The 273,850-nt window shown below is 47.6% G+C and overlaps 85 protein-coding genes across 85 annotated transcripts in view; 40 read left to right on the top strand and 45 right to left on the bottom strand.

Annotated features, from left to right (window-relative positions):
• Positions 1-2,099, bottom strand: part of BHQ10_010054 (uncharacterized protein) — a gene marked incomplete at both ends in the record, with an annotated part of 2,138 nt that extends 39 nt beyond the window's left edge. Inside the window, 3 exons of the mRNA XM_040872642.1 lie at positions 1-1,046; positions 1,101-1,956; positions 2,001-2,099. The exon at positions 1-1,046 is cut by the window's left edge and continues 39 nt beyond it. Of these exons, the coding sequence (XP_040738556.1) occupies positions 1-1,046; positions 1,101-1,956; positions 2,001-2,099 (2,001 nt within the window). The remainder of the gene's footprint in view (positions 1,047-1,100; positions 1,957-2,000) is intronic.
• Positions 2,100-4,196: 2,097 nt separating this feature from the next.
• On the bottom strand, positions 4,197-4,946 carry BHQ10_010053 (uncharacterized protein; the record flags this gene model as incomplete). The annotated part of the gene is made up of 1 exon (XM_040872641.1): positions 4,197-4,946. One exon carries the CDS (start codon positions 4,944-4,946, stop codon positions 4,197-4,199), a length of 750 nt encoding a protein of 249 aa, XP_040738555.1.
• An 813-nt stretch (positions 4,947-5,759) lies between these two features.
• On the bottom strand, positions 5,760-6,683 carry BHQ10_010052 (uncharacterized protein; the record flags this gene model as incomplete). The annotated part of the gene is made up of 3 exons (XM_040872640.1): positions 5,760-6,286; positions 6,362-6,524; positions 6,591-6,683. The coding sequence occupies 3 exons, from the start codon at positions 6,681-6,683 to the stop codon at positions 5,760-5,762; spliced, it is 783 nt and encodes a 260-aa protein (XP_040738554.1).
• Positions 6,684-7,436: 753 nt separating this feature from the next.
• On the top strand, positions 7,437-9,239 carry BHQ10_010051 (uncharacterized protein; the record flags this gene model as incomplete). Its single annotated transcript, XM_040872639.1, has 3 exons — positions 7,437-7,667; positions 7,718-8,138; positions 8,236-9,239. 3 exons carry the CDS (start codon positions 7,437-7,439, stop codon positions 9,237-9,239), a joined length of 1,656 nt encoding a protein of 551 aa, XP_040738553.1.
• A 123-nt stretch (positions 9,240-9,362) lies between these two features.
• On the bottom strand, positions 9,363-11,565 carry BHQ10_010050 (uncharacterized protein; the record flags this gene model as incomplete). Its single annotated transcript, XM_040872638.1, has 5 exons — positions 9,363-10,029; positions 10,102-10,553; positions 11,134-11,161; positions 11,222-11,450; positions 11,502-11,565. 5 exons carry the CDS (start codon positions 11,563-11,565, stop codon positions 9,363-9,365), a joined length of 1,440 nt encoding a protein of 479 aa, XP_040738552.1.
• Positions 11,566-12,172: 607 nt separating this feature from the next.
• On the bottom strand, positions 12,173-13,232 carry BHQ10_010049 (uncharacterized protein; the record flags this gene model as incomplete). Its single annotated transcript, XM_040872636.1, has 2 exons — positions 12,173-13,079; positions 13,132-13,232. The coding sequence occupies 2 exons, from the start codon at positions 13,230-13,232 to the stop codon at positions 12,173-12,175; spliced, it is 1,008 nt and encodes a 335-aa protein (XP_040738551.1).
• Positions 13,233-16,300: 3,068 nt separating this feature from the next.
• Positions 16,301-25,716, top strand: BHQ10_010048 (uncharacterized protein; the record flags this gene model as incomplete). Its single annotated transcript, XM_040872635.1, has 7 exons — positions 16,301-16,924; positions 16,993-20,469; positions 20,523-20,586; positions 21,304-23,837; positions 23,888-24,681; positions 24,739-24,976; positions 25,024-25,716. 7 exons carry the CDS (start codon positions 16,301-16,303, stop codon positions 25,714-25,716), a joined length of 8,424 nt encoding a protein of 2,807 aa, XP_040738550.1.
• Positions 25,717-28,663: 2,947 nt separating this feature from the next.
• Positions 28,664-30,136, top strand: BHQ10_010047 (uncharacterized protein; the record flags this gene model as incomplete). Its single annotated transcript, XM_040872634.1, has 2 exons — positions 28,664-29,666; positions 29,727-30,136. The coding sequence occupies 2 exons, from the start codon at positions 28,664-28,666 to the stop codon at positions 30,134-30,136; spliced, it is 1,413 nt and encodes a 470-aa protein (XP_040738549.1).
• Positions 30,137-30,684: 548 nt separating this feature from the next.
• On the bottom strand, positions 30,685-32,409 carry BHQ10_010046 (uncharacterized protein; the record flags this gene model as incomplete). Its single annotated transcript, XM_040872633.1, has 2 exons — positions 30,685-31,966; positions 32,024-32,409. The coding sequence occupies 2 exons, from the start codon at positions 32,407-32,409 to the stop codon at positions 30,685-30,687; spliced, it is 1,668 nt and encodes a 555-aa protein (XP_040738548.1).
• A 9,527-nt stretch (positions 32,410-41,936) lies between these two features.
• BHQ10_010045 (uncharacterized protein) lies at positions 41,937-43,413 on the top strand (the record flags this gene model as incomplete). Its single annotated transcript, XM_040872632.1, has 2 exons — positions 41,937-42,084; positions 42,137-43,413. The coding sequence occupies 2 exons, from the start codon at positions 41,937-41,939 to the stop codon at positions 43,411-43,413; spliced, it is 1,425 nt and encodes a 474-aa protein (XP_040738547.1).
• A 1,819-nt stretch (positions 43,414-45,232) lies between these two features.
• Positions 45,233-47,432, top strand: BHQ10_010044 (uncharacterized protein; the record flags this gene model as incomplete). The annotated part of the gene is made up of 2 exons (XM_040872631.1): positions 45,233-45,262; positions 45,357-47,432. The coding sequence occupies 2 exons, from the start codon at positions 45,233-45,235 to the stop codon at positions 47,430-47,432; spliced, it is 2,106 nt and encodes a 701-aa protein (XP_040738546.1).
• A 176-nt stretch (positions 47,433-47,608) lies between these two features.
• BHQ10_010043 (uncharacterized protein) lies at positions 47,609-49,106 on the bottom strand (the record flags this gene model as incomplete). The annotated part of the gene is made up of 5 exons (XM_040872630.1): positions 47,609-47,649; positions 47,711-48,430; positions 48,551-48,753; positions 48,811-48,896; positions 48,951-49,106. The coding sequence occupies 5 exons, from the start codon at positions 49,104-49,106 to the stop codon at positions 47,609-47,611; spliced, it is 1,206 nt and encodes a 401-aa protein (XP_040738545.1).
• Positions 49,107-49,482: 376 nt separating this feature from the next.
• Positions 49,483-51,181, bottom strand: BHQ10_010042 (uncharacterized protein; the record flags this gene model as incomplete). Its single annotated transcript, XM_040872629.1, has 4 exons — positions 49,483-50,410; positions 50,477-50,572; positions 50,621-51,037; positions 51,084-51,181. The coding sequence occupies 4 exons, from the start codon at positions 51,179-51,181 to the stop codon at positions 49,483-49,485; spliced, it is 1,539 nt and encodes a 512-aa protein (XP_040738544.1).
• Positions 51,182-52,849: 1,668 nt separating this feature from the next.
• BHQ10_010041 (uncharacterized protein) lies at positions 52,850-57,116 on the top strand (the record flags this gene model as incomplete). The annotated part of the gene is made up of 3 exons (XM_040872628.1): positions 52,850-53,101; positions 53,149-53,246; positions 53,294-57,116. The coding sequence occupies 3 exons, from the start codon at positions 52,850-52,852 to the stop codon at positions 57,114-57,116; spliced, it is 4,173 nt and encodes a 1,390-aa protein (XP_040738543.1).
• Positions 57,117-58,849: 1,733 nt separating this feature from the next.
• On the top strand, positions 58,850-60,539 carry BHQ10_010040 (uncharacterized protein; the record flags this gene model as incomplete). The annotated part of the gene is made up of 2 exons (XM_040872627.1): positions 58,850-58,983; positions 59,048-60,539. 2 exons carry the CDS (start codon positions 58,850-58,852, stop codon positions 60,537-60,539), a joined length of 1,626 nt encoding a protein of 541 aa, XP_040738542.1.
• Positions 60,540-60,845: 306 nt separating this feature from the next.
• On the top strand, positions 60,846-63,264 carry BHQ10_010039 (uncharacterized protein; the record flags this gene model as incomplete). Its single annotated transcript, XM_040872625.1, has 8 exons — positions 60,846-60,879; positions 60,941-61,065; positions 61,115-61,214; positions 61,277-61,371; positions 61,425-62,116; positions 62,163-62,498; positions 62,553-63,183; positions 63,238-63,264. 8 exons carry the CDS (start codon positions 60,846-60,848, stop codon positions 63,262-63,264), a joined length of 2,040 nt encoding a protein of 679 aa, XP_040738541.1.
• Positions 63,265-64,845: 1,581 nt separating this feature from the next.
• BHQ10_010038 (uncharacterized protein) lies at positions 64,846-67,467 on the top strand (the record flags this gene model as incomplete). The annotated part of the gene is made up of 4 exons (XM_040872624.1): positions 64,846-65,236; positions 65,283-65,312; positions 65,357-67,270; positions 67,337-67,467. 4 exons carry the CDS (start codon positions 64,846-64,848, stop codon positions 67,465-67,467), a joined length of 2,466 nt encoding a protein of 821 aa, XP_040738540.1.
• A 131-nt stretch (positions 67,468-67,598) lies between these two features.
• On the bottom strand, positions 67,599-70,155 carry BHQ10_010037 (uncharacterized protein; the record flags this gene model as incomplete). The annotated part of the gene is made up of 4 exons (XM_040872623.1): positions 67,599-68,055; positions 68,117-68,889; positions 68,954-69,396; positions 69,453-70,155. The coding sequence occupies 4 exons, from the start codon at positions 70,153-70,155 to the stop codon at positions 67,599-67,601; spliced, it is 2,376 nt and encodes a 791-aa protein (XP_040738539.1).
• A 1,479-nt stretch (positions 70,156-71,634) lies between these two features.
• On the bottom strand, positions 71,635-72,805 carry BHQ10_010036 (uncharacterized protein; the record flags this gene model as incomplete). Its single annotated transcript, XM_040872622.1, has 2 exons — positions 71,635-72,655; positions 72,744-72,805. The coding sequence occupies 2 exons, from the start codon at positions 72,803-72,805 to the stop codon at positions 71,635-71,637; spliced, it is 1,083 nt and encodes a 360-aa protein (XP_040738538.1).
• Positions 72,806-74,831: 2,026 nt separating this feature from the next.
• On the top strand, positions 74,832-76,312 carry BHQ10_010035 (uncharacterized protein; the record flags this gene model as incomplete). Its single annotated transcript, XM_040872621.1, has 4 exons — positions 74,832-75,165; positions 75,277-75,400; positions 75,448-75,853; positions 75,899-76,312. 4 exons carry the CDS (start codon positions 74,832-74,834, stop codon positions 76,310-76,312), a joined length of 1,278 nt encoding a protein of 425 aa, XP_040738537.1.
• Positions 76,313-77,187: 875 nt separating this feature from the next.
• Positions 77,188-78,138, bottom strand: BHQ10_010034 (uncharacterized protein; the record flags this gene model as incomplete). Its single annotated transcript, XM_040872620.1, has 6 exons — positions 77,188-77,318; positions 77,379-77,459; positions 77,510-77,808; positions 77,868-77,958; positions 78,038-78,050; positions 78,118-78,138. 6 exons carry the CDS (start codon positions 78,136-78,138, stop codon positions 77,188-77,190), a joined length of 636 nt encoding a protein of 211 aa, XP_040738536.1.
• A 393-nt stretch (positions 78,139-78,531) lies between these two features.
• On the top strand, positions 78,532-79,641 carry BHQ10_010033 (uncharacterized protein; the record flags this gene model as incomplete). Its single annotated transcript, XM_040872619.1, has 1 exon — positions 78,532-79,641. One exon carries the CDS (start codon positions 78,532-78,534, stop codon positions 79,639-79,641), a length of 1,110 nt encoding a protein of 369 aa, XP_040738535.1.
• Positions 79,642-80,374: 733 nt separating this feature from the next.
• On the bottom strand, positions 80,375-85,453 carry BHQ10_010032 (uncharacterized protein; the record flags this gene model as incomplete). The annotated part of the gene is made up of 3 exons (XM_040872618.1): positions 80,375-84,627; positions 84,684-85,141; positions 85,386-85,453. 3 exons carry the CDS (start codon positions 85,451-85,453, stop codon positions 80,375-80,377), a joined length of 4,779 nt encoding a protein of 1,592 aa, XP_040738534.1.
• A 1,007-nt stretch (positions 85,454-86,460) lies between these two features.
• BHQ10_010031 (uncharacterized protein) lies at positions 86,461-95,268 on the top strand (the record flags this gene model as incomplete). The annotated part of the gene is made up of 5 exons (XM_040872617.1): positions 86,461-88,239; positions 88,303-91,702; positions 91,755-92,693; positions 94,228-94,302; positions 94,364-95,268. The coding sequence occupies 5 exons, from the start codon at positions 86,461-86,463 to the stop codon at positions 95,266-95,268; spliced, it is 7,098 nt and encodes a 2,365-aa protein (XP_040738533.1).
• A 4,194-nt stretch (positions 95,269-99,462) lies between these two features.
• On the bottom strand, positions 99,463-101,642 carry BHQ10_010030 (uncharacterized protein; the record flags this gene model as incomplete). The annotated part of the gene is made up of 4 exons (XM_040872616.1): positions 99,463-100,633; positions 100,691-101,041; positions 101,092-101,491; positions 101,543-101,642. The coding sequence occupies 4 exons, from the start codon at positions 101,640-101,642 to the stop codon at positions 99,463-99,465; spliced, it is 2,022 nt and encodes a 673-aa protein (XP_040738532.1).
• Positions 101,643-102,825: 1,183 nt separating this feature from the next.
• On the top strand, positions 102,826-104,595 carry BHQ10_010029 (uncharacterized protein; the record flags this gene model as incomplete). The annotated part of the gene is made up of 3 exons (XM_040872614.1): positions 102,826-102,958; positions 103,014-103,850; positions 103,910-104,595. 3 exons carry the CDS (start codon positions 102,826-102,828, stop codon positions 104,593-104,595), a joined length of 1,656 nt encoding a protein of 551 aa, XP_040738531.1.
• A 530-nt stretch (positions 104,596-105,125) lies between these two features.
• BHQ10_010028 (uncharacterized protein) lies at positions 105,126-107,099 on the bottom strand (the record flags this gene model as incomplete). The annotated part of the gene is made up of 2 exons (XM_040872613.1): positions 105,126-106,644; positions 106,708-107,099. The coding sequence occupies 2 exons, from the start codon at positions 107,097-107,099 to the stop codon at positions 105,126-105,128; spliced, it is 1,911 nt and encodes a 636-aa protein (XP_040738530.1).
• A 1,488-nt stretch (positions 107,100-108,587) lies between these two features.
• BHQ10_010027 (uncharacterized protein) lies at positions 108,588-110,076 on the top strand (the record flags this gene model as incomplete). The annotated part of the gene is made up of 2 exons (XM_040872612.1): positions 108,588-108,681; positions 108,743-110,076. The coding sequence occupies 2 exons, from the start codon at positions 108,588-108,590 to the stop codon at positions 110,074-110,076; spliced, it is 1,428 nt and encodes a 475-aa protein (XP_040738529.1).
• Positions 110,077-110,412: 336 nt separating this feature from the next.
• Positions 110,413-111,270, bottom strand: BHQ10_010026 (uncharacterized protein; the record flags this gene model as incomplete). The annotated part of the gene is made up of 1 exon (XM_040872611.1): positions 110,413-111,270. One exon carries the CDS (start codon positions 111,268-111,270, stop codon positions 110,413-110,415), a length of 858 nt encoding a protein of 285 aa, XP_040738528.1.
• A 780-nt stretch (positions 111,271-112,050) lies between these two features.
• BHQ10_010025 (uncharacterized protein) lies at positions 112,051-114,103 on the bottom strand (the record flags this gene model as incomplete). Its single annotated transcript, XM_040872610.1, has 7 exons — positions 112,051-112,155; positions 112,218-112,651; positions 112,715-113,218; positions 113,275-113,370; positions 113,437-113,663; positions 113,728-113,804; positions 113,864-114,103. The coding sequence occupies 7 exons, from the start codon at positions 114,101-114,103 to the stop codon at positions 112,051-112,053; spliced, it is 1,683 nt and encodes a 560-aa protein (XP_040738527.1).
• Positions 114,104-115,142: 1,039 nt separating this feature from the next.
• Positions 115,143-117,197, bottom strand: BHQ10_010024 (uncharacterized protein; the record flags this gene model as incomplete). The annotated part of the gene is made up of 5 exons (XM_040872609.1): positions 115,143-115,756; positions 115,810-116,089; positions 116,139-116,910; positions 116,967-117,041; positions 117,103-117,197. The coding sequence occupies 5 exons, from the start codon at positions 117,195-117,197 to the stop codon at positions 115,143-115,145; spliced, it is 1,836 nt and encodes a 611-aa protein (XP_040738526.1).
• Positions 117,198-118,951: 1,754 nt separating this feature from the next.
• On the top strand, positions 118,952-122,304 carry BHQ10_010023 (uncharacterized protein; the record flags this gene model as incomplete). Its single annotated transcript, XM_040872608.1, has 4 exons — positions 118,952-120,415; positions 120,477-121,517; positions 121,579-121,898; positions 121,950-122,304. The coding sequence occupies 4 exons, from the start codon at positions 118,952-118,954 to the stop codon at positions 122,302-122,304; spliced, it is 3,180 nt and encodes a 1,059-aa protein (XP_040738525.1).
• A 106-nt stretch (positions 122,305-122,410) lies between these two features.
• On the bottom strand, positions 122,411-124,897 carry BHQ10_010022 (uncharacterized protein; the record flags this gene model as incomplete). The annotated part of the gene is made up of 4 exons (XM_040872607.1): positions 122,411-122,630; positions 123,017-124,388; positions 124,441-124,534; positions 124,592-124,897. The coding sequence occupies 4 exons, from the start codon at positions 124,895-124,897 to the stop codon at positions 122,411-122,413; spliced, it is 1,992 nt and encodes a 663-aa protein (XP_040738524.1).
• Positions 124,898-125,335: 438 nt separating this feature from the next.
• BHQ10_010021 (uncharacterized protein) lies at positions 125,336-126,463 on the bottom strand (the record flags this gene model as incomplete). Its single annotated transcript, XM_040872606.1, has 1 exon — positions 125,336-126,463. The coding sequence occupies one exon, from the start codon at positions 126,461-126,463 to the stop codon at positions 125,336-125,338; it is 1,128 nt and encodes a 375-aa protein (XP_040738523.1).
• A 672-nt stretch (positions 126,464-127,135) lies between these two features.
• Positions 127,136-128,307, bottom strand: BHQ10_010020 (uncharacterized protein; the record flags this gene model as incomplete). The annotated part of the gene is made up of 2 exons (XM_040872605.1): positions 127,136-127,991; positions 128,051-128,307. 2 exons carry the CDS (start codon positions 128,305-128,307, stop codon positions 127,136-127,138), a joined length of 1,113 nt encoding a protein of 370 aa, XP_040738522.1.
• Positions 128,308-128,772: 465 nt separating this feature from the next.
• Positions 128,773-130,650, bottom strand: BHQ10_010019 (uncharacterized protein; the record flags this gene model as incomplete). The annotated part of the gene is made up of 4 exons (XM_040872603.1): positions 128,773-129,927; positions 129,986-130,147; positions 130,221-130,521; positions 130,583-130,650. The coding sequence occupies 4 exons, from the start codon at positions 130,648-130,650 to the stop codon at positions 128,773-128,775; spliced, it is 1,686 nt and encodes a 561-aa protein (XP_040738521.1).
• A 522-nt stretch (positions 130,651-131,172) lies between these two features.
• Positions 131,173-131,759, bottom strand: BHQ10_010018 (uncharacterized protein; the record flags this gene model as incomplete). Its single annotated transcript, XM_040872602.1, has 3 exons — positions 131,173-131,333; positions 131,418-131,565; positions 131,643-131,759. The coding sequence occupies 3 exons, from the start codon at positions 131,757-131,759 to the stop codon at positions 131,173-131,175; spliced, it is 426 nt and encodes a 141-aa protein (XP_040738520.1).
• Positions 131,760-132,814: 1,055 nt separating this feature from the next.
• Positions 132,815-136,702, bottom strand: BHQ10_010017 (uncharacterized protein; the record flags this gene model as incomplete). Its single annotated transcript, XM_040872601.1, has 4 exons — positions 132,815-133,214; positions 133,287-133,345; positions 134,435-136,003; positions 136,055-136,702. The coding sequence occupies 4 exons, from the start codon at positions 136,700-136,702 to the stop codon at positions 132,815-132,817; spliced, it is 2,676 nt and encodes an 891-aa protein (XP_040738519.1).
• A 1,013-nt stretch (positions 136,703-137,715) lies between these two features.
• BHQ10_010016 (uncharacterized protein) lies at positions 137,716-139,848 on the top strand (the record flags this gene model as incomplete). Its single annotated transcript, XM_040872600.1, has 1 exon — positions 137,716-139,848. The coding sequence occupies one exon, from the start codon at positions 137,716-137,718 to the stop codon at positions 139,846-139,848; it is 2,133 nt and encodes a 710-aa protein (XP_040738518.1).
• Positions 139,849-140,446: 598 nt separating this feature from the next.
• BHQ10_010015 (uncharacterized protein) lies at positions 140,447-141,209 on the bottom strand (the record flags this gene model as incomplete). The annotated part of the gene is made up of 2 exons (XM_040872599.1): positions 140,447-141,073; positions 141,135-141,209. 2 exons carry the CDS (start codon positions 141,207-141,209, stop codon positions 140,447-140,449), a joined length of 702 nt encoding a protein of 233 aa, XP_040738517.1.
• Positions 141,210-142,400: 1,191 nt separating this feature from the next.
• On the top strand, positions 142,401-143,110 carry BHQ10_010014 (uncharacterized protein; the record flags this gene model as incomplete). The annotated part of the gene is made up of 3 exons (XM_040872598.1): positions 142,401-142,436; positions 142,492-142,558; positions 142,623-143,110. The coding sequence occupies 3 exons, from the start codon at positions 142,401-142,403 to the stop codon at positions 143,108-143,110; spliced, it is 591 nt and encodes a 196-aa protein (XP_040738516.1).
• A 727-nt stretch (positions 143,111-143,837) lies between these two features.
• On the bottom strand, positions 143,838-144,285 carry BHQ10_010013 (uncharacterized protein; the record flags this gene model as incomplete). The annotated part of the gene is made up of 3 exons (XM_040872597.1): positions 143,838-143,992; positions 144,085-144,160; positions 144,220-144,285. The coding sequence occupies 3 exons, from the start codon at positions 144,283-144,285 to the stop codon at positions 143,838-143,840; spliced, it is 297 nt and encodes a 98-aa protein (XP_040738515.1).
• Positions 144,286-144,934: 649 nt separating this feature from the next.
• BHQ10_010012 (uncharacterized protein) lies at positions 144,935-145,575 on the top strand (the record flags this gene model as incomplete). Its single annotated transcript, XM_040872596.1, has 2 exons — positions 144,935-145,071; positions 145,260-145,575. The coding sequence occupies 2 exons, from the start codon at positions 144,935-144,937 to the stop codon at positions 145,573-145,575; spliced, it is 453 nt and encodes a 150-aa protein (XP_040738514.1).
• A 1,456-nt stretch (positions 145,576-147,031) lies between these two features.
• Positions 147,032-148,146, top strand: BHQ10_010011 (uncharacterized protein; the record flags this gene model as incomplete). Its single annotated transcript, XM_040872595.1, has 2 exons — positions 147,032-147,121; positions 147,181-148,146. The coding sequence occupies 2 exons, from the start codon at positions 147,032-147,034 to the stop codon at positions 148,144-148,146; spliced, it is 1,056 nt and encodes a 351-aa protein (XP_040738513.1).
• A 630-nt stretch (positions 148,147-148,776) lies between these two features.
• BHQ10_010010 (uncharacterized protein) lies at positions 148,777-151,119 on the bottom strand (the record flags this gene model as incomplete). Its single annotated transcript, XM_040872594.1, has 4 exons — positions 148,777-149,913; positions 149,970-150,247; positions 150,307-150,956; positions 151,028-151,119. 4 exons carry the CDS (start codon positions 151,117-151,119, stop codon positions 148,777-148,779), a joined length of 2,157 nt encoding a protein of 718 aa, XP_040738512.1.
• Positions 151,120-152,408: 1,289 nt separating this feature from the next.
• BHQ10_010009 (uncharacterized protein) lies at positions 152,409-154,574 on the bottom strand (the record flags this gene model as incomplete). Its single annotated transcript, XM_040872592.1, has 3 exons — positions 152,409-152,927; positions 152,979-153,699; positions 153,760-154,574. The coding sequence occupies 3 exons, from the start codon at positions 154,572-154,574 to the stop codon at positions 152,409-152,411; spliced, it is 2,055 nt and encodes a 684-aa protein (XP_040738511.1).
• A 4,078-nt stretch (positions 154,575-158,652) lies between these two features.
• Positions 158,653-160,495, bottom strand: BHQ10_010008 (uncharacterized protein; the record flags this gene model as incomplete). Its single annotated transcript, XM_040872591.1, has 3 exons — positions 158,653-159,302; positions 159,350-160,297; positions 160,387-160,495. The coding sequence occupies 3 exons, from the start codon at positions 160,493-160,495 to the stop codon at positions 158,653-158,655; spliced, it is 1,707 nt and encodes a 568-aa protein (XP_040738510.1).
• Positions 160,496-160,782: 287 nt separating this feature from the next.
• On the top strand, positions 160,783-161,827 carry BHQ10_010007 (uncharacterized protein; the record flags this gene model as incomplete). The annotated part of the gene is made up of 3 exons (XM_040872590.1): positions 160,783-160,802; positions 160,856-161,315; positions 161,366-161,827. 3 exons carry the CDS (start codon positions 160,783-160,785, stop codon positions 161,825-161,827), a joined length of 942 nt encoding a protein of 313 aa, XP_040738509.1.
• A 660-nt stretch (positions 161,828-162,487) lies between these two features.
• BHQ10_010006 (uncharacterized protein) lies at positions 162,488-168,397 on the bottom strand (the record flags this gene model as incomplete). The annotated part of the gene is made up of 7 exons (XM_040872589.1): positions 162,488-162,796; positions 162,848-163,346; positions 163,407-163,894; positions 164,675-165,111; positions 165,537-166,727; positions 167,454-168,282; positions 168,335-168,397. 7 exons carry the CDS (start codon positions 168,395-168,397, stop codon positions 162,488-162,490), a joined length of 3,816 nt encoding a protein of 1,271 aa, XP_040738508.1.
• A 1,280-nt stretch (positions 168,398-169,677) lies between these two features.
• On the top strand, positions 169,678-170,886 carry BHQ10_010005 (uncharacterized protein; the record flags this gene model as incomplete). The annotated part of the gene is made up of 3 exons (XM_040872588.1): positions 169,678-169,723; positions 169,778-169,833; positions 169,885-170,886. The coding sequence occupies 3 exons, from the start codon at positions 169,678-169,680 to the stop codon at positions 170,884-170,886; spliced, it is 1,104 nt and encodes a 367-aa protein (XP_040738507.1).
• Positions 170,887-171,287: 401 nt separating this feature from the next.
• BHQ10_010004 (uncharacterized protein) lies at positions 171,288-172,209 on the bottom strand (the record flags this gene model as incomplete). The annotated part of the gene is made up of 2 exons (XM_040872587.1): positions 171,288-171,814; positions 171,867-172,209. 2 exons carry the CDS (start codon positions 172,207-172,209, stop codon positions 171,288-171,290), a joined length of 870 nt encoding a protein of 289 aa, XP_040738506.1.
• Positions 172,210-172,700: 491 nt separating this feature from the next.
• BHQ10_010003 (uncharacterized protein) lies at positions 172,701-173,432 on the top strand (the record flags this gene model as incomplete). The annotated part of the gene is made up of 4 exons (XM_040872586.1): positions 172,701-172,858; positions 172,926-172,983; positions 173,042-173,290; positions 173,424-173,432. The coding sequence occupies 4 exons, from the start codon at positions 172,701-172,703 to the stop codon at positions 173,430-173,432; spliced, it is 474 nt and encodes a 157-aa protein (XP_040738505.1).
• A 211-nt stretch (positions 173,433-173,643) lies between these two features.
• BHQ10_010002 (uncharacterized protein) lies at positions 173,644-175,278 on the bottom strand (the record flags this gene model as incomplete). Its single annotated transcript, XM_040872585.1, has 1 exon — positions 173,644-175,278. The coding sequence occupies one exon, from the start codon at positions 175,276-175,278 to the stop codon at positions 173,644-173,646; it is 1,635 nt and encodes a 544-aa protein (XP_040738504.1).
• A 4,554-nt stretch (positions 175,279-179,832) lies between these two features.
• BHQ10_010001 (uncharacterized protein) lies at positions 179,833-181,491 on the bottom strand (the record flags this gene model as incomplete). The annotated part of the gene is made up of 2 exons (XM_040872584.1): positions 179,833-180,240; positions 180,307-181,491. The coding sequence occupies 2 exons, from the start codon at positions 181,489-181,491 to the stop codon at positions 179,833-179,835; spliced, it is 1,593 nt and encodes a 530-aa protein (XP_040738503.1).
• A 1,729-nt stretch (positions 181,492-183,220) lies between these two features.
• BHQ10_010000 (uncharacterized protein) lies at positions 183,221-184,934 on the top strand (the record flags this gene model as incomplete). The annotated part of the gene is made up of 4 exons (XM_040872583.1): positions 183,221-183,575; positions 183,651-183,979; positions 184,039-184,169; positions 184,217-184,934. 4 exons carry the CDS (start codon positions 183,221-183,223, stop codon positions 184,932-184,934), a joined length of 1,533 nt encoding a protein of 510 aa, XP_040738502.1.
• Positions 184,935-185,592: 658 nt separating this feature from the next.
• Positions 185,593-186,990, top strand: BHQ10_009999 (uncharacterized protein; the record flags this gene model as incomplete). Its single annotated transcript, XM_040882974.1, has 1 exon — positions 185,593-186,990. The coding sequence occupies one exon, from the start codon at positions 185,593-185,595 to the stop codon at positions 186,988-186,990; it is 1,398 nt and encodes a 465-aa protein (XP_040738501.1).
• A 2,168-nt stretch (positions 186,991-189,158) lies between these two features.
• On the bottom strand, positions 189,159-192,983 carry BHQ10_009998 (uncharacterized protein; the record flags this gene model as incomplete). The annotated part of the gene is made up of 4 exons (XM_040882973.1): positions 189,159-192,400; positions 192,450-192,528; positions 192,579-192,809; positions 192,870-192,983. 4 exons carry the CDS (start codon positions 192,981-192,983, stop codon positions 189,159-189,161), a joined length of 3,666 nt encoding a protein of 1,221 aa, XP_040738500.1.
• A 522-nt stretch (positions 192,984-193,505) lies between these two features.
• Positions 193,506-196,095, top strand: BHQ10_009997 (uncharacterized protein; the record flags this gene model as incomplete). The annotated part of the gene is made up of 4 exons (XM_040882972.1): positions 193,506-193,802; positions 193,862-193,992; positions 194,044-195,961; positions 196,018-196,095. The coding sequence occupies 4 exons, from the start codon at positions 193,506-193,508 to the stop codon at positions 196,093-196,095; spliced, it is 2,424 nt and encodes an 807-aa protein (XP_040738499.1).
• Positions 196,096-197,695: 1,600 nt separating this feature from the next.
• On the top strand, positions 197,696-199,484 carry BHQ10_009996 (uncharacterized protein; the record flags this gene model as incomplete). The annotated part of the gene is made up of 3 exons (XM_040882971.1): positions 197,696-197,795; positions 197,848-198,483; positions 198,532-199,484. 3 exons carry the CDS (start codon positions 197,696-197,698, stop codon positions 199,482-199,484), a joined length of 1,689 nt encoding a protein of 562 aa, XP_040738498.1.
• A 2,711-nt stretch (positions 199,485-202,195) lies between these two features.
• Positions 202,196-204,414, top strand: BHQ10_009995 (uncharacterized protein; the record flags this gene model as incomplete). The annotated part of the gene is made up of 4 exons (XM_040882970.1): positions 202,196-202,537; positions 202,598-203,177; positions 203,228-204,136; positions 204,188-204,414. 4 exons carry the CDS (start codon positions 202,196-202,198, stop codon positions 204,412-204,414), a joined length of 2,058 nt encoding a protein of 685 aa, XP_040738497.1.
• A 562-nt stretch (positions 204,415-204,976) lies between these two features.
• Positions 204,977-206,707, bottom strand: BHQ10_009994 (uncharacterized protein; the record flags this gene model as incomplete). Its single annotated transcript, XM_040882969.1, has 4 exons — positions 204,977-205,186; positions 205,239-205,990; positions 206,047-206,533; positions 206,603-206,707. 4 exons carry the CDS (start codon positions 206,705-206,707, stop codon positions 204,977-204,979), a joined length of 1,554 nt encoding a protein of 517 aa, XP_040738496.1.
• A 595-nt stretch (positions 206,708-207,302) lies between these two features.
• BHQ10_009993 (uncharacterized protein) lies at positions 207,303-208,686 on the bottom strand (the record flags this gene model as incomplete). Its single annotated transcript, XM_040882968.1, has 3 exons — positions 207,303-208,081; positions 208,145-208,378; positions 208,431-208,686. The coding sequence occupies 3 exons, from the start codon at positions 208,684-208,686 to the stop codon at positions 207,303-207,305; spliced, it is 1,269 nt and encodes a 422-aa protein (XP_040738495.1).
• Positions 208,687-209,367: 681 nt separating this feature from the next.
• BHQ10_009992 (uncharacterized protein) lies at positions 209,368-209,893 on the top strand (the record flags this gene model as incomplete). Its single annotated transcript, XM_040882967.1, has 2 exons — positions 209,368-209,669; positions 209,731-209,893. The coding sequence occupies 2 exons, from the start codon at positions 209,368-209,370 to the stop codon at positions 209,891-209,893; spliced, it is 465 nt and encodes a 154-aa protein (XP_040738494.1).
• Positions 209,894-210,251: 358 nt separating this feature from the next.
• BHQ10_009991 (uncharacterized protein) lies at positions 210,252-210,946 on the bottom strand (the record flags this gene model as incomplete). Its single annotated transcript, XM_040882966.1, has 2 exons — positions 210,252-210,710; positions 210,767-210,946. 2 exons carry the CDS (start codon positions 210,944-210,946, stop codon positions 210,252-210,254), a joined length of 639 nt encoding a protein of 212 aa, XP_040738493.1.
• Positions 210,947-211,171: 225 nt separating this feature from the next.
• BHQ10_009990 (uncharacterized protein) lies at positions 211,172-212,215 on the top strand (the record flags this gene model as incomplete). Its single annotated transcript, XM_040882965.1, has 4 exons — positions 211,172-211,269; positions 211,323-211,732; positions 211,786-212,019; positions 212,076-212,215. 4 exons carry the CDS (start codon positions 211,172-211,174, stop codon positions 212,213-212,215), a joined length of 882 nt encoding a protein of 293 aa, XP_040738492.1.
• Positions 212,216-212,926: 711 nt separating this feature from the next.
• Positions 212,927-213,883, top strand: BHQ10_009989 (uncharacterized protein; the record flags this gene model as incomplete). Its single annotated transcript, XM_040882963.1, has 1 exon — positions 212,927-213,883. One exon carries the CDS (start codon positions 212,927-212,929, stop codon positions 213,881-213,883), a length of 957 nt encoding a protein of 318 aa, XP_040738491.1.
• Positions 213,884-214,389: 506 nt separating this feature from the next.
• BHQ10_009988 (uncharacterized protein) lies at positions 214,390-215,841 on the bottom strand (the record flags this gene model as incomplete). Its single annotated transcript, XM_040882962.1, has 5 exons — positions 214,390-214,463; positions 214,520-214,842; positions 214,893-215,283; positions 215,423-215,575; positions 215,631-215,841. 5 exons carry the CDS (start codon positions 215,839-215,841, stop codon positions 214,390-214,392), a joined length of 1,152 nt encoding a protein of 383 aa, XP_040738490.1.
• A 517-nt stretch (positions 215,842-216,358) lies between these two features.
• Positions 216,359-217,498, top strand: BHQ10_009987 (uncharacterized protein; the record flags this gene model as incomplete). Its single annotated transcript, XM_040882961.1, has 1 exon — positions 216,359-217,498. The coding sequence occupies one exon, from the start codon at positions 216,359-216,361 to the stop codon at positions 217,496-217,498; it is 1,140 nt and encodes a 379-aa protein (XP_040738489.1).
• A 295-nt stretch (positions 217,499-217,793) lies between these two features.
• Positions 217,794-220,669, bottom strand: BHQ10_009986 (uncharacterized protein; the record flags this gene model as incomplete). Its single annotated transcript, XM_040882960.1, has 5 exons — positions 217,794-218,056; positions 218,109-218,294; positions 218,355-218,847; positions 218,944-220,556; positions 220,633-220,669. 5 exons carry the CDS (start codon positions 220,667-220,669, stop codon positions 217,794-217,796), a joined length of 2,592 nt encoding a protein of 863 aa, XP_040738488.1.
• A 513-nt stretch (positions 220,670-221,182) lies between these two features.
• Positions 221,183-227,176, top strand: BHQ10_009985 (uncharacterized protein; the record flags this gene model as incomplete). Its single annotated transcript, XM_040882959.1, has 8 exons — positions 221,183-221,207; positions 221,276-221,332; positions 221,404-221,442; positions 221,500-221,527; positions 221,584-221,647; positions 225,200-225,545; positions 225,636-226,053; positions 226,117-227,176. The coding sequence occupies 8 exons, from the start codon at positions 221,183-221,185 to the stop codon at positions 227,174-227,176; spliced, it is 2,037 nt and encodes a 678-aa protein (XP_040738487.1).
• Positions 227,177-227,794: 618 nt separating this feature from the next.
• On the top strand, positions 227,795-230,715 carry BHQ10_009984 (uncharacterized protein; the record flags this gene model as incomplete). The annotated part of the gene is made up of 5 exons (XM_040882958.1): positions 227,795-228,022; positions 228,097-229,255; positions 229,305-229,400; positions 229,454-229,639; positions 229,706-230,715. The coding sequence occupies 5 exons, from the start codon at positions 227,795-227,797 to the stop codon at positions 230,713-230,715; spliced, it is 2,679 nt and encodes an 892-aa protein (XP_040738486.1).
• Positions 230,716-231,286: 571 nt separating this feature from the next.
• Positions 231,287-232,344, bottom strand: BHQ10_009983 (uncharacterized protein; the record flags this gene model as incomplete). The annotated part of the gene is made up of 5 exons (XM_040882957.1): positions 231,287-231,477; positions 231,540-231,856; positions 231,911-232,014; positions 232,073-232,228; positions 232,303-232,344. The coding sequence occupies 5 exons, from the start codon at positions 232,342-232,344 to the stop codon at positions 231,287-231,289; spliced, it is 810 nt and encodes a 269-aa protein (XP_040738485.1).
• Positions 232,345-232,858: 514 nt separating this feature from the next.
• Positions 232,859-237,380, top strand: BHQ10_009982 (uncharacterized protein; the record flags this gene model as incomplete). Its single annotated transcript, XM_040882956.1, has 8 exons — positions 232,859-232,955; positions 233,087-233,194; positions 233,246-233,529; positions 233,594-233,630; positions 233,709-233,917; positions 233,969-234,270; positions 236,267-236,609; positions 236,751-237,380. 8 exons carry the CDS (start codon positions 232,859-232,861, stop codon positions 237,378-237,380), a joined length of 2,010 nt encoding a protein of 669 aa, XP_040738484.1.
• Positions 237,381-238,340: 960 nt separating this feature from the next.
• On the top strand, positions 238,341-240,122 carry BHQ10_009981 (uncharacterized protein; the record flags this gene model as incomplete). Its single annotated transcript, XM_040882955.1, has 1 exon — positions 238,341-240,122. One exon carries the CDS (start codon positions 238,341-238,343, stop codon positions 240,120-240,122), a length of 1,782 nt encoding a protein of 593 aa, XP_040738483.1.
• A 1,425-nt stretch (positions 240,123-241,547) lies between these two features.
• On the bottom strand, positions 241,548-242,548 carry BHQ10_009980 (uncharacterized protein; the record flags this gene model as incomplete). Its single annotated transcript, XM_040882954.1, has 4 exons — positions 241,548-241,598; positions 241,662-242,079; positions 242,145-242,425; positions 242,480-242,548. 4 exons carry the CDS (start codon positions 242,546-242,548, stop codon positions 241,548-241,550), a joined length of 819 nt encoding a protein of 272 aa, XP_040738482.1.
• A 592-nt stretch (positions 242,549-243,140) lies between these two features.
• On the bottom strand, positions 243,141-244,556 carry BHQ10_009979 (uncharacterized protein; the record flags this gene model as incomplete). Its single annotated transcript, XM_040882952.1, has 3 exons — positions 243,141-244,114; positions 244,185-244,407; positions 244,470-244,556. The coding sequence occupies 3 exons, from the start codon at positions 244,554-244,556 to the stop codon at positions 243,141-243,143; spliced, it is 1,284 nt and encodes a 427-aa protein (XP_040738481.1).
• An 857-nt stretch (positions 244,557-245,413) lies between these two features.
• Positions 245,414-248,259, top strand: BHQ10_009978 (uncharacterized protein; the record flags this gene model as incomplete). The annotated part of the gene is made up of 5 exons (XM_040882951.1): positions 245,414-245,592; positions 245,670-245,704; positions 245,755-245,871; positions 245,928-247,350; positions 247,401-248,259. The coding sequence occupies 5 exons, from the start codon at positions 245,414-245,416 to the stop codon at positions 248,257-248,259; spliced, it is 2,613 nt and encodes an 870-aa protein (XP_040738480.1).
• Positions 248,260-248,653: 394 nt separating this feature from the next.
• On the bottom strand, positions 248,654-250,877 carry BHQ10_009977 (uncharacterized protein; the record flags this gene model as incomplete). Its single annotated transcript, XM_040882950.1, has 4 exons — positions 248,654-250,293; positions 250,349-250,665; positions 250,725-250,755; positions 250,826-250,877. The coding sequence occupies 4 exons, from the start codon at positions 250,875-250,877 to the stop codon at positions 248,654-248,656; spliced, it is 2,040 nt and encodes a 679-aa protein (XP_040738479.1).
• A 1,263-nt stretch (positions 250,878-252,140) lies between these two features.
• On the bottom strand, positions 252,141-253,766 carry BHQ10_009976 (uncharacterized protein; the record flags this gene model as incomplete). The annotated part of the gene is made up of 2 exons (XM_040882949.1): positions 252,141-253,237; positions 253,304-253,766. The coding sequence occupies 2 exons, from the start codon at positions 253,764-253,766 to the stop codon at positions 252,141-252,143; spliced, it is 1,560 nt and encodes a 519-aa protein (XP_040738478.1).
• Positions 253,767-254,429: 663 nt separating this feature from the next.
• BHQ10_009975 (uncharacterized protein) lies at positions 254,430-256,459 on the top strand (the record flags this gene model as incomplete). Its single annotated transcript, XM_040882948.1, has 3 exons — positions 254,430-254,481; positions 254,541-254,795; positions 254,853-256,459. The coding sequence occupies 3 exons, from the start codon at positions 254,430-254,432 to the stop codon at positions 256,457-256,459; spliced, it is 1,914 nt and encodes a 637-aa protein (XP_040738477.1).
• A 208-nt stretch (positions 256,460-256,667) lies between these two features.
• On the bottom strand, positions 256,668-257,860 carry BHQ10_009974 (uncharacterized protein; the record flags this gene model as incomplete). The annotated part of the gene is made up of 2 exons (XM_040882947.1): positions 256,668-257,134; positions 257,182-257,860. The coding sequence occupies 2 exons, from the start codon at positions 257,858-257,860 to the stop codon at positions 256,668-256,670; spliced, it is 1,146 nt and encodes a 381-aa protein (XP_040738476.1).
• A 1,070-nt stretch (positions 257,861-258,930) lies between these two features.
• BHQ10_009973 (uncharacterized protein) lies at positions 258,931-260,129 on the top strand (the record flags this gene model as incomplete). Its single annotated transcript, XM_040882946.1, has 3 exons — positions 258,931-259,064; positions 259,124-259,172; positions 259,218-260,129. The coding sequence occupies 3 exons, from the start codon at positions 258,931-258,933 to the stop codon at positions 260,127-260,129; spliced, it is 1,095 nt and encodes a 364-aa protein (XP_040738475.1).
• A 2,017-nt stretch (positions 260,130-262,146) lies between these two features.
• BHQ10_009972 (uncharacterized protein) lies at positions 262,147-263,831 on the top strand (the record flags this gene model as incomplete). Its single annotated transcript, XM_040882945.1, has 2 exons — positions 262,147-262,701; positions 262,752-263,831. The coding sequence occupies 2 exons, from the start codon at positions 262,147-262,149 to the stop codon at positions 263,829-263,831; spliced, it is 1,635 nt and encodes a 544-aa protein (XP_040738474.1).
• Positions 263,832-264,765: 934 nt separating this feature from the next.
• On the bottom strand, positions 264,766-268,485 carry BHQ10_009971 (uncharacterized protein; the record flags this gene model as incomplete). The annotated part of the gene is made up of 2 exons (XM_040882944.1): positions 264,766-268,179; positions 268,237-268,485. The coding sequence occupies 2 exons, from the start codon at positions 268,483-268,485 to the stop codon at positions 264,766-264,768; spliced, it is 3,663 nt and encodes a 1,220-aa protein (XP_040738473.1).
• A 3,270-nt stretch (positions 268,486-271,755) lies between these two features.
• Positions 271,756-273,116, top strand: BHQ10_009970 (uncharacterized protein; the record flags this gene model as incomplete). Its single annotated transcript, XM_040882943.1, has 3 exons — positions 271,756-272,553; positions 272,650-272,866; positions 272,923-273,116. 3 exons carry the CDS (start codon positions 271,756-271,758, stop codon positions 273,114-273,116), a joined length of 1,209 nt encoding a protein of 402 aa, XP_040738472.1.
• Between the last annotated feature and the right edge of the window lie 734 nt (positions 273,117-273,850).

The following is a 273,850-nucleotide window of genomic DNA, read 5'->3' as shown; positions in this document are numbered from 1 at the left end:
CTGCGACTTGACCCCCCTCTTCTCCAGCGCCGTCTCAACTGCCTTTCGCTGATCACCCTGAATCATAATCTCCATCACCCCCTTCACCGCGCCCGTAGCCTGCGCCACACTCGTACTCGAAGCACACTTCTTCTGCAACTCTTCCGCCAACAGTGTAGGGATAATGCCAAAGTACTCAATCCCAGAGACCTTAGTGGCTGTCTTGTTGCCTGCTCGTCGCTCAATCATGACGGCAACTTTGGGTGCGCTGCCGGATTTGGGTTTGATGTCTGCTATTGTTTGGCCTTGTTTTAGGATGGCGTGGTAAGGGGCGAGGAGGGTAGTATCTGATGTGATTCGTTTCAGGAGGCTGTCTCGAGTCACTTCGCCGCGGGAGAGGGCTGCTCTGTCTTCGGGTGAGGAAGATGTGTAGATGGTGTTGGCGAGAAATGGGTTGAGTTTGATGATTCGCCGATTAGACTCGGATACAAGTGGTGGATCTTGTGATGAGAGGTATTCATCTAGTCGCGTTGAGACTTCCGAGTATTTGTAGTAGTTCTTCGGGTCAGTCGTGCTGAGTTGAGGGAAAAGAGTAGGCGTAAGCTTTTGAGTCGGTCTGTACAAGACCTGAACGATAATCACCTGCCCAATCGATGGGTCTCCACCTCCCTCTTCGGCTACCTTTTGTTTTCCAGATACTGCTTTTCCGGAGCTTTCGACAATGTTCTTGGTGGGCAGTCTGTAGGGAGTAAACTGCTCAATTCGATGATCATTAAAGTCAACGTCAATGACCACCGTCTCCTGTCCGTTGCGATCTTTGGATTTGACGAGTCTTTCCTTGTCTAAGTATTTGATGAATTTCTTCACGTTTTTCCAGCTTGTCTTTTTGATCTGATAGTACTGCGCTTGTTGTGTGGAATAGATTGGTAGATATGGGGTAACGAGTCGTGAGATCACCGCAGATGGCTGAACCGGGAGCTGTAGTCCATGGTTTGGTGTGTTGGGGTTATCTTTTTTGAGTTGGTACAGAGAATAGACGAACGCCTTAACGAAGGCAGCATCGATCTCTGTGGCATGCGGTTAGATATGTAATATACAATAAGATGATTATGAGGACTCACCTTTGACAGTAGGCTCCGTCTCCGGTTCAAGAAGCTCTTCAGGAGCCGCTTGTCCTTCTTCGTCCAGGCTAGCAGCTTGCGCCGCCACTTGCTCCTCTTTCAAGGTCAACTCTCCAATCGCATCTTCAACATCCTGAATTTTCTCCTCATCCCAACCTTCCAGATACTCAGGAGAAGGATGACCCGGCTTCGAAGATGAACTCCACGACCACAAATCATCCCCTTCCCAATGCAACCCACGAACCGCATGCCCCTTTGTGCCCTGAACCTCCCCCAACGCAGAAACATCAATTTCACAAACCCCCACAAACACAGGTACCGTAGGAGTATCCAAGCTCGCAACCGCCACAGCAGCCCCCTTTACAGCTCTATCCGGAAATGGAGGCCCATTAGCCAAACCCGGTGTCATCAAATCAGCTCCCCCAAAGAGCTTTCCCATGACGAAAGACGGAGTATGTAGTAAGGGCAGGATACGAGAATTGTGCCATAGCGAGTAGACCGTAGGGTATATCCGTCCATCTGCGCCTGGCCCTTGTTCGATTTTGAACCATAGTATTCTTTCCTCGCCGCCTAATTCGGGATGTGAGCCGGCGTATACGGTGCCCTGGACTTCTCGAAGATCTGGTCCTGCTGTTGTCGTGAATCTTGCAGAGAGTGAGTTCTCTGGGAGAAGGGCGTTTCTTATTGCTGTGAGATTTGTAGCTGTCTCTTTAGCGGCGTTTCCTTCTTCATTGTTGTTGCTGGTATTGGGGTCGTCAGTCGGAGCTGCGGTGGGAATGGCGATTTGGTATTCTTTGATGATTTGATCGGCTATTTTTCGACGATCAGAAGAGCGGATGGGTGAGAGTGTTTTGATCTGCAGTTAGAAATAAACATTAGCTACAATTCTGTACTCTGCACCCTAGATCTCATCTCTTTCCGAAGTTTCGACGTGATATGAGGGGCATCTGCGGGGTGGACAAGCTTTGTGATATTTACCGTTGGCTTTTTCTTGAACATGCTGATCTAATGCTCGGTTGTCTAGAAGCTGTTATTTGATAGAATAGAAGGAGTACTTGTATCGAATAAAAGAGTGGTATGTTGTCGTGGAAAAACTCTCAGACCAAAGGGCTTTTGCTATGACATAAATAAATGCGGGGACATGGAGCTCCACCTTATTACCAGTATGGTGCTTATAAAAGAAAGCTAACTTATAAGTAGATAATGATCCTAATCTCTCTAACTACCCAGCCAACTAATATAGTACTAGCTAACTAACCATATTATATATGTGAGGAGGGTATGCTAGGTTAGGTGCGATTTGTTGGTGTGATTTCGCCTAACAACTAAGAATTCCTGTAATGGGGTTGAGGCTATACAACATGTAGTATGTTTCCTTAGAGTGGAGCAATTAATAATTTATACAAGTAACTAAGTGCTACAAGCATACATAGCACTAATTAAGTAATCTTGTCAAATATAAAGTATACCAAACATAAAGGATGGAATATGTAAGGAACGCTCGTCACCATCATGTACTTAGTTCTTCATAGGTCTTCAATCTAATTCACTTGATATCAGACTTTGACAGTGAGAGTCAGCTTGCACCTACCTAAGTGTCGTCGTAGAAGTCCAGGCATTGCTTCGTTAGCCTCTCGAGTAGTACCTAAAAAGTCATCTTCAGAGTACTCGCTCACTAACCAACATACACATATTATCGGAACACGAGCTGATATCAGACAGAGAATCCCAGCATACGAGCGACGATCCGCGAGACCATTACACCGGCGTCTGTTTCGATGACAATGGGGATGGAAAGAGCGTGTATTTTCCTGTCAAAAGGCTAGTGCTTGAGCCTATGTCTATCAATATGCTCGGACGATTTAGGAAGGTCATCATCTTCCCTTGTCGACTTCGGTCAAGCAAGGCTGGCATGGAATTTGATGTTGCTTGTAATTAGGAGAAATGGGTCCACTGTCTGTCGAAAACAGTGTTATAATCACATTAGAGGTCGTCGGAACCAGTCATCTTCCCAAAGCTGCCGTACCGATGGTCGATCTCGAGGGTCTAGTTTCATTATCCGTAGCACGAATTTCTTATCTTCCTCACATATTTTCTGTGTAGAAGTTAGATGAAATGGTTTCAATGTCTCAGGAGGACTATTCTGCATGACCCAGACCAGAACCGCTAACCGATCCTGGTCTGCAATCTGCTCGAAGGATTCCGGAAACGGCCCGAAGAATCTATGCTGCTTCATCAAAATCTTTACGTCGTACTCGTTATGGTTCACAGGAATATCAGGTTTGAAAATGTGGAACCCATGCCCATAAAGGAGGCTGATCAACTTCTTGAGCATTAACATGAAGTTTATACTAGTTTAAAAGGAAGGAACATCTTACCATTGCGCCGAAAGAACAAATATCTGTTTCCGTGCCCCATCTAGCCTTTCAAAACTTGGCCCAGGACTAACGCCATAGTAAATTCTGCCACGAAGACTAATCGAGATGAAAATATCTTAACGGCCGAAATAGCCTCATTTTTGATTGCGGACCGCAGCACGTGACAGTCCAGCCAAGTATCGGATGTTACAAACACACACCCGAATATGGTTAGCGCATTGCCTTAGTCAGCTGTTGATACTGAATCCACACGTAGCCCCTAATTGGACTGGTTCCTACAGTCTACCCGATCAGGTCCACAGCTTTACTTTCTTTCACCCCGACTCTCCTTAGTCCCAAAGACAGCATATGATGAGGCTGCTGCTTCCATTTATGGCACAGAATTTATGCACTTCTCTAGCTACGTTTTTACATCCACTACTTTTTATTTCTATCCCAGGTTGTTTCTGTGTGACTTTCTAGTCATGTTGTACTCATTATGCTAGGTCTCAACTCAGCGGCAGAAGAAACCAAGGTCCATATTGAAAGAATTGAGTACAGTCTCTTTACCTACAAAATGCATGCTGTCAACATCTTTGAAAGAGTACATCAATTTATACAAACAGGGGCACAAATTTCAACCTGTTAGACTGAAACGACGGAATCAGAGACCGTGCAAAAAGAAAATGACTTTGCAATCTCCCTGCTTTCTAAGACCGCACCACGAGGCGATAAAGCATTATTTCCTAGCAGCCTTCCGAATTGCTTCCGCCACTTCATCAGGTACGGTGAAGAACGGACTGTGAGACGCATCGACTGTCTCAGTATGTATCCCATACCCCCCTGCCGTCTGCTCAACCATCGCTTTCTGAATAGCAATGGGAATTGCCGCATCTTTCAGACAGTATAGATACGTACTCGGCACAACTTTCCAAGCTGCATATGTACACTTACTATGAAAGGATTGGTAGCTATGGGGTTTTATCTGAGACACAGCCTTCTGGGCGTCTTCATCCGACATGTCATTATAGAATGTTTCCACGGGCGTGGCAGGAGTAACCGAAAGACGGTCATTGGCGACCTCAAACCAGGGGAGATCATTTCCACCAAATGCGCTGATTAGTGATTGTCCTTCAGGAATCACAAAGGAACAGCAGAAGAAGAGATGAACAACGCCTCCTTTCTGATTCTGCTTCTGGCGGCTAGAGTAATCGAGTCCTTCAATCGCTTCGTTTGCAGGTATTCCGCCATAGGAGTGAACGACTACGACCACTTTCTGGCCGGCGTCGACTGCATGGAGAATATGGCGCCGGATTTCAGTCACATCTGGTGTGAAGTCAAGGAAATGTTTTTCCGGTCCAACGGTGGGCAGATGAACCTTGTCTGTTATATAACCAGACTTGTTCAGCCGTTCAATAACAGGATCGAAACAGTCTGGGCTATGCCAGGCGCCAGGCACAAAGATGATAGTTGTTGATTGGGAGCTCATCTTAAACCAAAACAAGAAGAAACATAGAGTAGACTCTTGGTACTAATTACATCTTGCTGAGGTGACTGGTCAGGTTTTTGTAGCCATAACAATAACGACTTGTCTCGGGCCGAGCACCTCTCACTCATGAGCATTTAGAAAGCATAAAAACGATGTTTGATTGAGTTCGCCTACAGTGCCATCATAAGAGGTGAACCTTGTTTGTAATATTACTATATCTAGAAGGCGGTGGGCTTTCGGATACCTGTTAGTGCAGAATATTTCCAGTGGTACCAACTGAGACGCCATCCCCTTTGCCTTATCCGAGGTTTGTACACTACCAAGAATTGGCCAGTGAAAACTCGTCGGATATGGGGAAGGGTGCGGGGGAAAGAATATCGGCTCSAAGAACGGCCCTTCAAATTGTGGGAACGAATAGCATGAAAGTACGATTCGGCTTGACTGCTACAGTCACGCACATGCGTGGGGCTCAGAGGCAAGATCTCCAAGTTTAAAAAGCCGGGATGGTTACGAACGAGAGGGGACGAATGGGGACGATTGAATGAAGCTCACGAGTAATTTTCGTAGCGAAGGTTCTAAAGTTCTACTTGCAGTACAAACTCCACTGTAGATCAAGTCACGATTCGAAATACCTATTGTCAGTTCCAGATACCCCCATGGAAAAGTAATTGAAATATAATAAATATACAAACATGTCGCTGTATAGTGCCGTCAACTGTCGTATATTTACGTCAAATTAGTAACACTTTAAATCATAGGATATACCATTAAACACCTAATCTAGACCTGTAACATGTGCACCTCCGTGAGGATTTAGTTTCCGGCATAGAGCTGTTGCATCCTTCCACTCTCATCACAGCTTGCGAAACGCCACCATCCAACATGCCACCGACCGAGGGTCTTCAGGATACTCCAGCGTACGGGACCTGGGATTGGAGGCCAGTTCTTCCATAGCCCCTCTTCAAACTCCAAGTCACTATTCCTAAGGAAAAATATCATCGCACCAGTCTTGGAAAGAGCCTGAGCCGATCGATTCCCCTCGGCCTCAATAATTTTCAGCATGAAAAGTTTGCCACCAAAGCGTGATAGAGCAGCCAACCGCGGTATCTCATCTGTGAGGTGGTGATGGAGCTGCGGCGCAAAGTCATCAAGCAGAGAAAGAAGCTCAGCACCCGAGAACGTCGCTGGGGTTTCTGCGACGGAATCCAGGTACGATTTAAGAGCACGAAAGCCCACTATGAAAGCTCGATGTTGCTCAAGGTCTTCGTCCATGACCCCCTTCTCGCCTGTTTGAGCTTCAATTGTTGGAAAGATGCTTTCATCTTCGTTATTGTGATGGTCTGTATAAGCGGGAAATTTCAAAAAGTTAACGACTCTTGGTGCCAAATAGCAAATAGAAAGAGCTAGAAGCTTACTATCTGTGAATTCATACCAGCAAGTTGCGTATGAAATAAAGTCGGCGTAGTCTTCGGGCTTGACATGTGGCGCTTGTTTGTATATGCTATTTAAACCTCGAATGATGACATTATGTACTAGAACCATGATACTAGCAGCTTCGGCATACTGATCGTTTGGCTTCTAGATTGCGCCCTAGTTAGTCATATATTCTGGCTTGAAGGGATATTGTCGCATTATCAAAAATACCTTGCCTGTGGCCTTTTTTTGAGCATACACTGGTGTCTCAAGAATGGCAAAAGGTGCGTTTGCAAACACCGTCTTGGTGATTGGACCTGGCATTTTGGGTAAGGATGGGAAAGTCTCGCCTAGCTTGTATAGTAAGACAAGATGCGTATGCAAAAACAGTGCTGTTGCGCAGAATATTATTGAGAAAAGACCTTCATCTGCACAGAACCTGCTTAATTCATTTCAACCTCTTCTTATCAGCGGTACTTGGGTTCTGGATTACTGCTGCCTGTAAAGGCGCGCAAACACGAGGACATAACATAGACTACATTGTCCAATAACCTCTCCACCTCGCTTATTTAGGTCAGCATTAACTTTTTGTCTCTGAAACATCATGACTGCCCAGTTGGCTCTGAATGGTTGTTTGGTTGATGCTTCAGCCTTCGGGTCCGATGAGCACCCCGAGACCCCGGTATACCACCCCGAAACCGAAGCTAGAGGCGGGTTGGGTGGGKCGATGGGCAGTGCACTAGCGGGACTCGATGGTACTAGTGCAGAACTTCACTATAATATCATAGTAACTCGTAGTAAGCCTTTTGAAGCTGGCCGGGGTGCCGAAGCATCAGTGGAGCCCGTCACTGTGGAGTGTGGGCCCCATGAAGGTAGATTTAGGGTTGTTCGGGGGGGTTACTTCATAAGTATATTGTAAGTTTACGAGTGCCTATCAATTGAGGCTTACCTCTGGGCTATAACAACAATGGTTCTAGCTGTTCAAATTCTTCTTGCCTTTGCGACTTGTCTCTATAGAATACTTTTTTTATCATTTATATTCTTCTATATCATTGCTCTGTTCAGAGAATCTCAAAGATGCATGAAAAAGACAAAAGCACAAACACTACTGAGGCAGCGGTGCCGCCATCTATCAATGAAACAACCACAGCGTTGGGAAGGCCAGAAGCGTTACTAGAGAAGAGCCAACACGATATGGAAAGCTCCACGAGTGAAGAAAGGGGCGACGAGGATACGGTGTATCCCACCGGTCTCAAGGCCGCGTCAATAATGCTTTCTCTCTATTTAGCTATCTTCCTCGTGGCATTGGTAAGGACTACTCCATTCACTCTGGGACAAAACTTGACGGCATTTCCTAGGACCGGACAATTATTGCTACCGCTATCCCACAAATTACCGACGAATTCAATTCTCTGAGCGATATAGGGTGGTATGCAAGTTCCTACATGATGACCAGCTGTGCGTTTCAGCTCTTCTACGGAAAACTATATGTCTTCTATCCCACAAAATGGGTTTTCCTCTCAGCCATTATGCTATTCGAGATTGGGTCTGCTATTTGCGGAGCAGCACCCAACTCAGTCGCTTTCATATGGGGGCGATCGATTGCCGGGTTTGGCTGCTCCGGCATCTTTTCCGGGGGTGTTGTCGTGATGGTCCATACAATCCCGCTCTCGAGGAGGCCCTTATTCCAGGGTCTTTTCGGTGCCATTTTTGGCATTGCATCCGTCGTTGGCCCGCTTATTGGAGGAGCATTCACTACTCATGTCACTTGGCGCTGGTGTACGTCTTGAATTCCCTCTTTGTCGCCTTCCCTATATCATTTGTAGGTTACTGAAAAAAATGTTTGTTATAGGTTTCTATATCAATTTACCCATAGGTGCTGTCACTGTGGTCATTATAGCTCTCCTGATAAAAGTGCCGCCCCCGGAAGAGGCTGGTAAACCATTCATGTTCCAGCTACGCCAGATCGACCCTATTGGAACCTTGGTGTTCGTTCCCGGCATTGTATGTCTCCTTCTAGCTCTGCAATGGGGCGGCTCTACGTATCAATGGAAGGATGGCTGTATTATTGCTCTATTAGTCCTTTCCGGCGTTCTTCTCTTGGCTTTCATAGCTGTTCAATTGTGGAAAGGTGACAGTGCAACCGTGCCTCCAAGAATCATCAAGCAAAGGAGTATCGCAGCTGGATTTTATTGGGCCCTCTGCTCGGGATCTGCAATGATGGTAATCATTTACTTCCTGGCCACATGGTTCCAGGCCATTGAAGCAGTGACAGCCTATGATTCCGGTATACGGCTTCTGCCATTTGTTCTCTCTTTGGTCACAGGGAGTATAATCGGCGGCGCCATCACTTGGAATGCAGGCTACTACACGCCGCCGCTTATCCTCGGAACCATCATCATGTCTGTTGGTGCAGGGCTTCTTACTACATTTAGCGTCAACACTAGCCAGCCCAAGTGGATTGGTTTCCAGTTTATCTACGGCTTTGGGCTTGGACTAGGCCTGCAGGTGCCAGCTATGGCTTCCCAGACTGTCTTATCGAAACAAGACGTCCCCATTGGCGCCTCGCTCATGTATTTTGCCCAATGGCTTGGTGGATCTGTTTTTGTCTCAGTGGGCCAGAAGTTGCTCAGTAATAAGCTCGTATCCGGTCTCCAAGAAATTCCAGGATTTAGTATTGTGTGGGTGACTGACACTGGTGCTACCAATCTTAGAGATATCGTGCCGCCCGAATCTCTAGCTGAAGTCCTCCAAGTATACGACAAAGCCCTCGTTGAGGTTTTTGACGTTGCTGTTGCTCTTTCCTGTGCTGGGATTCTCGGTGCTGTATTCATGGAGTGGAAAAGTGTAAAGGCCCAGAAAGGGAAGGAAGTGGTATAGAGTTTTTCTTCTGGTTTCTAGTCTTTGTACCAGTGTATGACTCTTTTGTTTCCTGTATTTTATTTCCATACAACTAAGTGTCACGGACAAATGAGTCTTTCGGAAATCAAGAAACCCTTGCTTTCAGCCAAATATTCTTGAGCCATTGCTATTTGCAAGCTGTTGCTCATATTCTTTGAATAGCTCCGACCATTGCTCCCAAGATAACGGACTAACCTCTGCGTACAAGGGATCGAACTGCGTGTTGTCATCGAAGTCAGTGCCAAGGGTCCCATTGTACAGCTCGCTGCCTGTCGGGTGGAAATTGTGTAACGTTTGGTGGTTAAGAGCTGTGTCATCGGGTTTTGTTCTGAAATCTTTCCTCGCTGGTAATTTCAGCTGCAGCGCTGTAATGAAGTGAGGAGGATCAATATTTCCTTGGTAGATGCGACTTAGATGAGACTCTCGAACCTCCCAGGCTCGAATAGCTAGCTTGCCAATAGCTAGATACAAAGCATAATCCTCAGTAATTAATTCTTTGTGCATGTCGTATACTTGTTGCACTTGATCCCATGCTCGATCAAAAAGGTCACCGGGAGGCTGACGACGTATTTCGCTTAGAAGATATATGAAGGCATCCAGTTGAAAGTGGATGTTCACATGCCATAGATAGGGCTTCAAGTTTCCCATGGTATGAACCAATGTATCGTTTTCGATCATTTGCAGGCTAAGGTTGAACAACATATCCCGCTCTTCTTGTGGCATGGTAGCACCGCTTGCTTTCCAGTGACGAGGATGATGGGCCGTCAGTCTTATGTTCATTATTATAGACCTAGCAACTGCCAGGCACAAGAAGTGTAGCGGTATTAAACGATCACAATACTTCAGATATTTGTCCTCTAGTCGAGATTCCAGTTCGCTTATTATCTGGTCCTTAACAGCTGGCGAAGGAGCGCTGAAAATTTTCTGATATCCGCCTTCTTTGACAAATTTCCCAATCTCATAGGTGATAAGGCAGAATATCATCTCGGTTTGGTACTTGTGCTCTAAAGGCTGCTCGCTCATATTTGGGTTCAGGTCACTATCGTTGATATTGGCAGGKATATTCGTGTCGAAAAAGTTAGCCACTACCGAATTCTTTAGACCAGATAGCTGCGCATTTCTGTTGTCTAGGAGGACAATTTGCCACCAGACACGTCTTCGCATCTCGGCCTCAAATATTGGCAAGCCAAGCGACTTGCCATCAGAGTGTAGTCCCATCCTTTGGCCAATTCGAATCGCAACACCGGTCAAAATCCATAGCGAGTGGGGGCTGTACTTTTGCCTCATTGCTATCTGTTAACAACAAAATCAGTTTTTTGAAATATGGTTTTAAGCTTCGAATTATGATTTAAAATACCAGCAGCAATACAAAGGCCTGTAACAGTACCAGGTCGGAGGACTCAAGAAAACCAGCTCTTGATAGAGCTTGTTCTGTAGCAGTTAAAAATCGAGGGAAAAGGTTAGCCTTTGGTTCTCCCATAATGCTTTCACATTCGTCACTGCTTAGTGAGCATATCGCGGTTGTATATATAGCAAAAAGGAGAGCCTCTGTATTTGGTTGCAAGTTATCTAGGTTCCCAGTGGCATCCAGTATCTGGACTTGTAAAGTGGGTGCGTGGATGACTTTTGATAGCGGATTCACGTTGTCTAAAAATGCCTGCCATAGCTTGAAAATCTGTACAGGCTGGGGATGTAACGAAGCTATGTCCTGGTTCAGTTGGGTTGATCCAAGGAGAAGAAAGCTAGCATCTAGACTCGAGCGTTCTGTGGGAGTAGCTTGCTTTGGTTGATATGGCGTTTCCAACGAGTCTCGTAACTTTTGCAAGTTAGAATTTTAAATAAAAAGGTACTTAACAGTAATTGGTCTTCAAACCTCATCCGGAAGGCTCATCCATAACGCACTGGGCAGTGTTAACAGCCAGTAAACCTCGATATGTCAGGAATTGCCTGAGGCAACATACTTGTCAACATAGCGGGATTTCCCTTGATCTACGACCAACTTCCCTTCCCGGGACTCATGCGACACTGGAACTGTTGTAGAGGGGCTTCCTGAGCCAAAATATTTGCCAGTTTCCGGTCGAGCACCCTGTACTTTTAGTGCCTCCTCACATCTCTCCACTCGAGATTGTAGGTCGGTCTTTCTTTTCCTAGGCCGCGGTGGTGCAGGCACCGAAGCGATACATTCGACACCTATTTTGACGCAGCCAGCGCATGGGTCATTACGATCACATTTGACCTTACGTTTCTGGCACAGGACGCACGAAAGAATTCGAGGAGGGGCGATCGGATCAGACGAGGTGGACATAGAGAATCGTGGCCGCTGGATAGAGGGCACTGTCAGCTATCGAACAGATTGCGGACATACAAAGGATCATCCAGATATTGAACTATAAACATACAGAGCCAATGCTAGCTAACTATCGCATAGAAAAATCTGTGGACGTCATATTTAGACGTAGCACTAGAGGTATTCGACCTCGCCGATACGGGCGAAGTCGAATACCCAGCTAACTAAGTTAGTATAGTGCTAGCTGATTAATCATGTCATGAGAAAGTGCTCCGCCAGCTCAGGCGATTGGCCAGCCCTAAACATGACTCTCTGAGTCGACGTGACTACTCTTGATCTTGATCAAGGGAGATTCAACTGCTAATCTCTTATGAAATACTGATTAATAAAGGTAGGTTTATACGAACATTTGTTCAATTGCCTAAAGCTAAAATGATGTCACATTTTCGGACATAAAAGTAAAGTTGAAAATATACAATCTGAAAGCAGGTTCAGAGAAAGAAATAAAAAAAAATCGTAGAAGTTATTCGAGCAGCTCAATAGCTGTTCTCAAAGACTTGAATCCGGAAAGGAAATTGGATACACGTCAGGGTCCACTATTGTGCATTGAACTTTGTAACAAGCTTTAAAAGACAGTGGTGGTGATGACGGTGGTCACGGTAACGACATCAGTAACAGTCACGACATCGACGAAGGAAGTCACCGCAGGAGCGACGGAGGTTGCGACGGAGGTGGCAGTGGTAGATGAAGCCGGAGCCACAGTTGAAGGCGAGTCAGTAGCGGATGCGACAGAGGTAACAAGTGTGGTAGGAGTAGCAGTCGCAGAAGCAGCGGCAGTCGTAGCGACTGCAGTAGCAGAACCAGTGGCAACAGCGTCAGTTGCAGCACCGCTCCACAGAGTCGGTCCGGGAATAACGTAGGTCGACAAGGATTGGTAGATGTTGACCAAGATACCGGGGTCAGTAGGGGTGTACAGCTTTTCACCAGCGGTTCCAGAGGGACTGGCGGTTCCGCTGCCAGTGATCTCCAAGTTGATGCATTGAGGGTAGTTTTGGGCACCGTCTGTGTTTCCGGCGGAGTGAAGAGCAATGATTTCGTGGCGCAAAACATAGTTTCCAGGTGCGATGGTATCAGGGATGGTTACAGTCCAGCTGTTGTTGGCGGCGATAAGTTGGTCTGAAGCCCACGTACCTGGGACGGTGGTGTCGTCGATCAGACCACCTTCGTCAATCTTGACGAAGTCTAGAGTAGTCTTGTCCACGGTAGAACAGTTACCGTTGCAGTTGGCGAGATAGCTGATGACGGGACCGTGATGGCTATCGGGCCATGTGGTCCACTGGAGCTCGACAGTACCTCCTGCGGCGACTGAAGCGGAAATTGCTCCAGGTGTGGCATTCTTGTGGCAGATGATGTCTGCATTCGTGTACTCACTGGGATCGACGAATCCCAAGTCAGTTGCAGTAGTTGCCCATCCAATGACAGCGGGGGGGTTGGACTCGTAGGGAAACTGAGTCACAATGTATCCAGAGTAGCTGATTCACTTGTAAGAATTTCTCTTGCTTCAATAAAGGTATCACTACTTACGATTCACCATCGATAACGATGTTTTGCACATAACCATGGCCAGCAACAGTGGAGGCCAATGCTAGAATAGCAGAAACAGCAGCGACTTTAGTGGAAGGCATCTCGTCAACGAGTTTTTGTTAAAGGTAGAAAAGGTAGGTAAAAGAAGGGCAAGGAGCAGGATTGCTTTGTGGTTGTCAAGAGACAGAAGAGAAGAGTCAAGTGGCTTCGATCAACGAAGTAATGAAAAGAATGGTATGAAGAGGAGTGCGCTGGAAGTGAATGACCGCTGATTAAAGGTTCTGAAGAACAGGAAGATCTCGCATTTTTATATTCAATCTCTAAGAGAAGATCATGATAAACGCCTGCTAGTGGGACCGATGTTCCGAGCTCCTGTCATTTCGCCTGAGCAGGGCCTGGGCCTAAATGGGATGTTTGAAGCACCTATAAAACGAGAAATAAGTACTCATAAACAAATATACACTTGGCTCTTGTTTAGCCTATATTGAAACTCGGTCAAGCATGCAGCGATCAGTCGAATGTGCTGGCCGTCCTGGCACCAATTGACCACCATGACTGGTGGAAAATATGGATTATTTCGTCATATTCAGATCTCATCGGGTGCAATTAGCTTTTTTGTTTCGAGTGCCTCTACGAGGACGGTATAAATGGAATTAATTGGATCGGTTGGTCCAATTGCCCACAAATGTTTGAAGTGGATGAAACGAAGTGGATGGCCGCCGTCGTGGTTGATATAAACGTAAGGGAGCACCTTTGGTCCTAGCCAATTACGGACCGCGCCAAGACGAGCAATTGTCACACCAGCCATTCTCTGACACCACAAGCGCCTGCTGTTATGTCAGGATGGCGCGTAATTTCGGCTTCAAGCTTGTACAAAGGGTATGGTAACTCTTGGTTTTTCTTGGTATAATATCTCATTCATAAACTGATGGAGTTCACTCGCTACGGAACCTTCAATTGTCCAGCCAAACGATATGAATCAGCCTTTTCCATGTTTGCACCGATATTTACCCTCGCTTCATCTCTATAAAACAATAATTGCCGAAGTAATGTTCTTGAGAATCGACCCACAGCTTGGCGAAACAGGTTGCGTGATTCGTTTCTGATTAATGACTAGATTCGGCACGACAGGGGTTCTGGAATGAGTCCGGCACGGGTACCTGTGTTATATATATTGGGTCAAGAGCAAATGTCACTAAATGATATCTGATAAGGAGAGCCGGCCGAGTCTATTGTCTACCTAGATAATTAGTCAAAGTCAGTATTTATCTCTCGGTCGCCTGGATCGAATTTTGGGGGTTCTCTCGGGTTTTTTCAGCATCCTCACCAGCGTCGACCTGTGTACCTTTCCTCATAGACAACATACTATCTTAAAGTGCACGCAATTCACGCATGACGAACATCTTGGCAGATATCCTAAGCGGAACATCGGTTTTCGAGCTCGAGAAGTCACAAAATTGATGGAGTTGTGTTGCATTTTGCTTGAGCTGGAAGGTGATCATCATCTTGGCTCCTCGATTGAGGACATGCAAATGCATTTTGTAGTCCGTTGTGAGTGACATAAGGTGCGCTGCAACCCCAAAGTATTACCACGCAGTAGGCGATTTCTCAATGGCTTTCAATAAGTGAGCACTTGATCACAAGATCAAGGGATGGCACACTTCAGAAAACAAACATGGTGTCACATGACTGAGGAGCAGAACTTCATTTCGAGTGAAAGCAACTTCTGTGTAATCTCTGGAATGCCCGAGAGCCATGTCTAGCGTGCGTAATATGTGCCTGAGATTGCGTCTTGTCTTTTGGTAGAAGCCCATGGAACGTTCAACCTTCTTTCCAAAACAACAGTCATCCATGAGTTCCGCGCTGACTGGTTGAGATGATTGAGTCATCGGAATGCTGATGCCTGGGCTGGCCTTCCGAGGCTGTTGGAGCAAGGCACGGGGTGGCACGTACCAGTAAAACCTGGATATAGGATCCCCGGATAAGAGCACAACCCGACCTGTAGCACCTTAAACTTGAAAAATCTTTGTTTCCCCATACAAGTGTGCTTTATACCTGGCTATCAGAAATAAGCACATTTGAAACCAGGCTCTCATACAAAAGTATTAATAACGAGGTAAGTGGGGGGGGGAGGGGGAGGAAGGGTTATTAGCCAATTATCCGTACATAAGATACCCTAAAATAGTAAGAGCTTTAGCATATCCATGATAATATAATTAATGTTTAAGAATATCCACTTAAAATAGTAATTTCTACTAACAAATCCTACTATTTATATAGACTCGATATTAACACCACCTGGGCTATAGCACATCTTTGGGCTGTCCGAATCAGGTGCTTACTATGTATACCCAGGGTTTACTGGTACTATGTAGTATGTGCCTTCTCTGTGACCCGTCGAAGAGTATTTACTACGGGAAGCACTCTGGTTGGTCTATCTTTGGCTAAGAGGACTAGCGTGACACCACCCGCTATCCGCGGTCTTGGCAGCTTACATAACAGCAGTTCCTGCCTCAGGCGATACTGTGTAGTAATCCATGCAGCCGTGCGCTGGTTGGCTGCTGGCTCTCTCACCCGCAAACTCAACGGTTCCAGAAGGAAATCTCCTGTTTGCCATCACCCACCACGGTGCCTGTCCCTGTCTCTGTCTGCCAAACAACACCAACCACTAGATTGGTCTTGGTCAAGGCGGAAACAAAGTCCAGTGTTCAACCGCTGTCGCTCTCCCCTGGTGGTGGCTTTGCGGGCTATCAATCAGTACTCGTCGAAGACACATTCTACCCCGTTCTCTCCGATACGAAAGCGTTGAATCCGATTGATTCATCGTCGACTTAACAGCCATCTTAGTATCGACGACACCGTCCCACACCGACATTCCCGATCAAACAATCTCCACCCGTACACTTCGGTACTCTATCGATCGATTCGCGTTGCTCTTGATTTTTTGTTTCGCTGCTGTTTCTTATTCGACATGCCTGTTGATTGTTTGCAATAAAGAACATTCCTGGTTCGTGGGTGTCCGGATCGGTTTCTCGAACTAGATAATCTCTCCGGTCGTCAAAGAGATATTTACGAACTTGAGTTGGCTTTATTAGCGAAAAAACCCTCCTTTGGAATATCTCGATTTGATACTGTACCCCGTTCATCGGCGCGACGGGATCAGACTAGAATGAAACCCCCAGAAGCTTCGTCGCCGGTGTTTGCTACTTTGGATCCCACAGTGCTGGACACGGAAATGAATGGCATGTACCAGGATGGCGAGATGGGATTCATGAACGGCGGCGATTATCAGCACATAACACATGATGCTGGAAGGGAGTTCGACGACATATTTGCCCGCTCACCTCAGACTACCGACAATAGTGGACTATATGTATCCCCTTCCGAGGTCTCTTTCAAACGGCAACAGCAGAATTCCAACTCTCTCAAACGCCCCCTAGCCTTTTCTTTCGACTCCCCGTCGGACTCGGTAGGCGACAATTCGAGTCCTGGTTCGTCCACAGAGTCTTCCAGGGACCATGCTCGTAATTCCTCCGTCGGCTCAGCTGTACACAGTGACGGTGCGATCAAGTTTGAAAATGAGGAATGGCAAGCATTTACAATGAACAAAGACAATCTGTTCGGCATGGATACCGACTTCAGTGGCTTCGACTTGAAATATACCGATATCGAATCCAGCAACAGGGTGATGGACTCGGCGTTCGACTTTGATAGCGCAGCCAGCAGTCCTATGCCACCAAACAATGCCTCTCAGGCAATCAAAAAGCAAAAGAACTCAACTAAACAAGTCATGGTAAGATTTTCTACAGTTGTAAAAAATCATTCAGTATCGCTATCTAACAACTTTCCCGGTGCTTACAGACACATGGCTCGCCGCTCTTTCCTACCAGCTCCAGAGAAGCGTCTCCGATGACACAGAGGCTACATCCTAATACGCAATCTATTTCCTCATCGCAATGGAGCGGTCGCTCGCCTTCTTCGGTTACAGACGATATTTCTGGAACGGTGGCCAATGCTACCTTCGCACATAATGCATCTTTGCTTTCAAATGTGAACATGATAGGTCAAAACGAAGTACAATTTGGATTACCAGACTATTCCATGTCTCCATTCTACGCCAAATCAGTGGCTCGCGTTCCTTCTCGTCCAATCTTGCATGTGCACCCAACGTCTCTCAAATCCCGGGTTGAAACACAAATTCCGATTCGACTTACTATGTATCCCCTTCCTGCTGGCGTGAAAAAGCTTCGCCTACCAACACATACTATTTCAAAACCCAAGTTCCTGGCAAAACCCGAAGTTGGTTGCTCCTCGGACATCCTTGAGCTGCATACGAGCCTCGTCTGTACGAGTGCGATGCAAGATAAGTCCAAATTAGAAAGGGCTTACGCAAGAGCTCGCGGGGAAGTTGTCAAACGACGCACATCCATTGTTTCCGCCTCTACGGATGATAATCAGGAAGACAATGAAGACAAACCACTGGAAGGTGGCGAGGTCAAAATCTGCCAAGGATGTATACAGCGTGAGAGGAAACGTGCTTCCAGGAAGAAACAGCGGAAACCTGGTGAAGACGAGCTTTTCCAAAAAGACGAGGACAAAAGAGTCATTGTTTTCAATACCAATGAGATCAAGGAATGGCTGGAACCAGCTAAGGAGTCTACTGTCACATACACCCCTCCGGGTGCAATGCAAGTTGAGCTACCTATGCGAATAGCATGCTACTGTCGGCATCAAAATGAGAAGAATGGCTTTCAAGTCATCTTCACGATCAAGGATTACCAGGGCAATGTAATCGCTCAGGCAATGACCAATTCGATTATGATCACAGATGATCACAAGACCCATGCAGCAGGTTCGAATTCTGCAACTGCTCCTAGCAATGCTCTGAGCGAGGGGACGCAGCTGCCTGGTACCAGCGTATTCATATCTAATTCTCCTCAAGAGTTGGCAAAGGCTCCGGTCGGTGGACAACATCCGTTTCGTATATCTCCCAGTACAGATTCTCAAGTGATCTCGCAACAAATGGCTGCTCAGTATGCAACTACACCAGGATCTTTCGCGAACATGCCGCAGAATAGCGTAACCTCATCTACATCGCTCACACCACGCAATGGCTCTCGGCAGACATCTCCGATTGAGTACGCCGGTCCTTCAAGCAAACGTCGGAAGCACAGTAGCTCCGGCAAGCTACCGACGGGATTAACCATGACGAGGCTTGATAGTCCTCAAGCGAACACTTCCACTAGTTCCACCGTGAATGGTCAAGGACCCAACAGTCACGGATATTTCTCACCGACTGAAAGGCCTTTCGCTACGCCGATTGGTGTCTCTGGTCCATTCAGCAATGGCCCGCCAACCCCAAACAACAACAACGAGAGCTCATATTTCAATGCTGTCCAGCAAGCCCAAAGTTTGGATAATCTTGCTCAACACTTTTTGTCAACCCCTAGCTCGGCTCATGCCAGTCGCCCAGGTTCACCAGGATTAACTGCGTCGCGCAACGTCTTCGCTGAACCGACGCACAATTCTTCCACTGGGCCAAATCCCGTCAATCAAGCTTGGCCTCACCTGACAAATGCAGGAAATCGTTTGCCAACCATCATTCACAAACTTGTACCCGCCGAAGGCTCAACAACCGGAGGGACAGAGGTCACGCTTCTGGGTAGTGGATTTTATCCAGGTATGGAGGTCGTCTTCGGCGATACCCTAGCTACGACAACGACTTTCTGGGGCGACAAGTGTCTGAACTGCTTGACACCGCCGGCTCTGCAACCTGGTCTTGTGCCGGTTGTCTTCAAACATGAGCACCCTACCTTTGGTCAAGTGCCCCAAACACAACCAATTCTTCCTAAGCAACAACACTTCTTCCGCTATGTTGATGATCGCGAGCTTCAAATGTACAGATTGGCGCTGAGCATTCTAGGTCAGAAATTACGAAACCCTTCAGATGCTTTTCAGACTGCTCAGCGGATCATGGGAGGTGATCAGGTCGCCCTGTGGAACCTACAGAATGATATTCAAGGAGGAAGCAGTGGGCAGCGGCAGATCCCTAACCTGAACGTCCAAGGCCAGACGAATGACCTGGACTCAAAGATGCTTACCTTTTTAGAGTTCATTGATCTAGATGATAGCCCTCGTGCTCCAAGGTACAACTCGAAGTCATCAAGTGGTCAAACTTTGTTACATTTTGCTTCATCATTGGGCTTGACAAGATTCGTGGCTGGACTTCTTGCCAGAGGCGCCAACCCAGATGTCCAGGACAAGAATGGCCATACACCGATGCACTTCGCTGCTCTGAGCGGACATGCTCATATTGTTCACCGTCTCAGACTCGCGGGTGCCGATGCCATGACCAGAAGCATACGAGGATTCACCTCGGCCGATATCGCGACTTCATTACCTGCTCATCAGGCCGCACTTATTCCTGCTCGTCATTACCGGTCTCGCAGCGTCGGTTCTTCACCTTCTCTACGTCGTCGTCCGAGCAGTTCTGCTTCTTTGAACTCTTTCTGGGAAGCTTCTTCGGCATCTGAATCTTTCAATCTCATACAGGACCAGTCAGATGATGAAGAGGCGACCGAATCAGATGAGGATGAGACCAATGTTTTCATCTCGTCACGACGCTCCAGTATACACCAAGATGCAGGACCTTCGCTATTTTATGCTCGTTCCCGCGAGGGCAGCGTCCACGTTGATAGCGTCAATCCGGATGTCACACCAGACGAAGAGACAGTGGCCGGAGCTAATGTGGCCCCGCCTGCTTCTCTAGTTGCATGGCGCAACCAACTTGCAACTCAAATCAACCAGTTTCAACAAAGCGTTGGCAGAGCATTCCCTAACCTTCCTGCTCTTCCCCCAATGCCACCAATGCCTGCCATGCCTACTATGCCGGCCCTTCCTGATTATCAGGCGTATCCTATGATGCGGCGCATCAGCAATCTTGTTCCTCATAGACCCGGATCCTCGTGGTCCTCCAAGGACGGATGGTGGGAGATGTTTACCGGAAACTCTTCACCAACTGCCGCTACTGAAACTGCGAATGAGCCACCTGCGTACGACGAGTTGTACCCACATCAAGAAGCTGACGAAGATCGGGATCTTGAGATGAAAAAGAATTCGCTACTTATGGCAGCTACAGACGCAGCGCTTGATCGGCACTTTGAAGATCATGCCGGCCCATCTAACTCAAATGGCGAGACAGAATCAGAAGAGGAACTCACTGACATCCGGATTGGCCGCAAGACGGTGATTTCTCGTCAGCAACAGGAGCAACTGAAGAAGCAACAAGCTCGTAAGATGAAGGGACTACGAAAAGACAAGAATCTTTTCTTCTTCTGGGTAAGAATTCTTCCAATTTGTCAAAGATAATTTTGCTAACAATGGTCATGTAGATTCCAATGTTGCTTCTCTTCCTAGGTCTCTGGCTTCGAAATTTCGTGCCTGGTCTGTGGGAAGGTATTTCCGAGGGATACGAGTTTGTCAAGACTCGTTACATCCACCGCACTATTGCAGCCACACCATAAAGTGGCTTTGAGACGAACTACGGTGCCTCATTTTTCTACTTTTGTCCTTTTCATTCCTCCCCTGATATCTAATATCGTTTCTTCCTTTTGTACCTTTGCGATAGATATCCTTTGTTTGGAGCGAGCGGATTTTCACTTCGGTTGCATGCAGACAGATGGGAGATTAAATCGTGTTCTTTTCCCTGCTACTGGTTTTGGTTCCCCCTTAATGATTCCCTGAATGTTTACGGGTCGTGAGATGTCATGTACATATTTTCTACGTATTATATCATTAGCATTAGGTGACGAATCCATTTAGTCCTGATATATTCCGTGTACTTTTAACTGATAGCCGCAATTATGGCTTAAGTACAAACAGGGTTAGGGTTATTAGTAGCTGCCAAGATGTGGTCTGTGCGCAGATTGCGGAGCTTCTGGAGCATCGCAACTCCGCAAAACATAAGGAGGACATCTTTGATTGACGAGACCGCGATGGTGTCTTGAGAGACGTAATCTTTACTTTTCCTTGGACCTGGGAGGAAGAATGGACCCAACAAATGAGACCGGTCTGAGCAAGGTTACTGGTATACCTCTCCTTCTACACAATGACGGTGTTGCGCCGATAACTAACAACAACGTCTTTGTGGTGAATATACAGTCTCATGCACAGATCCCTCCGGCCTCTTCTCAGACGTCCAAGCTATCCTCGCGCCCAGACTGCCACTTAAGAATCTTCATTGGAAATCTCCAACTCGACCCGCTCGTTCCATCGAATCGCTAAACATTGACCTCGTCGCTACACACCCACCCGCATCCTCAGACGAAAAGAGGTCATCCAATGACTCCACGCCAGGCGCAAGTGCGCCTCTTCGACGGCATCAAATCCCCGGTCTGCGACAGACGCCGTACCTACGGATCTATCTGCTGAAATGCGACGATAACGAGGTGTACAAAGCGTCGTCTCGGAAGTTGATTCGGGACTGGATCAAGACGCATTCATTCTCGTCACAGACCAGCAGCACTAGCACCAGCACCAGCGGAGCAGGAGTGGGAGGGCAGGATAATCACGATGCGTGCGAATGGTTAATACTGCACGTCCTCCAGGATGGCGACGTACCCGAAAAAGCGACCTCGAAATGGCCCGGTCGAGGCTCAACATCCGTCCTCGAAAAAGTCAAGGCTGATTTTAACGGCTCATCCAAGACGAGCGTCGATAGAGTCGTGCAGATCCGTCTTCCTAAGAGCACTGGCAGCAATAAATCGCAAGACCACGGTGAATTCGTAGATCAACTCAACGATCTAGTCGACAAAATCAAACAAGCGATCCTAACATCGTTCGATTTACGGGTTACGCAGTATGAGGAAGATATTCGTGAAAAGGATTCGCAGCGAAGTCTACCCGGGTGGAATTTTTGTACGTTTTTTATATTGAAGGAAGGGCTTGCAAGAGGGTTTGAGAATGTGGGTCTGTTGGAGGATGCACTAGTGGGATATGATGAGCTTGCGGCTGGGTTAGAGAGTGCTGTTACTGATTATTTGGCGGGAACGGGGGATCGGCATGGTGGAAGTTTTTTGGATTATAGTGAGGATAGTAAGGAGAAGGCGTTGAGTGCGCTGGAAGCGTCTAGGCAGCAGAAGACAACCCAGGACGATGAGGATGATGATTCTGGGGAGGCCGAGACTGATACGTCTCTGGATCTCGCTGAGGAGTATTTCCCTCTCGACAGCTCAAAAAAACCGTACAGGGAAATGATTTTGGCGAACAACATCTCTGTTTTTGATTTCCGCGCCTATGTCTTCTCACGACAGTTGAACCTGCTGCTCAAAGCTGCCAAAGCACCGTATCTACAAGGCAAACAAGATTCGGCCCCGACTGTTAAAGGTGCAGATGATCTCTCGTTACTCGCTGAAGTATGTGACAGAGCGATGGAATTTATCATCATGGCTGCGAGGACTCTTCGATATGACATTGAACGCGCATTGTCAGGAGTCACGGAGGAAATGGATGATGCGCAGAAGACAGCTGTCATAGATGATCTAGTCTCGTCATGGACATATGCAGCGTCTTGTCAGATTCTGTCTCAAACATCGACGCCTTCACTTACTCTCTCGGAATCATCTCTACGAAAGACGGGCAGTGCCTTGACCTCACCTGCGGTACCAGCTGACTCCAGAGCAAATATCCCGAAAAGATCCAGCTCGTTGATTAGCGCGAGCACAGTTCCTGGCAAACAACCCCCAGCAAATAAAACGGGGGTTGAAGATCTCGCCTCGGGTAGAGGTGAACTGTATCAGTTGGGAAGAGGGGTTCTTGAAGAGATGGGCAAGCGACGCGGTTGGGCTCATAGATGGGGAGATTTTGATCTGCTTTTTGACGAATCCAATATTCCCGGTGATGATATGGAGGATGTCTCGCTCGATGACAGTGACGCGAATGGAATAGCTGAGAAAGCCAAGGACCCGGCTGCCGTGACTTATTACGCCAACAATCTATCCTTGCCAATTTTGCAGAAGTCCTTGCGGTCCAGAAAGAGTTTTTACGCTCTATATGAAATATTTACAGATTACATGTTCCGCCATTACATCTCTGCCAACCAAATTCGTTCCTCTAAAGCGGCAATGACAGATATTGCCGTCCTCCGATTCCGTCAAAAAGACTACGAAAGTGCTGCCTACTTCTTCCGACAAATAGCGCCGTTCTACGAGAGCAGCCATTGGATATCGATTGAAGGCGCAATCTTGGAGCTGTATACTCGATGCTTGAAGGAGCTCGATCGGAATGATGAATATGTGCGCCATATGCTAAGGCTTTTGTCACAGTATGCTTCATATACTCAGTCCAGTCTCTCCCCTCGACAGAAAGCATCCGTCGCTGCGTCTGATACAAGCTTTGAGAGTAATGTCGGTCCATATGTTGAGGAGCTGTTGCAGGCGTCGAAGGCTATTACGAAGGAAGTGAATGTTCCTTTGTCTAGCTTTTTTGGTGATCTTGTGGTTGATCCTGAGATCAAGCATTACGAGAACAAGGATGGATTTCAGATGCATATTAGATTGCGGTGCTTGTTGGATAAGGATATAGTGGCTGATTCGATCAAAGTCAGGCTTGCTGGTGCGACTGGGACAATTGCCAATGAAGTTTGGCTAGAGAATACGGGAGATATTACCATAAAATCGAAAACAACGAGGTTGTCGATTGATTCTTCGGTGAGTGAATCGTTCCCCGTTTCAGCTTCCAGTCGTTAATAGTACTTTAGACAACCTTGCAAGGAAAGCTATTCGTCGATCGTATTGAGATTCGAGTTCAGAATCTTGTGTTCACATATACTGGACACGGTAGCCCGGCAGGTCTTCCGCCTGGTTTCAGGGAGTCAGAACCCGAAGCAGAGACCCGTCCATTCATCTGGTGCTATCCACCATCACACGGTCTTGAAGCAAAGCTTGCAGCACCGCGTATCATTAACCTTGAGGAACTGCGGACCCTTGAGATAGAGTTAAATAGCGGACGCAATAACATATCGAAAGGATTGCTTAGGATTCGTCCAGCAACTGCTGGTCTTCGACTACGAACGTCAGAGATTACCGTTATCGCAGGGGATATCGAGATGACACCAAACACGGAATCTGGAAGTATCGACTTTACCAACCTTGCGCAAGACACTTTGATCCGATTCCGCATTCCTTACACCGTGGATGAAAACCATACCATGCTATCTGCGAGACTTGAAGTCACCTATGAGACTGATGCTGGCCGGTTTACTTACATATCCACCAGTTCGATCATATCCACGTTGCCCATAAGCGTCAACGTGCAAGACATCTTCAGAGACGACGTTCTCCTTTCTCGATTTACGGTGAGCCCGGCGATGCTAGTTCCGCTGCGGATACTAGGCTGTGACATTCCCGAATCAGATGTCTACGAAGTCCAAAGCGGTGTAAGAGGACCTCTAGCACTGGACGTATTCCCCAAACAACCGGCATCTATAATATACAAAATCAAGCCCAAGGGTGGCCGAGCGCCAGCGGTCAACGCGACTGCGAAACGCAATTCGTTACGGCTGACGGTCCGTTATACGTGCATTGATGATGAGTGCTTGTTATTGGTTAGGCAAAAGTTCAGCTCAGCTCTTGAGCAGAGTAAGTACAAGTCGTTGACGCGGCTGTTGACACCTCATATTGTGGATGCTTTTCGTGAGCAATTGTCGACGTCGGATATGGAGAGTATAGGTTTGCTGAGGGAGATGGATATGCTGGCTTACAAAGATGTGCATTGGGATACGGTGCTGAGCGGACTTCGAGAGTCTCTTCGAAAAGAAGTTCGCAGCTGGTTGATTAAATGGCATCAGGTAGGATATCCCCTCCTTGTTTCAAAGCTTTTTCTAACGCGGAACAGGAGAACGTCGTAGTAGGCTTACCAGAAGACAATGAATCCGACCTCGCTCGCCACATCGTCATTCCCGTTGAAGTCCCCGAAATTCAAGTCGTTCACACAGCCGAGCTCCGCCTATCAACCACAGATAACAATACAATCACCCACGCAGCTGTCGGTCATATGATCCCCGCCGAGCTCATCCTCCATCATACACGAAGATGGTGCTCCCAACAGACCGAAACCCAAGACTCAGGCGGCCAGCTCGAATTCGCCTACGAACTACACGTCAACCAAGACCAATGGCTCATCGGCGGCCGACGCAGAGGTCACTTCACCGCCACCGAGGGCGAAACCAAACGATTCGCCATAATGCTTTTACCGCAGAAAGCAGGGCATTTGTTGTTGCCATCAATTGAGATGAAGACATTCGTCGTCGGCGCGAGTTCTGCAACTGTCGGGGCGAACACATCTACAACCGTGACTGCCGGCCCAGCACCCTCATCATCAGTCACAAGTCCCTCATCCGCTACAACCACGAACATAGCCTCTGCAGCGCCATGGACGCACCAACAACGACGCCAAGTCCCCAACGAAGTCGACTACAAAAACCACGCCGAGACGATCCTCGTACTTCCGGATTTGCGGAAGACGACTGTCAGTTTAGAATCTGGGAATCCGGGATTGATTGAGTCTGAGGCTCGGGTTGCTGTATGATTTTATCCTTTCGCGTGTGAGCTCGATTGTGTATATAGTTTAGATACCAGAGTTGGTTTAGATGCTATCCAGCTTTTATAGACGGAGAATTGTGTTCATGAAGAAGACATCTTGATTGGCTACTTGGCCATTCCCCACATGAAGCTTATACCTTATTTATTCCATTTTTGTGAGGTTGAATCAATGATGGTTAACATTCTGGCTGAGAATTTAATGTCCAAAAGTTCAAAAAATCAGCTGCCTCAGGCAAAAACCAGATAAGACCTACGGGCGATAACGGAGGGGCAAGAAAAGTGAAAAAATAAGCATACTGTAGTACGGTCAATACGTAAATTACGCAGCAGCGATAAAGCTAATTTCCACGGCCAGCGCACTAAAAACCTCGGTACTCAACAAAACGGGCGGTGGCTTCCCCAACGAAACCACTGATACAACCTACCCATAGAACGGAGGATGCTAATGTGGCACATGCCTCTTTAGGTTTGACTTTCTACTGCTGCTACATTGGCACACATCCGGGTGGTTTGATCATGCAATCAGTTAATTTGTGGAAGAATGGACGATGGATAACGTGACTGTCCAGTGTCTACCTCATTTATCTTGGAGTTTGAAGAATAGCCATCACATGCGATCGTTCACTGTTCTGTATCTCGAGGCGATCGCATGCATGACTAATTGTGGTGAATCTAGCCCTAACTTAGGCATACCTTTCTAAGTAACTATCTATGAACATCAGGCATCCATCTCATGAAGACACGAACTCTTCAGAATGCGACTGACACGTGGAACTCTCTAGTACTAGTAGTACTTAAGATCCACGATCACTTATCCATGTCCTCAGTACGACTTGAAGCTTGTAAAATGTAGCATGTGATTTGTTTGCTGCTTCAGAATCTACAGATCTGAGCTTGTGGCGGTCCAATCAACGTGCTTGTATTTGATTAAGCCGATCTGTGGGACGCAGTGGTCCCTGGTAACGCGGGTGTATGGAAGCTTCAAACACCGCCAGTTCGAATAGATTTTTTTTGTTTTCGCCGAGCAGTCATGGTAAACATCACCCCAATCCCAACCACTTAGCCCGGAGCAACAAGCTGAGTCTTAGGAGGACGGTATTTCAGAAGTTCGCCCAAATTCCAGGTAACGAAGAATAAAGCCATTAGAGTAACGAGGGATGCCAAACCCACCGCCGCATTGAGTACGACCCGGGAAGAGTTGGAAATGACAACAACAACAACACAGACTGCTACAGCCGCGGCCCATGCACCCTGGGCTAACCTAGTAATAGCGAAAGCTAGATGGACGATACTCGGATTTGCACGATTGATGGCAGTGATGGCGACGGCCAAGAAGATGAACATGGCCAAAACAGGCCAAATCAACTGTTGAGGCCGCATGTGTTGATCATAGGACTTTCAGCGGCAGAACATTCTTCAGGTCGACGTCTTTTGGCCATCAAGTGAGCAAATGGCATGAAAACGTCTTGTCGTCAAATATGTGAGGGTCAATTGGACGCCATATTCGACGCGCTAAACCTATCTAGGTTCTTTCTGGATTGGGCTAGACCGCACGGAGACGAAAAGTAGATCATACATAGTACACAATACCGTATGGACAATTCATGTCCTTGTTCAATGCTCAGCACCTGAATGTGTAGCTGAAACTCGCATATCGACGACAATCACAGAATGGCATTGGCGTGTCTACAGCATGCATCTGACGAGCCTTTTCATCGACCAATATTCGGACTTTGACGTGCTCCATACGATCTCTCCACGACCAATCCGTGGCCGCTTCAAGGCCAAATGGAGCGGCCCGAGATCGGGCTGCATGAACAACATGACTAGTCTCGCGATGTATCAGGTCGGTCACCAGTGGCGTCTTTGACGATTTTCCGTCGTACTGATCGTGCGACACCAATGACCATTGAGTGTCTGGGCGAACCACGGACATTCCGAATGCATGGCGCAGATACTTGCCTGTTCATTGCTAGACTACATATTTGGTTCGGCAAGTTGACGATGAGTTCATGAAGCACGATCGCATGACAACACCGTGCAAAGGGCGGCCATGATCAACCGTGGCTTGTAGAACCTGATGTGATATTCATGACTTGACTGTGTTACGGTAACATGTAGTCATTTAGTCGAGTATCCTGACAAATTTGAGATTGTCCGTACCGTAACGAAGTATGAAGGATACCAGCCGGCGGACACTAAGAGCGGTTCCCAGAAAGTATACCACAGTATGCAGTGACAGCCAATGAATGACAGCGCCACTGCTCCATGCCGGCCATTCAACCGGGGCTTGGCACAACCACAAGCAGCAAAACCCTCAAGCACATGGCTCCAAACACCACGCACTTTTCCATCCCTTGTAATTTATTCAGCGATCTTTCCACTCATTGGTAAATCCAGTCCATGTATTTTTCTTCTCCCCGCTGCGTGGAGCTACCCCTGTCTTTTGCCCCCCAAAAGTTTCTAGCGATCTGTTGAGAAGCGTATGCTAGAGTTTTCATGTAAATTGCTCACAACCGGCCAATCAGCTTCCCCGATTCGATTCAATTCCTCCACGGCCAATACCGCTAAGATAAAGATAAGCAGATAAAAAACTGCCTGTAAGTAAATTACCAAATACAGCCCTTACCTTGGTACACTTTAGACCGTGGACCGCCTCCTTCCTTTTCATATGATTTTTCTGGAAGTATTTATCTTCGGATTTCTCTTCCCTCACTTTCTCTCTTCCTATCCTCTGCATCCGATCTCGTCGAAGCCTCGTCTTTCTTACTACCCGGCAAGAGTTCGAGCATCAAGCAAGTCTATCAACACTTGCTACTGTGCGTGTCAATCGCGGTTCTCATAGACGTCGTCCGTCACCAATTGCTCATACAGACAATAGCCATTGGCTAACGTCGTTGCAGATTGAAAATATTCACACACACAACCACAACATGTCGTCCACCGCCGTCCCCAAGCGCATTGCGCTTCAGAGGAATCTGACCGCCGCCTCGTCGGTGGCCAGCTCGAACTCTGTCACACCCTTCGACAGCCCTCGCCAATCACCTTCGAGCACGTCTTTGTCTTCGCTCGCATCCGAGGCCCAGGAGGTCAAGAACACAAAGATGGTGGATACCTACGGCAACGAATTCGAGCTCCCCGACTACACCATCAAGCAGATTCGTGACGCTATTCCAGCTCACTGCTATGAGCGCTCCGGACTTAGGAGTCTGTCATATGTCGCCAGGGATTTGCTCTGCCTTGGTACCACTTTCTACCTCTTCCACAACTTTGTGACTCCTGAGAACGTGCCCAATGTATATGCTCGCTCTGCTGCGTGGGCTTTCTACACCTTTGTGCAGGGTCTCTTCGGTACCGGTCTCTGGGTTATGGCCCACGAGTGCGGTCACCAAGCTTTCTCTCCTTCCAAGGTTCTCAATGACACCGTTGGCTGGGTCTGCCATTCTCTCCTTTTGGTGCCATACTTTTCCTGGAAAATCTCCCACGGCAAGCACCACAAGGCCACTGGAAACTTGAGCCGTGATATGGTTTTCGTGCCCAAGACTCGTGAACAATATGCCTCTCACGTTGGCAAGGCCATTCACGAAATCTCCGAGCTCATGGAGGAGACTCCTATCCTCACTGCCAGCAACATGATCTTGCAGCAACTTTTCGGCTGGCCCATGTATCTGCTCACCAACGTCACCGGCCACAACAACCACGAGCGTCAGATCGAAGGTCGTGGCAAGGGCAAGGCCAACGGTTACTTCGGCGGTGTCAACCACTTCAACCCTAGCAGCCCCTTGTACGAGGCCAAGGACGCTAAGCTCATTCTCTTGAGTGATTTGGGATTGGGTCTTGTTGGCTCTGGTCTCTACTATCTCGGACAGACCTATGGCTGGCTCAACCTGCTTGTGTGGTACGGTGTGCCTTATCTCTGGGTCAACCACTGGCTCGGTAAGTTTATCGCCTTATATTCAACTTGGGATAATGATTTTGATAGACTAACGATCGCAGTGGCTATCACTTACTTGCAACACACCGATCCCACTCTTCCCCACTACGACAACGAGTCCTGGAACTTCACTCGTGGTGCCGCTGCCACAATCGACCGTGAATTCGGTTTCATCGGCCGTACTTTGTTGCATGGAATCATCGAGACTCACGTCGCTCATCACTACATCAGCACCATCCCATTCTACCATGGCGATGAGGCCACCGAGGCTATCAAGAAGGTCATGGGCAAGCACTACCGCACTGAGGCTCACACCGGACCTTTTGGTTTCCTCAAGGCCATGTGGACCAGCGCCCGTACCTGCCAGTGGGTTGAGCCTAACGAGGGAGCTCAAGGTGAGAGCAAGGGTGTACATTTCTTCCGCAACCGAAATGGTCGCGGCTTGCCACCGGCTAAGCTGGCCAAGGCTTGATCGCAAACCATGATTGCAGAATGAGGACGAAGATTGATTGTTATTTGTGTTGATTGATGTTATTTTCGCTGCCTTGAAAGATCAGTAATCACCGATAGAATCCTTCGCCGGGTCGAAGAGCATCTCAAAACTGTAGATATGTGTCGTCTAGACAGAGGCGTTCAGGATACAATGCTATTTTTCGTTTCGTCCAAAGATTCCAATGTTTCATAGCATGTAACAAGATTATATAACAAGCTTGAAGTCTTGCGCAACGCAATCATTTTAGAGAAATAATGATCGGAAAGAGTATACAAGAATGATAACTTATATATGCGGAGGCAAACCAACTTTGCGGGGAACCTTGAAAGTCTAGGTCCTGACTTGCCAAAACTTGTTTTGATTAATCTAGTTGATCCAGTCTCTTCCGGATGATCCGTACGTATTTTAGTTGCAGGTTATATAATCAGAACAAAATTCCTGATCAACATATTATCTATTATATATGTATGTACATTGGGGCATTTGTATCTATTTACACTCTTATGGCTTTTATGCTTTTACGTCTCTTATGGATGAGTTAAGTCACTCGACAAAATACTGCGTAACCCACCTTTCCATATCTCGAATTCTAGTTCATTGTCATTTCGAGTGTTGCGTTGCGACTCGTCGTTGACGATCCCTGATGTCCACGGCGCAAAGACTAGTTTAAGGCGGCGCTTTGTTACTCGTTCTATTGGTCGTGTTGTAGCAGTTGTGGCGTTGGTGATGATGGTGGTGGTGGTGGTGGTGGTGGTGGTGGTGGTAATGGACGGTTTTGTAGGCGTAGAGTCGTGGTTGGCGGTGTCTGTTTGAGAGGGTATAGGTATAGATGATGGAGGAACAGGGGATGATTGAATTGAGACCTCCTTTGCAGTTTTTATATCCATCTGCGTTGTGCCGATTCCGTTTCGAAAAGGTGTCTGAAACGGCTGCACCACGGCAGCAGCACGAGATATATCAATCTCCTCCTCTTTTTTGAGTGCTATTCGACACGCAATCTGCGTAGACCATACAAACCCCAACGCAGGCGTCTTTTGCGACTCGTTGATGTCTGCTTCGTCGCCCCAGCCAGTGAAGAATTTCTGCTGGTGCGAGAGGCTCAGCGTCTCGTTTCGGACTGGGTGCCCGATTATGTATGCGCCGTCAAAGGCGTCGTCGTCAGCGGGGAGTTGCTGCGATGCGGATGGAGATGAAGGGATCGACGAAGGCGGTAGGGCTGGAGAGGACGATGGCGTGTGATCGTTTGCATCCATCATGGCAGCGAGCTTGGTATGTCTATTGAGAAGCGGGGTTTGACTACTTCTCGGAAATCGTCCATACGAGTGTTGAATTGGAGCATCAGCCATTCCATCAAACCGATCAGAGACTTGATTCGCAACGACGATAGCCACGTCCTCCCTCACGGCGAGATTGCGCAACATATGCCCTAGTTTCGCCAACTCGCCGGATCGCGCGGAGAGGCCTTGCATGCTATTCGAGGCATGTTCGGCGCGGTAATTAGCTGCTATGGAGTCGATGACTACGAGGCCAACGTTGTACCGCTGTATTGCGACGGGGAGTTGGTAGTTTAGGATGTGGTCTTGCGTCTCGAGGTCGATGGCTGTGATAGAAAGCACGTTTGCTAGTGAGGGTTTCTCGGCGGTGGGAAGGTTGGCGAGATAGGGATGCGATCGAAGGATTTGAGAAAGTCGGGGCGTCGAGAGTGGTGCTTCGGTGGATATGTAGATTGCTTTTCGGCCTAGGCCTTTGGGGGAGGCGAGTTGGGCGGCGAGCAGGAGGTTGAGGAGGAATTGCGTCTTTCCGCTTCCACTATGCGAAAGTCAGCAATTCCGACGTGAGCAAAGACAAGTAATGCAGTTGGTGTACCTCTCACCAGTAACCTCCGTCAAATATCCCGTCGGTATTCCTCCACCCAAAAGGTCATCGAGTACGGGGTCCAACGTGCTGATCGTATCCCATCGGGACAAATTCAATATCCTCCCTCCATCTTCACTCTCAACTACATCCTCACTATTCTCATTATTATTATACTTCCCCTCACTCGCGCCAAATCCCAAATCTGCATGCAACCCAGCAACAACATCAGCGCACAGTCGTCGCACATCAGCCGGCGGGACGTGCGCGCGTTTCGCGATTTCGAGATAATCGAGCGTTATCAGATCGACGGTTGTGATGTGTCTGCGTTCCAAGGGTGGGAGGATGTGAGTATATGGTTTTGTGTTGAAGGTAGGTAGGATGGTTAGGAGATCCATATGATTTATTTTAATGCGTGGGTGTGACAAGTGATCTTGTTCTTCGGAGGTGGAATTGATAAGTCGAGGTTATCGCGCGGACGCGCCTCACGTGGGCCAATCAGCGTTGTGGATTACTATTCAATGTAGATTTCGAGGTTTCGAGTCTTGTTCAGCTTCATTCAAGCAGTGATGGGTGTCACTTCTTCAACTTGAGTCATGATTTGCGGCTTTTTCTAGGCCTTGGACGTCTGCAGTCTACAATGATTGCTCACTTAGGGCTTGGTGCTGGCATTACCAATTTAGGAAGCTAGCTAGCCCTAATCCGAGGTTGACAACTCACACGAGCAACCTGAAAACAACGTTCATGACAAACAAAGAGAGTCAACTGGTTCTTGGTGAGGACATTCAAAAGTACAGAATCTTTGACCAACGAATCGATACATAAGCTCTGTGGGATGCCGGCATCGCCTTCTATTCCGGCATCCAAATGTCGTGGACGAGACATACTCCTCAGCCGGACTATATTTTTCGTTGTCCATGTTTATTCGAACTGGTACCAGGAGGCACCCTGAAAAATCTAGTATCCCACATGTATTGATTTCAAAGTGCTTCTAGGATGTGATTATCAATATCACCGCCGGCATTACGAAGGGATTCGGAGATGTGCCAACATGCTTTATTCTCTTTTGCTTAAAAGTTGACGGCGAGAAGGCTTACAAGTCCTCGCTCTGGATTATAAACTCCAACTATTTCTTTGAAAGACAACACATGGATGATGCTGGACCCATTTCGACATCTATCGATCGAGACGAACTTGGAGTCAATGATAGAACTTTATTGACTCCAGATGCCTTGCCTATTCCTACACTAGATAGCATTGTGCAATAATGCTGGCTGAGTCAACCAGTTGGCTATAGACGCAGAGATGGTAGTCAGATCAATGGCAATGAGAAGCTGCCCCATTTGACTCTCGATGCGAATACTCTCGCCACTGTTGTAGCATTGAACCCGGCCAGATACTTGGTGGCTAGCACTCTCTAGGAGCTTTGTAATCAAGAGCAAGAGTGTATGATATGGACACAGACAAGTCTGCCCCAAAGTCAGTACTAACCTTGAAACGGTCTGATATCTTTCAAACCCGGCCAGCAACAATATGACAATCGGCTAGTACCATGCTCTGCATTGAATAAAATCTACAAGCACAGCGCAACATCAGCATTCGGCTAGTTCATATCCCATCTGCTCAGCTCTAGCCACTTACCATCCCACCCTCCATCCGTCACCACGGATCCAGTACCGAAAATTGCACCATCTTTCAATACCTCCATCTCCCAAACCACGCCAACCCATGCCGACTGGTCATCTCAAAATAATCAATTCCAAATACACAGCCTTGAGCGTTACACAAACCCCATCTCCGTCGTCGCGAAATACCTCGGATCGAAGCGAGGATCCATCAAGTCAGTGGTCACGCGTGTGTCATTGACATGACTCATGTCAAACTTCCAATCCCTTGCTGGAAAACGATGATCCCGAGAATTTGGATCTGGGCCGTATAGTGTAGTCAACTCAAGTAAGGACGCTGTAGATGCAGATGGTATGTAGGATGTATAGGCATATGCCAAAACGCACGGTTTGCGCGATAATAGATTGAATGGGCTTTGCGGGGTTGTGGTAGCGGTCGAGGCCAGCACGAGGTTGTCTGCTCAATGTGTTCCAAGAAAAAAAGGTTATAGCGTCTGATCTGTCACCTGTCAATTCTTCAATCACGGTGGGACGTATCGTCCCGTACCGTTAGTTGAGATAGGAATGTCGAGTCTTTCAAGGTTATTTCTGGGTCATAAATCTGGAGTGACAGATCAACACGTCTAATCCCAGATTGCTGGGACATACGTACTATCAGCCATTCCAATTGATCCTACATCTACATATTGCATTCCATCTCGGGATCGGCTTCACATGCTTCTCTTTCCAAGGGCCGTGATGCAAGGGGTGTGAGCATTGAAGACACATTCTTGATGGAAACGTTAATATACGTACGGAGCGATTGACTGGCATCTGTACACTGACTCGTAATTCGAATATAAGTACATACATGACAGTTTTGGCAATCTCGGTTAAGCAACAATGCCAGAAAGAGTGTTTAGGCTTGTCGATCTTGCGAGTTGATATTCATCTCGTGTCCAATTTGTTCTTGGTTTGGTGAGCGAGCGAACAAAGTTTGAATGTTCCAGGTGTATACAGGAGGCGTATGTCGTTTATTTCCCTCTATCAGCAAACGCGCCCTTGATACGTAGGTCGATGTCTATTAATGTATATAAGTTGATTTGGCGCTTGAAGCGGCTTAGCTATTATATTGATATTCCAGGGACTTCGTATGTACATGGGTATTTTTCTATGTATTGACATGGAATAACCGGGCAATTACTGGTCTCTACGTATCATCTCGAACAGTACACAGCTGTAGCCATACTCATGATATTAAAATACCAGTGTCCCAAGTCAACAGGCCATATATCGCTAGACCAGGAAGTGGCACCATTTAGTGACACGAACCTGTCCCAATCCAAGACGAACATCTCTAGCGTAACGGCCGACTCCTTTACTCCATATTTAGTACTAATGACCATCAAACCGTCAGCAATACCGGGGATATGACCCGCTTTACCCTGAAGCCTGACGGGCCTGTCTGATATGAAAGGGGGTAAGTTAAGACATACCTATGTATATTAATATGATTTTCATTATAACAACAAGGAAAGAAATCCTAACGGCTGTCATGACTCATGCTACTCTTCCCTGTCTGTCGGTCGCTCAATCTCGCGCTCGTATCGTGAGTCGAGACTCTGCCAGACTTCGTACGGATTCTACGAAGTATGCCATTTGATATGAACCACCAACCCACCAATTCATGAAGAATGGAGATGAAAAATGACTCGTCGCCCATCAGAAGACTCAAATTGAGTCCGTCTTCCTGCAAATCCTATCCCTCTTCTCCTTTAGCACTTCTTAATATCCGTCTCTTATAGACAGGGATGAGATGCACCTTACTGCCCGAATAGGAGAACCCGTTGAGTGCGCGGGCACGGGACGTCCCATCCGAGAGGGATTGACAACGTCTTTTACTATCTAGGATGTATAGTGGAATAGTAATATAGGGATAGCGTCTAGAATTTGCGGGTAGAGTGTTATTTGTGGTTCTGAGCGGTTGGTGGGCCTGTGGCAGCTGTCATTCTGTCAGTCTGTCAGAGGAACATGGATTGTATCGTAGTGGATAGGGTCCTGACTCCTGCTGAGCTACGTACGTGTGCTTGATTTGTTGTAGATTTGAGACAGACAGGGTTGAGGGACAGCTGTGTTGCAAGTACGGATGTAAACATACAGTAACTTACTAGGCGGACAGGGTTAATCGAGCGCCGAGTAATCAGAACCTTGTCTTTAATCATTGCTAGTGAGTCGACCAGGGTTTTCACATGAATAAGATGTTTTGCAGGTATGACTCGAGGCTTGAAGCTGACATGTCTTCGTGTCCAAGCAAACGGATCCGAGCTAGCATCAGAATGAAGAATTGGGGTTGACATGGGATAACTATCTGCACGCCTTAGTCAAGTGCGCAAATTGAGTATCCAGTCGAATAAAACCCATTCTTTCAACTGAGCAAGCAATCAACACATGATTCAGTGCTCAAAGCCTTGGTAGAATCGATAAATCACATCGCAAATGGGAAATATATTCGGAAGCGAGCATTGAATGCAGCGAGACGTTCTTCGATCGGCGATATCTTGCATTATGGCTATTGTCCTGTGCATATTCAACAACATATATACAAATCAGTTGACCTGGTAGCTGTCAAAGTTTTGGGCATCCCTCGTTATCGTGGATGGATGCAAGGACTTGCTTTGACTGAACTTTATGCAAGTTTTGATCATATCTATATATCGAGTAAATATCTCAGATCAATGCTTTGAGCCTACATACCAAGCCTAGGTCCAAATCGCCCAATGGATCGTAACCTATACGTAACAGCAATACACACGCAATGCAATGCGCTGTTCTGCAAAGCTGCAATAGTACAGTACATTCTGCCGCTGTGCCGCATGAACTCATCGCAACTACGAAGTGCTGGAATACGTAGAGCGTGCTGATAGGACGCCAAATACGAGAGATTCGGAGAATATATTTTTCGTTGCATATGTAAGTGTGCAGATTAGGTATTCATATTCAGGCGAGAAGTTTTAAGCATAATATCGACTGATGATGGTTTACGGCCAATACGTCGTTAAATCGACACGATAAAATTAAATATCTACTTACAAGCGCCGGGCACTCTCATTGATACGTACTAAGAACATCGACTACACAAAAGCTCGTGGCTGTCAAATCCACCCTTCCATAACGAGTAACCAACCTATCAAACTATTACATATTTTCACCTACCCACACCCGAACAGGCACCGACAAAAATGTGACCGGTCAATCTTTGGTCTCGCCGCTAAGGAGGTAACGCTTTGCTCGTGTCAATCCTTATTTCCTACGATTACCGACCTCATTTATTACTAGTCGGCTTGGTTGCGTACATGTAGTGCACAATGCTAATCAGACCGGAGGTCCATGTGCCCAGAAACCTGGAATGCCGATATGATACGTTATACCGGACTGATGGTTATTATACATAGTCAAACTCAGATACATGATGGCAGGGAGCACAGACAAAAAAAAAACGGTCTTTTGTCAGTGGATATTGGGTACAAGAATCGGTCATTGGCAGGGTTGTGATGGATCAGATTCCGAGTCGTGTATCCATCCCCACACTCCGTAAATCTAAAGCCATTGTATCGCCGACTCGCGCCAGTCAGTAGAATCATCAAAATCGATGCAAGATTTGATCCAAGAGCGAACAATGCGTAAACTCAGGCGCTTTGAAGAATCAAGAAACGTAATAGTAGACCCTGTCGGGTCCGTCCGTCCTGAACTTGGGGTTTATCGATATCCACATTCCTCTTTCGTTATCACAATCAGGGTCTGGATATATTAGCTGTATCCACAGTTGAATGTTAGTCAGGACAGAGACGAGGAACACATGTTCGAGTCAACGGTTTCGATTTGGTAGATTGATTCGTCATGCGCGACATTGAAACTTGAGGTAAATTAAGCTTGAGATAAAATCATGCGATGGGTCGATACTCCATAGTAGCATGAAAAGTAATGGACCTAGCTCGCTCGGTATTACCCGATGCACCGGATAACGGCCTGCAAGGACATGGAAGGAGACTCGGGACTTGACCACTGACTGACAGACAGGATAGACAGGGTCAGGGAACGGTCTGGAGGATGTACCTATTGTAGTTTTGTCTGTTATGCAGGGAGGGATAGGCTGTGTATAGTCTGCTCCGTTGAGAGCATGAGAATCGGAGTACATCAATAGTATCATGGTCAACAATATCTTCTCGTCGGCCGGCCGCACACAAGCTACTTCGTAGAAGGTGTGTAACACCGACGGTTGAATCGTGCAACAGACACCACATGCAATAAAGAGCGAACATATATATCAATTAGTAAGTACATTTCTACAACAGCAATACTCTCTCGACTTCTACTATACCCTCCCATAGGTAACTCCAGTATCCAAACATGCAGGAACATCCTACGACAGAGTGCATCTCAGTCTTACAGTAACACCCACAATAAGTTGATAACATTTACGTAGCATCCCACCTGAATCATTATGTAGGTATATCAAATATATTACTATTCATCCTCCGGACAATTAGAGTGCAAGCTAGACAAAAATGGAATCTACTCCCAATGCGGCGTGGTTCCAGTACTTTACTTGGAACTTGGAACGGTCACTTGTCATCTGGCCGATCATCCGGTATCAATCTGGTATTGGCGATACGGCTGTAAAGTGTACGGGAACCTGTTCCCCTTTGTATACACTCGATCCCCGCCATGGTTCGTCTTCCTCAGTTTGGATTCAGTCCTCTTGATCTGGAGAATTATGGATACTTACTACACCTCGTCCATGGACTCGATAGACAATTATTTGTCATGCTCTCTCACATTCTTATTGACAAATATACAGCGTCGTGCATGGAACGGCATTCATTGCAGATTTTTTGACGGTGTAACCTCAGACCTTACCGAGAACTGCTGATATCCCAATTCCCTTCTAATAAGACCACTGTTGCTGATGGAGAGCTGCTATGGTTTTATCTCAAATACATCGCATTGATCAACATCGACTAGAGCAGGTGTACGTACATACCACATTGATCATGTACCTAGCTGCACTGTACGGGTAGATGTAGATGTAGATGTAGATGTAGATGTACGCGGATAGATGTACCAGATCGACTTCTGCAGTACTGTATCCGAGGTTGCAACAAAATACGGGAACAATACTCGAATCCAACGACAGGTGGGGCGATACGTACGTCCATCCGTGGGAACCAGCATTCCACAAGTCTTCTGAATATTTTCTAGAATCTCGAAGGATTGAATTGAACGACTATGTATACGTGGTACGTATTATTSGAGCCATATCAATACTATGTCATTGTGAGATGTGCGCCGAGTGCAACTTCGTGGTTATGTTTTCAATCTGAAATGAACCCGGGTGAAGCTCATTTATGGGGTTTTATTGCTTTTTGGTCGTGATTGTGGTCGGGTGTTTTCAGCCTTGTTTGAATATACGCGCATGGCCGAGTAGAAAGTGAGAAGATACTGCTGATAGCTCATTGATGTACCAAGCGCCAGTACATACAGCACGTACTCCGTCCGTACTGTGGTGGTACGTACCATACTCCGTACACACGGACGGATAAACTCTCGGGTTCTCCGTGGCTTCAACCAGCCAATCCCTCCCAGACTGACAGCACTAACCCTGACCCAGCCTAGCCAGTCCACACAACCAACATCCTAGCGCTAAAGCGTCCAATTTATGATCGATCTCATTTTTGAGACCTTCGCTATGGTATTATGCTTGCTTTTTATTGACGTCGTACTAGTGTCACTCTCCCTCCTCCCTGAAATACGGCGCAGGTCGGCTAACCCTAAGTGCTCAGAAGAAAAAGCAAAGGATTCATCATTAATCGCCTGCTAAGTTCGAAGTCGCTAACCTGCTCTGTACTGGTCGCCGCTGCTGACGAAAGACGGTTTTTCTTCTTTGTGTTTGTTTGAAGTTGAACATGTTTAAGGTTTGCCAGGATGTGGTTGGCGAGTTCTACATGTGCAACAATACTTAGTAAGTGATGTAACGCTACTTGCGCTCGCCACTCAGTGCTCAATCTTGCATAAAGTCGGAGAATTGTCTTTGTCCATACATACTATGGTAATTCCAATAAGAATCTGAGCAACATACGGCGCAGTTCGTTACCTCGTATAGCTTGTGGGATTGCCTGTTCTGCGATGTGATTTGGTACCGTGCTCGGCGCCAACGGTACGGTACAAACCAAGGGTTCGCAGCTGCGGTCAATAGTCACTCGTGCTGTTCAGCGAAAGGGAGCACAGCATCGACTTGCCACCAGACCGAGTCATCTTGGAAAAGTCCTCGCAGCTCGCAAACTCGAAGCTTTAGTTGGCAATGGCAGAGCGTTGCGATTGCGAAAGCTGAAGAGAGTCATCCAGTGGCTGCCGCTGACTGACCAGTCACGGGGCGTTGCGTACGTTGTCATAGTACTACTACCAGACAGGCGAGTCAAGGATTTTACCCAAATCCAAAAACCTGGGAATGCCAACGAGTCAGACTTAGCACTAGGTTAGCACAGGGTAAGTTACCAAATTACAGGGTTTGCTCTTGAGACGAATGATCAGACAACGGCACACTGAGGAGAATTTTCCCGCCGACCATGCCATATGCAGTCTAACGCAATGATATGGGAACAAACAATTGGATGATGGGCGTCGTCTAGGTACTACGTATGCACTCGTAGGAAGCAGAACAGAACCTGCGCCGCACTAAGAAGATCAAGCGCTTTCCATATCCGGAAGTAGCCTCCACGCCGCAGCAGTGTGTGCTGGGACCGAATCAGCAGCCAGTCTCGCCCTTTCTGCGCAGGGGCCATCTGACCCGCGACGACGGGCTGGGAGAATGATCCACTCCTCGCTTACGTCTGTCATGTTTCTTACAGGCTTGATTCAGTACGAGTAGTGCGAGACTACCCCGTCACTCGCTCGCTCTGTCGGGTTCTTTGTTCTCGCATTTCTTTTTTTATCGACAGCCGATACTCCTCCGTAGTGACGATAACTGCAGATTGTTCAACTAGTCTCTCTAGGCTCCGTCTCTCGTGATGTAGTACGTATTCTTGCACGACTAGCAGTAGTCTACTCGTAGTTACAACACTAACAACGTCGCGTACGTACTATGTCTGTTAGTTCTGTACTGGAGTTCTTCGTTAGCCCCAACAATGAACTCCCCAGTTACTGGAGACTGGACGGCTGGGTGGATCTAGCCGCGCGCCGGGTCACTCCAACCCGTTGTCCTAGTGGCCTGTATCGCAATGTTCACTTACCGTACTGACGATCGCTTGCATTGAGATTAGATACTCCGTGTACTATGTACTTGAGATGATATGCACTCCGTACTTGGCTTTTTGATCAGTTTGGATCTGGACTGTGTATATAATAAATCACATAAATGTCTTCGAGTCAAGCATTGTCTCGTTCTCTACCATGTACAGAGTAGATTCTGCAGTACCGATACTACCGTAAGCGAGCCGTTAAGTTCGACGATCGTATTAACCCTACGATGTAATACTCAACCTGGTAAGCTCCCCTGTTCTCGACTTGCTTTTTGGCTTTGCCATCTAAGATTCTAGACGAACGGCCCGTCAGTCCGTCTGGTCCACTGTCGGCGGGKACATTGAGGCCTGGAAAAACCGAGATTGTTGTCTCGATCATACTACGTAGCTGGCATCTCTAGTCAGTGTTGTTGCTAGATTATGCATACAAGAGCCTGAAGAAGGAGAACATCTCTCCATAGATTGCATACAATAATGCATACAAACATTACCATGGAGTACAGAGTACATCGATAGTAGTCTCGCTTAAACTGATCACAGCCAGGAATAGCAGTAAGCTCCGTGCACTTGGTAATAGCATCATCGTATTATGGGGTTTGTTACTTGTAAGGTAAATACGCGTAATGCGCTATAATAAAGTGCATTAGCGAATCCTCAGGCCCACCGGCCCAGCCCAAAGCAATTTAGCCTGTCCGTGTCCGTGCTCTCGGCTCCGGTCAAGTCTGCAGAACCATGCTCCATCTGCTCGTCTGGTTTTCTTCCTTCTTGCACTCCTGGCTCCGTTCAGTATCGCTACCGTATCGACAACGGTTTGGTGAAGTGAAGTGAAAGTCAATGAAGGAGGAAGGAAGAAGGAGAAAAAGATAGGAAGAAATTGTTCATCTATGGTTTGGTTCGACACTTCGAAACAACAGATTAAGCGACTTGACTCGACCGATATACAGATGTATACGACAATCAGGTAGCAGGCCGATTATTGTTTCAAGCGAGCGCTCTGGACGCATTCGCTCACTCACACAGTCGAAAATGGCGGCAGTAAGACCGCTGATGGCCCCTGTCAACGAGACGGAACATTCATACAGTCGGATTAGCCGGGAAGGAAAGAGGATCACCTACACCTTGAAAGTCATTCAACAACCCGAGAGAGCTCGTGCTTGCGGTGCTGGAGCAAAGTGTAGGTTCTCGTTCACCCTTATCGTTCTCGACATACGGCTAACAAAGTGTAGCATCCGCGGACCGTCGTCCTGTTGACCCTCCACCCGTCGTTGAACTGCGTGTCTACGAATCCGAACTTGACAATGACTTGACCAAAACCGACATCACCTTCGCCTACAATGCCAACTTCTTCCTGTTCGCTACGCTGGAAAACGCTCGCCCGATCGCACAGGTTCGCAATGCGGGATCGCCGCCTATCTGCCCTGTCTTGACCGGCGTGCCCGTAGCAGGCATTGCATACTTGGACCGTCCTGCCCAGGCTGGCTATTTCATCTTCCCTGATTTGTCTGTTCGCCACGAAGGGTTCTACAGGCTGAATTTCAACCTGTATGAAGAGGTCAAGGACCCCAAAGATGCCGACAAGGACTCTGCCTTACCCGCTCAACAACCAATGGTCGCCTCGAACAAGCCAGGAGCTCCTAAGGCGTTTTTGAATTTCAGGCTGGAGGTCAAATCGACGCCGTTCCAGGTGTACAGTGCAAAGAAGTTTCCAGGGCTGGCTACCAGTACTTCGCTCAGCCGCGTGGTAGCCGAACAAGGCTGCCGTGTGCGTATCCGTCGTGACGTGCGCATGAGACGTCGGGGTGAAAAGAGCGGCAAGGATTATGGCGACTACGAGGAAGACCGATACGGTCGCTCATCTCGGTATACTACGCCTACGCCTGTTGAGCGTCCGCGGTCTGCTAGTAATAGTACCGTCGATGCGCCATACCCTTACTCGGGTCAGACTGCTCGTCGGGATTCTACTCACGAATACCCGGGATATCAACCACACCACTCGAGACCACCGCCACCTGCCCCTTCGACTCCATACCAACATCCTCATGCTCCGCCACCACCGCCAGCACCTGCTTCAACTTCGGCAGCACCTGGGTATTTGTCGTTTGGTTCTGCATCGGCATCTTACCAGACTCCTCACCTGCCAGCTGCACCTCCACCACCATCGCATTCCATCTACACTCCTGGTCCTTCGACACCGACATCAGCGTACTCCTCACAACCACCGTTGCCACACTCGCGCCAGCCATCCAATGCATCCGAACATGAACCCACACCACAATCTTATCCTTCACGCCCTCACCATCTCCCATCAATCCTGAMCCCGGCGCCTGTCGACCCGCCACACGGACCGTCGTCAGAATCCTACCCATCATCGACTACATCTGTACCACCACGCCCACACACTCCTCACTCATCCATCATGTTGCCGCCAATCAGTTCACTATCCCAATTCGCAGGCTCTGTTCCGCCTCCACCATCTGCATCCGACATCTCACAACAAAGGTGACCATCCTACTACCCAATCGAAACATCGCTAGCCAAGCGAACCCACGAGGACTCGTTTGGCAATTACGACGCTCCCACTCACAAGAGCATTCGTTCAGAGAACGATTACGCTGGAGTCGGTCACGCGCCTATTGATACCATACCAGGCAGACGAGACTCCTTCATCGAACCAGACACAGAGCGCTGGGAGCGACCGCAAATGGAGTACAGGCGAGCAGACGGCAGAATGTCCAGCAAAGCGCAGCTTGCTGTTTAATCTTTCCTGATACATTTACTGATATTTGGCGAATATTGATTGTGGTTTTGGCTTATTTGATTATATCCATGGGTTACACTATCAGCCTACGACGGTGTTTTTCTTTCCATCTGCAATATGTTTCTGATCTCAATTTGTATGATCGTCGTTCTGTATTCTGCTAAGAATCGTTGGCGACATTGTTACCATTCTTCCTGTACATGATTTGTCCATCTACTTCTCCTCTTCGATACACGCATTGCATTTGTCTTCTCCATTGCATGCACTTACGATCTCGCCCTGTCGGCATGGCCCATTTTCTTCTCCCATCGAACCATTCTCTCTCTCTTTCTTTACCGGGCTGGTAACACAATTCCTTATGTGATACGCTTCTGCTTCTCGAACTATGTTTACATGCCATATTTTTTCCCCCCTTCTTGCTTCTATTCTGTGATTCTTTTCTGGAAAGGGACTCAGGTTTATTTACAGTACATCAATATCATTTTTGCCGAATTTGCAATGTTCTCTTTTTCGCCGATGTGATATTTAGAGATTGTATTTGCTTGTTGGTTGCATTGTATGCAGTGGTAGTTAGTGATTACGAAAGCATATACTACAGAATTCCATGATATTTATATTATAAAACTCCTCAAATAACGTCCACATACTGATTTGCTGGTAATGGCATATCTTGAATACATGTATGTCATAAAACCATTATGAGTTCACAGCGAAAGACAACTTGTATCTCCACTACTGCAAACGTCCCAATGTGTCGACCATTTCACCCTCTACTCGCCTACTTCAGGGCTTAAGAGGGTATGAGTTTTGATTACTTATACAGACGGAATGGCAAACGAGCCATGCCGAGTAGCAAAAGTGCGCCCTCAGTCAGTCCGTAGACATGCGCGTCTGTCTTGGAAGGAAGCTGCATTGCCATTATAGCAGACTTCTACTGGCCGCTTGGTGTTTCTTGGGTTGGACAGTGTTTCGCGAAATACTGCTAATCTCAAAGGCTAGCGGTGACTCTTTGGTTGATTGAATTTGATAGGGACACCGTCGGAGCTGCCATTGATGTAAATCTGACTTGTTTGAGAACAAGTACTATGAATCCTTAGTCTCAGAAGCACTTCTTATATATGGACATCCTTGTTGTACCTGAGTCACGAGTCTGACTAGCCCTAATCAGCCCATCTCGTGACCGTTGTTATCTTATCAGCCCGTACTAAGTAAGCTTCAGGGTAACCCCGGCAAACAAAACAAAGCAAAAACAAAAACAAAGTCCCCTCCATGCCATCCCTACCTTGAGCATTCATCCCATCTGCCACAAATTGCTGCCTCTGTGTCCGAAATACAGGGCGATAAAGCTTCGATTGGCATTTTGCATTGTTTTTTATTTCTCGCGCGTGTATTTTCGTGTGCATATTTTCAAGCGATCAGTTATGTTATGATTACCCTTTTCGGGAGTTGCGTACGTATTTGACACGACGAGACGATATTCTTTTCCTTTTTGGTTTTTTGATACTTGGTGAGTCTTTCTTTTCTATTATCAGGGATTAAAATACTATATCACGAGAAATTGGAAATGGAGAAACCATCAATTGATGATGCGGAGGTTTGTTTATTTTCTGCATGCACGACATTTTCTATCTGATACATCACGAGCATTTTCGGCAGCCAGAAAGAAGTACTGACGAGATCTGTCACAGCATTCGCSCCCGCCATATTACTACACGCCATACATAGACATTGAACTCCAATTCGACCCGCTCCAGGCTGACCCGCTGCTCCAGAAATCGCTCGTGCTTGGTGATAGCGATAGCGACAACGAAACCGACAATCTGGAAGGGGATGCTACGTTTACAGACACGGATAACGACTATCCCTACGCGTACGGCCATTATCAACCTCGACGCGGATACAAATACGGATATCAAACACTCAGTATGACGACAACGGCAACGACAACGGCGTCGAATAGCTTGAACAAGCGCAAATTCGTGGCGCCTGCAGCTGCACCAGTAGCAACTGATTTGTCAGATGACACGTCTGATGTGTCTGGGCGGTTTGATGACGCTGATGAATCTGATGTTATGCAAGTAGAACCTGCTTCTGTCGTTCCTGCTGTAGACGAAAAGGTTGAGGACAATAAATCCGTCCACTCCGCCAAAAGAGGGAGATCGAATGGCTGGCCGCTACAGAGCGAGATTGCTTACGACGAAAATGGCATGAAGATTGATTTGAGTGCGCGCCGCAACACGCCTACGCCTACGCCTGGTAAAGCGAAAAATCGCGCTGAGCCGGTGTTGAGGATTCGTCGCTCTAGGTTTATCGAGGGGAGTATGAATGATCGTGTTAGCGAGAAGCCGCCTAGTATTTACTTTCAGGAGGATCATCATCGCGCCCAAGGAAGTGAGGAGGCCACCCAGAGTTACTCGCAGGCGTCAACAGTGGATAAAAAACTGGAGAAACGATCGTCTGGGATCTTTCGTTTTGGCAAGGCTATTGCCTCTGCTTTCCACCCCTTTGGCGCATCAAAGGGAAGCAGCAAGGCGGAGCAAGACAGCGTCGCCAAATCGCAAAAGGAGATTATGAAGCAGCGGCAGCTCAAAGCGGAGAAGGCTTATGCTGAGTTGAAAAAGTCGGGATACAAAGGGACTGTCGTTAATCCTAACGTCAACTTCAGAAATCAAGTTGATGCGGGTATTGCCGATGAGACTTGGAAATCCATTCAGGAGAAAATGGGGTACAAACTGCCTGATGAAAGTCGCATTTCTCAGGATGATACTCTTGTCGGTGTAAGCGGTGACGGGCTTGGACCTATGTCTCCGGACAGAGGGGTGTCGAAGTTGAAGTCGTTTTCGGAGCTGCGAAAGCGGACTTCGAATCTCAGTATTCCGGCGCTACGGTTTCGTGATGTGTCTCCTATGAGCATGCGGTCGTCGATGGAGAGAGACGGCGAGCAGGATAATAGTCCGCATCGACCCATGGAAAGACGCCAGTCACGCAAAGAGCTACACAAACAAGCTAAGCTGTTGAAGCGGGTTAGCAATCTGGAAGACAAGCTGGAGCGCGCTCGACGAGAATTGAGAGAATACGGCCCTGGTAATGATAATGAAAGTCAGATGCCTATCCCGAAAATCTGTGTTGATGACGAGCATGACCGTCATTTTGCACCGGGTACTCTCCCAACGCTGCTTTCCGAGCGACTTCTCGAGGCAGGCTACGTTCAGGGAACGAGCCAAAGGACCGCAAAATGGCCACCGGTCGATAGTCTGTCGCGCAAACGCAAGTCACCTGTTCCTATGCCTGTCGATGTGGTGCATGATACCGATGTCGAAGAATACGACGCCGGCTGCGGGAAGCCTGATGATGATGATGATGCTGCTGCTGACAGCAGCAGCAGCAAACCACGACTACGCAACACACTCAAATCCGCACGCGACAAACGCGCTTCTAGTCTAACCACCAAAGCCAGCCAGCGGTTAAAAGCGAAGCAGTCTTCTCGGAATTTGCGTGCGGCAGCAAGCACAACTCCGACTAAAGAAGAGGGAAAGTGCTTACAAGAACAGGAAGGGAACAAGTCTACTACAACGACGCCCTCATCGACCTACAAAAGTCGGGGGTTGACTTACGGCAGTGATCATGAGAATATCCCGCCTGTGCCTCCTGTTCCAAAGGAGTTGCTGAGTGGCAAGTCTCCTTCTAAAGAGAAGAATGTACTTTCTACAATCAAGGCGAGAATCCCGTCAAAGGAGTTTTCATGGCCCGAGGATATATTTTGATTTTATCTTTCTGCTTACTGTTTCATGCCCATATGCAGTACTATTCATGTTTGGTTTGATGATCTTTCTTGCATTTACATGTCGAGTTAAGCGAGCGAGCGAATGATCTGTAAGTAACGATTGATGAGGCGTTTTTGGTTATCGGGAGTATCAGGTATACGAATCCATTCATTCATCTAAAAAATCGCCGTCGCATTCGGGTGTGATGACACGCCCCCTAACCATGGTCAGCCCAGCACAATCTAAACAGTCCAAAAAAGGTGGGAGGAAAGACAAACCAAAAATGATATCCGGCGCACTCGACAAAAAGAACGTCCACCTCTTCTGCCTTCTACAGACCTCTGCCACACCCTCCAAATCCCACATTTCGCCGAGCGGCATCCCCCACAGCGCGAGTACGTATTCATGCAACAACCACCCTCCCTTTCCGTCACCACTGGGCCCCGTTTCAAGGGATGGCCATCTCTCGAAACTAGGTGCGTCGCCCGCAACCGCCGAGAAGTAACTATCGTGCAACCACGTTAGAGTCAAGGGATCCTGGGCAAGACCCGCCCATTCCTGCGATCCTTCTGGTTTGATGTCTGACGGTTTCGGTTCAAAGACATGCACATGCCGTTTTGCGGCTGTTGCGCGCTGCTCGTCTGTCAGGTCGTTGTATCTGTCCACCCAGCCCGAGCGCACGAGCAGGATATCACCGATTTGGATGTCGCCTCCCTGACTTGCCGGTGCGATATTGATGCCCTGGAATTTTGCGCATTCGAGGAGATCGGCGAAGCTGATGGAGTGGCCTGTGTATGGGTCGTAGGATTTGCCGGGCGTGGATTGCGCGTACGTCCAGTAGTCGAGTAGGACGGCGCGGCCGGATATTCCGCCTGTTCTTTTCTCTTCGCCTTTAGGTGTTGGTTCTGTCGGCGAGGACCAGTAGTGGATACTGCATTTGAGGTTCTCGTTCGGATGCTGGGTTTGAGTCTGTTCTGGGTCGGGGAGGATATCCGTCGCTTTTGTCTGTCACATAATCAGTACCTCTGCCTCTCACTACCTCTATAGAGTAATGTGGCTGCGGGCTAGACGAACACCGTTATAAAACGACCCGCTCGCAAAATGCGAAAACTACACACCATACACTGTGATCAGCATCACACCTAGCAAAGCTCGAAGAGGAGGAGGGGGTACATGTCGAAACCCATCCCACTGACTCCCGCCCTGCGGATTCATATTGTCGAGAACATCGTCAAACGCGACGCCGCCGCCCAGATCCATGATGCGATGGGTCGCGGGCGTGCGACCGAAGCAGGGCGCTATGGGGACGTGTAGCGGTAGACTTATCAATTAGCGTCTGGTCATTTAAGATCATAAGAGAGGAGGGAGAGGAGGATACTCCAATCGAACCGTCTCGCCCGTGCGAATCTCCGTCTTTGCGGCATTGAAGACTCGTAATGGGGTTAGGAGGTTCAGTCTTCCTATCTACATCACCATCAACACTTGTTGTGCTTGTTAGGCAGTAAAATCACTACATACATAATCATCCTTCCCCCATACCCAAGCCGCATCTTTAGGCGCATCTGGATGATACGGTATGGCTTTCGGTAATTCGCTCCTCAAAGGGAAACTGTCGTTGTTCGGGTCCCAGGGTATGGAGTCTGGGTTCTGCACTTTTCTTTCTGGGGTAGCCATTTCGTCTTATCGTGATTGTGGGAATGAGTAATAATCCTATGATTTTCTGAGAGAAAAAAGGAAGTGTAAGTTAAGAAATTATATACAGGAGGAAAGTCGGTTATTCTTCTATATGCCTCGGTAGCTTGTATGTATGTAGTATGTACAAGACATCAGGATCCGACTCCGTCGGAGCGGAGAGCGATGACCCCTCAAATCTGGAATTGCAAGTTCATTTGCGCTTTTGTGGTCTGTGTGCATATTTCCCTGTGTTTGATCTTCAAGTCTTGCGTCGAAGGTGGTGGAGAAGTGCGGGGATATTGCATCCACATGCTCCGTACAGTAGATATGTCAGCACAGTAGATACCTTATATGTACAGTATATAAATGATACAGGTCAATTTTTATCAACTTTCTCTGTCCCACCACCCTCCGTATCAACCACCGCTTTTCCAGCAACAACCCCAACCCCCGTACTATCAGAACCAATCTCATCCACCAAATCCGCCATAACCGGCGGTCCCGTGAAATGTCTGCGCGCATACGCAAAGTACCAAATGACACTAATCGTCGCAAACCCCGCAAACACTACAGAGGCATAATTCATCGTCGAGGGCGTCACGGGTAGCGATACAGGCATGCAGAACAGCACAACGGCAAGGACAATCCAGACTATCGTGGTGATGTTAATGGCGTACCCGAATCGGCCGAGGGAGAAAGAGGAGTGCTTCACAGCTCGACGGCCGCGTAGCACGTTGATCAAAATGGGGACACCGTACGAAGTCGAAAGGCAGATTGTCGCCACGCCTGTAAAAGAGTTGAATGCCGCGCTGGAGCCGAAATAGATTAATCCCAGCAGACAGTCCACGACTGCACTCAGGATAATCGCATTTACAGGCACGTCAAGAGATTTGTTGACTTTTTGCCAAGCGCTGAACCCTGGGATTGCACCGTCGCGAGCAAATGCGTAGGTGCAGCGACTGGCTGCGGTGAGTGCACCGATGCCTGCAAAGAGCATGATTCCAAGAATCAAAAACAAAAGACCGAAGCCGCCTCCAGCAGAGCCCGTGACGGTCTTGAAGAGTAATCCGATGGGCTGGCCGTTGGCAACTGCGAGGAGGACATCGACAGGTGGTAGCGTGAACAAGATCGGGATCAAGTAGATCAGTCCTGTGACTCCAGCGGCCACGACGGACAGAACAATTGCTCGTGGCACTTCGAGATGAGGATTTTGCACTTCCTCGCACATGGCTGCCACCATGCCATATCCAGTCAGGGTGTAGGCTGCTTGTAGAAGACCGACGAAGAATGCCCATCCATTTGGCCTAATTTGTTAGCTGAAGTTATAACTACTTGAATGTTAGGGTTAGGGTTGGGTTAGGGGTGAGTACCATCCACTTGACGACGCATCGTAATGCCCAAACACAAACTCGCCCGATCGACGGTCATCAGCCATAGTCAAAAGTGTAACCAGAATAATCACCACACTGGACGCCGTCCAGTAAATGCACACTTTGTTTATCAAGTCTAAATACCTTGACGCAAATATGTTCACCAGCGCGCAGACCAGCATAACCGCCCAAAACATCAGAATCGTCTGATACTGCGTAGGCACATAGTCCTCATTCCACAGCGAAATGGCACTGAGAATAAGCTGGCCGCCCGAGAAATTGATACTCAGCGTCACGGTCCAATTGCCGACGAGCGTCAGCCAGCCGTCGATAAATGACATGATCGGTGCCCATTTCCGGGTCGAGAGCATTGCGCTCCAGTAGTAGACGCCGCCGGCTGTTGGGTATACGGCACAAATTTCGGCCAGGGAGGCAGCAATTGCGATTGAGATGAGAGTGACGAGCACCCAGCCCCAGATGATGGTGACGGATTGGCCGTCTACGAGGGTGATGTAAAGAGTGGTGCTGAGTCCGAAGGGGGCCGCCATGATTGCGAATGACCTGTTACGTTAGATTTGTTCCACCTTTCTGACTGGGGAAAACTTACAAGCCAAGAACACTCAGCATGCTCAGGTTTCGTGGCAGTTCATTCTTGTATCCCATGCGCTCGAGAGCGGCATCGGCGCTGTTTGCCTGGGATGCCATCTTTTCCTACAACTTCTAAGACATCTACCGACGCAATTGAAGCAATTGAGAGAAATGTAAAGGGAAGAAGAACGAGGAGAGGAGAATAAGAGAATAAGGTAATAGCTCACATGACCAGACCCGGTTCTTATAATCTGGAGCAGGGTCCGGTCTCTCCACCGATAAAGTTCAGTTCCGGCGATCCTCTGATAAGCACGACCAGGGCACAATCCTTTACTCGTTTTACGTAGCACGAATAGTAAAACCTTTCGGTCGTTGGCATGCGACGTTAATATCGACGTGAACTCAGACCACAGGCTAGACTCGAAGTGGTACCTTTATTCCGTGCTGTTACTGAATTCAGTGTCTGCCAAGCAGCGTCCCGCATAGGTCTCTTTTCTCTATTTCGAGGATCTTACTACGTAGTACTATGCATGGCGAGGATTGCAAGGTACGTAGAGATATTCTATGCTTCTTCCATGCATCATGATCTCATAGCGCTAATCTCACTATGTTTGTCGCCCTAGGTAATTCAGTCCTCGATGTGGCCCAGCTGGTGTATCTACATTGACTCTCAAGCTGTAGCAGAAAACATCAGTTCATGAGTTTAGCGAGCATCGTGTATGAGATAAACTATACAGCTACCTGTTCGAGTAAGAAGAGAGAGAGGAAGATGTTGGCGGAAGTCCCCCCGAAGGGGAAGGTACAGCCTAGGAATTACGTTGATCCGAGTCGAGGACAACTCGCTCGGACAGGCTCTAATACGTATGTGCTATGTACATCTTTAGCACTACTCAACATAGCATCTATCGACAGTCATTTCATCTAGCCTCAATGTAATTAAGCAAGTCATATTGTCTTGGTAAATTAATGAATTATTTGCCTCAGATCAACCAACGAATCAGAATCAGATCGGCTGTGTTGGCTGGCCGCTCTCGTCCAGCCCAAAGCGGAATAGCGCGTGCTCAAGGCAGTCCTTCGCGCGTTGCTCTCATCCTACTCTCTTACTAATACGTACTAGCAGATGGAGTCCCGTGATCTGGCCAATCGAAGATTGCAGTGCTTTCACTCTCCTCCAGGACGGACCAGGCTCAACTTCAACGCCACAGCTCCCTCACATCTGATGCACCATTCGCTGACCTCTTCGGTCCCGAGAATTGCCAGATACTAGTAGTGCTACTTTCACGGAGAACTAAGTGGTAACTCACCGTACACTTACAGTCTGTTCCTCCACCCGACATCTCGACTCGACTCCTTTCTACCAACAATACGCCGGACAACATCTTACCGGCGGATCCACTACGTATTACACTCGCCCTTCCAACTAGCCCTTCAACTAACGTGCTCCATCGGCCGACCACCGCTGCAAATCTCATACATTACGTTTTCACCCTCACGTCCAATCAGCCGCCTGCAGACTACTTCCGCTGCATCATTTTGCTGGTCCAGGAGGGGGGCTTCATGTTATCGCTACCTACTCTTTGTTAAGCATTTGGTGACACTCGACGCAACGACTACGACGACCCAGTTCGAACTATCGCTGTTGCGTAAATCCTTATCCGCAGTTCAGCCTTCCACCGTACAATCCCCAACCGCTGGGGGGTATACACTCATCGCCGTCGACAGCGGTCACCACGCCGACGGCAGCGCATTACATCTACAGAGGAAGACTAAAGCCGAGTTTGGAAAATGACGACTGCGCTGGACCAGAAAGCGCCTGCGCCGGCGCTGGAATCGTTCCATCCCGTCGAGACCAATGCCGCTTCTATTACACCTCCAAACAGCGCCGACGGCAAGAAAAATGTGTCTGAAGGAGTGCCCTCCGAATTGTCCGACCTCGACTTGGATCAACATGCGGAGGCGCCATCTGTGGAGGCCGTTGAGGAGGATATCGAGCCCGATCACTACTACGAAGGAGGACGGATACCCGTTTTCAAGCCGGTGAGTTACACGGTAAAAGTAATTGAATCGTTACTGATCGCTGCAAGACCATGGACCAATTCCGCGACTTTCAAGCTTTCATTCAAAAGATTGACAAATACGGCATGAAGTCCGGCATCGTCAAAGTCATTCCGCCACAAGAATGGTATGTTCTGTTATTGTGCGCTGCTGTTCAAACCTGACATCATTTAGGAGAGACTCTCTTCCCGCACTCGACGAAGCGGTCAAAAGCATTCGAGTCAAAAATCCCATCATGCAGGAATTTCACGGCGCTCACGGAACTTATACTCAAGCCAACATCGAAAAGCAGCGATCATACAATCTTCCACAGTGGAAATCCCTGTGCGACGACGGAAGCCACCAACCTCCTGCCAGGCGAGGCGAGCGCCGCCGAAATCAAGAGAAAGCCCGTGCTCCTGCTGTCAAGACTCACACCCCGACTGTCAGATCTGGCTCGCAGAAGCGCGGCCCAGGTCGTCCGCCAAAGCGAACGAGAGAAGTCAAAATTAAAGAAGAGTCACCCGTTGATGATCGCTCTGAAAAGTCACGTTTGGAAGGACCGCCAACACCAGTTTCCCCCGAATCGAACCCAGTTGAAGCAAAGACCGAAGACCTCAGCGATGGAGAGGATCTCCCGCCTGCAAAACGTAAAGGCCGACAGCCAAAGTCGGTGTCTGCGCGAAGAAAGCACAATCGCGGCGATGCACCCGACCAGGTGGACGAAGAAGCGTTCAAAGATTTCGACTACCGCATTCACGATAACGACGAATATACCGCCGAACGATGCGACGAGCTGGAGACCGCATACTGGAAATCGCTCATGTTCAACAATCCCATGTACGGAGCGGATATGCCTGGTTCACTCTTTGACGATTCGACCACTTCATGGAACGTGGCAAAGCTTCCCAATCTGCTCGATGTTATAGGACAAAAAGTCCCTGGTGTCAACACTGCTTATTTATACCTCGGCATGTGGAAAGCGACATTTGCCTGGCATTTGGAAGATGTGGACCTGTACAGCATCAACTATATTCATTTTGGTGCTCCAAAACAATGGTACAGCATCTCTCAAGAGGATGCACCTCGCTTCGAAGCAGCCATGAAAAGCTTCTGGCCAAGCGATGCAAAGAACTGTGACCAGTTCCTCCGTCACAAGACGTACTTGGTTTCTCCCAGTATCTTGAAGTCGCGGTTCGGCATCACAGTGAACAAAGTCGTCCACTACGAAGGCGAGTTTATGATCACGTATCCATATGGCTATCACTCTGGATTCAACCTAGGATACAACTGCGCTGAATCGGTCAACTTTGCCACCGAGCAATGGCTGAACTATGGTCGCGTCGCCAAAAAGTGTAATTGCGAGTCCGACAGCGTTTGGATCGACATTGGTGATATCGAGCGAAAATTGCGAGGCGAGCCCACGCCAGAGTACTATGATGAAGAAGATCTTGATAGTGATTTGAGTGATGAGGACGGTGCATCTGACCTGCTCACTCCTCCTAGTAGCGTGCCTGAGAAATCAACTCGCGGTAGAAAGCGCAAGATTGAGGGCGATGAGCCCCGCTCGAAGCGCGCTCGTATGCAGAATCATGCCATTCGCAAGATCCCTTGTGTTCTATGTCCGAATGACATGGACTATGAAGATCTGCTTCCAACAGAGGACGGCAAATTCCATGCACACCGTCGTTGTGCGACGTACATTGAAGAGACCTCTATCCTCCGCGATGATTCTGGACGGGAAGTTGTCTGCGATATTGACAAGATCCCCAAAGCACGCATGGGTCTGAAGTGTCTATTCTGCCGCGAAGTGCGGGGAGCCTGCTTTCAGTGCAATTTCGGGAAATGTACGCGGGCGTACCACCCCACTTGCGCTCTTCTGGCTGGAGTGCAGGTCGAGTTTGGTTCGATTCTGGTGATTGCAGATAGTGGCCAGCAGTACTATGTACCTAGCGTTGACCTGAAATGTAAATATCATCGACAGAAGCGACTCGGCTCGTCGGAGACATCTGATGAAGACCGCAGGGKGGTTCAGGCAGCCAGTCGGCTGTCGATGGGCGATCTGCTGCAGTTCCAGGCCGACAAGGAAATCAACGGAGCCGTTGTGCTGGAAAACCGGCCGATTGAGCGGATGCTGAAGCTCAAGGTGCTGCCCCGCGGCGACATGATTGAGTTGCCATACCGGTGGATTCTGGTCGTGCGCAAGACCAATTTCGCACCACTTCCACCAGGGACACAGCCGCTGCCTGCTCATCTGGTGCGAAAGGCCGAAACACACCGCGACCTGTCCACCACGGTGCCTCAACCGGGGACGCCGTTCCACGATGCCAACGCACCATTCCAGTGGGCGGAGTTCGAGATGGCACCGCTCCCAGCAGAGGCGATTCGCGTGCACGTCGACATTGCTAGCGACAAGCCGGAGCAAATCTGGTATTATCTGGGCGAGACGTCGACAGAATGCAGAGCGCAGTTTACACACAACCCTAGTGTAACGGTCCACAACGCGCGGTCGAATTTCCTAGAGATGGTGAAGTCAGCTAGCGCGTTGTCCGCGGGCCGATTTCGCCTGCCTAGTGGTAGTGCTGTTGGTGTCGGAAGGAGAACCCCCCACCACCTCTCTGCCCCTCCAAACACAACGCTTCCCAGTTCTTCTTCGTCATTGCAGCGCCGCTCCCCAAACACTGCAATGACTCCTGCCTACCGACACCTTCCACCCCATCATCATCTCTCTCACTTCCACAATGCTGCTGCCAATACCAATTCCTCTGCTCACTTCTACGCCGCTAATGCTGTCCGCCCTAACCCCTACGCCGCCTTCCCGAAATCTCAGCCCGATCCGCCTTCGAATACTTTTGCCAATGTGCGGGAGTTGATCGCTCGTCGCCGCCTGGCGCAAATGACCGACCATGCCAATGTCCTCGCCGGGTACAAAATCGTCAGCTCCGAGCTGGTCGTCGAGACACTCCTCGGGCCTATGGGCTCTGTGCCGCCCGATAATGGCATGGAAAAATTGGAATTGGCCATGGCCCAGCAACGTGTCCAGCCTAGAGCCTTGGACGGCACCTTGCTGCCCCTCCAACCACTCAACATGCGATCGGAAGAAGTCACAACACTGCTTCGGATGCTGCGGTTTTCCGTTGTTACTTATCGCGACCGTCTCGATGTAATTGTCAAAAAGGAGCCCGATTATATAAAACAAGAGCCATTCGATCGGCCCAACTACGGTCGGGTGGCTGGGAGGTTCGCGTACCTGGAACAACAAGCCGCCCAAACACCCGCTGTTTACAAATCACCATACGAGTCGCCCTTTGGCGTAGCCGAATGGGCCAAGAAGGAATATAATCTTGTGGAAGAGGAACCTTTTTCGAAACCGTCGCTGGCCAATGACTACTTCGCGTCGCTGTCGGCTGCCGACCAGGAAAAAATCGTCAAGGCCTGTGGTAGCTGGGTACAAGAACGGATCGTCGAAAGAGCCCCAAGTCACAGTCGACAGAGTTCAACGTCGAATTTTCGCTTGTCGACGGCGCTCGCCCAACAAAATAACAACAATAATAATAACCCGACCATCGACATTACCGCAGTTGATGATATTCCGATGACTGGGATGGATCGGATGGATCGATTAGATCGATTAGATTTTCCATTACATGCAGACTCGCCGAGATCCAGTTTCAGTCGGCCTCATCTGGTCGGGTTTCCATCACCGCACGACTTCACCAGCCATGGTGACCATGATTCATCTATAGTTCCTCGACATCTGTCGGACCATCACGATCTCTTTGGGGACCAGCAAGCCAATACTCGGTTCTGGCAACATGGCCCGTGGGGTCCAGGTGGTGATGGGACGACGCCTATAGAAGAGAATCGGCCGTTCTTTGGGCCTCATGAGCGATTGAAACACGACTACGCTTCGTCTGAACTTTCTATGGGTCGCGGACCGGGTTCCTTGCATTCTGTTGATATGGCTGGATTTGGGATGGACACGACAGAGGATCTGGGTGAAGTCCTCAGTCCTTGACCTACGACCTTGACTATCACTACCTGACCTGACTTCCTCCTGCTCGATCTATGACATTGCCTCTGCCTCAAACCTTCGACGTAAAATTACACATACTTCCGGCACCTACCATCCCATCTGTCACTACGATTTCCCCTACTGTGACTTGTATCCGAATGATGACTGCATGATCTGGGCGTTTATTTTCGTTTCCCGTTATATTATCATTGTTATACCTTTATACTTATGATGTTTGATGACCCCTCATCCCCGACTCGAATGAAAAGTTCGATCGCCTTGTTTACTTTACCCTGTCAAATGTCTCTTTACTTTTTTTGTTCTCGTTTTTGTTTTTGCCGCTGTCAACTACGACAGGCAAATTGTTCTATAGATAGTGTACCGTTACGCGGCATTGCTGTTTGCTTTGCTAATGGATGGATCCGAAGGACGAGAAAAAATTTTCACTCCCGTTTCACTTTCAACCCTCAACACAAATACGACGCAACATCTGATGATGCTCCCGCCCCGATCCCATCCCCCTTTCTCTTTTGATGATCCATTTTGTCCACAGCCGCTCGATTGATATTTTTTTGTTACATAAAAAGAGAGAATCGAATGACACGGTACAGGTGTGGCCTACTTTCGCCCACCTTTTTTTTATCAACATAGAAGTACCCATCGATTTATCACATGCTTTGTAAATAATTATTTTGAATAGATTTGACTCATTCCTCATGCTTGGTATTCCACCGACACAGTACGTCGTCGTATGTAATGTACCCAGTGCCCAGTATAGATATTCAGGCATCAATCTCAGCGAGGTATCCATTTAAGGCCGCGACGTCGCATCCAACATCCAAAAATATTAATAACTTATTATAGAGGTAACTATGGGACAAATTATACTTCATCCAGTTTAAATTATTTTTTATTAGGTGCTTTAGGCCAAGTCTCAGCATTTAACCTTACCTAGGTACTAGTAGTTCTTGGAAGGTTGGAAGTCAACCGGTCCGGTCCTTCACCGTTTACTACGTCTGGTACTACATACTAACTAGTCTCCGGTTTCCGGCTCGGTTAGTGTCCATGGTGGACGTCGACCCGGTTACGTACCAGAAGCCCTAAAGGAGTACTCCTTCTCGTCTGTTCAATTATTGCCACTGTCTTATATAAACTTTTTGGAAGGGCTGGATTGTGCGTTGGTTGGTTGTTGGGGTTTGCGGGGGATTTTCATTCTGCACACAGGGAACTAGGTGTGGGAGATTACTTATTACGTACAAAGTTGAGGGAAATTGTGTGTAGGATTTGGGTTTGTGGTTGAGCTGTCTTTGACATTCAAGAGCTTTTAACGTGGGGTTTGATGGGATATACACAAGTAATTCTATATCAGAGCAAAATTGCAGGATAGGATTAAGAGAAGACTATTACCGGTGAACAATATACCTCGTGGAAAAAACTCCCGGTGTGCGTTTGTAGATCTCCAAGAAAATTTACCTCAAAAGTCAGAGGAATAACCTTGGTATGGACCCTTCCGCCTTCCTGATTGGGATGCCTAGCCCACGTCTCTCGTATTCAGCTATGCTCCAGTCCAGTCCGGGGTATGTACCCTCCTTCGATGTGGAGCCTGGAAGTAGGAGTATATAAACTGCTGTTCCCTAGTTTTTTTTTTTCGATAATCTAGATGAGATGAGCAGAGCTTTACATACCTAGGTATATTCTGCGTGATTATCATCATGGCATCCCCGGACATTCACACCATGGAGCCCAAACCCTCCCACACCTCCAACATAATGCCCGAAAAACACAACACCGTCCGCGCCCTCGTCGAAGCGGACCTGCTGGATGAACGCTACACGCAAACCTCGCGCGGCCTGCGCAGCCGTCACGTGCAGTAAGCCTCCATAAATCGATAGTGTTTTTGGCTTCCTTCACTAATATGGATTGATATGAAACAGGATGATGGCCTTAGGCGGGACTATTGGCACCGGTTTGTTTGTCGGATCCGGTCAATCGCTCGCAATCGGCGGCCCTGCTTCGTTGTTGCTGGGATACTTATTCATATCCGTGCTGGTGTACTGCCTCGTCACCGCCATAGCCGAGATAGGCGCCTACATGCCCGTTCACGGTGGCACGATGAGTTACCACGGTTTCCGGTATGTTAGCCGCAGTCTGGGATTTGCGATGGGGTATCTGTATTGGTACTCAATCGGTATTCTGGTCCCCTACGAGATCACGGCTGCGTCGCTGGTAATCAACTACTGGCATCCCGGTGTGAATGTCGCGGTCTGGATAACGGTCATGTTGGTCGTCATTGTTGCGCTCAATTTCTTGCCGGTTAAGTTTTATGGTGAATCCGAGTTTTGGTTTGCAAGTATCAAGATCCTCACGCTTGTCGGGTTGTTGATGCTCAGTTTTATACTTTTCTGGGGAGGCGGGCCGGATCGCCAGCGGCTTGGGKTTCATTATTGGATGGATCCAGGGTCGTTTAATGCGTATATTGTTCCTGGCGGCGCGGGCCGCTTTGTGGGATTCTTGCAGTGCATTGTTTCGAGTGCAATTGCGTTTATTTTTGCGCCTGAGTTGATCATTATATCCGGTGGGGAGATGGAGTCGCCCAGACGGAATGTGCCGCGTGCTGCGAGGCGGTACATCTATCGATTGGTGTTTTTCTATATTCTTGCCGTTTTGGCTATTGGGGTCATCTGTCCGTCGAACGATAGTCGGTTGACCAATGGTGGTGCTGGCGCTGGCTCATCTCCGTTTGTTGTTGGCATCAAAAACGCGGGGATTCCGATCTTAGATAGTCTCGTCAATGCTGCAGTCCTGACATCGGCCTGGTCCTCTGGCAATTCGTTCTTGTACATGTCTTCCAGATCACTGTACGGACTGGCCATGTCCGGCAATGCACCTAGCGTCATGAAGACCTGTAACCGATGGGGCGTCCCCTGGATTGCAGTGTCGTGTTCCGCAATTTTCTCGCTGCTTGCGTACCTGTCCGTCGGCACATCCAGCTCCGTTGTGTTCAATTGGTTCATCAACTTCACCAACACCTCCGGCTTCATTTCCTGGATATGCTGCTGCATCGTCTACTTCCGATTCCGCAAAGCCGCCGAACTACAGGGCGTTGAGCGCCCGTACAAATCCCGCCTGCAACCATATGGCGCATACGTGGCGATTGTCGGATGCGTGTTCCTGACTCTGATCAATGGGTTTACTGTATTCTTCCCGTCCAAGTGGTCTATCAGTAGTTTCTTCACTGCTTATATCGGTATCCCTGCTTTTTTGCTGCTTTATTTTGGCCACCGTGCGGTGTTTTGGAGGGATCCGTGGGCATGGAGGCCAGAGGAGGTGGATTTGCAGACTGGATTGGATGAGATTCTTGCGGCGGAACGGCCTCCTCCGGTGCGGGACACATGGTGGAAGAAGCTGATGGTTGTGATTGACTAGTTCATTGTACCGGGATACGTAGCGATTTTCCAGTTGTAATTAGCAGATCAATTGTATAAGATAGAGAAGTGTCGAGTAAGATGCTGTTGTTGATCCCATGAGGCGCTCGGTGTAGATTGTGATGTCATACTAAGTGGAGCTATCATGTCACCCCAGACGGGCTGGTCCATCCGCCGTTCTTGCTTTTCGTCTGTTCCTGTTCTCAACCAAAAACACTTCAATCTGTCAATTCAATCGAATAGATCCTGTGTTGTCGTCTCCGGTTCAATTTCTATCTAATTGTCATCATATTTACAGTACACAGCCATGGCAGCTCTCACAGAGCAGCCCGATGGCACTGGTGTGTGCCCCGCTGCTCCTTTATCTGCTACGTCTAGCCAAGCTGTAGCTAACAGTTACAGGTGTCCTCAAACTCGACCCCTGGCTTGAACCGTTCCAAGACGCCCTCAAGACTCGATTTGCTTACGCCCAGGATTGGATCAAGAAGATCAATGATACTGAAGGTGGTCTCGAAAAGTTCAGCAGGGTTCGTGCATATCTTTGACATGGATGATAGACATACTGAGTGGATATAGGGATACGAGAAATTCGGATTCAACATCAAAGAAAACGGCGATATTGTCTACCGAGAATGGGCACCCAGTGCAGTCGAAGCCTACCTTATCGGCGATTTCAGTAAGCGACTTATATCTATATCTGCGATTGAAGCTAAGAAACAGACAATTGGGACAGAAAAGCGCACCCCTTGAAGGTGAATGATTTCGGTGTCTGGGAACTCACCCTCCCCGCCAAAGATGGAGTCCCAGCGATACCGCATGAAAGCAAAGTCAAGGTGCCCACGCTCAGATCCTCGCTCTCGTCGTACCCCATTGACTGAGCCGCCAGATTACCATGGTCACCCGCGCCGGTGAAGTCATCGACAGAATTCCCGCGTGGATTAGACGCGTGACACAAGACCTTGACGTTTCCCCCGTTTACGATGCCGTGTTTTGGAATCCACCCGCAGACAAGAGATACAGCTTCAAGCATGATCGGCCGAAGAAACCTGCCAGTCTCCGAATTTACGAAGCGCACGTCGGTATTTCTTCACCGGAGACAAAGGTTGCGACGTACAAGAACTTTACGTCAAACATGTTGCCTCGGATCAAGTACCTGGGGTATAATGCCATTCAATTGATGGCGATAATGGAGCATGCCTACTATGCTAGTTTCGGTTATCAAGTTAACAATTTCTTTGCGGCAAGTAGCCGTTACGGACCTCCCGAGGATCTGAAGGAACTGATTGATACTGCGCATAGCATGGGAATCGTGGTGTTGCTTGATGTTGTGCACAGCCATGCATCCAAGAATGTGCTAGATGGTTTGAATATGTTTGACGGCAGCGATCATCTCTACTTCCATGCTGGTCCTAAGGGTCAGCATGAGCTTTGGGATAGTCGGTTGTTCAACTATGGTAGCCACGAAGTTCTGCGCTTTCTGCTCAGCAATCTTCGCTTCTGGATGGAGGAGTACAAGTTTGATGGATTCAGATTTGATGGTGTTACTAGCATGCTATATACACATCATGGTATCGGAACGTATGTATCTCCAGCCTCAATTATGCATGATACTTATTCTTGATAGAGGATTCTCCGGTGGATATCACGAGTACTTTGGTCCCGCTGTCGACTCTGACAGCGTTATGTACCTGCAAATCGCCAACGAGATGCTCCATGAGTTATACCCGGATACTATCACCGTCGCTGAGGATGTATCAGGCATGCCGGCCTTGTGTCTGCCTTTATCTCTGGGCGGAGTTGGCTTCGACTACCGTCTTGCTATGGCGGTGCCAGATTTGTATATCAAATGGCTCAAAGAAAAACAAGACGACGAATGGGATATGGGCAAGTTAGTGTTTACTCTGACCGACCGACGACACGGCGAAAAGACTATTGCGTATGCAGAGAGTCACGACCAAGCGTAAGCATTCGTTTCTTGTTGTACATTGTTGCATGCTCACTGCTAACTATACAGTCTTGTCGGCGACAAAACTTTGATGATGTGGCTGTGTGACAAGGAAATGTACACCAACATGTCAGTCCTGAGCGAGTTGACTCCCGTCATTGACCGCGGCATGTCCCTTCACAAGATGATTCGACTAGTTACACACGGCTTGGGTGGCGAGGGGTGGCTCAACTTTGAAGGCAACGAATTTGGTCATCCTGAGTGGCTCGACTTTCCCCGTGCTGGAAATAACAACTCCTTTTGGTACGCACGTCGTCAGTTGAATTTGACCGACGACCATCTACTCCGCTACCGATTCCTGAACGACTTTGATCGTGCCATGCAAGTAACCGAGGAGAAATACGGCTGGTTACACGCGCCACAAGCATACGTCAGCCTGAAGAACGAGAGCGACAAGGTGATTGTCTTTGAGCGTGCAGGACTGTTATGGGTATTCAACTTCCATCCTACCCAAAGCTTCGCCGATTACCGCGTCGGCGTCGAGCAGGAAGGCACATATCGCATTATTCTAGACACGGACGACGTTGATTTTGGCGGACACGGCCGTAATCAAAAGGAGACTCGATTTTTTACCACCGATTTCCCATGGAACGATCGCAAGAACTTTTTGCAGGTTTATATTCCGGCCAGGACTGCTTTGGTAATTGCCCACTGTCCGTGTCCGTAGAGTCGTGATTATTCTAACGTTGAGCAGGTCTTTGCTCTCGAGAGCACTCTTTAATCGGGCTTTGTCTCAACGTGAGGCGGTCGCATTCTTCGTCATATTATCTGGTTTCGTTTTCATCGTACATTAATCAATATACCCATACTGGTAAATGTTGCAGCACACGCACGATACACGATTTAATAGTAGTAAGCAATTAAATTGAAATTGTACATCTAGTCTGTATAAATAATTTACGTCGACGTATTGTATAGTAGGGAAAATATATACGTATCAGCAATTCCACATGCAAGAAACTCGTGGACTCCCCTTTATCGCTCTGCTAGCAACCACAACAATTTCTCCGCGAAAGAGGAGGTATGGATGATAGTAAGTAAAAATTCATGAATACATAAACATAAGGACCCCAGTGTGCATGGTCAAGCAGTTAATGGATGGCGGAGAGAAAAGCGGCCCATATCTTCAAGCCGCAAGGCGGATCGAACACGAGTCCTGGGTAAAACTCATTGCACTATCTTGGGTATCGAGGTCCTCATTTTCCCGCTCGGTTATCCATCCTGCCGCATACTGCTAAGGAATAAGACGGCGGGGGAGTGGGACGATTCCTGTTTATTGTAGACTACATGTACCTTTAGTATGCAAAAATACCTGCGGTAGTGGATCTCCATTTGACCGAAGGACGTCATTTGCTGCTCTTTCTCGTTTGATTCTATACCCAATACCTAAGTACGAGAAGAGCCTGGGGCTATCATCCTCGGGTTTTGTTTATATACGTAGCATGCGATATGCGCGGCTGATTTCCCCGGACACGCTTTGACTTATTAACAGTGTCATCGTCAATATTCTATATAATATCTTCATCTATATCAGTTCGTTCTCTTGCTCGTTCATCCGTTGCGGGATACCTACTTTTTTCACATTTCACTTACCCATGCAACTCACGGCTATACGACTTGTCTAAATACAGAATTGGAGAGCTCTGCAAGATAACACATTACCACTCCAACTCGCGCTAAAATATCCTTGCGACAAAGCTAGTCCCTCTATGCGATATTCGCAGCTAGCAGAAGCTTCCGTTGGACCGCAACTGCCAACAGCATCTATCTCTTCGAAATCTTAGACATTTGCTCCGTTCGCCCTACGACAGTCCGATTACGGTGGACGCTAAGTGGTAGTCTAGACTTATACCGAATTACTTGCTAGAGACTTGTCATTACTTGAGTGTACCGGTTGTTCCGTTCCCCCGGATTGCGAGACAGCTCCCCTCACTAACTAGTATCCTATCCCCCGCGCACGACGCAACAGCGCTGGAAGCTGTCCTATCCACTCTCGGTTGATTGAGCCGATTAATTTCGAGTGAGTATATCTTTCCTCTGTCGCTATTTGTTTTTCATTCTTGCAGAATCTTCTTCTTGTCTACTGTTGTGACTGCTGTGTCTGCCTATATCACATGCCAATATACATCCCGTGATAACATCCCAACTCCTGTTCGAACTTTGCGTACATTTTGATATCAGTCATCAGGCTATGCCGTACTACTGTCTCCAAGATTGCCATTATTTCTACCGTAGCGCATTGCGTCTTCTCTCCGTTCCGACTTTCCTCGCCTCTTTATACGCTTGATTTGAGAACAACAAAATGGCTTACTCACGTCTTGCAGTCAAAGTGTTCAACATGACTTCCTCCGGAAGCGAGGCAATCTTGCCTTCTACCATGAACCTATCAGGCGATCAAACCGAGGCCTCCAATCCATTGCGTGACGCCGACGTTCCATCGTCAACGTCAACGCCAACACCGACAAAGAAGGGAGTCACGTTTGCAAATCAGGACTCGTTGCCAAAGCTACCTATTCCAGATTTGGAGAGTACGTGTCGGAAGTACCTGGAGTCCTTGGCGCCGCTGCAGAGTCCCAGAGAGCATGAAGACACCAAAGCAGCGGTGCATGAATTTCTGAAGACGGATGGACCGGAGTTGCAGGAGAGGTTGAAGAAGTATGCTTCTTCAAAGACGAGTTATATCGAGCAGTTTTGTACGTGTGTTCGTTTCTGAGTATGGCTATGTGGCTGACTGTTTAGGGTACGATTCGTATTTGAATTTCGACAATTGTAAGTTATTCCAAGCCATTTGATAGCCAATACTGACTGATTAGCTGTCGTTTTGAATCTGAATCCCTTCTTCTTGCTGGAAGACGACCCGACGCCCGCCAGAAACAATCAGGTCACTCGCGCTGCCTCTCTTGTATCCTCGGCTCTATCATTTGTTCGCGCAGTCCGTCGCGAGGAACTCCCCCCTGACAAAGTCAAGTCCACACCCTTGTGCATGTATCAGTACTCAAGATTATTCGGCACGGCACGCGTGCCCACCGAGAACGGCTGTATCATCGGCCAAAATTCAACCGCCAAACATATTGTAGTCCTCTGCCGCGGCCAATTCTACTGGTTCGACGTCCTTGACGACAACAGCGATCTCATCATGAGCGAGAAGGACATCACAATCAATCTGCAGGTCATTCTTGATGATGCACAGCAGACCCCTATCCAAGAAGCAGCCAAGGAGGCACTAGGTATCCTGAGTACGGAGAATCGTAAAGTGTGGTCTGGATTGAGAGATTTGCTCACCAAAGATCCCGGATCGAATAACGCTGAATGCCTGCATATCGTTGACAGCGCCATATTTGTGCTTTGTTTGGATCATATGGAACCAACGAGCACCACCGATCTATGTGGAAATATGCTATGCGGCACGAGTGAGATAGTTCGCGGCGTCCAGATTGGAACATGCATCAACCGGTGGTACGATAAGCTGCAAATTATTGTCTGTCAAAACGGTAGCGCAGGTATCAATTTTGAGCATACTGGTGTCGATGGTCATACTGTTTTACGATTCGCCAGTGACGTCTACACGGACACGATTCTGCGATATGCAAAGACAATCAATGGCCAAGCTCCTTCGCTATGGGCGTCCAACAGCCCTGACCCGGCGAAACGAGATCCCCGTAGTTTTGGCAATGTGAGCACAACACCTCGCAAGCTTCAATGGGACATGATCCCGGAACTGAGCATTGCGCTTCGTTTCGCCGAGTCGCATTTAGCCGATCTCTTACATCAACATGAATTCCAGGTGCTTGATTTTTCGGGCTATGGGAAGAATTTCATCACGTCGGCTGGCTTCTCGCCAGATGCGTTTGTGCAAATGGCGTTCCAAGCTGCTTACTATGGTCTGTATGGTCGAGTCGAGAATACATATGAACCAGCTATGACCAAGATGTTTTTGCACGGTCGGACGGAAGCCATCAGACCCGTTACTAACGAGTCAATTGACTTTGTCAAGACGTTCTGGGGCGACAATCCGCCCGAAGCCAAAGTTGCTGCACTGAAAAAAGCGACAGAAAAACATACCGCAATCACCAAGGAATGCGCAAAGGCGCAGGGACAGGACCGGCATTTGTACGCCCTGTTTTGTGTATGGCAGCGATCACTCGATGGTGTGTCGTCAGTTGACGAGTCAGTTTCTGTAGACGATAGGGCATCAGATGAGAATGGAGGATATGCCAGCAGCGGCAGCAGCGGAAGTTTCAGCAGCGGTAGAAGCAACAGCACAAGTAGTTTCCGTACTCGACCGTCACCACCACCCMCCGTMCCCGCCATTTTCAACGACGCTGGCTGGGACAAGACCAACAACACAATCTTGTCCACATCAAACTGCGGCAACCCAGCTCTGCGTCATTTCGGGTTTGGTCCTACTTCCGGTGACGGGTTCGGAATCGGATATATCATCAAAGACGACTCGATATCGATATGTGCGTCGTCCAAACATAGGCAAACGTCTCGATTGATGGATACGTTGGAGTCGTATTTGCTTGAGATTCGCAAGTTGATTCGAGCTACGAGTCGTAAGACGACGAGTCCGCGGACGAGCCGGGCGAGGGAGATGGAGATTTTGTCGGAGAGATTGGAGAATAGGCGTGGCCGGTTGATACGGCAGGATACCAGTCATGGACGGGGTGGCACGGAGACGCCGACTACGGATAGCGGGGATGTGGAGGATGACGGGATGGGAGGATGTACGTTCCCCCCCTTTTACTACATCAGACCGAACGAGTGACTGACTGACTGACTGACTGCTACAGATGGGTTCTTCGATGCGGGAATGCTGTTACATGCGCTCAAAGGTGTGCAGGGGGACCGGCAGCGGGTTGGAGGCGAAAAGGTTGAGAGGAGAAGACCGGTTGGGAAGAAGTTGCAGTTGGCTGAGTATTAGCTGTTATGTCATTGAAGCTTGATATCCATAGTCACATAATGTCATTCATCATTGATTATCAATACATCCGTCCCCGCATACCATGCAAATATAAGCAAGAAAGAATATATATACAACATCGAAAAAAAGAATTATGAAGCAGGACTAGGAGGCACATTCCCCCTCGCCCACTGCACTGGCTCACTCCCCAACTCAAACTCAATCGTGCCCCCCTGAGCAAACACATCTTCCCAGGTCAACCAACCCTTCTCCCACGCCTGCCCATTCACTTTCACCTGCTGCACAAAGTAGTCCTCATCACCATTATTATCACCCCCGGTCGCCGTAATGTTTAGCTTCTTTCCGCCTCCCAGATCAATACACAACTCCTCAAACCAAGGCGAATGAATGAGAAACGTCGTCTGGCCCGTAATCGGATAGAGACCAATCATATTCCATAACAACCAGGTCTGCATTGCGCCAGCGTCGCTATTCCCCGGAAGACCCGTGACGCCGGTGTTGTAGTACGTCTTTGCGATGTTGCGGGCATGCAGGACTGAGAGCTCGGGCCGGTTTATGTAGTTGTATAGGTAGGGGGTTGTGAACATTCTGTAATTCTCATCAGCCAGTTCTTACACGGAGTAGATAGAAGGGGGAAAAAGAGTCGTACGGTTCATTTGTAGGATCGAAAATATATGACCCACTCGATCCATCCGCGCCTTCTTCGAAGGTGGTATTGAGTCTCGCTTCGAATGATTGTTCTCCGCCCATCAACTTAATCATGTGCGCCGCATCATGCACATCCATGAACGAGTATGCCCACGCACTCGCTTCGTAGCATGCATCATGCCAATATCCCGAAGACAGGATATCAATACTCTGAAACCCCTTCGTCGCGTCACGGGGAACTACAAAGCCTTCGAACCCTAACGAGGTGGCGTCTGGATTCCAATGATTGCGCCAGTTGCGTGATCGATTCATATATTTCGCTGCATCTTCGGGTATCTCTAAGCCCGAAGCGACCTGATATAGACTGAAATCGTTGTATGCGTACTCTACCGMCCGCGAAACAGCGCGCGTATATTTAGGCGTTATGAAGCCATACGTCTTCCAATCGGGTAACGCGCCTCGGCCTTCTTTAGTCGACGAATCCGACGCCATTGGATCGGGCGGTATTGTGTTTGCCGGCGGGACCTCTGCATCTTTCAGCATTGCGGCGTATCCATCTGTCCAATTCACTTTTCCGCGCACGCCTTTTACGTAGGCATCGGCGAGAATGTTGTCAGCGTTGGAACCACCCTGGGTTCGGCCGTTGTAGTTTGAGGAGCGGGCGTCGGGCATGTAGCCTTCATGTCGGTAGATGTCGATTAAGGAGCGGATTTGTTCTTCGTAGGCGGTTGGTTGAAGAATTTGCATGAGGGAGGTGCTGCAGCGGAAGAGGTCCTTCTCATCTGTTAGTACCTAGGTATGCTTCAATTTCAAGGGCTGGGAGATAGAGAAGGTGTACCCAGAAAGTGAATATATCCTGATAATATGGCTCSTCCGAAATCCAGCCTGGATTCTCGCCCGTCTGGTTCGTGGGGAGCAGATGCATGTAATACAGCGACGTATACAACAGCTCTAAGGTAGTCTCGTTTGTGGCTGACGTTGTGATCTTGGAGAGCACGTCCGAGTTCCAGAGGGTCTTTGTGTCGTTGATTACCTGCGAAAAGGGTGTACTGGCGGGGATCTCGTTGTGCAGGKTTGTGCATGCCTGCGACGTTGAGAGCCAGGATATCCCGACGCGGGATGTGACTACGCTGTTCGTCGAGGTGTTGAAGGTGAATAGACTACCTACGCGCACATCGCTGGAATTGGATGTTGCGGTTCCGCTGGATTGGGCAATGCTGCCATCTGCGTCGGTGGCGAGGTAGGTCTTGTTGCTGATGGGGGTGGAGTTGAAGTAGCCGCCTATCATCAGTCAGCTCAACGCAACAAAGAAAGATATGAGAAGAGAGGATGTTTACAGAAGTAGATAGTCCAGTCCGGCGACCGATTCCATCCATTGTTGTATACGCCATATCCTTCATAATGCCCATCCTCAGCAACCCCAATCTTCCCCCCAGCATACCCCTGACTCAATCCCTTCCTTCTGAACGACGGCAAAACATGCGACACATCCACCAAAACATTCCCATTCTTCTTGTTGTCCGTAGGAAAAGTGTACTGATATATCCCCGCTCTACTCGTCGCCGCCAATTCGACAACCACATCCTCACTCGTCACAGCCTTGTAGTACCCTATACTCCCTCCATCTGCCATATGACTGTGCCTCCCCACGGTCAAATTCGACAAAGGCTGCGCTGCCACGTCGCCTACAAGCGGTAATTGGCTTACGACACCATACTTGGGTGCTCCGCCTGTACCTTGTTCGTGCATCATACTGAAACCAGAGAATACGCCGTTCGACAGATACCCAGAATATGCATCTTCGCCTGATGCATATAGATCAGGGCCGAGTTTGACCATGCCAAATGGCCTGGACACAGCGGGATTATCGTTTCCGCCGCCCTGAGTGCCAAGCCAGATGTTTACGTATTGCGTATAGTCGTTGGGATCTTTGGCGTCGTCGTGCTGTTTGTCGTCACCATTTGTGATGCCGGAAGGTTGGCCGGTGACTTTGCTGGCGTAGACTAGCACGGCGATGATGACTCCTATGCAGAGGAGCATGGTGACTGATTCAGTGATTGTGAAGCGCGCTCCAATTTTTCCACCCTTTTGATATCGCGGTGACTCTTGTTGCTGTCTCTCGCAATCCGTCTGACTACCCCGTTCTGAATCCCCAGACTTGCCAAATAACTCGACAATTTTTATCACTACCGTCTTGGACTTCGCAGAATTTATAGCCCCGTCTTCCTCCGCAGGAGAAAGACGAGAATTCGAAAAGAGGCGCATTCTTTATATGGCTGGGAATGCATGGCAAGCCCTACTTTCCGTACCCTTCTTATCGCGCAGACTGATATACTTTCTCTGCAAGACCACAATGATCACCGTCCCCTGCACGGGCACCGCTTCATTGAACCTTCGAGCATGGCTATATTTGGTCCCTTGACTCCGCTGGACGTCTGATTTGATAAACAGGAAGTTCGCAATTCCTACGTCCTTACCGAGGATGTCACTCGTGAACCAAGAAGAAAAAAGCCTCAAATGGATACGGGAGGCTAGCTGCATATATATGGATATCCCTTTACGGTAGAAGCATGAAAATTTCATCGGAAGTTCGTATCCGACCCATGGCTCTATACAGTCTAGAAATATACTCTGAAAATTTTTACAATGTCTCACATGATCAAGACAACCGCACATGGCTCAAAGGCGTGATCGTTAGTGGTTGTGAGGCTAAAAGAAAATGATTAGGGCTGGCGGGCGAGCCAGGGAACGAGGATCCGTGCTCCTGCCCCGGAGCTTATTTTTGCGGGCATATGTAGGCGAGGGCTGAGGTAACGTTACTTACATTACCACTGTGGAGTAATAACGCATTTTAATTAAGAATTGTTGGATTGTCCGAACGGATTGTGTGACTGGAATGGCGAATACTATGTTAAGTACGAGAGTGTTGGCTTGTGTAACTCGGTCATGCCGGCGACTACCACCTTTGAAAGGACCACGGAATCGTCAGATAGGAAATGCATGAAAAACCTTCAACTAAGTGAATATTCAGTAGTATGTGGTAAGTAGTAGAGAACTAAGTTAGTGTTAAGCATACATAGTAAGCAAGGATCTAGACTATGCCATCCCTTGTAGCGGCCCATGCAGAGCCAAACACAAACAAGCTTCGGTGCACGGTTGACAGTGGTCGTGTGTGACATTCGAGCTGATTGCGAAAATTTTCTACTCCGTGAAATTGAATATCAAAGGAGTTAATGTCTAACTAGTAAAGTCTTACAGTACTTCTTAAGAAAGAATTGAAAACGTGCGACGATGGATCATGTGATTGGCGGAAAAAGAGTGGAACAGTTCCTGCCAAGAAGGGACAAGTGTGTGGAAAGCGGGCCAATCAGATTCGTAAAATTAATAATTAGGGTTCGTGCTTGTAAATTACTGTCAAAAATTGGACAATCGGAGAATTTACCCGGAATCGGCCATTAGGGTTATCAGACACATGACCTTCATTCTAAACACTTAACATCAAACTTTTAATTCCTGAGATTATATCTCCAAACTCCTTACGGCCATGGCAAGTGCGCCTTCCCTAGTCGAATGACCACCAATGAACCCACTGGCATGCGTAAAGATTGCGCCCGCAGGGATACTCTCTTTACCCGCTTTTTGCAATTCAGCGGCAATCACGCCGTCGAGATCCTGATCGCGCACGCCGCGCCATGTATCCGGTAACGGCTTCCTAGAGATGAAGCTACCTTCAGACTCCGGCACGCACTGGACCCGCCACTTGGCGTCTGGAGCTGAGTTTTCGGGATAAAGAACGTAGTACACTTCCTCTGCCTGTCCGGCCTTGGTCTCGGACTCAAAGTTGTATAGATGCTCTTTCCAGGGCACGCCGCCGCCTGAAAGCATGATTATGCGTCCGCTGGGGTGGATTTCTCGACGATTACGGTAGGCCTCACCGACAGTGGCGCGGGCAGGAAGCCACGAAGAAGCGGCGAGACGGAGTTTTCGTAGAAAGACGTCACCGATAAATGTGCTTGCGCGCGCAAACAGGCTGTCCTCATCCTGTGGCTCGCCGCCTGCAATGACTGGGTCCGGGTAGTTTAAGTCTCCGACCAGAGACCCCAGATTGATAGCGCCATCTTTGAAACGCTTCTCCAATCCAGACTTGCTCACGGCCGCAGGGTCATATGCACTGATACCGTTGTCATGTGCATCCAGCGCCTCCACGAAATCAGTGTACAACTTCTCATAAAGCAACTCCACATCCGGATGGTCGATAGGCAGAGAAGTATGCTGCGAAATAATCGCGCGACCAAAGTGCATAAACACGAGACCAGCGGATGACAGTTTTGTGCTGTGATTTGGGAAAGTAGTGCTAAATGTGCGTTGGTGATGGTCATAGCGGTTTTTGGCAGCATCATATTCGCCGCCGACGTCGACGACGGTGTGGCATTGGGCTAGTTGTTCGGGGTCGCGGGTTCGCACGAGTGGTGAGGCGTGGTATTCGGGGAGGAGGCGTAGCATGTAGACTGCTAGAGCTTCATCGGCGTGGAAGTGTCCACTGCAGCTGGTTAGCTTTGCGGGGTACTTTCGCTGTTGTGACAGTTCATTTCGGGATACTGCCATCAATGACCAGGGATATGACATACTTGTGAGTACCGATGAGAGGCCCCTCGGTTTTGAGTTTCTTTGCAGCGGTTTCGGTGGCCATTTTGAGCAATTTGCGAAATTGAAACATGGATGAAGCTGTTCAGAATCTTTTGGTAGTCCCGCAAAGCTCAAATTTCACGTGATGCGTATGTTGTCTAACTCAAAAAGGACTAGAGGCATTAAATAGAAATAAGTCATCGCTGATTGGCCAGACTATCTACATGTTTCTTTTTCTACATAGTAGGTTTCTATCACTGTCGCAATTGAGTCTCGACTTCGGTCCAAGGCTTCGGTCCAAGTATGAATTCAAAGTAATCTAGTAGAGGCAACTGTTACCCAGAACCAGGGGGAAACTGTCAAAACAAAATTCCGCTTCGAACAATCAACCAGAAGCGGAAGAAAAGTCGCCGAGGAAGCGAATCCGAAGCTCACGCCATTAGCCAAGTTTTTGTTTTCAACTTCAATCGACTTTCGAGAGGCCCGTAGCCTGTAAGGTAGTATGAAGGAGACAGACCCAAGAAGCTCGTATATGAACGAGTCAAGACTCAAGAGAGATCTCATTCTTATCAGTCTGATCCTCAATCAAAATGAGGCTAGCGTGTCGATCGCGGATAAACCATAATCCAGCTCCTTCCACCTAAACATTGAACAATCACATCGCAAGATCTCGGTTCACTCGATTTCTACTTTTCAAAAACATCCTGCTTTCAAATGGTGCGACAACTCCGTCCCATCTTGGTTCAAGTTGGTTGATGATGGGTGGACCCTCTAGTCCCTTTCGATCCCTGTCCGAGGCTAACTACCCGCGCCGCAGCGCCACCACAGTGATCTTTATCAAGACCGTCCTGGCTCGGTCGACGTGGGGGCCGAGCTTCCTGTGCCGTTTCGAGATTGAGTTGGTAGCTTACTCTGTCTGCCAGAGAACAAAGAGGCAAAACAGTAACTACTGGAAACTGGGGTTATGCTTTATTAGACCCTTTTCTTGGAGACATTGATGACTACATACGTCCAATGGATAAATGGACCCCATAGCCCCTAGTCGGCTTGTCAACTTGACTTGCCATGCAGTGCGTTATCACGACCAACTGTTTCATACCTCCAACGGTTATCACGCACGTCAGAGGCGTTTATAATTGCTGCATGTTAGATGATCGACATTGACGCTTCCCCTCGACCACTGAGATTTGTGATTACGCCAACATGGAAATCTTCAGTGTTAGGTTGTGATGATTGAAAACATTCAATCAGGATTGTAGGCCTTGTTCTACTATCAGACTAGAGATAGCGAAAGCTTCTTTCATCTGAAACATACGGTGTTATTGGTATAACTGTGTCTAGCGACTGCTTCTCTGCAGTCTAGACGACGCTATGTATCATCCACTTACAAGTAATTTCTTCTTCAAGGATGGACTTATGTACTACTAGTAGTCTAGTACATGCATCTATACCATGGACCTCGGAGAAGCTCTGTGAAGCTGCTCTCGGTAAGTTCAAAAGAGTTGGCACGTCGTCCCGCCCCAAATCCTTCCACTAGTTGCCTGTAGACTCTTTCCTTCTTTCGGATAGGCTTCGTCACTCCCGGTCTAACGATTGACACTAACCGCCTGCATAGCGTTCCTCTTATGAATCCTTCACAAGTGTTGGGTCAATTGTATGGCTCGCTATGCTTCACTCCAGAGGATAAGCCAGTCATTACTTTATTCTACAAAATGTGGCCCTCTGATGTTCCACATCCTTGTTGGACAGGTCCACTATGTGCCGAACGCAAATTTAAGCTATAATTGGAGGATCAGGATTCAGTGGCTCGATGAGACTGTGTGCGGATGCTGTCTACACCTCTCCGTACGCACCTTGTACTACGGGGTGCGGAGTTGACGACATTTATACTTGTGGATCCCCCTACTCTCTTTATGTCGAGTCGTCCACCTGATTACAGAAGAAACTCTACTCGGTAGATCCCGAGCAAGATATACTAACAAAGACTTGACGATTTCAAGACTGTCATGCCGGTTAAACCCTATCATCCTGTCTATATGGTTTCGACTCGCTTGAGACGCTGAGGCGTGAATACCTGTGATCGAGAAAACATGTCAGCACCGCCGCTCCCAGCAGGCGTGGATGTGTCGGGAGACTCTCTTCTCTCAATTAGCCAAGTTCACGCTCTCATCATAACGGAACGAGTCAATTCAGTCATATCTATACTCTCCATCATCTTCGTCGTGACAACATACCTCTTCTCCTCAGGCTTCAACAAACCCATCAACCGGCTGATCTTCTTTGCCAGTTTCGGAAATCTGGGTTCTGCAGTGGCCGCTTTGATATCAGAGAATGGTCCTATGATCGGCGAGGACTCTGCATTATGCAAGTTCCAGGCCTTTCTTGTGCAAATGTTTCTAGGAGTGGACTGTTATTGGGCCTTGTGTATGGCTGTAAACGTTTATCTGGTGTTCTTCAAGGGGTATACGGTGGATCAACTACGGTCTCTTGATTTGGCATATTAATTGATATGCTACGGCTTATCGTTCGTCCCAGCGTTTGTATTTATCTTCATCAGCACCAATGCGCGAGGACCGGTGTATGGTCCAGCCATCATCTGGTGTTGGGTCAATATAGAATGGGATTTCCTGCGTTTTGTATTTTTATATGCCATCGTTTGGTAAGTCTTGCACTGCTTTGATTTTTCTATATCTCCTAACATGACAGGATTGCCATACTGCTCGCCATCGTAATCTATGCTGCCGCAGCAAAAGTCATCTGGGACAAACGCGAACACCTGGACGGCTTCCTGAACCCTATGAATGAAAACCCCTTTATCAACACCGTCACCACCGAAGTGACAATCACCACTGAGGAACGTCCCATTGTTGAGAACAGCAAATACGATCACGATACAGTCCGAACAATCGAAGAGTCCGCAACACCAGGAGTCGATAACCCGTATTCAGTGAATATTCAAGTCAGTCAACAGACTGACATCATCCGACCACTACCGTCGGCTCTGAGGATGAGGAGTCTTACTCGCCAGATTGCGAAACACGAGACGAACGCCGAGGCATGGCTCTATGCTCGCGTTGCATTTTTGTTCTTTATTGCGTTGCTGATTACTTGGGTATGTCTCCAGATTTTTTCAAATCATCCACTAACAAGAGCACAGATACCCAGCAGCGCCAACAGAATCTACGCCAGCATATACCCATCCGCCACAAACTTCGGCCTCAATTACGCCGCCTCCTTCGTCTTCCCCCTGCAAGCCTTTTGGAACACAATCGTCTACATAATCACTTCCCAATCTGCCTGCCGGGAGCTCTTCCGATTCTCTTCCTCATCCAAACACTCAATCAACCGCAAATCAATACCCTCCCCATCCCCATCACAAGTAAAACTGACCCGACGACCACAAAAAGATCCCATGGGCCGACCTCGCAGATTAGGCTCAAATGAGCAGATGCAAATGTCGTCGGGCTCGGCGGATTCGGTGTCGAAGATTATTGATGAGCAGGAATTGCAGACGCTAGATAGGTCGAGGTGGAGTAATGAGTCGACGGATCGGAAGGAATTGGCTAGGTAATGTTACCTTCATTACTTGGGTGTACTGCTCTGCTCGGATTATGTAAAACATTTTCTATTTGTATGATACGATTTTTTATGTTATGATACCTCTCATGCGGTGTTGATGATTTACAACCGGCGGAAGCTAGATGCTTCAACGTTTTCTTTCGGGCTCAATATCGCCTCTTACCTAGGTACAGATATCTACTGTCTATACTTATCTAAATTTATATATACCCTAGGGGCGACATCCATGGACGGAGATCAACTAGACACCAACTTCCAGACCATACCTATCTAGGTAGCCATTCGATTTTCGTTATTAAGGACCTTATGGCTACTACAAATCAAGCCTTGAATGACTTCATGAAGAACCAAATAGGGGAAGATTAGTCTTGGATATCGATCATTTCTCAAGTTTTTATCATTGATTAGACAAATCTTGAAACAGACTCAAGCATGAGGAAAAATTAAGGACACGAAGAAAGGGGGGAAAAGCATAAACTTGAAGATTTCTTGTGAACAAAAAGGGCAAAGGCAAGGAAGGCCCACCAGAAAACGGCACGAAAGTTGTAAAAAAAAACTACTAATCGTTCAATCACCTCATGAATAGTAAACTTCGGCAACTGCAAAGGAAAGACAGACAGACAGACAGACATGATCTGATTTCGCAGAGGCTATTCGAAGTCTCAAACTCCCTGTTCCGATTTGAAAACAAAGGGTACCCCGAACTACAGTCGAAACAGTCCCTAGGAAAGTAAAATCATCAAACTTCAGACAACCCAAATTTCCATGTTGCATTGCCCAAAAATATGAGAAATTATGGTTCATAATGTAACAGCGAGAAAAATAGGGTGCATGTCGTTACGGTTCACTGGATTGGCAGCTTGGGCTTTAACAGCATCCCTGTTTGGTCTCTGTGTCCTGAGTCTTGCTTATTTCGACGACTTGACGGCGCTCGCCGAGGGGGTTCTGGCCACCCTCACCCTGGTCCAAGGCCTTGCTGGATACGATGCGGTAGATTTCTGGAGTAAGTCCATACGTTAGTCTGTGTCCTATGTGCACTGTTCGTGAAATTGACACACCTGTCAAGATGTTCTGGAAGGCAAGCTCGACGTTGCTGGCATCGAGAGCAGAAGTTTCAATAAAAGACAAGTTGTTTTCGCCTATCCTCCGTCAATACTCGTTTTGCGGTCAACATTCAAGCCCAACTCACTAGCAAATTGCTTGGCATCCTCCGTAGGCACGGCACGCAAATGTCTCAAATCGCTCTTATTTCCAACCAACATAATAACAATGTTGGAGTCTGCATGATCGCGCAACTCCTTCAACCATCGGGTCACATTGTCATAAGTCTGATGTTTGCTAATATCGTAAACGAGCAGGGCTCCGACGGCGCCACGGTAGTAGGCGGAGGTGATGGCTCGGTAACGCTCTTGGCCGGCGGTATCCCAGATCTGAGCTTTGATTGTTTTGGAGTCGACTTGGATCGAACGTGTGGCGAACTCGACACCACTGGACCAGCATCAGCTTTGTTCTGTTTCGTAAACTGTCATCGCAATATTATAGCTTACATTGTGGACTTGGAGTCTAGGTTGAATTCATTGCGAGTGAATCGGCTCAAAAGGTTGGATTTTCCGACACCGGAGTCTCCGATAAGGACGACTGACGAGAGAGTTAGTATTTGGATATTTGTTTGTGTCGCAGAGCTGACGGCAAGGGATAGGAGCGGAGGTTCATTCACCTTTGAAAAGGAACTAGATAGAGTTTATGTTAGCAAATATTTCTTTTGAATTTGGCTGTAGAAATTCGCATATAACTCACATCGTATTCGTCGTTAGCCATGGCGTCGTGTGGGAGTTCCTTGGTGTTATTGTCGAAGTGCAAATAGATGTGGTGTTGGAAGATAAAGACCTGTGGAGTAAACGGGGGGGAAGTGGAACGTAGACCGTAACGACCCCTAGAAGGTTAGTGCGTTGTTGAAGAAGAAACAAAGATTCGAAAATGTTCAAGGGAAAACGCAAATACCTAGAAGAGTGATTCACAAGGAGTTGTTCGAGTCAAAGTACTCAGTCAGTCCCAGCTGGAGTTGGTCTGAGTATGTCGATGCCTGTAACACTGCCCGTCCGTGCTCTTTCGGGACTAGCGTTCTGCACGTGACATTTCGCGATAGAATTACCGGTCGGATTTGCGATAAACAAAAAAAAAAAATTCAATCATGAAGTATTCGGCCTAGGAATGTCCATTTTGAAGGGGGTGCAACCGATCTTCACCCAGGGCCCAGCGGGCATATCCCTGCCTCCAGGGCCCCCAATCTCAGAGTCGGCCATACCCAACACCTTCGCCTATCTTCAGAAAGTCGGCAACCCGATGCCTCAACAACGTCCGCAATCCGACAAAACGAACAGACCACGTGCTACAAAAGCAGATATCGAGACTGTGCAGGCCACATCTAAGACAGCAGGTCGAGTCATAAAGAAATCTGACAGGCGCGGGCGACCCAAGAAAATCAGCGATGACCTCACGCAAAAGATGACTATGCTGTTGGAGCAGTCAAACGGAGACGTTTCTTGGGAACAATTAGGACACTCGGTTGGCGTGGACGGCGTACATTTACAAACAATCCGAAACTATATGATCAAAGAAGGCTACTGTAAGCGAATAGCATGCCAACAAAAATGGTTATCGAAACAAGCCCGAGAATCACGAATGCAGTATGCTCTGGCACACCACAAATGGCAGAACGAGTGGCGCTCAATGCTGTTCAGTGATTTTGTCAATTTCGGTCTCGGGACAACACAGAAAGCAAAAGTGTTCAACCGGAAAGACGAGAGGCTATGCGAGGATTGTTTACAGTCTAGGGAGGAGATTGATAAAGCCCTATTCCATTGCTGGGCAATGGTGGGATACGACTACAAGGGCCCTCTGATTTTCCTCCAGCCCGAAGATAGCGATCTCTCTGCAATGAGTCAGCATGACTACATATCGCAAATCATACAACCACACGTTCAACCTATCGTGACCGTTCGGCGGATGATATACCTCGACAACGCTAGCAGCGGGTACGAGAACGCGACGACCCAGAACACGGTACACGCCTACCTCGATTCATTACAGCTGCCTTATATTCAGAACCCGGCGACCTCGCCTGACCTCAATATCTTGAAGGATATTCTACTCGTGCTGAAAAAGAGACTGCAAAAGAGGAGCATCGGGGACGAGGTGCAGTTAAAGATTGCAGTATTGGAAGAATGGGATCGGATCACGACAAAGGAGATCAATAAATTGGTCGATACGATGAAAATACGCATGGAAAAGGTGTTAGCGCGGAAGGGAATGCCTATATGAATTTTCCCCGCTGTATTCTTTTTCAATATAACGCTTATGATGTTAGCAAAGTAATGACGGAGTTTTTGGCTGGAGAGGGATTTTACGGCACACGTGTATGATAGCACGCATTTTACGACATTAGACTACTTTAGATGATTGCACTGCTTGGTATGAACATATTACTCACGGTAGCTTCAACTTTCCAAGAATTTGAGCATTGGTGCTATTTGGAAGAAGCCGCGGCATTCAGGAATACCGCAACCCTGGTTAAAAATATACATTAAACGGAAAGCTACCCGTGTGTTGTGTCAGCTTGGACCTATTGATACGTGCAGCTTTGAAGGCCTAACATTTGGAGGCTCAAGATTATAAACTCTTAAGTATATAGTGAACTTGCAGTGCATATTCAAAATTTCAGCCCAAATAAGTTAGCAGTTGTTCATTAGGTCAGCATATGTAACTTCTCTGGGGAGCTAAAATTGCAGTGCACCAAGCAATCACAGTCGCGAAGACAGGCCGCATAGCAAGTACGCTAGATGGCTGATCCTAACCGTTCAAATCAAGCAGAATGGCAAGTGTCACTGTCATGCTGTCATGAAGTCATATCACATTTAAATATTGAATACTTGAAATATAATATGCTTATTTGGATATGCTCTTAACTTTAGTGTTACCTGGATTGTATCGAGCAAGCATAGAAACAACCTTAAATTCAGATCAATTATGACTTCGCCATCTTCTAAAATTCTAACTACGCCGTCCATCTAGCATTCGGATCCAATAGCGTCTTCATCTCTTGTACAACATCATACGGCGGGTCGTTCTTCGCCACAAACATATTGTTCTCTAGCAACGCCTCATGGAATGCGACCGTCGCAACTGCTCGCCTCTTCTTCAACTTCTTCGCATAGCCATCGAACACCTCTTTTGGAATTGTCGCAAACAAGTATTTGGGGTGCACACCAATCACTTGACCACCCTTTTGACCAAAACCAAACGAGGTCAAAGAGAAAGCCTTGATACCGGCGGTTTGAATGTTCTCGTTCAAGAACGTGATGTGATCAAACTTCTCAAATTCCGGGTCAAGGTTATCCAAATTTCGGTTACCGGGGACGAGGCCGGTGCTCATCATTTGCAGGGCGCCGTTGAGCATCCAGGAACTTGCAGGACCCTTAGGGTGGCCAGTGACACTCTTCTGGAATACGCCGAGGGTACGATTTCCCTTGGTGCGGCCGAGATGAGAAAGCTGGCTTTGAATGATTGTGCATTCGTTCTTCTCGTTCAAGACAGTCGAGGTTCCGTGGAAAGATGCTACTGTTACGTCGTCGACAGTGAGACCCCATGTTGCCAACGCTCCCTTAATAGGCGAGATTTCTGGGTGGTTACGCCAGAAGTGGTTACCAAAGGAGGCAAGCATATCTTCTTCTTGCATCTTGAATTTCAGATCAATCTGCTTGACCATATATGCCCGATATTCGGATGCGTTGAAGTGAACATCTTTGGCCATGAGATGCTGAATGGTATCCTCAAGATTACTGAGCTCAATCTCTTTGAAGTTATTAATCTGTTGTCGTCGAACATCGATTTGTCGTCGGCGATATTCAATATCAAGAAGTGGCGATGGGAACCCAGCTGTTGACTCTCTTGCATTTGACAAAACTCCTTTGCCCGGAGCAGGGACAGAGCGGCCGACCTTGTCGCTAGAGATGCCCGTGAAAGCAACAATACCATAGATTGGCAGGCCCATTTCAATTGCAAGCTTTGCAGTGCAAGCAATATGGAAACCAGCACCGTGGGATTCCATGAAACCCTTCCTCGATGAGGCTGCCGGTCGTGACATCTCCTTGGGATCCCGGCCAGCCTCGGCCTCCGTCTCAGCATTACTGGTTGCCTTCATATTCGAGAACTCCAAAGACGTGTACTCTGAAAACTCATCAACACTACCCACGAAACACATCTTTGCTTTTCCTTGAAGAATGAGATCATAGGCGGTGTCGAGTGATTCCACAGACGTTGCGCAAGCTCCAACGGATGTCTTGTTTGGTCCACTTGATGAGAGCAAGAGCATGTTCACCCACGCTCCAATGGTGTTCAAGAAAGTTTCTTGCAGAATATCGTTTTGCACAGGCTTGTCTTGCAACCGATCCCGGTACATTTTTTCTGAAGAGGCTGTCCCACCCAATCCGCTTCCAAAGCAATTGCCCAGTTCGGAGACATGGATGTACTTGTAAATTTCGTAGGGGTCTGTGATACCCGCTGAAAGAAGACCTTCGACAACTGTTACAAGTGTGTACAAGGTGACTGGATCGACCTGATTGATGATATCGTCCGAGATACCATACGTCCGCGGGTCCCATCCTGTAGGAATCTGTGCAGCAACATTGTTCCTGAACTTCACAGCCTTTGGCACATGAATCACCGCGCCCTTCTTCATAACCACACTGTAAGAGTCAGACTCGGCGCTTGCGAAAATCTCAACCTTATCTCCATGTTCTCTCTGGAAGCTGAGTGCGGTTTCTTTGGAAGTCTCAAATGGTGCAAGGTCTTCTTGTACGACAATCTCTTGAGTCATCTTCTTCTTGTCGGGGTTATACTTGTCGAAAAGTGTTGGCTCAATCAGCCGGACGCCTGAATGATCACGAATATAAGCCTCGTAACGCTTTTTCACGTCACATTCCTCGACTGGCTCTTTTGTCTTGACATCAATCCATCCAGCTGGCTTGTTACCCGAGCCCTTGGAGAATTTGATGAGTCCCATGATCCAAGCCATTTCAGTGCATCCTTCTAGCGAGAGTTCATCGTGTGCTTCGATTTCCCAGCGAGTACGAGAATTTCCGCAAGGTCCGAGCTCTGAAAAGCCTACAATCACAACAGTGTGTTCAAGCGATACCATGGAGTCCATCTTGGCGCGGAGAGGCTGGATCTCTGTTTCGTAGTTTGGCAAAGCAGGGAATCCAAGCTCGATGTTTGGACGTTCTTTCATCGATTCGGACTCTTTGGCTTTCGGATCAGATCCGTTGTCAAGCGCTGCTTCCGCTGCGACAGCTCTGCGGATCTCGCTTGTGGCTTTGATGTTATCCTGGATCACATTCAACTGATCCGGGAAGTCTGGCACTGCGTCAAGGCCACCGCTGAAATCAGCGTACAACGGTTCTTCTTGACAGTACTCGATTAAAGGCCGATTCAACAGGGCGAGAATACAGACAGCCATCTCTGCTCGGGAGAATGTCTTGATGCCAAGTTTTTCGACGTCCTCGGACACAATATCGTTTTGATGCATCAGACCAGTGCCGCGAGTCCAACCGATCGAAGTACCACAAATGGAGATATAATCGCTCCAATCTTCAGAGTGCCATTTGGCGAACAGACTTTCGAGTGCCATCTTTGACTCGGAGTATAGCCCATCACCACCAAAGATACCGTGGTTGGGTGACAGGGGAAGCAAAGCATGAGTAGGCCGTGATCGGTAGCCTGCAGCCTCCTTGTGTCTCTTGACAGCCCCAAGAAGTCGAATAACATTCGTAAGCATGATACGCTGTGCTAGTTCACTCTTGGAGTCAATCTCGTCGATCTGTCGCCCATTCACAGAGATAGCGGCGAATGGGATGATGACATCAAGATCCCAACCAAGCTTGCTGTAAATATGGGCAACTAGAGCTTCGATATCCTGCTGACTACCTCCGTTGAACGGAACCAAGACCAGCTTGGAGCCTTTGGAGCCGTGAGCTTGGTAGATTTTCTGGTACTTGCGAGCTGTGTTGGATGAGAAGCCACTTGTCGTTACTATGACCTGTGCACCACCAGTGAGAAGACCCTTCAGGAGCTCTTCACCAATGGACTTCGTTCCAGCTCCAGTCAGGAGGACCGTCTTATTGGTGAATGAAAGCCCTGTGCTTGAAATTCGATTAAGAGCCTTGTTATACAGTGCGGTCGTCTCGGAGTTGAATGCCCATCCTTTGTTATCCTTGCGCTTGATGTGTGGAAGACGAGTCGAATCACCAAAATCTGTCTTTGACCCATCTTGACCCCTCGGGACTTCAGAGTATTTGATATTGCCTAGCTCATCGATAGTTGTTCGAGGGCCAAGGAAGTTTGTGGTGCTTTTGAAGACTGGAACAGATCCAAGTGACTCTGTGACGGTTTTAAGAAGTAGTTCGTAAAATGCCCTTTGCTTTTCATCGGAACATTGCGTTAACAAATATCTGATTGTCTCCGCCAACCGCGTGCTTGATCTGTTGCCCAGCCGGTAAGTGATATCGTCAATCAACTCCTTGTCGACTTTCAATATTCCTCGGCCGACGTTGTAGAAAGTAGACGTGAGATCTTGCAATGCCCAAGTCCAGTAAGAGGAGTACTCTCTGAGCTTCTTTGCATCGAAGACTGGGGTGATACCATTGGCATAGGCCTCACCATGTTCAGCTATCCACAAATCAAGCTGCTTCTGAAGCTCCAACATGGCGCTTTCGGAGCTCTCAGCAGACTTTCCGTCAGCATGGAGATCAACATTAAGAAATGAAGCGTAGGCTTTGAGCTTCTGTTGTGCCAGCTCCTCTTGTCTCCGAACAACGTTGTTCAAGGCTTCCGGATTGACCTGCACAGCAGCAACCTGTTCCGTTGGGCCTTCATTCATTGACAATCCGGCGGCTTGCGCATAATCCTTGACCAATCCATCCAGGTAAGCCTGGGTCTCCTTTTGATCCTGAAGTCGATTCTTAGGAGGCGAGGCAATTGTAGATAGAAGCACGGCATCTTGGCGGCCGACTTGGAAGCCCCAACGGTCCTCAAGGTACTTCCTGACCTTGGTCATATTGAAGTCTCCCGGCATTGACGTACCGATAACACGTGTTACTAGACCGTTTGTTGTCTTGCCCAGCCGTCTTTGAGCATTTGCGGCTGATAGTGTTTCTCCCAATTCTGTCAAACTGAGTTCCTCGGATCGCTCAGGTAGATTGCTGAATTCACTAAGGAGATCTCCGACAATCTCGTTCTCCAAGGTCGAGCGACCTAAAAGATTCCAATTAGTTTCATTCTCTGGATAGTTCATTCGTTGAATATCATACCTCCGACGAGCGCTTTGATATTACTGCTAAGCGAAATATCCGCAGTGGATTTCTTCAACTTTTGAGCAATTACAGTGAGAATTATGTCTTCTGCTTTCACTGGGACATCCTCGGCCGATGCAATGGATTTGCCTCCACTCGATCCGGTCGAGGGAGTAGATGGCTGGGGGGCCGCTGTTGTAGCAGGTGTGGGCGCCGGAGCCTGAGCAGCAGGCGTTGTATCGGCTTTGGAAGGTGCTTGTTTCGGGACCTCGACGGTCTCTGCGTTGGCATAGTAGATGTCATTCTCACTTGTTTTGAGGTTTAAGAGCTGCCTTTGGATTGATAGGGCAGTATCGTGGTCTTTGTATTTCGTTTCGATGGTTTGTTTGGCTAACCCAGTGAGTGTATTTGAGGGGCCAATCTCGACAAATCGCTCGATCTTCTCTTCCCCAAGAAGGGCATCTTGCGTTTCGATCCTTTACCGTTTCCTGTCAGTGTTTGGGCCTTAGGTATACAAAAGAGCTTTACTTGTTTGGACATATGACATGACTGAATGTTCGTAGAAGGGGAGAGGATGGGTAGGAAACTTACCATTGTACGGGATATGCGAACTGATGACTGTCCGGAAGAATAACATTAGCCCTTGTTCCGAGACAAGATCGCTCCGTCCAGCGCGTGAACCCAACTGCCTGATTGAATTCTTAGAGGTAGAAGACTTACGCTAAGAGCTCCAATACTAATGTGTAAGTGCGCGACCTCTCATCGTCTGAGACCACCGTCACCGTCATCTTGAGAGCGAAGGTGTGTCTAAAACGAAGGCTGCGGTGCGCTTGCGCTCAATGGTTGCTGTGAGCGATTGGTGGATCTGATATGGAAAGAGAGGAAGAACAATCTGAGAAATGGAGTTGTGCTTGTGTATAAAGTATCTCAAGTAGTGGTTTACAAAAAGAGATAGCAAATACCACTACTCTAGAATATTATTCCTTGTAGGGCAGTGCAACGGCAATATCGCAAGATATCCTCAGATAAGAATTGATTTATTACGATATTCCTCAGCAATCAGTACTGTCAAGATTACCGACTATCGCATCAATTTCGTAAATCTACAGCCGGAAAGTTACATACGAGAATGGGGGCCTAAGCTTACGACACGGTTAATTCAACGACGGGCTTCTAGAATAACCATGTTAGTATGTTCTGGGTCAGCGGAAGCTTGTTTACTGCGTACAGTCAGCTAGCCCTAACTTACTAATAAACTACGGAGGCACAGCCTTTAAGCAGGCGGCTCACCAGATACGCTTACTGGGGGCCAAGGTACACCGTGCATTATGTGCTGAATAAGCCCTCAATTAGGGAAAGCCGTATTAATTCGTTATCAGGAACGTGCCTTCAGCGTCGAAGCTGCGACGAGTGACCCTGAAATGGTAACCTAGTCAGCCAGATTACACTTAACTGCGAACATCGGAATCAACGTGTTTCTGCCCTTGGACCCCATGTAAGCTTAGTAGAACACCTGCACGACACGTAGCGCGAGCTGTACAGTATCAATGTAAGGCAACTTAGGGCACAGAGATAAGGGCTATCTGGGTTTGGCCCTGTAGTTGTACAGCATCAAAAACCCTGTGCCATACTTGAAAACTGTGGAAACAGAATTCACTCTTTCTATGATTTAGTCTCATCCGCACACATATGTACCGCACATAACATTGTACATATGGTGTCAGACCGCACCTTACCCCCTCCACGCCGTTCAGATCTCGAGGTCTTGTTTAACAAGAACCACAAGCAACAAATCATGCACCGCCAGATCGCCTCTCCAACCCCGGAGAACCTGGCGGCTCTCGGATCCGGCTATGACATCCTCACACCCCCTTCAGACCTCTCCTTGACGGATTCACCTCCAGATCTCTCCCCTTCAGAATCGTCCCACGACGATGATGAGAACCCCATCCCTAGCTTGGTCCTCCCGTTAGAGGACTCCAACATAATCCCCTCAGATCTCTATAACTTGGCGTCCGTGATGAGGGATCGATTCTTTCAACATATCGGCATGCCGACCGCAGCCAGTGATGATCTCTTACCTCAGGAATCATTGGTAGAGCTTATTACAGACTTTTTGGACTTCAAATCAAAGCTTCTGCTTAGTTGGCCCGGTGCCGATAGAATGTCCAGGCAGAGACTTCTCAGAGCCCTTCTTGACCATCTAGAGCGAAACGTCCTTGCAGATGACATCCACACCATTGCTGCAAGATCATCCGACGACCCTGAGCGACCTGCCAAAACCATTCGATCATACTACGCTGCCTGTCATGCCGCTGGTCGACCCATCTCCCAGCGTCAGTCCGCTCTGCAGAATTCTGTTTCTGCTGGGGACTCAAAATTGTATGCAGTCCTTGGTGGTCAGGGAATCACCACCGCATACTTAGATGAGCTGCGTGAAATCTATACCACCTATCACAGTTTCTTGGTCGACTATGTCGAGACCATGGGAGAGTTCTTGAAATCTCTCGCATCCCAGTCAGATGTGTCGCAATATTATCCAGATGGTCTGGATATTCTCAAATGGCTGCGACACCCTGAAACAACACCAGATGTAAGCTACCTTGCTTCATCCCGAGTCAGCTTTCCGATAATCGGTGTCCTCCAACTTGCACAATATATGGTCAGCGTTAAGGTTTTAGGCCAAAGCCCCTCAACTTTCCTTCAGACACTTAGCGGCATCGCTGGCCACTCTCAGGGGTTGGTAGTCGCTACAGTCATTGCTGGCGCAACCTCCTGGCCGTCATTCATTGACCTGAGTCGTTCAGCCGTCGAGATCCTGTTTTCCATTGGTGTTGTCAGCCAGCAGGTCTATCCCGAGACATCGCCGGACCCAAATGTCGTCTCTGATTCTGTCGCCAATGATGAAGGCGTTCCATCCTCCATGCTCAGCATCCGTGGCATCTCTGAAGCTCAAGTCCAGGAGCACGTAGATGTGTCCAACAAATATCTCCCAGAAGATAGGAAAATCGCCATTGCTCTAGCAAATGGTCCACGTAATTTTGTTGTTGCTGGMCCTGCCACATCATTATGTGGACTCAACGCACGGTTAAGACGATTCAAAGTGTCTGCGGAAGTTGACCAGAACCGGATACCATTCAAGGAGCGAAAAACGACTCTTACGAACATTTTCCTCCCTATCAGTGTGCCTTTCCATACCAACTATCTTTTGCCTGCGATTCCTATCTTGAGAAGACGTCTTGGCCATATCTTCATACCCAGTAACAGTCTGCAAATTCCGGTATACGACACAAATACTGGCGAGGATCTTAGTACTTTGGGTGGTGAGAATCTGCTTGATAAGATAGTATACCAGATTACAGTCGCTCCTGTTCGCTGGCTTAAATGCTCGACTTTGCCATCAGCTACTCATATCATTGACTTCGGCCCTGGAGGCAGTTCCGGCATTGGCGTCGTTACCAGCAACAACAAGCAAGGCACTGGTGTTCGTGTTATCATGGCAGGTGCTTTGACTGGAAAATCTTCGGATGTTGGTTACAAGTCTGAAATTTTCAGCAGAAACAAATATTCCCTTGTGAAGTCTAAGGATTGGGCAAGCCGCTTTTCCCCGAGACTGATTCGGACGGCTGATGGTCAGGTTCACATTAAGACCAGAATGAGCAAGCTCCTACACATGCCACCTATTATGGTTGCTGGTATGACACCAACTACTGTATCCTGGAGATTCGTTGCAGCCACCATCAACGCTGGATATCACATTGAGTTAGCTGGTGGAGGCTACCGTAACGAAGCCGACATGACAGTTGCAATCAACAACATTCAGGCTTCTATTCCACCTGGACGTGGAGTTACTGTCAACATTATCTATGTCGATCCTCGTACCGTAGCATGGCAAATCCCATTCTTGGAAAAACTTCATACCGAAGGAACGCCCATTGATGGTCTGACCATTGGAGCTGGAGTGCCATCGGTCGAAATTGCTCAGAAGTACATCAGCGATCTTGGATTGAGACATATTGCATTCAAGCCCAGTTCGGTCAAAACAATCAAGCAAGTCATCAGCATTGCGAAAGCAAATCCAAGTTTTCCCATTATTCTACAGTGGACTGGTGGTCGAGCCGGAGGTCACCATTCTTTTGAAGACTTCCACTCACCAATTTTGGAAGTATATGGCCAGATTCGTGACTGCGAAAATATTATTCTCGTCGCTGGTAGTGGCTTTGGCTCAGCTGTCGATGCTTATCCATACTTTACTGGAGCATGGTCCAAAGCTTTTGGCTATCCTCTAATGCCCTTCGACGGTGTCTTACTAGGTAGCCGCATGATGACTGCCAAGGAAGCCGCCACGAGCGCTGGTGCCAAACAGAAGATCGTCGAGACTGACGGTCTTACTGATAGTCAATGGGAAAAGACAATGAAAGGAGCTGCAGGAGGCGTGATCACTGTCATCTCAGAGATGGGAGAGCCAATTCACGTTCTTGCAACTCGCGGTATGAAGTTCTGGGCCGAAATGGACACTTTCTTCAAGATGGGCAAGGACCAGATGATTGCCGAGCTACAAAAGAAGAGTAGCTACATCATCAAAAAGCTCAACGACGACTTTCAAAAACCTTGGTTCGGTAAGAATGCGGCTGGCGAGGCTGTGCAACTAAAGGAGATGACTTATCACGAAGTACTTCTCCGAATGGTCGAGCTGATGTTCATCAGTGCCAGGGGCGTATGGATCGATAAGTCATTGCAGACCATGACAGGTGACTTTATCCGTCGGGTTGAGGAAAGATTCGCATCCAAGACTGGCAGTGGATTTGTTCTTTCAGACTATGCCGACCTGGAATCCCCTCAAGCTGTGCTGGACACCCTTGTAAAGACTTACCCCGATATAGAAGACCATATTATTACTCCTTTGGATGTTCAGTTCTTCTTGTCGCTTTGTCTCCGCCCAGGCAAGAAGCCAGTTCCTTTTGTTCCGGTTCTCGATGAGCACTTGTCATTCTACTTCAAAAAGGATTCGCTATGGCAGTCAGAGAACCTGTGGGCTGTTGTTGGTAATGATGCGGATCGTACTCAGATTTTGCACGGACCGGTAGCAGCTCAGCACTCGACCAAATACGATGAGCCTGTCCAGGACATCCTTGACGGCATTAAGAACGGTCTTGTTTCCTCATTACTCAAAGATGCTTATAATGGAGAGACCAGAAATGTTCCAGTTGAGAAGTCTCTATTGGACATACCCCCTGCAGCTCCTTGGTCTGATTCTGAAGGCATTGTCTCTATTACCGAGTCTCCGGAGTCGGTCGTCTACGAAATATCTTCGTCAGGTGATGATCTACCTTCACCAAGTTCGTGGTTCAGCTTGATCGCGGGTGATCAGTATACATGGCGTTATGCGCTCCTCAGCTCAGAGACTGTCATTTCCGGCACAAAACGGTTGCCAAACCCTATTCGCAAAGTCTGCACACCTCACAGCAACCTTCGAGTCACTGTTGAAAACCCTGGAGAGCCTTCGAGAATGACCGTCACCATTCAGGCTGCTTCAGAACTGGAGGCGACCGGCGCCATGGTGAAGATCAGGTCGCAGGGAAATCAGAACATAGTTGTTGATTGCATATTGAGTCCAACAACTACTCATGTATCCCCAAACTTGCGCCTAGCATACTCATACCACCCTGAAGCAGTATACGCGCCCATTCGCGAGGTTTCAGATGGCTTGATTGACGAAGTTTCTGAATTCTACCGCAGTCTTTGGTTCGGCAGCCAACAACTCGACTTTGATGCACAACCCACGCAAGACTTCTCGGGAGAAACCATTACCATTACTCGCGAGGCGATTAGCTCTTTTCTCCAAGCTACCGGCAGCAGTTCCGAGACATATCTTACCCGCGCCAACCAGGAACTGCCTGCCCCGTTGGACTTTGGTATTGTCATTGCTTGGAAAGCTCTTCTCAAACCAATTTTCTTGAGAAAAATTGGTGGGAATATTCTCAAGCTTGTGCACCTCTCCAACAAGTTCAAGCGCGTGGATGGAGTAGCTACTTTGAGAGCTGGCGACACAGTCTCAACTTCTTCTCGCATCACAGCAGTCCGCATTCAGGATGCTGGTAAAGCGGTTGAGGTACAGGCAGTCATTACCAAGGACGGCCGACCTGTGATGGAAGTTGTTTCGTCATTCTTGTACCGCGGAAAGTACACCGACTTTGAAACAACTTTTGAACGCAAAATTGAAGCTCCTATGGAAGTTCAATTGATTTCCCGAAAGGACGTTGCAATCCTCAGATCCAAAGCTTGGTTCCAATTCACCAAGCTGGACTCTGAACTCTTGGGTAAGACCTTGATCTTCCGACTTGAGACCAGAACGCAAGTCAAGACTACCGAGACTTCTGGTATTGTTTTTGAAAAGCATGGTACAGATGGTGAAAGCCCAATCGCCTCAATTTGCTATACCTCTGCATCTTCAGTCAATCCAATTTTGCGCTATCTCAATACTCATGGACACGAAGTCGAAGGTCCTGTCTCACTTCAAAACGCCATACCAATTCATGGTGCTAGTCCAATTGAACTTAAGCGACCGATGTCTAGCGCTGCTTATGCAAAGGTCTCTGGAGATTTCAATCCTATCCATGTTTCAAACACCTTTGCTATGTTGGCTGGTTTGCCTGGTCCGATCGTTCATGGTATGCATACAAGCTCTGCCGTTGGATCGCTGCTTGAAACTTGGACTGCCAAGGGCCGCCTAGGCGCAGTGCGCAGCTTTGAAGCTTCTTTTGTTGGCATGGTTCTTCCTGAGGATCAGGTTGAAGTCGAGTTTTGGCATACAGCTATGAACAAGGGCCGCAAAGTGATCAAGATCACTGCCAAAAAGACAGAGAGTGGAGAGATGGTACTGAAGGGTGAAGCTGAGGTGGAACAGCAGAAATCTGCCTACTTGTTTACCGGTCAGGGTTCACAGGAGCAGAACATGGGCATGGACCTTTATGCAAGTAGTCCTGTTGCTCGGGCTGTGTGGGATATTGCCGACAAATTTTACTTGAAGACTTATGGTACGTTCTCAATCTCTACAGATGATATACAACTACTGACTATTTTTCTTAGGGTTCGAGATTACAAAGATTGTCAGAGAGAATCCCAAAGAATTGACCATTCATTTTGGAGGGGTCAATGGTAGACGCATTCGACAGAACTACCTTGCGTTGACTCTGCAAACTACTGGTGATGACGGACAGCCAATCTTGGAGAAAGTCTTCAAAGATATCGACGAGGACACAGAGTTCTATACTTTCCGCTCGCCGAAGGGTGTTCTTTTTGCAACTCAGTTTACTCAAGCGGCTATCACACTAGTGGAACTTGCCCGATACAAGGATATGGAATCACGAGGTCTTATTCCGGAGACTTGCAACTTTGCGGGTCACTCCCTTGGAGAATACCCGGCCCTCGCAGCATTCACACAATTTATGTCGATCGAGCAATTAGTAGCAGTTTGCTTCTATCGTGGTATGGCCATGCAAGTTACAGTCAAACGTGACGAGAATGGAGCTTCAGACTACTCCTTGTGTGCTGTCAACCCGAGTCGTGTTTCGAAGACTTTCAACGAAAACATGCTACGCTTCATTACAAAGACGATCGCACAAGAGACTGGCTGGCTTCTGGAGATTGTGAACTTCAACATCTCAAACAGACAGTATGTCTGTGCAGGAGAGCTCATTGCACTTGATAGTCTTCGAAAAATCCTTGACCGCATCACGAAAGGACTGAAAGTTGAGTGGATCAATCGACCTGGAAGTGGCGCAGAGGATGAGATCAAATTCATGTCGACTCTCCATTCTATCATACAAGAGGCTCAACCCCGGGGAACAGTCATCGAATTGAAACGAGGAACAGGATACACACCTCTAGAAGGGATTGACGTGCCATTCCATTCGACCTACCTGCGCCCAGGTGTTGATACGTTCAGAAAATTCCTCGCTTCCAAGATTGATCCGTCAAATATTGATGTGAAGAAACTCGTCAATAAATGGATACCCAACCTTACGGGTAAGCCATTTAAGAATGACCGGAAGTATTTTGAATATGTTTACAACCTTACGGGATCTGTGGCTATTCAGAAGCTATTGAAAGACTGGAGTGAAATAGATTTAGTTCTGTAGTATATTTTAGCAGTGCATTTATAGAGTGAATAAATTTTTTGAGCAATTTTTCAATACTTCATTCGATCTATCTGGAAAAAGAACTATAGTTAACTCTTCAAATACTCGACAAATTATCATGAAGGCGTTGATGCACAATAATTGGAAACCTCTCTATGGTGGGCAAAGCTTAATCCCATGTGTATGTGCTACTGTTCGTACCAAATGCTCCGAACTCATTCATTCGGCCATGTGTACGGCCGAGATGACGGCTGCTAGTGGTGCTACCTATGCAAGACATAGCCAATAACAAGCGAGAGCAGCAGCATAAGTTTACCAAAGCTGGACGGGATTGGGGGAAGGGATCAGTAATCTCAAAGCTTAGTTTTACGTGATATTGTACGTAGCATTGCGCCCTTGCAGTATCGTATCCTTGCAATTAGGGAGATAGCGTTTTCCAAACTAAGTCTTAGAGCTTGCTGTATCTGAAATTATGCTCTTTATCATATCCTGGCACTCGAAGGAGCAATAGAATCTTCTCGAGTACATACCTAACTCGGGACGAGCGAATCCCGCTCATAGCGGCCGCACGGTATCTGTGCAAATGCACGCCGGGAGTTTAAATATGTCATATGCATGGACCGCATGGATGTTATGCGTATCAGAATACCAGCCAACCAAAAAATTAACCCATTGCATGATCCTCGTATTCTAAATTAGGGTTAGAAAGACTGTCCGAAATAGGCAACGTTCTTTTTAACGCTCGGCCCCGGTGATCAGCCGGAAAGCCTCCGTACTAATACTAGTGTGATAGGCTTAATACTAGTCTCATAGGCTTAGCTACGCCTGCGGCCGCATGTGCATGTGCAGGCATACATGGCCCCCAGTAAGCTTAATTTTGGTGGATTCGTATCTAGTATCTAGCGCCTCGCGCTACTTAACGAGTACACAATTCATTACTAGTCCATACAGCTCGATACATAGAGCTAGCTCTGAATTACTTACTAAGCCTAGATAGTATACATGAACCTCGTAAATGAAGTTTGGGTGCGGCTTGAGGCCTTAGCGCTGCGCAAAGTCTCAATATGTTTGACTTTCTGTCGCAATTTTGTGAAGAAATCCTTAGATATGATGATATGACTTGCCCTACCGCTTTCTGTTTCTGGGCTTAGTCCTTGGGTCTGAGTTTGACATTCTCTAGCGGAGCATCGCTGTGGTTAAGGCCCTTAGAGCGAAGCCACCAAGATGGCTCCTACGCCACGAAGTCCACACGCTGTCTAGCGGCTATCATAGCGGTAAAGGATGTTCTTCAAGAGTTTGCCACGCATAAGTAAGCTTTAAACTCCCCGTTGTGCTCCATTCTCAAGATCTTAAAGAACTTCGGATACAACCATAACCCCTCGAATAAGAAAGAGCAACCATGCCAACTGCTGCTAAACTAGACGAGAACTGGTCGAAGACCACAGATGCTGGGGAGAGAAGAAGGATACAGAACAGACTGGCTCAAAGAAATTACAGTATGTCGCATTGCCTTTGCATATTGCTGTCCTCCTCGTGTAACCATTATTCTGCACATAGGAAATAACATCAAACAACGCCTGCGTCAACTTGAGCTACTCAATGCGGGAAATCTCCCCCGGGAGGAGAATAGTGAGGATGAAGTCCTCCAGCAACACAATACTATGACCTACCCTGTAACACAGCCGCCAACATCCAGGCCAGATAACAATTGCGCCTGGCTCTCGAATCAAAATGAGATTTCGGTGACAGGCCACGCAGAGATTCAGATGGATATGACTTCACAAATAGAGCCCAGTCAATTTATCTTTGGTTTAAACACACCTCACTCCAGCAAACTACCATCTCCTCAAGCTCAACCTCCACAATACAACTATTTCGCCAATCCCTCTCCACCTCAAGAACCTCATGCAGCTCTTACTTTCGACCGTCAAACATTTAACCAAGCTGCGCCTCTTACGGGGATGCAGCCACAATTTCAAAATCGGCATATACCTACCGGTACCAAGCCTGATCCCGCAACACAATCTACTTTTAATGTTGGTCTAGTACCAACGAGTAACGGTACAAAAAACATTCCTCTACCGCAATATCCGGCAGCGCCGGCGAGCGGCACGCCCTTACACCACGCTGCCGCCAATGGCCATCTACACATTGTTCGATTTTTGGTATTAAAAGGCGCAAACTTAACAGCTCGCAATGAAGTTGGACAAACCGTTCTACATCTTGCCGCGGAAAGGGGCCATGAGAGCGTGATAGAACATGCCCTGAATCACGGCAATAATGGAGACACAAAGGCATTCATCGACTGGGTCGATGATGAAGGCTATACAGCACTACACCGAGCAGCGGCTGGCGGACACGAGGAGTGTGTACGTGTACTGGTCGAGGCGGGGGCTGAGATTGAAAGCTCCAACAAATCAGCGATGCTGATATCAGCTTTATTCAACAATAAACAAGAATAGAAACAATAGATTTATAGAATTATAGACTTCATTCGCGCATCAAGTCAATCCTTACGCATACGTATGACCTAGGCTTGAATGGCTATAATTGAGTATTCTCTGTTATGCTACTGCTTACATCCTGTACGCAGAGTATGGTACTATCCACAAATCACACCTAACAATTCAGCAATGTACAATTGTGGAGAATTTCATTACAAATCTCCCCGAGCTTCTAGCGGAGTGTAGGTTCCTGTAAGATGTGCCTTCGTATTAGGGTTGAATCGTGACCCACGGATTGTCCTGCCAGTTACTCTATTTCCGAAGTCTCGTCGTGGTCGTGACGGAAATGTTGGATCAGTGGGGAAAGACTAGATAATTTCATTCAGCTGGAGCTGAGTATTAGCATTGGCATTAAAGTCGCGTGCTCCACCAAGCGTATCCGCTGCTGGACTTTGATATTATTTCGTGGGCTTCGGGGCAAGCAAGTGTAACCTATCTACTTCGTAGACGATTTTTCCGCGAAATCTGCCCTTTGAAGGTGGTCTGGCTCTGTTAGGATACCACTCAAAAGGATTTTTCTTACATTAATGTGTGAAACCGATGTCTGAATCGTGTCAGGTAGTAGTTGAAGCGAGTCATGGGCATGCAGGATCTTCGACATATATTGAGCTCGTTCTTGCTACGCAGAAAAGGTGCCCAGTGGAGCTTAATACGTACATTATTGACCTTTCCTGACCGGAGTCTGCCGGTAAACGATCTGGCTAATTGGATGAGGTTGCTGGGGTCTAAGTCTTGAATCAGATTGGATAGCACGCTGAATCAGCCCCAAGTCAGGAATAGCGGTAATAACTGTCAAGAACGACCTGGAGGTTTCAATTGTATGTAAGAGTCTTATTTCAGATCTAAACTTGAAAAAGAAACTGATAATTATGTACGGAAAGTAGAGGAAGGTCGAATTATTGTTGTTGAACGGAGTCGGAGTCGGACTGATATGGCCCCCATGGCTCATATCCGCCACGGATGAGGAATTATAGAATAACCTTGGGCATGATTGGCCTGAAGGATCTGGTCCGGCTCGTATCAAGCGATAGAATGGCTGCGTACAAATGCTTTAATCCAACTACGCCTGTCTCCCCAAGAGTACTTTCCTTCTACGATCATCACGACTAACGCGAACTAAGGCATGGATCAGATAGAAGGGCTGGGCTTGAGGCTTAAGCACGTTGTGTTACATTCATTTATCCTTGAAACACGAGGCATCTTTTGACCAACTGTTAGCTGGGATCTAATCTCGGTACGTGGGACGAACGGTGATTATTGAACTAGGCCTCGTGTGCAGTTGTAGACGAAACGCATACCAGGGGCCAAAAGGAACATCTAGGATGCATATTCTACTTTGAGCTATCTGTTTAAAGTAATTGAAGCGAGTCTGGTGGGTCGAAATGCAAAACCACTGTAGAAAATAGCAAATGCCTAAACGTCTCTAGCGGGCCAACAGCGATGATATCTTCATAGCTCGCAAACAATTACCCAGATGTGAACTAGATAGCTTGATTGCAAGCGAGCGATACGAGGAAAGAGACAACAACATCATCGATGGCACCACTTACGTACATGTGTGGCCATACTCACTACTAGCTGACTCAATGGTATATCCTTCGTGAGCCCGGAAGGAAACACCTTGCGCTCTGACGACCAGACACGTTTGACATGGCCATCGCAACATGGATCAGTTTTGTCTTTGATCATGACTCTAAGAGATGGAATGAAACCCTACATATTATGGCCTGCTATAACTTAAAACTGGCATGTTTCAGTGGCGCCATGCGGACTTGACACATGGACTACGTATTACATAAGATAACAGCCTGTTCCTTGTTTCATTAAGGCCTAGTTGAGACATTACTCGATCTAGGTTTCCACGAGCGAGGTTAGTATACCCAGATTACCATGTTCTATCCCGAGAGAAAGAAATCCCCGAAGAAACGCTCGCAGATTTTAACGAATCTGTAGTATGCAAAACAAACGAGATGTGTGTCAGGGATTACATATACTGTATCTTGGCCCTATCTCTTGTCAAGCACGCCATATTTTACTAAAAAGCAATACGAACTCCTACTCTATACGACGTGGCCATATGCGCTAGTCCGCGAGCTATATTCACTATATTTGGATAGCCGTAGGACTACTGCGCCCTTTGACATGATTATGTCAGAGGGCCCAATGGGCCAATTCAGCAGGCATGTCTTCGGATGCTGCCGGTAGTTGACAGCCTACAGGAAGAAAATGAAACAACAATCATCTCTAATTCATTTCCTACTAAGTCATTAGTACGAGATAGAGTAGTGCGTGAACCCACAACTTGTATCATGCTGAGAAGACAAGTTTCATCAAGCTTTTTAGGGTCTACAGAGCTGAAAGCGTGTTTCTAGTAATGTTAATTTGAGGACCTAGTCTATTTTGTTAACTCGTGGAGGAAATACATTTCTATTATAATTAAGCTGATCGCAAATGTTACGTAGTCAACGGCTTCATTTCGCTTTTTATCTAAAATTGTATGATAGTGACCGCCCCCACTATACTGTTATGGATGCTGCGTACGTGTATAAAATCATAGAACGAAGAAGATCAGCTAGAATAAGCTTTTTAGGGTTCTTGTGGCTATAGCACGCTTCTAATAACATTAATTCGAAGGTCTAGTCTCTGCTACTAAACTGCTTTTGTCAGATCCGCCCCCAGTGGTAGATTTGGAAGAAGCAGCTAGTACTAGCTACATATCATTGGTATACGTATTACGTATGTATATCGTTGTACGTTTGTACAAATTATAAGACAATGGGAAAGACCGGCCAAATTAAGCTTTTAGGACTCTGAGATGATAGCGTGCTTCTTATGAGTAAGGATAGGTTTAGGGTCTAGTCTCCGTTGTTAGACTCTGAGGCTTGTCCGCCCCCATTAGAATACGTAGCTATATATTGACCACGTACGTCGGTAAACCCGTGTTTGATTGAGTGAAGACACTAAGCTAAATTAAGCTTTTTAGGGTTTACCGGGCTGATAGATCATAGCGTGGCTCCTAACAGCGAGGTTAGTTTAAGGCCCGAAGGCTAAGTCGCTGCTGCTAAGCTGTTTGAGGCAGCTGAGATTAGTCAAAAGTTTATTCTACGACGGATAACTTAGTATAGAAAACTGTACGATAGGTTGTATCGTCCGCCCCCACGGTCAGATCAGTGGATAGCGCATCCTTATCTCACTCTGGCGCTCAGCCACGTACTCCATACTATGTAATCATCGTACTAGAACCGCTCCATATCGTGACCTCCTAGCCAATTGCCTTGGAGCATTGGCCATATTATGTTTTGGCCAATTTTGTACGTATCCACATGTACTGCGCCTAAGCGTCATTCCAATCAATGTCCATACGTAGCCCCTCGTATTTAAAGCCCGGGCTTTCGAACGTATCAAATAACCTTTGCCGCCAAGTCCTTAAGCGAATACTGAGCGCAGGGGATGGCTGCAGTGCATATCTTTGACCTCTCGGCGGCCAATCTTATATCTAGATAAGACTACAAAGCAGCGAACTGCTTTTGCACGTGTAGTGGCCGCATTAACGTGCATTTATCGATCTACATATTCGGTCGTATGCGCGGCGGAACTTTATAGCGTATCAGATACTGATGTAAGCGAAGAGACAGCGCAGGGGCTAAATCTTTGACTTTCTCGAATCTCGGATCCTTCTTGGATTGCCTGGCCTTCGCAAAAGCTCCACGTATTAAGTTATTTATTTCTTCTTGGCAGTTTCAATAGTAATAAATCCATGAGATCTTAAGTGATCGTCATCATATCCACATTGAACTCCTTCCAAACGCTTGAACTTTTGGGGGATATTTAATACGAGATAGACTTCTTGTCCTCTTGGCACGCTGGAGTTGAATGCTCCCCGAACTTACCCGTACGAGCCAAGCGCAAGAAGGATCAATAAGATCGCAAAGAGAGAAATTCGCCCACTTCCGTGAGAAAAAAAGTCAACAACAGAAAGGTTATTCAGTAGAATCTATCATGTTTGCTAACTAAAATCTAAGTATGAAATGAGAGCGGCAACACGCCGCATAAGTCGAAACACCATAAAAATCAACCTGAGTAGAGTCACGGTCGGACTCCCGTAGATGAGACAATTCTGCTAATGAATTTACGAATTGTCCTCCGTAAGCTTCATGCGGTAACAATTTCAGGGCCTGCCCTTATGGGGATCTCAGTCTGAACGACAGAGTGAGCTCCATTCACATCTGGTTTGGATTCTGTAGTCTCCGTGGTGGATGGGACTTCGTTCACAACTGGTATGGATTCTGTAGTTTCCGTGGTGGATGGAAATTCGTTCACAACTGGTTTGGATACCGTAGTCTCCGTGACGGAAGGAAGTTCGCTCTCAATTGGCTTAGATACTATAGTATCTGCGTTGAATTCAATTTCTCCGGTCTGCTTTGATTCATTCTCAGCAGTCTCAGGAATGGCTTCCACAGCCACAGGGCCGTCCACATTAGCTTTGACAAATTGGAGGAAATATTCTCCTAGTTCCTTGCCTTCACCAAGCTCGCCCGAGTATCCAAGGATGCCATCAGGTCTTAGAACAACGACACCACCTAGAGCTGCCGAGAAGCCATAAGTGCAGGCAGCGGACATGTCGGCGTCGTAGAAAGCTTTACCCCAACGACCTACTCCGAGGTAATGATCTGCCTGTGGGGAGTCTCCTGGGATGATGGTGAGGTAGTTGATAAAGTCAGGAACCTTACGAGTGAAGGAGTCCTCGCTGTCGAAGTAGGATCGCAAACTCTGCAAGCTCTTGCCGGTTAATGCCGGATTTCCAGTGAAAACCAAGACATGGAACCTTCCAACGTTCTTGGTGACTTGGTGCAGACGAAGAGGGATTCTAGATCCAGGGCGTCGCAAAAGTACATCAGGGCCCGCCCAGCCTGCTGCGATTAGACCGATATTTGCTTTTTTGTTGAGAATATTTTGCTCGTAGTGAACATCGAGACCGAGAGTATACCGCATCGTGGATGCGATGAATTCTCCAAGAATTTGGAAAGAATTCATGCCAGGTTTGCCCACTCCCTCTGGAATCTTTCCTGTGATTAGTGCGGAGAGTGTCTTGTCCTGGTCAATGATGCGCTGGGCCTCTGGTTTTCTCTCGTGCTCATATGTATCCAAGACAGATTCATCATACCACCCTTTGAGGTATCCACCTAATTTCCAGGACAAATTCAGGGCGTCCTGAGCGCCTGCATTCATACCTTGGCCAGCGCCAGAAGAATGAGAGTGGCATGCATCTCCGGCGAGGAATACTCTCTGCTTTCTGAAGGTTCCGGCTACTCTTTGTCCGACACTTTTCAAAAGATTAGCCACCAATACACAGCCAAAAAAGTCAATGTCGTGAGCTTACCTGTACAAAGTCCACCAGTCAACAGTCTCAAACTCTAGACTGAATGGGGCGACAGCTTCTTTGGCGGCTTGTCGTACTTCAGCTTCGGTAATGTCAGTGCCAAATCGATCGGCAAGCGCTGGTGGCAATGAAAAGCCGATACGAGTTCGGCCATGGTCCTGGCACATCCACAAGACGTGGCCGTAGACAGGAGACTCAATGGAAGCCATGCCAACACGGGCATCAGGCATATCAGTCTTTACGACTGCATCCATTCGGAACCATTTGATTCCAGTGTTGTCACCAATGAAGGGAATTTCGGAAAGCTGACGAACAGCGGAATTCTTTCCATCAGCACCGACAAGGTACTTGCTGTACATATAATTAGCTTGATAATCATTCACGGAGGCGTCGAAAGTTACCATTTAATTTCATTCTCTTCTCCAGTAGCATTGTTCTTCACTCGTACTGTCAATGCATAATCATCGGCAGCATCATCATCCTGGACAATCGAGACCAGCTCATATTCTTCATAAAAGGCACCTCCATGTGACTCAAATGCTTTTCGGAAGATCTGCTCAGAGTACTTTTGTCTGATGTTGATCACGTAATCAAAGTAGGTTCCCTGTAATTGATTGAACATTGAGTGATAGGTACCTGAGATCACTCTCTTTCCGCCGTTGTAGTTGACGTAGCCGCGGGAAATATGAGCAATCTCGGCCATTTGCTCGAATACATCCACTTGATCGAGCAGTTCCAATGTTCGTGGGTATAACAAACTAGCTCGGCCAAATCTGGCCTGCTCAGACTTCTTACATTTTTCTTATTGAGGGTTAGGGTTCGTGCCATTCAACGAGTATTTCCAAAACTTACCTAGTACAACTGCTGAAATTCCCTGGCGCGCAAGACCTAGACCTGTGAGAAGACCAGTTGGGCCTCCTCCACAGACCAAAACATCGACACGGTCCAGCATTTTCGAGTTACAAGTATAGAGTAGAATTCAAATTTTTGGTAGCAGATGCTGAAAATGGATGCTGAGGGTAAAGCTACAGGTTATAGATTTGGTCAAGTACTGAACTAGAATATAATATAATTGGAATATCCCAAATACCACACCGTACGATTTACACCTGATGTATCAACATGTAAGCGATCAACTGAGCCTGGGGCGAAACAAATACATAGTCGTAACCTTCTTAATAAGCTTAAACTTAACACACATCCCTGCCCAGTAGTAATTTTCGATACCGCAAAGGACTAAAGACATAAACGGCCGAATCTTAGAAGAACACTAGCTTTGCTAAGCGATCTTTCGATCAGCCGGCAGCCGATGCCTGTCGCCTTAGACTAAGCGCTAAAGCAACTAGTTTAAGCTCAATTAACCTAGCAGAATATCTTACTGATATGCATGCTCTACTAATCAACGGCTGACGGCTTACAGTACCTACTAAGCAACTACTAATGGACAACACAGCTGTACAGATACTGTTGCTTTTACTCGTACTCTAACATTGATCAAAATTACGCTTTTTCTGTACTAGATAAATTTTAGCGCCTTCCTATTTCTACATCACAAACGTGTTGTTTTATCGTATATAACCATGTCGATCATCAGCCGAATATTCTATCAATCTGTTGGCACATAGCCTAGAAGTCGTAATAAATTAGATTTTGATAGTAGAAATAAAATAAAAGGTCCTAATTTAATATTTGTGCCCATAGCAACAAGCCGTAAACATTTCATAAGCCTCCCATTAGGGTTTCCACCGGGGGGCCATTTCCACCTCTAGACCTGAACACTTCATCAACTAGGCTGTAGGGGCCATTTTCTATCTCTCGGGGCTGTATTGTTGGTACAGTACAACTCTACTTGTAACGATTACACACTGCGGTATACCCAAATGGGTAGTTTTGGAAGCATTTTCAGCAACTTCTTGTTACATGCTGACTAGGCCTCGGCATAATACTATCGTTTCTGGATTGACCAAGGCTATTCTATTGATAACGGAGAACGCCAGGCAAGGTTTACCCTTATAAATGGTCCAAGTCTTCAAGACGGTGGGCCGAAGTAGTGATTTTCTTGCATTCCTACCAAACACTTGCCAACCCCATCTAGTACCTTGTGTAGTGCTAGACCTTGGTCATAGAGAAGCAGCATGTCGTCTGTTTCATTTTATCTCCTAGGCGAGGACCCATCCACCGCTCGTGTCATTGAGGTCCCAGACAAAACCGACCATGAGAGTTTACAATACCTGATTGCCTCTCATTTCGCGGTTGTCCATCCCAAGGGTTAGTATTTCTCCAAGTCTAATGTATTGAGAGTGTGCACTTACATGTTCTCTAGGTATTGCCTTTAACAATGAAGACTCTGTTCTTGAGTCCGTTCCAGATATTCTTGCACACGAAGGTCCTATCGCCATCACTATCGATGGCAGAGGCGTGCGCCCMGTTCCTGGGCCCCAGGGKCTTCCCTACGTAGGAAACTACTTCGAGATTTTCCCTGATCATGTCGGAAACCATCAGCGCTTGTACCAGCAGTATGGTCCTCTTTTCAAGACCACCAACATGGGTTGTGTAACCTATCATACCAACGACGCGGTCCTGAGTGCAATCGTCTTTGATGAGAGCGATTTCTTCTCCAAAAATATCATCGAAGGCCACCCCATGCGTCCGCTCAAGAACCCAGATGCCGGTATCTTTGTGTCTGACACAAATACTGAAGCATGGCGCATGTCTCACAAGTTCATTTCCCCTGCCCTTGGCCCTAAGGCTGTACGACACTACGCCCCTGTTATGCAAAAGGTGGTCGAAGAATCTTTCCCCGTCTTTGATGAACTTGGTGACCGCGATGAGGCTTGGAATGCTTGGCCTTATATGCTTAAGATGTCTTCATCGATTATTGGAAAGTTGGTTTTGGGTATGGATTTCAAACACTTCGAGGCTGTTGACACACCAATGCACGAAGTTCCCCGTCTCATTGCGCACTTGCTGGAGTTGAACAAGAAGATCTCAACCAAAGGTGATTGGTACAACAAGCTTCCTTTCGGTGATCCTGCTCGTCTCCGTGCGTCGAAGAAGCGTCTCGATTTCCTTTTCGAACAGGCCATCGTGGCGGCGGCGTCTGGTGGTGTTGAAGACCTAGAGCTTCAAGAGGCTGCCTTGAAGGCTGAGAATATTGTTGGTAAGTGATAGCTTTTGCTCTTTCAATTGGCTATATCTACTAATTTTCACATCAAATAGACTACTTGCAACGTGCCACAGATAACAAAGGAAACAAGATGCCTAGAGATCGTCTCGTAGATCCCTTGATTGTCACAATTGCTGCTGGTTTCACTACCACAACCACCATCTTGGCATGGCTCCTATACGGATTAGTCGAATACCCTGGCATGCAAGATCGCCTTTTGCAAGAGTTGATCGACTTTGGCTTCACAGAGGACACCGTCTGCACGGTGGATCTCATCAATAAGATGCCCTTCCTCGATGCCTACGTCAAGGAAACCCTTCGCCGACACAGTCCCTCATTTCAGCCTGCACGAACATCCAAGGTTGACTGTATCTTGCCCGGCGCCTACAAACTCCCCAAGGACTCCGTCGTGATTTCCGAGACTTGGCACATCCACAACAACCCCAAGGCCTGGGACAACCCAACTCGCTTCGACCCTGACCGCTGGCTCGGTGACCAGGCCAACATCCCCAAGGGCGCTTTCGTTCCCTTCGCTACCGGTCAGCGTATGTGCATTGGTAACAGTTATGTGTTGCAGGCCGTCAAGATCTTTCTCCCCAAGTTGGTATACCGCTACGAGTTCAGCCAAGCTAGTACCGAGGCTGTTGAGTACGAGCCTTACTTCCAGCTCATCCGTCCTACGAATTTGTATGTCCGTGCTGAGAAGAGGGTTAAGTGGCCTCCCAAGACCGAGGCTTAAGTTAGATGGCATCATTACAATGGTCATATAGTTTGTATGTTACGATCGCATTATAAATAGACTGATCTGCTTGACTTGCGGTTAATGCATTTTGTATCGGAATGGTGACTCACTCATTCGTCGCCGAAGCTTATAATTGCATCTGCTATCCTTTAGAATTGTATCATAAGCGTTTTAAGAGGCATCTTGCAGCTGCATTCTCATCTGTTTATGGTTAAACCATGATGCTGAGATATCTTTGGTCGGTCATTCCGCCGAGCAGAGAAAAAAGTATCCTCCGTGAAGAACACTGATTAACAACATTTGCAATTTAGAGCCTACTGTAACTACAGACAGTTGCCCATTTTAGAGTTCTACTGTATTTGTGGTGCTACGATTGGATAACATGGGATAAATAGATTAACTGAACGTATTTCAAAGCATACTAGTCTAGCGCTAGCTTGTAAAGTTTTATTCCAAACCAAGAACTAATTCGTTGTTTCCAATAATCCAATAAAATTCCTCTAATACAAACGTGCCTCATAGATACCTCATGGAAGACCCAACCATCTTGGCTGATCGCCGAATACAATTTCCTGATCAAGCAAAAGCTCTTCTTCTACGCTCGATCCGCTCAACAAGGTTGGAGGCTGGATCCAACGGCGAGCCACTGCAATAGCAACAGCATTGTCATCGCGTGCAGCATCAGCAAGAAGCAAGATGCCAGAAGTCAACGTGGCAACCCGAGTCATAATCTCTCGTCCATTTCTGGTGATGAATTCAATCGAGTTCGATGCTATGGCAGTTTGCAATTCTGTCCACTGCTGGGTTATTATCGCCACTTCGGGAGCAAGGGACTCCTTCTTGGGCAATGCAGACTCGACCCAGCGGCCGTAGGCCTGAGCGACGTATGCGCCAATGGGTCCCTTCAAGACCTTGACGACATCAGTGGCAATGACATCTGTTGTGCCTTCACCAATGAGGATGGCAGTGCAGTCTCGGAATACACGTGCGACGTTCATGCCCATCTCGTCGTTTTCAAGGTATCCGACACCACCGAGCGACTCCATGCTGGTTCTTAGAACATCGACACAGTCCATGGTTGCGGTGGCCTTGGCGACAGACCCGAGCAGTCGTAGCAGGGCTCCGGCGTCCTGTGCGTTTGACGGTACGAGATCGATCAGAGGCGTTGTTTGTTGCTCGGTCTTGCTCAGCAGGGCCGCAACAAACGTGCAAAGCGCTAAATGAGCGCGGTAGGCAACATGGGCCTTGGCAAGGGTCTTCATGTGCAGAGGCACGCTGCTGAGACGAGTGCCGCGAGCAACTTTACGAACTCGTGCGAAGGAACGGGCAATTGAAAGACCACGGGCTGCGTAACCTACCGAGACCATGGCGAGGTGGATACGAGTGATATTGAGTATGACACCAATCTCATTGATACCCTTGCCTTCTCGGCCGATCAGGTATCCGCGCATGCCATTGAGCTCGAGCTCTCCGGTAGGGAGACCCTTGGTACCCATCTTGTTTTTGAGACGGCGGATACGGACGCCGTTGAGCTCGACACCGGCCACACCATTGACAGTGGCGGCGCGGCGCATGGGGACATAAAAGGCACTGAGGCCTTTTTCAGTGCGCGCGACGGCAACAGCCATCGATCCTTCAGTGCTAGTCGAGAACCACTTGAGACCATTAAGGACCCAGGGTCCGAGAGGGAAACCGTCCGCGTCTTTAGCCTCTTCGTCTGGGCCGAGAGGAGAGTAGGTGGCTGTAGTCTCGGTAGGCGTCAAGTCACTGCCACCAGCACGCTCAGTCATCCACAGTCCGGAGGTCCAGCCTTTATCTGGGTCGGCGGACGAGAGACGGTCATATGCGTGCTGGAACAAGGCTCGGGTTGCATCGTCGAGCTTGTTGTCTTTAAGATGGGCCAGCAGGAGAGTACCCACTCCGTCAGACAAGATCAGGTGGAAGTTGGATGTCGCGGAAGCCGGGGAAAACAGATGCAACTTTAGCACCTGAATTATTCTGGCGTATCCTTCATAGTCATTGGTGAGTGAAGGCAAGGCAGCCAATCTGTTTCACCATATCAGTTTCGCTAGCTCGGTGCAATTCAAGTGGCGTGTGAAAACAATATACCGCTCGGTCTTCCCCCATCGCCACGCATTCTTCCACCCTTGGCTTGTAACGAGCTCATCCTTCTTCTCACCCCAGCTATCCCAGTGCTGAACCTGTGGAGGAGAGCGTTCGGTATCCGCAACCCAGTCCATTGCCTCCTTCGAGATAGCGAACTGAGCCACTCCACTCATTTCGCCATCGACGCGGCTCTTCACCTCGGCGGGKAAGTATTGTTCGAGGATTCTAGCGAAAGCCACATCATCTGTGTAAGGATTCTCTAGCTTGGGAGTTGGGCGCGTTTGGGGCTTGGGTACTGCTGCCTCAGGGGTCACTTGAACAGTGGTGACTTGAGTCGCCGTCTTGGTCAGATCCGGCAAGATGGCAGTCTGGACATTCTCGCTGATAGCAGCCATTTTTCAAGGTATCTATCAGAATGAATTAATAAAAATGGATAAAAGAAGTGAGTATGCTATCGAAAGACCAAGGCCCTTTGTCCGCGAAGAGTCTATTTGAACCGATTGAATACAAAATGGGAGCAGCTCGTCGGAGAAACAGAAACCAGTTTCCGAAGAATCATACCTCTCTCAAGCAGTTTTGTCCCCCATTTCTCTACACTTAGGCCCCTCCATACATTTGTATGGAGATCAGCCCATACGGAGTAGGTCGCATACTGATTGGGTAGCAAACAAATAACATTGTATGATTGTTCCGATACGCATCGCATGTTGACCTGAAGATCACACTGTTCGATTAGGGCTAAGGGATATACGACAGGCGACACCCTTACAAAAGCTTAGTAGGTGGTTAGTATGCCCTAAGTTACTCCGTATGTCTGATCACTTTACTTCCAAAACGGGTAATTTTAGGGTATCATACAATACTTCCAAAATACTCACCTATTTTTTTTTTAATGATACTGGATTATGATTAGTCTGACTAGCCGTAATATCGCCTGTCATTCTGTACTCCGTATCTCGGTACTTGTTTCCTTGAGTCAGCTTTCTATCAGATTAGTTTAAAGATGGCTAGGGCTTACTCAGCTTAGTAGAGCATGCAGGCAGCTTTGCCTCAATTGTATTAGCCCTGGGTACTTGCGTATTGAGCTATCGCTTTATAGCTCTAGTCTGCATAACCCGATCAGATTAGTAGCGTGAAGAATCAAAGATGGCGCTAGTAACGCAACACGGGGCATTGCTTAGTAGGTGTCAGATCTATACTGTAATCAGCAGGCTTCGCGAATCAGTCTAGAAAACGTGCTTTATCAGTTCGTATGCGCCCTGGGGGCGGAAGATCATCCTTATTAGTGTGCATTAGTGTGAGTTTATTTAGAGCTTGTTGACTGATTTGCAGCTAAATAACTGGTGCTAGATAATACTAAATCTCCTATTCTATGGGGGCCAAAGCTTATCACTCCAGTCATTGGCAGCCGAGCTCTCTAGATTGCTGGAAGAAGCCCTAACGCACATTAAAATTCGGCCCCAAGGTAGCTCTAAACTAGGGCTTATCACGGATCCTGCCGAAGGATCGTAGCGCTAGTAGTACATGTATCTATATTGATATATACACGAATTACTTACCACTAGTTACTAATCGTATCTACTGAGATACAAGCTTAATGTACAGCTTTGGGTTCACTACTAATCGACTGCTGACGGGACGCCATAGCCCTTCTTTAGTCTGCCAGATAGTAGGGGTCCAAAAGTTTCAGCTCCGCGATTCGAGTCAGTATGCGAACGGTTTAACAGTCCGGGTCAAATTGGGTCAAGGGCCGTGTTGGTTAGATTGAAAGATGTCGGCCAACTTTTCAAGTTAAAAAAATATCCAAGTCCGTTGCATATCCAAAACTTGCAGCAACTCCCACACAGCGTACCCAGGTGGCACGCTTTGACATACCCGCCATCATGAGCGCAACAACAGAAGTCCCCGAATTCACGATCGAGCAAGTGGCTGAGCACAATCGCGAAGATGACTTGTGGATCATAATCCACGGTGAAGGTGGGATTTCATCCTTGAGAGTATACCCAAATATTTACAGATCACTGACAAAGACATATAGTGTACGATGTCACAAAATACGTGCGTGATCATCCCGGTGGAGACGATATCTTGATTGAGATCGGTGGAACGGATGGCACTGTCGAATTCGACGCGGCAGGACATTCGGACGACGCATGGGATATCACAAAAAGCCTCCTCGTCGGTAAATTGAAGAAAGGCGAAACCCAGAAGTTCAAAAGACCCGAGACAGGACGTTTGATAGCTGCAGCTCCTGCTGCACCGATACCCCCAAAGCCCAAGCAGACTGGTGGTTCTTCGCGAGCTCTTACTACTTTGTCTCTTGGTCTCGGCTCTTCGCTCGCAGCTTTCGGCCTTTGGTGGTATACGAAGCAAATCGATCTCACTACCCTGCCCAAGTCGGTGAGCTTCGCAAATACAGAATTCTTCCGACAGGCCATTGCCGCCGTCAAGCGCAAGGAGTTCGGCTTCACTGATGGTATCATCGTCGCATCCACTGCGTTTTCGCTCACGCTAGGCGCAGCTGTTCAACGCCTCGGATACATCTTACAGTATTACACCTCACACAAGGCACACATGAAAATCCCTAGATTGCCGAAACGAAACGTGCTGAATGGCCGCGGCTGGTTGGATCCTACTACTTTCCAGAAGCTGCCTCTCGTCAAGAAGGAGGTTTTGTCTGCTGACTCCTACCGCTTCGTTTTTGCGCTCCCCCGCAAGGATATGATAGCCGGTTTGCCTATTGGCCAGCATGTCTCCATTCGCGGCCTCGTTGACGGCAAGCTCGTTCAACGGTCTTATACCCCGATCTCTAACAACGCCGACCGCGGTGTTCTCGAATTAGTTATCAAGGTATATCCCAATGGTGCCCTCACAAACGGTTACTTTGGCAAACTCGAGGTTGGCGACAAGGTTGAGTTCCGTGGTCCCAAAGGCGGTATTCGTTACGTTCCTGGAATGTGCAAGAAGATTGGCATGGTTGCCGGTGGCACTGGTATCACACCAATGTACCAGCTCATTCGCGCCATTTGCGAGAACCCACGCGATACCACTGAGGTCAGCCTCATCTATGCCAACCGTTCAGAGAGCGACATCTTGCTCCGTCAAGAGCTGGACAACTTTGCTCGCAAATACCCAGAGAACATCAAGATTTACTATGTACTGGAGCAGACGCCCGCTGGCTGGCAGGGTGGTAGTGGATATGTGACCAAAGACATGATTGAGGACCGATTCCCTGTACCTTCGGCATCAACAAAGATCTTTTTGTGTGGACCACCACCCATGATTGATAGCGTTAAGAAGTCTCTTGGATCTCTTGGTTTCAAGCAACCGAATGCTATTGCGAAGCCTGGTGATGATGTCCTTCTCTTCTAGTCAAGCATTGATGGGTTTTTTTGAGTGTATCAAAGCTGGAAGATTGCCGCGTTATATAGAGTTAATATCTTTTCCAGCTACAACCTCCGTCTCTAAGTGTTACACCGCGTATGAGTAGGAAACTATGCAATGATAGTGGAGTATAAGCCTGGATGCTAGACTGTCGCTTAAGGATCATCTGCTAAATTTCAGATAATTCAATTGTTAAGAGTATGCGCTTAAACATGTCAATTGAAATCTATCTATCTCTAGCTCATATAACATAACGAAACAAGATCATATTGACAACCTAACTCCATATATTTGAATCATCACGAACAAGTACAATGCTCCCATCTATTTCGACGTCCCAAACCACGTCCTCCTAATCGCATCTAGATACGTCTCCGGGTCCTGCTTGTAATGTCCAACATGCGTACTTCCCTGGAACTTGACCAATTCCACTGCCCACCCCTTCTGCTGTGCCTCTTTTGCATGCTCCTCCACATCCCCGGTTCCAATAATATCATCCCCATCCGAATAGATATAACACCTCCTATTTCCCTTAATCGCTCCCTTAGAACTGTTCATCTGCTCCCTAACGGTATCCAAGATATCCAGACCCGGCGTAACAAAGTCCTTGAGTTGAATAACGCACAAGATCGTTCCAAACACAAAACTCAACGCCATCCTCGGCACAAACGCGCGCGGCAAGCTGCGCGACAAGGCAGTCCAAGTCTGAAAAAATCGCCAGCGACCAGGAGCACTGTCCATGATTGTGACTGCGTTCGAAAGAGCGCGACCCGTGGTTTCGAGATATGCCGCGTTGATTGTGGACCATGTCTTTGAGCCTGCATTCGACATGACATGTACCAGTAACGTCGATTCGTCAGCGGACTCAGCTAGGATCTTGACAGCTGGAGAAACGAGTTTGCGTTGAGCACTGTTTGAGCGATACAGGAAATCGGCCACGCCGCCCCGGACGAGAACAATCTTTGCGCTCGGGTAGAGTTTTGTGTACATGTTGGTGTACTTTTCGATGTGTTTGGCAGCCGCATCGCCCCAGGAGAGAAGCAGGATTGTCTCTGGCGTGGCGGCTAGAGTCTTGCTGCTGGATCGCGAAGATTGCGTTCCCTCGCCTCCTTCGGTTGTTGGAGAAGGGGAGCGAACCAAGACGATTTCGTTGATGCGTTTGAAATCAGATAGTGCCGCCATTGTGAATGGGTGGCCGTTGTTTCTAGAGAATTTCTCTTCGGATGGCTATTGACGACAAAATTGGCTCGACTAGGCTTTGACACAATAACTATGTGACCAGCTATAAATTTATTTATTTAAAAAAGCTATACACACAGAATACTAGTGTGTATTTTTATCAAATTGTACCGCACAGCGTAGTGAGTGGGCTAGTTATGCAGCCTCGAAGGAACATGCGTGTTTGACACTTGACTCTCGGTCTTTGCCAGTAACGGCAGGKGGGTAGTCAGTCAAGGAATATCTAAAAGCAACAGCCAATTGGCCAATTGTGGTAGCTGATTATGCTTCGTAAACTTTGTGCAGGGGGCTTGGGGGCCATATCTGACTGTGCAGCACTGATTAGAAGGAGCTGGTATTAGGGCTTGACGAAAGCGGGTACCAAGGTTTGGGCTTGAAGACGAACTGTCTCTCTCAGCTACCTCTACAATCTCTTGACGTTAGTTAATCCTTCTCGGTTTGTTTTCTAGCTGTTTCAGCTTTGGACAAGAATTTATCAGAGCTTAGGTACAGTCCTGGAGGGTAGAGGTAGAGGAAACGTCAAAAACTGCAATCTATGTTTTTCGCTATGCTTGCTCTATCTGTAGGTATATATTAAAGTTTTCATAAAAAAACGACAATAAACAAATTATGGCTTCATGATTTCGGCTTGCTGTCTACAAGCCTTTTTCGCGAACTTCAATTTTACGCAGCAAACGACTCGTAAATAGCTTGAGCTTTGTAGAGCACTCCGTATGACTTAACTTAAACACTGTCGGCCTTCTTAGTACGCTTCGCAGCCCTGAATCCCGCAAATGTCATGTATAGAGCAATCACCGCAGCGAATGCGGATGTAGCGGTTCCCAAATACTGTAATAATAGTGTTAGTACGTAGCCTATAATTTCGACCTGCAAGGGAATCATAAACTTACAAACACGTTGTCAATAGCCTTGTTATAGGCTAGAATAACTCCCGGCAACTGCTCAGCAGTAACAACATTCCGTACACTAGAGGCACCCGCATCAATGATCGCAGTGACATTGGCGCCAGGGGCATATTCCGGAATGTAAGAGATCAGAGTACTGGACAGATCTGTGTCTGCAAGGGCAAGGAATACACCACCGCCAAAGAATTGTCCGAAGAGGACCATGGCGACACCGATGGGGATCTTGGTGGGTTCGAGACCCTGCTGAACGGCGAGAATGGGTTGTTGTTGCGTGATACCACGGCCGAAACCAGAGAGGACCTGGTAGCCAACCCAGACGCCGACCGAGGAAGAGGGGACGAAGCGGGTCATGAGACCGGCACCGACGGCTGCGATGGAGTTTCCGACGAACATGTAGAGAGAGGTGTTGGGTTTCTTGGCTGAATAGCATCCAAGTTAGCAAATAATCTGTGCACGAAGTTCTCGATGGGCTGGATACTTACCAATAAAACCAGTGGTCATGGTAATGACGATAATCGGCGCAGCAGTGGCCATATAGTAGGCACCGCTAGCAATCGGAGAATCGCCCTTGACAGTCTGGAACCAGACAGGCAAGTAGTACGAAAAGATCCAAAGGGACGCAAACTGCGTCATGTTAATTACACAGGACGACCAAACCACGGGCTGCTTCATGATTGATCCCGGGATCATTGCGGAATCTCCACGTCGGCGTTCCCAGAAGCAAAAGACGATGAGCGTTACGCCGAATCCGACGAAGAGGCCGATGATGGTGGATGAGCCCCAAGCGTATGTGGTACCACCCCACTGGAGAGCCATCAAGAGCATGATGCAAGTGGGAGCGAACAGGCCGAATCCGATGGGGTCAAGACGGTTCATGGCTTCCAAGAATGTTTTGGCGAGCTTGGTCTTGTCGCGGATGTCGGGGACGCGGATGAGCATGATGGCGCCGAGGGTTACAGCGCCAAGGGGGAGGTTGATGTAGAAGCCTGCTTGTTTTTAGTTCCAGCTCTCAATGATATCTCGGATTGTAGGATGGACATACACCATCTCCAGGTAACCTTCTCTGTGAAAACACCTCCGATGATGGGACCGATGACTGATCCGAGAAGGGAAAATGCGTACACGAGAGCAACGAGACCTGTTCAGTTGCGATACGTTAGTCAACTATTTCCCGCTACACTTTTTATCGTCAAAATGATCTTACCAGGACGTTGCTCTTTCGTTGAAGAGGCTGCGACAATGGCAAGACCACCGTTGAACAGACCGGCACCACCAATGCCAGCAATGGCTCGGCCAATGATGAATGCAGTTGACGTAGGAGCCAATGCACAGATCAGAGAGCCGACCTCAAAGACAACGACGAATACGAAGAAGACGTTTTTGGAATAGTAGTTTTGCAAAATCTTGCCCATGATGGGTGCGCAAGAACACCTGGCAAGAGTTATTAGACGGTGAAACAGATTTATCAAGGACGTATCTAGATCGCAATACTTACAATGTGATAAGGTACGCACTTCCGTACCAACCAATATCTTTGATGGTTTTGAACTGAGTGGTAATAGCGGGGATAGCCTTTCCAGCAAGTCAGTCGCGCAAATCGCGATACTCGGCGCATAGCAAAAGTAACTCACGGTCGTAATAATAGCAACGTCCATACTGTAGATGAAACCAGCCAACGAAACAGCAGCAACAATTGTCCATAACTGGACCGCAGGCAGAGGCTGAGGACCAGCCGGCGCAGCTGGCGGAGCAGCTGGCGCAGGACTGTCCACACTCTTCTCGCTTTCGATGCCCGCTACACCTTCTTCGATGCGCTTAGGCTCATTGCTCAGAGAGCCCTCGAACTCGGTGGAGGTGTTGGACTCCGGCATTGCGGCGATGTGTGCGATATTCTGTACAGTTCACGAGTCCAGCAGTCAATGTATAAGTCGATTACTGTGATCAATTCAAGATAGGAACAATATAATTTACAGTTTTCAAAAATAAAACACAGACAAATCCTTCATATTTATTAATTGTGACCCCCTGGGTGTAGTGATGCGACTCCGTCGGAGACGGAGTGGTAGCTTTGTCTCCGACCAGCTCAGCTTAGGGCTAGCTTCACACGCTACTCTGAAAACGTTTGCCACCTTATTGCTTTCTTTATACTTTACTTAGTATTTGCCCACTTAGCGCACGATCTAGCGTTGCGCATCATTCCGAGGTCTTCGCTTTGAGTCTAGAGTATACGTAGTCGAGGTGGGTTAGGTGAGATAATCTCCCCGACGGCTTTCCTTTTTAGGGCTTCTTTGCACTGGAAACATCGCAATCCCAGACAACATCCACGACCAACAAGTCATTCCATTGATCCGAATACAAACTCGTATTCTCTGACTAGTAATTACCTACGTAGCTGATATCTTATCAATTGCGTATGCGGACGCATCCCCTCCATTGGGGGCGACAGTACGCATTAGCGCAAATTCAATATCCGAACTTGCTTATGTTAGTCAAAACCTAGGATGAGCACTAAGTATCGGATCTACAATAGCTAATATTGTTAAGTTCAGTCCATTGAAACTACCCAATTGCATGTTTCAGGTCTAGGTACACACTAATGCATTTGTGCAAGTGCGTACTGTTCCGCCCCCATGCCAGTAAAGAGCTATCTTGGAGGGGCGTGCAGGCTAGCTGGAAAGGTATTTTACTTCTTTTTTGCTTCGTTCATGATTCGGCAAGGATCCGGAAGAAGGACAATTTAGCCCTATGTTTAGCTTAGCTATGGATTAACCTATGCAGCCATATGGAGACAGTGTAGTAAGCACTGATCCGCGCCGACCCACTTGCAGAGCTTAGCCTAAGAGGAGACTAAATTTTGTTCACAAATCGTGAGTCTGAAGTCTATATTTCGTAACAATCGTAACAGTTTAACTAAGTATTACACGGCGCTGAACCATCTTGCATGGTTTGCCAGAACCTATCGTCCCACAACCCAAACTGATCCAGCCGAAAATCATGAAACGATGGCGCCACCATCGACATGCCGTTTGCTGATGGTTGTGTGCCGGCAGCGGCAGTGGAAAGCGTGGCAGAGGGGACGCTCTCATTCGACAGCAAGTCATCGAATCGCATCCGCACCTGCCTCAACCTTCGGCTACTTTGTAGCCACGGCTTGTTGGTCTCCATCACATCGTACCGTGAACTCAGCTCTTCCGTCCTGGTGACGAGACTATCAAGTAGAGTCGACAGGTCGATGGATGGTTGCGCGTAGTTCACGTCCCAGTCGTCCGCTTTGAATAATGATAGCTTCGACAGGGTCGCCAAGGCGAGGTAGAGTTGTTGTAACGATATCGCGGAGAAGGTAAAGTGGGGTTGTAAGTTGAGTGAAAAGTAGATGTTTATAAGTGTGCGAGTCGCTGTGAGACACATCCATAAGGCGTCGGCTCGCTTGGGCGACGGGCCCTGGGCTGGATTCGTCGGCGTCATAAAGAAGCATAATTCGTAAACGAGTATTTCAACCGCATGGTAATGCATCAGCATCATTGCTATGACACTTCTAGTCAGCATGTGTTGCGATGCATATGTCAACGCCACTTACAGTCTTGTTGAAGTCTCTCAGGTAGTGTGACTTTGAACTTTTCCAAGTCGGAGACCAGTAATTTGAGCTGCAGACCAATAGAATTATTTGGCACGGAAGCATTCGATGATGGGAATTCGCGGACGATAAATCTGGCATTCTCGGCGATTCGCTGCAAGTCGACAACGTGGACCAGTCGTATATCGTTCTCGTATTCGGGGGCTTTTAATATTTCCTCGTAGCATTGCTGGATATTGTTCGTCCAGGAAAGGGGGTTCAAACTGCGAAATTTCGATGATACCTAGTAACGTGAGCTTAACTAAACGTTACTGGGGGGATAAATAACTTACACATGAGAAGAGATAGAAGCACCCAAGAACAGCTCTTCTTTCTTCCCTTGACGGCTCCGAACTTCGCGCCCAATTCGGGTTAGAAGTGACGGTCGTTTTCATTTCGCCAACAAATTTCTCATGATTGTCGCTGTTCTTGTACGGGATGTACAAGTTCAAATCAACAAGCAGTGAGAATGCGAGTCCAAGCAAAGTGTTTGTTTGCGGATTGGCATGGAACAGGCTGTTGTACCAGTTGATATAGACCAGGAGCCCTTGCAGGAGGTCCAGGCTCTTCTCCCCGAGTACGATAAGATGCTCCATGATGTATCTCACAAGTTCCTGGCCCATTTGTAGTTGATGGACAGAATCGTGATACGACGCTACTGTCATGATTGCGCGATAAAGAAACGGTCGTTCTCGTGAAAGGGCTTGCGCCGACATCTGCACGGGGACTGATATGAACGGCGCCTGATGCGCCATATCTCGACGGAAGATATCAAGCAACTCGTCCGGGCTTTTGTTTAGTCTGCCCTCTGACGGCGAATACAATGTCGAATCAAGCCCATATTGTTGTGTTGGAGCTGGAAAGCACTGCGGAATAACAGTGGTCTGTCGCGTATAAATCTGGGCGCTCATGGAGTCTGACGCGCTAGAGGTCGGTCCGGTCGACTCAGGTGTAATCGCAGTGAATGCGCCGTTATCCAGATTCTGCTGCGATGCACCAAGAAGCGAGACTAGACTGTCGACTTTCTGCTGCAACTGCGCAATTTGCCTCGTGTGGTCATTTCGCCTACAAATTCTTGCGTTAATAGCAGCCCGGGTAAGGCAGGCACCCGAAGGCTTTACCTTGACTTGGAAGGTTTTGATGGTCGTGGTGTGCTACGATCCTGCATTATGCAGTGCTTATCGAGGCGTTTACACCTACACACCACAGTCCGTTAAGCATGAATACGCATGACGGCGGAACTGGACGAATTCGTACCTTTCACATCGCCCATCGGTCAGGTCATAGCATTTCGCCTTGGCCTTGACACAATTCTGACAGGCATGCGCGCGGGGGTTGACATAGTCGGACATATTGATTGTGGCAGATCACGTATCATGCGATAAGATCGCGCCGGCCGCTACGGGTGGATGTCGTGGGATATAAGACGTCCGATGGACTCGCTGCACTCCGTCTCCGTCGGAGGTCTTCAAATGCGGCTAGCGTCTTCGGCCTGGAATAACTATTCCACGGATAGAACGAACAAAGCTGATTCTTAGTAATCAATCACTCGACATTCGTTCTTGACAAGTTACTTAAGACTCATTAATATCCCTCGAGACTGAAGAGCCAGTATGTGATTTACCGCGCAGCTCCCTAGCCTCCACGTGCTTCTAAGCGATACTCAGTGAGCAATCTCGTGAGCAAGGCCCCCAAACACTTTGAGCAACTTCTGGGCTTACCTAAGCCTTGCTTACTTAAGTCTTAGCCTCAGGAGCTTGCTCAGTGGGGGCTGCATGCACACTCTACAAGCTTACCTGCTTGAATTTAGAAGGTTGCTTGCTTACTTGGGGGCTGGAAGCTTACTCACAGACACTAAGAGGCGTTCTGGAAACTTCCTTACCAAGCGTGCTTACCCTCTTGCTTAGGTGCTTAGTCGCCTATCGCCCCGGCGCCCGAGGTCGTCATTTAGGGCTTGTTGCTTAGGGCTTATGACCTAGGGTTTCCGATTAGGGCTTGTCAACTGATATGTGAATTGTCTCTACTCTAGGACTCGTACGTGAGATTTTCAACTTGTCTGACTCTCAGCTTGCTATGCGGATAGTATGTAGAATCGTCCTAAATGTTGCTCTGCTTGGTATTGTACCAATCGAAATCGAAAGATAATTGATTACTAAGTAGATGTATGCGCACGTCCAGTAACATATACCCTGTTGATTTATCACGTCCTATCAGAATTAAGTTATTGTATCTACAGGATGACTAAGTCCTATTCTGATCTGCTCTATGTCATTTGAATGGGAATACTGTGATCAGATAACTATGAGCTTTCTATCATGCAGTTCTACCATCAGTGAGCCAATACTCGCCCCGATGTGTTATTGTAACTGATCCCCTTATTGTACTCCCTTACTTTCGCCTCTCCTTCTACTCTCCTACAATGCTAGGACAACCTCATCAATAGTTTTCTGAGACCACCCATGTATGCCGAAGAGGCTACTGTCAGGTGCATCGAGATATCACTCCCGTAGAAAGGGGGCTTTCATTACTCCCTGTGGAATTGAACGCAAAAAACTGTTGCCGTCGCACGATTTCATAAAGCCGTCTATCTACAACAATGGCGATTCTTACCTGCTTTCACGATGGTGATCGAAGGAAAGTCGACAGGCCAATTGGCGAATCTTATCTTATCGATTGCTAAATCACCTGATAACTGACGAAAATGACCGACTATCTGTATTGTTACCGTTTACCTGGAAAACACGTGATCTTACTTTTCAAGATGTCTCTTGTCAACACCAAAACGACAGAGCTCGCACCGAATCAAAATTGTGCTCATCAAACAGGCCTTAACAAATCAAATGTTCTGATAAAAGACTGGAACCTTTTTTTGATACATCAAGATGGTGACAAAGTCAAGCCTCCGTTGACGTACACAAAGAAAGGTGTAAAGTACTTTACTCCACGCGACCCCTACGCGCCCGGCGCCCTATATCAGTTCTATCCATCTTGATAATTTTTCACTTATTACTATTGCGACTGAAGTTGCCTGTGCAACCTGTGCAGATTAGCCATATGGTCTCTGCTCATCTGAGTGGTATTGATGGCCTGAGCAAGTCCTCTAAAAATGGCATCACCTTTCAACTCGCGTGAGGGCATAGCCATACAAACAAGTGGACTCAACAATCCACCAAATCCGACGACGGCAGCAGTTGAACGGGATGAAGATGACATATCCCTTACCTCGACGGTAGAGAGTGTATTCCAAGATGAATACGAGGTCGAAACCATCCATGCACAAGACATAATCAACGGCCAAAAAGTGTACCTGGTTAAGTGGAAAGGCTACGAAGATCTACGTTGCACATGGGAGCCGAGAAACTCGTTCAATACCACAGAAATACTACAAGAGTGGAAGAACAAGAAACAGCAGATACGACGAGGAACAAGACAGCCATTCGATGTTGAAGCGTGGCAGGCTGAAATTGAAGCTTTTGAGAATGCTCGTGAAGATCGGAAGCGTCGACGAAGGGCGAAACGAGCCAGGCTGGGCTTGCTGGGTTCTGATGATCATGACCAAGAAGCAACTGCTGTGCCGACTGCCGCCGCGCCAATCGCAGATGTGGAAATGACAGTTCCTCCCCAAGCTCCCTTAGAGACATCTTCAGATGATGAGATGCCTCTTATTCATAGAAAAGGCCTGGAGCAGAACAAAAGTCCCTCAATTACCGACAGTGTTCAGTCAAAATCGCCAAGTCAACCTCGAAGCACGCCTCCCACTCTTCCAACCAATGAACCTACTGTTCAACCTACACCGGCAGGCCCTATCAATCAAACGGCTCACCGAACAGAGAGACCAAAAGCACTACCTCCCAAGCCTGTGGATATCAAAGTGGTAGACGGTCGTATCGAAAGAAGAGATCTTGCCGGGGTATTGAACCGTGCGCGGCAGCAGCCCAAGAATCCAACAGAGAAAAGCAAACCGTGGAAACTATTTCAAACCACGCACAGATTCGAAAAGGCTTCTCAGCAAGATCCAGAACCCAACAGAAACGACCTGGAACTACAAAGTCCCAGTACATGGTCACCATTTCAAATGTCCTCGTCTCTCAGAAAACGTCAACAAAAAGAGGACAATAGTCTCTTTGTCGAGCAAGATGAAATACCAGAGACTCAGCAGACTTCTCTGCCTCAGACCCCAGCTGCGTCAATTGTTACTCCCGTGCTTCCTTCTAAGCGATTAAGCGCGGTAGAGCAGCCCTCCGCTATACCTTCAAGCACCATACCCCAAAACGATTACACGCAAGAAGTGAGAGGAAGCCCATCAACTGAGAGCTCGGATCATTACGTACCTAAAGGTCCGAAGGGCTGGAAACCACTCATGGGAGAAAAACGCAAACTGCGCAAGAAAGAAGACATGCTCTGTCAGATATCATATGGCACCGAACCCGTTGAGATAGGCGATGCTTTACTCTGTGACTTATCGACCGATACTCGAGAGATGGTCAACAAGCTAAAGTACAAGGATGAGCTCAAAGTTCGTTTCGAAGAAATATGCACTCTAGATCGTTTTCAATCGTTGGCTCATGAGGTAAGAGAAGTCCTTATTTATTAATAATGTCTACTTCATCTGATACCATTTGAATGAACAGACAAGGAAAGAAATTAGTTTTAATGGCTATATCCTTCCTTATCCCGATACACAATCTGCGTTATTTGGTCTGGAGCATCTGCTTCTGAAAAAGGACCTCGTTGCGATAGCCAGAATCAGCCCATACTCATCTGATCCGGTTCGTGGGTTGACATTTGTCTGTTATCCAAATCACCCTCGATCCAAGAGTTTTCAGCTCCTCAACAGACAAGGTTATTCTGCACAAAAGGGCTCTCTATGCTTCGCAGGTATCAAAGAGGTACTCCCACGACATCCACGAGAAATCGCGTTCCCCAAGGACGATTCCATGACGAGAAGCTCATTGGAAAGACCAGAGCGACAGGGCCGATATGAAGAATTTATCAAGATGAGAAGCGAAGGGTTAGATACGTGGCGCCTTCCATCTCAATCTATTCCTTCTACGCCGCGACGTGATGATTCGTTCTCGAGAGTCAAAGGCCGAGCTCTACAAGCCCAGGATCCTCGATTAGAAGTCTCAACTACTCGCAGCGATCAAGCACCTGGAGCGTCTCGAATTGCTCAGTCAAGTGCCGTGTTGAATACTGCTGTTGCCGTACACGACGAAACAAACGCCACATATTCCAACGCCATGGACACCTCGTCTGACTCTAGCGAAGAGATTGATATCATCACGGGAACAGAAGCTCCTATCTCAAAAGAAATCGATGTCCCGTCACCCGCACCTGTGACGTCGAATGAGCAATATACTGATCGAGTCATTCCAGAGACGCAGGATGTGCAGATGCTTGACGTTAGCAATGCAGAAAACATTGACCTCAAAGAATATTTGACAAAGGCATTCTTAAACAATTTCAAGATCACATACGACGATATGGCCGCTGTTACCAGTCATTCAAGCATCAAACTCGCGAATTGCTTCTACCTATGGTTCCCCGAAGATGCCGACGCAGACTTCCAGGTTCTGGAAAATTTCCTCGATAAACATGACGCAATTGTACTTTCTAATCGCAAACAAAACGACTGGGAGAAGTTTACGAAATCTTCTACAGGAGTTGCGTTGGTGAGTCAAGATTGGCTCATGATAACGAAAAGTCCTTCATGCTTACTCGCTTGCTTTATAGTTCCACCATAGTTTCCTTCGTTTTAGCGAAATGCCTGGCTTCCACAAACTCACCATGAGCTCCTCTTTCAACTTCTGGACCGTGTCACTCGCAACTGTCATCCCAAACGTTGAGCCACAGACACACTTCCAACGAATCTTTCCTCACGGAACCGGTTATCTCATGACGGAGGACTTCATGCTACATGAAAGAGATGCAGCGATCATAGTTCTAGCTTGGTTTAGGGACATAGTTTCGACCAAATTTCCCGGTACGCTGAAAATGATGTTTCGTCCGAATGTGTTGAAGTGGTTGGATCGCATGTCCAAGGAGGATCCTCGGTAAGTCAGACCTTGTCCAAGTTTGATGAGAAAGAAGTACCAACTGCCCAGGTTTGCTATAATGGCTGTCCTCATCGGCGACACCGCATGTCACGGCGACGCATCAAATTGGCCAGTTGAAGCCCGCGACCTCGACTGTTTCCATAACCCATCTCTCGAAAGCCCCGTCATCTCTCTAGCCAAACTACCCAGTGCTGGGCCTGCAGATACTTCTTCAGTTGCAAAAGCGAGTGCAGAGCAATCAAAAGACACAGATCTTTTGTGCGAGGTCTTCGCAGCCTGGGCCATTCTTAACGCAGCGTCTCTCCGCAAATTTCTGATTCTCACACACAACAAGCCTATGGATCGTTGGCAGGCATGGCAACACGTCAGTCCTCTCCCTCCTTTTCATAAAATTCTCGGCTAGACAAAGAATAACCAACATCTCCAATGTAGATCGAAATCATTCAAAGCGTAACCGACTTCTTCCGGAAATCGAACATCAGCAAAAACCATTACAAAAGATGGCTTGCTCAGGGTGTTGCATCGACGTCATCAGCAGCAGAAGCATTATCGCCATCGAAATCTGCTACTGCTACACTCCCGGCACCCTCATCAGCAAAACATTCATCCAGAACAATACCAGTATCAGCACCTGCATCGAAAGCTGCAACAGCATCACGACCAGGTCTCAGCGAAAGACCGGCGACGCGGAATACAGAGTCAGGCAAACTTCCATCTTCTAACAGATCGCTGCCTGGGGCAGGTCCAGATCTTCGGCTGTCGAGGTAATTTGCATGCATGCATATCATGAAGGAGGAAGATCATTGTGAATACTGTTATCGGCAATAGGCGTAAAATAAGATATTAGAGTTGGCGAGGGGTTTACCTCTGGTGTGTGTACTTATTATCGACTATCCAAGGAGCGAGGTATTCGAGTTGACTACCTAGTTAATAAACACAATCATTCAACAAAATATACGTATAGTAACTTCCAAATGTCGGGAACAGTACATCTGGGCATGGAATAAAAATCCCTACAGATGATAATAATAAACGCTACATATATATAGGCCTATCAACCAGCCGTAGAAGCGCGATTCCTATACTCCGCAAAACTCAACACTCTACTTCCGGACTTATTCCCTCCATTGCCGCCGCCACTGTTATTGTTGGTAGGATTTCGCTGTTTCTTATCCTTCTGCATCTTATTCTCCCAGTCACTCTCTTCAGCTGCAATCGTGGAATGGAATCTACTTCCCTGGCCACGACCGAAATATATTGGTTTCTCTTGTCGGTCTGCTACGTTCTCAGTGACCAGGACAAATTTCACGGATGAGCCGGGTGCTTCAAACATTGCATCCGACAGGATGGTTTCGAGTTCAGTGCGGAGGGCGCGGGCACCTGTGCCCATTGTCAGGGCGTTGGAGGCGATTTTGTGGAGTGCCGGGGTGGTGAAGCTTAGTTTTATGCCGGAGAGGTCGAAGAGGGTTTCATATTGGGTTATGAGGGAGTTGCGCGGTTCAGTGAGGATGCGGAGGAGGAGGGAGTGACTTAGGGATGAGAGTGCGGTTGTGACCGGTATACGGCCGACAAGTTCGGGGATGAAGCCGAATTTTTGTAGGTCTGAAGGTGTCGAAAGGTCTAAGGGGTTGAAGTATACGGGTTCTTCTTGTGAGTTGGGAGGGGTTGCGGATGTGAAGAATGGTAAATGTTTCTTGTATAGAGCTTCTTCTTCGGATCCCGGGGTGATAGGCATAGGTTGGCCGGCTGCATCACTTGAAGAGCTGCTGTTGCCTGACGAACCGGAAGATGCTCTGACCGGCTGGCCGAATCCCATTGACGATTTTGAGATACGATCCATAACTATCTTGTTGAGCCCGACAAAGGCACCGGAGAATATGAACAGGATATTGTCGGTTCTGACATTATATATTTCACCTTTTTGTGGTGGTGGGCCAGACGCAGTCGAAGAGGAATTGAAGCCAGAACCTGGAGCTGCACCAGGTGGGAAAGATCCCGGAGCACCTCCAGCAGGCCGAGAGCTGTTTTTCTCAGGCTTAGCCTGCACTTGTATGGTAGTCCCCTCGACGATTTTGAGAAGAGCTTGCTGAACGCCTTCTCCGCTGACATCTTTCCCGTGACTGACACGAGCAGTCGCGATTTTATCCACCTCATCAAGACATATAATACCTCTTTCAGCCTTTTCCACATCATAGTTGGCGGCAGCAAGTAGACGATGCACGCATACATCAGCGTCTTCTCCAATGTAACCTGCCTGGGTGAATGGGGTGCAGTCGGACATGCTGAAGGGTACGTCCAGCACTCGAGCTAGAGTCTTGGCCATGAGCGTTTTTCCCACACCCGAGGGTCCAAGTAATAAGATGTTTGACTTTTCGATTTGTGTCGAGGACGTATCCGTTAACGACGATGAGCGACCCAGTCGACTTTCGATTGTGTCTTGCATTGGTGGTTCAAGGTTGATCGTTCGTTGGTGGCCTGTATACTCGTCTATTTAAGTCAATTAGTAACTTATCTTCCGCCAAGAATGATAAACACATACTGTCCAAAGGATGAGCGTCCATCGCCGCCCTCCTCTCCCTCTGCGCCATCATCTCCGCTGCAGCCTCTTCCTGTCTCTGCAACTCCATGATGCGCTGATAATGATTATACACAGCCACACTTAGAATCTTTTTTGCACGATCCTGGCCTACAACGAATTGATCAAGATACTGTTTCAGCATCCGGGGTGTCAACCTCGGAGTTCCAAAGGCAGGTGCGGAGGCCAAGGGCCCGGAAGTAGGAAGGCCAGCTTCATAGCTTCCAGTGAAGGGTTGACTGGTAAAATCGGAGCGATTGAAGTGGGAAGATGATAGCGGGGAACTGAAAGATGTGAAATTCCTGCTGTACCGGTGTGAGGCAGGAGTTTGAAGGCGTCGTGGGCTGTAGTCGTAGAGGTGTGATCGTTGGGGACCGACGTTGGCCGCAAGGCGGGGAAACCGCACGGGCGGCCTCCTCATGTTGGCTGCTATGGATGTGGTCTTTCAGGTATGGATGAATAAATTGATAAATGATTAATTTCTTAAGACAGCAGTAAGAAGACTTTGGGCCGACGTGTAGTTCGGTGTGAGCGTATGACAGAGAGGCAGTTGTATGACTCGATAAGAGACAGGAAGCGGACCGAGCGGAGATGATGATAACTCCGGGGAATATCACGTGCTGTACTCCGCCGACCCCGGACTGTCTTATCTTATCGTCCCGTCGTGTTATCAGCTGCGTATTGACATGTTGACTGCGAGAAGACACGCTGAACACGGTGTCAAGACGCACTTCAAGAAGACGGGATCATGGATAGGACTGGAAGCAGAGAAAGATAAGGTTGAACTAGAAGGCATCGCTGAGTAGTCGCACTGGATAGAAAAGGACTATCTTTATTTCCTAGCTACTTAAAGGTCTGACTATGTCGCAATACCCATCTCACAATCCTCAACAGCTATCTTTAACCCCTCCGCATCCTCTCCACGCTCATTCATAACCCACAACAAAGTATCCACGAAAGTCTCCCCATTATTCCTAAACCAGTCACCCAGTGAATGCACATAGGACTCCACATCCTCCTTCAAGGGAGCATGATCTCGCAGCCAAAGCACTTCTCCAGGGTCGAGTTTGAGCATATCCTGCACTACATAGTAATGCGGAATTTCGTCGCCCCAACCTTCTTGGCCAGGATCGTGGTAGAAGTCACTTCGAAGCTTGTGGGCGAATGTGGATGATGCGGAGAATGACCTTGCCCATGCTGAGGATAATGATGATGAAGCGTTACTGCTTTTGTAGTGGTTGTGGAACAATGAGTCATGGCTTGAAACGGTATTGTTGTCCTCTAGAAGATTGAAGTAAGATCCCGTGGACAGATTGGATCGTTCTGGGCGGTAGTTCAGGTGAATATTGAAAGATAGCGGATTCATATTTTCGGGATAACGTTTGTGGAACTTGCGTTGAATACTGCCGTTGCTGGGACAGATATGATTCTGCACCACATCCTGTACCACCATTCGCACATCCTCGATCTCCGCCAACTCCGACGTCGACCAGTTATGTAGCAATTGCGCCCTTTCGACAACCACATGCCGCAGACGCCGCGAAAAGCGATCATACTGACTCGTATGAAAGGCACGATTATACAACCACAACCGGTAAATCGCACGCCGCAGACGGAATCTCTCTTCATCCGTCAGAAGTCGTCGATTCGCATAATCTGTTTTCCATTTCTTAAGCGGATAGATGGTTTCCCATTTCTGCGCCACACGGCCAATACGAACGACCTGTCGAAGCAACGCATCGGACTGCGAGGCAGCACGAATGATATGCGCCGGTTGGCTGGCATTTTGAGTGAGAAGCTGGATGATGTCATGTATCGGGCCAAACTCTGCATCCGCGACGCTCATGAGAATAGTGATTCGGGATGAAGATGTGAAGACGTAACGAAGTCGATGGTTGGTAGAGGCGAGATTCAGAACGTCGGAGATGGAGTTGCAGGAGCGGAAGATTTGGAGCAGAAGCTCCGTTGGAAGGTCTAGTAACTTCATAGCGATATCTTTCTGTTGAAAACGAGTTAGTATGACTTGGATACTGATAAGGCACTGCCCGTTACATACCTAAGTCTGATATGGTCTAAGATAGTTGTAATGTCTTTGACTAGTGTCGAAATGATTTGCAGCGTTCTTTCGATTTGTGTAGCTAATAGCAAATGAAGTATCTCAAGATGATAAAACGAACGGACGACTTCCTCTCGCGCGAATTGTTTAGAAGCCGTCACCAGTGGCGCCAAATGGTCTACTTGAAGTTGACCCCTTCCTTGGGGGATTCAAGTGTACTGTATTCGAAGCAAGTCATGGTGTCGCAGCAGATATGCTGGAAAGAACGGGCCTGCAAATTTGCAGAGCCGTTTTTTGTGTGAGCAGCCATAGCGTGATGGTTGTTGGAGGAGTTGTGAGGTTGGACGCGACTGGCAGCTTATTTATATGGCCGCGCCAAGTCTGGAGGTTGGGGTTATGTAAGCGGCCGCCAGCGCATCAACGATTTGGATCAAAATCAAATAATAAATTTACCTGTAAAGTCGTACGTACTAGAAGAATTGACTTTTAATACTATGTATACCAGACTGACTAACTCCTAAAACGCCACTAGTACAGTCACAAAACTGAACATATGCATGTGCCTAAGGATATCTCCACGAATCGAAAGACCTGCCAATGAAATTAAGCAAACACCTCCCTCGTATCCAAAGCATCTCTCTTCCTACCCTCCTTTCCGAGACCCAGAGACGACTTCTTGACTTCGTGGTCTGCCTGTACGTCCCTTCTTTGCGCATATCGGCTAGCCTTCTCCAGACGGATGTCGCGACGGACCTGGTTCGGGCTCACGTATTCCTTGTTCTCGTAGATGACGGGACCACCAAAACTTCCCTCAAGAATAACAATAGGCGTAAGAACGAAGCGAGGACCAATCTCAACGAGCGATACTTCCGGTCCGGTACTACCAGTCTTTGCGCCCTTGGTTGCCTTTTTGACTTCTGCCTGGTCGTCTTTATTCTTGCTACCCGCTTCAGATTCCCGGATTTCGTAGACCCGGATCCAGATCTTGCCATCAACGCCAAAAACGCCGATGATGCGATCAATGAACGGCTTCATACCCCTGACGCCACGCTTAGGCACACAAAACACCTTGCGAAGCATCTCTCGAATGAGACCGCGATACTCCGTACCACTTTGACTCACGGCCTCGGGACCCTTTTCGTCAAACGACTTGTCAAACATAACGATGCCGCGACCGCCTTTTAAACAATTACCAGCAAATCCAGTACCCATTTCGCCCATGGTATGCAAGTTGGTAACTGAGAACTTGATAGTGGGGCCATTGGGAGGGCGCGAGAGCCAGAGGTACAGATCCTGACCACGTTTGCGGGCCTCGAGGAAGAAGACGACGTTGCAAGAGTGGAGTTCGGCGAGCGAGTTGAGGAGCATGTTGTATCCGCCGCTCTTCTTGGTGTCAAGCTTGTTCTCTTTGTGTGTGTGAGGGAGGAGAGCGGAGAGATCGGAGAGAAGATATCGGTGTCTGTAGATAAAAAGTCAGCAACAATCCTCGTCGATTAGTAGACTGTAAGGAAAACAAACCGATGCGTAACACCTCTCGAAGTAAGCATCAGAACCCTCGTCTTCGGCATGAATCCTTCATTTTTGTTGGATTGTTGGCCATTCGCACCATTCGTCGCAGCATTCTCTTCAATTTCCTCTTCTTCGTCATCATCATCGCTGTCGCTGAATTCTTCATCCATCAAATCGTTCATATCCATATCCTCATCTTCAGAGATTTCGTCGGCGACGAGGCGCTCTTGTTTCTTCTTAGATATCGACTTGTATACGGACGCCATTTTGTATTTTCTTTTCAATTGTGGATCGTTGGACTCAAGATGCAAATTGTGATAGATTTGTGAAGGAAGCTTTTTTAAACTTTTTTTTAATTGGAAGGAATAAAGTGGCAGAATATTTTTTTCTTCGCAGGAGGCGGGTTCACCGCCTTGAGGATGGAGATATCAGTTATCAGGCCCACAAGGTAGCTTTGATAGCGGATATGATTGGTGGATAGTATCTAGAGCATTCTTTGGCTCCAGGAATTTTGTTGAGTATTGTATTCACTCGAGTGTCAAGGTTGTCATATCCCTGATCTAACATCTGAATCTTCATAATTGGATATCAAATACATCCCAATGCCAAGAAACCATGATCGTATACTACCTGAAATAGCGAGAAACGACAAAAGATCACCAAAGGCACTCAGACAGACATGACACGACAAAGCAAAAGTAAACATGTATAGTTTACATAGATTAGACATTCTAGTAACCACCAGGGTTATTATTATACCTATTCGGTGGGTAGTGATGATTCGCATTTGTAGGCGGCGATGTCCACGGTCCACTGACGAAGGACGGATCAGTCGGTGTGTGTCGCATGGGTGTAGGGCCAGGTCCGTGGTCCATACCCATTGAGTTGGGTGGCGGCTGCTGGTGAGGGTTTGGAGGTAGACCGGATTGTTGGTATGTATGTTGCTGTTGGCCGTATTGTTGTTGCTTTGGCGGACGGTTTTGCATGTTCATTATTTGGCTGTCTGGTAGCTCTACGGCGAATGCTGAGTTGTGGGAAGGAGGATTGTTCGGCATGCTGTTGGGGACATATTGGTTGAGTGGCGATGTCTGATTGGTGTGGCCTAGGAACTGTCCTGGTGGCGGTTGCTGCTGGAAATTGTTACCTGATGGTCCTGGATTCATCGGTGACATAGGCGAATTGTTATGGAATTTCTGGATACTAGGCGGAGGTGCGGGTGCTCCACTGTTAGCATGGTACGGCGATTGTTGTTGAGAGCCTGGAACGTGGGGATGTTGCTGGAAACTGTTGGCGTATGGCTGAGGTGGTTGTTGACCTGACTGCAATGGCCCTCCTATGCTCGGTTTTCCGTGCATAGCCGGTTGATGATGAGGGTATTGGCCATGACCATAAAGATCTTGCCCTTGTTGATTTACATGTTGTGGAACTTGCTGGTGATAAGCAGGTTGATAGTTGTGGTTCGGTTGCGGATGATTATTGGCTATCGGAGATGGGTTGTGAGAGTTGGGCTGCGGTGGTTGACTTCCCGGTTTCGTCGAATTAGGTACAGGTGGATGTGTGCTGGACTGCCATTCTGATTGAGACGGTATGTTTCCTGCGGGTTGCCCATATAGATCTGGCTGCTGGTATGCGGGATGAGGATTTTGAAGAAATGAATTCTGAGTCGGCCACGGTTGCTGCTGTCCAGGATTAATCGAGGATTGATTAGGCGGTGCCGGCTGACCGGTATGATACTGAGGAGGATATGCCGAGGAGCCTGCAGGCGCATGTTGAGAGAATTCATTCTGTTGTGAGCCCGCTTGTCCTTGAGGATGGTATTGCGGTGCGCTGCCCGTATATGCACCAGACTGGCCAGTAGATGCATACCCATAGGAACTGTGCCCAGCCTGTCACTCGCTGTCAGTATACCATATGACAGCTTCGCAACCTGACTAACCACCATACCTGATTCTGTGCCGTATTATGTCCCGACCCATAAGCTCCATGCGACGGCGACGAAGACGACTGAGTCCCATGCTTTCCCGGAACAAAATCCTTCGCAATCCTCCCAATCACCCTATCCGCAATCTGTGTAATCGCCGAATTTCCGCCGGAACCAAGCACACCCTATACCAAAAAAAAAAAAAACATTAGCCATCTCCCTCACGTAGACTACTTATAACAATCGAAACCTTCATACGGACAAACTGGGTCTCGTAGTCGTCGCCGACGACGAATGACTACTGAACAACCCCCTGGTAGTGGAAGTGGACGAAGCACTCAAATCCGGTGATTCAGCCGCCAATGTCTGCGGTGATAAAGACAATGATCCAGTGCGACTAGTTTTACTATGAGGTGCTTGCGTAGGACCAGCACCGATTGAACCGGGTGTTGTGGAAGGTGTTAATATGACGGGTTCCGTGGGGATGTCCCATTGTGACTTGCCCGTTGCGCGCTGGACATAGTACCATTTCCGGGATACGCCTTCCCATTGTGCGAGCCTGTGCTCCGATACGAGTTAGATACAAGCTTCATCGACGATAGATATGTATATATACTGACCATCCTTCTGGTAACGGGGGCGGCGGAGATGAGGGCCCCGCGCTATCTTGGGGTTCCTCTGCGGCCATGGGTAGTGATTAGAGCTCACCACAGATTTTTGCTGGGTCGAGAGTAGTTCAAAACAGAGCCAGACGTAAGTCACTGCGGAGAAATATTTTCTCAGGGAAAATCAGACATTTTAACGGAGCTTTGACGGCGATCGAATTGCGTAGTTTGGGCAGCAGAGCATTGGATTAGCTGATTAGAGAGTGGAGTAAATCTCGCTGCCCCAGCATTCAGGCACGAGCTCTATTTCAATCAAAAAGGGATTAGTGTGGATATCAAGATGCGGCCTTAGGCAGTGAGCCGACTAGACGCGATGTCAAAATATCATGCACTACGTATTTCTTTGGACAAAAATGAGTTTCAGACGAGATCTAATTTTTTTGACTGTCTGCTGATGTATCTGACGTATTCGCATTTTCGCCAGTCGAGTCTCCAAAACACCAATGGGTATAGAATTCGCCAACCCCAGAAATCACAAGAAAATGAAATAAACACACAAGTCTCCCCGCTGTCCACAGTGGTGTATGCATGTCGTATCGTTGAAATCAGTCCGTGTCCGACGCTTCAGCCTTGAGGTCAGCCGCACCCTGACCGTCGTCGCTGGACTCGGCAGTCGAAGCAGACTTCTTGGTAGGAGAGGCTTTGGCGCTGCGGCGGCCACGCTTTTTGGCAACCTTGTTCGCGTCATTGTTTGGCTTGAGAGTGACTGTTGTGTATATCAAACAAGTGTTAGATGACTCTGAATAGAGCGAATAGAGAAATATGAGGAAAGGGGGAGAAGGGTACATACCACCATCGCCAGCCTCATCGGTCACGGTAGCTGTAGTCTTGGTGCTGATATTGCCGAAAGCCCAACGCTTCTTGTAACGTGTGAAGGCGTTGCGGGTTGACGCGACGTTGGTGTGGCCCATGGCCTTGGACAAGACACCAATGTCGAGCTGTGAGAAAAACAAATTGACATTTAGTGAGCAATTTTCAATGGGGGACGAAAGGAGATGGATGATTTGATACTCACAACTCCGTTATCATCGAAGGCCTTAAGGCATTCGAAAGCGAACTGGAGGGAAGCTTCATCAGGCTTGCTGGGGTCCGCTGAAGCGGAACCACTGTCAACAGACTTCTTGGGAGGCATGTTGATCGATGATGATTTTTGTTGAAGTTGGTGTCTGGAGTTAGAAGTGAGAGTAAGTCAAAGAGTTGAGACGACGCTGTTGAAAAATATGCGAATACACTAGCTCATACCTTGAGATACAATCAAAGAAAGATGAGGTTGTTGACTGATGTGAGTGATATCCAACGGACGGGGAGAGAATGAGTGGGTGAAAAGAGAAGATGAAAGGGAAGAAAGAAGGAGAGAGGAGGAAAAAGAGATTATTTATACCCCTGGGAAATTCTTTTTCTGTCTGCCTCGCTTGACCAGTAAGAACTTTTCATTTACCGGGCGTCGAGCGAGGGATTCAAACGAGATCTGGCGGCTGGCACCGTCAGATTCTGTCAAGTCATTAGTTGCCAATGTGAAGCTATGGTCTCACTGGGACGAATGTGTTAGTAGCATCTGAGGTGTCCACATGACCCTCATGATAGATATCTCCAAATGTCGACCAGGAGCGTGAAGCCTACTTATTGTTGATTTACACTTTTTTGCAACTTACGCCCACCTATGAGGCCTTAAATGTCAAATTCGATGCGCAATCCTCCCATTCTTTCGACCTACTTGCAGGTGAGCTTATATACAAATTTGGGGCATAGATCTAAGTTGAGCCTACAAGTGAGCTTACGTATATACATACAGGATTGATAGGGGTCGGCCAAAGTTGGGTATAGGTTTGTGTTGTTGTATTACAGTAATATACGTGCTATGTCTATGTTGGTAGTGAACATGCATGTACTACCAGACAGTCCAAACGGCTTACAGCACACTGCAAGATTACAGTATTGCCACCCTGCACGTTCTAAGTATTCAGAGTTGAGGAACTCTACGTAGTCGTACATTTCGTAGTCAAGATTGATTGATTGAGCATCTAGCTAGCGACTATCCTTTAGAAACCAAAGCACCACCGCAATTCGCATCTTCAAGAATAGCAAAAAGCCTTCAAAAAGGAGACATATCCACCACAAAAGCTAGTCATCTCCCTACTACCGAGAACTCTCTCCCTTATCGGCTAAACATCTGTAAGCACCTCTGATCTAGTCAGTATCATCCCCATGCTCGGCACCCACACCACGATCCATCTGCTCATCAAAGAAACCAGGCACAAACTCTTCTGCTTTCCCATCATCGCTTCCCGTCCCCATCTTCAAATCGACCCCGTCAGCAGTCGCGACAGTCGTTAAGCTCGAAGTACTAACGCCACCACCAGCTGTAGCCTTAGGCTTGGTAGGAGAACGCTTCTTGCCCACGCCGGCAGCACGCGGAGCAGTGATGGCTATCTTTTCATCTCTCTCAGCCTTGACGATACCCTTGCCGCTGCGGTTGGCTTTCTTGGGAGTTTTCTTGGAAGGCGATTCATCGATTTCGTCGGCATCTTCGTCGGCATTGCCAGCGCCGTTTTGGTACTTGATATTCAAACGTGAGAAGCGCTTCGAGCTACAAATAGCCAAGAAAAAAGCTGCTGTTAGCCTTCAGATTAATGATGACGGATTGTAGCGAGAGTCTTACGCAGCTCCGACACTAACAATGCCGCATTCTTCAGCGACTTTGGCGAAGTTGACCTGTGACTATGTAGTTCAGTATCAAGTACATCAAACTAGTAGATAGACGCGACCAACTGGCCCCTGAGAGTTTCGAAGACACGAAAGCAGAAAAACGACGTTTTGATCGTCAGAGACAGGTACGCGGGGTGCCATTCTGATAGATGCAGAAGCTTTACTTGACTCGATTGAGTGATTGACAGAGGTGTGGGTCGTATGTAGCCTTGGTCTTGTTTTGAAGTCAGTATGGAAGGAAGGGAGAAAGTGTTGTTGGGCAAGTTGAAAGAGAGAAGACTTACGCCTTAGATTGGGAGATTGGCGATCGACTTCGAAACCTAGCCTTGATTCGTTGAAGAACAGCGGAACTGGGGGAAAGTGAGTAAGTAATCTTTCCAGATTGTGTAGCTTTCAGTGCAGTCGAGAAGAAGTAAAGGGTAAGATGGTTGAGGATTGAGAAAGTGATATGCCAACGAAGTGAGAATAAATTGAATCAGGAGAAACTATGGACGTAAAAGAAATGGAAACGATTAAAACGCGTAAGAGGTCCAGGTTCACCTCCAATTCGTAAATAGAAAAATAGTGGTATGAGTGGATCTGTAAAGCTCTGTAGGTAAGATTTCTTTCTTACACTGGCAAATATGCCCAGTCTCACCCAGCTCTGGCGATTTGATCGGGAAATCCCGTCTAAAGTTGAATTGACTTCTTTGATCTTTGAATTCTGGCTGTCTGCTCAGCTGGTTTGTAGGATACCTATCATGGCCGATTTCTAGCACAGTATAATTCGATAACATGGACTGAAGGTCTTCTCGTACTCTTATATATCAAGACGACGATCGATTCAATTCAGAGTCGATAGGTTCCCCCTATTTCGACGTCAAGCTAACTATTTATTTGCAAGAAAAGAAATGGAAAGATTATCTTCGTTATGGCCATGCTCTACTATATGATGTTCTACATACATTCACTGTAGTGTATCAAACCAAATCCAAATGTCGAACACCATAACGAAAAGAAGAAGCGCACCATGGGTATCGTATGTCGTTGCTAACCATCATGAAAAGAAAACTAAAGATCTGCCATGACAGATTGCAAAATATTTTTCTTATATTCTCGTACAGCGGCTTCTTTGCGACGCATCTGCTGCCGTAGTCGCATATATCGCTGCTTCCAGCTGCCTTCATCGGTTGAACTTCCGCCAACGAAGTCGTCGTTTTCGAATTCGTCTTCATCCGTCTGTAGTCCTGTTGGTTCTAGATTGTTTCTGAATGTGTTGTCTGGGCGACTGGATGACAACGTGAGACCACTTAGAGTGGTGTTAAATCTGAAGCCCTGCCCCGGTTGATCATCTTCTATGAAGATAGAATAGACTGCGAGAGAATCAACACCGTTGGTGGCTGTTGTCGACACCTGCACAGTCAGCGTTGCTGGCGATACCCGAGCGAGACCTAACTTTTGGGCGACACCAAAATACAAGGCGCAAAACATGGCGACCGAGTCCATTGGGAGCATGACGTATATACTTCCAAGTCTTTGTACTGCTGCATGTGCGAGAGAAAGAGCTTCCTCTGTGCCCATGGATGTAGGTCGGCCGATCAATCGTGAACGCAGTATTTTGTGGGCGACGGCACGAGTGACATCGTTGATAGATACTTTTTGCGTCGTGCGCTCGGTTGCCACCGATCCCAGAGATGCCACATCGTCTAGATCGTTTGATGTAGCAATAGAGTCACGACGTCCGGAAAACGAATCAAAGTTGTTGGAAACGTCACTTGTACCGTTGAGGACTACAGTCGGTGGTGTAGCTAAACGAACAGGACGGCCGTTAATTTGTGGGACATGCAACTGTAATTTATCGGGTTTTGTATTCAGCTGACCGGTAGAGTTTGATGTCGTGTTGCGTGGTGGTCCAAGTGGTACCTGTTCTATACCAATGGCGAGCGAAGACTGCGTGCTCGTAACATCACCCGAAGTATTTGATCGCACCGGGTTCACCGGAAATGATGAAAACGGACCACCGGGAGCGGAACCACGGTTTGGCGGGCGGCCTCTTATTTTACCCGTCATCGAACCCGAAGTATTGGGCCACGCGGAGGAAACAGCTGGACCATGCCGTCTTCGGCTGCGAGACTTCTCTCCAGTAGAAGGTGTCAATGCGGAACGCGGTTCGACGACAGAAGGCTGTTCGGTCTGGTGGTTCCTGGGTATATATGCTGATCGAGGAAACCCTGGAGGAGATCCATCTCCTTCAAAAGGTCGCCAGCGTAGATCTTGACCGGAAATGGCGTCAGGATTCTGATCAGCGCCAAAGGTTGACGCAGCAGCAACCCACGGGTCATTGTGTGCATCCATGTCGTCTGGAAAAGCACTGAAAGGGATGGCGCTTTGTGGGAAATTTGCTGCATGAGCAGCCAATGCATTATTGTCCAGGATTGCCATCGACGTATCCAGTTGTGGTCGCTTTGGGAAGCGTGAATCTTCTTTGTCCTTGTCTTCAGCCCGCTTTCTGCCTCGTTTCGGCTTCCATTCTGGCACCAAAGCCCTCAACGCTAGGTCTTCTTCTAGAGGAACTCCATCGCGGTCCTCATTAGCGGGAGCATTTGATAGAGGGAGCTGTTTATAATAGACGTGATCATGTCCGAGAAGATATTCAAAAAATGCATCTACATGCATCGCACGCATCCAACGCTGTATAATCATTTAGTACCGCAACAACGTGAAAGGTAGCTCGCAACTGACCTTCAACCGCACAGCATATTGTTGTACCTTTTGAGTACTCTGTTTCTTTTCAATTGATGGAGGCTCGACTCCCAACTCAATCGCTAGTTGGATCCATGTTTTGAGTTCCTTGCGATCTAGCTTTCGAATTAGTTCCCACAGAACGTAGATACTAAAATTCTTCCCATCACTTCGAGGGGGCGCGCGAAAAGTCTTTCGCAATTCGCTAGAATCAGCAGAAGTAGGCACATTCGGATTACAATACATGATAAATGCGACATAGGCGTCATCGATCGTTTCATCCGTGACCTCCCGAGAAGGAAGCATCCGATGCTCGGCGTCCCCATCGCCCTCGGAGTCTCTTGGAAAAGCTTGGCGAGATTCCAAGTCAGTCAGTGGAGGGGACATAGACATGCCTGTGCGCAGTGCTGATGGCGGCATTACTCCGCCGGACAAGGGACCTCTGGGTGATGATTGTAGGCTGCGCGGAGTCTCTTTACGTAGCAAAGGCGGAGATTGAGAGGCAGCAAGCCTGCTTCTCGTACTACCTGGAGAGCCACTGCGCAATGGAGTCTCGAAGACCGGTGGATACCTCGCGAACTGCTGGATGACGATCGCATTGCTCGCATCCGCGGGTTGCGGCACTGAGGCTTTGAATGGAGATTCCATGTTATATGCTGAAGCTGTATTATTTATCCAACAAATCGTGATCGCATGTATATAAATATATATATATATCGCGCAAAATAACCCCAGGTAGCACACTCAATCGCCGATGGAATGATCACTAAGGAAGTCGTTAAGCGTTGCAGCGAATCAAAGCAATCGTGGTGGAAAGCAAGATATCAATGGCTCATGGCGCAAACAAGCGGAGAAAAGAGAAGAACAATGGCGGTACAGCAATAACATTGCCGCTAACTCAAACAACAGATCCAGTACAGCAACGCGACACCTGGTCGGCTGGCGGCAATAATGAACGATGACCTGAGTGGGAAAAAGCAGAGAAAGAGAAGAGAAGAGAAGAGGATGAGGATGAGGATGAGGAGAAAGCACGGACGCTATCTTAGTCCCCTGATTTTCTATTTAAAGAGGCGGGGCTTGCCGCTTGCCGCTGCTCGCCCAGACTCGCAGCTTCCTCGTTGTGTCTGTCCAGCTGGGCCGCACCTGCCTTCTCAGAACTAAAAAATTACCACAAGCCACGGACCACCGCCAGTCACATGACCTACCGTCTATCTGGTCGATAACTAATCGATAAGCCGATAAGATAAGCACATGAATCATTCTGCCGGGATTACCCCATTCGGCGATCCCCCGGTCGGCAGCCAATCACCACCTGACCTTCCGCCTTTAAGCTCCTTCCTTCCGCCGCCGAGTTATCGTCGTCGGTCGCTCTTGCCTCCGACTCCACTGTATGATGCTCGTCATTCCTCTCGTCTCGCTCCTCTCTTCTTCCCTCTTGACTACACTCTTTCTTCCTTTTCGCTTCCTCCTCACTTCCTCACCAGTGTGTTCTTCCTGTCTCAGCTCGCTCAGTCATGTAATTGTTCCTCATTTGTAAAGTTGCACCAACCACGACAAGCTGCAGGAGCTAACTCAAGCTGCCCCACTTGTTGCGACTTAACCACCCACTCGGCTAACTGCTTCAAGTCTGACTGGCTCATTGGCATTAGCTGCTCGCATTAATGGTTTCTTCGCGGCGCGCTGCTGCGAGTACTACCGCAGTGGGGACTCCATCTCGTCCGGTCCGCAGTAACAGACGTCAAATCACATCATACAACGACGATTCATCATCGGCTTCCCCTTCATCTGAGAGCGAGCAGAACGAGCACCACGACGCAGAGGACAATACCTCAGCCGCCACATGGAGACGCTCTTCGACTAACCGACGTAGCACCCGCACCCAATCTGTTGCGTCTGCTTCAAGTAGCCGACCTCAACGCACAGTGTCCAAGCCAAGAACATATCAAGAACCCTCCTCGGATGAGGACTTGGACAGCGTGATTGCTCGCTACCCGGAAATGGTCACTCCTTCTAACAAGGGTTCGCAAGCTGCGCCTCGACCCCCTCGTACTAGTGCTCGGCAACGGCAGCAGCAGGCGGAGGCCTCTCCCAGCAAGAGAAAGCGGACTCCCGTGCAATCGCCTCGCAAGCGTCGACATGCCGAGTCCACGATGGAGGTCAACGAGTCGGCTCCTCCTTGGCAAAATCTGCCCTATCAGGTGCTTTTGAGTATTTTCATGTATGCTTTTCCTCCATTGTCGGACACCAGGCAGGGCATCGAAACCGAATCGGGGAATAGCAAGAAGTTGTTAGACATCGCTCTGCTCTGTCGTGCCTTTGCAGAACCAGCACTGAGTGCCTTGTATCACACGCTCGTGCTCATGGGATCTCTCAAAGCGCATAGAATCTTGTTCCTCTTGTCACAGCCGACCGAGAGTCTCTCCGTAAATTATCCTACCAAGGTGCAAGAAGTTCTTATCGATGTCCGCTTGACTTTGGTGTACAAGGCAGGGCCAACGTACGGCTACTTTGACATCTGTAAGCTCATTCAAAAAGTCCCGCATGTCAAGACCTTTCGTCTGTTCGATTCAAATGATGGAAAACAGCCTCTGTGGGCAGATCGTACTCCCAGGTGGACTTATACTGCAGAAATGTTTGAGACTTTGAAAGCAAGCAATCTTCGCTTACACACCTTTGATTGGAACTCCCGATACATGGAAACAAGGGACTTGATTGATACCATGTTGTTGCGTCACTCCGACTCTACATTCCAGGGTATTCGCAACCTGAACATCTTTCACATCCATTCCGATGAGGTTGTTCCCCCAAGAGAAGATGGTAAACCTGATGATCAGATTATTGAGAAAGGACTAGGCGAAGCATTGTGCCGACTTCCAGATCTACGGTCTGTGAGCTTCACTGATTGTGGAGCCGTAAATGAGGTGCTGTTCGCTGCAATGCCGTCGACATTAAGGTCACTCACTCTTGACAACTGTGACGAGGTGGGCACAGTAGCGTTTGTGGCCTTCTTGAACGATCGTGGATCTTGTTTGCGGCAGCTCGTGCTCAAACACAATCGACATCTCAACATGTCTTTCATGACTGTTCTGAAAGATGCATGTCCGAACCTTCAAAGGCTCTCCGCCGATTTCATCATGCACAACTGGCCGCCCCACTACAATGGTATGCCTCACTTCAAGAATCTTTTGAAACCTGGCGAGGTTCCCACTTGGCCTCGAGCACTTCAGGAGATTGAACTTTCGCGTCTACGTCAATTGGACCAACCCCGGGCTGCAACATTTTTAACTTCCCTGGTTGATGCTGCTCCGGACCTTCCGGACTTGCGAAGAATCGACATCAGTGCAGCAGTGCAGGCCGAATGGCAAGACAGGGCTTCATTCCGGCAGTACTGGGATCGTAAACTTCGACGAACTTTTCTCCGTAAAGACGCAGCTGTCAACACGGATATAGCGGCGGATCTGGCTTCTCCAGAGACGACAAACCAACGACACTCACACCGTCACAGCGCTCGCATAGCAAGACAGCGACTTGCGGGTGTTGATGATGACGAAGTTGACGACTCTGAAGAGATTGATCATGATGATAGCGGCGACGACGACACAGAAAGAAACAAGGCAGGGTCTGCAAACGACTATGTTCAAGGATTGTGTGATGTAGTGACTTTCACCATCGACAACCTGCGTCCGACCGAGAATCAGTACAGCGAAGGCGACTTTCTCGACTCTGAGCAGAGCGGTGATGAGGATTGGGAGGGGGAAGACTGGGAGCCGGACAATGACAGACACGCGTGGTGAAACTATCAAAGATGTTACCGCATGAGGAGTGAGCTTTGCGCAATGATCAAGGGGCGACTTTTCATTTTTTTGACTTTTCGATGGCTTTCTATTCTTTTCTGGAGTCTGTCAGGTGAAGGAGTTATTGTCACAGTAGAGGTGCATGGCATTGTCGAAATTTTCACAGCTCAAAAATCATCACCAAGATGTACAACTATTCTTCAGGGGCTCGGGGCTGGCGTTATCTTCTATCGAGTACGAGAAATGTGTCGGACCGGCAAAAGTCGCTGTTCGACTATTTTTATGATGAATGAATTACATTTATTATCCCCATCCAGCGGCGTCGGCTAAAATTAATATGCTCCAATGGAAGTCGTAATTTTCAAGTAGACGAGTCTCGTCATATCATTCAAGTGATCCAGCTCATGCAGCTATTTGATTTGCGATCCCCTCTAACCAATCCATGTCCCGAAAGCCAACTCCATTTCCAAATTCCCACCCCCTTATTCAATCCCCAGGCAACTACCATTATTAAGTCCCCCGAAAAGTCCTCGAAAACGGAATGAATACTGAAAAACAGTCCCTTCTCACAACCCCAAAAATGTCTCCGTTGCCCACTTCAATGAATAGCATCGAAGATCTCATTGATACTGAACTCATCCGCGTTTATAGCAGGAGATTGGACTCCGGATCCCAAGGTATATCCATTTGTCAGACTATCAACACGAGGAGCCACAGCGCGCTGACCAAACTTCTCAATGCCCACTAGCTTGGGTTCGGGAGTCATCAAATTGACTTCTTGCTTGAACTCTTCTTTCTTGATATCGTCGGCTATTGATATCGTCTCGGATTTGGTGAGGCTGATGATGCTCTCGTCTTCGTCATGGCTATCCACCGCAATTGCGTCGATCATGGAGAGCCCCTCGGCAGTGAATGTTCCTTTCCCGACCTTGGTGGGCGTTGTATCAATGTTCTTCTTCTTTGCCGCCCTGGACGCCGCAGAACCGCGAACACGGGACGAACCACCACCAGACTTGCCGACACCACTTGATTTGACTCTCGTTGTTCGAGGGGTTTTAGGTGTGTTAGCGTCATTTTCCGAACCCCGAGGTGGCTTCTCCAGGCCACTTCGTTCAACTTCTTCTCTGAGCTGGTCGGCCAACTGACGGCATTTGTAGAGCTGATTATGGATTGAACGGTCCGTAGCMCCCAAGCCGTAGGCGAGCGCGGTTGTGGTTATGTCGATCTGTTAGGGACTGTTAGTCGTGTTTTCCGTTGGTTGGAGTTGGCTTGTATGTGACAAATACCTTTATTCCAGGATTGCCTGCGTATATGGCGGCAATAAGGCGGAAGTTCGCCTGCGACTCTTGCCAGTTGACCATTTTTTCAAATGATGTGAGGTTGTGAAATTGACGATTGGTTCTTGTTTGTGGTTTCCTGAGCGGGAAAATGGTTGGTTAGAGCTAGAAGTCCGTTTTGGGATGATATGAGCTTACTGGTCAGACCTCGACGGACAAATCAGGCCAGAGAAGTGTAGCGATGGTGAGATGAGAATCAAAGTACTGAGATGTTGTAAAGATGAAGATTGAAGTATGCCTTTGTTCGTGTAGATGAGATGAAAAGAGAATATTGTATGGTGTAGGTGACTAAGGTCTTGGGGTTAGGAGAAGATTAGAAAAGAAGATAGAGATTGATGGGTGAGAGAGGTAGTAGAAGATGGAGAAGAGAGAGCAGAGGATATTACATGTACCTGTTGGTAAAGAGAGTCTGGTTATGAAGTAGTAAGAATAGGGCAGGGTGAAGTGGTTGGGAATAATCGTTTGTCAGTAAGACAACCAACCAATAGAGAAGTAGGAAGAGATATTCAAGATGACGGTTTTTCCCTAAACCTCAAACGCGCAGAGATTTTTCTTTGTCTTGTTTGTCTTGATATCTAGGAAAAGATATGCCAATCGAGTCGAGGCTGGCATCCCCTGCCCAATCACTTTACTGCCATTTTTGATAGATACACATCTTCGTTCTTACAATTGAAACCTACTCTCTTACCGACCTCACAAACGACTCCAATTCGGGCATTCTCTTTCTTCACATCTCAGCCACTTCCTCATTACATCCAATCACAATCCTTCTATCGATCTCTTGTCAAACAGCTCAGTGGCTCCGTTCCCCATCCGCAAAGTCTTCAAGTCAGCAGATATCTGGCATGCAAACAACAGTAAGTGGATCCATAACAAAGAAATTATCATTGCTGTTTATGGAAAACGACTCTCGAAGTCGTTTGCTTGACTTAACCAGCCACCGTCTCTGGAGGGGGTATAAATTAGTGACTTGAGCTTCACTTTCCTTTCTTCTTTCCATCCTCTTCACCTCCTATCCTCATCTCGATTGTGACTTCTCTTTATTCTCTTCTTGCTCAAGCTTGCTTGAATCATTCTCTTAACCACTTCCCAGTCGTTGAATACTCTTATCGATATCTAGACCTGATCTAATCACCTTCTTTCACAAGAGACTGTTGTCAATTTCTGATTTAAACGCTCCATTCACACACAAAATTTTCATCCACACTTGCAAAAATGCCTATGCAGTGGACACTCGCCAACGAGCGTTTGGTATGTTTGCTATCCAAATCTTGATTCGGGAACTACAATCACTGACGACTACTAGCTCTTTCTTCGCATCCTTGAATTGTCAAACACCACCGTCGACTACAGAAAAGTGTCTGAAACGTGGCGTGAGTCTCCTACGCAAAAATATACTTATGGCTGGKATGCTAACACGACTTCCGATCAATGAAGCAAATGAGGACGAAAGACCAACTGCCCGCGCTGTCTCAGAGCACATCTTCAAATTGAAAAAGCTTGCAAAGTCTGGGTCCGCAGGTAGTTCCACCGCGGTCTCAACCCCAAAGACCCCTCGAACCAAGACCATCACTCCCCGTGCGAGTGGTGGGACTCGTGCGAGCGCCGGTGGCTCGACCGCTAAGTCTAAGCGCAAGCGTAATGCAGCAGCGGATGCTTCCGATTCCGACAACGAGTTCAAACCGGTGAACAGCGTCCGATTCAAGCGAGAAGAGGATATCGACGATCTCGGTCCGTTGCCTGAAGACACGCCTAGCAAACGGGCCAGGAAGCCTACCCAGCACCTGAATATGACAGAGTATGCGGAAAGTGGCACCGAGACGGATGAGGACGACAAAGGTTCAAATCGATTCAGCTCGGTTGATCCCGAGTACGCTCCTGTTCCAGAAGAGGATACCTTTGAGATTCCTGGTATCTACGAGTAAGGTATGTTTGTTCCTTGTTAGCGTAGCCACGTCTTTTGTTTCTGACCGGTCTGCTAACATGAGAAAACGTTGATGTAGGGTGCGAATCTCAGACGTCATGGAGAGAGAACAAGAACGACCGTGAACAGCAACAACTTATTCTGAGTGGAGATGACCAGAAATACATCCGGATTGCAAATGCAGTGGGGAAAGGTTGCTTTAGGTCTCATGCCTAATTATCTTGTCTTTTTTCCGCTGAGGGACTTGTCTTTTGCGGTGCAACCAGAATGATATCTTTCTATTTATATGTGACAGGATGGGATTTTTCTTTCGGGTTTTCTTATTAAGTGTGGGATAGTCCTTCAGTGATAATCATCAGAATGGAAACAATTTTTTTGAATCATAGATGTAGTTTCTTCAGAAGCTTGTGTACTTGTAGTAGTCACACTTTCCCACGTTGTGCCATTCGTAGTAACAGGTTGATCGCCTCATCCAGATATTCAGGTATCCCTTCAACTTATCCGGCTGTTAATTTATTCGCAATCAAATGAATCAAGAGATTTGCTTGATTATTCTGAATATCTAAAGACTTGTGCTATCGTTACAAAGCTACATCTAAAACCATGGTGATCACCTTCCCTTCCTTCGCAATATTATTGATAGACACAACAACGTTCCCAAACACTTTCCCATTTCATCTCCCTGTACCATAGCTTGCTTGCCTGCCTTTTTGCTTGCTGATTGATTTTCACAAATCTTCCTCGGCGTCAGCAGCGACCTTACGCTTCTTGGGGCTGGTAGTCGTGCTGTTGGGCTTCTTGGGGGCAGCGGCCGAGATTTCGAATGAAACGCCTCTGTTCTTGATGTCGTATATACGTTTATAAATAGCTTGATTCGAGAACCCTGTCTCACAGAAATTGTCAATTATCTTCGCTGAATGCCAAAAATGACACCAGGACGAGCTGGATGCACATCATACTAGTGGGAGTCGTTACCTCCACCAAGCTCTTCGGCAATTTTTCCGTAGTTGATGGCACTTGGATCGAGGGTCTTGAGCAGTGCCATGAACAGCTGGATGGTTTAGTCATTAGTGAGATACTTCTTTAAAATCGATTCTCGAGGCCACTCACTTGCTGGTTCAACTCTGGGGTCCAGGAGGTACGCTTCTTGGAAGGGGAATCCTGAGCAGGAGCCATGGTGATGCAGATTTTGGAAAGGTTTGTTTGTTGAATAAGAGGCCAGAGAGAATACTTGGGATATGGACTTGGTGGTGGTTGGAATATGGTCAATCTTGGTGTTGAAATGGAGAATGGAGAGTAAGTTGGAGAAGAAGTTAGGAGAAAGAAAGGAATTAATAGCTCCCTCAGATGGACTTTGAGGAATGGAAAAAGTGAGAGCTCACGTGGTCATCAACACCCAGGAGTCCTCTTATCTAAGACAAGACTCTTTAATTCTGATTCGAGACTCCAGGGCGCAGATTCCTTTATAGAATTCTGTTCCAAAAACGTCTAGCGCTACGTTTCAGGGCATTTTCCGCCTGTAAGTGATCTTGATCTTATTTGTCTCTTCACGTGAATCTTCTTTTCCAACCGTCTCGAGTTGGCTCCACTTCTCTTGATATCAAGCCTCACTAGCTACCTCTCTCCTTTCTATAAATTCTTCTTCCTCCACCCATCTTCCTCCTTCTTATCTTACCTACCTCCACAACTATCCTCTCATCTCGACTTCTGACTCCCTCCAAGTTCTCTTGACAAGGCCCTCCTTTCCTTCAACTCTTCATACCTACTCAATTCGAATCATTAAAATCTCTCTTCGTTCCTACAACGTCCAGAATTTATCGCCAACATGGTGAACTGGACTCCAGAGCTTATTTCAAAATTCCTCCTCACCACCTTGCAGCAAATCTCCCCCCAGATTTCTCGTGAAACCTGGAATAAGGTTGCAGACGTGATGGGAGATGATTTCTCTGCCGAAGCATGTCGGTAAGTTGCTTAAGTAGCTTTTTTCTCCTTCTCATGCCCTTTTCTCCGCCATGCTCTCCATTSGAGCCGTTACTTCAATGGTAAAACCTTCCCTGACGCGCCAGACCATATCTGGCTTTCATCATGAACCTGAATTTTTTCATATCGACTTAGCCTTTACTGAAGCATATTTCTCTTATTTTACACAGTCAAAAGTACGCGAAACTACTGGGGGCCGCGGGTGTCGAGTCTGTTCCAACTACTCCCGGGCCAGCAACTCCAGTGAAAGCTACTCCCAAGTCTGGAGGTCGCAAGCGCAAGGATGCCACCGGCATCGAGGCCATCACCCCTTCCAAGCCTTCTTCCGCGAAAAAGCAGAGGAAGGTTAAACTCCCTGATACCTTCAAGGCCGAAGAGAAAAATGGCATGAAGATTGAAGAAGATATTGACCATGAGGAATTGGTGGTCCCCCCAACTCCATACAAGAAGCCTGTCAAGTCTGCCTTCGCCGATGATTCTGACTAAGTCGAGCAGTAAGAATTGCTAGTCAGGCCCTTGTTGTAACTTACATTACTGATTACGATGCAGCTCTATGCTTGAAATACTTCTTGTCACGACCATAGTGCAAATCGGAGGAAACATTAGGTTTTGGGAGATCTCGGTTCTGAATTATTGTTATGTTATCGGGGTATTAATAAATTGGGGCGGAACAGGGGTTTATCTAGCTATGCTTAGAAGCGATTATTCAATCAAAAATCTCCATTCAGTCTACTAGGCTTTTCTTATCAAGTTTCCAAGTCTTCTTCGTAACAATATCTTTCCGCTATTTCCCTTTCAGAAGCCCAACAATAATGCATTTAGCAAGAATAGCAAACTACTGGTAAGAAAGGAAGGTCTCTTTGAGGCTTCATTATACTGAGATTTTTGTTCACGTCCTGTTATCTCTACTCTCTTCTTTGTAGAGTAGATGAATGGCGACTGTTGTTAGCTGAGGCCTAATATCTGCACAGGACGATCAAGTTAGGGCTACGATCACCATGTGACTAGCATACAGCTCAAAAAGCCGCAGCCATTTTGACAAGGAGCCTTAACTGCGGTGCATTGCTTCTTTGTAGGACTAATCTAAATAGCTCATTCATTCTAATACCACAGGATTGCTTGAATAATTTAATTACTCGGTCTCCAGGTATAGTATTATCACCGAGAGGCATATTCCAACTTGAACCGGTATCTAGTCGGCAAGAACTGCTAATTTTTGACGTCACAATCTATGGAATCTGCACATTGATGAACCAGAATTTCCCTCATCTGTACCATCTAGACATACTCAGATATAGACTGTTTTTCATCTACCACGAAGAAGAGGAAGCAATCCAGGAAAGCCCATTACAATGTTCTTTCAACCCAGATAAGAGCAGTACGTATTCTGGATGCTTGTAAGCTGTTTGCTTCTTTGTGCTATAATAACTATTAGGTTATGATAGCTACCTTTGATTCTTGGTTGAGCAATAGGACAAATGCAATGGACAATCCCATTTACAGATTAATCCGGGAATGTGGAATTTCACAAAGAGCTTGAATACAAAGCTTGATATCATCTTAGATGGCTTTAGTAGAACGCGAATGTAGTTTGAATGACTAAGTGTTGTTCACATACCAAGCTATATTATCAAAGACTCCTAGCTACATGTAAATTCACACTGTGTACAAAGATCATATAAAAAGTTCTCTCTATGTCTATGTCATCCAAATTCTCATCATTATTCTGCAATCTAAGGTAGTAGCGGTCACTAAGCTGAATGATATTCTTCTTTCCATTCTCAGCATATGAATAGTGAGGACTGCTATATCTAGCCTAAATATCTGATAATCACTCTCTTCAAAATCTCCTCTCTTAATAATTAACACTGAACTAGAACTTCAATCAAGCTTCTCCTGCTGTGCCGAGCAACTAAGCTGCTCTTAATCCACCAAAACCATGATGACCATCAGACGCAGCAAAACTATGCCGACTGAGGGCCATGCAACCAGATTTCTCTATACAATTCTCAAACAGCTGGACCTCAAAACTGTGAGTCCCCAACCATTATTCTTATAAATTCCAGCTCATCAGCTGCTGACAACTTATAGATCGACTGGAGTCTTGTCGCAACAGAGCTAGACATCTCAAACGGCCACGCTGCTCGTATGCGCTACTCGCGCTTCCGACAGCAAATGGAAGGTTCGACAACAACCACCGTTCCCAAAACCACAAAACCCAAGAAGGCAAACAGCAAAACCGACATGGGCAAAACAACCAAACAATCCTCAAAGGGAAAGAACCCCTACGACAAAAGCAAGGATTTCAATGATAGCAAATGTGGTAGCGGCGGTTACGGTTCGGAAGGCAGCCTTAAAAAGCGTCCTGCGCCAGACGATTTTATGAAGCAGGATATCAAGACTAGCGGTGGTAATTATGGGGTCATGGGGACGGAGCAGATGAATACATTTGCACCAGTCACGTATGATCCTTTCGCGAGTGCGGCGTCGTACTGGACTCCTTCCGCAGGGACGATTCTGTCTACTGATACTTCGACATTTCCTTACATGATGCCAATGCCGGATTTGCACCAACAGCAGCAGTTTCCTGTTGATCCGTTCGCGAATATGTGTCTTGGGCCGATGCCACAAATGCAAAATGTAGAAGATATGAACATGTCACTCAACCAGGGATGGGGTCCACAGTTCTATGATCAGATGTTTTCCAATGACCATTTCAATCAAAAGAATGCCAATCCTACTGCTGCTCAACTTACTGCAACTGCAACTGCAGCACGTAAAGTTACCGACGCTCCAACGAATCCGCAAGAATGGAACAATCAGGTTGATTTTTGCTTTTCGGGTTGCTGCCAACAACCTCCTCCATACCCTAACACGCCATCACTCTACCCGGATGTGCCTACTACAACAGATCACCTCCGGGATTCGTTGTTATCCGCACCTGTCGAGCCTTGGGTGCCACCACCACCGCAGAACCAGTGGGTTGCCATTAAGCCAGAGCCTGGTGAGGATGGAAATGTTGATGACATCTTCGTCAAGGTAGAATCCGGTGCGTGACTTTGGATCTAGATAGAATGCAATTGTTTTCCCTTTCCTTCTCTCCATCGTTTTATTGGGTTTTTCGCATGTGTCTTTGCATTCAATGGAAAGGATTGACCTTTATTAAATCATGCACGTGAATTAACATTTTTTCCCCTATTTATGATATTAGTCTATTAAAGGTTATTTACTAAGGATAAGTGTGGCACGTACATTGGAGACTTCAGTCCCAACAATTACTAACATAGGCAACATTTACCGCATTCGGATGATCAATCACCAAGAGTCTCGCGGTCACTTGTGCGGCTCTTCCCAGCATGGATTTGGACGGCGATTCAAGCACCGCATAGCGTCGATATAAATCAACATTTTATGTGGTACAGAGTCCTGATATTTCGGCAAAATGCGAGTCGTAGCTAGTGCCATCGCGATTGGTGGAGAAATGGAGCTGTGATTTTAACCGAGATATGCAGGTTAGCATTCAACCCAATCCTACCGTTATGATTCGAGGATAAAGTTGACAGTCACGAATAGACTTGATTTGGGAGAAAATCCAGTATCATTCATTAAAGCCATTATCTCGTGAGTAACAGATTAGGATCATACAGAAAGGCCAAAAATATATCTCCTCAACATCCTTGTCAATCCTTAGATCTGATCCCAAGAGTAAACCTTCACCGTGTTTGCCTCATTTCCAATGACTTTTTGTACATCAATACTTTTCAAAACCTCATGCGCATCCTTCGGGTTCACGATATCGATCTTTCCGTCTCCTGGCTCCAGAAAACCGTTCACTATAAATTTCAAGCCATCAAGGGCATCATCTTCTGGAGTCTTGAGCTTGTGGTTAATTGCGGTAACCGTACCAGGACGAATAAGAATCGGCAATGAGGAAAAGTCGTGTTTCTCTGTATACCATTGACCGGGCTCATAGGTCTTGTCATAATCGAACCAGGAGACCCATTTTCCATTACTATCGTCTTTAGCGTTACGCGGAACGTAGAATGTGACAGTCCCGTCTTCGGTGAAGACGGGTGCCACGAGTAAGTTGCTGCCGAACATGTACTGCGTATCGATAGCGTAGGTAGTCAGATCATCAGGAAATTCGAGGAACATGGCTCTCATGAGTGGGACGCCACTTTGATGACCATGCAAGGCTTCTTGCAGGAGGTACGGCATAAGTGAGATCTTGCGCTTTACGCATTCCCGGAGTACATCGCTGCAGTCTTCGCCGTAGATCCAGGGGACGCGGTACGAGCTGGAACCATGCAGGCGGGAATGAGACGACAAAAGACCAAATTGTACCCAGCGTTTGTACAGTGCGGGTGGTGGCGTTCCTTCAAATCCACCAATATCAGATGCCCAGAAAATATAACCAGATAACATCAAACTGAGTCCGCCGCGTAAGGATTCCGCCATTGCTTCGAATGTGCTTTCGCAGTCTCCACCCCAGTGAACGGGGTATGCTTGTCCACCTGGAGCCGTACTGCGAGCGAACAAGAGACTTTTTGCTTTGCCTACTCGACCTATCATGGCTTCATAGACGGCTTTGTTGTATAATATCGAGTAGTAATTGTGCATTCGCACCGGATCGGAACCATCGTGAAATTTGACGTTCTGGAATGGGATACGCTCTGCAAAGTCGGTTTTGAACGAATCGACACCCATATCCATTAGACGCATCAAATGACCTGTATACCATTTTGAGGCTTCAGGGTTTGTGAAATCAACTATAGCCATACCGGCCTGCCACATGTCCCATTGCCAGACAGAACCGTCAACTCGCTATAAGAATTGTTAATTATTTGCTTCATCATTTGAAAACTGCATTTTTCGCATACCTTGATGAAGTATCCCTTCTCCTTTCCCTCTTTAAACAATGGTGAAGCTTGTCCGACATACGAATTGAGCCACACGCTGATCTTCAAGCCTCGTTCTTTGAGACGCTTCAAGTAGGCTGTAGCATTGGGGAAGTAGTCCTCATCAAATTGCAAGTCACACCATTGATAAGACTTCATCCAGAAAGCATCAAAATGAAAGACACCCAGGGGAATGTCACGGTCCCGGAATCCGTCCAGAAACCCGGTGACCGTCTTTTCATCATAACTGGTAGTGAAACCTGAAAGAAAAACAAAACAATTAGTTTGCTAAACAAGATCCTCAGCGAAGTCAACGTACTAGTAGTCAACCACAAATTATAACTCCAAGCAGGTACTAAACTCGGCTGACCCGTCAAAGCAGTATAACGTCTCAAAACTTCTTTGGGCGTTCCACCGAAGATGATGAAGTATTCCAACTCCTGCCCCGGAACGGAAATATTGACTCTTGTCGTCCTTTCAGACTGGAGCTCGAGACTCACTTTGCCCGCATGACGTACAAAGACTCCGTATCCTTTAGAGCTGAGGTAAAATGGTATGTTTTTATACGCCAATTCCGACGAGGTACCGCCATCTTCATTCCATATATCGACTCTCTGACCATTTTTCACGAATGGGCCGAATCTCTCGCCCAGGCCATATAACTTCTCGTTTACGCCTAAGTTGAGTTCAGCGAGCATGTAGCCCTCATGTTCGATATATAATCCATCCGACCAGCGAGTTTTGTCCGTCGTGCGATCTCTAACATAACCTATTGAGCGAAAAGAGTGGCCCGTCAATGTTTGGCCTTCATCACTTTGCCAAACAAAGTCTAGTTCATTCGGAGCTGTGTTGATCTTGAGGATCGCAGGTCCGCTTTGGATACGGACTGCATCGTTCGTTTGGTCGATCTTGGAGTGGCCGGTTGCCGACGCGATCTGGTAGTGTGGTCCGTTGTCAACTTCGCCAGCCCTGAAACGCAATATTAGCTCATATACAATGATCACGCTTTGATGATATGTTACGATCCTTGTGTCACGTACCAGTGCACCAACTTGACCCCAATGACTCCTTCGAGCGGAGAAGTGACTTCGGCAGATATCGTCGCTGCGGAACGATGGCTATTTTTCAACATTGTGGTGAAAAGTCAGACGTGAGAAAATACGTACGTGAGTTCAAAGTATCTCCTCTATGTTGCTGATACTTATTCAACAATAGACGAACAACATCTGGCTCAATTGACGACCGTTCCACGTTCCTCATCCAATCTATCTTGACCCCCTCCTAGACGGATAAATGAGCTTTTCATCCCCATGATTTACTGACAGTTGATGTCAGAAACTTACTCGAAGACACCACATTCCGTCGGTGAACTTCATCTTGCGATCAATGTATATTTCAATCTGACGGGATGACTTGTTCGTAGAATATGAGATGATTCAAAAAAGTTGGAGAAAGTAGAAAGAAATTAAAAGCCACCCCACCGTTGACCAGGACGGCCTCATTAAGCTGTTGTCAGTTCATAATAGGCTAGTATCCAGCTGTTGGCTCTCTCATTAGGAAGGTTAAACAGGGATGCAGAGAAGGTGTCGCCGTTGCGGGGTAAGCTTTCTTAGTGATACTTAAAGTCGAATGCAGGAACACGTAGTACGTATCAGAGAGAAAGAAAAGAAAATTTTCCGTCAATCCCATAGTACTCCATGTATCCATCCTTTTCGATCTGGTGTAATTTTTCCGAAGAAAACTCGACATACTCCGAACTCCATCCTCTCCAAGCAAGCGCATGAAGCGTTCACTTGATGAGAAGGGAAAAAGAAGGAGAACCGCGGCAGAGTCAAGATAGCTCTTTGTAGTGTCTCCCAAGGTAAGAAGACTCTTCTGTAGCAGAGTCTTCGTGCGGTACACTCCACGATTGATATAATTTCAGCATAAGTGACCATCGATTCGGATCAAGAACCGCGTTATCTGCTCAAAGCTCCATGTCAGCAGTCCTCATAGATCAAGTGCAGAAGAAATAGGAAAAGGAAAATCTGTAGGTTAAATAAGCTTGTTCGAATTCGTTGGCGTCAAGGGGCATCCTGTAGGGATTGTCGCTCCTATGTATGACAGCATAAGTTCTCGAAGAAATAGACATATAAACATATAAACGAGTCATGATCACAACAAACACGCCATTCCCAGTCACGCCTGTGGGTATCTCATAATGCAATAGAAAGAGAAAATCAACACCCATGTAGATATACAATTGGAAGAAAAATGCAATTCCTGATGAGCGTCAGCTGATTGGATCATTGCTCGTACCCCCAGAGCTTCCACCGCGCATCCACTTTCATAATCCTCGACTTTCCAACAGGAAGAGCTTGTCTCGCGTCGTCAATGATTTGTTGTTCAAAGCTAACAAAGAAACGACGGACAAACACGAGATTAATCCTTCTTCGGCATTCCGTGCTGTTTTGCCGCTTTCTTCTTTTTCTTCTTATCTTTCTTCTGTTTTTTGGCCGCCTTGTCTTCATTGCCGTTAGATGCTCCCAAACCCTTAATCTTCAGCTCAGATTGAGCAGGCGCAGAAGGTGGAGGTGGTGGAACAGACGCATGCTCCGGGTCGTATTCCGATTCTGACGCGCTGTCTGACGGTGGAGGCGGTGGAGTGAGCATCCGATGGTATGGGATGAACCTAGACTCATTTTCAAAGATTTTACGCAAATGAGCGCGCTGATCTGCGTATTCATCGTAACACGCTGAGATGATACTGTCGAGAAAACAGATGTTCGTCTGATTCTGTGAAACGGCAAGCGTCGTCATTCGAGATTTCAATGCGTCGTAAGCCCTGGAAAAGCAGCGAAAGATCAGACCAATCTCTTTTGTGCCGACGGAAATGTCATTTTCTGGTCGATTAGGATCTTCAATAGATAAGCGGACCTTTTTCTCGTGGCTGTATACAACCTGGAATAAACGTCAGTGAAGTGAGAATGGGGACATATGTAGTGAATTTACTTTGTTAAAGTAGCCCGGTGGCTCCAGCCGTATACCAACCGATGAGAAATCGAACTTGTTTCCATAGAAGTCAAAGAAGTCCATGAGAATACTGCCAAGAGACGGACCATGGCCGTTCAGATGATGAGGCATATGCTGTAACAAGCTGACAACGAGACAGATAATAGAAAATCCTCCCAATCCACCTGTAGGAACCTCGTTCAAACTTCGCAAAAGTAAGAATTGTTTGACGACGGCGACAATGGCGGGCATCGCCGGGTAAGCTTCTTTCCACTTTTCAAAGGTTTTAATAGCACGAATACCGCTGTCATTATCAAATGCCATATCCACCTTCAGCCCAGTCAAGCGATCAACCCATTTGAGAATGGGAACTCTGGCACCGGATATGATTTCCATTGAACCAGAAGCCACGACATTCGCCCTCTCAATCACTCTGGCGACTTCGTAAATGGAAATCCTACCGCCTGAGGTTCTTCTGTATGGAACAAAAGTTTCTCTCCCGTAGCGTCTGAAACCGGGTGAGAGGATGACTAGATCCATGTCGGCCACAGGAAGATAGAGCCCTGACGCAAACGATCCAAATGACCGAATTTCCATATCGCGAAACTTCGGCTGAGAGTCAAACACGTTTTGTATTCTGTCTATAAGATCTCTTCGAATCATATCTTCGTAAGGCCGAGGTTTGACCCAATCATAGAAAGCGAGTATCTCGTTATGTAGTCTTACAAGTCGTTAGTGTTCTGAGCCTGCATCGTCGTTCGAAGCAGGTATGAATGCTCACCTAGTACCGATATGCATTGTGGGCTCCATCAGTTCAAGCCATGGGCTCCCATTGTCAGATGGCTGAGCCTTCCACAAACTGACAATATCCCCTTCTGAATTGAAGTTGGTCTTGCCGGACTTGCCAGTGAACACTTTGATCTGATCGTCCCGTGTGCGCTTCTTTCCAGTATTCAAATCTTCAGTTTGCTGTTGATGTGTTTTTGGACCAGTTGGAGCGTTCTCTGGGGGCGCATTCTCGTCTTCGAAATCACCGTCGTCAGCTCCGAAAGAGATGAAGTCGTCATTTGTTGTAACAGCATCGCCGCCAACAAGGGGTTCTGCGGCAGTCGCAGAGATACGGGCCTTTCGAATGAGTTTCACAAAGTCCGGCCGTTTAGCTTGGGTCTCGTCTGGTGGCGGCAAAGCTGTATACGGATCTGGATTCGACCACTTAGGTTTTTCAACAGCAAGGGTAACCACAGGCTCAACTGCTCGTCTTTTACGAGGACGTTCCAAGTCACTATCCTCGTTTTCGGAAGAAGACTCTTCCATCTCCGCTTCATCGCTATCGGTCAGCTCGTCCAGTTGAGCGAATTTGAATCGCGGTTGGTCTTGGCCTTCTTGCTGACCGACGAGCAGCTCCGGTGTAGTTTCACGTTGTCGCGACAGTAAAGGGCGGTCAGCAGTAGGTTTGGGGAATCGAAAGGTGAATTGGTTACGCGGCGCTCGATCCCTATCTCCAGTTCTGCGTCTGTTCCTGTCTCCGTCGCTGTTTCGATCTTGCGGTCGATAAGTGTCTGCCTCCCCTCGGAACTCGTACGCCAATGGTGCCATTCTGGCTATCTTGTGCTTTTAAGCTTTCGATACAATCATTAATTCGTTGACAACCACCAGAAGACTCAATCGGACGATAATGACGTGCTGATCATCGAAGGAACGTCGAAGGCTTTTAATTTTCTGGGCAAAATTTTTTGTTTGCAGCGTAAAAAATGTGCTAGTTAGGAAGGCGGTGACCGTGCCAGCGCGGTGTTTTGTGTCTTTCTTCTGATTGGTCAGACCTGGACGGGGTTGCCACCTTCCCGATTTGGCATCTGTGCCTGTTTTGGGCAACTACGAAGGAGGCTCGTCCTCGAGGCAGGAACGACTTGCGAGTACAGATAACTACTCCAAATATCTTTTACAGAACTCGGCTTAATATTGACTAAATTTGTTCGCAAGCAAACGACGATAATAGACCAAGAAACCTCAGCGCAGCCTTCCATTTAGTCAAAGATGAACAAAATCAAAGACTACTCCGTCGAATCCAACGCATCCATCTTCACCCGTCCTTTCCGTCCAAATACTACCGAGACTCTCACTTGACAAAGGAGAAGCGTTCCGAATCAGGTCATTGTCGAGACCATCCAAACGTTGGCATTTAGTGCTAGAACATATGTCAGTGAGTGATTTACTCTCTGGAGCCAAGGCTGCACAATGACTTACGCTGCAGCTGTTGCAGGAGCAAGCGTTGCACTCGCCTTTGCAGCAGTTGCAGGTGCAGGGAGACATCTTTATTGGTTCGTGGGATGGTTTCGAAATGAGATTTCTTGTAGAGAAGCTTGTGGCTGACTTTCTGGATAGGCTGATAGTGGTGCTGGTTTGTTGAATAGAAAGAGAACTATATCTCCTGTAGTATCAGGGAGGAGAGTTTATATACCCGTTTTTTCAGCCGGTGTCGGACAAAGATATGCAATACTCTCTCCCAAAAGGTATTGATCATGCGCCTGATGTCTTACATGCATATTGACAAGCATACGGTCAGTCGATGCCTGAGCTACATCTTGTATGAAGCAGCCATGTGGCTCCGTCTGCTATGGACCTATAAGGGAGCTGCTGTGCATGGACACCTCCTTGGGCCAACAGGTAACGATCCACTCAAGCACAGATGCCTACAGCTCTATTACGTGGGATGGCACGATGAATACCCGTGACAATGCAACAGTATTGGCGGATCGGCTGGTAAACACTGCCAAGTCAAGACTGTATGATTGATTTGCAGTCTTCATTTGATGCCCTTTTAAGACCGCAACGCTGCTGCCGCCAGAAGCGCAAAAACAGCAGAGTTGGTAAACTCGATCCACCATTTGTGGATCTAGAAATCAGATGAGAAGTTATTACTGAATGCCCCAAGCTAGACTACGACAAGCCTGGTGTCTTTCACTCCAGAGAACTAGGCTCGACCGGCTCGGCCACAAAGTGATGCAGTCATATTATCATGGCCAGCATTGAAATAACTTCTGATTGAAAGCCTTGCATTTACGTGCTCTTCCGAATTGACCCGTTACGGATACAAGACGTGCCGAATCGAGGTTGAACAATAAAGGCGAAGCGGGACCATCCTTTCCGTTCAGCAACAGTACGAGATATCAGATCAGAAAAAAGGTGGACTACAGTAGGTCCAAATGCCGCATGGGCCTTTGAATTTATGCAACCAGGTTGGCATGCCGGATATTATTCGATCAAATGGCAGAGACCCCCGCACGTTGCATCCATAACTGTACGAAGTACATATATTGTACATATTGTCGAAGCTCCAAACTGAATGTGGTCATTCGTTGAACTGATGGAGGTAATGCATACACTGGATTCTTAGTGTTTGGATCAAGCTAATCAATAAAGGAAAGTAGCCAAGTGGGCTGAAGACTCCTCAGACTTGAACAAAGAAGTTTGTATTATCGTGTTGCAGCTGTACCGTACGACCCATGACATATCAGTACCCAACACAGACGCTATCGATCATTTTGAGAAAACAAAGCAGACCGCACGAAACATCGATCAACAGCTTTTGAGTGGAATTTTCTTCTCTTTTATACCTGAAAAGGCTTCCCATGCTTTACGGGTTGGTCCGATCCCGTGGGCACCAAGGTCCTCAGCACTCGTCAAATGAGAGGTAGCCTCATTTTCATCTCATTTTCGAGCCTGACTTAGAGAGTGTATCATTACCGCCATTCCTTATTTGCTCAAGGTAAACATGTAAATAATACGTGGTGCGTTGGCCAGAGGGTGTCCTATTGGCAGGAAACACCATGGCTGCAGTTACAGGGGCCTAAGAGCCCTAATGGGTCGATGGATTTGTTGCCGAAGACTCTGATAGGGTCAATTATGGTCAAGCGTCCATTAATGGTGGGATTCTCGAGAATGGCTTTCCATACAAGGGTTGTGATTGATCTTTGGTTACAAGATTAGGTTTCACCACGGATTATGAAAACGAGCGTAAGGGAACTCAAGGCGGTGGTATGATGAAAGTTGCCATGAAACAGGCAACGCTTCAAGGCGGACAAATGTTTGCATTGATATCAATAGGAAAAAAGCCAGCTGTCTGAGGGACACCATCAGCCATCTCTTCTCATGTTCCTCCGATGGTCTCCAGCAGACCAATAGAGCGGGAAACTACAAACATACCAAGACTATGGTGTCTGCCACCCTGCTATAGTCCGGCTATTTACATCTAGTGCTTCATATATTATGTAGTCTCAATTTTCGTCTTCGGGCAAGCCGATCTATGCCTTGCTCACTCGTCTCGCCCACAATTATGTCTATCTGACTGACCCGAAGTGATGGACATACCATGACAAGATGTCTGAACAATCCACCATCACAGCATCCATTTCTTGCCTATGCGGGAAAGTATCTGCTCAGCAAATAGCTCTAGTATCATTAGTCAAATCCAACGAGGTCCCTCTTTGTCACTGCAGCGCTTGCCGCGCAACGAGCGGAGTCCTTTGCACCTCCTACTACTCTCTGCTGAAACCACACCCAACGACACCGCCCCATTCAAAATCCCACTGTAGAGACTTATCAGCGCTAGTCTCTAATCCGTATTTACGGGAATATGTTCAGTCCACTCGACTGAGTCGGTGGTTCTGCGGTTTCTGTGGTGCTCATGTGCTAGCACAAGTGAAGCCTGAAAACAGGTATTTAATAGCTGCGGGGCTTGTTGTCCCTGTCGAATCATCTATTTCTGAGTCAGAATGTGTTGCAGTCCATTTTGGTGTCGGAGAGACCTCCGATGGAGGTCTTAGTATCTTTATGCCAGGCTCGACGTATGCCGGCAGCAGCACGGCATGTCTTATCGAATCTGCAACTGCTGTGGATATGTCCGTATCGCCATCAGAGGTACATGAACAAGATTTAGGACAACAAAACAACGAGGATACTAATGAAAGCGTCCTTCGAGCACGATGCCACTGCGGAGGCACGAGCTTTGCAGTCACCCGTCCCAACGACCAGTCCAAAGAATCCTGGTCCCCATGGCCCGACATGATCATCCCTTATCATTCTGGTTCTTCAAAGAATTCCGAAGATGTCAAATGGTGGCTTCGTGCTAACGATACAAAGTATTTTGCCGGTACTTGCGCGTGCAACTCATGCCAACTAGCGAGCGGGTTCCCGATCCAGTGTTGGGCATTCATAACAAAGGCGAATCTGCTCATCAATCAAGGCGACACTTTTACGTATAAGACAGGAACGATGAAGCAATTTGAAAGCAGTCCCGGCGTTTATAGAGAGTTTTGTAGCATGTGTGGTGCGACCGTGTTTTGGCATTGTGATGAGCGACCTGGTGTAGTTGATGTAAGTGTTGGGTTGCTGCGATCTCCTTCTGGTGCAAGGGCGGAGGACTGGTTGGAATGGGCGACTGAGAGAGTGAGTTTTGCCGAGGATGCGCTGGATAAGGGATTGATTGATCTACTTGAGAAGGGGCTGAGGAATTCCGTCAATTGAGGGTATGTGAGAAGTAATCATGAATTATCCTTGTTTTGGATGCAAACCAGAATATGCGAAAACCCATTCAAAGGCGTAGCATATCCATATAAGTACACGAGTAAAGGAATCTATTCTCTATGACAGCCCAGGCAGAGTAAATAGAAAAGTCTTAAAGCTCATCCTTCCCAGCCTTCTTCGCTTTCTCCTTGGTAGTCTCACCACAGGCGACAGGCGAAGTAACGAGCATCGAATAAACACACTTCTCATCCTCCATGACCTTCAAAATCTCGTTCTCCTCACCACACTCCAAAATCACAGTCGTCGAACGAGCTGGTCCATTCCAGCATTTTTGCCCAGAGGTATATTCCAAAGCTAGTTTTTCTACTTGTCGAATCTCGCCGGCGGTATTGGCATCGTCGACGGTGATGGTTGAGATGGCGTGGAAGTTGCCCATGGTCACAGTGCCGCCGCCTTTTTTGGGAATCTGTTTGGTGTGTGCAAGGAAGCAGTGCTCGTATGTATACTCCCCGGAGTCCTTTTGGATACAGACGTCTTTCAAGGGTCGGAAGATACCGTCTGGGCCATAGTCTTTCTCGAGATCTGACTGGTGGTCTTTGATGGATCTCAATGTCTTTTCGAGTTCTGACTTTTCTGATTTCAAAGCATCTTTGGCTTCTGTGACCACTTTTGATTCGCTTTCAGTATCGCTTTCGGCTCCGGGAATGATACTGTTTTCGACGAGGAATTTCTTGATGCCATTGTATTTGTCTTCGAGGAACTCGACCACGACTGGCGGGAAGTAGGCCAGTAGTTTGTATACTATATCCAGTTAGTATTCGCATAAAACTTTGCGGGATAAAACTCACTAAGATCAATCTCGCTCTCGTCTTGATTCTCCCAATGAATCCAGTCAATACCGGATGCATCGTTATCAGCCTTAGCGATCTCATCCAAGTCGCGGTCCCTAGCACTATCCGCTGAGGCATCGCCCGCAGTTCCTCTTGCGGCATAGTCCTCCCAGCTGCGCACAGCACGCTTGACACCCTCATCGTTGAAGTTGGGGTTATATTCTTCTTTGAACTTTGCCAAAATCTCTTCGAGCTCTTTGACTCGCGCACGACTCTCATCTCTCTGCTGACGAACTTCGCCTAGAGCTTCCCGAAGCTCATTAACGCGTGTTCTCGCCAAGCCCACCAACAGTCCCAATTTGCCCTTCTTTGCACCTTTGACCACCTTTCCTCGCTCTTCTCTCTCCAATTTTTCGAGCTCGACTTCCATGGACTGAATTTTGGTCTCTTTGGCCTTGACTTCGACCTCAAGATCAACGATACGATCTTCAATTTCCTTTGTCAACCGGCCGGACTCGGCGATCAACTCTTTCTTCTTCTTCAAAGCTGTATTGAGGGACTTTTGCCTCGCCTCTTCCGACTTGCGCCATGCCTTGCCAATCTCCTTGCACCGATCTTCACACTTAGTTCCTCCTGGATGAGCCCATTCATCACTACCATCGCAGCAAATCTCGTAGTCGCAGACTCCATCATTTACTCTCTGGAAAGGGATGTAGGCGGGGTTGTGGCCCTTGTTCTTGCAATAGAAACCAGGTAATGCAGGTGTGAGATCAATGTCATCATTGCCAGGGTGGTCAGCGGATGTTGACGGCGATAGACGAGAAAGGTGTGAGCATGCTGATGTGCCGGGTTCGTCGCTGCCGTCGGGGCAATCACAGTAATCGTCGTTTACCGCCGAGAAGGGTATCTTTATGACAGGGTGGGAGATGCAAGTGAACGTGGTCGTATCTTTGTAGAATTTGGCGACTGTATTATCAACAATTAGTCAATCCTTCTTGCAGAACCAGGTACACCGTCCATTGTTGTCGTGCAGGTATCAAGGCAAGTAGACTAACATTCAGGTCCCACGCCTCGAGGGCGGGATGAAGCCTCACTCGAGGCTGCAAATACAGTGGTACATGTCGAAATGCCCAAGAGAACAAACACATTCACCGTACCCCTCATGATAGCGGCATTGAGTTATTATAGCAAACGAACTGTTCCAAATGAATGGTTGTTGTTCTTCCAATGCTTCGATGAACTGGACAGCTTGTACGGAGTCCTTGCGGAGCTAACAACATGAGATGGTACATTTTATTGGCTCAAAATTAAGCTTGGCTTATCGGTGGGGCGAGTTGCTTAGTCATGTATCGACTCTCTTTCTGCCTCAAATTGCCGACAACGTTTACACCTCTACAAGTGGCGAGACGTTTACATTACTGACAATTATTCTTCTGGTCACTGATAGCAAGATGGGCAACGATGGCGGAAGGTGAGATTTCCCCCAATTCTGACTTGTTGAAAATCAAACACTAACAAAACCAGTATCCCCACCCGGCGAGAACTCGTCCGCGAAGCCGCAAAAGCGCCATCTGCAACGCAGGTAAAAGAAGCCCAACGCGAGCAGCAGGAGCATTATTGGACTACAGATCCTCTGTCGCACAAACCTCTTCTTCGACCTATCGTTTCCGACTCAGTAGGGAATTTATATAACAAAGACTCAATACTGAAATATTTGATTGGCGCCGAGGACGACGATATCAGTTCAAAGGCGGATTGCGATGAGATTTTGCAGGGACGAGTCAAGGGTTTGAAGGATGTGGTCGAACTCAAGTTTGAGGTTGACACCGAAGGCGTTTCGAAGAATGGAAACGGCGAGAGATGGATTTGTCCTGTTACTACCAAGGAGCTCGGTCCTACTGTCAAGTCAGTTTATATTGTCCCCTGCGGCCATGTCTTTGCCGAGGAGGCAGTTCGGGAAATGAAGGGAGATACATGTCTACAGGTAAGCGCTTTTCTCCATCCATGTGGTATCAATCCACTAACTTTCACTAGTGCAGCGAACCTTACACAGACGAGAACGTCATCGTCATCCTCCCTACAAAAGAAGCCGACAAACAGCGCCTAATATCGCGAGGCCAGAAACTCGCCGAGCAAGGGCTTACACATTCCCTCAAAAAGCTTTCCGGATCGAAGAAGCGCAAGAAGCATGCAAATGGCGAGTCTTCATTGGCAGCAACGACTGAAGAATCAGCCGCATCGTCAACAAAAGCGAAAGCAGAATCCATCGATAAAGACAAGCCTTCAATTTCGTCAGCGTCAGGCATCAAAAACGCTTCGACAGCGATACTCACAGCCAAGGTCCTCGAGGAAGAGCAAGAAAGGAAAAAGAGGCAGAAAATGGCTCGGAGTGAGAATTTACAAACTCTGTTCCATAACGATAATGATAAGCGGAAGATGAAGGATGGAGATTTCATGACTAGAGGGTTCTCAATTCCTGCCAATGCACGGAGATGAGTTGACTGTCTCGATGATACCAAATTTTCCTTCCACAAACAAGGAAGAACGACTTTTACAACACGATCTATCTAACAGGGCTCATTCTTTCCCTAACCATACGCCAGGCAGACTGTATCACTTCACACAGACTCCAAGAAGCAAATTCCAATGGTATCATATTCCACGACAAAACGAAGTTGGCGCTCCGGTCAGCTCCATCACCGTGCAATGATCGCCAAAAGCGCAACGCCGAGCGTTGTCAAAAGCTTGCGCATTCAGTTGGACATTTCGGTTTTTAGCTTTCTGGTACCACTATGAAAAGGACGACGATGTGGAAAGAGATCGCATATCGACTCAAATAGTTTGCTGGCGAATTTCGAAGGGGTCATCCAGGAACTGGCTCGGAGTGAGCTTGTATATTATTTACAATATTTAAAACACATACTTTTTACCTTCCAGTCTGCATTCATGCTTCTAACCCTCAATCAATGGACTGCTCAATTTCTGGAACAATCAATGATATTCTAATATACACTAACACAATATGCAACATCTCGAATACATCAAATGAGAAGGAACTCCCCTTAAAGGTCAAGACCACGAGATAAAAGAGGTGGTGAAAATACATATATGAATGACAATGTGACCTCAACCATGCGCTGAGCGACGCGATTATAATTACAAGCTGAACTTGCTCGATTTGTCTTCCTGCTCCCTCCACAGCAATCCCCTCTCCCTCAAAGCCGCTTCCACAAGCTTCGCTCTACCATTCTCACGATCCTGCCGTCCTTTGGTGTATCGCTTGGAATAGATAGCCACGTTCGGAAGATCGATTTTATCTTTTAGCGTACGGAGTTCTGGCGCAAGCTTTTTGGGTCGGCAGTAGATCCTTTCGACGTGTGCTATTACATCTCCGATGGTTTTAGCCTTGTAGATGCAGATATCTTGCATGTGGTGGCCGGTTATTTGGGAGTAACGTTTGAAGAACTGGTGCATGGTTAGTATTATATAGTAGACGAGAAAATGTGAATAACTTACGGCGAATTTGACTGCAGGGTCGGCAAGGGAGAAATCAAGGTATCCCTTGTGGTGAGGAGGTTCTTTGGCCTCCAAGGCATAGGAGTAAACAGCATCCACTATTCCGTCAGGTTGTTCGGGTTCAGCAGTTTCTTCAACTTCGAGCTCTTCTTCAGCCACTGCTTCAGCTTCGAGTCTTTCGGTAGTGTCAACAGTGGCTTCGTCTTCCGTTTGTTCAGCAGCTTCGGCGGCAGCTTCATTTTGAGCCTCCGGGGACTCTCCAAGCTGGTTGAAGACGAAAAATAATGCCTCCTTTGTCTTCTCTTTTGGAAATGTTAGGCTGCCATTGTTGATTTGGCAGTTTCTAATCATTTTCCAAATCTGTTCATCGTGTCTGGACACATCGCAAGCTAACGACAAAGGTTTCTTGAGTTCGTGCAAAAGACTTAATTCGACAGCAACAGAATGAGCGGCTGAGCGGAAATGGGCGCTTTCGCTGGCTCTTTTGCGGGAAACAAATCTATCACGCGGAAATACATTAGCCAATTGACCGGTTTCCAGAGGAACACCTCTAACTCACGGTTGATATACATCACCCTCAGCGGGCGGAAAGTCACTCCATTGACTCAAATGACCCATCCTCGGCAAATCATGCGCCGTCGTAGCAGGGCTGAAATCGTCCGGAATCAGATCCAGCCCTTCTTCGGGCTCATATTCTTCTTCTGGGATCAACTCCTCTCCTTCTGCTTCTGCCTTTTGCTCCTTTTGCTCATCCTCGCGTTTACCCATGTATTGAGCTTTGCGTTTTGCCCATTCCGAAGCAATCACACCTTCGCCACCGTATGGATCTTCGAGACCGGGAGGCTTATCGGTTCCCCAGATTCGTCGTCGAAGCTTGTCGGTGAAGGGGGTGTTTCCGCTGGCATAGCGACGAGATTCGTGGTTGTGCTGTGACGGGAGGAGGGAGGCATCGTAGCGGCAATTGGAGCAGACATATAATGCGTTCTTAGAGTTTCGGAGGCTAGGTGCCTCCAGCGGCTTAAGAAGTCGTACTGGTGGTCGCATGTTCTATGTTCGTTTTGGTGATAGTTGTTTTGGATGATCTTGTTTCCTCGACTTTTTCTGCGGAACTACAAAGCATGTCCGCAGCACTAACCCGATTTGGACGATAGCGTCACGTGATCAATTTATATGTATATTAGAACAATCTCGTTGAAGCTTCAACTATCATACAATAAGAAGTTACTATGCTTGATCATGCAGCATAACCCACTGGAGGCCCCATGGTCTAGCAACCCAGTCTGCGCCCAGGCCGTACCTAGGAACCTTAACCCAGTGGAGATCCCCTTTCATTAAAATATCGTCCTTGTTCTGTAGTTCAGCAGCAGCTCTTTCCTGATCATAGCAGGAGGCCTCAAGCCTGAACAGATCTCCCTCCTCCAAAGGTTCTCCTACATCTTGTACTCCAGTGGTCACAGCTCGTTGAGCACGCGCAGTATTTTTCATGTTCTGAAGGTATTCTCTAATCTCTCGGAGCTCTCCCTTTTCTTTCTTCCTCAATTCCCGGTCTTTTATTATAGGATGGTCCTGTTGTCCAAAATAGTAAGAAGACGTCGTCGCAATCCTTGCTAAAATTCCGGACGTCTTAGGATGAGTCTGCTGACAAGCTTGGGCTGCTAAGAGGAGCATTGCTCTCAGAGTGAAATTTGCATCGTTACCAGCACAATGCAGTCCTTTGTAAGGGCATTTCAATTTTCGAAGAATGCCACGCAAACTATTTCTGGACTTTGGCGGGAAAATTAGACGAGCAATCACACAAGTGTCTATTGCGTTCCAAGGCGAGTATACCTTAAAGTTGAGCCCCATCGTTTCAAGTGCCTTGATATCGTGATAAAGATCATGACCAACCAGAATGATTTCGCGATTTTGCGGTAAGCAAGACTCGACTCTCTCCCGCATATCACTCTGGTCGATAAAGGTCGTTTTACCGAAAAGAAAGCTGTTTTTGACATTTGCCCTCTGGCAATATTCGACGGGACCTGCAGCAAAATTGTACGTTGTAATGAGTTCCTCAGCCTCTTTTGAGGGACTTTCGTCTTGCTCATCGTCTAGGCAGAAAGAAGCGGCAGCCAGACGTCTTTTTTCAAGTTGTCCAGTGTCTAGAACAGCAATACCAACCTGACATCCCACTTTCGAGGATGTGTTTTCCCAGATGCTCTGTGCATTTTCAAAGTCGATTGCTACAAACACTACGTCGGCCATGCCAGTGGGGTCATCTGAGAGGCCTAGAAGCTTGAGTAGCGTCTGTAGACAATGATTGCCAATAGATTTTGATGGGACCATCCTCAAGTTTAGTTAGGCTTGACAGCTAAACAGTGATGGCAAGTTGATGGACCATTGCAGGTTGGTTGAGAATTCACTGAGGGCAATTCAAGGAGTTGCGTTCTTACCAGTTTAGTCACAACAATGCAACATCTAGAAGTGGACAGACACAGTTGGAAGGGAGTGCGTCATTTACGACGCTTGCCTACTCAGGCATCAGCACCAGACTTCTCATATGACTGCATGACACGAGATGTAACTCAATAACTCAGTTTTATTCTTCAATGTTCATTATATGTATTATATGTACAACAGGCAGCGATCTAAAGGCCAACCTACTCCCGCACAAACAATCCAGCCATACCCATACCCGTTCCAATACACATACTCACAACACCAATATCCTGTCCCGTCCTGGCCAACTCAGGCAACAGCGTGGCCACCTGTCTAGCACCAGTGGCGCCCAGCGGATGACCGATAGCAATCGCACCACCCTTGGGGTTGACTTTGCTCTCGTCAATACCCAACTTGCGAACGCAGTACAACGCCTGGGAAGCAAACGCTTCATTGAGTTCCCAGATACCGACATCAGAAACTTCCAATCCAGTCTGAGCGAGAAGCTTGGGAATCGCGACTGCAGGCCCAACACCCATCTCATCGGGAGCACAGCCGGCAACCGCACTAGCAACCCAGCGTCCCTTGATCGAAGACCCAAGACCAAGCTCCATAGCCGTGGAGCGACGCATAAGCAACGTCGCAGCCGCACCATCGCTGACCTGCGAACTATTTCCAGCCGTACTGGTACCATCCGCCTTGAACGCCGGCTTGAGCGTAGCCATCTTCTCCACCGAAATCGTAGGTCGAATACCATCGTCCTTATCAACCGTAATCTCCCTCGGCGGCGCATCGGGATGCTCAGCATCGAAAAACTTCGTCGTAACAGGCACAATCTCCTCATCAAATAAACCCGCCGCCTGCGCCGCGGCAGCCTTCTTATGCGAATTCGCCGCAAAGACATCCTGATCTTCCCTCGTTACGCCATAACGACTCGCAACATTCTCCGAAGTCAGTCCCATAGGCATAATACAATCCTTCGCGTCCTGGGAATGCGACTCCTTCAACTCAGGCCAGAGCACAGTTGGAATTGCTCTAGATCCGTAATTGCGCGTCATAGACTCCATTCCACCTCCCACACCAACATTGATCGCCCCGGCCCTGATTCCATTCGCAATAGTCGTGATTGCCGCCAATCCAGACGAACACTGCCTATTAATCGTATGAAACGAGACTGAATGCGGGAACCCGGCATGGATCTGCGCCATCCGACCAGCTTTTGCGCCGCCGAGTTCTTGTAGCACGGAGCCGATTGTTACGTCGTCTATGAGTGCTGGGTCGACGTTTGGGTTTGCGGCTAGAGTTGCTTTGAGGACATGCGCGAGCAGTTCTTCCGGGTAGGCATCTTTGAAGCCGCCCTTTTTGGCGCGGGTGACTGCCGTGCGCACCGAAGAGAGGATGACTATATCGGAGGGAGATTTTTGGAGGACCTGTTTGAGGCCTCGAGGGATGGGGGAGGCCATTTCTATGTATTCCGTTGCTTTATACACGCTCAAATCTCAATGTCGTATGTAGTCTCTCTTTGTACAAAAGGTACAGTCTAAAGCAGAGAAGACTTAAATTGTTTTAGAAAATCAAAACGAAGAAAAGAACGGAGGCAACCCCGACTATTTCAACAAAAATCGACGACTGGGGCGCATCGGCTACGGTCCCATCCGAGACGAAATGCCGGGGTAAACATTTAAGACGATACAAGTGTGGAGAAGGTCAGAACGGCGCATTATCCTTATTAGAGTTTCTAGAAAGAAACATAATTCACAATGACGGCTTGCAATCAACATATATATCGCTTTTACTACTTTCAAATCATGTAACCCTGCGGTCAAAGAGGGATTGAAGATTTAAAGATTGTTTGTATGGGGACAGATTTCGGGTAGGGCCCGGATAGGGTCGGCTTTTCGGATAGCCGCACCGGATTAACATTCTTGTCTAGCCATCGAACTAATTCTGATCAACCAAGCAATATGAATAGTAATAAATCTAAACGCTGCATGATAAGAGAAAGCTATAAGTAAAAGGGTATAATACAATCGTAAAAATAAAAAGATAATTCGTGACTGCTGATCTCCCATCAGCTCTTGAAATGCACCATAAAATGCTGTCATACTCTATGAGCGAACTATATGACTGTAATGCCCCGGAACTTTCATTTGACATTTTTCGCAATCAGCGCGAAAGCCCATTGAGAAACTGATCTTCTCTCTTTTGGGTGCCGTGACCGATAGGCGTTTTGTCTCGGTTGTTGATGCTGGTGTCCTTAATATAGGTATAGTACTTTCAGTCTCAACCTTGGCAGGCATTCGAGTAGGAAATCCCGAATTCTGCTCTGGGACTTGAAGGTATATGTTCGATGGCGTGTCGCCATCGATATCCATGGATGAAGGAGAATCAGGCCAGTATTTCTGTCTGCTCATCTCTTTGTCTATATTGGTTGTAGGCTCCATCTCAGAAAAGATGTCGCCGGCCTCGCTGATTGGACTGGGTAATCGCCGTCGTCGCCACCAACTAGACTCATTCGTGTTATGTGTGTTAGGCGTAGGAGTAGCACTGTTAATGTCTCGAGAAGAATCGGTCATCAAGTCCTTGTTCATGTTTAATGTGAAATGACTGTATATCGGTGTAGATGTTCGGCCTCCGCTGATAGTCAGTGACTGATTGAGAAGATGGTGAGGTATGGGCGACGGTTGAAGGTGATTTGAGATGGCTTTGCTTTTTGCACCGACGGGCCAGGGCGAGAGATTGTCGCCATTTGGGAGAGGTGAGATTTGTGCCATGTCGACGTCCATGGCGGTATCCAGTGTTAGGGTTGGGGGACGGCGGTGCTGTAGGGACGAATGTGATGGTTGTTTCTTTTCCTCGCGCCATTGCCGGAAGGGTTCGGGTAGTGTGTTTTCGAAGGGTGTGCTGTTGATTTCGTGTGATGACTCGGTGGGTTGTAATGGAGGCGAGGGCGTAGGATTGTCGAAGGGAACCCATGTGGACAGAAACGAGGTATTGTTACGTTGGCCAAGACGCGATTTCTATCACAAACTTGTTAGTGCGTATTCACTCATGTCCAGTCAGTTGACATACCTTGTGCCCATAGTCACCAAATCCATCCTCCTCCCTCGGCCGTTTCGCAAGAATCGAGGACATAGCTCAGTTTCCACTTTCGTTGCTGAGAATTTATTCTTTAAGGCAGTTCTATAGCAGAAACACAGATCGCTTGTTTAACCGCTTTGTTCATCGAGGCGGGCGGGTCGACGGGTTAAATAACAATCAATGCGGTGGGCTCCAAATGTGAGAGATGACGGTCAAGAAGAGACATGAGACAGGTAAAGCACGGACGAGAAAAAGCGCCATCAGCCTCCGCGTTAGATATAAAAGATGAGGGGCAGATAATTCTTCAGGGACTGACAGCAGTGGAAGCACGATGTAAGAAGACGGTTTCAGATGAGCGCAGAATGAAGCTGCTATCAAAATAGAGTCTAGGGTGGAGGCTGCCTGGGGCGTATGAGTGGTTGGCGGAAGAGGACTAGCGGCGAGCTTGCTAGTTAGCGGCGGCAAGGCACTTATCGTTGCTTATCAGATATGTTACATACATAGTATACTAGTACCAATATTGCTAGTATACTATGTATTAGTCCTCCCGAGTACTCCGTACATGATGCTTTCTATTATGGTCCATGTGCGTCAAACTACTGTCATCAATAGATAATTCTCCTCCTACACACTTCGCCCATGACGTAGGGCCTTGTTTAGGGCGTGCTTGATGTAGTATTCAATTCAGTGTATCGGCTTKCGGKATCGGTCTGACCGTGACGATATAATACAGCGCCATTCCTGCTGCTCAACTAACAGCATTCCTCACCGGCGCGCGTTACGTACCCGTAATACAGGTTACAAGAGCTCTAATAATTAGCCTCTGATTGGCTGAGACCAAGTGAGTCATGGTCAGATACTGCCGCTGGAGACTCACCGCCCGCCACACCGGCGCAGTGTGGTCTCAATCGGGGAATATGATTGGCCAATGGACGCCGTTCATCATGTGAAATGCCCACGAAGACAGCGGGGCATCGAAAATATTTATACTATGTGTCCAGACTGTCATACAACGACTTCTTTCTTACCTCTTCTACTATTGTTTCGGTTCATTGCTAGTTGCATACGGGCACATTCTGCAGCTTAATAGAGCCTTATTTTTGGTACGTAATGAGATGCACCAGCGGACGCGGACTCTGGGCACCCGAATGATGACATTTAAAAGTGGCATCTGTCTTAGTTTCGTGATCTGCTGCTTATGAGTCATTGGCTGACTTTTGTATAAGGACAGAAAAAAGAACAGAAAAGCAAATTGTCTTCCTGCATCATTGCATCAGAGTAGCATTGCGAGTTTAGATTTCTTCATATCCGCCAAGCTTCATACATATTATAAGATGCCTCTTGTCAAACCCCAAACGGAACAGAACGACGATACCCGCGGTATGTCTGAAGGAAGAAGAAGAAAAAGACGAAGAATGACAACTGACGATATAGTCCTGGGTTACGATCCTCTTCTCTCCCCTCACTACCTCCAGACTCAGATTCCCTCTGTGAGTCATCATGCACTCGAAGTTGAAGAAAAGCGAATGCTAATTGAATAGCCCGCCACATCAGTCGAAACCGTCAAATCTGGCCGAAACCAGGCCATCGAAATCATCGAACAGCGCGATGATCGCCTCCTCGTTGTCGTCGGACCATGCTCCATCCACGACCCCGAAACCGCAATCGAATATGCGCATCGCCTCAAAGCGCTCTCCGAAAAACTCGCCGGCGACCTGTGCATCATCATGCGCGCCTACCTCGAGAAACCGCGCACAACAGTTGGATGGAAGGGTCTCGTCAACGACCCGGACATTAACGAGTCCTTTAACATCAACAAGGGTCTTCAAGTTTCGAGGAAGTTGTACGCAGACTTGACTAGTCTCGGAATTCCGATTGCTAGTGAAATGCTCGATACCATCTCCCCGCAGTATCTAGCCGATCTAATCTCCGTGGGCGCCATCGGTGCCCGAACCACCGAGTCCCAACTGCATCGCGAATTGGCATCCGGTCTCAGTTTCCCAATCGGATACAAGAACGGCACAGACGGTAACTTGGGTGTTGCCATTGACGCTATAGGCGCTGCGTCGCATCCCCACCATTTCCTGGGTGTCACCAAGGAAGGTCTTGCGGCGATTACCAAGACATCTGGCAATGAGCACGGTTTCGTGATCTTGCGTGGTGGCACCAGGGGGACGAACTACGACCGGGAGAGCATCAAAGCCGGCCGCGAAGCACTACGGGCCCGCAAACAGCGCGAAATCATGATGGTGGATTGCTCGCACGGGAATTCCAAGAAAAATCATCGCAATCAACCTCTCGTCGCAAAGGAGGTTGCGGATCAATTGCGTGAAGGTGAGACTGCCATTATCGGTGTCATGATTGAATCGAATATCAACGAGGGAAACCAAAAGGTCCCACCAGAGGGACCGTCTGGCCTTAAGAAAGGTGTCAGTATTACTGATGCCTGTATTGATTGGGAATCGACCGTGGTTGTACTTGAGGATTTGGCGGAGGCGGTTCGCGCGCGTCGGGCTGTTACCAAGAGTAATGGAAGTGCTTAGACTTTTGGTCTCTGCAAAAAGTGTCTATTTTGTTTAAAAGGCTAACGATGCCAGCCGTGTCTGTATGACCATGAGAACGAACGACTCTACTACCTACCACTAAATTTTAAATTATATAGTAAAGATCTCAGTAAATAAGTATGGTCTATGATTATGTACATCCATTACCTATCTATATACCAACCAAGTATACATAGGCACACTCGAGCAAGTATACCATCATCTTGACACAAAACAGAAAATGCCCAATAATACATCGACAGAAATGGAACAAAAATGCAAACGCCGAATGCGAATCCCACACCAGACGTAAATAGAGTCAGTCAGAGGGAAGAGGTTAGTCAATAATACATTCTTTTAGTCACACAGTCAGACACGAGTCATGCACAAAGGGTGGGAGGTTATCGTCCCCAGACCCAGCTCGTCCAGCTCTTGACGGACTGTTTCGCTGTCGTCTCGACGTTCAACGCCAACGCATCTAACGATCCCGGTCCCTGCGCGTTGATATTGCTCTGAGCTTCCGCTTTCTTCGCATTCACAGCCTCCAATATCCCGAACGATGTCGCCTGTTCCTCGGTTGTCTTATTATTATTCATCAACTCACTAACCGCCGCTGTTGTCGTCGTCGCTGCCGCAGAACCAACAACTGCATCAGGAACATCCTCCTTCTTCAAACCCTCGAACAAAAACTTCTTCGTCCGATTCCACAATTTCTGCTCATCCGCCTCTTTACGTTTCTGCTGCTCAATCTCGCCGATCTTCTCGTTGCGCAGAATCTCGAGTTGAGCGGGTGTTGCGTTACCGGCTACGAATGCTTCGCGTGCAGCTTGCAGGTCTTGTAGTTGTCTGTCGAGCCAGAGTTCGCGCTGGCGTCGGTTCCACATTGTGAGGGATACGACGGAGTAGAGTGTTAGGGCGCCGCAGACGCCTGTACCCGGTCAGCATTGTCATCTAAGTAGTTGGTAGGAGGAGAAAAGCACCTGATGCAGTAATGAGGGTATAAATCATCACTTTGTGAGCACTATTAGCCACCCTCCGACCCCTCTCGATTATCCTATCGAACGCATTGCCGGTCTGGGCGAGTCGGGCGGCGCGCGCTTGAGCACGTAGTCGCTCGACTTTTTGTCGTGGTGTCTCGCCGGGTGGTGGCGATGACTGATTCTGTGAGGAACTTGATATCGAGGATTTTGTAGGAGATTGGTAATTTGACGGTGTGGGTTGTTTATTTTGTTTCAAGGAGTTGGGGAGTTGGTAGGGAGCTTTGGAACTGACATACGGCCCTGTGGCCGTGAAGCGGGTTGCATCTGCTGCTGAGCGGGACATATTGATTGTGTCGATGGAAACTGTAGAGGTGTCGAGCACAATTGGACTAAATTGCTATGTATAGAAGACTCATCGAGGCGAGTTGATAGGTATGGTCTCTGGATGGATGAGATGAGGTCCGTCGGTCCGCCTGGAAATTTTTAGAGGTCAACGACTTGCCGTGTTTTGGCCAATCAGAGGGCTTGGACGCGGAACCCACCCGAACATCTGACATCTGCTGTCTACTCTATAGAAACGTTACAACGAAACAGAATAAGATGACATCAAATCCAGATCTGTCCTCAGTCCTAAGGACGCTTTCTGCCTTTGCAAACCCTACCTCAACACCCCAACCACCATCACCACAACATCACCATCAACATCATCAACATCATCAACATGGACGACCACCAACCCATACCCCTACACCTCCAACATCAACCCCTAATATCAAGAAGACACAAGCAAGCGCAGCAAATATAACAGCCTACCCCCCCGCTTTAAAGCATATAATGCACCTCACAACCCAAAACGCAGACTTCTCCGCCCGGATCCAAAACCTCATCAAGTCCCAACGGGAGCATGAGCGGACATGGTGGAAAGCGCGGCAGGCGCTGATCGAGAAGCAGGCAGCGAGAGAAGAGAAGAGGAGGCAGATCGAGCAGGTTTTGTGCGTTCCCTGACACACCCTTGAGGAGTTTTAGCTATGTGTTGAACATGAGCTGATCGGGAGATAGGAAATCGGTTGGCGCGAGTAATGCAACTACAACTGGAGCCAGTGCTGAGGACACGACTGTACGTCCTTCACCGACCCCGCTACCCATCTTGAATTACGACGCTAACCCGCATAAAGGAGAAAATATCCCAAGAAAACGCCACAGAACTGCAAGCCTACGACTCAAAGGTGTACCAGGCTTCAGTTGACATGGCGCGGGCCATAGAGAGCGAACTTCGCAGATTGGGGGTTCCTTTTTTTTGTATCGATCGTGCCTTGGTAACCACGGAAGATGACACAGGGGGGACAACATCTGAGTCAGTAGCAGAAGAGGGTGCTAAGACGAAGAAGATATCGAAGGAGGAATTAGAGGGGTTGAAGAAGAGGGTATTGGATTTACTAGTTGATTTGTGTTCGTGATCCTACACCAATCCTATCTACTTTCTAGCCAGACACCAGAGGAACGATTTATTCTCAACTCCCAATCTATGCAGACAGTCATGTCTGATAACACACATAGGCTGGCTAGGACGTATTAGAGACACAGGTAGCAAAGGCGTGAATGAGATCCAATATATGTGCATGAGAAGGAGGACCCCATTATAAATGATAAATGATAAATGATAACATGATTCTTTAAAAGTGTGTTGAAAGTAAAACGCCCGTTCCAAACACCGCCCTATGCAAGGAAATGGACCGAAAGAAACGAAATAAAAATCATCACAGAATGTTTAAGAGATTCAAGAGGACGCCCGCTCGGCGACAGCAATGGCGACAGCCACTGCAGCGCCGCAAATGGCACTCTCATGCGCAAGCTCCAATGTGATTGAAGGCTTGTCTTCTGCTTTTGTGGCCGAGTCACTGCTCTCTCGTGTTAGAATGTCGAGGTATGATTGACATCGGTCCCGAAAACCGGGATACTTGTTAATCACACTTCCGTCACAGGCGATGCTCAAGGTCTTGGTGGGCTGCTCGAGTTCCGTAACGGTAACCTCCTGAGGATCGAGTTTCTTGACTGTCTCGGTTGTGGAGTCAACTGGGAATTCGGCCTCGTTACGTAGACACCACATGCTGTAGATGGCAGTGGACAGGTAGCCCGCCGAACGATTTGAGACGCACTTGCATACGTGCTTGATAAAGGTCAAATCCTCTACCGTCGGTGTAGCAGAGAAGCTATGATTCTTTTGCAAAAGAGCTGCAGACGGAGCTAGTGATGGAGAGTTGTCACCTTCGATGAACGCAACAATTGCCGTGTCCAACGAATATGGTTCCTTCATCGAGTGAGGCAAATCGCCACCAAACAGCGACGCCGTCTCAACAGCCTCGACGATGATCAGTCGCACAATCTCCCCCAGATAACGACCAGTGATCATATACTCCAGAGGCTGAAAGTCGGGTCGTAGATGAGTGCGGTTGAGATAATCATCCCATCGCGTCATCGGCAGCACATTACCACCAAACATACTCAATTCAGTGTTGATGATGACATGCTTCGCACGATCAAACCATCCAGGAGGCCTTGCACCAAACTTGGCGAGACCGATTTCATGGACAGGAAAGTGGACAGCCGCATTCGTACCCGTTCCGAGAATGAGCGACATCCGGGTCTTTGGGTCCACGTAGGCGCGTGTCAACAGAGTAGCAGAGCTATCATTGACAATCGCATCCATGCGAACATTCAACGACAATTTTTGGCACGCTGACACAATCAACCCACCTAGCTCCTGTCCCAATACCGAGTCCGAACAGCGGAACCCTTTACCCATACCCTGAATTTTTCCACTGCTGGCAGATGTCTGATCAACAGGGAACGACCACGACAGTCCAATCGACAAAGGAGTCTCTTCCCGGCCGTATTTCGCGTCCACCCCAGTCAAAAAATTGTCAATCCGCTTCGCCATCCAGTCGAAAAAGTCTGTTCCTTGCAACGCCTTGACCTCCTCATCAATCACCATCGACGTCGAGCTAACGATCTTCATGCCTTCTTCTCTCCCACCCAACTCAATCAAGGCGACACGGAACGTCGACCCGCCCACATCCAGCGCCAAAAACGTGCCCGTTTCTTTCCCCGTGGGTAGAGCATGGTTATACGACGGGAGCATGCAGGACGGGTTCGATTGCAAGCACGACTTGAGCTGGTCTTTGATCTTGGCGGCCATGGTCAACATGTTCTGTACGCTCAGATGTGCATTGAACAGCCGATCGATTTCCTGGGCCAACTCCTCGAGCGAGCAGCGTCGCTTGCGACCATAACGACCGTATACAGAGCGCTGTCGGCGCGGCGTTTCGCCGAAGAGGGCAGCCTCGAGGGCGGCGACCAGATTATGGAAGAGCTCCTGCATGCGATGCAGTACTTTAGCGAGCGACGATGTCATGTTGACGGTGGAGAAGGAGCGATTGTTTCGTTCGAGATGAGACAGCGACCGGCACCGTTTCCTCTGAGCAAGCTGTTAGGCTGCTCAAAGGAAGAGGTGTAAGAATAGCTGTTCGTATCAAGTGTATAGTAGACTATGAGCGGGTCGTCGTAGTGAGGGGAAGGTACGACGAGCTGAGAACAGATAATTCCGCGTAAAAAATTCCTCAAGAGCAAAGACAAAAACAATTGTGTCTTTTGTTTCGTTCCTGCTAGGGTAGTTATAATGTTGTTTTTATTTTCGCAAGCGGTATTTTGCTCCGGGAACCAGCCAGGTATGGAATGTTAATTACTCCAATTCCGGGGAGTAGATGGAGGATCCCGAGCGGAGCGGGAGTGCAGAGATAAGGTCCTGGACTGGGAAAGTAACAGTAGTCAGAAGGGGCGGAATAAATTAGAATAAAGAGCGAGGAAGAGAGAGAGAGAAGAACAGAAACGAAAGTAAGGAGAACAGATGTTTATGGGGAAGCGAAGAAACGAGTTAGGCAAGGTAACGAACGAGTTAAGGTGGTAGTAACATTTTGGACGAGCTAAGAGTATGACGGGGTGAGGTAGCACCGGAAGATCTGCTTACCTAGGGCCGCTAGCCCGATTCGGTCTATACAGTATGATTATGATCATAATCATACTGTGCACTTCCTGTTGTGTGCTATATAACAAGAGTGTACCATAGACGTTCTACGTACTAGTATGCAGTATGTCGGTGCTATCATAGAGAGCCAACTAGAATGCGATCCAACTGTATCAAATAGTATTAACTAACTATGAAGCACCAGGCCAACCCTAAAGCAACGTTGTCATACAGGACTCCGTACGCGGCTACCACAGTCCACTAACATGGTGTGAATGACAGTCTCAGCCGAATGTCACGGGACTATTGCAGATGCTTCGTCTGCTCGTGCTCCGTCGTATGGATCTGTAATGGCAGCGTTGAAGTGTAGCGGTTACAACTATGTGGTAGTAGATGAGGTTGTAGATTAGATCGTATGGCCATGGGAGTAGTACGTCTGTACCACTGTTTATGTTTGATCATTCATTGAGCCGGCAAGCACTACAACGGAGCCAATATTGTTTCAGCTTGCCAAAAGATGATGCCATTCAACCATTGCATAAGTTGACTTTTCGATCAGCAAGCAGAATTGGGGGGACTGATTGGCGGACACGGGATACTTCGAGAAAGAATGCGCTAGTCTGGTCACGGACTAGCGGAGTGTAACACAGTCACACTAGCGTGGGCTGCTGCAACGACATTTATCTTATATTTATTATTATTGTTGATTTTATTATAACTATTATTTAATCATCTATGCTGCATACTGCAGTCTGGTAGTATTACATAGTATTGTGTGTATTGCCTGGATGCCCGACTGGAGGTGATGAAGATGTAGGGCTAACCCTACATCTCCCGCAGCTTCCTCTTTTCAACGTCGCATTCCACTCGTACACACGCTAATCGGCCTCTGGTGCTCGTACACACGCTAACCACAGGCTACCAGTACCAGCTCTCTGGAGGCAGGATGGTTTAGATAAGACCTGCACGCCGTCCTACTATTACTATACTAAGGGGCTGCTAGGGTTACTCGCCGCAAGCTTCAATGCATCAGTCAGCATCCACCCCATTGCTGGAGCTACCCAAACATTGCGATCCAGAAACACAGAGCACTAGTTAACCACTGTGAGTAGTTTGAGACAGTTACATCTGCTACGTACTAGTAGTATACCACAAACAAATTCATGCCAAGGCTGCCGCGTGGTCGCCTGTCGTTCGGGCACTACAGATTAGTCGGGTGGATACAAATCTGATAGAGTTACATTAGCATCTGCTAGTTGACTAAGTCTACTATGTATGTTCTTGATTTCGTTGCTTGCCCTTTTGACTAGCTAGTTACTATGTAGCCATCTACACCCTGAAACACGAAACATGGCCCGGACTGGACTGGACTGGAACGGTCTGGTAGGTAGGAAACGCAATCTGAGTTAACGTACGGGGACCAAATCATCCTCCACTTAGCTCATTCGACGTGATGAAGCTGTAAGGGACGGACGGCTGATCGTTCGGCTATCATCGTTGCATGCTCGTACATTACTTAAGAACTCAACATATTCAGTGTTCGTAACAACGCAAACATGATATACGTATACTATGCTCTCCGTACATATGACATGGTATGTATTATCAACTGGTTAGGTGTATAGACGGTAACAATTTTCATGTCGCAGCTTGTAAGATGTAACAGTTGCAACGGTTGACAGTACACTCTGTCCAATCAGCGCCGCGAACGCCGTATGACTATGCTTATCATTTCTTATCGGATCGATAAGCTTTTGTATTCTGGCTATGTTAACTCGAGGATATTCAACTAAATTAACTCAGGTTGCGAAGGCTGCTACACAGAATCTAATAGTTGGCCTGATTTGAATCCTGTCCAGCCCAACTACCGGTATAACGATGTTGGTTTACTGCTCGGGCAATTCCATAATTTGGGACTTTCTGTGCAACGGGTTAGCTTACCTCGGAAATCAGATAATGCATACCCAAGAATGTGAACTACACATATACATAGTATGCAGTTTACTACTTTCATCAACGTACTCAGACAAGCTGAGACATCCGAGGGTCGATATGTTTCTGAAACTTGGAATTCACTCAGTAGTGTGTCTGCAAAACTGCAACTGACCGGGCCGATCATGAAGATCACATTGGGGTCCTTTCTTGCTGCAGAAGTGTAGACACATATGCGATAATACCAAGAATTTCTCGTCCTGTTGGAAATAACAGGTAGTATTATAATATATTGTGGAGGTGGAGTGCATGGTGTAGCATTTATGCACCCCGACCGAGTCTACTCTCTTCACGGGGGAATTGGCTAGCCCTAGCCCTAACCCTACATCGACACGTTGACAACATCGCTTCAACAGAGCTAATACTGTCTGCATATTCTTATCTTTCTCATAGCAATATTCCATCAATACTCATATAAGCACACATGATATAATAGAATTGGATTGTTAAATCATGAATCAAGATGCATCACCATGATGTCAATCAACATCGCCTCATATAAGAACACTTCCAGGGACCGTATGAACAGACACCTTCCCAAACACTAACAATAAACTCGCTTTATTATCTAAAATATCCGTCCGAGACAAAATGTCAGTCGAGCGAGTCAAAGATCGAAAAGACGAAGACATCAACGAAGGCGACCATGTGTGGACACGATATCGTGGCGGCGTGCGAGAGGGAGATGTGCGTACCGTTCCCCGTCTCTTTACCATCATAGTTGCTTTGTCAGGAACATGTCACTAACAAATTATAAAAAAAAAAAAAGGTACAGAAAATCGTCATGGATGAGCGCGAAGCTCGACAGGAGGCTGTCGCAAATCCACCCAAAGTAGGTGATCGAAGCCTTTCAAGCTCAGCCGGTCTTTATGGGGTATGCTAAGTTAACAACGGTGAGTACGCAGGTCATATTCTTAGATCAACATGGCGATCGAGTCGCGCATAATCCGACGACTTTATCCAAGACATCTACGCCGTGATACACAATACACGCAAATTGTGGTGTATATGGCTGTTTTGAGGACAGTCATGGGTAATATCTGAGCTATCTACTACACCATAATATCCACAGAAATTCGAGATGCACTATTCAGTTAAACATCTAAAATTGAATTGTTGAGTTAAGCTTAGTGCACAAATCGTCTGATGCTGGTCCTTACGTCATCCCCACATGAGGAACATCGGCTGACCGCTATGGCTTCATAATTCAATCGTTCTAGACACATAGTATTAGTCATTCGCATCACCAGTCTTAATTGAAGGTTGACCATATATTCGACTTATTCTTCTTTGGAGATGCTATTTTCCAGAGATGCTATTTTCCAGAGTGGGCAGATTGCCTATCCGTTGCTGCACAACATTCAACCAAACCCGACACATAGCACCAATCGTCAATATGTCTACATCGTCTTCGCCACCAGTCATCTCCCACATTCTCGAAACATGTCTCTACGTACGCGATATCGAGATATCAGCCAATTTCTACAAATCGGCCTTGAATATGGAGCCTTTTATGATTACTGTACGAACACCCAATTGACTACATGATCAGATTGATAGTAATGAAATCTGCAGCCGAGAGTTACCGCATTCAACCTCGGCTCTACGACTCTACTTCTCTTTAAAATAGGCGCAACTCATCAAGATATAACCGTCAACACTGAGAATTCTCATGGCATAATCCCGGGTCACGGCCCGAGCGAGTCCCTTTTTCAGAACGGCAATAGTTTGAAACAACATTTCTGTTTCGCCGTCAAATCTCCTCAGGACGTAGATGAGTGGAACGCTCATCTTGAGAAAACTGGCGTGTGTATCCTGGGCAGAATGGAATGGGAACTTGGTGGGAAGAGCGTCTATTTCAAGGATCCGGATGGTCATGTAGGCGAGATTGGATCAAGGGGGATATGGAAGCATTACTGACTTTCATAAAACTTGTATCGTAATCTTTCAGATTTATTCAGAAGATGCAGCCTCAACCTCCTTCGCAATACTCTCCAGCTTCGCAACAGATTCCTCCACCTCCTCCTGACTAGGAAGATTGACAACCACTAAATACAACACATCTTCTTGTAACACCTTCTTAATTATCCGTCTAGTAATAAGTTCTGGTGGCTGTCCATTCGATTCTCCCTCTTCCTCAACGGAAGATTTCCCCTTTACAAGACGCTTGATACCAGTCTCAACCAGCTGTTGTGTCTCGGCCATCATCTTATCAACCCCCGGGACAGGGATGTGTCCTCCCGTCAGAATTGAGATTAATGAGCCACTGTTTGCGGGATGGTTGGGGTCGTTGAAGCGAGATTTCAAAGGTTTGCGTTGCTCGGAGGGTATGACTAGGGCTGATCCTTCGTGCTTGGCCTCCTTCAACTCGTTAGTAATTTGCCAAATTGTCTAACACAGCAGAAGCAGTGGCAGAGGGAAACCCACGAAAAATGCATGTGCCTTCCTATCACTGTAATCATTATACCATTCCCCGGCATTCCTCAATTTATCGCGAATCTTTGCTAGTCCCTCACCCTCTTCCAAGACTACCCGATTCAGATCCGGATATATCAAAGCCGCAGCTTCGGGCAACTCAATCTCGCCACGCGTCTTGCCGCTCACAAGCCTAATATCATTCATACCCTTCTTGAACTTCGTCATATTCGGATCCGGATCCCTAAACTTCTCGACTGTCTGATTCAAGTCTAGCCGTTCCTTTGAAAACAGTGATCCCTGCTGCTGCTGCTGTCCAGGAACCGCATCCTTGAACGCCATCACCATCGCATACAGGCCTCGCGGCATAAAAATCTCCTGATTGACGCGATCCAGAAATGAGTTCTTGCGATGACGCTTTTGGAGTTCTCGCGCGGTGCCGGCGACGACTTGGACGACGGCACTAGTGATTTGGGCTGCGAGGATGGGGACAAAGCCCAGTACGCCGCCGGCGATTTGGATTACTTCGATCCATGCGGAGGCCTGTACTTCATCAGCATCACGCTTCTTATACAGATCAAGGACCAGGGAGAGGAGGAAGGATGTTACCTTGCTAACTCGATCGAAGTCTTCGAGAAACTCGAGAAATACGTCCTCGCTAACTCCGCTGTCAGCAAGAACAGGCGCATAGGCGCGCACAAACCCTCGTTCTCGCTTTCGTGGTCGTCGTTGAGGAATGATTACGGGACATGGGAGCCTTTGTATTGGTTGAGGGGGCGGTGGTCCCGCCAAAGCGACAAGATCGCGAACCAGGGCTTCTCTTTCGTTGAGTCTAACATCTTCTGTCTCTTCTACTATTGATTCTCTTTCTTCTAGTGCTGTATCGTCGTTGTTTGTTGTTCGCATGCTATCGGCGATTTCGTCGAATTCCCATACGGCCTCGTCTTGGTCGAAGCCGTTTACATAGTCAAATTCGGCTATGTCGACCTCAATCTTGCGTTTCTCATCGTTTTGATCAATTATACCATTGTCATTGGGCTTATCGGCCCTAGCCTCGAGCTCGACATTATCTGTAACCGAAGAATCTGGAGATGTGGAAGTAGCTTGTTTCCGAGATGAGGAGCTTTCGCGAGCGGCATGGATGGCTTCCGAGGTCACCCCCAAGACTGGGCTTAGAATTTTTGCTAGAAGAACCATTTTGACTTATGGCTTGAGAATTTGACCTTGGGTAATTGAAAGGTAAACCCATCAAAAGGTTGACACCTCTTATATCCTCGTCCCTTGGCAATCATCCGCACCATTAGACATAGGTAAATTCATCTTGATCAGCAATGTGGCTGAACGCAGATCACAACCCACAAGTGTAGGATATTCCGTCCTATCATTTACTAAAATTCATCAAAGTGCAGCGGCAATCTGATGTCAGGAACTTTACCCGAATAGGAAATAACAATTGCCAAGACTCGAGATTACTAGACTGAGAACCTCAAAAGAGTGAGTCTAGCCCTAGTTGCTCGATTGGGTCATACTATGTAGAAATCCCCTTGAAGAAGTGGATTGTACGTACTTTTAATAGGCTTCGCTAGACAAATAGAATTATAATCTGTACCAACAGCAAGACGAACAGTAAAAACCAGATATCCCTTGGTCGGTTTTTGTTCTCCTCCTTAAGGTTGTCGAGGCACAATTCTATTACAAAACGGACTACGTGCCATACAATATTAATTATTACATTAAATTGGGCCCGGAGGTGAAGAATATGTATGAATAAGATTAAAGGAACATGAAGACAACTATTGCTTAAGTCTAAGGTATATTCACGTAAGTTCGATATACGTACTAATCACCAAAACGAAAAATGAACTTTCAGCCCATATCAATGATACACCAGATATCAACAAAAATAAATAACAGTGAACAACACAATAGAAGACCTGGAGCTTTATCACCATCTAGATAGTCGCGAGTGTCATTCCGGAGGACCCAAGGGGAGGATATCAAAGGAGAGAGTCATCGAAGCTTTACTGGCCTCCTTGACGGACAACACGGGGTGGCTGGTCCTTTGAGCCACCTTTGGTCTTGCTGGTGAGGAATCCGAGAGCGAGGCACATTTTGGCTATTGGTTGGTGGATGGCTTCGAGGGAGTAGGGCCTTTTGAGAGCTGTGAAAAGGAAATCAGTCTTGAAAACAGTCTTTGATGCTGGCGAATATATTTACTGGTAGTATGATTGGTAGAAGAGACTAGAACTTCACGATTTGTCTGTCTGGATGATTGAGATGAAGAAAAATGCATTCCAACCCATGATTCCTGTGCTTTATATACCTATACGCCTCGAGCTCAGCCTCCCAGGTCTCGCACTGTTTGCCCCTCTGACAAATAACTGACACAGCTAAATCTAAGGTCCATCCAAATATGAGTGATATCTATGTCTATATTGTATACTATCGTATTGAATGCTCGGTATAGATTGCTGCAAAGGCTTGATTCAGAGCTGGATGCTTGGCCAATCAGCAAGGAAGATATCAAGCCAAGTGGGTCACATGGAGCTTATCTGATGTTGGTCTTGGCACTCGTATTGTCCCAATGCGGTATCCTTGGCGAGTCCTAATCCCTAAAAGGGTAACTAGTGCGGACATCAATGGACGCCTCCCAACAGCATCCTCTCCCTAACCACGTCAAGCCTTTTCTATGATTTCACATCAAAGATCGTCCAGCCAATAAAGCATATTTACTATCTCCCGGAAAATCAATCGGCCGCAGCAGGCACGTTCAGCCCCATGATGTCAATCCTATTTTTGGTCTCTGACCCTGACATTGAATCCGCTATGGCCTCGAAATTCCCTTAATAAGGATGTGATCTTGGCAGGAACGCTACTTCTTTCATATGTGCCATCCTTTCAGACAGAGATCAGAAATATATTGAAAATGATGGAAGACGGACGCAAGCGCCACTGCTGGGAATGTCTCCGAAGCCGTCTTGTCTGCGACTTCACACTCCCTGCATGTAAACGGTGTCTTGCTTCGGGAATTAATTGTCCAGGATACGACGAGAAAGAGCCAAACAGATTAAAGTGGCTTGCACCTGGCAAGGTAAAATCCCGAACCAGAAATTCTTCCAAGTCGAAGCCCTCCAAGCCTTCAAAGTCTGCTGTGAAGAGCAATMAAAAAGAAACGAGCCTCTATTCCAAGGCGGAGGTCTCTGCCTGCGGTGAAGATGTTTTCATTCCTTCGTTTGAGTTCAAGACTGAAGCCCATATGCTGTTTCAAGCCTGTCAATACTGTACGTAGCTCACGAATTGACTGGCTAAGCTTGGCAAGAGACCCTGAACTGAGTCAACTGACATGACACGAACAGACAACGCCTGCATATACCCCAGTCTACTACCAACAACCGAACTTGGCCCAAGGACAACCGTCTATCAGATCTCCCCCGCTATTTTCCAAATGTGTCTTGCATATCCCGACTACATACGGCTCAGCATCGTTTGCGTAACCACTAGTCACTTAATGAATCAGATTAAGGATGACTCAGGCCCATTCGACGTTCAGAGTAATTCGCTGGCCAAGACTTTTTTCCGCTACCGGGGGCTTGTTATTCGCTCCTTGAGCGAGGAGATTAAAACATGGCATAAGCGTTCTAGTAACTTCGTCATTGCTGGGATTCTTATGCTTTTACTTGTTGATGTGAGTTATTTGTTTCCACGACCTTATCGTTTGGCTGTCATGTTAATGTGTCTCCACAGACCCAGCATGGCGTCTCTCCTTTCTGGCGATGCCACCTGCAGGGGGTCCAGGAGATAATCCTGCTGCGTGGCGGCATTCGTGCATTGGCCGAATCAACCGGTACACAGCCACTGCTTTTCTGTTTTGCATAGTGCGTGACATTAGCCACTATTGTTTGACCAAGACTAATCATATCAGCCTCGGAGTCATCGGAGACACATGCTCGCCTACGCCAGACCTAGTCATGGCCCCTTCGCTACTAGACGAACTCGATTCTAGCCTATCACAATACCAGGACGGTTCATTTACCACCCACGTATATCCCACAACACTATTCCAGGAAATTATCAAAATCAATCTCATTCGCTTGCGAGTATCGAAGAAAGATTCATTACACGTCGCAAAAATCTTCACCACAGAAGCCTTCAAGATACTGAACCGTATCCAGACATTCTCACCAGAGACATGGGCTGAATCCAAACCATCCGCACACGATGACTGGGTACTTGTAGGAAACATATACCAATATGCCGTGGCTCTGTACTGCATACTGTCACTACAGAGCTTGTCGGTGTTACCTCGCACCGCCGCGCTAAGAGAAACCTGCAAGCTAAGCGCCAATCTCCTGCAGATCCTTCTCCGCGAGGGCGTGCCGTCTCCCAGACTCAAGACTTTTTTCCTCTGGCCGCTGATCGTACTCGGTGTGGAAGCTGTGCATAGCGGTAACGATATGCGTGTCTTTGTGCTAAAAAATCTGGAAGACATGAATCGTAACCTCGGTACGTATATCCCGCTGACTGGGAAGGACGTTCTTGAAAGATTCTGGGCTTCGGGAAGTACGGATTGGGATGCTTGCTTTGATAAGCCGTATGCGTTTGTGATGCAGGCTTCGGTGGACGTCAGTAAGCTGTATTAGTCATTTAGAATGCGTTTTATATTAAATAATTGATTTGAAATGTAATCTTCATGTCTATAGATATCTTAAGAGTTACGTGACCCCCGATATACAATCACTCTGACTTGTATTCTATGACTTCCGATGACAGTCAACACACGACTTCAGTATAAAAGTGTAAATCTATTATTTTGTCTCTTGAATACCTAGGTACTTCGTCTTAGATACATATATCATCGTCGTGTGGATCAACCTGATAAAACCTGGAAGTGGATTTCTTCTCCACATCTTCTGAAGACTTTCATTGTTCATCTAAGCTTATCATCTAGCTCCTGGCTTGCCAACCGTGGTTCATCATTTATTTAGATCTCCATAAGTTACAACTCTAGACTTGCAAAATCTCAAGATCTGGAAGAACTAGCTGTGTTGATGATCGTCAAGAAGCCTCGGCGTAGCCAACTCTCCACTTTTTAGCATCATCCCAAGCCAGAAAAGTAGTAAGGCTAGGCCAGAAATCGCAACAAACGACGACGATCGATATAGCCTTTTTTCCTCTCTGGCCTGGAGCAATTACCTCATTACACTATATACATTCTAATATGAATTGTCCGGCTTATATACTCACTTGCGTTGCTGTCCGGCCAACCCAACATTCAGGTGCTGGATAGATCAGGGCAAGATGCGACTGATCCTCTCTGTTGTGACAAGCCTTGTCGCTTGCGCAGTGGCCAAGCCCGTATCTGTTGGAACAGACGATCCCATAGAACACGATTCTTCGCATCATCATGTCGCCCGCTCCGGTATTTCAGGACTGCTGTCAACTGCATCCAAGAACCTAACCTCATCAAACCCATACCTCTCTCAACAAGCGGCATCAATAAACTCCAAAGTCGAGAGCTTACTATCATTTTCCAATAACGAGTCCACTAAATCAAGCTCGACTGAATCAGCCGCAGACATTATTTCAGCTATCTTCAGCACCCGTCCTGCAGACCTGACCATCTCGGTTGACCTCCTGCTATCAACAGGCTTGCTAACCGGCGAGATTCTCAACTTACTCAATGGCTTCACTGATTCCACACTAAATTCCATCTCGAACAACAATGCCCTAGACCCCGAGACAACAATATACCCCTCGAAATCAACGGATGATGCCCCTTACTCCGTCGACGAACACACGCTTCGATCCGCAATCTACATCCCCGACTCATTCTCATACGGTGCAAACGGCAAAATCCCCATTCTTCTAGTACCGGGAACATTTATCCCTGCCGGCGTCACGTATTATTTCAGCTTCAGCAAGTTAGGTGATCGCGCAAACGTCGACCCCGTCTGGGTAAACGTACCCGGCGACTCACTAGGCGATGCGCAAATCAACGCCGAATTCGTCGCGTACGCAATTAATTACATATCCGGAATATCGTCCTCATCCAAGATAGGTGTCATTTCCTGGTCCCAGGGCGGCCTCGACACACAATGGGCTCTTAAATACTGGCCATCAACCCGCTCCGTCGTTCAGGACTTTATCCCCATCAGTCCGGATTTCCATGGTACTGATTTGGCGTACTTCATATGTCCTGGGTTCCCATTATTGACGTGTACGCCCTCTGTTGTGCAGCAGGAGTACACGTCTAGTTTTGTGGCTACGCTGCGCGCTGAGGATGGGGATTCGGCGTTTGTGCCTACGACGGTGTTGTATTCGAGTTTTGATGAGATCGTGGAGCCTCAGGGTGGGATGTCGGCATCGGCGTATATGCTTGACGTGCGTGATGTGGGCGTTACGAATGCGTGGACGCAGGAGGTTTGTGCCGGCCAAGTTGCGGGGGGTGTATATACCCATGAAGGGATGCTATATAACCCATTGTCATGGGCATTAGCTATCGATGCGCTGACACATGATGGTCCCGGTGATATTTCGCGGCTAGACTTGGATACTGTGTGCTCGACGTATTTGGCAGAGGGGTTGTTGTTGGATGATCTATTGGGGACTGAAGGGCTTCTATTGCTTGCGTTAGTGAACTTGTTGGGATATGAGAGTTGGACGGCTGTTGAGCCGCCTATTATGGCTTACGCTTGAGTAGCTAGACAGCAAATTATGAGTCTATATAGTTCAATTCATGAATATGACCTTTGCAGGTATATAATAGTCGAGGACGAGATCATCCAAACTAAATGCTAGCTCTCCGGGTAGGCAGGGAACTCAACCACTTCTCTTTCAACGTTTTGCGATAGTCTATCAAATTTGTGTTAGTGAAGGCAGACAAAGAGAGAATAGAGAACATGGTAACGCATGGTAACCTACCTAGAATAGCTCGAAGTCCCTGCAGGACCGAGGATGCCAACAACACCAAAGCAACAATCTGACCAAAGCCCCAATAATTTTCAGAATCACCATTCAGGCGGTGTTCATTCCCAGCGCGTAATGCAAATATCATATAAATATGTAGCGGATATTGTAGCATTGCTAGCGCCAGAACTATAAGCTTGGGCCTCTCATCATGCGGAACCAACGCAAAATACCTCTGCAACTGCTGTGTTATAAAACGGCCTAGATCCTTCAAACTCAACTTATCTGCATTGAATAGATGGGCTACACCCGAAATAGTGCCCGAGAAGAAGTCAAATATGGTTATGGGGTTGCTGTTTCGGTCGGAAACCAGATACTCTATTGCCAGATATCGTTGTAACTGTGGGTTCGTGTTGACCGCGACTAGTCCACAAGCTGTCATGCTGGTGAAGAAATAGATACTGGTTATTGCGAGATATACATCATCGCCCAAGGGATGCAAGGACGTTGGCGTCGAGATCTGATTTGCAGAGTAGCATTGCCCGGGTATATTCTCGTCCCAGGTCTGTAATTTAAGCCCGAACATGATGACGAACGCGGAGTATAGACTGAGGAAGAAAAGAACCAACACAGAACGGTCACTGTTGTGTGCATTTTTGTTGCCAATCACGTTGATCAGAGCAGCGCATACTGAAATGCTAAAGAAGGAAAAATCATATCAGCCATATTTAACTTGGAAGCGGAGTCGCCATCGAGGACCTCCGAGGACAACCTACCCGGTTAAGTTCACTATGTCATAGATAATGTGGAAATGGTAGAGATTCAAGCTCTTGTATTGAGCCATAGCGCCAATCAGCAGCGATATACCTGGGCAAATCAGTCATGTCTTTGAGCTGCAGGTAAGAGCGAAAATATTTCTCACCGTTTAATGTTTGCACATCGCTAATGGTTTCTGATATTTTCCCAATATACAGTTTCTGCAATTGATACGGTATGGATAACACATCTCTCGCTTTCTGGCTGAAATGAGCACCGAGGGTGTCATCTCTGTATTTCAAATGTGGAAAGTAAAGACGGAGAACAGCCTTGAGACTTCCATCGACCCAGGCAGACCATATAGACAACACGAATGAGAATCCAGCTTGAATCACAAATGATAGGATGATCTAGTGAGGATCCCATCTACAATTAGCTTCTTGGGTTGTCTCGACGAAACAGTATAGAGGGGCAGTTTTTGTGCTTACTCCTAAACCGGCAATATCAGGGTTTGAGTCTCCGACATCTACGCACTCCATTATCTGACAGACAAGCTTTATTTGAGTTATTGGCACTGAATCCTAGGGATAGTCTATCGAAGAAGAAGAGATTTTTCAAGTTAAGCTATGGTCGTGAGGCTAAGCGATTTCACGCCAAGGCTACGCTGCATTTCATTTAGGGCTGAATCTACCCACGTCTTGACTCTGATTAGGGCTAGGTAGTTAGGGCGGAGTCTACTGGACCCCATCGCTTTCACGCACGGAGTAGAAGAGTGATAGAAGTCAGTTGCTTGACGTGGTGATTTGTTGTTGAGGGGCGACACTCTCAATCCTAATCCAGCAATATCAGAATTTTGAATTTCCAATGTTAGGGCAAGGCATTTATTCGGTTAAGACGGCGAAGTCTCTGCTAGATCGCCAGGGCCACCAGATTCCAAGAGACATATTTAAGAATGACTATTCATAATTCATTTGAACAGACATTTTGATGGCTGCGAGACTGTGTCCTCATCTTGACCCAGGCAAATAGCCTTCTCATTAGGACTAAGTGAGATAAATTCGTTCTATTGAGGTATGCAGGATGTGTTATGCTTGAACTATTTGCATGCATCCAATATACGCATTGAAATCGCTATATACAATTTAAATGTACAATATCATACAGGCGTAGTATGTCCGTATATACATAGTCTATAGAGATCATCACATCAAGCTTGTCCTTCCACCAACTTCTCTCGCGCCTTCGCCGTTCGGCATCTCTCCATTTCGTCCAACCACAAACTCGCGGTAGATCGCCTCTAGGCGTCGCCTTTCCCGATCACTCAGAGAGCAGCGAGTCGTGGACAATGACCGCTCAACATGCTGCCATTGAATGATAACTTCGTCGCTGGCATTATCCGTCCCTGTGCCATTGGCTCGTTGCTGTTCTTGGCCGTCGGCGGTCTCGTATGTACCATGTTCGACCTGTCGCTGACGGCGTCGGGCCTGTTTCAGGGCCGCCAATCTTGCAGCGATAACAGCTGGTGGGTCGAGTTTGGCGTTGACGCCAACGCTCGATTTATCTGCTTCCTGCTCGGAGTAGAGAAATTGTATGAATGATTTGCTTGATGCGTCGGTTCCGTTGGCCTGTGCGCCGTTTGTCCTCTTGGTTGTATAACCTGACGCTGATGTTGAGCGATCTCCCAGAAGATCATGAATTGCCTCAAGATGGGCATTGTAAATAACAGCTTGGATATCAGCTCCAGAGTATCCTTCTGTCCGAGAGGCGATTTCTCCGACACGGGATTGAACGTCCGGACTGAGGTTGAGTTTCTTGCTCACGGCTTGTAAAATATCAATTCGGTCATCATGTGAAGGCATATCGCACAGAAGACTCTTGTCGAGGCGACCGGGACGCAGCAGAGCCGGATCGATCAAATCTGGTCTTGACGTTGCTGCTAATACATAAACCCCAGAAAGACCCTCAGCACCATCCATTTGCGTCAACAGTTGATTCACTACTCGATCAGTAACACCAGTAGAGTCATGTCCACGCTTTGGTGCGATACTATCGAATTCATCGAAAAACAAGATACAAGGCCGCGCAGCCTCGGCGCGTTCGAAAAGGTCACGAACACTTTTCTCACTTGCTCCGATATATTTATTCAAGATTTCTGGACCCTTCACACTGATGAAGTTCAGGCCACATTCACCAGCCACTGCACTGGCAAGTAATGTCTTACCACAACCAGGAAAGCCATACAGCAACAGACCTGATCGTAGGCGAAGGGGGCATTGTGCGAAGATAGGTGCGTATTTTGTAGGGTATTCCAAAGTCTCCAAAAGAGTTTGTCGTGTGGCGTGAAGACCACCTATCGAAGAAAAAGTAGTTGAAGAAGATGTTAATGTGACGTTGCGAAGAGATGCCGGGGTGAACCCTTTCAAGGCTCGCTCAAAATCGTCCATCATCAATGTAATTTTCGTGGAATCTGCACTCATGTCTTGCACCGATCGTATCAAAGCTTCATTTCTAGCTCGAGATACTAACAGCACAAGATCTCCAGGCATATAGCCGTCTGTCTTACCAGCTAAGTCCAAAAGATCCAAGTCGCGTGCCAGCACAAAGCCGTCTGCTCCAGACGAACCTGGTCGGCTTCCAGGATTCGAGGGGTCGAGCCAGGAATCTTCGGTTGATCCACTTTCGTTGCGTTGGTGACCTCTGAGTGCGTGATCTTCCTTATCTTGACTCATGAGCTTGTCCAGAACTTTCCGTCGACCTTCCTTACCCGGTGCCTTTAAGGTCAAGATTTCTCGCACAATATGACCTCCAACGATGATATTGTTCAAGGACTCCTTTGACTGTGCTGTGGCTAAGAATACCACCGAAGATGTCGTCGTGCAATACTGGCGAACAATCGAGCCTATTATTTCGCTGACCTGACGACTTCGTCCATTTTCACCGCCGACTTGAAGTTCCGTCTCTACAGGGCAGAGTTTATCCAGGTCGTCAAGAATGACAAGGGCTGTACCACCGAGGCGAGCGCACCAAGATGCAGACATAAATTGTCGGTTCAAGGTCTCCTTGATAGTAGACACGCGAGTTTCATCTGTGACCAGCTTGCGGCAAGGGAAATAAGATACGTGGCAGAGTTGCTCTTCCCGTAGACGAGCTGCCAGCAACTGGCATAGCGATGTCTTGCCAGACCCAAGACCGCCAGTCAACAAAATAGATGATCCTCTCGACAAGTTTGTAAGGCTCTGATTGATAAGTGTGTCAATCCCAACCATGTTCGGTGGTGTTAGAGGTATTCGCTCGTCTGTAGCTACACTCGACAATGTAGTGTCTATCGGTTTTGGTATATCCGGCTGTACATCAATGACGAATTTGCTCTCTGATCCTAGTATCCAGCCGGACAAAGATACTCCCTCTGCATTTTTCAAAGGTGGGTCAAAACGCAGGATACCCCCGTCGAAAGCACCCGCAGAAAACTGATTATCAACTGCTGGGATTAGCATTCCGTCCGTAAGAGGCCCTGACATGAGACCAGAATCTGAACCAGTACTGCCATAACTGAACTTGATTCGCTCGGCCAGTGCGGTACGAGATGCAACTGTTTCTCCTCCGAATTTGAGTCCATCTCGCTTTTTGGAAATGTCTGAAATGAAAGGGTATATTTTTATCGCTTTAACCGAAGAAGTGCTTAGCTGTGTGGGGGCAATTTCCACACGAACAATACCTCCTATGATCCCTGAGCAATTCAGAGCTTCGCAGAGACGTGACGAGATAGCAACGTGCTTGGGATCAGGAGCATCGTCCCATGGTTGAATTTTGGCCACAATTTTAGTCGACAACCGTCCAGCTTCACCCGATTCTTGTTCTTTCTGCTGCAACTGTTGCTGCGGGTCGACTGGAGGTTGTAGTCCTGCTGGTTGAATGACAGAAACAGCTACCCATTGATTCCCACGGAGCTCATGACTTGAAAGTACACTACGATCAGCCCATACTTTCAAACCATCATTGCTATGGCCGGGAATGTCTTCATCAAACCAATCTCTGACATGTTGCCGGTCCACGCCTCGAAGATAGACTGCGTGTTCATCGGACTCGGAACCACGACTTTTCGGCCGCACCGTGCTGCTGCTACTTCTTTCACCGACGCTTTTGCGACTATTGCTTGTCGTGCTTCGATTCTCCCCTCTATTGGCTCTACCAGATTTCGGTCGAACTTTTGGCGCCACTATGACTTCCGCATCAGGCGCAATTTTAGCAAAAGGCGATGTCGTAGGAGGAGCGGGGGTCAACGAAGTAACAACGATATTTGCGGTAGAGGTCGGCGAAAGGTGTAAGGTAAGAGGGTGTAAATGGTTCGTTGGATTCGATCCTGGGCTGGTATAGCCGGGGTTAGGAAGAGCTCGGATTTGATGCAGCAGATTCAGTTCCAGGAAAGAAGCGTGTAATTCGATAACTAAATCTTGTGAGGACGTATTCCAGAAGGGCGTAGTGGTCATACATACTCTCCCAATCAGCTGGTGTCAATGGTTCGATGTTGACAGTCTGCGCAACCGGATTGTCGAGGTGTAAGAATAATCCAACCTGCAAAATCAGTGCCGAGTCCGTTTCGATTTGGTGCGACAATCACCCACCTTCTGGCCCTCGGTTAGACCCAATACCCTGGCAAAGGTGATATCGATTTCGATAGATGAAATCTCTTGTTCTCTAGCAGATGTGTTCGAATTGATTCCATCTCTGCCAACTACCGGCGCCAGCCTCCGCTTGCTCGGCATGCCCGTCCATCCTAGGTAAGACGACTTTTGAGCAGCGGACTGCGAATTCGACGGTCGATACTGTAGTTCCACGATGACGTTTTGGGCAGCCTAAAATAGTCAATTTAGAATACACGAAGGTCTTCTAATTCTGTGAATATGCGCTCTTACTGCATTAGCATTCACCAGCAGCGAAACGACCGGGGTTGGCAAGTTCACGAGACATGACTTGAGGGGTACCAAAGCGACTTCGGCAGTCGTGGCAGTCTTTCTGCTGGGAGCCATGGCGCAAAAAACAGATCTGTGCCCGCATGCGATTTCAGAATATAGGCTCCCTATAAGCGGGTCAGAGGAGTAAAAGACGAAGAATAGGATGGATATTTGTAGTCCGCATAATTGTTCGCCGGCAACTAAGTTGAGTACTGTATGCGACGAGCGTTCGGCTTAAGCTTCTCCACGGTCCACAACAGAAGCCGCCCCGGGGAAGAAGCGGCCGACCGCCGAACCGAGGGTTAATCCGCGCCGATGCACGTGACTTATGCTTCATTCCCATTCCAGACTAGCGGTCATTATAGGAATGTCAGACGCGTTCCTCGTGTCGCGCGACGCGTCGATTTGACTTTCGCTTTGGCGAGTTTCGGGTTAGCGCCGATGCCCAAGTTTGGCATCCACCAACCTCCAATTTCTCCGACAATATCACTTGAACCCTTGTATGCCGGGCAGATAAGAATACACATCTTCTCACTGATACAATTATCCGGGTCGCATACAGACGAGTATCTACTGTCTCGTCTTTCCAGCGCCAATATGGCTCTTCTTCAATATCCTGCCCCGGTGGACTATGCCGCCCAACGGGAGGCATTCAAGGACTTCTTGAAAGGCTTCAAGAGCTTCGAGTCCGCATCAGAAGCTGCTGCGACAGAGGCTATCCAAGGACTGCGCATTGATGGCGACCGTACCGATGACGAATACGATTTTATGGATGATGTTGAGACCGAAGGAGGTGTACGTCGTGATCCCAAGACGAAATACATGCGGATACTCGAAGATGTCGCAAACAGGGATAGCAACAATATTCTGATTGAGTTGGATGATCTAGCAACAGTATGTCTAACAACATCTATTATGTGCACCGAGATTGACGACTGACCTGCCCCTGACAGTATGAAAAATCTCTTCCTGAAGACGCCGATCTCAAGCTGGTAGAATCCTGTCAATCTAATACCAAGCGCTACGTCGAAGTTTTCTCAGAGGCTGTGGACGCCGTCATGCCTAAAGAGACGAAAGAAATATCGTGAGTTGAAATCATTACAGCAACAGCAACGGACTTACTGACCATAATCAGCTTCAAAGACGACGTTATTGATGTCATCATGTCGCAACGTGACAAGCGAAACGAGACAATGCGAATGGCTGCTGAGGCAGAGATGGATGCTAGTCCGCCGCAAGCGATTTTTCCTGCAGAATTGACGCGGCGATACACATTGAACTTCAAGCCTTTGACGGTATCTGAGTCTAGTAGTGGACAAGGATCGAAAGCGCTGGCCGTTCGTCATGTGCGAGGCGAGCATCTCGGTCGTTTGATTACTGTTCGTGGTATCGTGACACGAGTATCCGATGTCAAGCCAGCTGTCAAAATTAACGCTTATACCTGCGATCGATGCGGCAGTGAAGTGTTCCAGCCTATCACAAGCAAGTCGTTCTTGCCTATGACTGAATGTCCTTCCGACGACTGCGTTGCCAACAACACCAAAGGACAACTATTCCTTTCCACTCGCGCTTCAAAATTCGTTCCTTTCCAGGAAGTCAAGATTCAAGAAATGGCAGATCAGGTTCCAGTTGGACACATTCCCAGAACCTTGACTGTGCACTGCAATGGCACTCTTACACGTCAACTCAATCCCGGAGACGTTGTTGATATTGCCGGGATCTTTCTCCCCACTCCTTATACCGGATTCAGGGCTATCCGCGCTGGTCTGTTGACAGACACATACCTTGAAGCGCAACACATTACTCAACACAAGAAGACTTACGACACCATGATTATGGACAATCGTACAATTAAGAGAATGGAGCAGTACAGGAATTCGGGCCAACTGTACGAATATCTTGCCCGCTCTATCGCTCCCGAAATTTACGGTCATCTTGATGTAAAGAAGGCCTTATTGTTGCTTTTGATTGGCGGTGTGAACAAGGATATGGCTGATGGTATGCACATCCGTGGAGACATCAACATTTGCCTTATGGGTGATCCTGGTGTGGCCAAATCTCAGTTACTCCGATACATCTGCAAAGTTGCCCCTCGTGGTATCTACACTACTGGTCGCGGTAGCAGTGGTGTTGGTCTCACAGCTGCTGTTATGCGAGACCCAGTCACCGATGAGATGGTGCTGGAAGGTGGTGCTCTTGTGCTTGCTGATAATGGTATCTGCTGTATCGATGAATTCGATAAGATGGATGACTCGGACCGAACAGCCATTCACGAGGTGATGGAACAACAGACCATTTCTATCTCCAAGGCTGGCATTACCACGACCCTCAATGCCAGGACGTCCATTCTGGCCGCAGCCAATCCTCTGTATGGTCGCTACAATCCCCGCATTTCCCCTGTTGAGAACATCAACCTTCCAGCCGCTCTTCTCTCACGTTTTGACGTTATGTTCCTTATGCTCGACGTCCCATCTAGGGAGGCCGACGAGGAGCTAGCTCAACACGTCACATACGTCCACATGCACAACAAACACCCAGAGACTGGCGATACTGCAGTTATCTTCAGCCCGAACGAAGTTCGTCAATTCGTGGCGCGTGCTCGTACCTATCGCCCAATAGTACCCAGAGAAGTATCGGACTACATGGTTGGTGCCTATGTACGAATGCGTAAACAGCAAAAGAAGGACGAAGCAAACAAACGCCAGTTCTCACACGTCACTCCCCGTACCCTCCTCGGTGTTATACGTATTTCACAAGCTTTGGCGCGTTTGCGTTTCAGCGATACTGTTGTCACCGACGACGTTGACGAGGCACTCCGACTTGTCGAGGTTAGCAAAGCCTCTCTGGATAATGAACAGAGCGGGGAGGGAGACCACACACCAAGCAGCAAGATCTACAACCTTATCCGTGGTATGCGGGAGAGTGGTGCTGCGGCGGCTGAGGATGGACAAGAGGGAGAGCTCAGTCTTCGCCGAGTTCGTCAGCGAGTCCTTGCCAAGGGCTTCACTGAGGACCAGCTCACGAAGACTATCCAAGAATACCAAGAACTGGACGTAAGTGATATTGATAGACTTTTATGCCACGGTGACTATCTACTAACAGAGACCAGGTCTGGCAAATCACCGGTAACGGCACTCGTCTGCTTTTCGTTGAACTTGATGGCTTTGATGACGATATGGATATCTAAAATAGGGCGTTATTCGTGTCATCTTTACGAATGCTCTGAGTCCTAGGTTATTTACGTGTTTTGTATATGGAGAAGGTTAAGCGATGTCATTCTGGATGGTGAAAGGCGGCGTATGATTTTAGAGGTATCAATACAGTAATATGCGATAGTAATGGATTCTATTGGTTTGATAGGTGATCTGTAAATCAGTAGGTACTGGTCGGATACGCGGCCGGTGTTGCTATAGTGGCAAGCAGGTGCCTGATATCCAAGGCACTAACAGAAATAAGGAATAAAATAATTTCCAAAATTCGTTCTCTACCCGGACTCGAACTTACCACCAACACCGACAAAAACACTCCTACCTCCAAAATGCTTGCAAGAATGAAAAAAAAACTGGTAGCTTCTCTTTGATTGAGCGTGTCATCCTTAGTGCAGGGGCCATGCTAATCTTCTCTGTATCGTTTCAAATTGACCAAATGCCCGAAGGCATAAGTAATGGGAAAAGAATGGACTATATGGGAGCAGACGGGAAGGGTTGGTTGCGAAAAATGAAAGGTGATTGGATCGCTTGGGTTAGTGGCCGGCAAAGCGGAAAGAGGCCTGAGGCCACAAAGGAACGTCGAAATTGTCGCTTCCCAGATTGTCTGGTCGGTGGGTGATGAGAAACGTTAAACGATGTTGAAATGGGGGAATAGAAGAAAGAAAGGAAAGAAAGCTGATCGGAATAGCATGCGAAGTGATAAGTAATGAAAAGTGGTCCATGTGAAAGCGCATCGACAATGGGTTAGAAAACATCCAAATATATAACTGTAGAAGTCTCTGCTAGATATATTGTCCGTATTCGATCCAACGCTGATTGTATATCGGCGCGGTGACAACAAGTATATGTAGTTTGCAACCAAAAATCAAGACCATGGACAATGATAAAGCAATACAGAAACAGAAGTACAACTGAAGAAATGAAGAAGAAGCTGAGGGGTAATAAATCGAGAGCCATGCACCCCACCACGATATCGGATGCCCAATGTGAGAACGTGACTGCCACCAACCCTAATCAAAATTCAGGATAGGGTTATTCAGGGTTATGTTATTCTATCGAGTCTGACGTCTATATCCGACGGCCATTTGTGTCGTGTGTGTCTCCGTCTCCGTCTCCGCTTTTCGTAATCCAGGTAGGGGATAGGTATATGCCATACGGTTAGGTCAGATACGTAGCGCTCCTCTCCTTCCATCGTCTGTAAGACGCAGTACTTGACCTCGTTCTTCAATCGAAGATGGTTGTACAGCATGCCATATGGCTGTGTGTAACAAGTACTCTGTAAACCTATAGTAACCGTTAGCCGTCAAGCCTCGGCATTTTTCTTATCGTAAGCCAGGACTAGCCAATCAGTGACTCGGTTGGTGCGGTTTATCCCCGGATTTCCGGGAGTGGGTCGCCCTGCTTAGTAGGAACCGGGGTCCAGTGACCTGCCAACTACGGAGTACTTAACAGGCAGCTCGATGCTACCCTGTCGCTCTTACTCCCGTTATTATTCTTGAGCTTCTTGTTCTCTCTAATATTTGAGTGTAAAACATCAATATATATACTTCCCAGGGATCAGCACTCACTACATCCACAATGCCTGTCAAGTCGCCTTATCCGGACTTCGAGATCCCTGATACCGACATCTGGTCGTTCCTGTTTGAAAGGAATGACCGGCCCTTCCCGGAGGACAAAGGTAGACCTATTTTGATACACAAAATACGTAGGGTCAAAACTAATATTTATAGAAATCTTTGTCGACGCCAATACTCAAAGGTCATACACCTTTGGCCAACTCCGCGACAGCGCAGTGACATTTGCCCACGGCCTCAAAGCGACGTGGAACTGGAAAAAGGGCGATGTCCTCGTCATTTTCTCGCCCAACTGCGTCGATACTCCAACCCTCATGTACGGCGTCGCCTGGACCGGCGGTGTCATCTCCCCCGCAAACCCAACATATACCGTGGATGAATTGGCCTTTCAGCTAGGTAATTCTGAGGCAAAAGCCCTTGCAACACAGCGCGCCTTACTTCCTATTGCGCGCGAAGCTGCGAAAAAGGTGGGTCTGCCTGAAGATCGGATTATATTGATTGGCGATGAGCGAGACCCAAGTGGCGTGGTGAAACATTTTACGTCTATTCGGAATATATCTGGGACGACGAGGTTTCGTCGGCAGCGCGTGGATGCGAAGAAGGATGTCGCTTATCTGGTATACTCATCTGGAACGACGGGATTGCCGAAGGGGGTCATGCTCTCGCACAGGAACATCGTTGCCAATATTTTGCAGTGCAAGAATACTGAAGGAAGATATCTTTCTTGGAACGGCAATGCAGATGGGAAAGGAGATCGCATGCTAGGACTTTTGCCATTTTTCCACATTTATGGTGAGTCGATTCGGTATCATTTCTAGGAACGGCTACTGACTATCCCAGGCCTCACGTGCATCCTTCATGTCAGCGTACACGCTGGTTATGCCGTGTACGTCATGCCCAAATTCGAAATCGAGAAATTCTGCTCCCACGTACAAAACTACAAAATCACATTCATCTTCGTCGCCCCACCAGTCATTCTTCTTCTAGGCAAACACCCCATCGTCGACAAATACGATTTGTCCTCCCTGAGGATGCTGAATTCCGGCGCAGCACCACTCACCCGCGAACTCGTCCAAACCGCATCGGCACGAATCAAAGTCCCAATCAAACAAGGTTACGGACTCACCGAAACCAGTCCTACAACGCATACCCAAATCTGGGAAGACTGGGACAAGGACATCGGTTCCGTGGGTCAATTGCACCCAAATATGGAAGCCAAATACATGACCACGCCTGAGGACGAATCGGCGCCTCAGGAAGTCCCCGTCGGCCAAGTGGGTGAACTCTGGATGCGGGGCCCGAATGTCTTTATGGGATATCACAAGAACCAGAAGGCGACTGATGGCTGTTTGACTCCTGATGGTTGGTTCATGACTGGCGATGTTGGATATCAGGATAAGGATGGCAAGTTTTTTATTACGGATCGTATCAAGGAACTTATCAAGTACAAGGGCTTCCAGGTTGCGCCGGCTGAGCTGGAAGGCATTCTCCTGGATAACGAGTCGATCGATGACGTTGCCGTGATTGGTGTGTATAGTGAGGAACACGGCTGCGAGGTTCCGAGGGCTTACGTTGTCCGAAGTGCAGCTAGTAAAGCATCTGGCGTCAGTGATGCCGACGAGGCAGCAAAGATTGTTGCTTGGATCCATGACAAGGTCGCTCAACACAAAAGACTGAGAGGTGGTGTGCGCTTCGTGGATGCTATTCCCAAGAGTGTCAGTGGTAAAATTCTGCGACGAGTGCTCAAGGACCAGGCCAAGAAGGAGGACGAGAAGCCAAAGGCCAAGCTATAAGTCATTGGGTATCTTTTTAATACATGTATAAATTCATGTACATTATTCGCAGCCTTCTAGCGCCCCTTTTTTTATAAATCTGTCCTATTTATTATTGATTTTCAGTTGGATCAAACCAAAAGTAAATCCCAGTCCATATCCTCTAAAAGATCCAGCCAGTGCCTCCTCTGCCTCAAAGGATTCGACCCCCAATAAAGTTCAATCATTTCCTGAGCTCGGGTCGTATTTCGAATCCCAAAGTTGAGTTCCAGCGTCTTCAATGCGCCAAGGATCAGGGATAATTGCTCTTCTTTGCCTTCACATTCACATCCGGCTATAAATAGTGGGAAAGTCAGTGCTGAGAATTCGGTATGAGTATCTGGAGGGTGGGATTGGAGTAAGGTGATGATCATTCGTAATGCTTGAGGCTTTGAGAGGGAAATTTGAGAGCGTAGTCTATCCCATACGTTGATATTTGTCACGGTGGTGGTGGAGGTAGGCCATGCCATTCTTTCAAGACTGGAATGGAGGAATATGAATGCAGCGTAGCGGAAACAGTTTGCTACCATTTCTAGTCGGTCGATTGTTGCTACTGTGATGCCCTCTGGGATGATAAATGATTGCTCTCTGCAAGACCAGCTGGTGAGGTATTCATTTCTGCAAGTAGTCAGTTCAAGAGGGCCTTCCAACATTTGATACGAAGACAACCTACATGTCAGAGATTTCTCGGGTCAAAAAATCAAAATCATCCACTCTGCGAAGATCTGCAATGCGCGAACAGACTTTTACTATTTGCTCGCTGCATCCAAGGTATATGTCTATTTTGGGAGTGGTGTAAAGACTGTCGCAGATCAACCCTGGCTCGAGAGTTGGGGTCATGAGATTGGCCATATATTGCCAATATGTTAATCTAACAAGAGGATTAGATTCATCGTACTGCGAAAGGTGAAATTTCACAAGACTTACAAGCCAGAAAGCCAGTCCGCAAACTCTCGATTGAGATTGGCCAACCCTCCGCAAGAAATGACAAGCCTCTGCAAAGCTTCCAAATGCCCTCTCCAAGATCTAACCGAGCCCCTGACAGCTTCATACTTGCACACCGACGCAACAGTAGCAACCAACTCTTCAAGCAAGGTAACGTACGCCGGACTCATAAAAACCAATTGCGACAAATCTGTCAAGGCATTCCGAATACCAGACAACGTTTTGCCGTAATATGTCATTTCAGCTTTTCGCAATGCGTCGCCATTTGGTGATTCCCAGCTCGACATGTGCCCCGCTGAAAGGGTGCAAAGAGCGTTTAGAAGGAGAGGTGACGACAATGCTCTTGGAATCAGTACTTCATTGAATGGGTTTCGTTCCATTTGAACGTTGAGTACTAAGTGAGATCCTCGCTCGACGTGATATTGGATGTAAAATGCCTCAAGGGGTTGGAATAATGTGAGTGAGCGGATTATGTTATTTCCGATAATTGGTTTATGGTTGGAAGTGATGGCCATTGCTTTGTAAGTGTCTTCGTTTTCGTGTATCCCTGATGCATCCGGGGTAGGGATTGACTCCGGTGTTGATGGATTGCTTGTCCAGCAAAACTGTTCGCTCGGCCTAGACGTTGCAGTTGACGCCGAAGAGGGAGAACGAGAAATATCATCATCCCGGCAGGATTTTGAAACTTTTCTGCGTTTTGTTTCTGATACTCTGTGCTGTTGAAAAGTTGTTGTAGTTGTACTCATGGGCGTGATCCATAAATTCGGGTATCCCTCACAATCACGTCCTAATCTGATACAATTTCCACATCTGTTCCTTCTTAGTCTCTATAACAGCTACAATTTATATCTGAACTCACTTTGGCTTCTGTTCATCACACTTCTTCCTCCTCTTCTTACAGGTCACACATCCAGAACGGCTCCAAGCACCTCTGATCCGGAGGGGCGACCCGCTCCCGGATGGTGACAGTCCTGCCAATGAGATCTCCGACGGGGTAGGGGAGGTTGCCATTCGTCAATCCATGAGGTTTGCTAGTGCAGAGAATATAAAATGATCCGATCCTTGATTGATGGGACGGGATTCGTTTGCATACGCCTCTGGGTATGTGTCTATTGCGGGTGTTGGAATAGATGCGATTATCGATTCATGACTGAATTGGGACAGACTTGCGCCACAGTGCTCGCATCAACCCACAGTTGGAAATCAATTCCATTCCCGTGTTGCAAAGGGAAAGGAGAGACGGTCTGGAATCTCTCTGCGAAATTGACTGAGAGACTGAGGATAGAGGGGAAAAGATACGCTAAACCAAATACGGAAGGACATGCGCCGAGCTTATCGGAGCGATAACGAAAACTCTGCCTTATCTCACACCAGACCTATCAATGCTGTACATACTTTATTCCAGGCTACATGACCGTTTAAATTCAATTGCTATTGGCGCTGATAACCCAGTTGTATTTTTCTACAGCAATGAATACTCATTGTTGCAAGATACCAAGATACCGAGGCGTCTCAGACGCGTTATCAAGGGTCGATAAGTGACGATAAGGCGGCGCGACTCCTTCCCAAAGCGGTAAGTCCATCCGATCAATTAGTTTCCATCATAGCCTCAGGCACCAAGTACTTATACTCTTATCATTTGCCATCTGCTTATTTTACCTTTGCTGTTTCCCTTCTCATTCTATTATTATTCCTAACAGAGCCTGTATACGTCGCATATACTCGGTTCGGGGTCATATTTCCACACAATGTCGGCCATTACACAAGCAGTTTCACAGACGGGCTCCGCTCAGCTGCATCCATTCGACCCTCTTACGCCTTTAGAAATCAAACTGGCTGTTAAGATCTTGGAAGGCACATTCTCAGGCGTTCAATTGAGGTTCAAGCGTATAGATGTGCAAGAGCCTCTCAAAAAAGATGTTATTCCGTATATCGAGGCCGAAAGGCTAGGCCAAAGTCTTCCTCCCAAGCCGGCCCGTGTACTGCATACTCTTTTCCATCGACTTGATAATGGCGCTTTTTACAAGGCCTTAATCAACGCAGATACCAAGTCTGTTATCTACGCCAAAGAAATGCCAAAGCATGTTCAGGTTTGTATTTCACATTAGGACAGTCGCCATGAACTGTGGGCTAATTTGTTGCCACTGTAGGGTCCTATTGATGTGGATGAAATGATAGCCATTGAACAGCTATGCCTTGAACATCCCGAAGTTCAAAAGGAGATTGAAAAGCTTCAACTTCCCGCAGGCGTGACAGTGTGCAACGATCCATGGATTTACGGCACAGACGACCCGGAGGAAAGTCGTCGTCTGTTCCAGTGTTATATGTACATAGTGGAAGTCGACCACCCACAGAACAACCATTACTCAACACCGGTCAGATTCTCGCCTGTATTTGATGGCCTCACGCATGAGCTGGTTCGGATGGATTATCTTCCGGCCGGTATTGACCATTCTACCATGGCTACTGCTCCATGGAAGCCCGTCAAAACTATTCAGTATGCACATGAACTTCTTGACGAACCGCTAAGGACGGATCTGAAGCCATACATCGTACAGCAACCCGAAGGACCTTCATTTAATGTGGACGGCAACCTAGTTACCTGGCAAAAGTGGCGATTCAGGGTTGGCTTCAATACCCGTGACGGACTGGTGATTAACAATGTCACGTATGATGGTCGTAACTTGTTCTATAGGCTGTCGCTTTGCGAAATGACAGTGCCATATGGAGGTATGCATTTCCCCCTTTTAAGCTGTGATTATCCGTGGCTAAAATTATAGACCCCCGCAAACCATTTCATCGCAAGCAAGCCTTCGATGTCGGCGATGTCGGCTTCGGCATCACCGCCAACCAGCTATCTCTCGGGTGCGACTGTCTAGGCCATATCAAGTACTTCAACGGCTGGCGAACAGACAGCAATGGCGAGCCGGTGTTCTTGGAGAATGTAATTTGCCTGCACGAGCAAGACAACGGCCTCCAACACAAACACACCAACTACCGCACAAACTCCGCCACGGTCGTACGCAACCGTCAATTGGTTGTCCAGATGATCTGCACCGTAGCAAACTACGAATACATCTTTGCCTACATCTTCGACCAAGCCGCTGGCATTGAGCTCGAGGTCCGCGCCACCGGTATCCTGTCCACTTCCCCCTTGGAGAACGAGAACGGCCAGACTGTTCCATGGGGAACAAACGTCGGTCCTGGCGTGGTAGCCGCAAACCATCAACACATGTTTTCCTTCCGCATCGATCCTGCCATCGACGGCTTCAAAAACACCGTCATCTACGAAGACAGCGTCGCTATGCCCGAAGACGACAACAACCCTTACGGCTGCGGCTACATCTCCCAAGAGACTATCCTCAAGAAATCAGGCACAGCACAAACCTCTGTCGAACGCCACCGCGTCTTTAAAATCCGTAACGACAGCGTCATAAACCCGATTACTTACAAACCCGTTGCATACAAACTGCAAACATCGCCCGCTCAAATGCTTCTCATGGGTCCCAAATCATTCAATTACCGTCGCGCAGAGTTTGCGTCGAAACCCATCTGGGTTACGAAGTTTCAGGAAGAGGAGCTGTATGCTGCGGGGGAGTTTACGAATCAGAGTCGGCAGTCGGAGGGTGTTGAGAAGTGGGTTGCAAGAAATGAGACGGTGGAGGATGAGGATCTTGTTCTGTGGCATAGTACGTCTCCCATTTTTCTCTAACAATGATTGGACTAACGCGACGGTACAGCATTCGGCCTCACACACAACCCCCGTATTGAAGATTTCCCCGTCATGCCAGTCGAGAAAGTGAGCGTTATGCTCAAGCCCGATGGCTTCTTTACTAAGAACCCGGCTCTGGATGTGCCTCCTTCAGTGCAGTCGTTCAACAAATCTACTCTGCATAGCGATGCTGCTGCTTCGTGCTGCACGGGATCCAGCATGGATAAAGCCAAGTTGTACAAGAGGGTAGACTAGGTTTTCATATAAAGGCTCCAGTTTGGTGATACTAAGGTTTGGATAGTTGTCTTTGGCGCTTTGAGCGATTGATTACAAGTGGAATCTTGATTTAAGAACGATGCATATAGTGAGAATATTACATATGAATCTTGTCCGAGTATAAAATGTCATCAAGTGACAAAATATGAAATCTATATCATTATTTCTGTCAAAGCCTAAGATCAAACAAAACTAGAATATAATCCCCATCAATCCCTTCATTCCCTCCTCTCCGTAATACAGAATTGCAGTCATTTTTGAAAGTCATTACAAAACACAAAAGCCTCGGCGAAAACCAATGGATCTATGCATAGAGAGAAACAAAAAACTCGACATCATGATTTTGTGGTCATGTTTTTTCATTCCCTGCTGTTCATAGCGCAACGTGGTGGATAGAAACCTTGAAGAATTTGAATAGACAGTTCGTTAACGAATACGTAATGAAACTCGTTTGTAATTAAACAGATGAAAAGACCGTCGAGCGTCAGGTCTAGTAGATCAGCCTGTGTGCATGTGCAGAGGACTGTTTAGGTTGAAAAATCTACGCCTTGGTAGGGACGTAAGCGCTAGGGACCTTGCCATGACCGATACGGTCAATAGCAGCCTGGCGAGCTCCCGCGAGGCCGTACTGGGAGGGAATGCCCTCCACACGGTGAGTGGAGTTGATGTTCTTGACCAGAGTGATTTGCCAGCAAGTAGCTCCACCCTGGCGGGAGGTGATGGTAGAGGAAGCCAAGAAGTACTCCCAGATCTGTTGTCCTGTCAGTAAATCTGTGCATTAAAGAAATCAGGACAAGGCTTACTCTAAACCATCTCTTGCCATACTTGGCCTCAACCTTGTCGCGGTTGGCCATCCAGTTGCGGTACCAGCGCCACAATGTAGCAGAGTAGTGAACACCAACGGTGTCGATGCTCTTGATTTCAAATCCGGCACCTTCAAGAGAGTCGACGACGAAACCAAGAGGGGTAGAAGCGTCGGCACCGGGGAAGATGTACTTGTTCATGAAAAGACCCCAGATGAGATCCTCGTACTGCCATGATTTTCGGAGACCAGCGATCTGAAGGAAGAAAACACCATCATCATCAAGCATGTCATATACCTGAGAAAGGAAAGAGCCGAAATGGCGGACACCGACGTGCTCAGCCATCTCTAAACATGTGATTTTCTTGTAGCCACCAGTGACGGAGGGAGCATCACGGTAGTCCATGCACAAAATCTTGCTTTGAGACTCTTCAATACCAGCTTTACGAAGACCGTTATTTCCCCATTTGGTCTGGTTGCGGCCGAGGGTGATTCCAGTAACGTGAGCATCATAGTGGACAGAAGCGAACTTGGCCAAGGTACCCCAGCCACAGCCGAGATCTAGGACGGTGTCACCGGGCTTGAGTCCAATCTTCTCGCAGACAACGGACAACTTGTTGTCCTGAAGCTCCTCAAGTGTCTCTTCCTTGTTGATGTCGCTGATTATACCGGAGGTGTAGATCATACGAGGACCCAAGAACCAAGCGTAAAAGTCGTCACCACGGTCGTAGTGATCACGAACCTGTTCCTCGTCTGTACAATTGTTAGTCATAATTTTCAATACCAAGTAATAAGTCAGAGCAGCTTACCCTGAGAGCGGGAGTGGATAAGCATCTCCGGAAGGAAACCAGTCAAGAAATGCTTGTACAATTGCCAGGTGAAACGGAAGCTGGCCCAGTCATGTCGGTACTCAAGAATATCCAAAGCATCGCCCTTGAAGTCAACATCTCCATCAAAGTACTTCTCGAAGAAAGTTGTCATGGGAATCTTGCTCTTGCCGTGGTATTTGACACGGTCATGCTCGCTGTGGAACTCCAAGTAGTGCTCGACGGGACGACCAGGGTATTTAGCTTTTTCATTCTTGCGGGGGGAAGCTCCAGATGCAACGGTCCAGAAGGCCATCAAGATTGGGATTGTAGTGAAGATGGCGAAGAAGATGGTGGTGTAGAAGCCACCGCGGAACTGGCGAGCAATGTAGAACGGCACGCCGATCAAAAGGATGATCAAGAGGACATTGGAGAAGCTGTCACTGCCGGCCGAGTCTGCTGGGAGGGGGGCATTCTTGATCGCAGGGTACTGTATTGCAATTGGAGTCAGTCGGGGGAACGTTCAACAAGGCCACGTTCAAGCTTTCAGGGTCCGTACCGACGTTGTCCTCACTCCACAATCCTCAGGGGCTGGAGATGCGGGCGCAGGAGGAGTCTCGATGAACTCAAAGTCCTCGGAGGACTCTGAATGGGTTCTGGCCATATTTTCACAGTCAATTGAGTGCTTGATCGTGCTGACTGTGTGCGTTGAAACAGAGACAAGGAGATGTTTTGGGCAAAAAAGAGCGGGATGTGTCTGGGAGAGCAATAATAATCGGCTAGGGGATCTCTCAGACCCATCCACGCCAAGCAGCCCGAGCTCGTGCCCACTCCAGAGCTTGGGCGTTCCAGCTTTACGTACGCTGTAATGTACACCGCTGAAAAGATGCTGCCTAGTATACTTGACTACGATGAATATACGATTGATTGTTTAGATTCAATGTGGTATGATTGCGTACACCAGTTGCTGCTAGCATACGCCAATTGGTGATCAGGGCCGAACCATATGTTAGTCCCACCGGACGGTCTGATTTCATGCGTGAATTATTTGTACATATCAATTGAGAGAACACCCCGAGCCATTTAAGACCAATACATAGATGATAATACCTCGATAACGCCGAATTATACTTAAAATCCGACGAAGCCAATCCATTCTGTCTTTGAGAAAAGTGATGAGAAAGTCAAAAGTAAAAATAGCCCTTCTGGCGCCATCCTGTCCGGTAAACCCACACCCCGCTGTTTCCATGCCATAAGATTTACAAGGTGAGCTGGAAGTTCAGGCTCTCTGCATCCTCTTCGAAAAGGGGAAGACCAATCTCTTCGTCGGAAATAGGGACGACCTCTTCCTCAGGGAGACAACCTGCTTCTTCGCAGCGCGCCCACATCTCACTGCCCACCGGAGGGGCGCCGTAGAGTTGCACGTACGTTTCCGGGCTCACGATTGCTTTCGGCTGGGAGGGKTTCTTTCCGGCTGCCGTTGGCTTGTTCGGAAGAGCAGACGATACTGATCGGCCTCTGGAGTAGCCCACGGTAGTACGCGAGCTAGCTGTAGCGACAGCATGTCGTGCATTCGACATATTGGCCCGAGGAGCAGGAGTCTTTCTGGCTTTAACTGCTGCGGAAGAAGATCTGACAGTGTCGCTGCGAACTGTTGCCGAGGATCCAGGTCGAGAAAGAGCAGCCGCAGCATTGCGCGCCTTTAGAGTACTCGCTCGTGTTGGTAACATAGCCGAGGAACTGCGAGCGTGTTCTTTTTTGCATGCCTTGCTAGAGGTAGCTTCAAGAAGAGGTTCGTACTTGTCCTCTAGAAAAAGCTCCTTCAAGTCGATGTCATCAACCTGCTTCTGAATAATTTCATCGATCTTCTTCTCGGAAGCAATCATTTGCTCTTGGAATTTGCGCTGACGATCAGTGAGGCCGTCTTCTCCAATATCACCATGGTAGTAGATTTTCTGCCAGCCCCGAGTCATGTTGGCTCCTTTGAATTGGGGAAATGTGGTGTCGTAGGTAATATCCTCTGGATAATCAGGTAGTTCTAATCGCGTGATATCAGTATTTGATAAAAGCACTACTTTCGTAGGGCCAGGACATAGATTACCTTTCGGTCTGGGTGGCGCATATTCGACATCAGGAACATCATCAACGTCAGACGCGTCAAGGGCCTGTGGCTGGGCCTGATGAACCTCAATTTCCGCTTTCTTTGGCTTCTTGATGCTGGAGCCTCTGTGCTTGGTTTTCTGTGTCTTTAGAGAGTCGGCCTGCAAACCGGGAGTCTTAAATGCTGCTTTCGCATTTGTAGTCTTCGCTCCCAGAGGGGCGCGATTTCGAGGACCTATCATATATAAGCGCTTCGATCACATCGAAAAGTCACGGTCATGTCCTACCAAGTGGCGTGACGAAAGCTTCCTTGCCAGACTGCAAAGCCTTTCCACCCAGTCCCCCCCCATTGCCTTTCACAGTGTTCTTTCCAAACGCCAGTGGTTCATTTTCGTCGTGTAGTGGGACCTTAAACGGCGTCTTCGGAGCTCTATTGCCGGGAGTCTTCTGTTGTAGCGGTCGGACGCCTTGATTCAAGGGCTTGGAGGCCGCGGTCATCTGGTGCGAGTGCACCAAATTCTCCTGATCTCGTCGAGCGAGCATGCTGGCGGCACAGTGTTGGTTGAGTGTTGTTCAAACCATCAGTCAATGGATCTAGGTCGATGATCTTTAATGGAGGTCATAAGTAGTTAGTTGACGTAGAGGGAGTGGGCTGGAGACAAAGGCGGCAATGGCCGTTCTTTTGTTGATTTGGCGGTTGCCCGTGGAGACGCGTCTCACCTTCCCTCTGCCCCACGACCTCGCTAACCCAGGAAAGTTAGCGCATCCCGATCGGGAAACGGCTAGCCCCTTAAGAAAGACCAGTGAAGGCACCAAGGCACCCAACCACGGGACCGGGAAGGGAGTGGCTTGACTCCTTAGGKAGGCTTAGCCGTCTCCAGCTGGCAAAACACACGCCAGACAACTCAACAATTCGACTGCCTTCCAACTTCATACAATCTTCTTTAAATCACAACCTTGCTGAAATTCGCTGAGCGAACAATCTCGCTACTTTCACAAACACCTTCTCAACCCTCACCACCTCGAATCACTATTCAAAATGGACAAGATCCGAGAGGTATGTCTAAGAAACCCCTCCCCTATGATTCTCCCCCTGATGGCGGGGTAGCTTGTGTTATTGTTGTTGTCTGCCAACAGCAGCATCAGCAGGACAACGAGACTATACAAATTCATGGAAGTGAATTTATTACGGCATACTGATCATGTTTTTCCTATTTACAGAGAATGGCCGCTCTCCGCGTCGAGGCGGACGAGGCTCAATCGCAGGTCGAGGAGCTCAAGACCAAGATCAAAGCTTTAGAACAGGAGAACTTGGCAAAGGAGCAAGAAATCACTTCCTTGACACACCGCAACCAGCTCCTCGAAGGAGAAATTGAGAAGATCGAGGGAAACATGAAGGAATACAAGGACAAAGCCGATGTTAGCGCTCAGCACGATACCCAGAATGAAGCCTTGCAGAGACGTCTCCAGCTCCTCGAGGAGGAGGCCGAGGAAGCCGACAAGAACCTGCGTGAGACCAACGAGAAGTATGTTCAAACTATCGGATATGGATCCTGAAAGTGAATTGTGGCTAATTAAAGAATAAAGACTCCGCCAGACCGACGTCAAGGCCGGCCACTACGAGCGAAAGGTTCAGGCACTCGAAGTTTCCAACAGCCAGTGGGAAACCAAGTATGAGGAAATGGCCAAGAAATACTCCGATCTGCAGAAGGAGTTGCACGAATTGGAGGTTTCAATCAGCAATGTTTAAATAGCGACCTATATCATCATCATCATAAATACAACAGTGTGCCCTCCTGTTACCCGCTTCAGACTGTTGACGACCTGTTTTCCGGTGTGATTCTCCCGATCTCCGCAGAACCGTGTTCGGGTCCCTCGTCGATGGAACAGTGTACCACTATGTTGGAAGGGATTCTCTTTTGATTTGAGGCGTGTCGTTGTCACCAGATTCCTGGTTGTTTTCTTGCAGCTTCCTTTACCTCCGTGTGCTATCCTTCCGCGGTGTTTTATCTGGTAAATAAAGGATATTTTAATCAAAGTTTCCCACACGTTCCAGTACACACGTAGTTATACATGAACTAGCAGAGTCCACTTGAGACCGACATCTATCAGCGCTCCTTTCTGGCGCTGGCTTTCTTCTTACCCCCTGTTCGTTCTTTTCTCCTCGTAACCTTGCGTTCCTCTTTCGACTCATAACGGAATTGTTTCTTTTTCTTCTTGGGGGCGCCTGATTTCGAGCCATATTTCTTTGGTGCTTTGGGTTTTTGCGGTACCTCCACCTTCTCTTTATGTTTTTTGTTGTCGTCTTCATCATCAGATGATTTATATTGCTTGTGGAGCTCTTCCTTGGAAAGTCCCATTTCTTCAACCGTCACGGTAGTGTATTTGTCTTCGTCGATATATTCTTCCTCGTAGTCCACCGGAGCAGGCTCCTCGAACCCTTCCCATTCCTCGGACTCCGAATCAGAGCCACTCTCCTGAGACGAGGCATCGCCGCGAATTTGTTCTAGCATTCTCTTGGATTCATTGAGAGCTTGTTCGATTTCCGCTGCTCGTTGTTCGCGGATCTGCAGTACAAATGTTAGTGAGATTCAAAAGCCAAGTGCAATTGAAAATTTTGTACCTTTCTTCGTTCTTCTCTTTTCTCTTCACGTGCTCTCTTCTCTGCATGTTCTTGTGCCAATTTTATTCTTTGCACTTTGCGCTTGTGAAAACCCGTCAAGAATTCATGTCTGGCGTCTGGATCGAAACTGATTTCTTCGACTGCATTCTCAAGCTTTCGTCGTTTCAACTGTGGTGCCATGTTCCAAATATTTTTTCGCAGCAGTTTATGAAGGCAAGTACAATATGGTTTAAAAATCAAACCGGAGTGATACCGTCAAAATAAATTGCGGAAAATCCTTTGCGGGCAGCGGGAAGCTCACCATGCCAAGCCTCGGGGCCTACCGTCCAGTTCGTAGCTCCAATCTGCCCGCTCAATCAACATCAGAACTGCAACCATTCTACATGGACATTGCAAATAACCAACATGATGATTGCCAGGAAATTCTTGGTAGTAGCTCTCGGAGCTGGCATCGTTGACGCTCTCAGAGACACATCGCCTTTCATTCTTCTCTCTACTTCAGAGTAAGCCTATCCTGTTCTGTTGGAGCGACCATTGCTAACAGAATGATACCTAGCTTGCTTGCCTCCTCTTCTTCCGCGAATGTCCTACCCGCAACCTCTCTTCTCAGCGATGTCTGGAGTAGCTTGAAGACTTGTACCTCGGACTATTATATCATTGCGACCCAACCCGGTGTCCACGCCACCGACTATTCAACTCAGCAGGCAACACCGCGCCTTCGAGAGAAGGTGCTAGGAAAGGATAAAACCATTCGCTCCAATATAACAGTCACAGAAGTCGTGGGTCTTTTTGACCCAACATCTATTCGAAATGGTTTGGAACAGGAATGCGGTGCCCAAGTGACTACGATAGATGGAAGTGCAAGTAGCACAGCTCTCGAGTTTGAAGGTGGACCAAGAATTATAGACATTACATTCCCAGCTCCGTCTTTGCATGAGTCGCGCCTGCAAGAACTGTCCCAAAACGGTATTTTGTCCTTCTCATGTTCGTAAAAAATGGTGCTGACTTGACCTGTATAGATGCCTTGCTTGCAGATGTTCTCGACCACATTCCATCCTCGAAATATACGCTCATCTACGTCACCACTCCCCGCGAGTACGAAGATGACGATTTGAGCTCTATTAACTACAATTCTGAAGATGATCTTCAACAATCAATCCATCAAGATTTGAAACGTGACTTCGCAGAGTCTCGACAGGATGACACGGTTGATAACAGATCACTGTTTCAGAAATACCAATTCCTGAGTCCAGGTATGCTACAAAATCGTCATCTTTTGGCGAGACTATGCCTCTGACATAGAAATTAGGTATCTTCATGGGGTTCGTCGTTGCATTCGTCCTTATTGCGATTTTGTACGTCGGTATTTCTGCGCTGGTCGGCCTTGAGGTCCCCTACGCTGCTTTTGAAAAGGACACATCGCCTAATTCCCAGAAGAAGCAGCAATAAATCAATGTCATGACTGCCTGGTTCTGTCCATGTGTTTCGCTATCAGCATTTTTGTTACCGTCTTGTTGGGATCCCAACGATTTGACTTTTTGTATCGTTATTCTGGCGTAACAGGCGTCATCTAAAGAACTTGTGCAACTATGATATTGGACAAAAAAAAGATAATTGGACAAAAAAAAGATAATTGGACAAACTCCTAATTGTAGCATCAGAAACTGGGTTCTTGTTTCTGAGACATTGGTCTAAGTTTACGTATAGAAATCCACGTGATTATTCGACAGGGGCGCCAAGGAAAGAAATAAGGATGGACTAAACAGAGACCAGCGCTTCATCGCCCCTCTACCTACAACATCCAAACTCGTTTCAGACTCAATATTGATTCCTTTCCACTCGTTCAGACACCCATCGCTTGATATTGACGACACTCTTTCTTTTTTCGGAATCGCTCGTTTCAACCCAGTCACCGGCCATTGACATCCTGGAGATTGTTTGCTGGCGCTTTGACTCGGGCGTTTGATGGACTGCAATCCTGGCTATTAACGAGTCACTTTTGGTTTCTACATTGGAATTTTTACAAACAAAAGACGAAATCGGGAAATGACGTTTTGATCGATGCCCGAGACTTGCGACCATTGAGATCGATCAACATTCCATTCCTGGAACATTCTATCGTACCTTGTACGCCAACCTCTATACATATCCACAATCACGATGAACATCCTCCGCAACCGAATGGCTTCGAAGCCAACTTCTCTTTCTCTTGTTTTACTAGCGACCCTCCTACTACTCAGTCAAGTCCATGGAGCTACAGATACAGATACCGGTCTTCCTCGACTCAGCACGGCTACCGAGACTTCGACGTCAACTACATCCACATCCACATCAACAACGACAGGAACAAATACAGCAACGACGTCGACGGGCACAGCTCTTCCATCATTGACATCGACTTCCAGCACTCTGACAGATATTCCTACCGCTACCGTACCACCAACGTCTAATGCCCCTTATATGCAACAATCCAATCTGCCAGAAGGCACCGTCTTCATCGCTGTCGGAGGCGCCCTAGGACTAATCGGATTATCAGTTCTGGTATGGCGCGCGATGGTGGCATGGTCCATCAACCGCTCTGTCCGCAGAGCCGCCTACCAGCAGACTAAATCCGATATCAAGGCTGCCGCCGTCCTACGTCGAAGCAGTAGACGCAAATCGAGCCGTCGTTCTGGTACTAGTGGTCGTCGTCGTTCCCGTCGCGAAACCCGCGGCACATCGATGAACATGGAGAAACTGTCCAGGTCTGATCGACAGAGTCACGTATCCACCAAGACCCCGGCCACGCAAAGCAGTCTGTTCTTTTCGCCAACTGCAGGCGCCGGAAGCCATCAATCTATCAATAGAACATCCACATTTTTGCCTGCTGGTTATTATGCAGCCGGTAATACAGCGATGGGAAGTCATAGTCAGGTCAATCTTGGACGGAGCCCGCCGGGAACACCTACTTCGCCCCCAAGCCGTGGCTTCGATGCCCCTTTCAACCGCTCATCGCATCATTTAGCTGCATCAACTAGTTCTTTGAACCTGAATGCGCCGCCTCAGGGAAGAGTGCCGAGTGCTTATCTCGAGGATCTATTCGACAGCCATCCTCCAACTCGCCCCAACGGGCAGTAAATCACTTGCACTCCCAATAATCTCTTTTTTTCTGTTGTTTTGACTGAAAAGACAAAAAGGAAACATGCATGCATCTAATACCGGGTTTTGACTTTGTCATCTGTGTCTATATACATACATAACACCAACGCAACTTGTCTCTTTACATTTCTTCGTTTCTTTTACTCTTTCGGTTTATTGAGTCGACATCTTCCTTCATGATGTACATGTCACTTTGGCGTGTCGGGCAATTGGCGTTTGTTGTTGCTACTTTTGTTTTGCTGTTGGATTGTACATTTTGTGTGTCTGAGATATTTATAACTATATAGTTTCCGGGATATGTAATAATGCAAATATATGTCATAATCATGCCCAAATGTCGAGAATTCGCTGTAAATTTACAAATTGTAAATATACAGGATAGCAAGAAGTTGCAAGTCTATCAAATCAATTGCTAAATCATGGGGTATATATATAATTGACCACTAAACACCATACTCAAAACGTCTATAGATCACCATTCATGTCTAGTCTTCGTCGAACTTCCCACTGAAATCGCTCAACAATACGTCGTCAAGAGCAGGGCCGCGATTACTCCGGACTACGACAATCAATATTAGCAATTTCCCAATATGCAAGTGGTATGGATAGACTCACCCCATTCAGTCTCAACTCGAAAGAAGATCCAAATCCACCGTCTAGCAATCTCCAAAAACATAAGCAGAAAAATCCCACTTTCAAGATTAGTCACTTTATCCAAATGAGGCGAAAGGCGGGATAGCCATGTAAATCGTAACACTAGATCGATTGCAACAACGCCATAGTACATTTCGTCGCGCGGGAAGATGCGCCGTGGACGGAGGCCGAATGGGTACTCTCGATGCCAGGTACGGGTGGTAGGTGAGAGGAGGGTCAGGTCCCAATCTTTTGTGACGTCCCAGTAGAAGGAGTATGCGGAGTTTATGAAGCAAAAGAGGGCCCTATATCAGTTAAAAGGAGTTGGCTCAAAAGACTGTGGAGGTCGACATACCATAGACGTGAAACGGTGACTTCGCTGAGTCCATGGGTCGTTTCTTGACTATAATTGCGCTCCAAGTTGCTGAATATAATCACGGGAAATGCTGTAGAGTATTTGAGCGCGTTGGCCAAATGCTGTCCGCCCCATCCATCATTCCTATGTCCGCCTCGTCGCACACGAAAGAACTCAATCAGACACTGCCTGAATCGTATCGCATACGGAATTGCAATGAGCAAGGGAACTATAATTCTCCCTCCACACATCCGATCTGGCTTCCCTGTGCTCGACTTGCCGGAAGAGAAAAACATGCAATAATTGATATAAATCTCTGCGAGTACCTTGGAATAACTCGTCAGGGCATCAGCAAGCAGCACATCTCCGAACTTCCCATCTTGCGCTTCTGCTAAACCGCCCACACTAATTCGTCGTAGAGAAGCGAAAAATCTACTGCGTCCATTGCGTGAAAGGCGGTGGAATGGGAATAGTAGTATGACCAAGAATAGGATGATGTAACTTTGTGGAATAATTTCCCACGCAAGTACCCTTTCTGTCGAGCCACGGGTTATCATCCAAAACAGGAGCAGGAAGACTCCAAGCGGAATCGAGAGAAGTGTTGCCAGACGGTATGTAGATTGGTGATGCGTTAGTTGATGCGGCGAAGAGCGTGAAGGATATCGAATTAGGGCTGGAACATCCTGCGCATTACATTAGCATAGCTAAACATTACATATGAAAATCCAGTCAACTTACTATTTTCGCCAAGGACAAGTAGTGAAGATTTATACCCCATCCCCAAAAGCCTAGCGCCGTGTAACACTTTCATTAGCGACCAAGGCAACCGTCTGATTTGAGGCTCGTGCTTACCTGCCACAAGAAGAATTGCTACACGAAACGGAAGAGGGAAGAAGTTTCCAAAGCGGTCTAACTCTTCAGTAGGCTGGACCCCGCCGCTATCGGCCATGGCAGATAGGTTGGCGCAAACTTGTATCCAGGAGATGAAAAGAGCCGAGGAGGACGATGCTGATCGAGACAAGAAATAGGGAGGGACAGGCGTCTCGGTCAGGCAGAAACAATCATGATAGAGGCATTGGATATGGAATATAGACAAATATCCCACTAAAAGGCATGCAATTGGATCTGGTCAACTGCACAGTCAGGTTGATAGCGAGGATAGAGGCGGTGTATTGCTTTAGACTTTGGAGGTCGACTCGAAGACAAAGATGATCGACAGGGTAAAGTCACATGACTACATCATTTAAGTGGCCGAGAAAGGAAACAAGCTCCCGGCCTAGTCACGTGGGCCATGCCGAGGAGAGCCTCGGCCGGAAAGACGATGTATATCGGCAGCATTGAACAAACTTCATACCTCCTACTTACGCGATAAAAGGTAGATTTAACTAGTGCTCTTACGATTCTGTCTTTTTATTTTGCATATTGATGTCGTCCATGAGATCACGCAGCATACGTCCAAATTCATAATGGCCGACAAGACGTCAGATAGCTCCGACACGCCCTCCGAACAACCGCCCGCCAACCCATCCAACTCCGCACCAACATCTCATTTCTACCCCTTCGCAACATCTCCAGATATAATACGCTCTCACGAAAAAGACGCTTACATTGTCTCGACTCTTACAAATCAATCACAATCAATCATCCGCTCAATCAAGGGAGCGCGGTACGCCCACGGCAATGCGGACACAATCAAGAACCTGACGGAACTCCTGTATTTCTCTCTCACAACGTTTATCGGTAATAGAACGCTGGGCGAGGAATATTGCGATGTCGTGCAGCTCGAAACTGATACACTACAATTACCTTCAATCTTACGGCGGTGCGGATATATTTTCAGCAGTATTATAATACCTTGGGTGCTGGGTCGATCACTACCTTCGATACGAGCAAGATTTCGAGCACGGCTCGAACGAAGTATAGCCAGACAACGGGCAAGGGCGGCGTTAAAGAGCACACTTTTACAGACCAACAGTTCGACAAAAAAGAAGAGCCAGTCGATATTCAATCTGTTGCGCATTCAAGAATATGTCCTCGAACATCTTGATTCATTAACGTCGCCTTCGCACGTTTATGCTCTGAGTCTGGCTACATTCTATTTCACAGGCGCATATTATCATCTGTCAAAACGCCTCTGGGGCCTTCGATACGTCTTCACAAAACAAATCGGCGAGAGCGAACAGCGAGTTGGCTATGAAGTCCTCGGTGTTCTTTTGGTCCTACAAATGACCATTCAAGGCATAGCCCACGTGCGCGAGACTCTACAGCAGCCCTCAGCACAGACCGAGAAGATTGCAGACGTGTCGGCAACTTCAAAAGGAGACGCGCCATTGTCCTCCATCCAGAATCCGATATCAATACCCACTCTGACCGCCAATATAGCGCGTTATGATCTGGCCGAAAATCCACAGGCAATCGCCTGGATACCAGAGGGGCAACATCAAAAGTGTACACTGTGTCTTGAGCCGTTCAAGGATCCTAGTGTGACTACTTGTGGGCATGTGTTTTGCTGGACTTGTATTAGGGACTGGGTTAGAGAAAAGCCGGAGTGTCCGTTGTGTAGGCAGGAGGTGCTTCCTTCGAAGATTTTGCCTGTACGCGGTTAATTTTCGGTGGTGGACTGTGCACGATGGCGTTCGTTCTGCGGGTTGGGGTATTTCATGTGTATATATACCCTTATTTAATGTGATATCATAGTGCCATTTATCTACCGGTTATTAAAGCTGGAGAGTATGCATTTTACTTGATGCTAAGAACATGAAAATGTAGAACGCCGCTAGACAATGCCAAAGAAATGCGCTCCAAGTAGATCATGACAAGTGAGGGGCGATATATATAAAAATAAGTGCCTTTTGGTAGATTGCTGGTCTGAAGACATTTAGATGCAAATATGCTGTCAAATCACGCCGAATCTGTATTTTTAGCCTCATCGTTGACCTTGACAACATCCTCCTCCCCTGCGTCCACCACCTCCAACGACTCCTTCATGCGCACGCTGAGTTCAGCTATTTTGTCCTCTATCTCGACTTTGTCCTCCTCAGCCAAAAGAATAGGGAGATTAAGTTCGGCGAAGGCCGGCAATGGAGGAACGGGGTTTAATGCTTTTCTCTTCGCTTCTAATGTGCGATAAAGACATATGCAAGCATAGGCATCCGATGCGGCATCTAATCAAATAAGTCAGTCTTGTTTGAGCCAAAAGGGACGCATGGGACTCACACTGAACTTGAGCATAATCCAAGGGTTTGGTCCAATCACTCTTTCGCACGTCACTGTCTTTCCTCAACGGCAGCCCTAACAACTCCTCAACCTGTTGAGCCAGATTGACGGCGCGCCGATCAACCAGTTTTGGCTGCGTTGAGCCGTACTTGACGAGTTTGTATAAATGGCTGAGTTCAAATTGACCTTTTGTGTCAATGTCCAGATGCCTCCGGACGCGCGAACAATCTGCTTTGATGGACACACCTACTTTGACGGTATTGGTAGACTCGAGTAATTGTTTCAGTGACGGCGGAACTAAGTCTTGAATTTCATTGCCCTTAAAGAGTGCAATATGAATTAGGGCTATACGTTCCTCATTGGCGATCTGGATCAGGGACACGTTGCTCTTGATACCAGCTGATATCTGAGCTTGAGGTTTCCACTCAATATCGAAGCCTAACACCTTACTGTCAGAGAACAAGGCAGCCGCACGCTCGGCATGTTCGAGGTTTTTGCAGTAATGAATGCCGATCTTTCCTCCGTCCGGCGTTTTGTACTGATTATAGCTCCAGAACTGAGGTTTGGTGTCGTCAGTTGCGGTCGCAGGAGGTTCATCGGATTTACCAAGTAATTCATAAGACGACATTATGCCCAGACGCTCTGCATCGGAGACTGAAGATATCGCTGTATCTTTGTCTGTCGATTTCACTATCTGGTCCTTTTTGATCAACGCTATTTCCGGCTCGGATACCCCGCACTGGTGCCCGTTATCATTCATAGAAGCTTTGGAATCTGTGCAATACCTACGACTTGATGGGGGCATCGACCGTGGCAATAGACGCGTTGAACCAACTTGCATGCGTGATTTTATCGCGTTTGCTTCCTGTTTGCTTCCTTTTCCGAGTGCCCGAGCTCGATATCCGTATATTCCTCGTTTGTGCGAAGGTACATAGTCCAGGAGCTCAATCACATCAGACATCGTGGGGTCTGGAAAATTGTCGAACTCAAGAGTAGCCTCGTCGAGATTCATGGATCGGGACAGACCGTCACAAATTGCATCAATACAAAGAAAAAAACGGCGTGGGTCAGAGCTGGGAGGGTCTTTGGGAGTGAACAAGCCTTTGGCAATGGTGTCAGGCACTCCACCGAGCCTGCTGACTTTGTCCTCGGTTTCCAACCTTAACCATGTGTGGTAACTGGTTTCTTCAAGCTGACTTAAAAAATTTTGACGGTCAAGATCAAACTCCGTCTTCCATTCTTTAAAGCGGGCTTCCGACGTAGAATCTCCCATCACTTCCGAGATCTTTTCAAGTCTCAGGACTTCACTGGCTAGATTTCGAGAAGATACGTAAAGCATATAGAATGGGTAGTAAATATCGAAATGTTTCCAAGCTATATCGAGATCAACACTGCGCGGAGCACCTTCTTTCCATCGATAGAAATACCAGTGGGCCATGAGCGATGACATTCCACGAGTATTGATCTCATCAGCAAGAAGATCCGGATCCATCTCAATGTCAGATGCAAGCATACGGATGACTTGGAGATCGAAATAATTTTGAACTATGCTGAGAATGTGAGATTTCCCCAGAGGACCACCCCATCGCAGCGAACGCCGCATTGCTCGATACCCGTGAAGCGATTGTCCTATATTGAGGGCCCCATCCATTATATTCTCCCTTAATCTCTTGAATCGATATTCGCCTAAATTTTTGCAAGCAATCAAGATTCCACGGCTTGATTTTCTGATTCTGTAGCCCACTTCCTGTAGCTCTACATACTGAGACAGGAACAGAATGAGTGGCTCAAGAATCTTCTCAATGTTTCTTTTGGCCGAAGCAGCAGGCGTGACATGATCATCGAAGAGACCCTCAACAGTTGAGACAAGTGATGCTTCAAGCTGATTCAATCGCGTTTCCAAGTCAATTCTTCGAGATCCCAGTTCGATCCGTCTAAGAGCTTGGCTGCATTTCGATACTTCAGCTTCGCCATCTTGGATGAACATGACATTCTTGTTGATGTATGAGCCGACCTTACTGGCTATAGGATACCTGATGACAAAATATTCCTTAAATACCTGGCTCGCGATGTCGACCGAAGACGCACTACTCGTAATCACTTGTTCGTAGCGTCTCATCCACTTTTCATAGGCCCGTCTTTGTTCCTCTGCAAAGCGTCGGATCAATTCGAGACTTTGTTTGAGTTTTTGCAACAGGAGACTTGCATTCCGGAGCTCGTTGGCGTACTGGTCAGCCTGGATCTGTAGCTCTTTCCTCTGTCGCATCAATGCTTGCTCTTTTTCTCTCTTCTGCCGAGCCTGTGCTTCGAGCTTTTTTCCTCTTTCGCGAACCATACGACTCATGTCAGAGCTGTTGGTATCGGTATCTTCTTCCTCTTCCTCATCGAACCCCTCGAAGTCATCGTTTTGTTTAGGTGTGCAAGCGGAGAACTGGCGCGTGCCACCTCCTATTTTGAGTAGCTGATCGAATTTGCGAAGAGGGCAAGCTCGAGAGATGATGGCAATATATCGCCCATGACGAACTATCGGTGTATGTAATCCGCTCTGCTGAGTTGAGCATTGTGGTCCTAATGGACTGCGCAAGTTGACGCTATCTGGGAAACTGCGAGCTCTCGGTGGGTAAGCAGTGCCATTGGAGGGCCAAACTGCTACTGGTTTGACGCTTTTGCGCATTGGAAAGAACCATCCTTGTCAAATATGTCAGTCACGGAAGGTAAAGACAGTATAATCAAATTGTCGAGAATGCTAATGACAGCGTCCTAGAAGTAGGAGATTGATTTAAAGAACGGAGCTGATGACTCGGGAGCTCAAATGGATAAAGACGATCATTAAAAGTTTACAATTTACGGGGTTTAGTTGAGCTAGTCCTAAAGAGGCTAGCGCGGAGCCAATATCAAATCTAGTCCCGACCTGGTACGCCGTCAACGCTTTCTGTCTTGCATCAAGTTTCATACGAGACGCTCTACTTGATTAAAAAATTCGTGCGAACAGTATAACCTTGCAAGTTCTCGCTGATCTTGTTGTCTGTCGAATCATTTCTCTGCCAAAACCTACTACAAAAACTTCACACACAATGGCTTCGCAACTCTTACCCCTCGGTAAGAAATAGCTCTGTGCGATGTATGAAATGTATAATTGTCCATTGTCACTAACGCCATCAAAATAGAATTGATTGACAAATGTGTTGGCTCCAAGATCTGGGTGGTGATGAAAGGTGACAAAGGTATTGCAGACTGAACGTGTTCAAGCTTAAGGACCACGCAAGGACTGCTTTTGTGCTGACTACTGGTATAGAATTTTCCGGTACTCTTCTCGGATTCGATGATTATGTCAGTACGTATATATCCCTGAAGCCGAAACCTTTCTTTCATAGTGCTGACAGAACGATAGATATGGTCTTGGAAGATGTGACAGAGTTGTATGTCTCATCCAAAAAAAGCCGCAAAATAACGTCTCTAACCATCGCAACCACAGTGACTACGCCGGAAACCAAGAAAAGCTCCCCAAGATTCTTCTAAACGGCAACAATGTCTGCATGGTGAGTCCCGGAATACCGATAGCGCATGTATTTCGACACACTGACGATTTTATGCAAATAGTTGATTCCAGGCGGTGAAGGGCCTGTGGGCAGCTCATAGAAAGAGCAAAGAAGCTTTACGAATTTCATGTGTCAAGCTACCTAGCTACTTAATGAATCAAAAGTGAATGATACGTTGACAGCAATTCTTTTGCTTCTATCGTTGAATCGTTGATGCACCATCGGCCAATGCCATGGTCCATATCAGGCGACGAGTGGCACTGGTTTATTCTTATCATAGGAGGTTTCACCTATTCCCAGTCGAGACTAGGGGAATGTCGTTTTCCTGCCATCTTATCAGTTCTTGCATCGTTATCTCTCGCCCTGTCAGAAGGATCTACGTAGCTACAAAACGGCGCACGCTTGCAGCAGTCCGCAAGCCACCAGATCGTCTGCCTTGAGAATATGCGTTCGGTTCGTATGTTCCGGTATGCGCCGTCGTTATTCAGGTTATTGCAATGATCCGTGTACAGAAGCCTTCTAGAAGGTGAGAAGCACTAGTGTGCGCAGATGGATTGTAGCTCAAGACCGCGTTTTCTAACCTAGGCTATGGATTGTAGCTGCGGCTAGGTACATTTCTCAAGCGTGCAATTGAGCTTGAGTAGTGTTCAAGATACCCTGCGCTGAATTTGAAGCAATTGTATTCTGTCGACAACAGCGGTTTGAGTAGAAGAATTGACTGTTCACTGAATTGCGCTCTTTTCGCCTCAAGAGCATAGGGCAAATGTCAGGTCCGATGGAAGACGATCCTAACCGTTCCAATTCTACATGCCTAGGTAGATACGCAATGATGATAACAAAGTCAAATTGCCAAAATAGAAAGGAGAACGCCACCTGTCAGGATCCGATAACTTTTATCAGTGCAAGAGGTCAAAAATCAATGTCAAAACATCTCTCATCGACACGGCCATTCACTATTCCAGAAGCCAAAACGTGGAGTTTGATATCTCCATAGTGTGACGCTGATCTAGTCCTGACTCCAGACTTTCCATATTGTTAGTTCGAAATTCACACTGCCAGGCTAACTGCCTCTCCCTGCTACCCCGCAACCGGCAGGATCGATATACCGGGCCGGTGTGATGCGATGAGAAGAGATCGTGAGCACAGCGTCGTTTCCCCAGACGGAGCCAGCCGGGAAGTATCTCTGTCTATTTTGCTGCCATTCTGCTTCAGCAAATCGAGGAAGGAGCTAGTGCGGCAACATCTGGCTGCCATCGGAAGCCTTTTGGCCTCTTGCCCCCTGTTTGACCAAAGTTCATCCTAGAGGCATATGTTTTATTGGGTAAATAGATAATAGTACTTGCTTCCGTCAGCTCGCATTTGAAGCGCGCTAAACACATCATTACATAATTGATACCTGGAATCTGTTTACCCCAGGTTTCCAAGCTCGAGGATGGATCTCATCCCATACTTATGTGGAAAATTGTACGTAACAGCTCGGCCTCATGGAGACTCCATCTCGATGTGATGATGTATCACACACACTGCCTCTTCGGGCAAAATACGCCTGGACTCTTAGGCCTTGGCGCCTGAATCCTGATCGGCGTTCACCATCTCCCGATTAGGAATGGTGGCGTTGCATCAGAGGCGTTCGGACCCACGGGAAGAGTGTGAATAACATACCGCTAGTACGTAACGCTAGTACTGAGATTACCATACAGGCTCGTAGCTCAGAAATAACCTTTTGAGTCACAAGGCACAGTAATGACAACTCAATTCATGTCTTGAGGCACGTGTCATTGGCTGGATGTCTGCTTAGTCACTGCGAAATCGCATTCAGAGTGGATGAAGCCTGTCCCCGTTCCACATAGTAGGTCCTCCAAGGCTCCACCCTTATCTCACGGCTTTTTACCCCATACTTCCAAGACAAGACGAAGTAACCCTAGACTTACTATGTAATGCCATCGCGCCACTGAGAGCGCTACGAACGTACATGGTACGAGTGAGCATGAATCAGTCGTCTCGTATTCTCATCTCCGTGGCTCCGTCGATATCCTTCTGTACATGATGGGAAGGCACATTGCCGACTCAGCCTTGGGAGCAAAAAATGCCGCACCAAAAGCCGGGGAAAGGGGCCCGGCGAGATCTGAGTCCTTTTCCAGATCCCTTCTATCCGGGCGGCAGGCGACGGCATACCTCAACACAATCAAACAAAGGGTTGCGTGTCAAATCACAAAGGTAAAAAAGGTTCTGGAAAATTACATGGAAGGGACGAGTAATAGGTCCAAGTGTTGCTTCAAACTTGGTTGGTCACTTCAGTAAGCCCAATAAGCCACCTTGCACCGGGATCGCCGTTGCTTTGTCCCTAGGTTAAACTACGCGACCATTCCCGCACCGACGGAAGAGCTGCGCTTATACCAGGGAGAAAGAATTGACAATTGTTTGCTGTCATGTTTATGAAGTTTATCTGATTTCTGACCTAGGGATTTATCAGTGGATTAGCTTTATCTATGGGGCATGGGGCAGTTTCATCCTTCCGGAGTACGTACGCAGCAACATGGATGGATATGGAGACTTGAGATAAGAATCATAAGACAAGAAACACAGTGGAGTCAGGTGATTTGCTCCGGTCTCTTGGCAAAAACGTTAATCCAGGCCGGCTTATCAGCCCGTGCCCACTAGTCAGTCCTTACTGTGTACGTATCACTGTGTCAGTAACTGCTTTGGAACATCTCCGAGTCTGAACTCATGTTGATCTGTCTGTTCGTGTTTTGCTCCGAAGCCATTGGCCGACCGCCCAATGCCAACCCAACTGCCAACTTGCCAGGCCGGAGCCTCACTGGAAAGAGCAAACCACCTGCCGGAAACGGCCTGTCTCCCACCACCCAATCATGCGCCGTTGCCACCACCCACGAATTTAGCCTGGTCTTGACCTTTGTACGCAGCACTCCGGCTAACATGAGTAGGGGGTTAGTTGTACGTACTCACAATAGTATAAGGAGCAGAAAGTACGTAGTAGTAATTGGCGCGAAGAGTAGCGCGTAGCTACGTCGCAGTAGGTATCGTTTGGCGCTGTATGTGTGATACGAAGTCCTAGAGCGTTCTCCACCAGAGCAAAGCGTGGCCCCGTTCAGTTGTTAACCAAGAAAATCAAGTGGACTTGGTGGAGCTCAGCATTCCTCCCTGATAGGATTACTCCAGACTAATCCCGAGCTCTGTCTGCTGCAACAAATGGGCCAATTTGAAAGGCAGAAGGCAGGTGAAAAGTATATGAGGGAAGGTGTGCCTTGTCTTCTGCCACCTGCTGCCAGAGTCGGACTGTTTGTCAGTGGTCGCCCGATCGCTTTTGCCCTTTTCTACATAGTATAAGTTTAAAGGGAAAGCCACCTCCATCCTTGCTCCTTTGCTCTTCGTCCCTATTCCTCTTCTCTCATCTGCCCGCCCTCAATCAGTGACCAGTGCCCGTCTGCTGATAAGGCGTGCCTATCATACCTACATACGTACTACGTATCACTGGGAATAGACGCCACAGCGAGCAGTTCGCCGTTATCAGTGGCTGCTAAACAACACTAGGCGTCGGCAGAGTGCTACATTAAGGCTCAAGCCTCGTTTTCTTATCTCTTCACCACCATGGACAAATCATACGAATCCAAGGAGATTGGTGGCGGCGCCGCTCATACTATCTCATCCGAGGAGCCGCCATCCTATGGTGAAACCCAGCCCGCTGGCAGCTTCCGCCAGCGCTTCATCGACAGCTTCAAGCGCGATCCCAATGCCCATGTGACCAAAGCCGGCCAGGTTGGCGCCGACGGCAATGTCTTTGATCTCGAAACAGCCGCGCAGAACACGGCCAATTCGCCCCTGCAGCGCAAGCTGAAGGGCCGTCACCTGCAGATGATCGCCATTGGTGGTTCGATCGGTAAGCGCAATCTCTTGAACCCCGGGGTCAACGCCCCCATACTTTTTAAAGCTACGTAGTAGATGGGCTAATCTGATTTGACTACTGTAGGTACTGGTCTGTTCGTCGCATCTGGGAACGTGCTGGCCGCCGGAGGCCCGGCCTCCCTGGTCATTGCCTACATCCTGATTGGTGCCATGTTGTACTGCACGGTCCACGCTTTGGGAGAAATGGCAGTTTTGTACCCTGTCGCCGGTTCATTCTCTGCTTACTCGACTCGTTTCCTTGACCCCGCCTGGGGCTTTGCTATGGGCTGGAATTATGCCCTGCAATGGCTCGTCGTCTTACCCCTAGAAATTGTCGCCGCATCAATCACCATCCAGTACTGGAATAGCGGCATCTCCCCTGCTGCCTGGGTTTCAATCTTCTTGGTTCTGATTATTGCAATCAACTTCTTTGGTGTCCGAGGATACGGCGAGGCTGAATTTGTATTTGCTATCATTAAGGTCACCGCTGTCATTGGTTTTATGTGAGCTTTTTCCTTCTCCCGATGTGTCGGTTGCTTCTTTTCTAATAACTTTCCGTCCAACAGTATCCTTGGAATCATCCTGAACTGTGGCGGTGGTCCTGAAGGCGGTTACATTGGTGCGAAGTACTGGTATGATCCAGGAGCCTTTAACAATGGTTTCAAGGGACTCTGCAGTGTCTTTGTCAATGCTGCTTTTGCCTTCGCTGGTACAGAGCTTGTTGGTTTGGCTGCTGCTGAAACCGCAAATCCCCGCAAATCGCTTCCCACCGCCATCAAGCAAGTTTTCTGGCGTATTGCTCTCTTTTACATTGTGGCTTTGACCATTGTCGGAATGTTGGTGCCTTACACCGACACGCGTTTGGAAGGAACATCTTCTGCTGATGCAAGGGCGTCCCCTTTTGTCATTGCTATCGTGAATGCCGGAATTAGTGGTCTTCCTTCTGTCATGAATGTCGTGATCATGATTGCTGTCTTGTCTGTCGGCAACTCTTCCGTCTACGGATCCTCCCGTACGCTCGCCGCTCTTGCTGAGCAAGGACAAGCACCCAAATTTTTGGCCTACATTGATCGTCAAGGACGTCCGCTCTTTGCCATTATGGTTGCGTCTGTTTTCGGGTTCCTGGCGTTTCTTGCCGCCTCGAGCAAGGAAGGTGATGCCTTTACATGGATGCTTGCCATTTCTGGTCTGTCATCTATCTTCACATGGGGCTCTATCTGTCTAGCTCATATTCGCTTCCGCTCCGGCTGGAAGGCTCAGGGTCACACCCTAGACGAACTGCCCTTCAAATCCCAAGTTGGTGTTTATGGATCCTGGGTAGGTTTTCTCTTCAACGTCCTTGTCCTTATTGCCCAATTCTGGGTCGGATTCGCCCCTGTTGGATATAGTGGAATGTCCGCATCCGAGCTCGTGAAAAACTTCTTCTCTGTATATCTTGCGGCACCCATAGTCATTGCCTTCTATATCCCTTACAAGATCTGGTTCCGCACTCCATTCATGAAGGCTCACCAGATGGACTTGAACACCGGTCGCCGTGACCTCGATATTCGAGAATTGATCGAGGAAGAGCGCGCCGAACAGGCCAAATGGCCTGCCTGGAAGAAACTCTACCATTGGTTCTGTTAGATACAAATTTTCACCGCTCAGCATGACGATGTTGCGCTTCAAATAAGCATCGCACATCTAATATATTCCCATTATGATCATGTCATATATATTATAATGTCAAGATATGTCAACATACTTCATAGCATTATTCACTTTTCCAATGCCCACGTATACATCCAATCTAATTATAGAGTCGCACGTGTCTAGACCCATTCTGACCAATCAACGCTCGTTATCGGCCTGATTAGGTAACCCGAAGCTGAGACCAAGCCGTTGACGTAGCACCAATCAAACCACCTCAACCTTGGGTTAGCCTGCGTGAGGTTGCTAGGGAAAGATCTGTGTTAAGTTCATCTTCAGTAGACTACTCTCTCGATACACACTGCACAGCCACATCCTGGACATATGCATCTGCGTCTCTCCTGAGCGCAACGCCATTCTCTTTGTTGATCTTTCTTGCGACTTTTGCTCATTCTGTTTCTTTGATTTGGGCGGGATCGTCAAAAGTCAGAGCCAGCCACTTCAATTCAGCTACCTAGCCCATACGCTCTCTCCCCCGTTTCTACTTTTTCCGGCGCCTTCACTTGATTGAGAAACTGAGGATTGAATCAACGTTCCCGCCGATCTTTCGTCAAAATGCCCGGCTTTGCGGACTCATTTTGGACGCCCGACTATGCCTCTGGCTTGGGAATTCTGTATACAAAGCTTCAGCAAGGCATTGCCGAGAACAGACAGATTCTCACCGTTGCTAGTTTGCGAGCCGACGCAGAAGACGTTTACTCCTCCAGACTTGGAGACATTACTCCTGCCGTGGATCGCATAACCACAGGCTTCTCAAAAGATGAGGGTGCTAGTGTGAGGAAGGTATATCAATGAAACAGATTCGGAAAGCGGTTGTTGAATAGTAAGAAGCTAATGCCGGTATCTATTTCTTTTAGGCATACGATGGAATTCGCGGCGAAATGATCGAGGCGTCCAAAAACCACCAAAAGATTTCATCCAACATTCGCGAACTCGTCGTCAACCCTTTTGGTCGATGGTGCGATCAGCACGCGGCCCGAGTCCAGAATTCGCACGATGATCTACAAGCACGTATTAAGGATCACATGAAACAGACGGAGCTGGTGAAGAAACTGCGGAGTCAATACTTCAACAAGTGCCGCCTTGTTGAGGACTTGGAGGAGGAAAATAAGCTTGCGTTCCAGAGCCCGGAGGCTTCTAGTCCCAAAGGAAAACCGCCAGCACCAAAAATCGTCTTGACGGATCCACAAGAGTCCGACGAGCCCGAAATCTTTGACTTGGGAGACAAATCCTACAGTGAAGATGAAATCAAGAATATCTTGTCCGACATGCTCAATACCATCAAGATTGGTGAAGTCAAAGTGCCCATTCTCGGTACATATCAGAATACTTCGACGGGTGCCGATATAGTCGACTATCTGCAGAAGAAATTGGAAGCCCCCAGTATCAGCTACGCCGAGCGAATTGGTCAGGATATGGTAGACCTTGGATTCTTGCGATTGATTGGAAATATGGGAAGCACCTTTGCCAACAGCAGCCGTATGAACTATCAGTGGAGGTCAAAGGTATTCCAACTTACTGGAATGCCCGAAAATAAGAAGCCCCTACTTCGCATGACTTCGCTCATGTCCAATGACGAAGCCACTGCGTCGCCAACAATCTCAAGTGTTTCGGAAATGCTTTCGGGCTGGAACCCCCTGAACAACCCTTATCCTGACGAGACCCCTGCCGAAAAGCTTCATCGTGAAGCGCGCGAGGCAGATGAACGCTACAAAGCTGCTGTCATCAAGCTGGATCAAATACGATGCATCCTTGAAGAGGAGATTATTGATCACTTGCGATTCATGGAGCGATGCGAGCTTGATCGTCTAAAGGCCATCAAGTCTGTAGTGCTTGATTTCTCCGGCGCGATTAGCAATGTTATCCCCGGCTTGCAAAGCACGGTTGATCATATGATGCTGTACCAAGAGACCATTCAGCCGCTGGGAGATTTGAGGTATTTGCTCGAAAATTACCGCACCGGAGGGTTTGCGCCAAAGGTGCAGCCCTACGAGAATTACTACGGTTCTGTCGGAGGTGAGTAACCTATTTTTGAATCTATATACTTTACTAAGCACATTCCCAGATCAAGTATTTGGTGTCGACTTGGAGGCTAGGGCTAGAGCTGATCGAAAGCGAGTCCCTGTCATTGTGACTAACATTTTGACATTTCTCGACAATCGTAAGGACCATCAAGATTGCATGGGCTTGTGAAGTCTTGCTAACTTAGAATAGACTACCCAGATCTTGAAGGCGATGAAGCCCGACGAGCTATCTGGTTGCATGACGTTCCTCTTGCTGCCACTCACCATCTCCGACAAGCCCTAAATAACAGCGCCGGAGATCCTCGTGCCATTCTTGACAAATATGAGATACCCATTGTTGCTAGCGTTCTAAAGTTATACCTCCTTGAACTTCCCGGTATGCTTATTTTATTTTTTTTTTCTCCCCAGAGCAAACAGACCATATGCTAATCGGCTCTGGCAGACTCCCTTGTTTCATCGCAAGTTTACGAAATCATCAAAACCATTTACTCGACCACGGCCAACGAAACTTCCGAAGAAGGCAGAATCAAAGTGTTGCAAAGCACACTTGGCCAACTCCGACTTAACAACATAGCCACGCTTGATGCTCTCATGACGCACTTTACACGTTTAATAGACTTGACATCCGCTGATGAGACCTATGTGGCCGCTCTTGCTCAGACTCTGGCACCATGTGTTTTGCGACCTCGCCTCGAAAACACACTGACACTCAATGAACGTCACAGCTACCGCTTGATTCGAGACCTGTTTGATCACAAGGATGCTATCTTTGGCGAGCTCAAACGCCAGTCCAGCGCTAGCAGTACCTTGGGTGCTGGTGCTGGCACTGCTCGCCCACGTGCAATCAGCACCGACGAAAGTAACCGAAGAGCTGCCGTAGAGGCTCGCAMCCGCGCTATCGCTAGTCGCAGTSGAGCCACAAGCCCAGCTCCAGGCGCTCGACACCGTCGTGACCGGTCAACCGACGGATCACAGGGATCAGGTCGTTTCCCTATCAACGTCGGTAGTCCACATGGATCAGAGCGTCGCAACCCTCGTCAGAGTCTCGACGTCCCGTCATCAACTGACCTGCATATTGTCACCGATTCAGCCAAATTGGCTGAAGATAAGGATGCTCCCAACGGTTCCGCAGAAGAGACTAACGAAAAGGCCGCACCAGAAGTCTCGGCTACTATTACTGACTTCAACGATCCTGCTCCCGTTCCTTCCGCCGACGTTGACGCCGATGAACAGACCACCAACAACAATAATCGCTCGGAAGGCTCGCCTACTCCTACCGCCAGTGTGGCTACCATCGAGAAACGGGACTCACTGACCCGTGGCCGACACGTTCGTCGTGCAGGCGGCAGCCATCCTCCAACCGATCTTGCCAGCAAGCGAGCAAGTGTCGTCACTGATGGGGAACTGAAGGGTGTCACATTAGAAGATAAGCCAATGGAAGACTTTGCTTGATCCCTGGACGGACGGGCTCTGATAAACCTATGGACAGTGTGATATTTTTGTATACATATATCTTGTTTTCCTTTGTTGTGATTGCGTTCAGTCCTCTTTTCTTTTGTTTTGTACTCTTCTTGTCATTTTGGTTTTAATATTTTCCCGGCTTCATGTTTGTTTCCCTTGTTGGCATGAGATATGTATCTATGTACAGATGTTGTTTAATTTTCGGAGTAAGCAATGAGTGATGAAGTTGAAGCAATGTGTTGTAAAGAAACACCTGAGGACAAACTAGGTGTCTATTATATTGCGCTAATACATAATAGGAATAGTACGGCTAACGCTGAGCCCTAATCACTTCAGAGAAAGGGGGTATTAGGTAGTGCTTGTAAACGCTTGTGCCGATGGTGCTGAAGTGCGTCGAGAAGGCATACATGTAACTAGGCCGCTTCTTTTCAAGACACCTCCAGTAACAAACCGATGAAGGATGGGTGCATTTTCAACCAAGTTACGTATCTTCCAATTTCTCACGATGGAACACAAGAACAATTCACTATTAACATTGCCCTGTAAGCCTCCCGTACAAAGCTCAAAGGTACGGCTTCGATTCCGTATGAGACAGAAAGACGCCTGCATAACCACCGTCAACAGTAGCCTTGTCTACGAGAGCCAAGACCGACTTGGCGCTGTCTTCGGGCTTCATAGGCCCTTGGAACGTGGGTGAGTATTGCTTGAACTTCCCAAACATAGCCATGGCTAGTTGTCCCTCCTCCTCGGTTTCTTTCCAGTACGTCAGCGAAACAATCACATTAGATTTCAGGACTCAGGACTGGGTTTCGTACCAATATTAAGACTGCCTGTATCCACAGCACCAGGGCAAATAGCCATGCAAAGTACGCCTTTCTCGCGATACAGAGCGCTGAACTTGGCCACTGCCATATTCAGAGCTGCCTTACTCATTGCATAGGACGCGGCTTGGTATATATCTGCTTTGAGTGTCATCTCTGGATCCGACATGCCCGTGGATATTGCGATTACTTTCTTCGCGCGTCCTTTTAAGATCAGAGGCATGAAAGCGTTGAATACGTGGATTGCGCCGATGGTGTTGACGCGGAAGTGGTCAATTACGTCTTTTTCGAGGGCTTTGGGGTCGTGGCTTCTGTGCAGGAGTTAGTTCTGAATCATGAGAGGTTTGATGGTATGTAGGAATTACAGAGTATCAAAGCCGACCAATGCAGTCTTAGCTTGAAGCGCGGCATTGGCTACAATGTAGTCAAGGGTACCGTTAGTTCTCTCAGAGACATACTGAACTGCCTTCTATTAATTTTCGTTAGTTTCTGATACGATTCCCCAATGTGTCGGTTACTTAACATACCTCTATTGCCAATGGATCTGTGGTATCGGCCTGAATGATGTGAATATTGTCCCGGCCGATTTCAGCAGCAACCTTGGAATCGACAGCTGCTTTGTCGCGGACGAGGCCGAAGACAGTATTCGATGGGTTTTGGGAGATCTGGCGGACGAACTCGAACTAGATAGTGAAGTATGTATATTAGCTACAACTTTCTAGTACATGAAGCAACAACAAAAAGAATAAGAACGTACACCAAGGCCACGCGAAACTCCGGTAATCACCCAGGAAGACATTGTGATGGTTTATGAGCTGGAAGGTATATGGTATGTGAAGACTGAGGATGCTCTGAGAGTTGATGAGCCAGAAGAGCGGTCATGATATACATATTTATATTGTGATTTCGTGTTTCGTTTGTTGGCCTTTTTTTTTTCATGATTTCAAATTTGGCATGAGCTTCAAATTGCCAAGATACAGAAAAGTTGCCTCTTTTCTCAAAGCGGAAAGACAGGGGTGCATTAATAATCAGAAATGTTTTTGTTAGTTAAGTACCATTGCTCCCCCACCACCACGCAGCGCATTCAAGAGAGGGAAAATGGCAACTTTTTTGTAAATGCTTAACAATCTTTGTCAACATGCAGTCAAGAAAACCGTCCACAATGCGTACGGATGAGTGCTGGCATTGCAAAGGTACTGTCTCCCGTCTCTGACGTCCGAATGAGTCTGTAGCTTACCCGCAATTACAGACTCCAGAGCCACTTGTAATCGCGCACGCCCGCGCTGTTCCAGGTGTATCAAATCCAATAGACCATGTCAGTATGGACTGCGACTGTCGTGGCCAAAGCCTACCAACGCAAAGCGAAGCTTGACCCATTCCCTCCAGCCTGGTTTTGGGACTACAAACAAGGTCTCCTCGCAAGCAAGCTTTCTGAATACGACATCACGGGATATCCAGCTCCACTATTACCTACGGATGAAGCATGGTTGGCTCTTCTCATTGTTTGGCTATCCTCTTCCCGACTGATTCTTTGGAAACAGGACTTGGGAGCCATGAGGGATTTGCCCTTCAAGGGCTGGATTTACCCATGGCGTTATCATGGCTCCCAAACGACCTAGCTTATGAAGAAAGAGAACTTCTTGATTATTGTGAGTACGATAATAATACTTCGTATAGCCTGACCAAGCTAATACTTGTAGTTATATGCACGGCGCCTTCAACACTAGCCATTTTCGAACCTGACAAGCACGAAATCGTGAGTCTGTTGGTGCGTCTCGCTCTTTCAGATAGTTCACCGTCTTCAATTGCTGTGCTACAATCGGCGTTGGCGCTCTCGTCGTTCCATCGGCATGGTTTGCAAGCAGGCGTCTTTCGGTTCAGAGCGCGCGCTCTCCGTACACTGATTACATCTTGTACGCCCGGTATTGAAGTTCCCACGGTAGTTCAGCATATTGCGGCTAGTATGATACTTTGTCACCTTGAGGTATGTTTGAGCTGGAGTTTACAGATTTGTGCTTGGATGAGTACTGAGTTCTTACCAACGTCAGATGCTTGGGATGCCGAATACTGTGTCTCTGTGGTTCTGTAAGTTGTACTTGCTCTACTTGTTTCTATTGCCACCGTGCTTCTTCGAAGACAGTGCTAAACTGACTTTCCTTCTAGGTCATTTAAGCGAAGCTAAATATCTAATCGACAATGCAGGTGTTGATAGCCAGTATATTGAGCGCCAATTTTCCGGACTTCTAGGCTGGGTAGAGTATCATATGGTTATGAGTCGGTTTACGATCCGACACTGGTTTGTAACCGAAGACTCTACTAAAGGGATCAAAACTTCCGTACCTGCGGACCAGGGTAGCTGCCAATTACAAAAGGTCAGGCCGAATATTCCATGTCTACAACCGCATTGATCTAACACGAGATAGATCAAAGATGTATCGCACTGCTCACATGAGATCCTTCAATGCTTGTATTTCATGTTTGAAATGATACGTCAACCGTCAGATTTACAATACCATGACGATGAATATGAAAGTACCTTGCGTTGCCTCGAGCGCAGGATAACGAATATTGTCCCGTCGTCACCAGAAGCCGTATCGGATACCATGAGCACAGCCTGGGAGGCTACAATAGAACTTTTCAAACTAGCTGCTTTGATCTACCTGAAGAGAGCATCGCGGAACTTTTCTGGACCGTCTCCTCAGATCGACGCAATGGTCGAGAGGGCGTATGTACTTCTCGACGGCTTGGGGACTTTCAATCCAGCCTTTCCATTGCTGATTGTTGGGTGCGAGACTCGGACAGACGAGCAAAGAATAAGAATCTTGCAACATATTGAGAGAGCAATGAGAACCTCGAGTTTGAGGGGCTTGCATGAACTACGGAGCATTCTCCAGCAGATATGGGCCCAGGATGACCTTGCCGTTGATTATGAGCTGGATTACTTGAATAGATTGGACGCTGTGATTACTTCTTACCGCGTAATGCCGAGTTTTGTTTGATCTAGGGAGTTCTCAGATTTGAATCATGATGGATGAATAGGTAGGAGATTCTGCGATTTAGATGTCTATTCTGCGCTAACCCAAGCCCCGATCCAAGTTCTCTTCTATACAAAGCATATCCACTGCGCTCAATGGTATCTCGGTTTTTTTTTATTTACATTTGTGGAATAATACCACTTTCAACGGGTCATTCGATAAACTACCGGCTACTACTGTCCTTTCCCCGATCTTTTTTATTGGCTGTCGGTAATTAATCAGAGTTAGAAAAAGAACCATGCTTCGCTCACCACATGGAATCTTCAATTCGAGGAATACCTTGCACGTGTATTCTAGGAAACTAATGCCAAGTGACAGCTCATTCATACTTGAAGGACTTGCTGATCGTKTTCAAGCCACTGGAAGTATATTCCACGATGGCCAGACATATCTGGAGTGAAAACTCCCTGAGCAGCTCACTTCAACTTATCTGCAAGCCGCCAGAGTTTGTTTTATACAATGGCTAGCTGAATGGACGGCTGAATTTATGGTTGAACAGTTCATGACCAAAATTCTTGACTGAGCGTGTTGTCGAAATTTAGGGCTTGCGTTGACTATGGAGTCAAGTTCTTCTGCTTCATTTGTATCGTCCAACACAGAAACTTTGAAACACACGGAGTCTATATTGACAAGGCGAGCTGAAAAAACACGGATTTTGCATAACATAGCTGAGAAAATTGATAAAGATGCTGCTTAAATATCACCCTCGATTTGGAGAGGCAGAGGGTCAAAGAGGGAAGCGATGATCTGAAGAGTACTTAAGAGGCCACTAGACCACATCCTTCTATCAATCCATCTTCAAAATCAATATTTTCCTATCATTGATATATTACAATACTCAAAGCAAGATGACAGCACGAGCCTTCGGGGATGACAGTGTGCAGGGCCACATGTTGACAGCCGGCGTTGTCGCTGGCTATCTGGTCGATGCCATCTCCAGATGGCCAGGGATTGCCCAGAATGGTGTAGTTGCCGATCGAAATGCAATTCAAGGCCTTATCCACAATGACCAGAACCGAATTGATGCAAATGCAAGAAATTTTGGGTCTCAGATGCATGGAAAATATACTCCAAGTAGCCACTCAGAAAATTTCATTAATCAAAAAGCCAAATAGGAATTTCTAAAGCAGAAAGCTAAGAATAAACACATTCTTATTCTAAAGCTTAACTGGTGGTATGAAATTGTCCTTGGGCCGGACAACAACATGACACAGTTCTCGTTGTTTGGGTATGATATGGGCCCGATACCTGCACGGAGATACTTGATGTTTACATGCTCCAAGGATCCTACTACCAATATATGGTAGAACAACACTGTCTCGCTGCGTTCTGTTGATGATGATGATGATGCAGAGGAAGCAGAACTAGAAAAGGAGGTGGAAGATTTGCTTGCTTTTGATTATGTAGACGATGGCGTTGACGATGATGGCAAGAATCTTCAACTGCCGCCCAACTTTCAAAGCGTGCTTGGTGGAATTGATGCTTCCTGTGCGACCTTCTCGTGAGAAGGATTCAAAGGAACCTTTTCAATGTGACCAGTACCGACGGAGACACATATAGTTGTTATGTGGACGGTAGGAACGTTGAGTTCGCAGTCCCTTCCGACCTGACAATGACCTGGGGATCCGAATCGACCTCATTCTCCATTGTTGGAAAATCAAAGAAATGATTCACGAACAAGCTCAGCAAAAAGCTCAATCTTGGAGGGGACGTTCTCGGCTTCGGAGGCGAGTTTGAGCGCACTTTTGACGAGACCAGGACGGGAGAAACTTTCAAGAAAAATATGACCAGATATAATCAGGAGGTTGTTTACAGTATCTCTTTTAAAGACGAGGACAGTACTGCCAAATATTTGACTGACAATGCTCTTACGGCGATGAAGACTTGGACTCCGGAAAAGATTGCTGCGTCCTTTGGCACTCACTACACCGTCAAGGCAACGGTTGGTGGTTCTCGAATTCTTATTTCCTCTCTCGACACGCGTGATGAGTTCACAGAGACCGAGATGTCTACAGCAATTGAATTAAAGGTATGTTGGTCTTCTTTCTGTTCTGTCTTTTCAATAGACTGATGCGCTGTCCTTCTAGGCAAAATTCAAAGATACTAAAGGAGGAGATGCTGGCACTTCGTCTACTGATAAAAAAGCCAAAAGCTTTTTGAAAGTTTGCAGACTGTCAATCCACATACCATAGGTGGTACTGCTACACGTACTGCTACAGACGACAAAGAGGATTTGAATTCATGGCGCCAGAGTTTGCATACTAACCCGGCTCTCATCAACTATAAGCTTCGACCCATCGAAGAGCTCGTACCCGCAGACCTGACAGTTGAGCAGGGTAAAGATGCCGGCGGAAAAACTATTACAGTGTCGAAACGCAGTCTAGTAAAAAAGGCGGGAAGGGCATTTATCGATGCACATGCTCCAGTTGATCACTGCACTGTGCTCGCTATCAAGGTACCACTCAAGCCATACTATAGTGATGCCGGTAGTGGCGCGAAGCATGACATGTCTGTGGCTTATCCCGATGTCCCCAAAGGCTGGCTCCGTGTGTCACAATTTGCCCAGGGAGCTAGCAGGAAATACGCATTTCGTGGACAGAGCTATACTTATGCCGTGCGCGCAAATCCCAATCTCGTCCTTCTCGGTACTCATGGGACTTGCCCATGCCCTGGCGTAGTTGCTGCTACTCACGCAAACACTATCTGGACAGGACGTTTAACTATGACTCTTGGTGACTCGCTTCCACCGGCTCCGACGTTTTGGAGACCTTACTATCAACCATATAACGAGCTCGGTTGAAAGCTGACTACACGAAGATTATACAGTCAGGTGGTACTCTTGGGTTAGGACTCGATGTGATTAAGCCTCTTCAGGACCAGTACAGCCCACTGTTGAACCCTTAGCATATGGCCGAAAGGAACTTACAGGGTTGGACCCCTGTGCCGTATTCCACAAGGATATGATAGTCAAGCTTAAGAAGTCGGTCAACACCAGCCTTGATGTTCGGTGGCTATGGGATGTTACTGTCTAGGGCTTGCCAATATCCAGGGGAAATCCAGGGCCGAATGACGAGACTTTGTTGATGGAGTCTGCCCCGGAGACGTCAATTGCATTGCCATTTTGGTGCACAGGACGTTCAGTTGATCCTGCCAAGTATGATGGAGTCACTTTGGATTGGACCAAGGTCAAAATACTGCGTAATGAATGGTTGTCCAAATGATTAGATGCTTGTGGAGATATTGGTAACGGTCTTTTCGTGTTTTTTAGTCATCTTTAATGGTAAGATAGCACGAGACTAGAGTGTGGTGGGCCATCTTCCACTTTTTTTTTTTGAATACCTGTTAAATGCAATGGCCTCTTGATTTTCGTGAGGGTATTTAGGTCGTAGAGAAGCGTGAAAACACGTATTCGATATTCATGTAGTCTACGTGACTAGCTAGTTCCTCTCAATCGACATACACAGCCTCAGTTCCTCAGCCTTGTCAAATACGCCTGTCTTCTTGTCCGTATTTACGTGTACGGTCGAGTCAAATACATGCATAATAACCTCACTCTGCGGCCAAATAAGCGGTAAATACATGTATGTAATGACCATAGCCACTAGTCTGCCTGCCTGCATATGGCACAGGATCGCTCTGTTTTGACACTCTTCCATCTTCTTCTACTTTCTTCTAATTACAACTACACCGACTTTTCTTGTCATCGCACCTTCGCTTCATATCGTTAACATCAAACGGATAATGACTGAAGCGGCTCAACATGATCCCAAGGTCGTCTGCAGACTTTGACATTGCAATCATTTGCGCTTTGCCTGTCGAGTTCGACGCCGTGGAGGCTGTATTCGATGAGCATTATGACTCTGCAGCATATGAAAAGCAACATGGAGACGCAAACTTTTATCGGACCGGGAGAATTCATCAACACAATGTTGTACTGTCGTGCTTACCAGAAATGGGAAAACGAAGCGCCGCTAGTGTCGCATCGAGTCTACAATGCACTTTCACAAACATCTATTTGAGTCTACTGGTTGGCATTTGCGGCGGTGTGCCGTATTCGTTATCAAAGACAGGGAAGACGGAGCTCCTATTGGGGGACGTTATTATCAGTTCCAGCATCATCGAATATGACTTCGGAAAGCAATACCCTGATAAATTTCAGTCGAAGCCCGGGTCGATAGACACTATTGGCCGAGATCGACGTATTTGTTCACTTTTGGTGGCCCTGAAAACATCTCGATTACAGAATGAGTTTCGGGAAAAGCTGTCGGCTTACCTTGCGAGTCTTCAAGGATCGGATCGAAAGTGGAACTATCCAGGTGCCGAACATGATAGACTATATGAAGCAACCTATCGCCACAAGCACCATAACTCAGGCTCCGGAATGAACTGTATTTGTGACACATCTCAAGTGAGCCAAGATCCTATCTGCGATGAGGCGCTCGAAAGTGATTGCAGCAAGCTTGGTTGCAATGGAGTGCTACTTAATCGGAGCCGCCTGTCTTCGTTTGATCACTCTCCCCAAATACACTTCGGGACTCTGGGCTCTGGAGACACCGTGATGAAGTCAGGAGAACATCGCGATGAGCTAGCCAAGACAGCACAAATTATTGGGTTTGAGATGGAAGGGGCAGGTGTGGCTGATAGCCTACGTTGCCTTGTCATCAAGGGTATTTGTGACTACGCAGACAGCCACAAGAACAAGATGTGGCAACAGTATGCCGCTGCGACTGCCGCGTCTTGCTGCAAAGCCTTTATTGAAATTCTACAAAAAAGGATGCAAAGAAGTGTGTCTTCGTTTGTTGGAGATAAAGGCACCGCTTTCGAGGTCGGGGTGATTGATAAGAGCTCAGAACGGCTCGCATCAGCTTCCTTAGATGGATCTTCGGCTGCTCAGCATGACTACCGATGGGACATTAGTTCGATAGCCCCTAACATTAGCGACATGGAGCATCATTTGAGTGCACTTCAAGAGGAGCTGCACCGGGTCAAGGGCAATATAGCAAACCCTTTGATCAAAAGCGTCTTGTTATCGGGACTTACTCATGCAGCGGAAAATAATCCAAATTTTTTTCATAGGTCCCAAGGAATAGAATCCTATCGTATATCGCATTATGATACTAAATTCGGCAAGATAGTCTCTCGGATACGGGTCGACAGAGAGACTATAAAAGCAGTACAAGACGGCGAAAGCTGCACGCATTACAGGACAACAACGTCGTTCATTTTTCATCCTGCGTCTTGGCTTATCAGAATAGGATTCAAATATGGATTGGAAGCCATGATTACCAGCTCCCGATCTGGATGGCAATATAACGTACTTCCAGTTCGTGCTGTGGCGGATGACGCGTTGATATTCGATTTATGCAAGATTGGTAATGTAGATGCTGTTCGGGAGCTTTTTGGAAGAGGAAATGCGTCTGTTTTGGATGTCGATAGTAAGGGCTATCGGCCTTTACATGTAAGTGGTACTTCACCTGTTTACCATGAAGCAAATATTAGCGTCACTTTCACTCGTACAATTTCTGGTCTTGCTGTGGGCTGACTCAGAACAAAAGAGCTAATGCCTTTTGCTGTACTTAATTCAGATTGCTACGCACTGGGGGCATCTTGACTTGGTCAAATTTCTCATAATACAACGTGCAGATAAGGCAGCAAGCACGTACTACAATAAGTGAGTTCCTTGCTGGTATCATTGTTGACTCGAGCTAATGTGTAAGCAGTACCCCTGCTACGCTGATACCATCGAAAGGGGAAGCCATAGAATTACTGCGACTGTATGATGATTGTATTGACTTATCCGAGCCAGATTCTCAAGGGTGGAAGATTTTTAATAGTGTCTCAGAAGAAAAGGTAGATTCTGAAGAGCATGTGATAACCAGTTTTATATCTTTCTTTCTCCAAAAGTACCAAATGAGCATAATCGACGGTGGTTATTATGAACCGCCGATTCGATATGTTACATGGTGGTCAATCACTGCGTCGTTTGCCGAGAGCCTCCAGTTGCTCTTAGATCTCGATCCTCAAACAGGCCCTTTTGAAAATCTTCTTTCAACGAAAAACCATTATTCGCTAAAACAACCTTTGATCTTCGATGTTGTTGAGATGCCTGATACTAGGACGGACATACTGCGAATTCTTATCGACAAAGGAGCAGACATTCATGCTATATACCGTGGCGAAACTCCCACATCATTGTCTCTTTATTTCTCTTATACATTCTTACGCTGGGGTGATCGACTACGAGACATATATCAAGAGCTCGACGACTTTATTGCATCTGAGACAACAACCGCATGCATACTAGCGCGGTCTGGTTGGCATGCCGGTGCTCTTCGAACCCTTTTCAGCATAAAATTATATGAACCTTGGCATTACACGATAGATGACAATGACTTGCACAGATTTTACGCGTCACTGGAGTGCGAGGAACACGGCCTCTACGGCCAAGAAGTGAGTGATTGGGCCCTATGTATAAATCCTTGGTGGGAAGAGCTCAAATATAAGATAAAATCAAATCAATGCATTTTTTTCATGCTGAAGGAGGGTGGCATGTATCTCGATAAGAGACAATCTCACAACCATGATACCTGTGAGGAAGATGTTCAACCATGTGAACGCATAGGCGTCTTACCATGGGTGTTGGAAGAATTCTATCGCAGAGGAGGAGTATGGCGATTCGACTATGAGCCTGGGGAAATATGGTGCCAGTATTGCTTAGCAGAGCGGGAAGGGTTTTATGAGACTTCGAGCGAAAAATCTGATGCAGAAAATTCGACAGAGGATACTGATACGGAGACCTCATGTGGGGAAGAAGAAGAGAAGAGCGATGATGATGCCTCGGATATGTCGATCGATTAGCATGAGTATGGTACATAAGAACTGATGTTTGGGATATAAATCAGCTTAGCTGTGCATTCAGATTCTAAAATCAACAATGAAATATTCAGGTCGTGCAGATACCAATCGCTTATTGCAAATTGACAAATAAGCCTCCGTCAACCAATATTTGTGCACCAGTCTAAACAAGTCAGCCAATGCACCCCTTAAAGCAACGACACAAGGGAAGAGAAATAGAACTTACAACATAACCACTCAACTCCTCCGCAGCCAAAAACACCGCCGGACCGGCCAAATCCTTCGGCTGCCCCAACCTTCCCAACGGTATCCTCCCTTCCATATACGTCCTTTTTTTCTCATCCGCCATATCCGCATCGTTCAACTGCGTCCTAATCGTGCCCGGCAACAACGCATTACATCTAATATTATACTTGCCCAACGCAACTGCCGTGGATTGCATAAGCGACAAAACGCCGGCCTTTGTAGGACAGTAGTGGCACTGTTGCCCGCCGCCGACTAGAGCTGAGATGGAACTTATGCCGATTATTGAGCCGCCCGCTGGTGTTTGGTGCAGTGCCATTTGCCGGCCTGCGGCTTGGGTGGCGTAGAATGCGCCGCAAAGATTGATGTTCACTGTTTGAGAGAGGAGGGAGGGCTCAAGCCTTTTTTTCGTTAGCATCATCCCACCCACTGTTCACGGATAGAATGTAGGAGAGAGGGGGCGTACTCTAAGAATTCGGCAAACTGGCAAACACCAGCGTTACTAACAAACACATCCAGCCGTCCAAACGCCTCGACAATCTTGGCCACAAAATCCGCCCCGGTCTCGGGTTTGGAAATGTCGCCTGCCACGGTGATGAACTGTTTCTCTGTTGAGGTGATGTTGAGCTCGCTGATCACGGCCTGCGCATCTTTGTGGAATGCTTCCACGAGCGAGTCATCGTTTGGTCCGCCGAGATGGTTGACGGCGACTTTGGCGCCGTGGCGGAGGTAGTCTAGCGCTATTGCCTGTTATGTTTACTGTTAGAATGATCAGATATGATGAAAGATGGAGAGGCATACTCTTCCGATACCAGTCAAACCACCTGTTATACCGCAGACTTTGCCTACTAAGAGCTGGGGAGTTGCCATATCTTCTCTCTTCTATAATATGTTGAAATTCGATGTCTTCGTGGAAATGGAGGATGTCTGTTCTGCTCTCCAATATTGAGGTTTAAATTGGGTGTGTTCAATATGTCGTTCAATGCTGTTATTGCCAGCTCACACGTATCGGTATATCTTCTCCTTTCTGAATTTTTACAATGTTTTTCTTCAGCAAACATCCCACCATGTCTCCATAATAATGTCCTACAAAAGTCGATTGTATGGGATTTTTTCTCTGGTCGTACCCCACAATCCGACACCATAGCTCGGTAATTCGGGGTATGTCTATCCCGAGTCCGGAAATTGTGTGTGGGTGTTTTGCCGGAGCGTGAATTTACATTGCTTGAGGGTCTCTTGTTGGGATTGTCTTCTCACGCATACTCAGGGCTAAAATTTTTAGCAATTAGGATTAAAGAAGCTTTTTAGATGTCACGTACTCGCATGGTAATCAGGCCACAGACAATTTAAGGGTTAACCTAGTAGTCGACTAGATATCCAAGTCATATAGTATCGTTAAATGTGATAAATACATATGTAACAGTCTAAACACCATAATATAAAGCTAGATCTACTATCATGTTTAATTGCCGTTGGCCTGCTCTTGAGATGGCTCCTCCGCGGTCGGTGCTGGCAGACTCTTCGCGGGCGCAGGGTTGAGAAGCGCGGAGGCAGGAATCAACGGAGCAGCTGGGTTCAACTCAAGACCAAAACCGGGCTTGTCAAGTTCAGTGAGGTCAAGATAACCCTTGGTCGGGATGGGTTCATTCAAAAACAGGTTTCCAAACACAGGTTCCACAGTCTTGCCATCAGGGGAATTGGCGAGATATTCTTGGAAAGGGGTGTTGGGTTGAGATACGACGAAGTGGTAGGAGTAGGATCCGGAGGCGTGGGGAACGACGGGGATATCGTAGGCAGCTGCCATGGCAGAGACTTTGAGCAACTCAGTAAGACCACCGAGCCACATGACGTCGGGCTGGATGATGTCCAAGTTGCGTCCCTCGATCAACTTTCTAAATCCGTATCTGGAGTATTCGTGTTCGCCAGTGGTGAATTTGACAGTTGGGTGAGCTTGCTTAAGAAGAGCGTGGCCGTCAAAGTCGTCGGGGCTAAGGCACTCCTCCCACCAGTCAATGTGCAATCCCTCTGCCTCGGCGCGCTTGACGAGCTCGATCGTGTAGGGTACGTTCAACGACATGTAGCAGTCCACGCGGAGAGGAAAATCAGGGCCAACAGCTTCCCGATGTTTGCGAAGGTACTCAATATTTCGTTTCAAACCATCGATACCTTCATCTGGTCCGTAAGGAAGAGCAACCTTGGCGCCAATGAACCCGGCTTCCTTTGCAATTGCGGGTTGAGGTCCAGTGCAGTAAAAGTGTAGTCTCTTGCGAGTGGCACCGCCAATCATTTTGTAAACTGGCTCTTTGCGAATTTTACCCAAAAGATCCCACAAGGCCAAATCAATGACAGATATGACAGCAGTTGCGATACCCTTACGACCGTAGAACATGGAGCCGCGGTACATTTTCTCGAACATATCGTTGATATCACGGGGGTCTGTCATCCTCAATCTCCATTAGCTCGTCGTTCCGTGTCAGAGGTCAAGAATGTAATGCTCAGAACGTACCGCTTCCGATTAAAAAGCGCTCAAAGTGCTGGTGAACAAGCCAGCATGCTGGTGGTCCTCCGAATCCAGTAGCAAATCCCTTGGTTCCATCACTCGACTCAATCTCGACACAGAACGAACCCAAAACATTGATACCCCAGCTGGTTCTCGATGCACGATACTGTTCCCATTTTGCCATTGGTGTCGATATCGAGCTGTCCACGAGCCAGTGACCACCTTTCACCTAGATTTCGACGCTGTTAGCATGTCGCATGACCATCGCAACGATAGCCACAAGAACCTTACATTGTGATAGTCGCCTCCAGAACCAACACCCTGAATGATGAATGAGCGCACGTGCTTGATGGTGGGGAACGAAGATACTGAAGCCATGTTGTCGGGACGTATATCTATTCAATCACACACGAAAGACGACAAATGCAAGGATAAAGGAGATAGAAAGAAGGATGAAATGAGAAATGACTCTCGTGAAGATAAATAAGAGCTTAAGAACGAATATGAAACTATGCCTCGGACATCAGTCCGGACGCGCGCAAGGCATGAGGCCGTGCAGGGCAGGCGTCATGGCGGTCGGTCTCGGGGTAAAGCAGCCCGAGCTTCTCCAACCCCGCGATGCCGAGAATATCGCGCGAAATCCCGATTGGCTGTTGACGGGGTGTCTAGTCCAGACTTGGATTAGAGCGCCGGTGAGGAAGAGCCTGATGAGCGGAAAAATATTTCTGTGCAAATGGCGAATTCTGTGCTCCTCGTGACTACGGAGTACAGAGTAGAGAGCGAGAATTTTCCGACAAGCTCCAGCTTCGTCAGGCACAAAAKCGTTCTAGTAGTGCTGCCTGAAACGGCCTAGTGCAATGCCGAGAAAGAATCTGGGGAAAGCCTGCCGTGATTGGCTGTGATTCTGACTAAGCACTGGGCTGTTGCGGGGTCTGGCCAATCACGCTTTTTCCTGAGAGTCAAGCGCGACCGACCACCCTTGCTCCTTCCCAAGCATGCTGCCGTCTCCGGATTTCTGCTTGTCCCATCTTTGACAGAGCTGCAACAGACTGCTCTTTCTCTCCTTTTCTTCTGATCGCCAACATCATGCTTTGATCACCGAGTGATCTGCCGAGAAGCGGATCTGTATGGGACCGATATTCTTACGGCTAATTTTCTTCGTGCGGATACAGTGGCCGTTTCAGATCCCCTGCATGTACCTTATCATACGCAATATCCCGAACAAGGTGTGAATCATGGAGGCTGCTGGCAGGTTTTCCCCACAGAATGGGGACAGGCACGTGCATGACTATGAGCAAGGGCAGAGTCCTGAAGTGGATTCATCCGCTGCAGAGTCCGATAACGATCACTTCATGGGCTCAAATGGCTCTCAAGCATTGCGCGGGACTAAAAGAAAGCGTCCCTTGATGGTGTCGTAAGTTTGTACTTGCCTTTGTCTCCATATTGCAGTTCCCTCGCGTTCCTAGTTCAGCAGTAGACTGATGGCTCTAGATGCGAGTTGTGTAAGCAGAGAAAGGTCAAGTGCGGTAGGTAGACGAGCTTTTCTCGCTTGTCCATTGCTAATCCCAGCTCGTAGACCGAGCTCAACCCAGCTGTGGGTGGTGCGCGCGTAATGGCCAGGTTTGCGAATATAAAGAGCGCAAGAAGCCAGGCTTGCGAGCAGGCTATGGAAAGGAACTGGAACAAAGACTCGGTCGGACATCTACTGAACTCTGATTGCATCAATAACTGACTAATTTCAACCAACAGACCGGCTCGAAGAGATTATGCAGACACAAGCTCGCTTGATCGAGAATCATATCATACGCAACCTTCAACCACAACCAGACCATAACCGACGTCAGAACGTGCGCGTTTCCTCCTACGTCTCACATGGCTCACCATCGGAGCCGTCAACGGCGACAGGGCCGAGTCCTCAGACTTCAGTGTTTGCTGGCGAACCGCCTGCATATCCGCTAACACAAAGGCTAGTCGATCCAACAATCAATCAACGCAACGCGATAATAGAAAGCCCAACAGCAACATCCAATAAGATACACAACAACTCCATGCTCTCTAACGGTGTTTCTCACTCTACTCCACACTCCCAGGTTCCATCAATTCCATCGTTACCTGATCGAATCGGTGCCGACTTTTCTCACAATGATTCTTCATTGACCATTCCTGTCAGTCTTTTCAGTAATCAAGAACAATCTTTATCAGATTCCGAGCTCGACTTGCCACCCTATGATTTACTTTATGCACTAGTGGACCTTTACTTTGAGCACGTCAACAGTTGGTGTCCCATCCTACATCGCAGATCTACCTTGGATACTTTGTTCGGACCGTCTCCATTAGAAGAAGCGGATCGAGTGGTTCTACACGCTATTGTTGCAACGACTTTACGTTTCTCGGTCGATCCGCGATTGAATGTCGTCAACCGAAAACGGTACCACGAGGCATCAAAACAAAGAGTCCTCCTTTACGGTCTGGAGAACTCTTCGGCCAAAGCTATTCAAGCATTGGTTATTCTGTCATTGGATTTTGTTGGTTCCTCAAACGGACCTCCAGGTTGGAAGCTCCTAGCTTTGATAGCTCGTTCGGTCGTTCAACTAGGCTTGGCCGTGGAAAGGAATTCGGCACTCGATGCATCACTCTATCCATCTATCTATACTTTACGAGCAAATGTTTTGCCTGATTCCGAGACATGGATTGAAGATGAGAGTCGCAGGCGCTTGTTCTGGATGGTTTATTTACTGGATCGATACTCAACAATCGCGACCGCATTTGACTTTGCTTTGGATGAGAAGGAAATCGACCGGAAATTGCCTTGCCGAGAGGAATACTTCATCAGAAACCAGCCAGTTGAAACAAGATGGTTCCGTGCCGCTGGCGATCGAGGCGAATACACTAGCCACGGGGATAATGTAGGCTCTTTTGGATTCTATATTGAGATCCTAGGCATACTTTCGCGCATACATATTTTCCTCAAACGGCCTGTAGATATTGGAGCACTTTCGGACGTTGAAGAATGGCAAGCGACATATCGAAAGCTGGACAGTGAGCTCTCAGCGTGGGAGTTCAATCTGCCAACAGAATATGCTCTTGAGAATGCATCTCGTCTGTTCCAAACCTCGAAAACAAAAAAGGGTTTTCAATGTGACTGGGTGATGCTTCACGCTACATATCAAACGTGAGTACTCTCTGTCGAGTACGACTGAAATTAGATACTGATGTTAATAGAACCGTGATTCGCCTCCATTCTTCCGCCGCATATCCTACCACACGATCTCCCATATTTACACCCTCCTATAGTGCCAGTCAGCGCTGTCTAGTAGCGGTCGACAACATTCTGACATTGACTCGATTCGTTGCCGAGAACAACATGCTTGACAAACTCGGGCCCCCATTCGCTTTCTCGCTATGGGTTTCAGCTCGACTATTGCTCGTTCACGGATCAACGATTGCCCACACAGTGAGCCCAGATATTTATCTATTCGTAGACACACTAGCACAGATGGGCCACTACTGGAAAGTTGCCGAACGGTACAGCACGATTCTAAAGCGCGTCCTCGATGAATATGGCGAATACGAGCAAACGGCAGGCATCGAAAGCGAGCGCGTCACACCATCTTCCGTCAAAATACTAGCAGATATGCGGCGCTGCGCGTTTGACCTCGACTTTTTGATTTCTCGGCAGCCACAGCATCCTCATAATAACAAGGGCGTATCCGACTCTAATGGCCTGGTGGCATTGCAGTCTGCCAACGCCGACGCAGCAGCGAAACAGAACACAGACACTGCCGGCTCCCTTCCCATGAGCCGAAACCTAACAAACAACGACTTTGAATACCTTGATGTATTTGGATTCTTCAACGTTCCGCGCGTACCGAACATGCCTACACCATTATCAGCACTGGGCATGACTACACCCGACGGTAATGGTCCTCACAGCGCCAACAATAATAGTAGTCTGACCACCACCAATCCCATGTCTATACATGGCCTTACGACGGTGGCGAGCAATAATGAATTTAATATTACGAATTACTTGGTGCCAACCCCAGAGACCGATTGGTTATTTCCGCAGCCGCATGGTTAGATAGGTCTTTGATTTATTGACAAATATTGATTTAATGCTCACTCAGCATTCCTCTGTTTTCCGTTTCTTGAGCAAAAGATTCGTCGGAGATTTAAACATGCAATATGTGTAAAATAATGTATGTAAACCAAATATGTATTGTTCTGCTGCGAGGCTACTCAATAACCTCAATCTTGATACCCCCAAAAGTTTCTAAAACATAAGAAACCGACCCACAGCAGTGACACAGAATGGAAAACCCCAAGTGATCAATCTCATTATCTTGAAGAGAATGATTGAACGGAACGAGAGGTAATAATGCAGTAATAACAGATCTAATACACGATGGAAAAAAACAGGGCAAACAAGCAAATGAGACGTGTAAGGTATAACTTTCAGAGTCGGGTTTGAAGTACTAGTTGACAGCCTCGGGATCGGCGGTATCAACCTCACAGTATCTCATGAGCGCATCAATAAACGCTTCGGTCGTTGATGATTGGCCCATCTCCATGTCGACGGGTGCTTCCTGGTCAAGTCTATCAATCTCTTTGAAGATACCAGCAGCCTTGAGTGCCAGTCTTTTGATTCGATCGTGTGCATATTGGTGACGATGAGTGGCTTCCTTTGACATGCCACGGGGATCTTGGGCCATCACGGCTAGAGTGTTGTTGAGACCTCGTGCTCGACATTGAAGAGCATGGTCGAGAGCTGGAATGATAACTTCACGGCTTAGAGTGTTCGCGCCGGCACTGGATGCAGAAGACGTGAGATTACTCGAGGTTGAAGTTGTTGAAATCTGGGAGTCGATACTCCTCCTCCTGTTTTCGGAATTCCTTGACGAATCCGATTGGCGACATGGTTGAGGCGCTGACAACGACGGTAGGGGCTGGAATGCAGGAAGAGCTTTTTGCTCGGGTAGTCCAGCAACACGTTGGACGACTGGATTCGGAGCCGGGGGGACATTAGAAGAAGGTTGCTCTTGTCTTAAGTAAGAAGTCGATACTTGATTGCCCACTGGCTTGCGGCTTATGTTCTCAGTTTGAGTGGGAGTAGGGGTTCCTTGTTGTTGAGACTGCGGCCGAGACGAAGTAGAATTTGGTGAGCCAGCAAGATTCAAAAAGGTCAAGTCAGACGCAAGCGATTGCTGAAGAGCTTTATCGTAGTCTTTTGTGGAGGGGCTATCATTATCTTTGTTTGCTATCGAAGACTTATCCAGACGCGATGGTGTTCCAGGGAAAGCACGAGCTTGTTGCGGTTTTTGCGGAGATTGAGGTAAAGGAATCTTTGTAGGTGACCCTAGAGGTTTCGGTATGGAAGCTTTCTGCTTTGTAGAAGATTGCGGCGGAGAGTTAATACGGAGGGTTTCTTTAGTGTTTTCAATGGCGTCACTTTCACTCTTGACTACTTGATTGGTGTCCGAAGACCACGGGTCATGGCTTTGATTGCGGACGTTTGCCGCTGCACCACTCAATGCTTGAAGACCAGCATTCCTACCAGCCGGGCGAACGGTTCCAAAGTCCCATAAATCTTCGTCGTCTGGAGTAGGCTTTGATGGCGGCACTTGTTGCGCACGATCGTCATCGTCATCGGGAGTGCCACGTCCGTGGATTGCCTGCCAGCGTTCGTGTCTTTCGATCAACTCAGTCAGGTATGTTGTTCGCTTGGCCTTCTTTAAAAACGGATGCCTGAGTAACTCCTTTGCCGTAGGTCGCTCTCGGGGATCACGTCGAAGACACAAACCCACGAAGTCCTTGAAAATTTTGCTAAAATTTCCTTGAAGTGTCGGGGGGTTGTTCTTTGGAATCAAAAACAATACCTTCATAGGGTGGATGTCGGAATAAGGTGGTTGCCCAGTCGCCAATTCAATGGCTGTGATACCGAGAGACCAAATATCTGCTTTGTAGTCGTAGCCAGATTGTTTGATCACCTCTGGTGCCATCCAGAAAGGTGTTCCCACAAATGTATTCTTTTTCGTCATAGTAGCACTAAGCTGACCGGAGACACCAAAATCGGCCAATTTCACTTGGCCATTTCCACTTAGCAATATGTTTGCAGCTACGTAACCGAGGTCAGTCACAATGCTATTGACGATCGACAAAGGACAGCATACCTTTGATATCCCGGTGTAGTTTCTTGTCACTGTGAAGGTAGTCCAGTCCCAGCAGCAGCTCCCTTATAATGATCATGATGTAGTCTTCAGGTATGATTCCTGGTCGTAAAAGATCCGAGCAACTTCCGCCAGCACAAAACTCCATCACGATCCAAAGGTCTGAGCCTTTGAGATAGGAGCCGAGATATTTCGTTACATAGGGCGAGTTCATGGTTGACATGATGGAAATCTCGGTGATGATGTCTTCCACCTCATCTTCAGCATTTTCAACGTCTATAATCTTAATCGCAACAGATTGACCGGTGCGCTTGTCGACACTGCATGAAAGAAAAAGTCAGAATGCAATTGTTGAATGAGAAGTTCGGCCACGAGATACCCTTTGTAGACTTTACCAAAGCTTCCACCGCCTAGAAATGCGACATTAGTACGATAAACAACACGAGCAGCGGTCCTTTATGTGTTTGATTGGTAACGTACCAAGGCAATTCTGCTTGGTGTAAAGCGTTTCTGGATCTGCAACTGCCTGCATTTTGCGCCGAGTCCAATGGCCTAATCCGAAAGATGTGATGGGCGATTTGGCGAAAAGCGAGTTGGGAAAAGAGCGTATTATACGTAGTTTTTCCGGCGCGTCTGTGAACTTGCGCTTATGCGTCGGTAAAATTAAGGTGCAGATATTCAGCTCCTTGTAAACAAGGGCGCCAGCAAGGAGTGTTGATGGACCCGTGATTAACTTCCACGAGCGCTCGAAAGGCTAGCGCTTCTATTCGGGTGGAGGCGTTGGCAAGATTCAATTGACGTATATTCGCCAGGAATATGTCGTTGATTTAGAGAGTGGTTAGAGGCTGTTGAAGAGATTCGCAGGAGAAGGGAGTGTGTCCTCCGACTTTTGATCTCAATCGGTTACTGATGCTGAACTTGATATCCGGCCGAATCGGTCAAAAATGAAACGGCGATGATAGTCCTGATTTTGTCAATGGTCCCTACATTAGCCACTTCAATCGGGTCGCTTTTTTTGGGGGTTTGATTCCACTCACTTTGGGTGATCCAAGTGCCCAATGACTTTGTTGGATGTAGTATGAGTAGGTTCTCGATACTCTCTCATAAGCATCATCTCAGTGAGTTGAATCGTGCAATGCAAGTCGACATTATCATAAATTCATCAATCGTGACAACAAGAAATAAATAAATAAACAACAATCCTGAGCCGGTCACATCGTCTCATCCGTGATAGCGGCTAAAAGGCGGCAAGCTTGTAAAGTTGTAAACAACCCGAGGAGGTGCGATTGGCGGGGKACCGTTGTTGTTTGTGTTGTAATACACCCTTGTATTGATACATCGTCGAGTCGTGCGAGTGACGTATAACAGCTCGGTCCTTCAGGTACACGGCTGGTTTAATTGGTTGTTGGACCTCCGCTCTTGTTTTGTTTTCTAGATTCTGTGTATTGCCATTACGCTATGCTGTATCCTATTAGGCCAACTATCAAAACAGACTACGTCGAGCTAATCATAAGGATATGAGTAGTTCTAGGCTCAATATAATAAGCTGAAATGCATCTAAGTCAGGTAGGTCATTATCATTGTAGTCAAAGCTGTCATGAGTTCTAATACACAAAAGGGTGTTGCAAGCCCTCTCTAGTCAAATATGGACAGGCTCATGTCATAAATTCTCGTTCATGGCGAACGTGGCGTGAACTTCAAAATAAAAAGTGTAGACGAATTCATCAGATCTGTAAATAGATCACGTAACGCCTCAATGTATGCAGATTCGATTAACCGGGTAATATGATTTGACTTAGTCTTCCAAGTATCCTATCATTACTGTACCATTCTTAAGACCAGCATCTTGGATGGTCGTGTCGAGCTCGTCGATAAGGTTCTTACCCATCGCATTCAGCTCAAATACAGCGCCTGTCTTCTCTTCAAGTGGTGGCTCTGACTTGAGCCATTCGTATATCCGTCGTACGGGATCTGCCAGAGCGAAGCGACGAATGACTCTACCGGAAGGATGGCGGAACTGGATGCGGGTGGTGGTGGCTGGATCAGCAGGTGGCTCCGTGTGAATGTGATCAGAAGGAATAGATCGGAAGGCAGAAACACCAGCATCCTCTGCTGCTGCCGCATCTTCTTCTGCCATTGAAATATCCTCGCTATCTTCGGCTTTTCCTTTACCCTTAAGATCACCAATGCTCCGGGTCAGCTCATCCGGATCAGCTAGCCTCTCTGCAGTATCAGCTCCTTCGAGACTATTCTTGAGCGCCATCTCCAACATTTCTTCTTCGGTCATCGCCTCTATTTTCTTTTCTCGAGGAACGTCGGGTTTTCGTTTTGCGACGGGGTTGCGGGCGTTCTGTTTCAAACTGTAACGGTCTAAAAATTCATGGAGCTGCATGAGGAAATCCGGAGCCTTTATGACTGGGGCCCCGGACCAGACTTTGACTTGTTCTCCGGTGCGAGGATCAACAATGGCGATGTGAGGATAATTGTCTGACACATCACTTCCTTGAAAGTAGTATTGCAAGTAGGGCATACCCCTTTCATCATCCTTGTTGTATTGCAAGAATATGAAATTCTCCTTGACCGTGTCCCTCACGCCTGGATCCTTCCAAAGATCACGATTTAAGACTTGGCAATCGAATATGGAAGGGTCTTGAATGTTAATGAGCAACCATCTTTCGTTCTCTCTACCCTCCTCGCGAGCTGCATCCCAAGGCAATCTAGACATCAGATCGAATGGCGGTCGGTACATTTCTGCTAAGAGGGTTGATTTGGACGACGTTTCTGAAGCACCTCCAGTGGCTCGGGCGAGAGCGTTTCGTTGTGCTGCAGCTGCGTTATCAGAGCTCTCTTCCCAGATAGACGAGTCACGTTGGTTGAATATTCCTGGACGATCTGCAAAACAAGAAATGAATGGTTAGTTCAGGTGAAGATATTTATGTAGCTAAAAATTCGACTGACTGTTTCTGCCCCCTTGTCGCATTCTAAACTGGGCCAGAGGATCAAAGTCTCCGTAGCCTTCTACCCCAGGACCAACAAGTGTCTCCGTTGTCCTGGCGATAGGGGCTCGCACGTCGTCCGCACCACCAGCATACATCTCTTCCTGTAACCGGCGAGCCATGGCGGCATCGTCTTCAAATGTGGATCCGGCAGGTTGGCGCGACGGAGCTGACGAGCGGGTTTCATCGATCGTGATATCTTCATCGTCCGAATCTATATGAATAGCATTTTCGACACGATCACTAGGACGAGACGCTGCGGCGGATGCGGGTTGTTGTGTCGCTCCTAATTCCGCCCCGCCATTCTCAAAGTATAGTTGCATCGCTTGTTGGATATCGAAATCTGCAACTTGTAAATATTGAGTGGCAAGCTCCGCGGTAGAGCCTGTAATCTCTTGGAACTGAGATACCACGTCGCCCTCCATGATGGGCTAGGTGGGATGAAAGTGAAGGATGTCAAGCTGATTTTAGGCAGACCAAGGAATAAGGCAAGCTTGTCTAGCAACGAAGGCGGCAAACAGAACAAACGCAAACTAGCTGCTCAGGCCTGACTAACCGAAATGAAAATCGCTGGATTTAGAATTAATCTTCCACAAGAAAGGACCAAGATGAAAATGGAAAGACAATGAAAAAAGCTCATCTGCTAAAGTTAAGTAGAAGTTGCTAGCTACAAATGTTCGGTATCGTCATCTCTAGCCATATTGGTGGGGACAGTCGGAGAGGACGTTATTCCATTCCGCTGCTATGGCAAGTCGAGCCGACTTGCTGTGAACAACTATGTATGCACAATATGTAGTTACGGTGACCGAGAACTTCGGGAAGTGCAGATTTGCATAATTCTTTTGTGATGCAAATGTGCACTTTTGGTCCGTCGCGACCACCGTGCCACTGAAGCGCGCAAATCACATGACCCGGGATAAGCCACACGGGCGCGGCTAAGACGCGGTGCGCGCCCTTTCAATCTTAACGTTTTGGGAATGCGCGACGCGTCTCGGATATAACTTGTGTACCTGCCCTCGGGCGGTACCTTCTCTCCTCCAAGAAACTCATCGCCGCTTTTTCGAAGCACAATACGACTAACATCAAAAATGGCAGCTACGGTATTAGGAAAACGACAGCGTACTGCTATTGAGGTGGAGGGTAAGAGCTCATACTATATAAATTTACTCCTTCCTCGTTTACTAATTTTGTGATTTCAGACTCTCTGCCTCTTCGTTCTGGCAGCAAGCGCCGAGCACGTACACCTCGCATCCACGAAGAAGATAGCAACACCCAAACTTCTCTTCGCCTCAGATCTAGGGTTGTTGGTAGCTGCGAACCACAACACGCGAACCAGATTAACACCAAAGTTTCCACCAGCGGTAATAGTCGTTCGAAACGTATTGTTCAGAACAACGAAACCTTGTCACCTTCAAAAAGCGACACGCACCTTAAACCCACGAAACCACTAGACAGTATGTTCTTCGTGTTATTATTACGTGAGATTGTCTTACTAATTACCAATTGAAAAGCCGAAAATGTTGTTGTCTCTGAGTTTCGTACTCCTCAGTCGAAGCGCTTTCGCGATGCGCTCGTCAACTCTCCTCCCGTCACTCCCAGGCATCGCGTTCAAGTCGTGGGAAAATCCATGACACCTCGCACGCCTCGTCATGTTGGAACTCCAGCAGGCTCTACCACTGTCTACACACCGGCTCGTAAAATGTTTGCACGAAGCGCAAATCCCGAACGTTTGATCGGAAGAGAAAAAGAGCGCGCTGAGCTCTCGAAGTTTATTGAAAACGGTATGCAATCACGAAAAGGAGGTTGTATATACGTTAGTGGACCTCCTGGAACCGGCAAAAGTGCTACGATCGATGAAGTTTGCCGGGATCTGAATGTAAACACGGTTGTCAAATCTGCGCATGTCAACTGCGTCAGTATGCGATCTGCGCGAGATATATATGGAAAGCTCCTTGAATCTCTGTGCGGTGAATACGATGTCTTTTCGATGAGTGAGACGGAAAAGCTCAAGAGCATGTTCGTCCCTACTAAGAATTCGGAAGACTTGTATCTGGTGACATTGGATGAGATCGATCATCTTCTTACGACAGATCCAGAAATTCTCTATTCTCTTTTTGAGTGGTCACTAAATAGCAAGTCGAAGTTGCTTTTGATCGGTATTGCCAACGCATTAGACCTTACGGATCGATTCCTACCCCGGCTCAAGGCGAACAATCTGAAGCCCATCCTGCTTCCATTCTTGCCTTACAGCGCAGCTCAAATCGCCAATGTTATTTCCACCCGCTTGCGATCGCTAGTCCCTGATACCGAGGCCAAAGCGAGCAGTGATTTTATCCCTTTTGTTCAGCCTGCAGCCATCCAGTTGTGTGCGAAGAAGGTTGCTTCTCAGACGGGCGATCTACGCAAGGCCTTTGATTTGGTGAAACGGGCAATCGATGTCATCGAGCAAGAGACTCAAATCAAGTTAGACAAAGAAAATGCTATTCCCGAAAGCCCATCCAAGCATGCTCTTGCGGAAAATGTCAATTTGTCATCACCACCAAAGACACCTGCTTCCAAGCGCACTCTGGCCAACGCATATACTGCCCTTACAGCACCAAGGGCATCGATCGCACACGTTGCCCGGATAACTGCTGCGGTCTTTGGTCAAGGCACTACACAGCGCCTCCAGGGACTGAATCTACAACAAAAGGCAGCCTTGTGTGCTCTAGTGGCGCTCGACCGAAAGCGACGTAATATGGAAATTTATGCTACGCCATCAAAGTCCAGAGTGAATGCACCTACTGTGCGAGAGCTATTTGACACATATTGCTCGTTATGCCGGAGTGACAATATCCTCCATCCTCTTACCGCGACTGAATTCAAAGATGTTGTGGGTAGTCTCGAGACATTGGGCCTAGTGGGAGAATTTCAAGGTCGTGGTCGCGGTGGTACTATTGCCGGTGGATCGGGCATCATGCGCACGCCATCTAAAAGTGGAAGCAGTTCGTCAACTCCTTCCAAGGGAAGCGATGAGAAGGGCCTGGCTTGCTTTGTGTCTGAAAAGGAGATTTTAAGCCAGATTTCTGGACCGGGGGCGGGCATTCTTAAGGCTTTGCTTGCTGGTGATTGTCTTTAGCATGTCATGTTTGCATTAGAAGTTGGAGTTTTTTTGGTCTGTTTCTTTAGCATTTGCAGCGATCCTGTTGTATTGGATTGGCGTTTTAGCGAAGACATACTTTCATATGAGTATATTAAGTAGACAGTGTTACCGAGGAAAGCCTCATCTACATCATAAGCATTAGATAATACTACAACAGAATTACTATCCATTCCTTGCCAACCTCTCATAGGATGATATCCAAACTATAAGCCCTGGAAGCAGCTCCTCCCCAAACATCCTTTTTCGCATCCTCACTCAAACCACGTTTCTCAAGAATCCTCTCAACAACCTTCCTCCACCTAATCCAAGCTCCTGCTCGCCCTCCTCCAGTTGTCGAGGCCGTCGCCCCCGTGCCAACCGTACAGACAGGCCAATCTGATCCAAACATGATCCTGTGCGGACCAAAAGCATCGAAAACGGTGTCTGTCCAGGGGCGAGCATGATCGACAAGATACTTTACTGAATTCTCCTCGTCTGCCTGTATAAGATCGTGAGATAGCTGAGGGTATTCTGAGAACAGACCGGAAAGTTTCATGTATGTTGTCGTGGACTGTGTTGCCATGGCATTGATCAAATCTCTCCACTCGAGGAAGTCAGGATGGCTATTGGCTTCACCCGGCGATATGTGCAGGTTTGGTTTACATAGATGATCTTACGGTCAGTGTCATTCCCAAGCCCATATGGCGCGGTAGACTTACTAATAATAATAACAACCCTGTCTTCCTGGCTCACACCATCATTCGCCCTCTTTATTAAATCAACGGCTTCTCGCAATTGTCCTAATCCGCCCTGTCTAGCATCAACACCTAGGTCAAATGCCAGCCGCTGTCTGCCGAGCCATTTCAATCCCTCGACAAAGTCCCTTTGAAGCATTGTCCCCACCGGCTTATCCTGGACGAGGTATCGGAAACCTCTTAGTTTCTTCCATACCTCGTCATTCTCATCGTGATAGTCTCTGGCTGCTGAAGCAGCTATGCGACCCTTGACGAGAGAAAGATATCTCTCCAACACGGCTGAACCACCTGGAACAGGCGCCCAGGGCACAAACCCAAGCATCAGCGACTTATGAGCTTCGGCATGCCCTTCACCATCCGCGGGTGTTCCGCGCGCTATCCGAGCCAGGAAGGAGACTTCATCGAGGACATGGCTCCATCCTTTCGTATCGTTCTCTTCTTCAACGGAGGATATGCGATCTACTTCGAGGTAGACAAATCCTCGCAATTGATATTTCGAGGATGCCTCCTCTGTAGCAGATACTATATAGTCTTTAACAGAGTGTTGAGAGCCTAGCGGGTTGGTTGGGTTGTACCAGGCGAGTGTTTCCAGTTGCGTTTCTGTCCAGAGATGGATGTGTGAGTCGACGATTGGGATGGTCATTTTAATCCGTCGATCGAACTGCCAGACGGAAAAATTCCGATGGCAAAATCTTGTACTTTCTTTTCGTGTTTCAAATATGCCATCAACAGAGACTTGAAGGGTCTTGTTCTGGGTAGAGGATTGACAACCAGCCAATGGGTGGATGGTGTGTTGGCAGAGAGGGGTTAAGGGGACTTGAAGCTCTTGCCTGGTCGTACTGGCATCGACAAGGTCAAGATAGTCTAGTATCTTACTTTTTATGCCAGATTTTCTCTGCAATTATTCTAGAACCTCATGTAGCTGACTACTTTACACAAATTGTGGACCTACATCGCAACGACGACCAATTCCTGATAAACCGTTGTAGAGATTGCTCGGCATACATTATCCCGAAGAGCGATACCCTACATTCGTCAAACTGACTTAGGGTTAGGGCTGGCAGACGGAATGTGTTCCGTTTCAATACCGTACCATACAGCAAAATTCAGGTTTTTGGCGTGCGGGGTATGTATGTTTGGTACATTCGTCTCCTCCCCGCTTCCCTCCCCGCAATATCATGTATACTACTAGTACTATATTGCACTAGATTTCCGTCTGATATAGAGATTTATGGGACTGATGTATCAGATTGTCGAGTGATGGAATGCTCGTGGATGGATTTTGTGGGGCAGATCGTAATAGTATGAGATGATTTTTGTGTTATCATTCGTGTTGCTGTGTTGCATGACTTGGAGATGGATCAATGGTTGCTGTACTTACTGGCATGTAGAACCCATGCAGAGTGCTGAAATCAAGCTATCTCACAGAATGAGAATTTGTTAGCCATAAAACTGGATCCGAAGGTAGTATATTCATGGTCAATCATCGCGTATGTATCGGCAGTCTCGGTACTTGACAAAATCTGGGGTCGTGCGCCTCGGTGATCTGGGGAGGAGATGGGGTAATACATTACGACCTTGTGATTGTGATACCCGTTCTTTAAATAAGGAACAAGGGTTCCCGGATCGTTCCCTTAACTGAGATATTCATTCATTCATTTGCCATATTGCAAGCAATATAAACGAATATATCACTAAATCTGTACACACAACATGGCTGAGAACGTAACTGTTTCTATTCCTCAGAAACAAAAAGCTGCTATTTATGATCAGCCAGGCAAGATCTCCACCCAAGTGGTGGAGGTCGATGTACCGGAGCCCGGTCCCGGTGAGATCTTAGTCAATTTGTCAGTACTATGTTTGCTGCACTCGTAAACCTGTACTATAATATCTGACACTCCTCTAGATCTCACACCGGCGTCTGCCATTCGGATATGGCTGTCATGACCAACACCGTAAGTTATATTCCTCGCCAAATTCAACAAAGCTGACGTGGCTAGTGGAAATCTCTCCCCTACCCTACCCAACCAGGCCAAATCGGCGGCCACGAAGGCGTCGGCAAAATCGTCAAGCTAGGACCCGGCACAGAATCCTCTGGCTTCAAGATTGGTGACCGTGTAGGCATAAAGTGGGTGTGGAGTGCGTGCCAGAATTGCCCTGCTTGTCTCGTGGGTCTGGACGGAACTTGCTTGAATCAAAAGGTCAGTGGATATTATACGCCAGGCACTTTTCAGCAATATGCACTCTCGCCTGCAAATTATGCGACAAGGATTCCCGACGGATTATCATCGGCAGATGCTGCACCTATGCTCTGTGCTGGCGTCACGGTTTACACGGCGCTGAACCGCAGTAAAGCTCTTCCCGGGCAATGGGTGGTGATTTCTGGAGTAGGAGGGCTGGGCCATCTCGCGTGTCAATTGGCAAGTAGAGGAATGGGCCTTCGGGTGATAGCAATCGATCACGGAAGTAAAGAGGCGCTTGCCCGGGACTCAGGCGCTGAACATTTTATTGATTTTACCAAACTCGATAAGGAAGGTGTTACCAAACATGTCCGGTCCCTAACAGGTGGATTGGGTGCACATGCTGCAGTAGTTTGTACGGCAGCCAATGCAGCTTACGCACAAGCCATCGACCTCCTTCGATTCGGCGGAACTTTGGTCTGTGTGGGTATCCCTGAAGGGGAATATGTGAATATTGGCGGTGCGAATCCAGGCATCATCACTACTAAGCAACTCACCATCACGGGATCGGCGGTGGGCAATCGCGGTGAAGCCATTCGAACACTGGAATTTGCCGAGCGAGGGATTATCAAGGCGCATTATGAGATCGATAAGCCGGAGAATTTGACTGATATTTTCGAGCGGATGGAGCAGGGGAAGTTGCAAGGAAGGGTCGTGCTTGACCTGTCGTGATCAGGCTAGTACATCGAGCGCAGCTAGTGATACTGCCGTTGGCCGGGATCCGTGACCGGCCGGATTCCTGCATATCCTAAATGTACATTAACAGATACCTAGGTATGCAATGTAGCTTGAAAATGTTTAGTTTTGATGCCCCGCAGATGATCCTGACGCGGAGAATACTGTAGATCTAAGCGCTGATCAGCTGTACAAGGAGCCTGGGCGTTTATTGATTGGGCTTATATTATTCTTTCATTGGGGAATCTGTTTCTCGGGCGAGGATATTACATAAATCAGGCTGACTGTGCCTCGTGTGTAAGATTGATTCTTCACGCCTGATTTGCAAGGCATTCCCGGAGTGAGCCCTAATCGCCGCAGGCCTGCACGAGGCCGCGGCCACTTTCACCCTCTGAGCCAATCAAATGCCGTAAATAACCACGATTCTATACAGTCCCATCATAATTAGATGAAGTCATTTCTATCTGGTATGGAGTGCGGAGCCAGAATATGACTCCTCTTTTGAACGCTGCTCGATCAGGCTTCTTATTGATCGCAGTGTTGTATGCCTTGGCGTCAAGTAATCTGTCTCGATCGTTGCTGCGCCGCATAGGCTGAACAATGCGTCACCAGGGAGGAAATTAAACGCATTGAGCCAGGTGCAAATTAGAATGGAATAAACCAAAGTGGAGATTATGCATCTGTTTCCCATCCCATCCTCATGCTTATAGCTCTGCAACCTTGCCCTAGCGTGCTTTAGTGTCTTTCCTTTGATGGTATCCATGCATATACTCAAATTCCGGTACGGATACTCATATGTTTTCCCTTCATGTGAGGCAGTTTTTATTTAAGGTTATGTGATTCATGTATTCGTTTAACATTTCCATCATGGTTAGCTGCATCGCAATTTTTGGGTAGAAATATAGTAATCGATGCATATTCAAGAGAGAGGTATAACAGCTGTCGTTCATATAAGATCTTGTACCCTCCTCGCCAATTGTCAAATAAAAAGTGATCTTCATACTCTTGATAAGTTCAGCTATTAATTCACGCTGACTTACTAATCGTTAAATTCGCGCAGTCAGCCTTCTGGGCTGACTKCCGACCTGAGCACCTTGGAAATAGTCTCCATTTCGATCATCCCAATCATTTAAGCGCCGTCAAACTGGTCTATGGAAAGCCGCGCCAGGAACAATTGGATATCTGGCCTCGAAAACGAAAACAACACACATAAACATCGGAAATGAAGAAAATAAAATTCAAGTCCAGCAGCGATCAAGCCGTCAATGAACACTCACTGTCGTTTACTCCATTGTCACGGTTCCCCATGCCACGCCATAAGCCATGGCCTCGGGCTCAAAACTGACGCAACCCATTCCGTGCCAGTACGCCAGTGGAAAAAAAAAGCGCGGTCAGAAAAATGGACAGACCAGAAAGAGCCTGTGCCGCTTGTCAGCTTCCCGCCGTTTATTGTCGCGCTGGTCAAAGAAAGGAGACTGCTTGGCTCCATTTCGGAGCGTTGCGGCGGCGAAGCAATTCCAGAACCTTGATATGTGGTGCCTTGTCTTCCTGCCTATCTACTCCACGATACATACCGCCAGCTGAATAAATTGATAGGAGAATAGGAGGTCGAAAATTTGAAATTGCTGTCCATCATAATGCGGCGTGCAAGAACGAAATTCCCGCGGCTCATTTAATCCAGTCCACCTTGTCATAATTATCATTATCGTCACTTCGTATGTCGGTGTAGAAGTGGAAAAAAAGGAACGGATTACAAAAGGTATAACAATGGAGACAACCTTGGAAATCTGAGTGAACCCACAACTTTTACCTTATCCGTGGTCCGGGCAGGAACTTTATACCTCACATAAAGAAAGAACGATAAAGAAAAAAAAGTCAACCTTGAATAATCCGACTTCTCCCTAGTTGGGTCGTCCTGCTGGAAAGGTGGTTTTTCTATCCTTTGTCTAGTCCTGTGTTTTGTATGTCTCCATCCCCTACGAGACAGCCTGGAAAGCTGTCTCTCGGTGAGAATATGCCCACAACCCGCTCTCAGACTCACCGATCACGACGACACCGACATCCTCAGCAATCTTCTCCTCCCGCTCCTGTTTCCGCGGCGGCTCGTAATACCTCTGCATCAAGACGGAGGTATTCTCTTCGTGCGAGTCAGAGACAGGAAGGGGAGGCACGGCCGGGACGGCACAGAAGAGGCAACAACGACAACCGCAAATTCTACCAGTACGAAAGAGCTGAGTCCGACATTGAAATAGAGGCCGAGAGCCAAGATGAGGAAAATTCCAATGATAACGGAGGGGAAGAAGGAACCAGTCCAGACAACATGACCTCCATGATTCTGGCTGAAAAGTCAAGAATCGTATACGACATTGAAAGTCTGGATTTAGAATCGAGAGGTCGGGCATTGGCTGGTTTAACAAGTCGCTTTGATGTAGTATACTGTCGGGAGAGTTCCTCTGTTTACGAATTTCAGCTCATCGAGCGTCCGCGCATCCAAATCCGGAATGAAGGAGCAGATTGTACATGTTCAGAGTACGGGAACCGGCCGGACATCGCATGCCGGCACATATTTGTAAGTCTAATGTCTTGTGCGAGCTGACAGAGTCACTGACAATATCCTAGTGGCTTGTAGACCAGGKATACGACAGTATCTCGCCTCACACTCCCCCTCCGGGATTACCGCTATCTACGAATGGATTCTCTCCCACCCTACCCCCTCTACATACTCTTCTACAAGGCCGCCTAGAAACCCTTGCGAATGATCTAGAATGGCCCTTTCTACCCGAGAATGGATCAACCGCTATGGCCAGTAGCGGAGAAACGATCGCTGGTGGCTTATCCCGACAAGAGCAGGTCCGCGACATCATGTCCGCATTCAACAAAGTGACAATCCCCGAAGACTTTCGAAGGGACTTGGTAGAGTCAAGCGCGACATTAACCCCGCGTACACCAGAACAATGCGTTGTGCAGGGCGACTTTGAAGCAACAATCTTCCGACTTGCGGTCCACGACGACAACGTCTACAATAGTATTCGCAAGGCGATGCCGGCCGGCGCTTGCGCAGCCATTTATTTCGACAAGGTCCATCAAAAGTCCCGAAATCTTTTGACGCAATTTGACGAATATCGACGAACGGGACGACTGCCTCCTACTAGCAGTAGTAGTAACGAAAGAGTGCTCCCATCGCTGGACAACGTGAGCGAAGTAGCGAGGGAATTGCGACGGCACGTGGCTCAGATCCGGAAAAATCTTGCGGTACGGATACCGTATGGAACCAAAGGGGCGGTAGAGGCGCTCATCACATTGTTGCAGGAAGTGAGTGCGCGAAACATTGATGCGTTCGAGAATAATACTTGGGGAAGGGTGGCGCCTCCCGGTGAGGATGATGATGATCGGAATCTGTACGAGCAATTAATAGGACAGGCGACCGACGAGGACCAGGGTATGGGAGACGAGGAAGGTGGTGTTGGTGGTGGATTGTTTATACTAGACGTTCTGGAGGAAGTGCCTGCATCCGTGCTAGAGTCTTATGTCTCGAGTCTGTGCGATATCCTGGCAAAAATCGAGATAATACCTGCTCCGTCGTCGTTTCTGCTCAAGTTGAAGTCATTGATACATGATGCGCAATCGAGTCGTACCCAACCTCGGGGGAAGAGGCCGGCGACAGGGGAAGCTGGTGGAAGTCACAAACGGACGCGATAGTTTCGTTTTCATTCTCATGTGTTTATGTTCAGTCATGTTTTCATAGCGTTTTGTTCGGTTCGGTTCTGTATAAGTCTTGAGTTAGCTGGATCTTCTCTCTATAGACATCAGATATACAACAGTCCTCAGTAGTAGCACAAACACAATTATTATATATCAGTCTTGAACGTCATCAATGATGCACTGGTGGGCATGTTTCGTGCGTGATCGATAGACTGTATAGGTAGACATCCTCGGAAGTTCCCAACAACGAAATAACGAAATGAAAGCGAAGTACACGGACCCAGTACCATGTCCACTCCAGCCCATATTCATGGATCACAAATCACAAATCACAAAGCAATCCACATTTCTCGGCCTCTGATATCCGAGCCCACGACAACCTCTTCCAGGGTCCAAAGCACGCGCAAATCGAACAAGGATGGAGAAGCATGGATCAACACGCAAACAAAGAAACCCCTGCTTTTTGCGTCTGTTAGGCGCTAGCATTTTTCGCTTACGGTGGATATTGATAATCAATTTCGGACTTTCAGGGGTTTGGTCCTAAAAAAGAGGGAAGCTAAAGGACTGTAGGAGTTAGGGTACCAAACTTTGAGCACTCCGTTTCGTTACGTGAGAACATATTGGCTCGAATTACGTACTGGTACGCCCAGATCGCCCGCGGAAAAGGGTGAGGACGGTAAGAATACCCGGTAATCAAACGTGTATTTTCGTTACATGACCTGTAAATTACTGATTAGGGGGGGGGGGTTCAGGTTCGCCAGAAATGGAAATTGCCTGACTCGCTATGCCAGCCCAAACCAACATTTAATCTATGCCCTGATCGTATGACTCTGATCCAGTAAAAGGTATCGTATGCCGTTAATCATTGAGATCATAAACATCGAAACATGTCTACTACCTACAAAATATATACACGACCAGCTCTAGCAAATCAAGTAGTGTAGTTCTTCGCTGCATTGCGTTTCTTCGCATCCTCCAGAGCCTTTCGAAGTCGATCTTGTTGCTCTGTTTCAGCAGATGATCGCCGAGGTGGCGGTCCTGGCATTAACGCTTCACCCGGATGAGGCTCTTCTTCTTGAATAGGAGTATCGTGGCGCTCCGGTAACGCTGCCGACGGAGAACGAGAGCGCGTTTGCGGCTGTGGTGATACAGAAAGCTGGTCGACGAGCGACGGGGGTCGACGCCATGGACCAGAACCTGCACCGGGTTCCTTGTGTATTGCGATCAAGATTGCGTCAATCTTTGTCGTTATCTCCGTGGGTGCTTTCCTGATGCTCTCCAGCTTCGAACTGTGGTCTTCTTGTATCTTCTCGTCCTCTTTCTTCTTTTCTTCTTCTAGACGACGGAATACTTCAGGATCCGCCTTTGCATACTGAGCTTCAGCAACAGAGACATCATAATCTGCCTCGTTTAAACGACTATCGGCCTCCCGGAAGCTCGTCAACATAGACTCCGCGTCTTCTGAAAGCAACCTTGTCAGTGCAGAAACCGACCGTAGCAGTAACACCTTATCCGCGCCCGACAAATTGCTCCGCTCAATCATGCTCACATCAAGTTTACGCGTCTTCGTTGCCATTTCATCAAGGACACTCTGATGATTACCCAAAGCATGAAGAATCGCTTCGTCAAATATATCGGTCAACTTGTTCGCTCGCGCGTCTCGGTCTTTCGCAGCTTCCACAATATTCTGCTTCTCCATCTTTTCGAAATCGGCATCCAGCTTCTTCAGTGCTCGAGAATCTCCTAGGAATACCAAAGGTCGTCGTTCTGCCTTTTTCCGATGTCGTTCCCGATCTAGACCAAGGTTGAGTCGTGTTTGGTATCGGGCTTCCAACTTGCCAGATAACGTGTTAATCGTCTTCATTGTGAGCGATATCTGGTATTTAGAGTTGGGGTTTGAGTGAATCTTGTCATAGCTGAGTTCATCCAGCGCTCTTTGATACAATGCTTTGAGTTCCACAATCTCCTCCTTGAGCCGCGTATCCACCGCGTTGAAGACTCTTCGAATGTAGTTGTCAAGCTCCTTACGCTCTTCTTCAAGCTGGGTTCGAGCTTCATTCTGTCGGAACTCTTCCTCAAGAGGATTGATATCAGCGTAACCAATCTCCTTTTCGTTGAAAAGGGCATCTATGTGCGCCTCGGATGCTTCTTGACGTTGGAGACGTTCCTTTTCTAAAGCTTCGCGACGGTCTCTGGCAGACAGCTCCCAGTTTTCTGTAGTCACGTAGATATACCTAAAGTCATCAGAGTACACCTCCATCTTCTTCCTGATATTACTGATCTCAACAGTCTCTTCCACGACTGGAAAGGGATCTGGGATCAAAGCAGCAAGTTCTTCAAAACCACTTCCTAATACAGGTGGAGCATTCTTCCCTTTGTAAGAAACACTCTTTTCTCGAATAATTCCGAGAAATGTTTCGTCCATTTGCATGCTTGTCGAGGGTTTCTGGACACTCAAGCTTGAATTTGCTGGAGCGCGTATCGTTGGAACCGCCATAGCACGTCCACTTTCAGCAGATGCTTGACGCAAAGCCGAGTACGCTTTATAGCCTGGCTGAGCAAGACTGAGTTCTTCGCCACCGCGCTGAGGACCTTCGGTGTATCGAAAAGGCGTGTAAGCAGGCCGAGGAGGTTCTGAGATCAGAGAATTGGTTTGTTGTGGTATGATTGAGCTATTCATAGATGGTGGTACCGATGTTGATCTAAAGGCAAGGTCGTTCTGATGCTGAACTGCCAAACTACCACCATGATAATCGCCTTTGCCTTGAGGATTCGATGCTGACCGGTGAAGGGTGCCCTGCTCTTTCGCGAGATTATGTGTCGGGCCTTTAACAAGCATAGGTCGTCCACCAGGACTGTAAAGGATGTCGTCAGAATCCACCGACCCGTGTCGACTTTGATTCGGATTCTGAACACTCGCTTCAGACTGTACCGGAATAAGCCCAGAATCAACAGACATAGGAATAGTGGCCGCCTTCTTGAGTTCTTCACTAGGCTCGGTGGCTTTGGTCTCCTTCTCAGGAATTTCTATGCTGTACAATACCTCTCGCAGTCTAGCCTCCTTTGCGACAAACCCAGTGAAGATATTGTACTTCTCCTCTTCCGACTCGACAACTGCCTCTTTGCGCAACATGGTCACGTAACGAAACAAAGACGACTTTGACCATGGGTCGAGATCCTCATACGGATCAACAATCTTGACTGAGGAGGCTGCCATTTCAGTAGCGGCAGGCGTTACTGCCAGGGCAGTGGCCTGCTCGCTCTGTGCCCCAGTAGTACTATTGGTATTTTTTGCTAGAGGGGAAGAGCTCCGGGATCCCGAAACTGCAGGTGCTTGAAGAGGCTGTAGCTTGGCAGATACTGTTTGTGGAGAAGTAGGCTGCGCAGCTGTGGGAGAAGTGGGCTTTGTCGACATAGGAGCCGGGCTTGGAGCATATGGTTCATCCTGGGCTTTAATGATAGGAGAGACGGGATTCTGGGTCCAAGCCTGAATGACGCCATCAATAGTATCCGACCTTTCCTGCGGAGATATAGCACTTTCTTGAGACTGAGTGCTATCAGTCCTCGGGGGATGGGATGACTGAGACGTAGCCTGTGTCTTCGGAGGCTTATTATCAACCGGTGGTGACCACTGTGTCTGAACTGGAGAGCTTGGGCTCATCACATGAGAAACGGGAGGTTGATATTGAGATGAAGTATGTATAGAGTCCTGCGGAGTGTATGTTGTATTACTTTGTTGCATCATAGGCTGTCCGGGAGCAGGGTTTCTTGGATGTAAATCATCTACATCACCAGGGGTAGGAGTCAAATGTTCCCAATCTGACACACCACCATGCCCGAGTATTGATGCTCCAGGCAGAGGATGACTAGGCTGTGCTGCTGCCCATTGCGTGTCGGCAGTTGGGGGGAGAGTATTTGGAGGCGGCTGCGACGGCGCTGATGTCGGCATGGCCGGCGGCGGACTTCCTAGAGGAGGAACTCCTGGTTGATAGTAGTTTGAGCCTGCCTGTTCAGGAGCAACGGGTGCATAAGCGAAGCTCTGCGGTGGAGGTGCTGTTTGCGCGCCCGGATCATAGTGATGCGATGGCGCATGATGAGAGTACTGAGATCCGTATCCCAGCTGATTGGTCTGCCATGGTTGTGGAGTTTGCTGCATTTCATTTTGATAAGCAGGCGGTATAGGCGGTCTTGGAGGGGGCACTGGTGGGGATTGGGTAGACTGTAGATACGTATTATTGTTGTAGTCCCAAGTCGGCGGCGGAGGCGCTGGACCTGACGTTGAAGCTGGACGGGGAGGAGGAGGCGGAGGCGGAGGGGATGGCGCGGAGTATAGGTCATTTCGAGGCTGTTGATATCACCATATTAATCTCATGTCTATATTAGTGTTTCAAGGACATCATACCGGTAAGGGAGGAGGGGGAGGCCCCTGCGCCATGTGTTGATTGTACCGCACGCCCCAGCTAGTGGTATCTACATTTGGGCCAGGGCTCACGGGCGGCGCCGGTGAGGCTGTAGGCGCGGTGGGATGAATAGGACCGTATGTGCTTGGGTTGTATGAAGCGGCAGGCGGAGGCTGACTCGATCGCCATTCGGGCTGCGGTGGGTTCGGATAGCCCCCCGCGTAATGCGGAGGAGGCTGGGAACCGTACATATCGCGTTTCGACTGGGTATCTCAAAGCAACGAGGCGACGCTCGATATCGACGTAGCTGACGTTTCCTCGAGTCGTGACGAATCCCCGCGGCGTCTAGTTGCGAGAGCTAACTGATGGCTTTTCGCAGGATGTTGTTTGAGCTTCTTGTATGATGTTTTGAAAAATGAACCAGCAATTTGAAATGGCGAATGCTGTTCAGATCGTCCTTGCGAACCTCACGTAGGTTCTGGTGCCCGATGGTTTTTATGTTCTGCTGCCTCTAGATAAGACAGAGTGATAAGGGGGACAATGAGATAGTATGCGGTGCGCAAGGACCGGAAGCTTTTATTAGGTAAAGAACGAACTCTGTCGCTGTGACGCATAGACTCTGGCGTCGCTTCCTAGGAGCGAGCCTCTCGGATGTCTTTCATCAGATGAAGTCTCAAGATCAGACCTTGGGCGGAGGAAGTCTGGCAGATGGATATATTTCAGTCTTTCCCCTTTGGGTTAGGCGCTACGTGGTGCCGCGAACTCGGACTCCACCAGCCTCCAAGCTCCACAACGTGATCGATTCAGTGAGTTCCTGATTCTTACATAGTACACACTCCTGTCTACCTAGCCAGGAGACCTTTATTGTCTTCTTATTGCCATGAACACCTTTTTAACGAGTGCAAGCCTCGTCCAATGTCGAGATCAGATGCGCCCTTCGCTTCATCAGATGAATGTCTACTTCCTAAACTCTGGTAACCTTGCGCGGCGTTGGTGGCGCATGACCATCAGGCCAAGTGTGCCTAAGGCCCTATCTTCATGTGCCCCATCACGTGTGGGAACAAGCTTACTTTTGGGAGATTACTATGTAGTCCTTGAACAGAGAGAAAGACAATACGTAGTATGGTATTGATATCCTACAGGAAACTGCCAGCTTCAACGCAGGACGAGTATTATGAACCTCCTCATAGAGAACCATTGTGTACAATCATAGTCTGTACTTTCTCAGGCATGCGGCTGTAATTTTCTTGGAATTTATACTACTATGTATGTACTACGTACTATGGTTGACCCCGGTGATTTCCATAGTACGTTTTCTATTTTACTGTCATACAGGGATCATGATATAGTGCCGTACTTTTTGAAGCCAATAACTGGCCATTGATATTCTTTATAGTATAGAGACTTTACTCATTAAATCACCCAGTACATTACCATACAAAGTATTACATTGCTTGTATTTACGTCAGGATAAAAACGTACTATGGAAATCACCGGGGTCAACCGCAGTAGTTGTGTTTGAGTACGGTAATGCATGTGGATCCTGGGGAAGTGTCAGTGTCAGTGTCAGTAACAGTAAACTGACGTATGGTAACTGGAACATGGCCCGTCATTGGCCAATAACGAGGGAGCCGGGATTCGCCCTACCGTATCTCATCAAACAAGGACAGCCATCACGTACTAGGTAGGCACTTATGTTACTTGATTGCAATCGCTTATTCATGCTACTTTGAGCCCATCCGCCCTATCAGTCACGGCTCCTATTGGCTTCTTGTACGATCTGGTGGGATCAAGATCTCCGTCCAATGGCTGTCGGGAAGCGGCTATTTTGCCATCGCGTTGGCGGGTCCTCTGGAAGGAACCCAGTCGGAAAGTTTGATGGTGATGATCTTTGGCACTTTAACTCGTGTACGGGGATGCTGCACGAGGGTTCTGTGTATGTGGCTTGGATTTTCCAAAGTCTAAGATTGTGCGGCACGTACGATACGCATACTGATACGGCAGATCTGCTACCTGCATGGTCGTGGCGGCGAATTTACCCTGATTTGAAGCAAAATCTACAGTGTACTGCTATTGTATGTAGATCATATTAAGACGAGGACGGATGTGAACGGTATACCACCATGCGATCATCATATAGGGATGGGCCCTCCTCATAAACCCCATGTCAAGCCATCGTTGGATACGTCGATTTGGCTTTTGAATTGCGCTGCAGCCACAACTTGCAGACTCGTTAGGCTCCCTGATGAGTGATCGGTCTGAATACGCAGTCCCTATTGTCTGCGAACTGGTGTCTACTCAGATCAGCGGCATTGATACGCCTATTCTGTAAAGTTGAAAAGTTCACTCCGTACTATGTAGTTACTCGTACGTACTGTATAGGAATTACCAGCCACCACGTTTTGGTTTCGCAAGCCGCCTGGCACCTGCCAAGCCGAGCCGCTGCCCCGTATTGGCTGGCGGCTGTGACAGCACGTACACTGTATAGTAACTACGTACGTACTGTATTTACGTACGGACGAACTTGGTTCGGTTTGGTCATCAGCATCATCCTGATTATCGAGTCATCTCGCTCACAGCAACTATCAAATTGTTCTTCGCCCATCTCGTCTCCATCTCGCCTCTCCTTCCCTCTTTTAGTAACCGACTGTTGCTTCATCCTATTCCCACCCATTCCTGATTTCCTCCGCAGTTCGTCATTGGCTGTTGCCACTCCGCTCGCGCGCACCGAATTCAAAAAACCCAACCTTCTTGCTTCTTGCCTGTTGCCTCCCGCGCTGCGACGAATAGTCTAGTCGCCTTTCTGTCCAAGGTTCCGCTGTGCGACAACCGGTCTTTCCTTAAGAAGAGCACACGCTGGCCCTGTCTTTTCCCGCTTCATCTTGGCAGCGACTTTGCAGCCGCTGTCCGCCAGAAAAGCTATTCTTCTTCCCAGCACAGCCGGACAAGTTTCCATGGCCCCGGCCTAACTACGTCCAGAGCAAGCGGAGACCAACGACGAATGCCCATTGCGGACCAACAACAACTCCCGCAAGGCTGATTCTTATTCTTTCTTTGTCTATCTCACATTCCTGTTTTGGTCTGCGCCTCTGCGACCTCCACTTTTCGGTTACCCAGGCTGGCGAAGCTGAACTAACCCGTCCATCAGCTTGCGCCACATTCGCTTCAGGAACACAGCAACGCCCGCCCCACGCGACGGTACATGTACGTAACCTGTCGTTGCCTTTGCGGTCTCTCCGTCTGTTCACACTCCCAAGAGTCGATTGCGCTCTGGATCTACCTAGCTGCAATCTGCTATACCTTTATCCTTGTTTTAAATCACCTCATTGCTCTCTTCATAGTTTTGTCTGCTGTCGTCATCGCGACTTTCCTTCTACGCGCAAAGCACGAGACTTGTTGCTACTCTTTCGAGACCTAACTGCGATCGTGAATGCAAGACTGACATGACTACTAGCGTGGTAACAGAAGCGCATTCTGATCCTCATATTCTTTTTCCGCCAGGCAAAATACACGGTGCCTTCATGGCGGGACAACTACAGACCAGTGGTGATCCTGTCGCGATATCGAATCCGCTCCCAGCGGCTACGACTTCTATTCTCAGCGGTCCCCCCGATCAGATCTCATACCTCAAATCTCCGAAGCCAGAGTCGCATCTCAGTTCTATTGCTAGTGCCGGCTTACATACATCACCGTCTCCTGACTTCGAACCCTCAGCTCCCGCAGCGACTACCGTTGGCATGGCCAGCTCAGCCGCAGATCAACCAACGGTGGCTGGGAAGGAACAGGATACACAACATCAAGACAGCCCACGTGTAGCTCGGGAAGCACTGAATGCTGCCGTCGAAACTCGAAAGGAAGATACGGGTGCCGCACCCGTTCTTCTGAATAATGAACCCAACGACTCAAGCCCCAAGGCAGCCCAGGCCTCAGACGACATGCAGGTAGATTCGTATACGAGCTCGAGTCATTATGCTGAGCCATCTACTGGTGCTGATGATCAAACCAACCAGACTTTGATGAATACGTCGACTGTGGCTAGCCCTGGCCCGATTGAAGACGTCGCCTCTCAAGATGGTGACCGACCACGCCCTCAGTCCGTTTTGGCAGAAGATGCAAACAAGGCCTTCTCATATCCGATGCCCGCAAACAGCCCATTGGATCCGCGCCGTGGTCTCAGCCTACCCCATTCGGGGTTTCATAAAGGTAGTCCTCGTTCGCCATCAGCGAAGAAACACCGCTGTCCTTATTGTTCGACCGAGTTCACGCGCCACCATAATCTCAAGTCCCATCTTCTCACACATAGCCAAGAGAAACCATACGTATGCCAAACGTGTAACTCACGATTCCGACGTCTACACGATCTGAAACGACATACGAAACTACACACAGGAGAACGCCCACATATTTGCGATAAGTGCGGTCGAAGGTTTGCGCGGGGAGATGCTCTAGCTCGTCACAACAAAGGCCAAGGTGGATGTGCCGGGCGACGTTCGAGTATGGGAAGTTACGCAGGCGAAGAAGATTTCGGGGACGGCACTGTTGGTGCAGAAGACACTATGGATGGCCTTATGTATACTGAACCCGAGCGAATGGACGAAGAAGAGGAGCGTCGCCTTGGTATACCAGGTATACGTAAGCATAATAATGTATCTTCCGAGCCCATACCACGCGCGCCGGGCGTTTTTCAGAATCGAGCACCAAGCACATATCCTCCAATCGCTTCGACTCAACCGCCGCCACCGCCGCCTGCTCGCGGTCTTTTCCCACCGCCGACGAACCATGGAGGATCAAGCTCTTCTACTTCACCCATATCTACAAGTGGAACTATGACTTTTCCTGCAACCGCGCATTCATCTACATCAACATCATTTCCCGCTCCTAATATGACAGAAAGTCCCAGACCTCTATCACCAAACGCGCTTTCTTCGCAAGTCAGCCATGGAGCGGATACCGCGGGGGCTCTCTCTCATCAGCATAGATCTCATTCACCGAATTCGAGTCAACAATACCAGTCGTCACATTTCAGACATGGCCAAGGTTCTTTAGGTCTTCCGCCGCCACAGCTGCCACCGCCACCTGGGCTCAATGCTCTAGACTCACGGTTCCTGCACACTCAAGGATCAGTGCAGAATGGTCCTGCGTCTGCACTTACTGCTAAACACAGCGGTACACACAGCCATTCCAGCAGCTTGGGCGCACCTTTGACGTCTCAAGCGAATGTTGATCCGATACCTAGCGGTGGTCCAGAAACCAACGTGCAAGGAGAATCTCGAGAAGATAAGTTGTGGGCATACATTCGATCAGTACACGAAGAAGTCGGCACACTGCGGGCTGAAGTGGCTTCTTTGCGCTCGCAACTAGCTGCACAGAACCAAGGCATTCCAGCACAGTCAGGTTCGGGAAGTTCTGCGCGATGAGACCGACCTGCAATTTGACTTGGAACCCGATCTTGATTCTTGATTCTTCTCATCTTTTTTTTATGCCCCTCAGTAACATTGGAGACCCATTATGCATTGTGCGAATGTATTATTGGCATCACTCTTGTTCCATTCATGTTTTACCCTTACATTTCGGAGATGCTGATGACATGCATGTCAGAACGCGGCCTGGGCAGGC

This window comes from Talaromyces amestolkiae, assembly GCF_001896365.1.
Source record: "Talaromyces amestolkiae strain CIB chromosome Unknown scaffold28.1, whole genome shotgun sequence".
NCBI lineage: Eukaryota > Fungi > Ascomycota > Eurotiomycetes > Eurotiales > Trichocomaceae > Talaromyces > Talaromyces amestolkiae.
This window is presented reverse-complemented; position numbering and strand designations above follow the sequence as displayed.